A 208,047-nucleotide genomic window follows, 5' to 3' on the forward strand; every position below is an offset into this window, starting at 1 on the left:
GCATGGTTTCACGTGTATTTGATTTCTTATCTTATAGTAAAACATCTCCTTCCCTCCCCTTCTTCTCCTTCTCCTTCTCCTCCTTCTTTCTCTGGTCTCTCTCGTCAGCTGATTGCTCCTTCGAGTTCCTTTTTACTTTTCTCTCCCCTCTTAAGTCTCCTGAATAAGAAAATGATGTTGCTTAAAGCGGTTTTCTTGCAGCTTTCTATCTCTCCCCCGTCCTTCCCTTTATAAATCGGCAAGTTCAAGCTGTCACTCAGTCACAGAAAGCTCCCCCCTGAAATAAATAAATCCTGTTATCAAGTTGGTTTTTGCTTCTCTGCGACCCTTGCTTATTGGTTTATCTGTCTTCTTTCACTCTGTAAGGGGCACTTGACTTTTACCATTCTTTTGAAGTGTTGTGATTGCAAGACCTGCCATGGACATCGTTTGGTGGAGGAGACCGCACCTTGGTCACAGAACGCCAGCATCTATCTTTCTTGCCCCTTTCCTGGTTTTGACAGATCATCACGGAAAGGACTGATTACTTAGGAGACAGCATTCGTACTTAGCATTTGTCACGCTTATCACATGTGGGTGTTTCTGCTCCGTGTTGTCACTTTCAGGAAAGGTGAGAATGAATTGGTTTGTGTTCTTTTTTTTCCCTTTTCCATATATTGTAGTTGGTGATCTTGATTTCAAGGCGTATTTCTGGCCCTAATCCCTTTCAAATCATTCTCGTTTCTGAGAAATGGGGAAAGTAGGCATCAAGGCAGGGACCTGGCTGGTGGGCCACCAGCGTCCAGCCGCGGGGGGCCTGTTTAAAAAAATTCTGATCTCGTGTGGCTCAACCCTGAAAAGAAAGGAAGGAAGGAAGGAGGCATCAGTCCCTCCTACAACGTGGGTGATCATGAAATCATCACATCAAGTCAGACACAAAGGCCACATGTTATAAGATCCCACGTATATGAAATGTCCGGAACAGGCAAGTCCACAGACAGAAGGTACATCCGTGGTTTCCCGGAGACTGAAAGGAGGGGAGTGGGGAGGGCCTGCCCACGAGTACAGATTCTCTCTGGAGTGATGACAGTGTTCTGGGGTTAGTGATGATGGTTACACCACTCTGTCACCTACTAAAAAGGACATGGAATTGTACACTTCAAGTGGGGGACTTCGAGGTGTGTCAATGATACGTCTATAAAGCTGTTAAAAGCACCGATTCCAGTCCTGGCCAATTGGCTCAGTAGTAGAACATCAGCCCGGCGTGTGGAAGCCCTGGGTTCGATTCCCATTCAGGGTACACAGGAGAGGTGCCCATCTGCTTTTGCACCCTTCCCCCTCTCCTTTCTCTCTATCTCTCTCTTCCCCTCTCACAGCCAAGGCTCCATTGGAGCAAAGTTGGCCCAGGCGCTGAGGATGGCTCCATGGCCTCCACCTTAGGCACTAGAATGGCTCCGGTTGCAATGGAGCAATGCCCCAGATGGGCAGAGCATTGCCCCCTGGTGGGCATGCTGGGTGGATCCTGGTCAGGCACATGTGGGAGTCTGACTGCCTTCCCACTTCTAACTTCAGAAAAATATGAGGAAAAAAAAGGAGAAAGCACCAATTCCATTGAGATGAGTGGACTAAAAAGCTGTGATATGCTTACACAATGGAATACTACGTGGCCATGAAAAAGAAGGAAACCTTCCCTCTTGGGACAGCATGGATGGACCTGGAGAGCATTAGTTATGCCAAGTGAGATAAGCCAGCCAGAGAAAGACAAGGACCATATGACTTCACTCATAGGTGGAGTCTAAAGAAACAAATGAACTAACAAGCAAAATGGAGACAGACTCATAGATAGAGAGCAGGCTGACAGCTGTTGGGGGTGGGGCTGGGTGGGTGGTGGAGGGATTGAGCAAAAAGGGAAAAGAAACAAAAAAGAGAAAAAACTCACGGGCACAACAACAGTGTGGTGATCGCTGGGGGGCGGTGAGGAGGGTATGGGGGGATAAATAGTGACAGACAGAGATCTGACTCGGCGTGGTGACCACACAGTACAGTGTACAGAGATGTGTTGCGGAATTGTGCACCTGAAACCTGTATAATTTTCTTAACCAGTGTTACCCCCAATAGAGTCAATAAAAAGGGGGGAAAAAGTACTGATTCCAGGGCCCAGCCCAGACCTGCTCAGTCAGAATCTCGGGGTAAAAAAAAACCCAAAAATGAGCACTTCAGCAAGCACCCCAGCAGGACTGGCGACGTAATTAGCAGGGCCAGTGCAGAACAAAAGTGTGTAGGGCCCCCTTATTCAAGAATCGTTATGAATTTCAGGATAGTGACAAGAGTGCATCAGAAGCAGAGCGGGCCCTTGTGAGGGCGGGGCCCGTGTGACCGCAGGGAAGCGGCGAGGAGCCCCCCTCCCTGCAGCCCAGGCCTGCGTTGGGATGCGGGCCCTGTCCCCGAATGAAGGAAGGTGGTTGGTTAGCAGATAAGCCTCCTCCTCGGAGAAGCTGTAGGTGGATTTGCTGGAAACACCAGGAGAAATCAGAAACTTCAAAAGGCTTCCTTTCCCTGCAAGAACGCTGGGGTGGTTTGAGTCAGAACGGCGCAGCCCCCCAGCCTGCCGCTGAGTCATCTCCAGAGCTGTGGATTTTCTGGGGCAGGCTGCCTGATCAGAAGGGGGGCCCGCTGGTCTCGGTGTGGTGTGCAGCTTTGCTCTGGCAGCGGCGGCTGCCCCAGGGCACTGGCCACCCCTGCCTGCAGCTATGAACCCTTCACCGTCCCTGCTGCACCAGCCCCTGAGCCGCCGTCTGATCGTATTGTCATGGTCACACGCTGTGACAGAATAAGATATATATAGAGAGAGAGTTGGTCTTTGCCCCTCGCCCCCTAGTTCTCACCCAGAGCTCCAAAAAGTCTTGGCTAGTTTCCAGAGCACTAGACATGTCCTTGGTTCTAATGATAACTCTCAGTGGACTCCTGGACAGCTTTAGGATGGAGGCTGGCCACCAGCAAGGCCACACCAGGGTTAGGAGCCCAGGAATGTCAGCCCCACTGAAGATTGAGTTAATAGTCAGTCATGCCCGAGTAGTGAAACTTCCATAAATATCTCTGACTTGCGGGGCCTGAGGAGTTTCTGGGTTGGTGAACACACCCCAGGTGCTGGCCAGGTGGCCCATCCCACTCCGCAGGGACAGAAAGCTCCTGAGCTTGTGACCCTCCTGGGCCTCACCGTGTGCGGCTCCATCCGGCTGTGCATCTGTCTGTGTCCCTTATCAGAACCCAAGTAAGGAGTGGTGGGACATGAGACTGACATGCAGGTGACCTGGGGGACTGTGATTGGCATCTGACCGTCCGTGGGTGGGGGACCATGTTGTGGGGCCGAGCTGTGATCCGTGGGGTCAGTGCCAGAACCGACTGACCTGTCGGACCCCTGGCTGGTGCCCACAGAGAGCTGAAGAACTGCTCGGAGTCGTAAGCCCGCATTTGGTGTCAGGAGTGTTCGGTGAGCGCAGAAATGTCTTCCTTCGTGCACCCACGTGCTTGCTACAGGGAGGCCATGTTGGCCACTGTTTCGGCTCTTCTTTCTACCAAACCAAAGTCAGTCTCAAACTATTACCACTTCACTCATACAGAGACAAAGGTTCCCCTTTCCTCTGCGAGGAAGGGCTCGGTCAGCACAGCACAACCAAGGACAGGAGACGGACGCCTCTCTCTCCTCCGTCTCTCCTCCGCCCGAAGGAGTGAACGCCAGAATAAAATGCTCTGGTGGCCTTTCCACGGGCTAATGTCCACCCATCAACAAAACCATCCCCTCAGGGGTTACCGTCTTGATGTGATGGGAATTTTTTGCATCATATCAATTTTCTACAAGTCCCCAGGCGCTGACAGCTAACCCACAGTAACTTGTGCCAAACTAAGCCCATTCCCTGAGACCATCGCTGTCTGGCAGAACTTTTCTGCACTGACGAAATTGTTCCGAATCTGCTGTCCACTATAGGAGCGCTTAAAACGTGGCTAGTGTGACCGGGACGGCTATGCCCTGTCCTGGTCCCTGGTCCCTGACACCCTCTGAGCAGTGATGCTCGCCCTGTTCCCGTGCTCAGGGCACTGGCCGCCGTGTTTCTCCTCTGTCCAGTTCTGTTCTCTGTGCTTTAGAAGTGAGTCCCCACATCCCGCCCACTGACTGTCAGGGGGAGGGGAGCCCAGCCCCACCTCCTGGAGGAGGGATGTCAGAGAAATTGTGGCGGTAACACTGACCAGTTCATGTTTGGGGAGATTTCCGTGAGGCTGTGTGCATCCCTGTTTCTGCTCAGAGGTGTGCCGGCTCGTTAAGGTCCCTGCAGGGACCAGCTGGTCGGTGGCAGCTGTCCCTGTGGTCCGGAGGCCACTCTGTTCCCCTTCCTCCTCCTGCGTTGCTGCCTTAGAATTCTGTGAGCAACCCCTTCTCCTCCATTTACTTATTTATATTGCTACAGACTAGTGGGTTTTTATTTTATTCTTTGGAAAGATAAATGTTTATCTATTTACCTTATTTCCCAGTTTCAAATAGTTTTTTCCTCAATAATAGTGAAGGTGTTCCGATATTGGACAGTCAGAAAGAATGATAGAGGTTCTCCACAGGGGGTGCTTATGGAAGGACTGACCAAAGCACCAAAGCATTGTCACTGGGGGTTAGGATGTTTCGGGGTTAGAGGCCTGGTGGGGGGACTTAAGAGAAGTTCAAGGTTAAAATAGCAGAGTCCTAACTCTATACCGCCCCCCCCCCATATAAGAACTTGGGCAAGTCATGTTACCTGTTTGGGCCTCAGTCTCTCCCCAACTAAGATAAAGATGAAAGTGCTGGTTGATTCCAGGATAGGGATTCTCAGGTGTAAGTGTGTGTGTGTGTGTGTGTGTGTGTGTGTGTGTGTGTGTGTGTGTGTGAACAGCCTGCTCTTCATTAAAGAGCCGGTTGCTGGCTGCACCCTCAAACTGTCGGACTCAGTAGGTCTGCGGTGGGGCCCCCAGGCCTGCGTTTCTAACACACTGTTGCTGGCCCAGAGACCATGCTTTGAGAACCACTAGTCCAGATGACTTCTAATAACCGGTTAGCAGCTCTGGGCTCAACATCCAGTCAGGTGATCAGCGCTTTGGCCCTGACCGTGGAAAAGTCGCTGACCAAGTGGAGGAACAGGAGCCGGGACTGGAAAGGCTGTGAGGGCCACACAGGGGACACCGGAGTGCTTGACCTGTGCACCGTCACTGCTCAAGGAGAGACAGAGGTTGTTGGACAGAGTGCTCAAGAGGTAGCTTGAATCCGGGTCGCACCATTTAACAGCTTTGTGCCCACAAGCAAGTGACCAAGGGACTTTTGGCTTCAGTTTCTCAAGAGGACGATAATGGTACCTACGTGACCTGGCATAAAGAAAATGCCCAATATATGACCCCCCTATTCCCCCATCACAACATTCATGACAGATAATGAGAAAAATTCAAAATAATTTATTAAATAGGCCCCAAGGGCTCCTCCAAGCAGCATTAACAACACTCACATACAATAAATATCCATAAGTTAACGTCGTCGCCACATCCTGCCCTCATAACGGTGTCAGGAGAATAATATATAAATAAGACATCAGTCCGCAGAAGAGAAACATTCAATAAATACCAAGGCTAACAACAATGACCTAGTTCTGTTTCAAGTTCACATGTATTTGTATGTCAGTTTCCCCAAGAACTGGTCCTTCTGGGGGCGGTGCACTGAGATCACGCATTGGAACAACTGACTTGCTAACTCACAGCAGAGTTCGCACACTTCGCGGTCACCCCTGTCTTACCGAGGCCCTGATGGCCTGGTACAGGGATTTCATGCAGTCGTAAAACTTATGTAGAACAGCCAAGGTGAACCTTTTCTCTTCAAAGCTAGCTGTGGGCAGCGAAACTTTGACTTCTGGTCCTCGTGGCAATTTGGTTTTACTGAGCTGGTCTATGATTTTATCGATGACAGATTTGTCCTCCAAGAGTGGTCGGATGGCCTGGAAGTAAGGCAGGGCAGCTGAGCCATTGAAGCCGTGCGGTCTCTGGCAGTCGGAGGCGAAGGCCAAGGCCGGCAGCGTGTTGGACGTAGAGGGTGGCAGGCCATTCTCGTTCTTTAGAGGCGGAACAGGGGGAGAGACGGTGAGCATTAGCTTTGCTAACCATCCCAACGGGAAGCTTCTGGTTGCTTCCTCTGACCGGCATGGGGCCCCTCCCCCGCCCCAGCATCTCCTCATATTGGTGCCCTGGCCCTGGGGGGCCCTGGTCATCACTGCCCCAGAAGAAACTAAGGCTCAGCGGGTTTGTGGAGCTGGCCCAAGATCCAGTGGCTGGCCGGATTCCGACCCACGCCTGGGAGCTGTTGCGAAGCCTGGGCTGATCACTGCCCCATCTTGCCTCCTCTCCCCATCTGGCTGAGGCCTCCACAGCCTTCTGGAATCTGTCTCAGCTGCTCTGGGACTCAGAGAGCTGGGGAGTAAGCGACCCTCTGGGTTCCCGTGCTGCTGCTTGCTCTTGGTGGCTCTGGGGTGGGGGTGGGGGGCTTGCCTCCCTGGAAAGGCCGCCCAGATGCCCAGGAGAGCTTGTCCAAACATACCCGGACTCCAGACCACACCCTCCCCCGTCCCTCCTCCTGGGGACTAAGAGCTTTTGGGTTCAACCTGAAGAGCGAAGAGCACCCAACAGCCTGAGCTGCCTAGTCACCCCGCTGACAACAGCCTCTCTCTGCCTTTGTGTCTATGAAAACGGAGGCCAAGGTTTGAATGCCAGGGTCGAAGGAAAGGTCAAGGCTGACATCACAAATTGTTTCCATGCTTTGGTTGCTGTCTGTCTAATCAAAGCTGCCTAAGAGGTTCTGAGAAAATGAGGGACGATGGACACCGAGGCGACCCCAGCCATCCCCCCCAAAGGGGCGGGCCCAGCCGGGCCTCAGCTAGAAACAGACGAGGTCCCACGTGAACCATGAAGTCACAGAGGAGCAGACGCCTTCTGTTCACTGTCCTTCTCCGCGGTAAGCAATGCTTTCCGTGACCCACGCGAGGATTCTAACATCCAGCGTTGACAGGGACACTGTTGACACTTGGGTCGGTGTTCACTACTCCTTCGTGGGCTCCTGGACCAGGTGGCAAGATGGCCCGCACCAAGGTATGTACTACAGATGGGAAATGTCACTCCATGGGACTGTGAACCAGACGTGTTCGGGCTGGGCGGGCCCACTAGCACGGCCCACGAGAGATCGTTAGGCTTGGGGCTCTCTGGGCTCCTCTCTGCCTCTAACCCCTACCCACATAAAAATCCCACAGTAGCTGTCTGTCTGTCCCTGTCCCTTCTGACACGCCCTAGCTTCAGGTCTGAAAAGGGCCCCTTCTTCTGGGGTCAATAAAAGGTGTTTTAAAGAAATGGCTTGGAAGAGAAATCTTCAGGGACTTACGTTTCTGTAGTTTTCCAGAAGCTTCTTAGATGAGTCCCATAATTCTATGATCATTACTTGTAGATCGTTACTGACGGGCGCCATGTGGACGGACAGCAAGGGTCCCATACAGTAGAGCAGGAACAGGGCAAGCCCGGAGGGTCCTGGGGAGAGAACGCGGCTGTGAGGCACACGGCCAGGCGCCCCTGCACACCTGGCCGCAGCCCCTGCCCACCCGGCCACAGCCCCTGCGCCGCGCCGCCCGGGGTCCTCGCTGCTGGCTGCTGTACCTGCGTGGGAGACCATGGCGAAGGGCAGGGTCGGCTTCGGGGACAGCTCCGGGAGCCAGCTGTGCTCGCCATGTCTGCGGGAGGTTTATAAAGGGCCTGAAGCAAGGAAGGACACTTAGTGTCCCGCCCATGGCAGGACTATTGCTCAGCTTTTCTCTAGAAAACGCTCTTCAAAGCTCTGCCACTCGGGGCTGAGTGAAAGCAGGGCTGGAAGGAAATGCTGAGGTTACCCTCAAGGTGGGCAGATGCCTGACTCAGTACAGGCACACACACAGGAAGGCACACACATCTTTGCCAGGACTTCTTGGAAAGTGCTTGCTGAGGTGACGAGAAGAAATTTTGGAGTCCGGGGTTGACAGTCACGGCCACCAAGAAACTGATGAGACAGGAGGGGCTGGCCAGCGCCCCACAGGGAGTTTCTGGGGAGGGCCACAGCTGAGCGCCTGTGGGCGTGAAGGGAGCATGTTTGCAAAATGCATTATCTTGGTAAATTTCTGAAGCATGCTCGTGCCAGTGTGCGAGGCCAGTGCTGATAACCACTGTAGATGTGGTGCGTCAAAGGCTTTATCTCCCCTCTGCTCCGTCATGAGCTGTGTCTTTGCCAAGGCAGGGCCTGGAACCGGAATCCGTGCTCAAGGGTTCTTTGTTGCAGCCACTTGTGCTTATTGTGTGCCAGAGTCGACCAGGCATTCCTCTAAGGCCTCAGGGATGGTGGCAAAGAAGTTAAACAAGGTCCCTGCCCTCAGGGAGCTGGCATTCTAGTGGGCAAGGGATACCACATTAATAAACGAGAAAGCATCAGCCCTGGCCAGTAGTTTAGTTGGTTAGAGCATCGTCCCGACACGGCAAGGTTGTGAGTTCAGTCCCCAGGCAGGGCACATACAAGAATCAACCAATGAATGCATAAATAAGTGGAACAACAAATCAATGTTTCCCTCTCTCTTTCTCTTCCTCTCTCTCAAATCAATAAATATTTTTTAAAAAGACAGCATCAGGCAATAAGAACTATAAAAATCTAACAAGGTGATGGGATAGAGAGCGTCAGGTGAGCCTCTTTAAGTCAGGTGACCAGGAGATGTCTCTCTCAGGAGGTGATAAACTGAACCCCAAAAGATGAGATGGCCCTGCTGTGGGAAGACCTGAGGAAGGTGTACTCGAAGCAAAGGGGACCATTTTACAAAAGTACTCAGGCAGAAATGAGCTTGTGACCAAGGACAGGACGTGGGTCGGGGTAGCTAGAATGAAGTGAGGGAAGGGGAGGATGGTGGACAGGTGGGCAGAGGCCAGGTCAGAGGATAAGGACTTCGGTTGTATCCCAGGTGTGATGAGGCAAGTAGGAAAACATAGGAACTGGTTTACTTTAAGAAGAGAAGAAAGAGGCCCTGGCCGGTTGGCTCAGCGGTAGAGTGTTGGCCTGGCGTGCGGGGGACCCGGGTTCGATTCCCGGCCAGGGCACACAGGAGAAGCACCCATTTGCTTCTCCATCCCCCCCCCTCCTTCCTCTCTGTCTCTCTCTTCCCCTCCCGCAGCCAAGGCTCCATTGGAGCAAAGATGGCCCGGGCGCTGGGGATGGCTCCTTGGCCTCTGCCCCAGGCGCTAGAGTGGCTCTGGTCGCAGCAGAGCAATGCCCCAGAGGGGCAGAGCATCACCCCCTGGTGGGCAGAGCGTCGCCCCTGGTGGGCATGCTGGGTGGATCCCGGTTGGGTGCATGCGGGAGTCTGTCTGACTGTCTTTCCCCGTTTCCAGCTTCAGAAAAATACAAAAAAAAAAAAAAGAAGAGAAGAAAGAGAGGCTGTCGAGTGGAGAATGGATTGTGGGAATCCAATATGGCAGCCGAGAGGCCAATGAGGAGGGCCGGCAGCTGTGCTGGCGAGAGGTGAGGGTGGCTTGGACCAGGGTAGAATGGATGAAGATGGTGTCCACAGAACTGGCTGATGGAATCACATGGAGTTGAATTGAAGACAGGAATCAAGGCGACCTCTGGGATTTTTTTTTTTTTTTTTACAGAGACAGAGAGAGAGTCAGAGAGAGGGATAGACAGAGACAGACAGACAGGAACGGAGAGATGAGAAGCATCAATCATTAGTTTTTCTTGCGCATTGCGACACCTTAGTTGTTCATTGATTGCTTTCTCATATGTGCCTTGATCGCAGGCCTTCAGCAGACCAAGTAACCCCTTGCTGGAGCCGGCAACCTTGGGTCCAAGCTGGTGAGCTTTTGCTCAAATCAGATGAGCCCGCGCTCAAGCTGGCGACCCCGGGGTCTCGAACCTGGGTCCTCGACATTGTAGTCCGACGCTCTATCCACTGCACCACCGCCTGGTCAGGCGACCTCTGGGATTTTAATTGGGTGATTGATGTGCAGTGAGGAAAAAGAAGTCCAGAGAGGGGAAACCAAAAGTCCTGTTTGGAATGAGTTAAGTTTGCAATACCCAATGGGCATCTGTCTATTCAATGTCAAGTCACCCTTTGGATAGGAGTCAAGAGCTCAGGGAGGAGGGCCTTGGTCAGGCTAGGGTGGACCATAGAACCCAAGACACACAACAAAGACACAGACACGAACTACCTCCCACCTTAATCCTGAGTCCCCTTTTAGCCACTGCTGGTCTCTTTCCTCTTTTTATCCAAGTTTCTTCTTATTATTATTTTAAGATTTTTATTTATTGATTACAGAGAGAGATAGAAGGGGGGGGGGGGAGCAGGAAGCTTCTCATATGTGCCTTGACCAGACAAGCCCAGGGTTTCAAACCGGCGACCTCAGTGTTCCAGGTCAACGCTCTATCCACTGCGTCACCACAGGTCAGGCCTCATCCAAGCTTCTTGACAGAGCAATTCAGGCTCACTTTTACCTCTCTTCTCTAACTGCCACAATATGGTTCTCACCCCAACGCTCTATTCAAAATCCTCTAACAAAGTCCGTGGTAGGGAGGATCTGGCCCCCATGACTTTCACCCTTTGGTGTTCACTTCCATAATTACGTTATGTTACACAGCAGAAGGGACTTTGCGGATGTAATGATGGTTACTAATCAATTGATGTTAAGATGGGTAGATTAGCAGGTGGGTCCCATGTGGTCACATGAGCCCGTCAGAGCAAAGAGGAAGACAGAAAAGTCAGAGAGACTCAAAGCACGAGAAGGATTCAAGTGCCATTGCTGGCCTGAAGATGGAGGGAGCCACGTGGAAACCCAGAGAAGAAAACGACCGTGTCCAGTGACCAGTGAGTTTGGAAGAGGACCCTGGGCCATCAATGAGAACCATAGACCCAGACAATAACCTGACCTTTGCCGGGTAAGACCCTGAGCAGAGAACCATGTTTTACTGTTCTGAATTTCTGACCCACAGAACCTGTGAGACAGTAACTATGGTTTTAAACTGCTAGGTGTTGCTGTTTTTATTTTTATTTTTTTAAATTTTTTTTAAGTTTATATTTTAAAATTTTTTTCTTTACAGGGACAGAGAGAGAGAGAGAGAGAGCAGAGAGAGAGAGTCAGAGAGAGGGATAGATAGGGACAGACAGACAGGAATATAGAGATGAGAAGCATCAATCATCAGTTTTTCGTTGCGATACCTTAGTTGTTCATCGATCGCCCTTTCATATGTGCCTTGACTTGACCGTGGGCCTTCAGCAGACTGAGTAACCCCTTGCTTGAGCCAGCGACCTTGGGTCTAAGCTGGTGAGTATTTTTTATTTTGCTCAAACCAGATAAGCCCGTGCTCAAGCTGGCGACCTCGGGGTCTCGAACCTGGGTCCTAGGCATCCCAGTCCAACGCTCTATCCACTGCGCCACCACGTGTTTCCGTTTTTAAAGCAGCAATAAAGAACCAACAGGCCCTGGCTGGTTGGCTCAGCGGTAGAGCATCGGCCTAGCGTGTGGAGGACCTGGGTTCGATTCCCGGCCAGGGCACACAGGAGAAGTGCCCATTTGCTTCTCCACCCCTCCGCCGCGCCTTCCTCTCTGTCTCTCTCTTCCCCTCCCGCAGCCAAGGCTCCATTGGAGCAAAGATGGTCCTGGCGCTGGGGATGGCTCTGTGGCCTCTGCCTCAGGCGCTGGAGTGGCTCTGGTCGCAACATGGCGACGCCCAGGATGGGCAGAGCATCGTCCCCTGGTGGGCAGAGCGTCGCCCCATGGTGGGCGTGCCGGGTGGATCCCAGTCGGGTGCATGCGGGAGTCTGTCTGACTGTCTTTCCCTGTTTCCAGCTTCAGAAAAAAAAAAAAAAGAACCAACGGTCTCCAGGGACCTCATGGTGCCAACCTTACTGGGTTCTTTATAGACTTCATTTTGCTTGTCCCCTCCATGGCATGCAGTAATACCAACCACTTCTACCATCTTTTTCTAAACCAACATTGTTATCTCTTTAATTTTTCCATTGATTTGAGAGAGGGAGAGAGAAGCATCAACTTGTTGTTCCACTTGGTTTTTTCATTTAGTTATGCAATCGTTTGTTGCTTCTTGTATGCGTCCTGATCAGGGATCAAACCTGTGACCTCAGAGCCCCGGGATGATGCTCTATACAACAAGCCACCCACCCAGGGCTACTTACACCTTCTTGAAAACCTCTTTTTCTTCTCCTTCCCGATTACACAATCCTGATACATTTTGGCCCCTCTGACCCTTCTGAGGCTGAACCACCTTCCTGCATTGCCCTTTAATGGACTTGTCTCCAAAGGCTTCACCCTTGACTCATGCTTCTCACACTTCAGTATTTCTCTCCTTCAGACTCCAGATCTAAATGTCCCACTGCCTAGTGGACGTCTCCACCTGAATGTCCCATCTGTGCCCCACACAGACGTGTCCAGAGCCGAGGACCTGAACCAGGGTACCGGCGAGCACAGAGATGATGTCATGTGGACGGCCTGGAGAAGTCTGAAGCTGGAAGAAGTCACAGGAGGTGATGACTGACTGGATGTGGGGAGCATGGAAAGGGAGGAGTGGAGGGTAACTGGTAAGTGTCTGTCTGGTTTTGGCAAGTGGATGGATGGGGGTGCTGAGAACAGGACCAGAGGGCTCAGTGGTGAATTCAGTTGTTGATGTGGAGAGAAAGATGTGTAGGGACCTCTCGGGTGAAAGGCGTTGAGCAGGCCACTGAACATTTGGATTTGGAGCTTGAAGGGAGGAACTTGGGGCATACATCTGGGTGCCTGGTGTAGGTTGTGGTTGAGAGAACTGTAAGCCTATGAGGTAGGACCACCATGAGGTGTATAAGTCAAGTGTGGAGCTCAGGGACACACCTCTGTTTGCAGAACAGGAAGAGGAAGATGATGATCTAGTTCTGAATACTGAGAAGGGGCTCTCAAGAGGAAAAGAGACGTAGAGAAAAGCATGTTGTCATGGAACAAGATGAAAAGTGGTTTTCAAGAGGGAGGAAGTGATCGGCCCCATCATAAACTACAGAGAGGTCAGGTAAGATAAGGGCTGAAGACAGTCACTACGGTGGGAACATGAGGTCACTGGGAACTTTGCTAGGGGAGTTTGAACAAATCGTCCGGGGTGGAAGCTGTATCATGGTGGTTTGAGACGCGAGAATAAAAGTGAAACCACCCAACTGCTTATTCAAAATCCCAGGAATTAATCTTGATTCTCATCTCATTGATTGGTTTATATCACGATAGACTCACAGATCTTTATTTTACTATTTAAAAAAAAACCACGAGTCTCTTTTTACCTTTTTTCATAGTTTTGCAGAATTTTTCTTAATAATAGGAAGAGTGGTTGCCTACAGGGAAGGAAAAAAAGATTGATAAGCTATCCCCCACACAGGGTGTGTTTGGGAAAAAATCAGTCTAAATTGGACTTCTTCAACGTTAAACATTTGTTTGCTCTTCTAAAGACACTGTGAAGAGAATGAAAAGACAGGTCTAGACTAGGAGAAAGTGTTTGCTAATCACAAGTCTGACAAAGGACCCGTGAGTGGAATAGACGTGGAAGTCGTCAGATGCAATTTTACGGATCAGATAATGGTTTCTTCAAGATGAGACCAAAAGGGCCCTGGCCGGTTGGCTCAGTGGTAGAGCGTCGGCCTGGCGTGCAGAAGTCCCAGGTTCGATTCCCGGCCAGGGCACACAGGAGAGGCGCCCATCTGCTTCTCCACCACCCCCCCTCCTTCCTCTCTGTCTCTCTCTTCCCCTCCTGCAGCCGAGGCTCCGTTGGAGCAAAGATGGCCCGGGCGCTGGGGATGGCTCCTTGGCCTCTGCCCCAGGCGCTAGAGTGGCTCTGGTTGCCGCAGAGCGACGCCCCCGGAGGGGCAGAGCATCGCCCCCTGGTGGGCAGAGCGTCGCCCCTGGTGGGTGTGCCGGGTGGATCCCAGTCGGGCACATGCGGGAGTCTGTCTGACTGTCTCTCCCCGTTTCTAGCTTCAGAAAAAAAAAAAAAAGATGAGACCAAGAGCACAAGCGACCAAAGGAAAAAATAGATAAATTACACATCATCAGAATGGCACACTTTTGTTTCTCCAAAGACACAGTCAAGAAAGTGATAAGAGCCCTGGCCAGATAGCTTGGTTGGTTTGAGCACCATCCTGATGCGCAGAGGTTGCGGGTTCGATCCCAGGTCAGGGCACAAGAGCAGATTGATGCTTCTGTCTCTATCTTCCTCCCTCTCTAAAAGCAATTAATAAAAATAAATTTTTTTATAATGAAGTGAGAGGAGGGGAAGCAGAGACAGACTCCCCCATGTGACCCGACCAGGAACTTGATGCTTCCTGCTCCTCCTCACCCTTTCTCTCTCTCTCTCTCTCTCTCTCTCTCTCTCATCAAATAAAATCTTTTCAAAAATTAGAAAAATAAAAAACTAAAATGGGTCTTGGTGCTGAAACGGGTATGTATGTAGACAGTAATTAAAACCCGAGTCAGGGGTTAAAGAGATCCACATTTGGAATCCATTGATTAGAGTCTCGAGGTCGGCTTGGGGCTCATTTCTCCTTTCCAGAGCTGTCAAATCGGTATGAATATTAAGCACTTTTCTTGGGAGAAGTGGATGAGCTTCCAGGAAGCGCTCGCACCTGCCCAGAGCCGCTGCAGTTCCGACCCCCAGCCGCGGTGAGACCTGTCCCGTCGCCCCGCTTTACAACAGCTGCGAGCACAGACAGTCCAGAGGGAAAGCTCGGGCCGCCTGGGGCTCAGTCTGGGTCTCGGGTGGGAAAAGCGGGCTCCACCCGCGGATCGTGGGGCTCCGGAGCGCCAGCGCCGCCGCGCGCGGGGCTGCCTGGAGTACGTGCGCGTCCCGCAGTTGCTTAGCAACCGGGAGAGCGTGGCGGCCGAGAGACCATGGAGGAGCGGAGCGGCACCGTGAGCGCCGCGGTCCGGGAGCACCTGCGGCAGCTGTGTCTGCACGAGTTTCCTTGCGGCGTGGGCAGCTGGGTGCGGGCGCCGGCCGGGGTGGCCGGAGGGAGCTGCAGGTGGAAGGAGGGGACGGACGGACGGAGTATCCAGGGTCTAGGGACTGGGAGCCGGGCGGGCAGGGCAGGGGGTCTGGGCGCTGAGGTGGGCGCGGGGCTCAGGGCCCCCACCTGGGCCTGAGGGAGCTGTTTCCGGGGGTAGAGCGCATCGGGCTGACCTGGGCAGGGTCTCCCGCTCTCCTGGAGACTCCGGGCCCCTTTTGAGGCGAAGAGCTTATTCCGAGAGCAGGGCCAGCAGTTGGGACCCCGCCGCGGTGTGGCCAGAGGGCCGGGTCATCAGCGCGGTCCCCGTGGTGGGGAGAGGAGGAGCCGGACAGGGAGACGCGGCTTCTCAAATGTGCGGAAACGCCCTGAGCCTGGAAGGGTCGCGGTGGGAAGTCGGGCCCCACGCACTCAGCGCCAAGGGGGAGTCGCTGTTTCCTCAGCAAACATTGCTTGAGCACCTACTGTGTGCCTGGCATTATGCTGAGCTGTAGGGTTTCATAGAGGCCTCACTCAAGAGTTCCCTGGAGAAAGGAGGGGGGAAAGGAGATTCTGGGTCTAACTGGGTCATCTCCCAGGACGGCATCTAAAGGTTCTGACTTGACCTTGGAGCCTTGCCACCTCTTCAAAACCCTTCCCTTTGTTAGTGACATCCCACAGGTTGCCCCTGGGGCCTCCTGGCTTCCAGAACACAAGTCTTGCCTTAAATGTTTGATCCCTTTCACTTGAGTCTGCCGGGTTCCCAGTCAAGAGCAAACTCCTACAGGCGGGAACGAACCTTTTTATTATTTTTTCGTTTCCTTCGTTTATAGTTACAGCTACGGCTGATGATCACTCATAAGCATTGATTACTTATTGTGTACATGTCTCTCAGTTCTTTATCCCTGACTGTCCTATTGTGCAGTCTGTTCAGGTTGGAGTCATAAACAGAAATTCTCCATCTCCACCACTACAGAACAAGTCGCGCTTTCTTCCTCAAACTTGCCGGACACACAGGGAGCTGATCTCCAGAGAGGAGGAGGTCGGGAGCCCCTGGGAGGAGACGGTGGGAGACCTGCTGGGCCTGGTCTGCAGCCCCCAGTCGCCCTGGGCTCTGCTGGAGGGCTCCAGCGCCGAGGACAGTTTCCTGAGACAGCTAGCCGTTCGGAATCCCCTGATGGTCAAAGACGACTTCTTGTACTCCTATTTCAGGTCCCTCCGGGTGGTGGACAAGAAGGTGAGTGCACGGGGTGCAGAGGGGATGGTAGGAGGCCACCCTGCTTAGAGCACTTCGGGGTAACACCCGGGTGTTGTGTGGAGGGGGGATGGATGGAGATAGCTCTGCCCTCCTAATGAGTCTCACCAGCCCGTCCACTGAGCAGAGCCAGCTGCTCACTTATTCTTTATTGTACATTCTCTTCCTTCACCCTGGGCGGAGGTCCACCATGTGTCTTAAAGAGCTGACCTCTGGAGCACCCTGCCATCGACCCTCCCGGGTCCTAGTAGAGACCTTTCAAAGTGTTCATATTGGTTTTACTTCATTTTAACTGTGGGGGCCAAGGTCTGGGTTGGGGGGCAATGTAGTGCTATAATAAAGTCCTGTTACTAAAAAGCCTGTGCTTATATCAAGAGCAGAGCGCAAAGCATGCACGGAAACGTGGCTCAGACTTCCCAAGTTCGCCCCTGTGTGCCCAGAGAGACTGTGCATAACACAACCCTCAGGGGTGAGGGCGGAGCAACCAGCTTGCCTGGGATTTGTCTGGTTTAATGCTCAAATGTTCATGTCCTTGGAGCCCCTCAATCCTAGGTAAGCTGGCATGCTGCTCAGTCACCCTAGAGAAGAGAGGCCCAGCCAAGAAGGGCCCTTAATGTCTCTGGGGCCACAGGGAGCTGCAGCCTCATGAACAGGCTCCGGTGTGCAAACCAGAGTGACTCCTTAAGACCCGAGGGTTCACCGTGGTTCGGGGGTGGACAGCAAAGGAGGTGGGACTCCTGTCCTCCGGAGCTCCCAGTCCAGCAAGGGACATAGGACATAGGACATAAGCTGGAAATTGTACCACGCCCACAGCCAGAGGAGGGGTGAGGGCTGAGGTGAGAGGTCACCACAGTGCCTGAGATGCTCAGATCCTGGCAGAACGAGGCAGGAGAGGCTCACAGGAGAAGAAGGGGGTTGGGGTGTTGGGAGAGGACTCTGTGCAGATGGGTAAGCTGTCGCCGTCCTCACTTCTACTGGGTTTCTGCCCCACCGCTGTCTTGCCCACCCGAGCTTGTAGCATCTCTTCCTTCATTTCCAGGTGAGCCTGGTGGATAAAGACCTCCTGAAATTTCCAAAGCTCGAAGAGTTGGTGCTAAGTGCTAATCAAATCAAGGAGATTGATGCAGTCAATCTGCCCCCAACTCTTAAGGTAAGGCGCCCTGGTTCCATTTCAGGCCTGTGAGCCAGCTAGGCCCAGAGGCCTGCTCCACCCTGCCCCGCACGCAGAAGGTGTGGCCGCCATGGCTGTGGTGAGGCTGCCCCAGGCTTGTCAGAGGAGGGTCAGAGTCCTCAAAAGTGTCATTTCTGTAGACCCAGCCATTCCCTTCCTAGGAATAGCCCAACAGAGTCGAAGGCAGGGACTCAGATCTTTGTATGCCAATGTTCATTCATGGCAGCATCATTCACGAGAGCCAAGAGGTGGCGACAACCCCGCTGTGGTCTGTTCCTACAGTGGAATATTGTTTGGCCATAAAAAGGAGTGACCCAGGCTACACCAAGGATGAACTTTGAAAACATTACACTAAATGACAAAGGCCAGACACAGGAAGGCCACATATTAGATGGTTCCACCTCTGTATGTAGAAGGGACAAACAGGAGCAGCAGTGGGTGGGGGTGGGGGTGGGCAGTGGGGAATTGTGGCTTAATGGGTACGGAGTTTCTGTTTGGGGCGATGACAAAATTTGGAAATAGATTGTGATGGTGGTTGTATAACAGTGAGAATGCACTTAAGGCCACTGAATCTTATTCTTAAAATGGTAAATTATGTTATATATATTTTAGCACAGTAAAAAATAGCTTACCGTGGCCTCTGCCTCAGGCGCTAGAGTGGCTCTGGTCGCAACTGAGCGACGCCCCAGATGGGCAGAGCATCGCCCCCCTGATGGGCGCATGCGGGAGTCTGTCTGACTGCCTTCCCGTTTCCAGCTTCAGAAAAATACAAAAAAGAAAAAAAAAAAAAAAAAAGCTTAGCCCTGGCTGGATGGCTCAGTTGGTTAGAGCATTGTCCCGAAGCACAGAGGTTGTGGGTTCAATCCCTGGTTAGGGCACCTACAGGAACAGATTGATGTTCTTGTCTCTCTCCCTCTATTATAAAATCAATCAATAAAAAAAGAATAGTTTAAAAGGAAAGGTAGGCTAGGCTTTATCATAAGCCTTGAGCCCCGCCTATCATAATAGTCTCAATATTATTTTAATTTAAATTTTATTGTTTAATTGCAGCTTATCTTCAGTATTACTTTGTGTTGGTCTCAGGTGTGCAGCACAGTGGTCAGAGGGTGGTTATACACTGCACACTGTGGGTCCCCCGATGTCCCCCGTACCCACCGGGCAATACTATTGACTCGATTCCCCTGTGCTGTACTGTGCATCCCCATGACCACTGTGGAACTTCCAATGAGTGCTGCTTAATCCCATCAAAAGCAGTCTCAGATTAAAATCAGAGGCTGAGATGAGCAGATTTAGTGACAGAAGGCACTGAGAACGACATCTCAGTGCCAGGCTCAGGACAACACCAGGCGAGGCCGTGGAGGCAGCACGCAAGAGCTCGCTGCCGTTTCCGCGGGGCCACTCTGGCTTCCCAGGCGGCGCAGCTCTCTGCTGCTCGACAGCCCAGGATTGAGAGATGGGGGCTGGAGAAAGGAAAGTGGGCTCACTCAAGAGCCAGCAGCCTGGGAAGAGGGTGGGACTCTCGTCACCAAGGCCCTGTGAACATCTCGGTGCAGGGAGAGGTGGTTATGAGACAAGAGAGGGAAAGGAGAGCAGAGGTCAAGGGCAGGGGCTTGAACCGGTCTCTGCGTGCAGACGGGCCCGGTCTATTCCGATAAGGATCTCGAATGGGTCAAAGAACGGTTTGGTGTGTGTCATCTTGGTTTTACGCCAGTCTGGTTTTATGTTACCCTGGTTTTATGTCATCTTGCCTTGATGTCATCCTGGTATGACAGTTGAAGATCAGCAAATGCCCCAGAGCCCGGACACCTAAAGGTGGGAGTCTGCCTGCTTCTATGGAAGTGAGCTCCTAGGATTCCTGGACCAACATGCCGTTTATCTGCAGTTACAGATCAGTCAGTCAGCACTTTCAGGGACAATGTCAGAAGGATGGTAGCGCGGGGTACACAGAGACTCAGCGCCAAGGGTTGGGAAGTCGCCAGGTGTTAGGCGTGTCCCCTCCCAAGCTCACCAACATCAACTCCCGTTCCCAATTTTAGTTTCCTTCACAAAAGAAAAACTTCCCAGTACCGGCTGCAGGAATAGCTCCTTCCCAGACTTCTATGAGGAGGGCCGGGGGGCTGGGGAGGCGCACATGGCTGATGGGTGCTTCCTCTGCTGCGTTTCCCGGGCGGGCGGACGGTGCCGGCTCACGGGTGCCGTCTCTGCCCCTTGCAGGTGTTGGAGCTCTACGGCAACGTCTTGACCAGCGCGGAGTGTCTGTGCGCTCACCCGCCGCCAGGCCTGCAGCACTTGGGGTTAGGTCACAACAAACTTCAGGGCTCCCTGCAAAGTCTGTACGTCACCGTGGAGCACTGGTAACTCAGGAGCCTCAAAAGGGAGAGTAGGGGAAGGGGTTAAGCGTTAGATTTGGGCGGTCCCACCCTGGTAGCGTGCAGGACCCAGCTTTGCTCTTTTCTATAACTCCTGGTTGGCTGCTGACTGCAGACCTCAGGTTTATTTCTCTGGCCCCGTGAAACAGTCCCATGGAGGGCCAGGAAAGGACAGTGAGGGGCGCTGGGAGTAAGTCGGACCTTTGCTCGGGTGCCCTGTTTTAGGGCGGGGTCTCGCGACTGAGCACTGTTGACATTGGGCTGGATAACTCTCCAGGTGGGGCCGTCTTGTGCACGGCAGGAAGTTGAGTAGCATCCCTGGCCTCTGTACCCACCGAGTGCCAGTAGCACCGCCCCACACCACTTGTGACAACTGAAATGTCTCCAGATAGTGCCAAAGGTCCACTGGGGACAAAATCACCCTGGGCTGACAATGGCTTTCCTATATACGACTGTTGGTTTGACTTTGTGTCCTTGGTGGAGAGTGGGACACTGAAAACCCTGGACCTGAGGTTCACTGCGGGTCCCGAAGGGGCAGAGGGCACAGGTCAGCATTGCTCCCTGCTTTCTCACGTACCCCGGGGGTGCACTCTCAGAGGTTCCTCTCTCTGACCACCGTTTCCTTCCTCCCGTCTCCGACTCCCAGCCACGCTGCCTCTACGCAGCCTTGGCTGTGTTTGGACGATTCCGATCACTCTCTCCCACCGACTACAGCCGTCAGGGATGTTGGATTTCAGACTTGTGCCATGGACAGGGTACCAGGTGTTCCGACTCTTTATTTGGAAAATAATACTTTACCATAAACCTAGGCAACCTGGTTAATGCTGAGTGTGGATTTCATAAATACATAGATGCGAAACCTCCACCTTTCACTGTTCTGAAAGGAAAAGGAGGGAGGGTAGACATCCTGTGACTAGGCTTTGCTGACGCTTCCCCTAGTTCCGTTGAAAAGGCTGATATTGGGTAAAGTTTGTGTGTTTCCCACTGACTGGTGGGCCACCATCACAGGCAGGACGGGCCATAGGAGGGCGGGGGACAGGCCGGGGGAAGTACCGGAGCCAGCCTGCGGGATCGCTCTGGTGGTTGGTGGCCGTGCGAGGGGGTGCTGAGGAGCTGTCTCCCTGTGTTTATCTTGTCTCAGTTCTCAGAGCTGAAGTCACTTTGCTTTCTCATTCTCTGGGTGGGGGCGGAACCACCCTGCCCCCTGCCTGGTCCTCACCCCTTCCCCCCCACCAGTATGCTCTCCTGCTGCCATGGGCCCCAAGAGAGGAGCCAAAGGGCTTCCTGTGATGGGCCACCAGTCCGGCTTGGGAAGGCGTTCTCCACGCCTAGACCCTCACGTCTCCTGCCTCCCTCCCGGTCTCCATATTACCTTCCAGGGTACCCGCACGCACACCCCTCCCCATGGTCCTTCCCTCTGCCTTTCATGACAGTCGGCCAGTCTTCGTCAAGAACCTTCTAGATGCACAAAACAGTATCAGGTTCCATGGGAGATACCGAGATGTTTATCCTGTAAGAGATCTGTGTCAATAGGAGTCAGGCAGAGGCAGGATGTGACAAGGGCCATCTCTGACCTGTGAGGATGGCAGTGCCACAGAGAGAGGGGGCAGTGGAGCCAGGAGGTCCTTGCCTGTGTGTGGAGGGGGCTAAGTTGGGTCCTGAGCTGCCCAAAGTGTGCCAGTCTGCCATGCGGCCCTCAGCATCAGGCCTGCTGTCTGCCCTGGACCGGGAGCCGGGGAGGCTACGCAGGCAGGCCTGTCCCCACCTCTCTGCTCACCTCCCAGGCCCAACCTGGTGTCTCTGGACCTGGGCTTCAACGACCTGACGGACCTGCAGGGCATGGTAGCCAGCCTCAGCACCCTGCAGCGCCTGCGGCTCCTGGTGCTGCAGGGGAACCCGCTGGCCCTGGTGCCCTACTACCGCGGCTTCACCATCGACAGCCTGGCCCACCTCTGCGTGCTGGACGACATCACCGTGTCTCCCAACGAGAAGCACCAGTTCCGGGGGCTCCACCACAGTGCGGGTGAGCGTGCTGATCGGGGGCGTCGCCACAGCTCCCTGGGCAGCCCAGACCCTGGCTGGGTGCAGCTCACCTTCTTTGTTGGAGTTCTTGCCCAGATTTGGTCCCTGTGGTTGGGATTTGGGGGCAGAAGGGGTAGGGAGGCTGGGACCTCCTCGGTCCCCTCTCGTCCCAGGCCAATGGAAGGCATTCTTTAGATCAGCATCTTGTCTTCCGTGGTGACTTGAGATCGCCCCCTTGTGGCCTAGGCGCCACCAGCAGCACCAGGGCCGTCTCCAGGTCAAGAGGATCAACGTTGACAATGACAGCCACACGGTGCATGTGCTGTAACCATCCTGCAAAGCCGCTGCTGTCATTCCCCTTATGCAGATCGGGAACAGGAAGCCCAAGAGGAGCGTCTGGCCCAAGAGGGGTGTCTCGCCCAAGAGACTTACCCAGAGTCACTGTGATTAAACCCGTGTGCAAACTCCAGGGCTTAGCCCGCGCGGCAGTCTACCGCCCGGGCCTCTTGCTGCCTGTCATCTGCCGCTTCCAACCCCACAACGCCCTCACCCCTGCCCGTTTCTCCTGGCAGACTTCTTGGCCTGTGAGGCACAGTTGGTGGTGACAATTGGAAACATCAGAGGGGTTCTGGACAGCTCTGTCTTGGACCCAGAACCAGGGCCCCAGGGCCCTTTTATCACTTACAGCTACTACGTGACCTACGACTTTATGGAAGATGAAGATGGCAAAGGGAATGAAGACGCAGAGGCGCGGGCTGAGGTGAGCGTACTGGGCGGGTCCTGAGAGTAGGTGGGCGGAGTCCTGCTCTGGGGTCCATGTCTTCCATGCAGGCGCATCTGCTTCTGGAGGCCCTGGGGTGGGGTGGGGTCCTGAGCAGGGTTCCTGTGATTCAGCCCTGCTCGGAACCAGGAACCACCTCCCGCGCCACCTCCCAACTGCACGCACTCTTCTGCCCCCCCCCAATGTCAGCAAACAGCCCTGGTCAGGTGGCTCAGTAGATAGAGCACTGTCCTGGTGTGATGAGGTTGTGGGTTTGTGTAGCCATCAATGAGTGCACATCCAAGTGGAACAACGAGTTGATGCTGTTCTCTCTCCCTCTCTCCCTTCCTGCCCACCCTTTCTCAAATCAATGGAAAATTTTTTAAATTAAAAAAATATATGAGCAAACAGCCTCACAAGGGAGCAGCCTAGAACTTCACCCCCAGACTGACCGCTCCTCCCACATCCTTAGTCCAACCCATACACCTCCCATCCCCCCCATCCAGAGGAACCCCAAGGAAGCCACCCGCTGTCTCAGGCACCGGTAGTCACTGTTTACACTCTTGGCACAGACCTTGCGGGAGAAACAAGCTTGGCATTCTTTTTAACCTGCATTCCCGTGTGTGCTCACACTGCAAGTCCATCCAAAAACGCTGACCCACGTCGGCTCACCCACGTTCACGCTGCGCCTGGGGGAACCTGGCGGCACAGCCCTGTTCCCGTGTCTCCTCCCGCAGATCCTCAAGCCCCCTGCCAGCGCGGAGCAGCTGGACGAGGACATGCCCGCAGAAGTCGGCTCCCCCACTGCGCCCACTGCGGCCGCCGTCCCCAAAGAGGCTGAGGAGGTTGCAGAGTCCTTGTCGGCCACCGTGTCCCAGTTCCCGTCGGCAGAGCTGGAGGGCTCGGTGGTCTCGGGCGGGTCGATATCCTTGCCCAGGTCCGTGGACTCTGTAGAGAAGTTGGCAACGTTGCGACCGAAAGTGGACCCCCGGCTTTGCCCATTGCCAGGGTAAGGATGGAGGCCCGGTGGCAGTAAGACCCGGGGTCACCAGGCCTCCCCTGCCTGTCCGGACACCAGGCCCCTGAGGCCACTCTCTCGGGAGAGTTTGGGCCCCGTGTTCACCCTCTTTCCTGGGGTCCTGACCTTGCCCCCAGAAGGCAGGTGCATCTCCTCCCTGAAGGGCCAGGGGACCCTGAGGGCCTGACTCTTCAGTCACCTGAAAACAAACAGATGCACAGCCCTTCACACTTCGGCCTTAGGGCTGGAAACCTTTCTGGTTTAACTTGAGTCCATCTTGAACTGACTCTGGCGTCTGGCGTGTGGCACGGATCTTCCAACCCGGGTGCTGGCTCTTTCTCGCCTTCCTAAGTCCCGTCTGGTCCTCTCCACAGCATTCATGTGTTGCAGTTTGTCTTGCTTTGATAAAAAATTCTTTTTTAAAAAATGTCACTTTATTGATTTTAGAGAGAGAGGAAATGAGGGAGAGAGAGAAACATTGATTTGTTGTTCTACTTATTTATGCATTCATAGGTTGTTTATTTAAGAGAGGAAGGGTGAGAGAGAGAGGAGAAACACTAGCTTATTGTTCATCTATTTGTGCTCTCATCGGTCGCTTCTTGTCTGTGCCCTGACTGGGGATCCAACCTACAACCTTGGCGCACTGGGACGGCATTCTACCCATTGACCCACCTGGCCAGGGCTTAATTACTCTTAACAGGCATGATTCTGGGTCTACAGACAACAGGATAGATGGTGACCTGTCGGGCCCTGACCCATCTCGAAAAGGAAATGACCAAACAGTCGTTATCCCACACCCTGCGTAGTAAGTGGCACTCCAGGGAAGGGCGGGGTGTGTCTGTGCCCCTATAGTGACACGAAGGGGGGGACAGATGGCAGGAGCTTGAATGTGGAGGAAGGTGGGGATTGGAAAGGTAGACAGACAGAAAGATAGCCTACTTTCTATTAAAGGGATACCATGAACAGTTTTAAGCAGGGCCGTACCTAAATCAGATCTGCCTTTTGGGAAGGTGACTGCAGTGGAGACAATGGTCTGGAAGTAGATTGTGTCGCCTGCTCTCTCTGGTGCATTTTTTTTTTTTTTTTTTTTTTTTTTTTTTTTTTTACTTTTTCTTTCTGAAGCTGGAAACGGGGAGAGACAGTCAGACAGACTCCCGCATGCGCCCGACCGGGATCCACCCGGCACGCCCACCAGGGGCAACGCTCTGCCCACCAGGGGGCGACGCTCTGCCCACCAGGGGGCGATGCTCTGCCCCTCCGGGGCGTCACTCTGCCGCGACCAGAGCCACTCTAGCGCCTGGGGCAGAGGCCAAGGAGCCATCCCCAGCGCCCGGGCCATCTTTGCTCCAATGGAGCCTCAGCTGCGGGAGGGGAAGAGAGAGACAGAGAGGAAGGAGGGGGGGGCGGGGGTGGAGAAGCAAATGGGCGCTTCTCCTGTGTGCCCTGGCCGGGAATCGAACCCGGGTCCCCCGCACGCCAGGCAGACGCTCTACCGCTGAGCCAACCGGCCAGGGCCTCTGGTGCATTTTTGAGTGTTATTCTTAAAGTATTTATTTACAATATTTTATCACCAGGGGTTTTTTTTTTTTGGCCTGTATGTTTTAGTTCAGGTTATAGAATTTCTTTACCCTGCCTGGGAAGTACAGTTAGTCACATTCTGTCTCAGATTCTGTTTGTAGCACTAATGTTTTTTTGTTTGGTTTTTTTTTTTTTTTTGCATTTTTCTGAAGCTGGAAACAGGGAGAGACAGTCAGACAGACTCCCGCATGCACCCGACTGGGATCCACCCAGCACGTCCACCAGGGGCGATGCTCTGCCCACCAGGGGGCGATGCTCTGCCCCTCTGGGGCATCGCTCTGCCACGACCAGAGCCACTCTAGCGCCTGGGGCAGAGGCCAAGGAGCCATCCCCAGCGCCCGGGCCATCTTTGCTCCAATGGAGCCTTGGCTGTGGGAGGGGAAGAGAGAGACAGAGAGGAAGGAGGGGGGTGTGGAGAAGCAAATGGGCGCTTCTCCTATGTGGCCTGGCCGGGAATCGAACCCGGGTCCCTCGCATGCCAGGCCGACGCTCTACCGCTGATCCAACCGGCCAGGGCCATAGCACTAATGTTTTATAGACCTATTTTTAACTGATTGATTTTAGAGAGACAGAGACAGGAAGAGAGAGAGAGAGAAGCATTTATTTGTCGTTCCACTTAGTTGTGCGTTCACTGGCATCTCCCGTACGGGCCCTGACCGAGGATCGAATCCACAACTGGCTAGGGCTTTGGGACTAATTTTTTAAATTCGTCATAGCCACATATTTCCTCCATTAATTTTTTTTTTTTAATTTATTGATTTTAGAGAGAGAGGAAGGGGGGCAGAGAGAGAGAGACAGGAACATCAAGCTGTTCCTGTATGTGCCCTGACCGGGAATCAACCCGGCAACGGCTGCAGTTTAGGATGATGCTCTAACCATCCGAGCTATCTGGCCAGGGCATTCCCTCCAACTTCATGTTTCCCTTTTAACATTTGTGTTTGCCCAGTTGATTCACACTGTATGCACGCTCTGGATTGAATTGTTTTATTGGGCTTAACTTCTGTTGGATTTCAATTCATAACTGTCTTTGCATCCTCCTTTGAGGGAAAAGTTTCTTCCACCTCAGTGCTGGAAGAAGTATTTTATTCTACTTTCTCTGAGTTTTTATCACTTCAAATTTGTGATCATTTAGGCCCTGGCCAGGTAGCTCAGTTGGTTAGAACATCATCCTGACATGCCAAGGTTGCCAGTTCAATCCCTGGTCAGGGCACATATGAGAATCAACCAATGAGTGCATAAATGAGTGGAACAACAAATCAACGTTTCTCTCTCTCCCTCTCTCTCTAAAACCAATCAATAAAAAAATTGAAATAATGTTGTTATATTATTAATTCTCCATGCTGTAATTCAGTTTTGTTTTTGTTTTTTTTTTAAATAATTTTATTTTTAATGGGGCGACATCAATAAATCAGGATACATATATTCAAGGATAACAACTCCAGGTTATCTTGTCGTTCACTTATGTTGCATACCCATCACCCAAAGTCAGATTGTCCTCTGTCACCTTCTATCTAGTTTTCTTTGTGCCCCTCCCCCTCCCCCTTTCCCTCTCCCCGTTCCCTAATCCAGTTTTTAAAGCAATGTATGTTACACTATTTCCTACCATGGTCACATATGGTGTCTAATCCTAGTATAATTCTAATTACGGATTCTGAATTCTGGTCTGGGGGATCGCTGTTTCTGCTTTTGACCCAATATCTCACCACTTTGAGAACTTTTACTTTCCAATATGCTTTGGAATCTGGCTGGCATAAGTAACATTTATTCACTTTACGAACGACCCCTTCTGTTCGTCAGCACCTGTGGCAGTGTGTCAGGAAGCAAACAAGGAGGCCCTGGGTGGATGAAAACGAGCAAGGCCACACCACACTCCTGGGGGGGGGTCACACCTCACAACACCATATCCTTTTTTATTGTGATAAAAGACGGGTCACAGAAAATTGCCGGCTTTCACCACTGTAAGCGCACCGCTCAGGGGCATTCCGTGCGTTCACGTCATTGGGCGGCCATCACCAGCATCCACCTCCGAAACGTTTTCATTTTCCCAAACTGAACCAGTTCCCATTAAACACGAGCCCCGCCCCTCCCATCCGTCCGCCTCTAGGAACCTCTTTTCTATTTTCTTTCTCTTTGTGAGGAGTCTAGGGACCTCACACGAATGGAATCACAGCGTTTGCTTCGTGTCTGGCATATGTCACTGGGCATCATGTCTTCAGGGTTCATCCACGTGGTGGCATTTGCTTCCTTTTTGAGGCTCAGATTCAGGGGTCAGTGATCCCACATCTGTTCCTGTTGACTGACGTGGGCCATTCCGAAGGGTGCCGCGCGCACCTCGGGCTGCAGACATCTGTCTGAGCCCTGGCATCCTCTCCCGAGTGCATGGTTTGGAACTCCCCCAGTTCCTATTGGCACCAGAGAATCACTTTGTAACAATTCAGGGAATTCAAAATAGTTTTACTCCTACCTTGATTTCTTTTTTCAACTTATGATTCATTTCTGGTTGGTTTCCACCCACTGTTTAGTGCACAGTCACCCCCTGCAGGAAGTCCCCATGCGGCGTTCACTGTCCCCACAGCTTTGTCCGCTGTGCCCGTGTCCCTTCCTGGCCCCCCGGCCCCCTGCGCCACCTGGCCGTGGTCAGCGCCAGGCTCATATTGTCCCACAGTGCCCCACAGCCTGTGGGCCCTGCCTGACGGCCCCCGGGGTCATGTCCCCTCTCAGGACAGTCCTCTTCAGCACCGTCCGCAAGCCCTGGGCTGACGTCATCCCCTGCAGCTACGAGATGCAGCACACGCTCAGGGACCTGGTGGCACTCAAGGCCTTCCTGCTGGCGGGGACCATCGTGACCATCGTGGAGGAGAAGGTGGGCACTGGCGTTCCCCAAGGTGGACCGTTGCCCACCTCCCTTCCGGTTTTCTGCCCTGCTCCCTGGTTGGCGGGTCTCAGCCCCTTTCCGGAAAGACCCCAGGGGGTCCCAGTGTGGCCTGTGTCGCCGCCCCCCAGGTTCTCTCCTGGCCTGTGGTGGCCCCTCCTGTGGACAGTCCTTTGCCCTCCAAGAAGGGAAAAGGAGAGAAGGACAAGAAAGGGAAAGGCAAGGCCGCTAGAGAGGACCAAGAGATGACGAAGGTACCGCGGGCCGTGGGTGGCAGCGCCGGGGGCCGGGCACATCCCTGCTGGGCCCTGTCACCCTCCTGGCCGCTCCTCCCTGGAACAGATGGGGTCCAAGAAGAAGAAGGAGCTTCCTAAAGAGCTCCGTCAGGACCTGCCCACCCTGCGGGTGCTGGGCAGCTGCTTGGTGGTCCTGGAGCCTCTGCTGGCCGGGGAGTCGCTTGTGAGTTCCCTGTGCAACTTCGGGGTGATCCGCACCTTGGAATCCGACAGACTGACACTTTCCAGGGTACCGCAGGGCCCCCACCACACCCTCCCCCACAGGAAGGGTACTGGGGGGCAGGTGGTGGGAGGGATGGGGTGGGAGGCTGGGGGACGAGGGGCCCTGAGCCCTGACCCCCCTCAGGGAGCTGCAGCACTGGCAGGACCCTGGGAACGGGGAACGTACAGGCCGGCCAGGGACGGCAGGGCCTCTCCCAAGCTCATGGGGCTGCGGGGGGGGGGGGCAGCTCTGTGGGACACAGCACATCAGGCAGCCTTCTCAGGGGCAAGGAACAAGGCAAGAGGGCAGGTAGGGCCCCGCTCCCCCTGTGAGACGCAGCCCCCATCGGGGACCAGGAGAGGCCCTGGCAGGGCTGGGAGCTCCCACAAGAAGGCACCGGAATCTGCATCCACCCCTCTCCCAGCATCTCTCACTCTGTGAGCGAGCGTCTTATCTGGTGGTCCTTTCTCTCAGGATTCAAAGAATAAGAAAGCTAAAAAACGTAAGAGCCAGTGATGGTGACCGCGGGCAGGGAGCATACCCTGAGGACCTGCCTTCGTCCACTGGGGCTGCGGTTAACAGCACCACAGATGTGGCAGCTCACGAACAATAGACGTTTATTTCTTGCAGCTCTGGAGCCTGGGAAGTCCAAGGTGCCAGCACCATTGGGTAAGAACCCTCATCCTGCTTTGTAGCCGCATTCTCACAGGTCCTGCACATGGTGGAGGGAGGAGGGAGGGCTCTCTCCAGAGCTTTTATTTTTTTTAATTTTATTTTATTTTTCTGAAGTTAGAAGTGGGGAGGCAGACAGACTCCTGCATGCACCCGACCGGGATCCACCCGGCATGCCCACCAGGGGGCGATGCTCTGCCCATCTGGGGCGTTGCTTGATTGTAACAAGAGCCATTCTAGCGTCTGAGGTGGAGGCCATGGAGCCATCCTCAGCGTCTGGGCCAACTTTTCTCTAATGGAACCTTGGCTGCGGGAGGGGAAGAGAGAGACAGAGAGGAAGGAGAGGGGAAGGGTGGAGAAGTGGATGGGTGCTTCTCCTGTGTGCCCTGGCCTGGAATCGAACTCGGGACTTCCACACGCTGGGCTGACGCTCTACTGCTGAGCCAACCAGCCAGAGCCTGGAGCTTCTTTTATAAGAGGGTGCTAATCCCACTCATGATACCTCTGCCCTTAGGACTTAATCACCTCCCAAAGGCTCCACCTACCACTACCACCACCTTTCGGCGTGAGGATTGCACATATGCATTTTTGGGGAGGACACAAACATTCAGGTCATAGCAGGATCTGCTGAGGAATCAGCCTGATTTAGGACCAAAGACCAGAAGGATGGAGGATCCTATCTTAGTCTAGTCAGCATTGAGGCCACAACCACCCTGACGACCAAGCTCTGTGTCTTCCCTGTGGCCTTGAGACAAGAGGGGCTTGATGTGGGTCATTACATGGGCAGGAAAGCATTCTGGGGTAGGAGCCAGGCTGAGGTGGGACAGGGACATTCAGAGTGGGGACTGACACATAGTCCTTGTGGCTCTATGGGTCCTATAGATTCACCAGAATCTCATATTCCTAGAGGGATTTGTGTGTGTGTGTGTGTGTGTGTGTGTGTGTGTGTGTGTGTGTGTGTGGCAGAGACAGGGAGAGTCAGAGAGAGAGACAGGGACAGACAGACAGGAAGGGAGAGAGTTGAGAAACATCAGTTCTTCATTGAGGCTCCTTAGTTGTTCATTGATTGATTTCTAATATGTGCTTTGGGGGGGGGGGGCTATAGCAGACCGAGTGACCCCTTGCTCGAGCCAGCGACCTTGGACTCAAACTGGTGAACCTTGCTCAAACCAGATGAGCCCGCGCTCAAGGTGGCGACCTCGGGGTCTCGAACCTGGGTCCTATCCACTGCGCCACCGTCTGGCTGTCAGTGTCTTTTTAAGTAAAACGGTGGTCCCCTAGTTAAATGCGACTTCATTTTATTCCCTATTCCCGAGTCTGAGCCTGAGAAGGGTTTGTGTTTTGGGGACAGTGACGTGCCCGCCCAGAGAGGCGGAGAACGGCCCGCCCACGTTGCGGACTCGCGTGCTCGTCTTCTCAGCAGGCGAGAACTACAAGCCGGAGCCCCTGACAGTGGAGGTCCAGATCCAGCTGAACCAGTGCCGCTCGGCCGAGGAGGCGCTGCGGACCATCGCCGCGTAGTGTTGCCGCATTAAAGGCTGTTCTGGCGACTGTCGCCCCGCGTCTGTCCTATCCGGCCCTGGCGCGTCGGAGAGCGGGCGGCCTCCCCCCGGAGGCCGCAGGGGCGCGTAGAGGGAGGGACGCGGCAGTTTAGTGGAGCCCGGGTGGGAGGGAGCCCACTCCGGACCCACCGGCCACAAGCCCCGCCCGTATGTGGGCGTGGTCAGCGGTAGGCCCGTGGCCGGGCTCCGCCCACCGCCGAGCAGAGCCGTGAGCGTGCAGCTGGTGCTCCCGCTCGCCGCTCCGCTGCGCGAGCTGCCAGCCTAATTCCTCGCCCGTGCCCGACCCGCGACAAGGCTCAGGTAGGTCCGCGAGGGCCGACCCGCGACACGGTTCAGGTAGGTCCGCGAGGGCCGCTTCGTGCCGGGCGGAGCGCCTGGAGCCCCGCTGCTGGGAGGGGGGCTCGTCTGCAGAGGGGCGCCTCGCCTGTCCGGGGGACGCCGTGATCGGCAGGCAGGTAGGCGGCCCCGCACCCCTGTGGACGGTGAGGACCGCTCGGCTTCGGTTCACCCCGGGTGTTGGGACGGAGCCAGCCTGAGCCGCTTGCCCCGGACGCCTCGACGGGCGGCGCTGCTCGCTGTGCCCAGGTTTTTGGGGGGGAGGGTGTCCACCACGGGGCTCCTGATCCGTGCTTTGCGACCCCGCAACAGCCCTGTAGACTCACGTGGAAGGAATGAATTAGCCTTTGGCCGTCTGCCTTGTCGTGGCATGTCGGGGCACCCAGCCCTGTGAGGACCAGAGGCGGCTGTCACTCCAGAAACAATTGCAGACCTTTGGGACTCGGCACCCCACTTAGAGGGGGCCGTGCACTCGCTGACCCCGGTGCCGGTTACAAACCAGGCTTGGTGGGCTCACGGTAGGGAGGGAGAATCCCTTTAGCAGGCTTGGTGTGGGGCGCCCCGGCGGTGTGGGGCCCCCGGGGTTTATGGGGCGGAGAGCAGAGGCTAGCCGGGTCACTGCGGCGCGGGCTTGCAGTTTTTCAGGCAGTGGGGGGCGCCAAGACGCTTACGAAAGAGTACCGCCGCCTCTTTGCGCCCTTCTGGGTAACTGGCACCACTACTCACCTGGGACGCCGGCACTCCCAGCCCGCGTGCGTCCACACCTGAAGCCCATCCAGCTCTTCCCTCCGCAGCCAGCGCCCTGGCCGAGTCCTGAGTCCTCTCCAACAGTTTTCATCTGGGCTCGGCTCCGTTTTTGCTCTTCCACAATCAGTTATCTAGGCAGCAGCTGTAATGACCTTTCAAACAATAGGTGTTTTTTTTTGAGAGAAGGGGAGACAGTGAGACTGACTCCCGCATGCGCCCCCGCCGTGATGCATCCGGCAACCCCCGCCTGAGGCGGATGCTGGGACCAGTGGAGCCACTGGCTGCGGGAGGGGAAGAGGGAGAGAAGCAGATGGTCGCTTCTGTGTGTTCCGTCGAGAATCGAACCTAGGCCCTCCATACTCTGGGCCGATGCTCTATCCACTGAGCAAGCCGGCCAGGGCCACAATGCCAATTCTTTTACTGCCTCTGCTAAATCCTCCAGTGGGTCTCTGGGCGCCTACAGTGACACCCAAGCCCTTTCTCTGCCCTTCACCACGACCCTTACACGAATCTACTGTGCCCCTTCGTGCCAGTTTCTTCGCTCTATACTCCAGGCCACTGCGCTCCTGTTGGGGACAGCAGCCTGCTGCTCAGTCTGCAGCTCTGCGCTTACCTGTCCCCTCTGCCTGGCACACTCTCCCTTAGATCTTTATGTGGTTTGGCTCAAATGTCCATCAAGGTGGGCTTTCTAAACTACTGGGGGTTAAAGAAACTTCACTGTCCTGGATTTCACAACACTGCTTTAATGTCCTCAGCATTGTCTGAAGTTTGTACTGGGCTTTTGGGGTCTCTTTTCTGAGGGCTGAGAGCCTCCCTGCCTGTTTTGTTTGCCACACATCCCTAGCAACTAGACACTTGTGTGGTGGTGGTGGCAGAGACAACAGGCTGAGGCTAATGTGGTACACTGGATGGAGTGAGGGCGTGGGGCCCAGACAACTTGGCCAGGGGGAAGATGAGGGCATTAAGGCCTGGCTTTGCTACTCAGGACCTTAGCACATGCCTCTGCTGGTTAGCATTTCTGGGTCTTCTCTTTGGATTGCTGAGAATCTTACCGAGACTTGGTACCTCAATTTAAAGTGGCAGCAAGTCATTTTGGGAACAAGTTGACCTAAGAGCCTTTTGATGATAGAAGGTAGGTGAGAGCCAGCATAGCAAAGTGTGCTGAGTCCGTCCTCTGGGAGAGGGACTTGGGAAAGAGCTGGAGGACAAAGGCCAACAAGGACTTAGCTGCTGGGCTGTGGGTCATGGTCGCTCTTGGGACTGGGGAGGCGGAGGCTGGCTGGGGTTGCGCCAGCTGCTCACACTCTTCCCCTGCAGGCCCTGCCATGCTCCGCAGGCTGGGCTGCCTTGTCCTGTACAGCATCGCCGTACTGCTGCTCAGCTGCCTGCTCTTCCTGAAGAAGGAGGTCAAGCCAGCAGGGACACTCATAGCCCACCCGCCCTTCTGGGCACCCCCGGGGCCCCACCATAGCCAGTGTCCACCCAACTACACAGTGGCTAATGCCTCCCAGTCACTGCCCAGCCGTCACCGCCTCTTCTTGACCTATCGCCATTGCCGCAACTTCTCCATCTTGCTGGAGCCTTCTGGCTGTGCCAAGGACATCTTCCTGCTCCTGGCCATCAAGTCACAGCCTGGCCATGTGGAACGGCGTGCAGCCATCCGCAGCACATGGGGCCGGGCGGGGGACTGGGCTGGCAGCCGGAAGCTAAGGCTGGTGTTCCTCCTAGGGGTGGCCAGACCCACACCCCCGGCCCAGCTGCTGGCCTATGAGAGCCGGGAGTTTGATGATATCCTGCAGTGGGACTTTGCTGAGGACTTCTTCAACCTGACACTCAAGGAGCTGCACCTGCAGCGCTGGGTGGCGGCTGCCTGTCCCCAGGTCCACTTCATGCTAAAGGGAGATGATGATGTCTTTGTCCATGTCCCCAATGTCCTCGAGTTCCTGGAGGGCTGGGACCCAGACCAGGACCTCCTGGTGGGAGACGTCATCCGCCAGGCTCTGCCTAACAGGAACACCAAGGTCAAATACTTCATCCCGCCCTCCATGTACAGGGCCCGCCACTACCCGCCCTATGCTGGGGGTGGGGGCTATGTCATGTCCAGAGCCACTGTGCAGCACCTCCAAGCAGCCGTGGAAGAGGCTGAGCTCTTCCCCATCGATGATGTCTTTGTGGGCATGTGTCTGAGGAAGCTGGGGGTGAGCCCCATGCACCATGCTGGCTTCAAGACATTTGGGATCCGGCGGCCCCTGGACCCCCTGGACCCCTGCCTGTACAGAGGGCTGCTCCTGGTGCACCGCCTCAGCCCCCTGGAGATGTGGACCATGTGGGCACTGGTGATGGACCAGGGGCTCAAGTGTGCGGCCACCCCCTTGTCCCGGCTCCCAGGGGTGGGCTGAGTGTACTGGGTGTGTTTTTCTATCATGAATCACTTGCAACGACTCATGATGGTCTACAGGAAATGCTTAGTTTTTGTAATCCCCTCCCAAACTTTTCTAACTTTGATTAAAAGCACTGAAACCTGGCTCACTTGTACCAGCTCGTGTTGAATGGGAGCCAAGCACAGTAAGTGCTGCCAGCCCCCTGGGGGGCTCAGCCAGTCTGAGGCGGAGGCTGCAAAGTGGGAGGCTGCGGAGGGTCCCAGAAGACACACACACAGTTTTTTAAATGCAAAACAATTCTTCTCAGGACACAATACAGAAACATGAAGGAAAAGAACACGAGAAGCATGTGTTGGAGTAAGGCCTGTGGGAGCACCAGGGAGTACTCCTCTTCCAGTCCCTGCAGAGTAACTGACTTTTGGCACCCTGGCCTGAGCTGTCCTTACAGCCTGTGGGGCCAGGTCAGAGGTGTTGAGAAACAAAGAGATCTTTTATCAACAGGACAGGCTCCCCTCTACCCCCCAAACTCACTTCCCTATGGAGGAAGCAAAATGAAATCCTATTTGAAAATGTAAGATTGGAAACGGGTTAAAACAGCTACTGAACCTGTGGGCGTGACACAAAGGGACTTCTGCCCCTGGCCAGGCTGGTGAGGTGCTCCAGGCAGGCAGGTGGGAAGTAAGACCGGTGGGTGATAGGGCAGCAGTGGAGGGGGGAGCAGTGCCCCAGGCGGCCAGGGGGAGGGCAGACACTCCCAGCTCACAGAGGCTTCTGACCTGATGGGCCAGGGCAGGACCTGGCGTCGCCTCTCCCTGCAGAGCAAGCTGTGCCCACCCCAGGCTGAGTGGTTATGTGGGCAGTAGCTGAGGCCCTCAATCTTCACGCAGGTAAGCCTCCTGTTCTGGCTCAGCCCTGTCGTCCCCCTCCTGGGTTTTCTGTCGGAGTTCTTCTGTCTGTGCTTCTGCCAACTTGGTTTCTGCTTTCTGGGAGAGCTGGCGCACCTCCTGCACCTGTGACTTCACCAGCTGAATGTGATTCCTGGCAGTTATGGAAGCCTGGTCTGCTCCTGCCAAGAGATGGGACAATTAGCCTGAGCAGGCAAATGGCAGGTGCAAGTGGACACAAGGGAAGCTGGGGGGCTCCATGTTGTCATCCGAGCCCCTCTTGGGGCCACTTTCCCTGTCCTCCATGCCAGCCTTCTCTCCACAGAGAACTCTGGGATTCCACATTCAGGTCTGCATTTTATTTATTGTCAAAATCCTAGCATGTTTCTCCAGCTGAGTAGCTAGCATTATGGTTGTTAAATGCAATTCCCACAGCTACGTAGCTCCTAAAACAGATGGTTTATGAATTTAATTTTTAACTACACATATTTTTGACAAATTAAGTAATCACTAATAAAATTGTCAAAGATTTCTTTCCTCACCCTAACCAATCTTCAAATATAACCTGTTGGAAGTTTAAAGGACATCTTTTAAAATGAGACCATGTACATATGGAATACCTAGAAAAACACTGTTGGTGTAAATTTACATAATAGCATGAAAGGTATTTATTGAATGTATTTTGCAGTTTTGTTTAAAAATGTCTTGGAGCTCTATCATTATTTCTTTTACCAGCTGCTGGTGTATTTCATCCTACAGCCAGGTATAATTCTCAGTTAGCCAAGCAATGTGGGTGATTTCCCATCTTACTGCATTAAGGAGAACCTTCAGTACAATGTTGAAAGGTAGTGTATAATAGCAGGCATCCCTCTCTTATTTCCGACCTTCATGAAAATGCTTCTCATATATCACTACCAAGTAGGATCTCTTAACCTGTATCATTTAAGAAAATTCTCTCTATTCATAATGGACTCAGATTTAAATCATAAATGGGCACTACATTTTACTAAAGGCTTTTGGGGCATACGTTGATAGGATTACATGGTGGCTTTTCTCCTTTACATAGATAATCTCAAGTAGTGAATTATGTTGACAGTTTTATTCCAAAGCTGAATTAGCACTGTATTTTCAGGTTAATGGCTATATTTGATTTACATTTGTATTTGTGACCCTGAACTGTATTTTTATTTTGGTGCTGGCCTAGTGCAGCCTCGGATCAGGCCTGTGCTGGCTCTGTACAATTGTACTGGTACACTTTCTAGAACAGGAATTATGTTTCCTGAAGAGCTGATAAAACTCCCCCACAAGCAACCTGGGCATAGTGTCCACTTTTGGGTCACAGAATCTTTGAAAACTGTTTCAATTTTTATGGTTATTGGTCTTTTTTGGGAAGTTTACTTCTCAGGCCAATTCAGGATTCACATAACAATGTTCATATAATGTAAAAAATCTTCCTAACTATAATAGCCCTTTCTCAATTTACTTCTGCTCTCTGAAAATCATACTTGCCCTCTCTCTTCAAGGAACCAAATTTTGCCTTTTTCTTATACCTTTTATTTTTTATTCTTATACTGTGTGGATTTATTTGCTCTTTCTCTAAGTTCTGGGTTAAAGATAACTTGGTACCTCTTGCACAGTGAACACTGCCTGTCACTCATGGCTCTGTTATTGGTATTGACGCATAAGGCCTTTAAAGCTGTCAAGGTCTCTTTAAAGCTACTTTGTCTATAGCTCCCTGGGTCTGCTAAATACTGCACTTGTCATCACCAATTCTAAATATTTTTAAATTTCCATTTTGATTTTTGGTGGGGAAGAGGTGCAAAGGAATTTCCCGAGTCTCTGTCACCTGGCACAAAATCAATTTTTGTATGTGTTCTATTTGTGTTTGAAAAGATTTGGGGAGAAAGAAGTGAGCAAAATTTTCTTTTCAGCATATATATTTTATTAAACTTCTAAAAATCATTCTGTTCCAACCCTTTTAGATTTAATTTTTTTGGTCTCAACCAGAGTCTGAGGTGTGTATAAAGCCCAGTTTCTCCCTCTGAAAGTCTATCAGTCTTTGCCTTAGTAGGTGCACATTCCATGCTATCTTCTTGATGATGTGCTGTCCCCTTTAATGCTTTTTGTCCTGATTCTTTTTTTTTTTTTTTTTTTTGGGTAACAGCTGCTTTTATTAAAATGAAATCAGAAAGGCAACAGGAGTAGGAAGTTGGTAGATGTGGGGACAAGAGAAATAGCAGCAGAAATAAGACTGCAGATCTATCAAAATTGTCTGGAAGAGTCAGCTCTAAAGTACAACAGTCTTGAGGGGGGAACAAGAAAACGGAAAGACTGATCTGGTACCATATGAAGCTGAAAAAATGAGGCCTTAAACATGAGTGGGAGTTTTACTGCTCCTAACCTAAGACTCCCCATGCGCCCGACTGGGATCCACCCGGCATGCCCACCAGGGGGCGTTGCTCTGTTGCAACCAGAGCCATTCTAGCGCCTGAGGCAGAGGCCATAGAGCCATCCCCAGCGCCCGGGCCATCTTTGCTCCAATGGAGCCTCGGCTGTGGGAGGGGAAGAGAGAGAGAGAGAGAGAGAGAGAGAGAGAGAGAGAGAGAGAGAGAGGAAGGAGAGGGGGAGGGGTGGAGAAGCAGATGGGTGCTTCTCCTGTGTGCCCTGGCCAGGAATCGAACCCAGGACTCCTGCACGCCAGGCCGACGCTCTACCACTGAGCCAACCAGCCAGGGCCTCTGATTCCTTTTTGATTCCAACATTGCTCTGGAGCTGTTTGGGGGGTAACACTCTTTGTGAGTTTCTTCACTCATTCAGTTTTTAAAAAAAATAATTTTCAACCTTCCTATGCCATTTTGTTTAAGAGGTGCTTCTGTAAATGGTCACAGCTAGAATTATTTTTTTGAACACAATCCAAAAAAATCATTTAATAACAATAAATTTAATCTACGATTGTGATTCCTGATGTCTGATCACGTTGCTTCAGACGTTCTTTTCAGCCACTCCTGTTTGTGTCTGCCTCTTCCCTAATCCTCTTTGCAGTGTATTTAATATCTAATGTTAAGTAGACGTGTCTCTCCTTCCCCAATAAGGTAAGAAGGCTTAGCATGCTTTTACTTCTTCCCTATGTTGATTTTTAAATACTCAACCTCTGTCAAGTTTTACTAATTTTTTTTCATTATTCTTGTATCTCAGTTGCTTCTAATTTTTCTTCACAGTTTTTCCAGAAAACATATATTTGGTAAACCATGAATCCTTATATGTCTGAAAAAAAATCTTTCATTCTCAATTTTAGTATTTGGCTAGATATAAAATTCTAGGTGATTAGGTTTGTCACCTTGCATCTAGAGTTGCTAAGACTCATGTCTGATTATATTTCCTTTGTAAGTACGTCTATTTTTTCTATGTATACTTTACATTCTGAATCTTCTTTTGCCATTTTATTTTTTAATTCTGTTCAGAACTTGTGTGAGCCCTGTCAATCTGTTACGGGAAATGTCTATTTCTCACGATGCTTACACTTCAACTTCCCTCGTTCTCCTTTGCTCTCTGTCCCCCTCCGTGGGCGGGGTGGGTGGGGTCTGCCCTGCTGCAGGCCCCTCCCAGGCTCCTTTCACACTACCACTGTTTGGCTCCTCATTCCAGTTCTGTTTCCAGAATCTCTGATTCCTTAGGTTTTAGTTAGCTAAGAATTCTTTTTTGTTTTTACTTTAAAAAAGTTGTATCCTTTTTAAGATTTGGTGCTCAAGTCCCAAGTCTGATATCCTGGAATCAGAAAAGTGGTGGGTTTCTTTTTTTTTTTTTTTTCCAGAGACAGAGAATCAGAGAGAGGGATAGACAGGGACAGACAGGAACGGAGACAGATGAGAAGCATCAATCATCAGTTTTTCGTTGCAACACCTTAGTTGTTCATTGACTGCTTTCTCATATGTGCCTTGACCGTGGGGCTACAGCAGACCGAGTAACCCCTTGCTTGAGCCAGCGACCTTGGGTCCAAGCTGGTGAGCTTTGCTCAAACCAGATGAGCCCGCACTCAAGCTAGCGACCTCGGGGTCTCGAACCTGGGTCCTCTGCATCCCAGTCCAACGCTCTACCCACTGCGCCACTGCCTGGTCAGGCGTGGGTTTCTTTTTTAACTGTTTATTGATTTGAAAGAGGAGATAGACGGGGAGGAGCAGGAAGAACCGACTCCTAGTAGAAGTTGCCTGTCCTAGGTGCTTGGACCAGGCAGGCGGGGGTTCTGGGCAGCGACCTCCATGGTCAGGCTTTCTCCCCTGTGCCACCACAGGCTGGGCAGGAAAGTGTTTTAGCATACCAGTTTCTTAAGCGCTGGTCCTGGGCTGTCATTTCTGTGAACTACCTTTTTGGGACAGATCAGGTAAGATGTTAAACTAGAGTTTCTCTCAAAATACATTTAATTAAACAAACATTCTGTAGGCCCAAAAAACACGCTGGTGAGTGAGAAGCTGCATTTTCTACACGGAGCACCAAGGAGCAGGGGATGCAGCCCGGGCTGAGTTCCAGTGTGGCTGCTTGCTTCTCGCACACAATGTCCTAGGGGAGTTGCTCAGCCCCTCTGTCCCGTTTCTTCACCTGTAAACTGGGAATGAGCAATAGGGCCTACTTTAAGGGAACTGGGGGGGGGGGATATAAATTAAAAGTGCCTATAAAATGCTGACCACAAGGCCTGAAATATTCATAAATTATCTGTTTTATAAAAAATAAAATGCTTAATAAACTATTTGAAAGCAGCCAAATTTTTCAACTGGTGGTGGTTTTTATTGTCTAGGTATTGACAACATTGCCTCCGCTGGCCTGGTCTACAGAAGCATTAATCTTCCCTATTGTGCAAATAAAATGCTGGATATACTGGAAATGGGACCTTTTCTCACCAAGTTAGAACCATGGGGGCTTCAGACCATCTAACCCAAAGCCCTCATTTTACAGCTAGAAGGAAAGACCAGCACCTCCACCGAGACGATGTTAACCTACCAGTGTGGTACGCGGCTTCTGCTGCCATTTCCGAGAGACCAACTGCGGTCATCCACGTGGATTCCAGCCTCAAATATTCTTGTTGTTTTGAAGTCATCTGTAAATTAAACAAAGTGCTGCAGACAAGTGGAAGAGGTTAAGCACATTTAAACGGGCTTATTCAAAATGTTAGACTTAGAGCACAAACACTGGTGAGACCTCTACCCCAGTCCTCAGACGCCACGAGGCAGGGGCCGCAGCACAGACAGGCCTAGCTTTCTGCTCACCTCCACTCGGGCTCCTATGATTACTTGCCACACTTCATCTTCCTCCTGTGAATTCATTTTCCCGAGTAAACTTGTATATTGTCGGTATAGGGAAACCAGGGTATAAACAGCCTGCAAATATAGAACAAACAGGTCTGCATGATGTGAGGCCTACGGGGTAGGGCCAGGGAGACGGACACCTCCAGATGTCCCATGACTGCAGACTGGCCCTTCAGTCCGCACTACTGTGTGAAGTAGGGCCATATGAGAATTTTAAATAATTTTGATTATTCACATGCTCTATTAGCTCAGATAAATGGGGTCCAAACTGTCCTCACAGAGAAGGCCCTGGTGTTGCTGCTGGTGGGAGACTTGGGGCCCTTTTACCCCTAACCAAACCAAATCAGCTTGGTTCTGTTTTATAAGCTGGGCTGCTATATTTAAGACTTTCTTTTAAAAACCTGTGACTTAGATCAGGGTGAGAGTGGCTCTGTAAGCCATATAGTCTGTTGCAACTATTAAGTCACAAAAGCAGCCCTTGACGATACTTAAACACGGGAACCTGGTATGTCAGGTACCTACAAAGGCAGACACCCAACTGGACACAGCCTGTGAGCCAGTCTGCTCACCACTGGTCTAGGTGGCTAAGACTTAACAGGAGGACACTTACCTTAGTGTACTCAGTGATGGCTTCAATCAGCGCGTATGTGGTCTGGGAGAGAAAGGTGGAGGTGCTGTCTGTTACCAGGGACACAGCCCGCCTCATTAGTGCATCGTTACTAAGAGAATGAGGCTCTGATTTCTGAAAGACAAACATTTTCACTCAACTTCCAAAGCCTAGCTGAGATGGTCGGTCACCACAGACGGCCAGGTGAGAAATGAAATTCTCATGCAACTGCACCATGCTTCTTTGTACCAGCAGCTTCTTTTCAAGCTTTCTCTTGGCTATTTAAAATAGCAATAACTCCAGCTTGTTTTCTACCTACTCCTTTAGTTTCTGCTCCAAAAAGCAAAAGAATCTCTTTATATAAAAGGCTATTAATTATGACCAATAAATTTCAGGACATTATGATTCATTTATTACCACAGTACTAAATGCTTGGGATATGAAGATAAAAAAGATATACTCTGCCCTCAAAGATTTCAGACAGAGAGGGGAAGTGCCAGAGCTTACAGAAACTTGAAAATCCATGCAATCAGTGTCAGGGAGCTGAGGCAGAAGTCTGTATGGGCCAGAGCAGGGGCCACGGAGGGGAGCAGTTGCTTCGCAGGTGAATGAGAACAGCTTACGAAGGCTTCAGAGCTGAGGGTAAGCTAAATAGAGGAAAGTAAGTGGGCAGAATGAGCGGTACAGTTTTGGGGACTCTTCACTCTGACCTCAGCTATTATGTTAAAAAAAAAGAGCCAATATCCTTGCCTTTTTCTTCCTCAGCAGAGCATTTATTGTACTAGAATGAAGAAACCAATCTCTCTATTGTCTTGTTCTTGCCAGAGTATAACACGCAGAATCGTGCTGGCTGACATGGTAGTGGAAAAATCATTGATACATGAACAAATCAAGAATTTATTTACCATGTTTATATTTCATTCAACCAAATTATTGAGTGTTCATTACATACCAGGCACTGAAAGGCTAGAAATGAAGGAATGATGTTATCTGTGCTTATGAGATGCTAAGATGGATCTATTCTGACAACTTATGTCTTCACGATGCCCACATGTCACCGTGCACTTCACCGGTTCCCCACTGCGGTCTGGGCAGCACCGCTTCTTTAACAGACAAGGAAAGGGCAGCGCAGAGCAGTTATACGACGGCACCCAGAAGGCCCTCATCTAGACCTCAACTCCCAGGTTTCCATTATGGCCAGGAGAGCGTCAAATAAATCAGCAGCAGATAGAAACAACAATATGAAGTGGTCAGAAATGGAGACTTGTTGGAACTAGGAGGGGTTTTAGAGAGAGGTAGATTTGGGCCTGAAGAGAAGCAGGGTTAGAAGGGCAGGCGCCTGGGTGGAAGAAACCGAGGAAAGAGGAAGGAAGGATGCAGGCAACAGGCAACGCTCAGGAGTGGAGCCCGGACGGTGGGAGCAGGAGGGTGAGCTGGCTGGGCACACGAGCGCAGGGGAAGGTTCTGAAGAACAGAACTGCTGTTGCTGCAGGAGAACGAGAGGCGCCTGGCACGGGGCCCAGACAGAGGTAAAAGAGGCTTGAGAACAGTACATAAACTCTGAAAGGCCAAACCCCAAAATGTCCTAATTGTGGCTGAAAATGGCCTGCTGCTCAGATAAGGGTTCTAGGGTTAGAGTCATCCATATGCAGTGATGAGGACTGGAGTAAGGACCAAAAAGCTGAGGGCTCAGGAGTGAGCCTTGGACGATGCTGAAAACACTTATAATAAATGGGATTAATCCTATTGTGATAAATACATTGGTATCAGGAATAGTTTGCTGGTTTCCTATTTATTTATTATTATTTTTTAAATTTTTATTTTTTACAGAGACAGAGAGAGTCAGAGAGAGGGATAGATAGGGACAGACAGACATTAACAGAGAGAAATGAGAAGCATCAATCATTAGTTTTTCTTCATGACACCTTAGTTGTTCATTGATTGCTTTCTCATGTGCCTTGACCATGGGGCTACAGCAGACCGAGTAACCCCTTGCTCAAGCCAGCGACCTTGGGTCCAAGCTGGTGAGCTTTTTTGCTCAAACCAGATGAGCCCGCACTCGAACTGGCGATCTTGGGCTCTCGAACCCGGGTCCTCCGCATCCCAGTCCGATGCTCTATCCACTGCGCCACCGCCTGGTCAGGCTGCTGGTTTCCTATTTAGTTCTTCCTGATAAAGCATATAACCAGTGATTTTAAAAAATAAGGTAGCACCTGACCAGGCGGTGGCGCAGTGGATAGAGTGTCAGACTGGGATGCAGAGGACCCGGGTTCAAGACCCCGAGGTCGCCAGCTTGAGCGTGGGCTCATCTGGTTTGAGGAAAAGCCCACCAGCTTGAACCCAAGGTCGCTGGCTCAAGCAAGGGGTTCCTCGGTCTGCTGAAGGTCCATGGTCAAGGCACATATGAGAAAGCAATCAATAAACAACTAAGGTGTTGCAACCTGCAATGAAAAACTAATGATTGATGCTTCTCATCTCTCTCCGTTCCTGTCTGTCTGTCCCTGTCTATCCCTCTCGCGACTCACTCTCTGTCCCTGTAAAAAAAAAAAAAAAAAAAAAAAAGTAGCACTTTTAGCCTGGCCTGTGGTGGCAGAGCATAAAGCATTGACCTGGAATGCTGAGGTTGCCAGTTTGAAGCCCCTGGCATTGCCTGGTCAAGGCACATACAAGAAGCAATTGAGTTGGTGCTTCCGCTCCCCCCACCTCCTCCTCTCTCTCTCCCTCCTCTCTAAAATCAATAAATAAAATCTTAAGTAATAAGGTACTACTTTCACATCAACTGTCTGTCTACTTGGCAGTTCCACCTATATGTCTGCTAAACATCTCAGACTGTCATTTCCAAAGCTGAACTCTATTTTTCCCAAAACCTATTCCTCTCTCCATCCCAGTAAATGGCAACTCCACTGTCTCAGCTGCTTAGGTCTTCTGAAAGCACTGGAATCTGGGTAGTACACTCCACATCTAACCCCTCAGCAACCCCTGCTGATCACATGTCCCTCTTCTCTCCACCTCCACTGCTGCCCACCTAGACCAAGCACACTATTACCTCATGCCTGGACTCATATTGGTCTTCCTAGTTCCATATATACCTTTCAAAATTTGTCACCAGATGACATGATATTACATATGGAAAACCCTAAAGACAACACCAAAAAACTATTAGAACTAATAAATTCAGTAAAGCTGCAGGACACAGAATCCACATCAGAGATCTGTTGCGTTTCTATACACCAATAACAAATGATCAGAAGGAGAAATTAAGAAAACAGTCCACTCACAACTGCCTAAGTGTAAGATACCTAGGAAACCTCAACAGACACTTCTCCCAAAGAGACATACAAATGGCCAACAGATATATGAACAGATGCTCATCTTCGTTAGCTATTAGAGAAATGCAAATCAAAACTACAATGAGATTCCACCTCACACTGGCTGTAATCAACAAGACACGACGTAAATAGCAAGTGTTGGAGAGGCTGTGGAGAAAAAGGAACCCTCATTCACTGCTGGTGAGAATGTAAACTGGTACAGCCATTATGGAAGACAGCATGGTGGTACCTCAAAAAATTAAGAATAGAATTATATGACCCAACAATCCCTTTACTGGGTATCAACCCAAAAAATTCAAAAACATTGGTACACAAAGACACATGCACCCCCATGTTCATTACAGCATTATTCACAGTAATCAAGATATGGAAACAACCAAAGTATCCCTCAATAGAGGACTGGATAAAGAAGAAGTGGTAAATACATACAATGGAATACCACTCAGCCCAAGAAATGATGGCATATTGCGATTTATGGCAACATGGACGGATCTTGAGAACATTATACTGAGTGAAATAAGTAAGTCAGAAAAAGCTAAGAACTATATGATTTCACACATAGGTGGGATATAAAACTGGGACTCATGGACATGGACAACATTGCAGTGGTGCAGCCCTGGTCAGATAATTCAGATGATTAGCACCCTGTCCCAGTATATAAAGGTTGCAGTTTGATCCTTGCTCAGGGTACAGACAGAAACAGATCAATGTTTCAGTATCCCTCTCTCCCTTCCTCTCTAAAATCAGTAAGTTTTTTAAAATATTAAAAAAAAAACCAACCTGGTTACCAGAAGGAGGGCAAGAAGAAGGGGAGTAAGGGGGGACAAATATACAGTGATGGAAAATGAGCTGACTTTGGGTGATGGGCACACAACGCAATTGACAGTTCAAATGCTACAGAGATGTTCACCTGAAACCTATGTACTCTCATTGATCATGTCACCCCATTAAATTTCTTAAAAAAAAAAAAAAAAAAAAAAGGATGCCTAGGAATAAATTTAACCAAAGAGGTGAAAGTCCTGTACTCTTACAACTGTAAGATAAGTGACAGATTCAGTGCAGTCCCTATTATTTTTTTTAATTTTTTCTTTTTTTTTTTTTTTTTTTTTTACAGAGGCAGAGATAGACAGGGACAGACAGACAGGAACAGAGAGAGATGAGAAGCATCAATCATCAGTTTCTCGTTGCGCGTTGCGACTTCTTAGTTGTTCATTGATTGCTTTCTCACATGTGCCTTGACCATGGGCCTTCAGCAGACCGAGTAACCCCCTGCTGGAGCCAGCGACCTTGGGTCCAAGCTGGTGAGTGAGCTGTTTGCTCAAGCCAGATGAGCCCGCGCTCAAACTGGCGACCTCGGGGTCTCGAACCTGGGTCCTTCTGCATCCCAGTCCGACGCTCTATCCACTGCGCCACCACCTGGTCAGGCTCTTTTTTTTTTTTTACAGAGACAGAGAGTGAGTCAGAGAGAGGGATAGATAGGGACAGACAGACAGGAACGGAAAGAGATGAGAAGCATCAATCATTAGTTTTTCATTGCGCGTTGCAACACCTTAGTTGTTCATTAATTGCCTTCTCACATGTGCCTTGACCGCGGGCCTTCAGCAGACCGAGCAACCCCTTGCTGGAGCCAGCAACCTTGGGTCCAAGCTGGTGAGCCTCGCTCAAACCAGATGAGCCCGCACTCAAGCTGGCGACCTCGGGGTCTCGAACCTGGGTCCTTCCGCATCCCAGTCCGACGCTCTATCCACTGCGCCACCACCAGGTCAGGCGCAGTCCCTATTATTACAATACTAATGGCATTCTCCTCAGAATCAGAACTAATCCTAAAATTTACATGGAACCAAATGACCAAAGAAATCCTGAGAAAGAACAAAGTGTTATCACTCCCTGATATTAAACTATACTACAAACTACAGTAATCACACAGTATAATAATAGTGTAAAAAAAAGAACAGAATAGGGAGCCCAGAAATAAATCTTTGCTTTTATGGCCAATCAGACAAAAAAGGTGAAGATATACAATGGGGTAAAGACAATCTCTTCAGTTAAGTGGTGCTGGCAAAACTGGACATTTTCTAGCTCCATATACAAATTCAAAGTAAATTAGAGACTTATGTTAGACCTGAAACCACTGATCTCTTAGAAAAAAAAATAGGCGATAAACTCTTTGACACTGCTCTTAGCAGTATCTTTTTAAATGTTATCTCCTCAAGCTAGGGGAACAAAAGAAAATATAAATGGGACTGTATCAAACAAAAAAGCTTTGCACAGCAAAGGTTACCATCAACATAATGAAAAAACTTACTGGATGGGAGAAGATATTTGCAAAAGATACATCCAGGCCCTGGCCGGTTGGCTCAGTAGTAGAGCGTCGGCCTGGCGTGCAGAAGTCCCGGGTTCAATTCCCGGCCAGGGCACACAGGAGAAGCGCCCATCTGCTTCTCCACCCCTCCCCCTCTCCTTCCTCTCTGTCTCTCTCTTCCCCTCCCGCAGCTGAGGCTCCATTGGAGCAAAGATGGCCCGGGTGCTGGGGATGGCTCCTTGGCCTCTGCCCCAGGTGCTAGAGTGGCTCTGGTCGGGACAGTGCGACGCCCAAAGAGACAGAGCATCACCCCTGGTGGCCAGATCGTCGCCCCCTGGTGGGCGTGCCGGGTGGATCCCGGTCGGGTGCATGTGGGAGTCTGACTGTCTCTCCCCGTTTCCAGCTTCAGAGAAATATAAAAAAAAAAAAAGAAAGATACATCCAATAAAGAGTTAATATCCAAAATATATTAACTCATACAACTTAACCCCCCCCCCCAAAATCCAATTTAAAAATACCAGGACCTAAACAGAACTTTTCCCCAAAAAGACGTAGAGATGGCCAACATACATGAAAAGAGGTTCAACATCACTTACCATGAGGGAAATGCAAATTAAAACCACAATGAGTTACTACCTCACACCTGTCAGAATAGCTATCATCAACAAATCAACAAATAAGTGCTGGTGAGGATGTGGAGAAAAGGGAACCCTCCTGCACTGCTAGTGGGATTGTAAATTAGAGGAGCTACTATGGAAAATAGTATAGAGGTTTCTCAAAAAATTAAAAATAGAGCTGCCATATGATCCAGAAATTCCACTTCTGGGTACTTATCTTAAGAAAATAAAATCACTAGTTAGAAAAGATATATGCACCCCTATGTTCATGGCAGCATTATTTACAATGGCCAAGATACAGAAGCAACCTAGGTGTCTACTGATAAATGAATGGATAAAGATGTGATATGTATGTCTGTGTATGTACACACACACACACACACACACACACACACACACACGGTAGTATTTCTTTTTTTTTGTATCTTTCTGAAGCTGGAAACGGGGAGGCAGTCAGACAGACTCCCGCATGCGCCCGACCGGGATCCACCCGGCATGCCCACCAGGGGGCGATGCTCTGCCCATCCGGAGCGTCGCTCTGTTGCAACCAGAGCCACTCTAGCGCCTGAGGCAGAGGCCATAGAGCCATCCCTAGCGCCCGGCCCATCTTTGCTCCAATGGAGCCTCGGCTGTGGGAGGGGGGAAGAGAGAGATGGAGAGGAAGGAGAGGGGGAGGGATGGAGAAGCAGATGGGCACTTCTCCTGTGTGCCCTGGCCGGGAATCGAACCCGGGACTTCCACACGCCAGGCCAACGCTCTACCACTGAGCCAACCGGTCAGGGCACAGTAGTATTATTTAGGAACAAAAAAAGAATGAAATCTTGCCAGTTGCAACAATATAGATGGACCTAGAGAGTATTATGCTAAAGTGAAAAAGTCAGCTAGAGAAAGACAAATACTGTATGATCTCACTTATATGTGTAATCTAAATAAAGCAAAATAAATGAATAAACAAAGAAGACACAAATGTAAAGAACAGCAGATGGCTGCCAGGTGGGAGGGGATGGGAATAAGAAACAAGTAATTACTGCTGAGGGGCACAGAGCCATAGGCAGTACGGCTCTGTGTTTAACAGAGGTTTAACATAATTCCCTCTCACTGAAATTAATACTGCTTATGTAGAACCCACAAGTTATTTGATAAGGCTTAAAGTTTTATTTTCACCATATTTGAGAGAACCAGAATGGAAAAAAATTAATGAATCTTCTAGATGTCTTTAAAATATTTCTATTTTATATTTTTAAATATTCAAGAATAGAATCCAGTCAATTAAACAAATATACTTTGCATAACTGAAGAAACAGAAATATCTAGGTGGTATTTTCTAAGCAGCCTGCTAAATGTATGGAACTCTCTGTGCTAAATGTACTTCTTCCAGTCATATACAACAGTCTCAGATACATGCAATGAATAGATTGCTATCCTTAGAAAATCTGTACTTTTTATTTTGAAGAAAATATAAATAAAAAATTAAAAGTTACATCAGATTGTAATAATCTTGTGCTAAAATCCTCTGTGGCCTCCTTTTCAGAAAAATCTAAAACTTTACAATGGCCCACAATATACAAGACACAATTCAATCCTCAGCTGTCTATGCCCCCATCGTCTTCCTCATTCCCCTCCAGCCACATTCCACTCCAGGCACAGCCCAGCTTTCTCCCTCTGCCTGGCAGGCTGTTTCCCAGGGTATCACACCGTCTCCTCTCAGGTGACTCTGATCTCGGCCTAAAGACCACTTCCTCAGCAACCTTCGACCACCCTATCTCACAAAGAACAGCTACCTCACAGCACTTCTGATTCATTTACCGTTTTCTGCACAGCACTTAGCATCGCCTGGCATTTTAAAATTTACTGATTTTTAGAAAGGAAAAGAGAGACAGCGAGACACATTTTTGGTAGTTTTTTAAAATTCATTTTTATCAGAGAGAGAAGAGAGAGCGAGAGAACAGGGGGAGGAGCAGGAAGCATCAACTCCCATATGTGCCTTGACCAGGAGATCTAGCATTCCAGGTTGATGCTTTAATCACTGCACCACCACAGGTCAGGCGAGAGAGACATCGTTTTGTTGTTCCCATTATGTCAGTGGTGGACTCCTGCCCATGCTGACACAGGGGATCTGACCTGCAACCACCATGAACCTGGGACACTGCTCCAACTGAGCTACCAGCCAGGGCATCACCTGGCACTTTCTGTTGATTTTCTTCCTTTTCTTGTTCCCGGAGTAAGCTTTAAGAGAGCAGGAAGTGGAATGCTGAGGTTGCAGGTTCCTGTCCCTGGGCTTGCCCAGGGCAAGGCACATATGAGAAGTAAAAACTAGGAGTTGATGCTTCCTGCTCCTCCCCCACTGCCTTTCTCTCCCTCTTTCTCTCCTCTGCCTACAATAAAAAAATAAGATCTTAAGGAAAAAGAGAGCAGGAACTTTGCTTTTGCTCAGTGTGTGATACACAAAAAGTGCTCAGTAAATTTTTGTTAAATGAAAGACTATTTTGTTGATAGACTAATATACTTATTTCTCTCTCCTCTATACAATTTGATCAACCTGACATACCATTCCAACCAAAAGAGACAATCAAAATGGGAGTATTAATATGTTTGTTTAGCTCTGAAAAGATGTGGTAGTCGTAAGGGTACCATTGTGTGCGCACGCCCAGGTGTGAGAGCTCAGGTTAACTGTGAGAGCTTTTTTTAAATTATTTTTTTATTATTTTTTATTTTTTGTATTTTTCCGAAGCTGGAAACGGGGAGGCAGGCAGGCAGACAGACTCCCGCATGCGCCCAACCGGGATCCACCAGGCACGCCCACCAGGGGGCCATGCTCCGCCCATCTTGGGGCGTCGCTCTGCCGCAATCAGAGCCATTCTAGCGCCTGAGGCAGAGGGCACAGAGTCATCCTCAGCGCCCAGGCAAACCCCGCTCCAATAGAGCCTTGGCTGCGGGAAGGGAAGAGAGAGACAGAGAGGAGCAGATGGGCGCCTCTCCTGTGTGCCCCGGCCGGGAATCGAACCCGGGACTTCTGTACGCCAGGCCGACGCTCCACCACTGAGCCAACCGGCCAGGGCTATTTTTTTTATTTTTATTTATTCATTTTAGAGAGGAGGGAGGGAGGGAGGGAGAGGGAGAGAGAGAGAGAGAGAGAAAGAGAGAGAGAAAGAGAGAGAAAGAAAAAAAAGAAAAGGGGAGGGAGGGAGAGAGAGAGAGAAAGAAAGAGAGAAAAGAAGAAAAGAAAGAAAGGAGAGAGAGAGAGAAAGGAAAGAAAGAGAGAGAGAGAGAAAGAGAGTAAGAAAGAAGGAAAGGGAAGGGGAAGGAAAGGAAAGAAAGGGAAGGAGCAGGAAGCATCAACTCCCATATATGCCTTGACCAGACAAGTGCAGGGTTTTGAACCGGCGACCTCAGTGTTCCCAGGTTGACGCTTTAACCACTGCGCTACCAGAGGTCAGGCTGTGAGAGCTTTTTGATACTTTATTTTCCACGAGACAGCAAACACGAAGTGACACGGCAGTCCTCTACCTGTGCAACAGGAACGGCACACAGGGCCACACCAAAACCAACGGCCACAGTTCTGCGACACGGTCTCATCAATACCGAAAAACAGCGTCTCTTCAAGTCAGCCATGGCAGGGGCACACTGTCTGTACCTAAACACAGAAGTCAGATTTAATAAAAGGCACAACCACCCCTCAGCTGTACAAGTTGCTCCCACTTCTTCATAGGGGGTGGAAACTCAGCCTGGGGCTACGCAGGAGCCCACGTGAAGAGGTCGAGTTGGCCTTCCGGGCGGCGGGGCGGACTGGGGAGTCCCGGACTCGCCAAGGGGCACCCGCTGCCCAGCTCGCGCGAGCCGCCGCCGCCGCCGCCGCGCGGGAACGCGGCCGATGGGTCTGGAGTTCAACAGGTTCCAGGTGTGGCCGGTGAACGGGAGACCTCAAGGCTTTTCAAAAGCCTCCCACTCGAACAAGTGCTTCTGCAGGCAGGCTTTCCTCTGGATGGAAGCAAAGCGTCGCGGATAGGCGACACCCGGGGGCCGCGGGTGCGGCGGGGCGCGGGGGGTGTGTGTGCCGACCAGTCCCGGGCTCGCTGCCCCCGGGGAACTCTGTCTCCCCCGCCCGCCGGGCGCCCCTGGAAGACTGCGGGGGCTGGGGGACCGGCTTCCAGCAGGTGCACTAACGGAGAAGCCGTCGGCGAGGAACGAACCCCGGTCCCGGCCGAGGGGGCGAGGGCCTCGGGCCCGGCGGAGGGGGGACATCCTCAGACCTCTGAGAGGGGCGGGCCGCCGCGGCCCGCTAGGCCGAAGGGAGAGTGAACGCCCGCAGGGCCTGCGCTGCGGCCGCCGCCCAGCGCTGTCTGCGTCACCTGTCCCCACTTCCATCCTGCCCTCCCGCACTGCCGCAGCGGTACCTGAAAAAGGAGGACACGCTCCGCAACAACCAACTCCGCAGAGCCGCCATCCCACCGAGGGCGGACGCCGGACCTGCACGCCGGAAGTGACGTAGCTCGCGATCGAGGGCGGGGTCAGGTTTCCGCTTGAGAGGGCCTGGCCCCGTGACCACGCCCCTTCCCAAGGGACCAGTCGGGGATTGGACAGGCGCGGAAGGCGGAGCTTAGGGAAACGGCTGTAACGGTCGTGTCTGGTGTCCAACCGCCGGAGGTTCCGTACGGGGCTGGTTGGGCCTGAGCGGCGCGGAGTGGGCGGAGCGAAGACGGCCGTAGTGGCAGGACTGGGGCCTGGGTCCGGGCGGTGTCTCTAGACTCCGGCCAGGTCGGGACAAGAGGAAGACGGGAGGGGCGGGGAGTCAGGGCGGAGGCGCTGTCACTTCAGCACCAGGAAGTAGGTGGTCCAGCCGGCCAGCAGCAGCGCCCCGATGAGCACCGTGTAGCTGAGAAGCACGAAGGCCAGCAGCTCCCTCAGCAGCTGCAGCACGTGGATGGTGGACGAGGCCGGCATCGTCCCGCGTCGGAGGCCCGAGGACCTGCGGGGCAGGGGCACCGGAAGATCCTGAGTACGCAGAGGACGGTTCCTGCCCCCGCCGGATCCCAATCCGACAGCAAGGCTGCTGAGCCAAACCCTGTTCTCCGCACCGTGGACGCAGGTGGCTGCAGGTGGCTGGATTAGGTCCCCGCCCTCCAAAGAGTAAACACTTTTCTAAAGTTAAGGAAGCCCAAAGTATTGATTTTCTCCTAACTAACCATCTGGATGTTCTTAATTGTTCATTGATTGCTTTCTCATATGTGCCTTGACCATCGACCTTCAGCAGACCGAGGAACCCCTTGCTTGAGCCAGCGACCTTGGGTCCAAGCTGGTGGGCTTTTGCTCAAACCAGATGAGCCCGTGCTCAAGCTGGTGACCTCGGGGTCTCGAGCCTGGGTCCTCCGCATCCCAGTCCGATGCTCTATCCACTGCGCCACTGCATGGTCAGGCAACTACAGAATTCTTTTAAACCCCATACTTGGGCTCCTGATCTATATACAATAGATTGAGGCTCGGAGGACAGTGCTGGCTGCTCTGTGAGTCTTCATCCCGGCCCTCTCTTTCCATCCACCTCCTGCATTTTTAATGCTACGGGTGCTGCTAATGGGCTAGTGGAGTAAAGCTTTCTTTTCCCGTCGCTCAGCCGCTACTGCAGCTGTCTGCGGCTTGGGGAGGGGAAGAGAAGAGAGACCCACTTGGGGAAGGGGAAGGCAGCGGCCGCCCCTCCGCGATTCCTCTGGCCCCAAAGCTTGCCAATAGCAGCGTCTGATCTCTGTGGTCCCACATGCTAGCTAGCCCTTCGGGCCAGCCAGGAGTGCAGGGGTGCCGAGAGGTGGGTCTCAATTTGATGCTAGGCTTATCTCCTTCCTCATGGTGCTCTTGTCCATCTGTTCCAGCCCCACGGCTCGTCCAGCACAGCCAGAATCAGATGGTAACCATCACAAACGAGCTCTTACCTCCATTGCTGCCCTGCCCAGAACTCCCCTCAGCGCCAGCCACTAGCTTCCCTCTCCCCATTACACTCACTCAGCAAAGTTCCCAGGGCTCCTCTGCCAGGGCGGCTCTGAGCTTCCTCCCGGATCTTATCTGCAGTCCGAAGGTAGCTTGTGTGCACTCCAGTGATCTCTACAGAGCTGAGGGATTCTCAGGCAACAGCTGCACTCATCAACTAGGTGTGGTCTCCAGACCAATCACAATCTCCACGTGGTCCCTGAGCACCCATGGAGCTGCGCAGACGCCATCCCAGGCCAGGCGGGGCACTGGCAACCCTGCCCGCCCCCTTTCCCTGTGTCACCACCACTGCTCACCACCTCTGCCCACAGAGCTCCCAGGTTGCCTGCAAAGCTCCTGTCTTAGATGGGCTGAGCAAATGGTACAGTAGGGAGTATTTCATGCCCTTTCTTGTCTGCTTTTCTAAACTCTGTGGGTGGGATATAGTTCAAATCTGTTTCTAACACATTGAGAGCAACCCCATCCTACTTGCAGACTAGAACTACTGTACAAACTACATTCAGTATGACCAAAAAAGCTGTTGTCTTAAAACACATGGAAGTGTCAGTATGCGTGTAACAACCAGGAGCTGAGAACCAAAGCTCCTGAGTGCTTGGTTCACAGAGTTGAGCAGGTTAGAGACTCATCATACAGTCACCTCTTCAATGTGCCCACTTCCAATTTTAGGTCCTCTAACTGAAAGGCAAAAAGAGCCAGTCAGTATTGCAGCAAATACAGAACAGACCCTTTTCCAGATGTAACAGTCCAAGAAAACACAAACTTCATGCTGCTTCTATTTTGCTATTTGCAGTTCATAGTTACTGTTTTTCTGATCCCCCCCCCTCAAAAAAAAGCAGGCAGTGTGCACACCAATCCTTTTATCAACATCATCATGCAGAAGCAAATGGCTCTTTAATTTGATCAGGATCTCTTATTATCAAATCATTGTCCTGGCCGCAGCTCAGCTGAAAACCAGAGCAGTCCATTACCAACCTGCTCAGGAAGTCAGTAAGTAGGAATTACTCCCCGAGAGAATTGGTCATCTGAAGGGCTTCTGTGCCCTGCATAGTCACAGGAAAGACAGTCTGGCTAAGATTATACCCTCATCCCACTCCAAAGTAATAGATGAAAAGAGAGGCTGTTAAAATAGGCCCATTCTGTTCCTTTACCTCTCACACCCTTCAAATGAATGCCTCAAGGCAGTGGCATTCTAGCCTTTGCAACCACTAGTCACCACCCAATTCTGAATATTTTATAGCAACAGAGTAACTGAAACTAAAATACGCGGCTTCAAGTTCATATGCATTCATTTAGAAATGCGAGCATCTGAGAAATTTTAGGCAGCCTCTGCCTTCTGTAGAATGCCATCATTAAACCATGTGATGATATAACACACCAGGCTCTGGTATAATCATGATCTGTTCACAATTCATGGTCTATGTCAGGGGTCTCAAATTCGCGGCCCACCGAACAATTTTGTGCGGCCCGCAGACTAATCCACGAACTATAGTTTCTGGTCGTTTTGTGACACTGAAAAGTGTTGCGTAACAGTTGCCTTTTGTAGACCTACTGCGGCCCACCGAACAGCTGTGATCTTGCTCTGCGGCCCACATGCTGAGTTGAGTTTGAGACCCCTGGTCTATGTAATGTGTGCATTTCTATGCCTTGATCTAGGCCTTGCCATCCCTATCACAGCCCCCTTCCTGTCTGCAGACACTCAGTTCCCTTTGCTACTTTAAAGTATTTCTCCTTGAATTCAACTCTGCTGAATATAAATACTTCCTCCTGGTGATAGGCCTTTTTTTTTTTTTTTACAGAGAGAGTCAGAGAGAGGGATAGATAGGGACAGACAGGAACAGAGAGAGATGAGAAGCATCAATTATTAGTTTTTCATTGCGACACCTTAGTTGTTCATTGATTGCTTTCTCATATGTGCCTTGACTGGGGGGCTACAGCAGACAGAGTAACCCCTTGCTCGAGCCAGCGACCTTGGGTCCAAGCTGGTGAGCTCTGTTCAAACCAGATGAGCCCGCGCTCAAGCTGGCGACCTCGGGGTCTCGAACCTAGGTCCTCTGCATCCCAGTCCGATGCTCTATCCACTGCGCCACTGCCTGGTCAGGCAGGCCAGTCTTTATTTAAAGTTTTTTCCCATTGATTTGAGAGAGAGAGAGAGAGGGAGGGAGAAGCAACAACTCTTTGTTCCACTTAGTTCCATTTTTAGTTGCACGCTCTTTGACTGCTTCTCGGATGTGCCATGACTGGAATGGAACCCATGACCTCGGGGCATCAGGACCGCTTTATTTATTTATTTTTCATTTATTTATTATTATTATTTTTTTTTTTTTCTTAAGCTGGAAACGGGGAGGCAGACAGACTCCCGCATGCGCCCGACCGGGATCCACCCGGCACACTCACCAGGGGCGATGCTCTGCCCATCCAGGGCGTTGCTCTGTCGTGACCAGAGCCACTCTAGCGCCTGGGGCAGAGGCCAAGGAGCCATCCCCAGCACCCGGGCCATCTTTTTGCTCCAATGGAGCCTCGGCTGCGGGAGGGGAAGAGAGAGACAGAGAGGAAGGAGAGGGGGAGGGGTGGAGAAGCAGATGGGCGCTTCTCCTGTGTGCCCTGGCCGGGAATCGAACCCGGACTCCTGCACGCCAGGCCGACGCTCTACCACTGAGCCAATCAGCCAGGGCCAGGACCGCTTTATTCACTGAGCCACCTGGGCAGGGCTGACAGGCCCATCTTTAACGTACAACTGAGAACAAGAGACAAACTGGCACATCATGATCAATCATAATCCACTTCCAGGAAAGGCAGAGCTAGAATGGACTGGACCCATATGGCATCTTCCCCTCCCAGTTCTCTCCAAGAATTCAATGTGCTCTAGATCTTTTTGATCTACCTCCTTTTAACCATGACACCCTTACTCCACAGTTAAACTACAATTCAAATACTCATTTCTCTGCTGGCTAACATTCAAAAGTGTATAGTAAGACACAAAACAGTGCCTATGTAGCCTCCTTTGTCCACGCAGACTCCTTTTTAGGGGACTGCTAGTATAGCAGAACTGTCTACCCAAGGAGACAAAAGTCCAGACATGATGTAAACAATCCACCCTCTCCAGGAATAAATGTACCATTCACATACTCTCTCTCAGTAAGGCCACACTCCTTTGAGACAAAGACTGCTTCTAGTATTAAGTGAACGAACACAAAGGCGTATAATATATAATTATCCACCACTTTCTATTTGCATACAAATGAAGCAATTGATTTTTTTTTAAGTCTTCTGTGGAATGCAGTTTTAGGAGCTGACCTAACTATGCTCTCAGCAGGCAAGTGGAGAGCCACGAGTGAATGTGGACACATGAGACACAACTGGGTATCTGTTCATGGCACAAAAACCTCGGCCAAGGAGACTTGACCAGACTTGAATTGAATCCCATGAGCTAAACACACTGAGGGACAAGGTGCATTCATTTCATTCTTGGAGGCAGCTGAGGCTGACAACCGCCAGGCTAGAAGGTATAAACTAATCTCCCTGGGATAACAAGGATCTGAGAAAGGATTTTCTAAAACAGGAATCATTTTCCTTACAGCCATTTCCAAATACTGAATGCCAAGGCCAAATTAAATCCAGGACAAGCAAATCTTCTAAATATTGCCTCTTCAACCTCTCATTCTTAAAGAATTTTTTTTTAAAAATTTCTTTTTCACTACATAACATGCAAGGGCTGTAGAACTGTCAAGCTGGCCCTAGTGCCCCCAGGCGCTGGAATGGGGCACCCATGCTCCACCCCTCGTCCACAGCCTAGCAGGCCCCTGCAGGAAAGGTGGCAGCATGGCTGCCGGACTCCAAGATCCTCTACAACAGCGGTTCTCAACCTGTGGGTCGCGACCCCGGCGGGGTCGAACGACCAAAACACAGGGGTCGCCTAAAGCCATCGGAAAATACATATTATACAATAGATTTTAAAATAAAATACTTTAAAGTCCATGCAGCAGGGAGACGGAGCTGCAAGATGCTGAAAAAGCAAAGGTGCCACCCATCACAGTGGGGCCAGTTGTATGTTGGGCCCATGATGGGCAGGAAAAATAACTGAAACCTCAACAGAGGCATCCACCACTGAAATATCTTAGGGTTAATACATGTGCACTAAGACTGTGTCCTTGAATGATTCAATTCTCAGGAAGCCGCTCCCCAGGTATTACCTCCTTCTGTGTAAAAAGCTCTGGATAAGTGCAGAAGCCACACATTTGCAACTGATCAGATAGGTCATAAGCTTGGTTTTGTGGCAATATATAAGCTCTCCCAAACCTCTTGCTTTATAGCAGGGGTCCCCAAACTTTTTACACAGGGAGCCAGTTCACTGTCCCTCAGGCCATTGGAGGGCTGGACTATAAAATAAACTATGAACAAATCCCTATGCACACTGCACATATCTTATTTTAAAGTAAAAAAACAAAACGGGAACAAATACAATTTTAAAATAAAGAACAAGTAAATTTAAATCAACAAACTAACCAGTATTTCAATGGGAACTATGGGCCTGCTTTTGGACGTCTTCCATTATGCAGCCACATAATCCTTTGCGCAGTACCTCGTTCTTGTTCAGTTACTCTCAGAACACTGACCACCAATGAAGAGGTGCCCCTTCCGGAAGTGCAGTGGGGCCAGATAAATGGCCTCAGGGGGCCACATGCGGCCCGCGGGCCGTAGTTTGGGGACCCCTGCTTTATAGGAACAAATCAAAAGAACATGGAATCAAAACTTGCCTTAATGGTCGGTTAAGACAGAGGGTGGCAACACTGAGTTTGATGTACCACACTGTGCAGGAAAAAGAAATCTCCACCCGGTGGTTTACCGCCTTGAGCCCCCAACACAACCACTGCCCTAGGCATGTGACTTCAAGAAAGTTGGCTTTACTTAGTAGGGGTTTAACTTTTCACTTTTATTTCCATTTTTACCTGCTTGGTCCCTGCTCTCGTTTGGAGACCTGGCCCCCTTTGTGCAGCTGTATGGATGCTCCGTCCCCATCGCCCTTCGTGTATTTCTGGGGGTCTCTACCGAACAGCCTGAGCTGAGAGCATGAAGAACTGGTGTTTCTTTACCTGGGTTGTTCTCTTCTGTTCTCCTTTCTTCAAGACGTTAGCAACATAAAAGAGAAACAGGAAGGAGAAAACAGCACATTCAAGAGGCTGACCCCCAAGTGAATTCTGTGTTTCTGTTATTCCTCTGTGGGGTTGCACTTCCTTCCAGCAACTTCTCGCCACTTCTTCAAAGGGGCCGTTGGTTCAGCAGTCTGCTTTGCAGCCCTCTCTAAATGCCTCACAAAAGCTTTTCCATCAGAGACTCGATCCAGGTGGCCCCGTTCATCAGTTTCGTGGTGGCGATGACGTATTCTGTGCCTCCATCTTCCAACTGCGAGAGGAAGCGCAGGGCGGCGATCTCCGCGAAGGTCACGCCTCCGAGGAAAAAGATCAGGGTGACTCGGTTCTCTCCCAGCTGACCTGAAATTGGGACATTTCAGAATTAAGAGTTATTATTGGAGCTTCTCTTCCCACCTCTTAAAAAACCACATCATTTATAAGGGAAATAAAAAAGTCAAGCGTGCCTTGGTCCGACAGTTCATTGGAAACGCAAGCACACATTTTTGCTCTCCTGTTTTTTCTAACTGCTGAGATCCTCAACTCTGGAGCTGAAAGCTGCTACCCCCAAGGGAATAATGGGCTCCCATGCTTACAATATACATTAGCAACTAACAAGAGGGGTGCACTGGACTCTGACTCCCAAGGATCTGACAAATGTATCTTACAAATCAACTGCATAATACATGGAAACCATGCTCACAGTACCAAGCGATCTGCAGCCCCGTTGTGGACTCACGTTTCTTCTGCAGGCCTGTGGGCAGCAGCTGCCGTTCTTCAAAGTGGGGTCCTGGGAGGATGCGGAGAACCTCCTCAATGCTCCGCCAGCCTGGCCGGGAGAGCAGCTGTGCCAGACGCACGCTGAGCGGGGCGTAGCCGCTGTACACATATGATATGTCCGTGGGGTTCTGTTCAGTAATGCAGGAGGAAAGACTGGAGCTATAGAGACCCAGAGCCACCTAACTGTGTCCTCCTCTCTGTGGCAGTGCCGGAGGCTGGCTGTTCCCCCCCGACCAGAGGCCTCCCACCCCTCGCCTTGGTAGATAGCCTCTCTGTGCTGTTCTTCTGTCGTGGTGGGGACAGGTTTCTGGGGTAGACCCTCTCCTCACCCTGAGGCCTCGGCCGGGAAGGGCTGCCCACTGCATGCCTCTCCCTGGTACCCCACTCCATCCTACTGAAACTCTCCTCCAACTACCTCCGTCTCCTGCTGGGATCCTGACAGGTGTAACACACACGCACATGCATGACTTTTTCACAAACATCAGAAAACTGTTTTTAAACAGCAAGTTGGATATGGGGATCGAGTAGCAGAGGCTGTCACCAAGACGGTTAACCAATCACTAACTGCGTAGACGTGGGGAGGGTGCCTTACTTGTTCGTTTACATCATCCATCCAAAGGCGTAAGGTTTTCCGGATCGTTGGGTAATTGTTTCTGCCCCCCGTCTGTGGTCTCAGCAGGCCGGCTTTCTCCAGGTTGTGTAAGGTCAAAATGTGCTCGTAGCCATACGTCTACAAGAGAAGCCATTGGATGGGGATGTCAGTTCAGGAAAAGGGTTTCTGCAACTTTCAAAAAAGAGCACTTCCATTTAACCAACATGGGTTGCAGCCCAGGGTACATTACTGAGGTCCAGGTAATGACTGTCGTCATGGGCGCAGGTAGAGGACAGGGGATGGAACCGGTCCCAAAACTGCTGGTCTTCCAGTTAACCCAACTCACTATTTCAGAGAGGGATCTGACATGTTTAGAGTTAAAATTTATGGGCTCAACTTAACTAAGCAAAGTGAGCATCAAATCAATTAGTTAACCCTGAACAACGGGGTTTTGACCTCCACAGGTTACACATGTGCTATTTTCACTAAATACATACAGTATTGTAAATGTATTTTCTCCTCCTGACTTAATCTTAACATTTGCTTTTCTCTAGCTTTGTTTATTGTAAGAATATAGTATGTAATACATAGAACACACAAAACGTATTGACTGTTTATGCTTCTGGTCAACAAGCAAATAGTAATTAAGTTTCTGGGAAGTCAAAAGTTATATGTGAATTTTCAATACCCAAGTTGGTCAAGGGTCAGCTATGAAGTATATATTTACATGAGATTTAAATAAGTATAAAAAAAAGAATGAGGCAGATCTATACACCCTGATAAGAAAGATCTTGAATACAGTCCTAAGAATAAAATAGTAACAATAAAATATTGTCTTTGGAAACTAAATAGCATGTTATTAAATAACGAATAGGTTAACAATGAGATCAAAGAAGAAATTAAAAAATTCCTAGAAACGCTCGTTATCGAGTATACATCAACTCAAAATTTATGGGACACAGCAAAGGCAGTCCTGAGAGGAAAGTTCATAACATTACAGGCATACTTCAAGAAGCTAGAAAAAGCTCAAATAAACAACTTGACTCTGCATCTAAAAGAACTAGAAAAAGAACAGCAAGTAAAGCCCAGAGCTAGTAGAAGGAAGGGAATAATAAAGATCAGAGCAGAAATAAATGACATAGAGGCTAAAGAAATAATACAGAGGATCAATGAAACCAGGAGCTGGTTCTTTGAACAGGTAAACAAGATCGATGAACCTTTAACCAGACTCACCAAGAAAAAACGAGAGAGGACTCAAATAAATAAAATTAGAAATGAGAGTGGAGAAATAACAACTGACACAACAGAAATACAAAATATTGTAAGAAAATACTATGATGAAGAACTACTGTACACCAAAAAACTAGACAACCTAGATGAAATGGACAAATTCCTTAAAACATATAATCTTCCAAAAATTAATCTGGAAGAATCAGAAAATCTAAACAGACCGATTACAATAAATGAGATTGAAAGAGTTATCAAAAAACTCCCGGGTTCGATTCCCGGCCAGGGCACACAGGAGAGGCGCCCATTTGCTTCTCCACCCCTCCCCCTCTCCTTCCTCTCTGTCTCTCTCTTCCCTTCCCGCAGCGAGGCTCCATTGGAGCAAAGATGGCCCAGGCGCTGGGGATGGCTCTGTGGCCTCTGCCTCAGACGCTAGAATGGCTCTGGACGCCCCAGAGGGGCAAAACATCGCCCTCTGGTGGGCATGCCGGGTGGATCCCGGTCGGGCGCAATCGGGACTCTGACTGCCTCCCCGTTTCCAGCTTCGGAAAAAATGAAAAAACAAAAAACAAAACAAAACAAAACTTCCAAAAAAGAAAAGTCCAGGGCCTGATGGCTTCACAAGTGAATTCTACCAAATATTCAAAGAAGAACTAACTCCTATCCTTCTCAAGCTATTTCAAAAATTTCAAGAGGAAGGAAGACTCCCAAGCTCCTTTTATGAGGCGAGTATAATTGATTCCAAAACCAGGCAAAGACAACACAAAGAAAGAAAATTATAGGCCAATATCTCTGATTAATTTAGATGCTAAAGTCCTCAACAAAATATTAGCAAACCGGATCCAGCAATATATGAAAAAAATCATACACCATGATCAAGTGGGATTTATTCTTGGGAGGCAAGTCTGGTACAATATTCACAAATCAATCAATGTGATTCATCACATAAACAAAAGAAAGGAGAAAAACCACATGATAATTTCAATAGATGCAGAAAAAGCATTTGATAAAATCCAGCACCCATTCATGATCAAAACTCTCAGCAAAGTGGGAATACAGGGAACATACCTCAACATGATAAAGGCCATCTATGACAAACCCACAGCCAACATCATACTCAATGGGCAAAAGTTAAAAGCAATCCCCTTCAGATCAGGAACAAGGCAGGGGTGCCCCCTTTCACCACTCTTATTCAACATAGTTCTGGAAGTCCTAGCCACAGCAGTCAGACAAGAAAAAGAAATAAAAGGCATCCAAATTGGAAAAGAAGAAGTAAACTATCATTATTTGCAGATGATATGATACTGTATATAGAAAACCCTAAAGTCTCAGTCAAAAAGCTACTAGACCTGATAAATGAATTCAGCAAGGTGGCAGGATTTAAAATGAATACTCAGAAATCAGAGGCATTTTTATACACTAACAATGAACTGTCAGAAAGAGAAATTAAGGAAGCAATCCCCTTCACCACTGCAACCAAAAAAATAAAGTACCTAGGTAAAATTTCACCAGGGAGATTAAAGACTTGTACTCAGAAAATTATAAAACACTGATTAAAGAAATCAGGGAAGATACAAACAAGTGGAAGCATATACCGTGCTCATGGTTAGGAAGAATAAACATCATTAAAATGTCTATGTTGCCCTGGCCTGTTGGCTCAGTGGTAGAGCGTCGGCCTGGCGTGCAGAAGTCCCGGGTTCGATTCCTGGCCAGGGCACACAGGAGAAGCGCCCATCTGCTTCTCCACCCCTCCCCCTCTCCTTCCTCTCTGTCTCTCTCTTCCCCTCCCGCAGCCAAGGCTCCATTGGAGCAAAGATGGCCCGGGCGCTGGGGATGGCTCCTTGGCCTCTGCCCCAGGTGCTAGAATGGCTCTGGTCGCGACATAGCAATGCCCCGGAGGGGCAGAGCTTAGCTCCCTGGTGGGCAGAGCGTCGCCCCCTGGTGGGCGTGCCAGGTGGATCCCGGTCAGGCGCATGTGGGAGTCTGTCTGACTGTCTCTCCCCATTTCCAGCTTCAGAAAAATACAAAAAAAAAAAAAAAAAATGTCTGTTACCCAAAGCAATTTATAAATTCAATGCAATACCGATTAAAATACCAATGACTTACTTCAAAGATATAGAACACATATTTTAAAACTTTATACGGAATCAGGCCCTGGCCGGTTGGCTCAGCAGTAGAGCGTCGGCCTGGCGTGCGGGGGACCCGGGTTCGATTCCCGGCCAGGGCACATAGGAGAAGCGCCCATTTGCTTCTCTACCCCCCCCTCCTTCCTCTCTGTCTCTCTCTTCCCCTCCCGCAGCCAAGGCTCCATTGGAGCAAAGATGGCCCGGGCGCTGGGGATGGTAACTTGGCCTCTGCCCCAGGCGCTAGAGTGGCTCTGGTCTCAGCAGAGCGACGCCCTGGAGGGGCAGAGCATCACCCCCTGGTGGGCAGAGCGTCGCCCCTGGTGGGCATGCCAGGTGGATCCCAGTCAGGAGCATGCGGGAGTCTGTCTGACTGTCTCTCCCCGTTTCCAGCTTCAGAAAAATACAAAAAAAACTTTATACGGAATCAAAAGAGAGCATGAATAGCCTCAGCAATCTTGAAAAGGAAGGATAAAGTGGGAGGTATCACACTTCCAGATATCAAGTTATACTACAAGGCCACTGTACTCAAAACAGCCTGGTACTGGCATAAGAACAGGCACATAGATCAATAGAACAGAACAGAAAACCCAGAAATAAACCCACACTTTTATGGACAACTGATATTTGACAAAGGAGGTAAGAGCATACAATGGAGTAAAGACAGCCTCTTAAATAAATGGTGTTGGGAAAATTGGACAGCTACCTGTAAAAAAATGAAACTAGACCACCAACTTACACCATTCACAAAAATAAACTCAAAATGGATAAAAGACTTAAATGTAAGCTGTGAAACCATAAGCACCTTAGAAGAAAACATAGCAGTAAGCTCTCTGACATCTCTCACAGCAATATATTTGCAGATTTATCTCCACAGGGAAGTGAAATAAAAGACAGGATAAACAAATGGGACTATATCAAACTAAAAAGCTTCTGCCTAGCTAAAGACAATAAGAACAGAATAAAAAGACAAACTACACAATGGGAGAATATATTTGACAATATGTCTGATAATGGGTTAATAACCACAATTTATAAAGAATTTGCAAAACTCAATACCAGGAAGACAAATAATCCAATCAAAAAATGGGCGAAAGAAATTAATAGACACTTCTCCAAAGAGGACATACAGATGGCCAATAGGCATATGAAAAAATGCTCAACAAGCCTGACCAGGCGGTGGCACAGTGGATAAAGCGTCAGACTGGAATGCAGAGGACCCGGGTTCAAGACCTCGAGGTCGCCAGCTTGAGTGCGGGCTCATCTGGTTTGAGGAAAAGCCCACCAACTTGAACCCAAGGTCGCTGGCTTCAGCAAGGGGTTACTCGGTCTGCTGAAGGCCCGCGGTCAAGGCACATATGAGAAAGCAATCAATGAACAACTAAAGAGTTACAACGCGCAATGAAAAACCAATGACTGATGCTTCTCATCTCTCTCATTTCTGTCTGTCTGTCCCTGTCTATCCCTCTCTCTGACTCACTCTCTGTCTCTGTAAAAATAAATAAATAAATAAAAATGCTCAACATCACTAATCATTAGAGAAATGCAAATTAAAACCACAATGAGATATCACCTCACACCAGTCAGAATGGCACTCATCAACAAAACAACACAGAATAAGTGCTGGCAAGGATGTGGAGAAAAGGGAACCCTCCTGCACTGCTGGTGGGAATGCAGACTGGTACAGCCACTGTGGAAAACAGTATAGAGATTCCTCAAGAAATTAAAAATTGAACTGCCTTTTGACCCAGCTTTACCACTTTTAGGAATATACCCCAAGAACACCATAGTCTGTTTGAAAAGAAGAAATGCACCCCCATGTTTATGGCAGCATTGTTCACAATAGCGAAGATCTGGAAACAGCCCAAGTGTCCGTCAGTGGACGAGTGGATTAAAAAAGCTTTGGTACATATATACTATGAAATACTACTCAGCCATAAGAAATGATGACATCGGATCAATTACAACAACATGGATGGCCCTTGATAACATTATACTGAGCAAAATAAGTAAATCAGAAAAAACTAAGAACTATATGATTCCATACATAGGTGGGACATAAAAATGAGACTCAGAGACATGGACAAGAGTGTGGAGGTTATGGGGTGGGGGGGGAGAGGGAGAGAGTTGGGGGAGGGGAGGGGCACAAAGAAAACCAGTTAGAAGGTGACAGAAGACAACTGGACTTTGGGTGATGGGAATGCAGCATAATCAAATGTCAAAATAACCTGGAGGTGTTTTCTCTGAACATATGTACCCCGAATTATCAATGTCACCCCATTAAAATTAATTTAAAAAAATAGAAAAAAAAATTGTCTGGTTAAGAGCAAGGGCACTAGACCAGTTGCCTGGATTTTAGAACTGGCTCTGCTCTAAAACCTGGTAGCTGGGTGACCGTCAGTAAGGCACATGACTACTCTGTGCCTCAGTTTTACCATCCATATAATGGGGATGAATCACAGAGCTGTTGTGAGGATTAAACAAATGAACACCTATAAAGCCCTCCCAATAGAGCCTGGCACATGTAAAAGCTCAATAAACCTTAGCTATTATTATTATGCAAACACAGTAAACAATGATTAGCACTAAAGCCAATTCCTCTAAGTGCTAAAAAGTTTAAAATACAGTGGAAACAATACACCAAAACAGCAAATATGGGAAGTCTTTTTAAAAATGTTTTCTCCCTTAGCCCTGCCCGGTTAGCTCAGTTTGTTAGAGCATCGTCCTGACATGCCAAGGTTGTGGGTTCGATCCCCAGTCTGGGCAAATACAAGACGCAACCAATGAATGCAAGGATGAGTATAACAACAAACAGATGTGTCTCTCTCTCTCAACCTTTTCCCCTCTCTAAAATCAATCAATAAAATTTTAAAAATAAAATGTTTCCTCCCTCAGCATATTAATAACTTAGAAATATACTGACCTGGAGAATTTCTCTTTTGTAATAATCCAAAACTTTCTGTTTGAGTCCACTGTTGCACACAGATTGGAGGCAAATTAGTCTTAACACCTTGATCAGAGGATGCTTTTGGGCAATACAATCCTCAATGTAACTGTTGACCTGGAAGCAGTACACAGACACATACAAGCGCCTGGTTTGGGCACCTCAAGGACATGTTATACATGACTGTTTTTCAAAATCAAATAAAGGAGATAGGGGAAGAAAGGCTCATCTGACCCCACATTTCCAAAGGCCCCTCCACCTCTGCTGCACACACCCATCACGGGGAGCGTGGGCTGGCAAGGACACACTCGGAGAACTAGATGCCTGCCTGGACTCATCCATCTCTGTGTAAACCTGAGAGGCCTGTGGGACCCAGTCTATCCCAGGAGAGTGGCAATTCATCACAGACAGGAGTTTTTTGGTTTTGTTTTTTCAGGATGGAAGTTTTTACAAATTAATCATTTAAAATTTATTAATAGAGGTGAATCTGTAATGAAGTCATATGACCAGGTCTCTCTGAAAGTGAACACCTTGTCTCTCAGCCCTGAAGCTCTGGTTTTGGGGCCGGGTCCCACCTCTCCATGCTGCACAAAGCGCCCTCCGCAGAGTGACGTTCAGTATCTGCTACTCGACAAAACCTGCATTGTCACATTTTGCATTTGCTCCTAAAAATATTTAAGCAAGACACTGGGGTCAAAGCCACTGACTTCTAGCTATGATCTTATGTTCGATGAAGTATCCATCATAGTTTCATTGTTTATGTACCTTATCGGTGTCTATTCCCGACATAAACTCCTGCTCCACAGTCAGCTTATCAAAGAAGTCTTCAGAAGCTAAAATGTAATTAGGAAATTTACAACTTAGAAATGAAATAAACGACCACGTGTCTGAGCTGTGTGCCGTTATGAACACAGCAAGATTAAGAAAAGAGACGTGCCAGAAAGCAAGCAAGCAGAAGGCTGGCCCTGGGTATACCAGCCCACCGCCCCGCCAGACACTCACTGGTGACATCTTTGATCAGCTCTGCAATCGAGGTGTGGTTCGCCAGGGAGCCTCTTGCCGCCTGCATGTGGGGCAGCTGGGAGACAAACTGCTTGATCTCCCCCACCGTCTTGGCGTTGTGCCTTTCCTGAACCGGGCAGAATGGCAGAAGCATTGAGAAGGGAAGACACTCACTTTTAAGGGTTCTGTTCTCTGTATTGCTTAGAGGACGTTTAGTTTCTTTTAATGTGACAGGAAGAATGGGATACAAATGAATCGAACTAAAATCAGCTCCAGCATCACAGAGAAGAACAGAAAAGGTAAGTTCACGGCCTGGTAAAGGCATTAGTCTACTGCAGAGAGCAATCCGCCATTGTTTTCTCTTCTGATGCACAGCTCACACTGTGAACAGTATTTTGTGGGCGTCTGAGTATCTTTGGGGAACAGTACTGGCTATAAAACACTAAAATGAAAACAGTATGTTAAGAGGGAAACAAATAGCAGAAAGCTCCCTCTATCATAGGGAAAAAATCCATTCTTCCTGCTGAATCTCAATCTTGAATAATGTCTGTACACAAAGGGAACCTCAGCAATGAGAAAATATTTTTTCCACAAAGTTGAATCATTTATACCAAAAGTAACTTCAGACATAGGGAACTCAATTAATGAATATAATTCCTAAGAAAGATGAAATCTGCTGCTGATCAGGTGGTGGCGCAGTGGATAGAGCATCGGACTGGGATGCAGAGGATTCAGGTTCGAAACCCCGAGGTCGCCAGCTTGAGTGCAGGCTCATCTGGCTTGAGCAAAAAGCTCACCAGCTTGGACCCAAGGTTGCTGGCTCAAGCAAGGGGTTACTCGGTCTGCTGAAGGCCCGCGGTCAAGGCACATATGAGAAAGCAATCAATGAACAACTAAGGTGTTGCAACGAAAAACTGATGATTGATGCTTCTCATCTCTCTCCATTCCTGTCTGTCTGTCCCTATCTATCCCTCTCTCTGACTCTCTCTCTGTCCCTGTAAAAAAAAAAAAAAAGAAAGAAAGAAAGATGAAATCTGGAAATACATACTCCATGGAACATTAGTTTTCAGAAATTCTCCAAATTCATGTCTCTGAAGTCTAAGGATTAGGTTTGTCATCTTACTGATTGCCCGCGTTTCAGAAATGAGTGTCACCAAGAGTCCAGTGGGGATGGGGCCACAAGCAGCAGGAAGGCAACAATGAAGCTGCCGCTGGAAAAGCTCCAGGCCCTGGGGACCTCACTCTCATTATCACCCATCCTGTCTGCAGGGGTCCCCAGCCACTGGCAGGCTGTCAAATTGGGACTTTTCACCCCAAATTGCAAGTTCTATTACACAGGATCTTTTATTTATAGTACAGCTGACTTCCTCTTAAATGAGGTAGAAAATCATGAAAAAGATGGGAAACCAATGTTTATGACAAAAGCTTTAAACTGCAAACACTGTCTCACCACCACCTGCCTCCCCCCACCCCCCAAAAAAAAAGGGAAAAAAATTTTAAAAGATACCTTTTCTCATGGGCCTGGGGAAAAGTTTAAAAGAAACCCTGGGTCCTCCAACAGCGGAGCCTGCGGTTTCTGAGGACGAGAAAGACGCCACCACACTGGAGTCCGGCTCGTGGCTAAGCCCGTGGGCAGCCCTCACTCCTGGTGGCGGGTAGTCTAGGCTGAGACCAGAGTGGCAGGGTGAGCCAAACCGTCTCACCTCAAACGCTGCCGAGATCACCTTGGCTTTCTTGCTCAGCACGGTGCCCACAGCGTTGAAGTTCTTGTCTCGGATTTCGGCGTATAGCTCCTCTGCGGAGTTCAGCTGAAGCTTCTTGGCTTCCGTGGGGAGATCCTTTCCACCATCGCCCTGTTTCTTGGGCGCAAACTTCTCTGGGGGTAACTTCACATAACCTGGACAACATGGTGGGGACATGCACCTGTGTGGGACCTAAAAGGACCATTCGCGTGCCTACGCGCAAGGCAGAATTTTCCTACTTGGAAGAGATGGAAGCCGCCTTTATGAAAAAATGGTGTACAACACTGAGGGTTTTGGCTTTTTTCATGATCAAAGCATACTCTGGTCATAAATAAGTAAATCAGGAATCATTATTAAAATTTTCTCCAATTTTTAACACTGACAGAAACAAACATCATGTGGGCCAAGACCAAACCAAGCATGTTTGTGACCTCTGACCTAAAAATCTGCCAACCCTACACGCCTGCAGGCCTTGTCACCCATCTAGTGTCCCCAACCTCCAGTATTAGGCTTTCCCCTAGCATGACGTCCCCAGCGATTGTTTCTGCTTTAGCAGGCTTTCACCTCATCACCCCCCACTCTGATTATGCTGCCTGCCCCTCACCAGCACCCTCTAAACTGGGGTCCCCAAACTACGGCCCGCGGGCCACATGTGGCCCCCTGAGGCCATTTATCCAGCTCCCGCCGCACTTCCGAAAGGGGCACCTCTTTCATTGGTGGTCAGTGAGAGGAGCATAGTTCCCATTGAAATACTGGTCAGTTTGTTGATTTAATTTTTTTTTTTTAATTTATTCATTTTTAGAGAGGAGAGGGAGAGGGTGAGAGACAGAGAGAGAGAGAGAGAGAGAGAGAGAGAGAGAGGAGAGACAGAGAGAGAGAAGGGGGGAGGTGCTGGAAGCATCAACTCCCATATGTGCCTTGACCAGGCAAGCCCAGGGTTTCGAACCGGCTACCTCAGCATTTCCAGGTCGATGCTTTATCCACTGCGCCACCACAGGTCAGGCTGATTTAAATTTACTTGTTCTTTATTTTAAATATTTGTTCCCGTTTTGTTTTTTTACTTTAAAATAAGATATGTGCAGTGTGCATAGGGATTTGTTCATAGTTTTTTTTATAGTCTGGCCCTCCAATGGTCTTAGGGACAGTGAACTGGCCCCCTGTGTAAAAAGTTTGGGGACCCCTGCTCTAAACACTACCCCTTGCCAAACCCACCCTAAGACCACTCCCCACAGCTTTCTTGCATGACTTCCAGCCATGAGGATCTGTGTTCTCCAACTGTGGTGCCACTTTCTTTTTGTTGTTGTTGTTTTGGCAGAGACAGGGAGAGAGTCAGAGAGAGGGACAGATAGGGACAGACAGACAGGAAGGGGAGAGAGATGAAAAGCATCAATTCTTTGTTGCGGCACCTTAGTTATTCATTGATTGCTTTCTCATATGTGCCTTGACTGGGGGGCTACAGCAGAGCGAGTGACCCCTTGCTAGAGCCAGTGATCAAGGTCTCAAGCCAGAGACCTTGAACTTCAAGCCAGCAACCATGGGGTCATATGATCCCACGCTCAAGCTGGCAACCCTGCCCTCAAGTCGAATGAGCCCGCGCTCAATCCAGTGACCTCAGGGTTTTGAACCTGGGTCCTCTGCATCCCAGTCTGATGCTCTATCCACTGTGCCATAGCCTGGTCAGGCTGTGGTGCCACTTGTATTAACCCTGGGTCTTTGCTCAGAAGGGACAGGCACATCTTCACACTACACATCCGACCAGCCCTTGTGTGGCCAACAGTTCGTTTGGATGCTGTTAAGCTCTATTTTTATATGTTTAAATATTCTCTGTTCTATATGCAAAGAAAGTACCTTCAAAAAATGACCTTCTGGATATTTTTCATCAGATGACCTATCGGTAAAAAGAGGCAGCACTTTACTTACTGTTCTGAATGCCATAAATTTCATCGATGAGTCCTTCGTACGTGAGCTGAGTGGCAAGAGGCGTTAACAAGTCCACGTTTCGATCAAGCAACAGGAGATTATCAAACACAGGAAATATTGAATTTTGGCTTCCTGTAAACTCTCTCTTCATCCTGATCATCATATTGGCCACTTGCTGGAAACAAAACATTGGATCAGGTGGAACCCTCCTGGGAATGAGATTTTAAAATTTGGCTAAAAAGAGAAAGATGGTCAAAAAAGTAAAAAAAGAGGAAAACTGTGGAATAGTGAGATAGATAAATAAGGAGCTCCAGAAAATCATGTGCTGTTGGCCGTCTACTCCAACACTTAGTGGCACCGCTTTCTCTCAACAAGGTACAAAGTCTGATACGATCTATTTTTGTTATTCCTGGGAGCTCTGTTCTATAAAGTCACCATGAACATGAATTAGTGGCTACTGAGCCACTGTTCCAAGGGGAAACATGAGGTGAGGTTCCTGTGAGCTTCTGGTCACAACATTTTCATCACCTGGTCAATGTGGAACCTTGCTTATGGGTTTCTGTTTGAAGACACTTTGTTTAATAATATATATTGTTGATTCACTACCATCGAACTCACAGCCAACAGCCCTACCACTAATGTCTGAATGAGACGAATCTAACCCATGTGCCTTCTCTGTAAGGCCTGTCACAGCTTTCCTGCGCGCAGGGACAGTGGACAGCACTGTCCACTGCACTGGACCGTTTTAAAAGCAAAATCACCAACAAAGACCACAAAAATGCAAAAAATGTAGCATTAAGTAGAGTGTGGACCCAGTTAGTGGCGGAAAGAACAGTGTTTACAGTGGGAGCTGAAACAAGAGGGCAGAGCCTTGCTTTGTTGACTTCAGCTGCCAACACGCACGTTGGGCAGCTCACATGTCTTGTCGCTTTGGGAGTGTCCACAAAACACTGCATATCAATTCTGGGGCTCTGAATGAGTTTCAGCAAGCAGGCAAATTCCCAATTGGAAAGGAATGACGGGACTTGCTTGTAAATGGCTTCCCACCCCTCCCCCTGCATGGGTGCTGGGGGACCCCTCCCCTCACCGCCAGAGACACCTGCCATTTCTCACCCGGGCGCACTCTCCTTTCCCAAAGATCTGGGGGATTGTCCCGTACAGAGCCTGCAATGTCATCAGCCCCTTGGCTGCATGGTAGAGGCTGGTCTGGTCGCTCTCCAGGTAGCACTCCTGCGGGGAGAAGGGTCAGTTACAGTCAGACCACGGTCACTGGAGCGCCCGCCTCTGACTGGCAGTGGGATTTGTCAGTGGATAAGATTGTCTCCACTCTGCCAGGGAAGCAGGAAACGGGACCCAAGTCCCTTTCACAAAGTTGCTATTTGGCACTCTAGGCCGCAAAGCCAACACCTCAGCTCTCTGAGTACAGCTGTGGAAGCAATTCTCCTGCGGCAGAGCCTTCTGGAAGAAAAGTATTCACCAAGCCTGCCAGCTCTTAGTTTATCAGAAATGACTGATGAATGAAGACTTCCACAGGTTCTTTCATTCGCTGTGCTGAATATAAGCTTCAGGAGGGCCACATGCTAAAACCCACAAATACATGTGTCCTTTGAGCCCCGAAGTCCCAGATGACCACACAGCAGAATGCTTTGCAGTTTTTACAGACAAGAGGCAGGTTTCCATATGTCCCAGCAAATAAAGGCCATAACATCAGGAGACAGGAAAAGGATAGTTGAACAATCTTTACAGCATAGTCTCGTTCTCAGAGAATGTATTTTACTTTATAAAATATACAGAAGTATATCTTGTAGAGCAGGGGTCCCCAAACTACGGCCCGCGGGCCACATGCGGCCCCCTGAGGCCATTTATCCGGCCCCCGCCGCACTTCCGAAAGGGGCACCTGTTTCATTGGTGGTCAGTGAGAGGAGCATAGTTCCCATTGAAATATTGGTCAGTTTGTTGATTGAAATTTACTTGTTCTTTTATTTTAAATATTGTATTTGTTCCCGTTTTGTTTTTTTACTTTAAAATAAGATATGTGCAGTGTGCATAGGGATTTGTTCATAGTTGTTGTTTTTTATAGTCCGGCTCTCCAACAGTCTGAGGGACAGTGAACTGGCCCCCTGTGTAAAAAGTTTGGGGACCCCTGTTGTAGAGTATACAGCGGACTATCCGTTGGGGAGAAATAATTAACTCCCTACCTCACTTCACATACTCCCACACAAATCAATACACGATTCAAGCTGGATTAAAGACCTCAAGGTGATAACATGATACGAAGTGAAATAAGTAAATCAGAAAAAACCAGGAACTGCATTATTCCATTCGTAGGTGGGACATAAAAGTGAAACTAAGAGACATTGATAAGAGTGTGGTGGTTATGGGGGGAGGTGGGAAAGGGAGAAGGAAAGGGAGAGGGGCACAAAGAAAACTAGATAGAAGGTGACAGAGGACAATCTGACTTTGGGTGATGGGTATGCAACATAATTGAACGACAAGATAACCTGGACTTGTTATCTTTGAATATATGTATCCTGATTTATTGATGTCGCCCCATTAAAAAAATAAAATTATTTAAAAAAAAAAAAGACCTCAAGGTAAAAAGCAAAACTTTAAAACTTTTAAAGGAAAATATAAATCTTCAGGGTGAAGAAGGATCTATTAAGTCTCAAAAGGCACAAACTGAAAGGAAAAAAAGTGATATATTCAATGACTTATGTTGGAGGATTCATAGCCCCCAATTTTAAGGCTTACAATGTGATGGTAACCAAGACAGTGTGACTGGCCAAAGACAGACATACTGATCAATGAAACAGAATTGAGACACCAGAAATAAACTCATTTATGGAAACTGATGTTTGACCAGAGAGACAAGGTAATTCTCAAGGAAAATCGGGTCTTTCAGCAAATGGTGCTAGAACAAATGGATATCCATGTGCAAAAGAATGAAGTTGGACCCCTAGCACATGAACATATAATCAACATGATTAATCATTACAGAAATGTAATCGAAGTCACAATGAGACAATACTTCATGCCCAGTAGGACGGCAAAATTTAAAAGACAAACATTCACAAATATTGGCGAGCATGCAAGACTGGAACCGTCATACATAGCTGGGGGGAGTATAAAGTGGTACAGCCCCCAGGAAACAGTTTGGCAGTTCCTCAGAATGCTAACTATAGAGCATGCATCCCAGCAATTCCACTCATAGTCGGTCTATCTAAGAGACACGAAGACAGGTCACACAAAACCTCGTACAAATGTTCACAGCATCATTATAGCCAAAAAGTGGAAAGTCATCAGTTGTCTAACACAGATAAATGATAAACAAAACATGGGATGGCATTATAATGGAATACTACAGTGTGTTTGTAAAGTCATGGTGCACTTTTGACAAGTCACAGGAAAGCAACAAAAGATGATAGAAATGTGAAATCTGCACCAAATAAAAGGAAAACTCTCCCAGTTTCATACCTATTCAGTGCAGTTCGATGTGGGCTCATGCACAGATTTTTTAGGGCTCCTTAGGCAGCTATCCTGTATAGCCTCTATAGACTCGTCACTGACTGGTGGCCTACCAGAACGGGGTTTCTCCACCAAACTGCCGGTTTCCTTCAACTGCTTATCCCACCGAGTAATGTTATTCCTATGTGGTGGCGCTTCGTTATAAATGCGCCGATATTCACGTTGCACTTTGGTCACGGATTCAAATTTAGCGAGCCACAGAACACACTGAACTTTCCTCTGTACCGTCCACATCTTGACTGGCATGGCCGTGGGCCGCTCCACTGTATACACGATGTTACGTCATCATCTGCGCATGCGCACATGCTGCCACATCATCTTACAGAAACTGGGAGGGTTTTCCTTTTATTTGGTACAGATTTCACATTTCTATTGTCTTTTGTTGCTTTCCTGTGACTGCTCAAAACTGCACCATGACTTTACGGACACTGTATTTGGCCATAAAAATCGATGAAGTACTGACACATGCTGTTACACAGATGGACCTTGAAAATATGACGCTAAGAAAGAAGCCAGGACACAAAAGACCACATAGTATAAGATTCATTGATATGAAATCTCTAGAATCAGAAGGTCCATACAGACTGCAACAGACTAGAGACTGCCAATGGCTGGGGGAGGGGAGGGAGGAATAGACACGGAGGGATTGCTAATGGGCAGAGTTTCTTTTGGGATGATGAAAATGTTCCAAAATTATAGACAGTGATGACAGCTGCACAATTCTGTGAGGATATTAAAAACCACTGACTTGTACACTTTTTGAAAGGAATGAGTTTTGTTTTGTGAATTATGTCTTAATAAAGCTGCTATTAAAAAAATTTAACTACTTTATCATTGGAAATGCCTACATGCTAAACTAAAGTTATAACTAAAGTTAAGAGACAAGCCACAGACTGGGAGAAGAGAGTTGGAGCTTTTATAACCCACAGGGATAAGCATCCAGAATATATAAGGAAATCTTCAAAAAGAAAATCTGGGCAAAAAAACAAACATGCAATTTACTAAAAAAAAAATCTTAACCATTAATGTACCCGTGAAAAAGCTCTGCTTCCTACTAACCAAAGAAATGTAAATAAAAACTACAGCCATGACATTGTCATTCTCATAAATTTGGCCAAAGTTAAAGTCTGACATTAAAAAAGAAAACACCAGCCTGACTGGTGGTGGCACAGTGGAGAGTGTCGACCTGGGACACTGAGGTCTCCGGCTCGAAACCCTGAGGCCGCCAGCTTAAGCACTGGCTCATCTGGCTTGAGTATGGAATTATTGACATGGTCCCAAGGTCACTGGCTTGAGCAAGAGGTCACAGGTTCAGCTTGAGCACCCCGGTCAAGGCCCGTAAAAGAAGCAATCAATGAACAGCTACAGTGCTGCAACTATGAGTTGATGCTTTTCATCTCTCTCCCTTCCTATCTGTCTGCTTCTCCTCCCCAACCCCTCTCTTACAAAAAGAAAATGCCAAACTTACTTTGAAGGCACCCTCAGATTCCATGGATAAAAGATCCCCATCAAAGGGAATGAGGTCCAGGCTGTACTCCTCCCTGTGAATGAAGGAGCCCAAAACACCCAGATCCTTCAACCGCTGTTCGCACAGTAAGCTACGTCGTGGCACGAACAGAATGTGGAAATCTCTTGCTGGCCCACGTCTGTCTTCACTGCAAAAAAAGGTGATGTCTGTTAGCTTATCAGCTCAGACTGTTTCAGAGTCTCAGACTATTTTGCTTATGTGATTCTCAGATTATTTTGCTTATGTGATTCCCAGAGCTGCTCCTATGCCTGGTACACAGCAGGCACTTCATTAAATAAATGCTGGCTACCAGTGTTGACTTTCAGACCCAAATTGTTCCAGTCGCTCTCTTTTTTTTCCTCCCTGACCAAACAGCATCACTGGTTCAGAGCCATGACTTTGTAATGCATTTTCTAGCTTCCTCTTAAATGACTGATGAGGACTTAAAAGCTCTCAGGTTTACTGAAACAGGATATCTGTGCCTTCCTGAAAACAAATGGCTCTTTAAACCAAACCAATGCGGTGATATAGGGATTTACATTAAAATGCAAGATCATGCTTGACTCCCACCTCTACTCCACTTAACAGCAAACTTCCCAAAATAGTCCATTTGCTTTTAAGCTTTTAGGGGCCACATCAATCAATTGTACCACAGAGTGCAGATTGGTTTCGGACACTGTCCTCTATAGAGAGATGCTGTATTAAAGTTTAATCAGCTCTTACTAATTCTGCTTCTGAGATTCAAGCATACTATATTTGGTATATTGAAAAATAACCATTAAAGGTTTCCTTTTTTTCCCTTTAAATTAGGGTCTCTAGTACTGATACAGGTCCAAAATATTCAGCTGTCCTAAAGAATAGTGTTCAACTCTCAAACTGTCTGAACAATGTGACAAACTTCCCATCCCCCTCTTATCCTTTCAGGCCTGCCCCAGATTTCCAAAAGACCACCTTCCAATACACTGGCAAGAGAAGGGAGGGGGGCTGCAGTGAGGAGCTCAGTACATTAAGACTACCTGAAGGACCAACCTCTTTTGGACCAAACATAAGCTCTGAGAAATACCTGAGCACATTTTCAGCAATTATATCCATCAATTCTAGCCTGGGTCTGACAAAAAAAATAATATTCTTGACATCAGCTGCCGGCAAACGACTTCCTTTAAGGGTGAACATTTTTTCCACTTCATGTTCCTATGAAAACACACACACAAAAGATTAATAAAAAAATCTGTCTTCCCCTATCTTATCCAGACTCAGGTGTCAAACACATTCAATCAAATGCACTTAATACTTAATTGCCCAAATTTAGATTCTCCAAAGTCAGATGTATAAAGCAACAAGTTTCAGGATGAAGTCGCCGCTGTTGCATCTGTATCCACAACTCTTACAGGATGAACTATCAAAGATACCAGGTAATGGTCACACAATACAATGCTAGTAATCTCCCTAGAATTAGAATCAGTATAGCATCGCGGGCCAAAGGACCACTGTATACTAAACATTAGTCATGAATTAGTATCAGTGTTTGTTTTTTTTGTGTGACAGAGAGAGAGAGACAGAGAGGACAGATAGGGACAGACAGACGGGAAGAGAGATGAGAAGCATCAATTCTTCACTGTGTTTGCTCTTTAGTTGTTCACTGATTGCTTTCTCATATGTGCCTTGACCAGGGAGCTACAACAGAGTGAGTGACCCCTTGCTCAAGCCAGCAACCCTAGGCTTAAGCCAGCGACCTTGGGCTTCAAGCCAGCGACCTTTTGGCTGAAGCCAGGGACCACAGGGTCATGTCTATGATCCCATGCTCAAGCCAGTGACCCTGCACTCAAGCTGGTGAGCCTGCACTCAAGCCAGCAACCTCGGGGTTTTGAACCTCGTTTCCTCTGCGTCCCAGCCTGATGCTCTATCCACTGCACCATTGCCTGGTCAGGAAGTATCAGTATTATATAAAGACCAAACAGCTTTACGAACCAATTACTCAGGAGGAAATGTAAAGACCCCATTATTATTGCTAACGTGCAGAATTATTAAAAATTAAAATCTGAACAGCTCACTTACCTTCAGTAGTGAATACTGTGCAATCAGGCCAAATGGTCCTGTGAGGTACTCATCCCAAACGATAGCCTATAAGGGGGGAGAAGTATTCTCTTATTATGGTATACATCAGGAATTTCAAACAGTAACAAAATAGCAGTCATACATCTTAGGACTATATTTCGAACTCTGAATTAACAAAAATTTTAATAGGCTCTGACCACATTGATATCCTGCGGGTCTCAAGAAAAACAGCAAGGGCAAGTAACGCTATTGTTGGTCATGGAACAGTTAAGATTTCGTCACCGTCCTCAACACAAAGAAGGAACTGTAGTTCGCTGTGTATCTGTGTCACGGTATTTCAGACTAAACCATGTGGAGTCTGCCAAGGGCAAAGTTCAACCTAGTATTTTATATATGTAGAAGTATCAAGTAACCCATATAAAACTAAAACCTTTGAGATAGGTATTACTAATCTTATTTTGACAGAAGAAATTTTAAAAAGGCTCAGGAAACTAGAGTAACACATCGAAGGCCAGATATGGAACCTAGGACCTTACATATAGTGAGTGTAAGAGAGTCAGGACTCCAACCTAGAACTTAACAACCTACAGGTCACTGCTCTGGGCCTCTATGAGCATTTCTACTGCTAAATTCTGGGGTCATCTCTTTTTCTTTTCACTGAAATTTTCATCGAGATAATATAATTTAGAGGCGACTTCTACGTTTTACCCAGTTTCCCAATGGGAGCATTTTACAAAACGCAATTACAGCCAGGATATTGACACTGAGCCAATCCATGATATTATTCAGATTTCAGCATCATTTCCTGAGCATGAACTGGGCACCTAGGACTTAGCCTGCTTTCTTCTTCCTTTAATTACTGGAGCACCCACTCTACCTCTTGGGTTTCTAGTTTTCCTAAGACTGATTCCTGCATTTCCTCAGTTCTCCTTTTCTGTTCAAGGTTGTACTGCCAGTAATTTATAAGGGCAGAAAAGTCCTAAGGGGAGAGGTAATATCACTTAAAATAGCCTGACCTGTGGTGGCGCAGTGGATGGAGCGTCGACCTGGAAATGCTGAGATCGCCGGTTTTGCAAGGCACATATGGGAGTTGATGCTTCCTGCTCCTCCCTCCCTTTGCTCTCTCCTCTCCTCTCCTCTCCTCTCCTCTCCTCTCCTCTCCTCTCCTCTCCTCTCCTCTCCTTCCTGCTCCTCCCTCCCTTTGCTCTCTCCTCTCCTCTCCTCTCCTCTCCTCTCCTCTCCTCTCCCTCTCTCTCTCCTTTCTAAAATGAATAAATAAATAAACAAATAAATAAAAGTTTTAAAATAAATCCCATGCGCTAGCCGGATAGTTCGGTTAGAGCATCATTCGGAAGCACTGGGGTTGCGGGTTCAATTCCCCATCGGGGCACATACAAGAACAGATCGATGGATGTTTCTGTCTCTTTCCTTATTCTTCTCTCGCTAAAATCAATCAATAAAAATAAATCCTATGAAATCCTTGACCTACAGTTTCTGATTCCACTGTGAGCTGGGTGCTAGTAGACGTCTAACAGGAGAAACAATCTTATTTCAGGAAGGTCACCGTTAAATCCTCACATAACTACAACTCCTCTCCAATCCGTGTGAGCAGCAGACTGGAAGGTGTTGATGCCTCAGAGACGTTCCCACGTATGACTGGCAACGACATGTATGATCTCTGTAATGCATGACACCACCACCCCACGGTCCCGGAGTCTCCGGGGACAGCGGATCTCCCCCTCTGCACCTGTGGGGCACCTGACATAAGCTACCTCACAGGGGCTGAGAAATCACGGTGGCTGATTCTGATACCACCAAACAGTGCGACGGCCACGCGGACCCCGGGCTGTTTGCCCCAGGCCCCTCTCCCCGTCTGCTCGCCTCCTCGGAAGCTCCAAGGACCTCCAACACCAGGAGCTCAGGAGGTCGCACCGGATTAGGCCAGGCCGGATGTGGCTCCAGAACACTGTCGCCACCTCCCTTCCCTCACCTTGCTCCCCGCGCACTTGTCCAGGAATTCGCGCAGCTCCCGACGCACCGCCTCGCGCAGCACGTTCAGGTTCACTCGCCCGTAGGACAAGTGCGCCGCCATCTTGCCCCTCCGCCTTCTGTCCCCACTCTTCGCCCTCCAACCCAACGCGTCCCGCGGCTCCTCGGCCAGGCGCGCCGGCGAGGTCACGTGACCGTCCCTTCACGTGACCACGCCGATGTTTGCGTGCATACCCGGAAGTCTGAGCCAGCTGGTCTGCTGCTCCTGGCTCCAGCGCCGCCTCTTTCTTCCGCCAACGCCGTCTTGGGCCTGAGGACGCTGGACATTGAGAACTGACTTGAAAGGCGGAGGCTAGATTCTATTCGTTCCGTTTAAATATATATATATATTTTTGTTTGTTTGTTTTTTCTTTTTTACAGAGACAGAGAGTCAGTGAGAGGGATAGGTAGGGACAGACAGACAGGAACGGAGAGAGATGAGAAGCATCAATCATCAGTTTTTTGTTGCGACATCTTAGTTGTTCATTGATTGCTCTCTCATATGTGCCTCAACCGTGGGCCTTCTGCAGACCCAGTAACCCCTTGCTGGAGCCAGCGACCTTGGGTTCAAACTGGTGAACCTTGCTCAAACCAGATGAGCCCGAGCTCAAGCTGGCAACCTCGGAGTTTCGAACCTGGGTCCTCGGCATCCCAGTCTGATGCTCTATCCACTGCGCCACCGCCTGGTCAGGCTATATATATTTTTAAATTGCCTCTTTTTTTCTTTTTTTTTTAACAAGGACAGAGAGAGAGAGAGAGAGGGATAGATAGGAACGGAGAGAGAGATAAGCATCAATCATTAGTTTCTCGTTGCGCATTGCGACACTTTAGTTGTTCATTGATTACTTTCTCAAATGTGCCTTGACCATGGGCCTTCAGCAGACTGAGTAGCCCCTTGCTGGAGCCAGCGATCTTGGGTCCAAGCTGGTAAGCTTTTTGCTCAAACCAGATGAGCCCGCGCTCAAGCTGGCGACCTTGGGGTCTGGAACCTGGGTTCTCGGCATCCCAGTCTAACATTCTATCCACTGCACCACGGCCTGGTCAGGCTAAATCGCCACTTTCTTAACAGCAAGCGTACTCATTGTGAAATGGTAGTTTGAAGCCAAGCGTGCATGGAAATCTTACTTGTAGCAACCAAAAGTTGCTTTTTTGGTTTTGGGGGCGGAGGGCCAATGTTGACAAAGATGGCCAGAGTCTGGAGGAACCTCGAGTGCCTTGTCGGTTTAGCTCATCCTAGTAGACTTTTAGTGTATCTCACGCAAATACTGTCCGATGTGGAAGCCACTTGAGTCATCAGCAACTTTTTTTTTTTTTTACTCTACCTTGAGAGTTATGGGAATCCTAGGATCGTGTGAGTCACATAAAAAGCTTATCGGGGTGCCTGGGACTTAATTGCTCAGTAATTACCTATTATTTTAAGATGATAAATGTGATTCAGTACTTTGAGGTAGAAATCGGCTATTTGGGACCTGGGGAAAGGCCAATCCTCCCACCCCACCGTCTGCCCCTTCAGCCTTTTGTTCTTGTTATAAAGACAAAACATGACCATGGAGCCCGAGTGAGCAAAGAGGAATTCGGGGATATTTTAAAAAACAATCATACGTCTATCTATACAACCTTCCATTCTCAATTTTTTTTTTTTTTTTTTTTTTTTCATTTTTCTGAAGTTGGAAACAGGGAGGCAGTCAGCCGGACCGGGATCCACCCGGCACGCCCACCAGGGGGCGTTGCTCTGCCGCAATCAGAGCCATTCTAGAGCCTGAGGCAGAGGCCACAGAGCCATCCTCAGCACCCGGGCAAACCTTTGCGCCAATGGAGCCCCGGCTGCTGCGGGAGGGGAAGAGAGAGAGAGGAAGGAGAGGAGGAGGGGTGGAGAAGCAGATGGGCACTTCTCCTATGTGCCCTGACCGGGAATCGAACCCGGGACTCCTGCACGCCAGGCTGATGCTCTGCCACTGAGCTAACCGGCCAGGGCCATTCTCAATTTCTTGATCCTATCAATGACATTTAGATTTTAAAATAGTTTCCACTCATGCGGACTGTTCACGACCTATTTCTGAACCTGTATCACAAATTATCCCATGAGCATGCGGGTCTTGTGCTCAACAGAGAATATGTATTATTTTAGCACCGCCTGTGAGAATAAATGTTGAGCTCAGCAGACTGTGTCATGAGCAGTTAAGTGAGGCACAAGTTATCTAAGAGGAAAAGCGCCCAAGGCTGGTGAAATCTCAAGCCCGCAGAGTGGGAGCAAGCCAGACCAGGGTGATCAACTATCCTCCTCCAACGGGATCAGGGTGCGAGATGACCAGCAGAGATGTTCTACTTGAATACAATGTTTGGAGATCTTGCATTCCTGATGTATTTGCCCTGTACATACTGCATACTTGTTTTGTGTTGTCTTTTTTAGGTGTACATAACTTGCTATATGTGTGTATTGTGAAATGATTACAATTAGTTTAATATAATATTTTGAGTCTTTTAATCCCCTACAGTCAATACTGAAGTCAAGGACTACTGTCAGTGTTATTTAGGTAAAAGAAATTGTTCTTGTTCAACTACTATAGTAAGTCTGCTTTGGAAATATATGTGTGAAAGTCTGCTCATAAAGTAGATGTTTGGGCCCTGGCCAGGTAGCTCAAGCAATAAAGCATTGTTCCCTCACGCCAAGGTCACGGTGTCAATGCCAGGTCAAGGCATGTGGAGAAGCAATCAATGAGCGCATAACTAAATGGAACAAGTGGAACAACGTGATGCTTCTCTCTCTTTCTCTCTCTCTCTCTCTCTTCCCCACTCCTTCCTCTCTCTCAAATCAATGGAAAAAGTAAAAAAAAAAAATCCACAAAAAAAAAAACCACCAGAAAAAACTCCAGATGTTTGGTTCAGTAAGCATTTTGGTAAATATTACAGCAACTTTCAGAGTTTCTTTCTAAAGTTTCATGGATTGAGAGTTGGCACTACATTGTGCCACTTATATTTCTGTCAGGTTATATGGTATGACATAGTAACAGATAACAACCTTAGGTATTTATTTTATGCTGAGTCATAGAATGCTTTGAGATAAGGATATACCACATTTCTCTTTTTTAAAAAAATATTTATTGATTTTAGATAGAGGAGAGAGAGAAAGGGTGGGGGAGAGCAAGAAGCATCAATTCATAGTAGTTGCTTCCTGTTATGTGCCTCGACTGGGCAAGCCAAGGGTTTGAACCGGCAACCTCAGCATTCCAGGTCAACACTATATCCACTGTACCACCACAGGGCAGGGAATATACCACATTTCTTAAAAGCTGCTTATCAGCAAAACTGTAGTAGGAACTGCTATTTGGATCTACAGCACTTGCTTAATTTGAAAAACCATTATGACAAACCTGAAAATGATGATCAGATATTACTACTGGGCAAAAAAGTATAACCATTTATTAAAGTAGGTACAGAACATCTGTTTGCTCAAATTTTAATACTGTTTTACATAGTGTTTGTGAAACAATCCCTATTATGTTTATAACAAAAATTGCAACTGATTACAAATTTTCACTTGTCAAACATGTAATCATCTTGAGGGGAAAATACATCAAAGGCATATATACAATTATAGAAGTTCTTATTATACATGTAGCATGGAAGATACATTTATTTATTACTTTTTACATCTTCTAAAAGACATTCAAATCAAGATAAATAGATTCAAACTGTTTGACAAACTTCTGGTGGCTGAGGTCCTTCATTTAATTTTTTGTGATAAGAAAATCCAAAATTATTAATGTTGAATTTCTCATCATACATTCATCTAAAAACACAGTAAGAACAACTTGTAAAGATTGTAGATTGGTTGATGTAGGTGTTGTATAGTGGCTGATTACCTAATTAATTGACTGCTGGGGGTATCTGCTGGAGAAGGAAAAAACATATGTATGTATGTATGTATTTATTATTTATCTATTTATTTATTTATATCCTGTAAAGAAACAAAGACAGAAAGAAAAAATAGTTCCCAAGCCGTGTGATGCTATTTCTGACCTAGTCCGCTTTGTCCTGATAAACGTTCTAAGTGTTTTTGTTTCTCATAAAGGTAAGAACCTAAAAAGAAAGACACGTTGTGTATGCTTTTTTCCAAAATAGAGATTTTTAAAAAATATATACATATAATATATAGAAACTAAAATTATGCAAAACCAATAAACAAAATGCCACAGTAGAGTGAATGAGTGCAGCATATCGATTATAAAACGTGCCACAGCAGTTGGGGGCTCACCCGTCCCGTTACCTGTCTCATGACTTTAGAAGCACACTGAAGTGTCCCCACGCCTGAAGTAAAGGCACTACTGACAGCAGGTAGTGCAAAGAGCTCAGTTAGTTCCTCAATTACGAATAAAATACTTTAAATGAGGAGGATGAAAATGCAAAATGGCACATTTTTTTTTCAACTCATTCCAGTGTCAAAGCTTAACCAAAACCCCTAAATATACAAATGCAGCCTGGAAGGATTTTAGTGCAAATAAGAAAAGTAACAGCATAATTTAAAGTTACTTAAATAAGGTACTGGAAGGGGAGGGATTGTCCCACAAGGTTTCCCTCAGGACAGTACAGGTAATGGCCTCTGGTGCAACGTCTTGTGAGAACTTCAAAATCAAGCAGACAGAATGAGAGGTGAAGACTCACCTATTAAGTTATTTATTCTTCTAACTTATAAGAGAAAACTAAAAGGGCGATTTGTTGAAGATCAAAATATTTTCTTAAAATTTGTTGATGGGGGTCCAAAAGAATAGTGTGAGTTGTCCTGAAATCTGCACACAGAATGCTGGTGTTTGGCTGCCTCTGTGCTTGTGCCCCTGAGAAAGCCCAGTTCTTGGGTGGCGGCATCATCAGAAGGTCTCGTCATCATTGCAGTTGGTTGCCCAGTGCCCGAACATCTCACAGATCTCGCAGTACGGGCGCTCTTCGCTCCGACGGCCGTGGTGTGTGGAATGGGGCGGGTCCTCGGACATCTGTGCCTGGGTGGGACAATCCTCTGTGTCGTGGAGGTCGAAGCAGTCACATATGTCACAAAAGAGGCGAGGTTTCTTCTTGGCCTGTTTCTCCTGATCATCACTGCAAATGGTAATGTGTGTAATCAGAAGCTCATCTCTAGCAGAAGAAATTCAAGAGACAGTGCCATTTGTAAAGAATAAAAAATAAGCAATGAGTTGTGGCCAAATGTGGGAGCCTCAAGTGTAACCACTACAATCCATATTTTAAAGTTTCCTGTCAAACTCATTTGCAGTATATCTCACTCTCTTGCCAAATTTATGGAAATAGATTTATGGCCATTAACCACAGAGCAAGTGTTTCTCCAATCCACTGGAAAACCTAACTTTAAAAACAATTTATTGTCCTGGCTGGGCCGCTCAGTGGATAGAGCATCATCCTGGTGCACCAACATCGTGGGTTCGATCCCCCATCAGGGCACATATGAGAAGCAACCAATGAGTGCACAACCAAGTGAAATGAGTTGATGCTTCTCTCCCTCTCAAATCAATGGAAAAGTAAATAAAACTATTTTCTAAAAAAAGAAATAATGTTTAGGTGGAACTAAGGTTCTGATCAGCATTGCTTTATAAGAAATACCTGTCATAATCATTTAGGTCATCACCGTTCCCATTAAGAGCCGCTTCTGACATCATCTCCACCTTCATCTTGAGGTCTTGATTCTTCCTTTGAAGGTCCACTATTACTGAATTTAGGAAATCAATCTAATTTGTTCAGAAAAAAAAGAAACAGATCTGTAAAATGTCTAATGTGTACAGTAGAATATCAAGGAGGCACGGGTGTGGATTCTCATGCTATGGCCGCAGAATGTGCTGGACATCACAGCGGCCACAGTGGCCATTACTAAACCTATGTTTCATACACACACACACTTTACAGAAAGCACAACCAGGGAGTTGTCCCATTCCACTGATGGGCCAATCCACAACTTAGCATCTGTAGATCTGAGAAAGTATGGGGAAATTCCCCTTATACCACATTGACTGATGAATCATGGTGGGATGGTAACTGGGTCTTCAGAGAAAAATGGAAGACACTTTAAAAAGAAGGCTCAAGCTCCATTTTCACCTGAGGGGACTCGCACACACTCAGGCTTGGGGCAGCGTTCAGGTTCCACAAGTGGGAAGAGCAACAAGCCAAGGTTCACTCTGACGGGCTGACCGGCCGGAGGAAATGACCAGCCAGAGGAGATGACCAGCCGGAGGAGATGGTCATCCTCACATTTGCTTTCAAACCCAGCGCACTTTCATTGAGAAATCAAGTTTCTTCCCTCTTCTACAAATAATAAAAAGGTCTCATTTCTCTAAATAGCCATGAAAAAAACCCCTGCTTTACAATATTAAAGAAATGTGCCCTGGACAGGTGGCTCAGTTGGATAGAGCATCATCCCAATACACCAAGGTTTTGGGTTCAGTCCCTGACCAGGACACATATAAGAATCAACCAATGAATGCATGAATAAGTGGAACAACAAATTGAGGTTTCCCTCTCTCTGTGTGTATCTCTCTCCCTTCCTCTCTCTCAAAATCAATTAAAAATTTTTAAAAAGGCTCTGGCTGGTTGGCTTAGCGGTAGAGCGTCGGTCAGGCATATGGAAGTCCTGAATTCAATTGCCGGTCAAGGCACACAGGAGAAGCACCCATCTGCTTCTCCACCCCTCCCCCTCTCCTTTCTCTCTGTCTCTCTCTTCCCTTCCCGCAACCGGGGCTCCATTGGAGCAAAGTTTGCCCAGGCGCTGAGGATGGCTCTATGGCCTCTGCCTCAGGCGCTAGAATGGCTCTGATTACGGCAGAGCAACGCCCCAGATGGGCAGAGCATCGCCCCCTGGTGGGCATGCCAGGTGGATCCCGGTCGGGTGCATGCAGGAGTCTGTCTGACTGCCTCCTCGTTTCCAACCTCAGAAAAATACACACACAAAAAAGAAGCAATTGCCTGGCCGGTTGGCTCAGCGGTAGAACGTCGGCCTGGCGTGCGGGGGACCTGGGTTCGATTCCCGGCCAGGCCACATAGGAGAAGCGCCCATTTGCTTCCCCACCCCCCCCTTCCTCTCTGTCTCTCTCTTCCCCTCCCGCAGCCAAGGCTCCATTGGAGCAAAGATGGCCCGGGCGCTGGGGATGGCTCCTTGGCCTCTGCCCCAGGCCCTAGAGTGGCTCTGGTCGCGACAGAGCGATGCCCCGGAGGGGCAGAGCATCGCCCCTGGTGGGCGTGCCGGGTGGATCCTGGTCGGGCACATGCAGGAGTCTGTCTGAGTGTCTCTCCCCGTTTCCAGCTTCAGAAAAAAAAAAAAAAAAAAAAGCAGTTGGCCTTTTCTTCCTACAGAGCTAGCAGTCAGTAGCTTGGTGGTTCTCTGCAGAATATCCCTACCAACACTGCAGGCAGACCCACTCTACATATCCATTCTCACTTTTTCAACTGCAGTTTCTAAGACTTTAACATGTTAGGAGCTCTGTTTCAGGAAGAAGAAAAAGGCACAAAATGGATGTAAGGATAGTAGGAAACCATACATACACATGCACATGCACACGCACACATACATACACACACATGTGCTTGCAAATTAGGAAACATAAAACAAACCATTTGCTGATTGGAAGGAAAGTGTTGGCAGCAGCAGAAACAAACGGAAGCAGAAAGGAAAGGGGGAGAAAGAGAAAACATTGTTAATTAAGTTGCTGTTTATTAGACATATACACTAAGCAGAAAGTGCTAACTAGGGGAAGTTAGTAGTCTGCTGGGCCCCCCCATGCCTTTCAAAGCAGCTGTCAGACAAATCCCAAACTCCCTGAGCTTTCCTCCTATTTACAATGATAGGTAGCTTTTGTATCTGTGGTTTTTAAACAGGATAAATATATCCAAAATATATTATTAAAACTGAAGATTAAATACTTGCTGTCTAAGTGCTATTACATTTCTAAATAGAGAACATACTGTCTCCAGATAATCCCATTTTTAAATTTAAGGCTGTTCTGTTCATTTTGGCTTTAGGAAACAGTTTTCAAGAACCCCATCTTTTTAGCCCTGGTTGGTTGGCTCAGCGGTAGAGCATTGACCCAGTCTGTGGAAGTCTGTTGTTCGATTCCTGGTCAGGGCACACAGGAGAAGTGACTATCTGCTTCTCCACCTTTTTTCTATTACTCTCTCCCTTTCTCACAGCTAAGGCTCAAATGGTTTGAGCAAGTTGGCCCTGGGCTCTGAGGATGGCTCCATGGCCTTGCTTCAAGCATGGAAATAGCTCAGTTGCCGAACAACGATGCACCGGCCCCAGATGGGCAGAGCATCGCCCTGAAGGGGGCTTGCCAGGTGGATCCTGGTCAGGGTACATGTGGGAGTCTGTCTCTCTGCCTTCCTGCCTCCCACTTAAAAAAAAATAAAAGAACCCCATCTTTTTAAGGTAGAGATAAGCAAGGGACCTTTTGACATAGCAATTCTACTTCTAGGAATTTATCCCAAAGAAATATTAGTATATCTGCAAAATGAGGGATGTCTAAGATAATTCACTTCAGCATTGTTTACAATGTATCTAGAAGGTCAGAAACATCCCAAATGTCACATCAACACATAGAGAACTAATTACATTAAGGTATGTCCATATAATGGAACACTATACAGCTATAAAAAAGATGAGTGCAGATAAGTTTATGTAATATGCCATCATTTATGTAAAAAAGGAAAGAAAAGACTATGAGTCTTGGCTTATATGTACTTTTTTAAAACCCCTGAAAAGATTTAAAAAAAAAACCCAACTGAGTGGGACATCTGAAACCACGTCAACATAATAAATCTAAAAACAATTAGTAATAACAGCAATTACCTGTTTGGAGGGTTGGGATCTGACCAGAAGAGAAAAGTTTGGAGGGAGATTTTTTACTGTCTATATTTTTAATACGGTTTAATGTTTAGACCATATGAATGTATTACTTGTTCAAAAGATGAAATGATTTTTTCAAAAAGAGCTAGTAAGCAAAGCAAAAGGCAGGAATATTACCTGACTCTCCTGGACTCTTTCATCCTCTTCTGCCTGAGTATCCGTATTACCTTAATTTTAAAAATAAAAACAAAAGTGAAGAGGGGTTATTAAAATATAGCAATCCTTCTTCCTTGCTATCCCAGTGAAACAGCTGGTGTTAGAAACTCATTTTCTGCGGCATTCCCAGACGGGCCTCTTTGAGAACAACACATCATGAGCTACTGTCCCACACCCGGTCCCTAGGGGACCGGCACCGGCAGTGGCCCTGCCCCTTCCACTGTCTCCCTTCGGGGCTGGCTCTCTGCTGGGTAAGAAGGGCCCTCCCATTCATCCGAACCTAAAGAAGCGGGGGACCCTCCCTGCTCTCCGTCACTGGTCACTTTCAGCACCCCCCGCAGCACTGGGACGGCAGCCGGTCCCCACCACCTTAAGTTCACCCCCCAACACTCAGGCCCGTGGGAAGGACCAGAAGTGGGGAGACCAGGCATGCTCCTTTGCCTGAGACCCGGGTCGGGCCAGCCCGCTGTCTGATGAAACGGTGGTGGAGCGAGAGCAGGGGGTGGAGGACTCACAGGGGCAGAGCATTGGCTGCCTAATGGGGTGACTGCGCCAGGGCGCCCCCAGCCGGGAGCACCGGGAAGCAGCAGGCTCGGAGAGCAGGACCACACACCTGAGGAGCTGCTGAGCTGCCGCTTGTTCTCTTTGAGTTGCAGCTCCAGGTTCTTCACCTTGAGCTCCAGCTTCACCTTGTCGGACTCGAGAGACTGGACCACCGAGTGCAAGGACTTGGCGGAGGCGTTCTCTCCCCGCAGCACCGTGACCTGAAACACAGCGTTGGTGCGCGGCTTAGGAGTGGTGTTGCGCAGAAAGGGGGTGGCGGGGACGGTGGGAACAGTCGCCTTGGAGTCACCCTACCTCGTTCCTCAGCTTCTCCAGCTCTGCGTCCTTCTCTGTGAGTAAGGCACTCGTCAGGCTGATGGATTTCTGCAAGGAGGCTTTCTCTTCATCGGCGTCTTTTATTAGCTTGGATTCTCTAAAAGACCAAAGAGTTAAACATTCCAGAAGTCAACCGAGAGAGTGATCCGTTGTACCACTGTCCTAGAGCAGACACGCAATTAACTTTTAGTTAATATAACGGGAAAAAAAAGTCTATCACAGGTAAGTTTTATAGGGGGTTCAGGCTGTTAATGCTTCCAAATTTTACTTGAAATTTTACTTACTGTGAGGGGAGAGAAAGTTTACTACGCACAGACATGCCAGATTCTGCATAGCATTGTCTCCATTTGAATTTAAAGACACAAGTTAATGACTCTGGAAGATGTACAGTTAGAAAAAGCAAGACTGTGGCACCCCCAACTAATTCCTTTAAATATCTAACCCCCCCAGCTGAATTCTGCTACTTTGTCAATAAATTATTACCAAGCAATAACAACAATTAAAATACACACATGCAAAGCGAGTATACGGATGTCATGCAGAGCAGTTTTTATGCTGGAAGTATCGATTGGTTCTCACTAATTTCAGTCACTTTTAAGCAAATTCCAAGAATGTGTTTTTGAGATCTTATGGGCCAAAACAGTAGCAAGCAGTCCTGCTATTCAGACTGAAGGGTTCTTAGTTTTCACCCATGGAATCTGAGAAGGACGTTCAATTGCTCATGGAAATGAGAGATCATTACAGAAAGGGCCAAACAGAAACGTGAACATGGGTCTCCAGGTACAGAGTGAGAGCGTGGGGGCGACGGTGGAGGAAGAAGGCCAGGGCACTGGGCTCACCGTCTCAGCCTGGCTCAGCCTTTGGCTATCAGCAGAGGGAAGGGACTGGGCCTTTGATGAGAGGAAGACCCTGACCTTGGAGGCAAGGGAGTGGGGACAGAAAGGGAAAGATGAAGGAAGACAGGGAGAGAGGGCAAGACACAACAGACACAGCCCAGAAGGGCCGGTCATGATGTGTTTATGTGTGTGCGTATTCACATCTTTGTTGGAAAAATTACACACATTCGCAAGTGCCGCGGTCATGGTCACCAGGACTGTCACAGACTGACAGATTGGAAGAGGCTAAGGATATATGACAACTGAATGCAAGGTGGTATCCTAGGTTGGATCCTGGAAGAGAAAAAGGACAAAACTGGGGACATCTGAATAACGTCTAGAATTCTATGGCTAAGCATATACACACCAATGTCGCTTTCTAAGTTTGGATAAATGGACCAGGGAATGTAAGATGCACACCAGAGGGAGGGGCATGTGAAAACACTCAGAACTCCTCTGCAACTTTTCTGTGACTCTATAATTTTAAAATAAAAACATTTTGTTTGTTAAGTTACATGCAGTGTGAAACGAGGAAAAAGACCTTGTAACAGCAAAAATATTTTGGGCAAAACAAAACTGGAGAAAACTTTCCTAGCTAGCTAGCCCTCAGGCCACACAACCTACACACTTCATGAATGTAGCTAAAAACTAGTGAGAATTCGTAACTTAAAAAACAACAAGCCAAACTGCTCCCGGTTCTGAGAAATAACCGGATGCATGTGGAGCATGTCACGGTTCGGTCTGTTTCATGACCAACTGGAAGAATCGGAAACTGAGGCCCAGGTTAGAAATGGCACAATGCATGTCTGGTTAGTGAGACCCAAGATATCCGGCACAAGAATTACAGAATTCTCGTGATTTATGGGAAATTGAAATTCTACACAAGAGTTAAAAATATAAGTGTTTGTATTTATCTCATTGTGTGGCTTACGCCTTACACTCCAGAATAAGTAGTAAGAAAAGAATTTGAGACTTACAGACATTTCTTGAATTCAACACCCAAGCATTATTTGTACACTGAAAAAGGGGGGTGGGCACCAGTGACTCTAACGTACTGAGTAACACCTTGCTAGGAAATAGGATCTCGTTTAGGTAGAAACAAATCAGATTTTAACGGAAGGAATGTACGAAGACTTCTTCCACCTGGAAAGTAAACATCTAATGTTATCCAAAGAGTCCACAAAGCTTAGGCTGTTTAGGCCTCTATTCAACCTACCTGTGAGGTTACTCTATTGTAAAAGAAAGATCTTCATTTATTATATATGCAGCTCAGATGTGAACATTATTTAAAATGTTTTTACTGATAAACACCAGGTTTTGGGGATTAGTAGACCGATTCAGAATCTCCATAATCAGGACCCTGGTGGGTCAAGATGTCACAGAGGCTTAGTGTCAGGTCAGGGACTGTCAGCGGGCAGGAGGAGAAGGTACAGGCATATTTACATGCTTATCACCAGACACGAACAACCTGTAAGCAAGGCTGCTATCTAAGCAGAACGCTGCTTGTCCAAGTTACCAAAAGATGCGTGGTTAAGAAAGGGACCTAACTTGTGAAAGATGACAGGACAGACACTGGCAGCTCATCTTTGCGACAGATCTTCACTGCGGGCATCTCAGGCTGTTTCTTAGCCCTAATCCCACCGTGCGAACCAACAGAGGCTGATTAAACCGTTTCTGCCAACGCCACTGACATCTGAGCTGCAAGTCACGCTGACAGGAGGGCCGAGTTACTTTTAAGCCACCCTGACTAGAATGACTCGGTGTCACTCAAAATATCAAAAAGGGAAGATAAACATAATATGGAAGAAGGGTCGGAATGGGTCAGAAAGCTTTTTCCCAAGGGAACGTACTACCCAGATTCTTTCCTTACTACTTTCATAAGAAATACATTCTAGTGATGAAGCAAATACCTTCAAGTGTGACTGGGCAAGCTTCAGAAATGCAAGGTAACAAGAACCAAATATTAGAAACATGAAGAGAAATGCAAGTCAGTGAGGGGAACTACGTTGGCACTAAAGTTCTTTGCTGTATTTAGGTATTAAAAAAAAGATCATATACGTGTGTGCGCGTGCGCATGTGCGCACTGCTGAGAATATTTTACAAAACAAAAGCAAGACACAGAGGGACAAAAGCAGCCAAAAATATATACAACAATCTGGTTTACTAAAAATATATGAAATTTATTTATTATAACGTGGATAGACTTTCTTTAGTCTTACCATGAAAGACACACAGATAGAGCAAAGGAAGCAGGAGTAGGAAGGGAAAAGAGAGGGTGAGATGAGCATGGTGAGCAGTGCGAGCTGGAGACAGTCAGCCAGCCACCCACAGTGCGCGTAAGGAGCCAGAGGAGCGAGAGGCCTCGGCAGGGTCTGTGACAGGATCGCCGCCCGGGCTTCAGTCCTGACAGCGACCTCGCGTTTACTCGAACATAACTGATTCTGACTCCACGGGGTCCACATCTAAAATTTCTGGCTCTGAAGTCCCTTCCTTGACATCAAAAAAGCCTCGAGGAGGGAGAAGCCAAACGAGTTCCCCAACCTGCTGAGGGCAAGCATTAGCTGTCAGAGGGACCCCATACACACTGTCACTTACAGCAGTTTCAAGGTCACCTTTGCCTCATCTCCTGGAACCCGCTTGAAGGGGGTGTGCCTAACTCAGAGGCCAGTTTTCCAAAGAAATCTTACAGTTTTAAGTAAGTACTTATTGCCTGCGACTCAATGTTTAGATACCAAAAAACTATAGCAATAGAGGATGATGTTACTAATTTCTTAATGATAAGTAGTTTCATCCTATATCAGGTGTGAGTTCTGCACTTCCATACAATGACTATGTGAATTGGCAATTACAGTATATGCTTTCTTGACTATTATGTATACTCAATGATCACTTCTAAATTAGACTGTCCACTAAGATCTCAGTTCTTGCTTAAACAGCTACATTTCAAATATCTTTGCGATTTAAGGACTTTCCAGGCTTTTCAATTAAGAGCGTATCAAATTCTTTTTTGCATTTTATACTAAATACACTCAACTATTATACACATAGACCTACGTACTAATCTTTTACCAGACTGATTTTAGAAGGCACTTAAGGGCCTAATTACTTGTTCAAATATAGATTTGCATTCATATTTCTGAAACAGACATAACTTTTCATGAGGGTTAATTAACAATGTGACAAAAAAAAAAAAAGGTTGTAAATATGACAAACTAGATTTAAAATTTTTTCACTCCCAGAAAAAAATGATCTTAATATGCATTCATTGCTTAGCAAGAGTAATTTTCAAGAGACAGTCTCCTAAACATACCCAGCAGCTACAACGGGGATGGAGACAGAAAAGTATGAAGACAGGAGTGGACCTGTACCCACATCAGTCCCATCTTTTGAAGCCATGAAAAAATTCACATGCCCAATCGCATTTTGAAAGGCATATGATTTAGTTAAAGTCATATGGTAAGGATGAACAAAGCATACATCTTTCTTTAAAAAGTAATAATAAATATCCCTGACTGGGTAGCTCAGTTGGTTAGCGCATCGTCCCCATACACCAAGGTTGAGGGTTCAGGGCACAAAGAAGAATCAACCAATAAATACATAAATAAGTGCGACGACAAATCTATGTTTCTCTCTTTCTCTCTAAAATCAATAAATTTTAAAAAATTAAGTAATAATAAATAAATGTATAATAAGACAAGAACCAGCATAAACACCTGAGGACCTGGGTGTCATGCCTGTGTCTGAGTTCTCGGCCAAGTGGCCTAGCTCTTTGAGCTTTCATTTCATCCTTTTAAATGCATGTCCCACCATGTATTTCACTGGGTTGTTTGAGATTATATAAACCTGTGATTTATGAAGTGCTACATAAATGCAAGGGGACATACTAGTACTTATATCAACCTGTTTTTATATGTCCCCTGGCCAGAATGTCACAGTATAGCCCTATGGAGTTTTTCACATATCTGGCAGAACATTGTACATGAGGTTCTTTTTAAAGAAACAAAGCCATATGGATAGAAAAGTAAACATTCTGAGCCCCACGTAGGCAGGGCTATGCCTGTACGCAGGAGCTGGGTTAAGGCACAGGAGACCAGTCACCACAAGGATGCCTGGCTGGACCAGAGGGGTGGCAATCCGAAACATATCCATTCTGGTGAGAAACTTTAAAGAAGAATGAATCGAGGTATTCCTTAATTAAAGAGGGAAAGGCGGAAAGGCACCCCCTGGGCCAAGGCCTAACAGCTCTTCAAATGTAGCTCATGGAACCCAAATCTCTTTGTGGGCCGAACAAAGCCCTCGGGTTCCTGAGCCGCAGCCTGGGCAAAACGCGTGGGACAGCGGTCCAGATGGGCACCTTCTGCCCTGACCGGTAGGGAGAGAACACTCTGCAAGAGCACGGAGCATCCTTTTTTTCTTTTGTAATATCTCTAGATACAAACTAAACATTTTAAGAACAGCAGACTTACTGTCAGGGGATATAGATAAGCATCAAGCTTCTAAACGATTATTTCTGTGGGCCCCTTCCTTACTGAAGGCTTCTGTTTGAAAGCTGTTTATCATGAAAAAAAAAAAAGCTCTTTTTTCAGAAAATAGATAAGAATCATTTATAACTGTTACCCATTAGAACTAAAAAATTAAAATCTTATAAAACTGACATCAGTATTTACACGCAGATTGCTGACTCCACATAACATGACAGTGTTTTTAGTCACTGGAACGAGGAGGGAACAGCAGTGTGAGAGGATCTAACCAGAGAACACCTCTGAGTAAGTGCAACCAACCATGGCTTAACAGTTCAGCTCGTCTTTGTCTAAGTAACTGATACTGAAACTTCTGCAAGTGAATTTTCGTCATTTGTCAATTATGAGTCTCAAACTATCACAGCGCAATTTTCTGAATGAGAAGGTCGTATGTTCTCTACAAGTCACCATCCACATCATGTTCTAATGTTTTCCTTAAAACACACACACACACTCACACACATGCCAACGATAAACAGAAGAGGGAAACCTACCTCTTTTTCATCTCTAACAACTGATTATTTAGCACAGATCTTTCTTCTTCCACCTGGAAAAAAAAGCACACATTAAGAAGTTCAGTTCCTCATGAGCCCACAGAGAGGTCTATCTCTCATACCATGGGTCACGTTCCCAGGCTCCAGGGCAGCAAAAGCAGTGGTCGCTACATCACCGGATATACAGTTACTAGTTTACAAATCACTGGTGACCCGACTGACCTCCCTTCCTCATGGACTTGCGAGTTACAAATAGTAACAGCACTTCAACAATCCACGTAGTACACCCTAGACAAGCAATACACGTTTGTTAAGCACTGAAGGGAAGCTCCACCATGAACATTCTAGCCCCTTTACTGAAACAAGAGGCCGAGTGTCACTAACTCGAGGAGGGCTGGGAGCAGGCCATTGACTCTGCGTGGGCCCCATTTCAAGCCTGCTATATTCCAAGCACCTGTTTCTCGCCTGTGAAAGACGGCAGTTACAAATGAATGTCCAGTGGCCCTTTACTTCTAAAACTCTATTATTCCACAGAAGGTAGAGAGCAAAATATTCCGTTAGTTAATTTGAAAGAACCCTCACCACTATCTGCACCCAAGTTTAGCCAACTGCTAATTTCAGTTCACATTGTTAATAAAACAAAGGGTGAAACGCTCTTGTGTGGGACTTTTATTTAAGTATAACACCAGAGACTATGTAATGACTTTTTTTCAGTAGCCTAGGATTTAAGCTATATGTAGTTAAGGCCTTATTTCTGTTTATGTATCTGTTATGCACATGCTTTGCTATAAGGTCTTTATACCTAAAAAGTTCTTAAATCTACACAGACATGTTTTGAACATTAGATTATATTTATCATGTCTATCAAGGTTAAATGTAGTCTTTTACTTTTTTTTTAGTTTGCTATAGTAGCTGACCATACTACAAACAGTATGTTCAGAATAATCCTGTTTTTTTTTAATATTTATTTATTGATTTTACAGAGAGAAGAGGGGAGTAGGGATGCAGTAAGAAGTATGAACTCATAACTACTTCACCATTCATTGCTTGCTTGTCATATGTGCCTTGACCGGGCAAGAGGCCAGGACTTTGAACCAGCAGCCTCAGCGTTCCAGGTTGATGCTTGATCTACTGTGCCACCCCAGGTCACACAAGGGGATGTTGATTGCAGTGTAAGTTATGACTGTATATATGCCATTAAGAGTGAATTTTATACAAATCATAGCTTAAGAAATATGCCTTTGGTCTGACTGGGTGGTGGCGCAGTGGATAGAGCATTGGACTGAGATGCAGAGGACCTAGGTTCGAGACCCGAGGTCACCAGCTTGAGTGCGGGTTCATCTGGTTTGAGCAAAAGCTCACCAGCTTGGACCCAAGGTCGCTGACTCGAGCAAGGGGTTACTCGGTCTGCTGTAGCCCCACGGTCAAGGCGCATATGAGAAAGCAATCAATGAACAACTAAGGTGTCGCAATGAAAAACTGATGATTGATGCTTCTCATCTCTGTCCGTTCCTGTCTGTCTGTCCCTATCTGTCCCTCTCTCTGACTCTCTGTCACTGTAAAAAAGAAAAAAGAAAAAAAAGAAATATGCCTATGGGGGAAAATGGCAAGTTTGAGTAGTAATTTCTACAATGTAGCTTTTGTTAGAAACAAAAACTGTATGTATACCCGCATCTGTACAGGCTGTTACACACATGAAGGACAGTATGGGAAAAGACACCAAACCATTTATAATGGGGCAGCAGAAGCAGCAATAACTTGAAAATGACATATGTTTGTATCATGTCATATTTATAAACATGTATTTCTAATTTTAAAATGCTGTAATTTTTTTTCCAAACTGTAAGAAAGTTTATGTAGAAAGTCAGAGGTAGAAGTGAGCTGTTGAAGACATGGGTTCGGGAAACAAGTTCTGAAGGCAGAAGAAGGGCCAGGAAAACGTGCCTGGGGGAGGGCCAGGGCTAGGGGGGGCGGGGAAGGGCAGTGGCCAGGGGGCAGGGGCTGGGGAGGGCAGGGCCGGGCAACAGGGCTGGGGGGGTAGGTTGGGGGAGGCAGGGGCTGGCGGGGCTGGAGGGGCAGGGGTCGGGGGGGCAGGGGCTGGGATAGGCACCATTGCTTCACAGAGAACCGCTAAAGGAATAATAAGTAATTCTTATTTTTAGATACAAAAATATCTACAGATGAAATGATAGGCTAGCTAGGACCTACTTCGTATTAATCCATGATGGGTGCAGGCTGAGAGGGGGCAGTGCAGAAGCAGCCCGATGGCTTTCGGAGCCGGTACGTGGGGGCCCCTGTGCTGCTCTGCTCGCCCTGCCTCTGTGTGTGGTTGAAATCTTTCATAATACAAGGCTGAATAAAACGGAAGATTATTTTGAAGAAAACTATTAAGAAAATAATATTACAGTGAAGGTAATATACAAACAATCATTGTCTCAAAGAGCTTATCTATCCATAAAACTTCTATAAATATTAAACACAGGTAATTTGCTTTTCTTTGGTTTGTTTTTGTTTTGTTTTTTGTATTTTTTCTGAAGCTGGAAACGGGGAGAGACAGTCAGACAGACTCCCGCATGCGCCCGACCGGGATCCACCCGGCACGCCCACCAGGGGGCGATGCTCTGCCCCTCCAGGGTGTCGCTCTGTTGTGACCAGAGCCACTCCAGCGCCTGGGGCAGAGGCCAAGGAGCCATCCCCAGCACCCGGGCTATCTTCGCTCCAATGGAGCCTCGGCTGCAGGAGGGGAAGAGAGAGAGAGAGAGGAAGGAGAAGGGGAGGGGTGGAGAAGCAGATGGGCGCTTCTCCTGTGTGCCCTGGCCGGGAATCGAACCCGGGACTTCTGCACGCCAGGCCGACGCTCTACCACTGAGCCAACCGGCCAGGGCCGGGTAATTTGCTTTTAAGCTATCATTTAAGCCATGAAAAATACTAGGTTGTGTGAAAGGAAGGATGTGCGGAAGTTCGAAGTTATAACATACACAACCCCTGCTTTTGTAGGCTCAGTAATACCACTTAAATAAGTTTTCAGGAAGGAATAGCAATTTCCTCCTCTGCTTTGTTCCCTGCTGTCCCCGCCACCCGGGCACGCTGGCAGGTACCCAGAAGCTGTGTGATGGATGGACAACTGTGTCAGCTGGCGGGAAGCCCCTGCCATCCCCAGGGGCCGGGTGAGCCGGACTGGGGTCTTAGAATGGACTCTGCTGGACTCGTCTGATCAAGCCAGAGCCCAAGCCCATGCCTTCCTCACCGACTCCCCAGTGGGGCTTTGGGCTGGTTCACATCTGGGCTATTTCGGTCTCTTCTCCAAGCAAATGCTTTGAGGTCCAAAATAGCAGCTCCACCGTGACAGCACAATACACACAACACACACTCACCCCCGCATCTGAGGAGTCTAGTCTGGCCGTCTACACACACACACACAGGCTGCTGCCGCCGAACGTGGACACGGGGGTGGGGAGAAGGAAGAGGATTTAGTGAGTTCAGGAATTTCGGTGGACAAGATCTCTCAGAGAAGAAAGGAGGGTGGCGTGGACCCTGGGAAGTGCTGCATAGATCCCATTTTCAGGTCCGGCCTTGTCGCCAGCTTCTGGGGGTGTGGTCGGCAGGCAGCCCCCTGCTGTTGGCCCCTTCAGGGGTCACTGCAGCAGAGCTGCCTTTGGCCAAGGTCACACCCCCTTCTCAGGATGGACCGCCCCCACTGACAGACATGGGAATATCAAAGACCAGCTATCTGGTCCACTTGGGACAGATGCAAAGGGCCACCCAGCCCCAGAGCTCCCCCTGGGGGCGGTCAGCCCAGGCCCCCAGCAGGGCTCACCACGCCCCTCCAGCCCTCTTGGGCCTCCAGGCCCGCTTTCCCACGGGCGTCTGAGGGCCCGGCCTCACACACAAGGCGCACACCACCCCACACTCTCAGCCAGCTGCCCGGGAAGCCGGACCATGAGCGGGGGCGCTCACTTACCGCCCGTTCTTAGAAAAGACCCGGGAAGACAGCAGGCCTCGGACACTGGCTTGCGTTTATATGAGTTACGTAAGGAAATAAATATAAACACATTCACATCCTAAAAACGTGCACACATAGGTCTCATTGTCCTTTACCAAGAATGCTGCTGATGGTGTGGCTGCTGGGCGGGGGAACAGCAACTGGATGAGCCATTCATTCCACGTGAAGTAGCTCTCCATAGTGCACGCGCGCGCGCGCACGCACACACACACACACACACACACACACCCCTCGGCCGTCCACTTCTACTCCTGGGTGCTGAAGAGACTGCAGCTGCTCTTCCCAGAAGGCTGCGGGCATGGTCGGGGCAGTTAAAAAGCATCCTCGCCTGACCAGGCGGTGGCGCAGTGGATAGAGCATCGGACTAGGATGCGGAGGACCCAGGTTCGAGACCCCTAGGTTGCCAGATTGAGCGCGGGTTCATCTGGTTTGAGCAAAAGCTCACCAGCTTGGACCCAAGGTCTCTGGCTAGAGCAAGGGGTTATTCAGTCTGCTGAAGGCCCATGGTCAAGGCACATATGAGAAAGCAATCAATGAACAACTAAGGTCTCGCAACGAAAAACTGATAATTGATGCTTCTCATCTCTCTCCCTTCCTGTCTGTCTGTCTCTGACTTTCTCTCTGTCCCTGTAAAAAAAAAAAAAAAAAAAAAAAAAGCATCCTCTGCGCAGCTGCACACTCCCTCAGCCGGGCAGAAGCAAGCTGGGCAACCTGCATGCCATGGCTGAGACACCCTGGCGGTCACTGACGGGCCAAACCACATCTCAGTGTGAGGATGGCCTTGCTACAGATCTCCTCTAAAGCTAAAGAGGTTGAGAGGACTGTGGAGAAGCCTACAGGGACGTCTCAGATGGGAAACTTACGATATGAGAGAGAGAAGATGTAAGAAGAGAAAGACCTTCAGCAGCTAAACTTGTACCTTGGCCCATTTCCTGAAGGCAATGCTTGCAAACGTCTTATTGGGTGAAAGGAAGATTCCCGCAGAACCCAAACAAATCCGAGTTTTTGGCTTCAGCGATTTCTCAATTGTAGATTAAATTGTTATTTTAAAAGAATAATCACTCTATTAATGATACATGCTCTGCCCTGGCCAGATATCTTGGTTGGTTTGAGTGTTGTCCTGAAGTGCAGCGGTAGAGGGTTCGATCCCTGGGCAGGGCACATACAGGAGCAGATCAATGTTCCTGTCTCTCTCTCTCTCCCCCTTCCTCTCTTGCTAAAATCAATAAGTTAAAAAATTTTTTTAAAGAATCATTTTTAGGAATTTTAGCAAGACAGACTCCTGAGATGGCAGAAGATGGTGTCTAGCCTCAAAGGTTTTTCCTGGACTTTTCCCCCAGGATAAGTTTCTCCAAAGTGGATTGGACTCGAGAATGGGAAGAATTAGAGTGAAAATTCTCTGGACTTTGCTATTTGTTTTCCCTTCTCTTACCACTGTGAACACAGTGTCAGGGTTAAATCACAGTTTTGCTTTTCTTGGTTGTCTATTTTAAGGTTTACAGCATGAGGTGGACTGGCTTTGCAGGATTTTCCTGGAGACATTTTTTAAATTTAATTTAATTTAATTTTTTTCTGTATTTTTCTGAAGCCGGAAACGGGGAGAGACAGTCAGACAGACTCCCGCATGCATCCGACTGGGATTCACCCGGCACGCCCACCAGGGGGTGACGCTCTGCCCACCAGGGGGCGATGCTCTGCCCCTCCAGGCTGTCGCTCTGTTGCGACCAGAGCCACTCTAGCGCCTGGGGTAGAGGCTGAGGAGCCATCCCCAGCACCCGGGACATCTTTGCTCCAGTGGAGCCTCGGCTGTGGGAGGGGAAGAGAGAGACAGAGAGGAAGGAGAAGGGGGAGGGGTGGAGAAGCAGATGGGCGTTTCTCCTGTGTGCCCTGGCCGGGAATCGAACCCGGGACTTCTGCATGCCAGGCCGACGCTCTACCACTGAGCCAACCAGCCAGGGCCCTGGAGACATTTTTTTAACAATCAAGAAAGTGTGCTCATTTCATCAGATATTAAGAGAAATATCTGCTCTCCCTGCCCAGAAGTCCCCTGAGCCCCAGATTAAAATTTTGGTAGCTGATGATCACCATTTCTCCAAGATAAAACAGGACAAGCTAAAAATAGCATTCCCTTTCTAAACATTCAGGTGTGGGAATTCAGGCTTATTTAAAATGGAGGCATTCATTCATGCATTGATTGAGAGGCTAACCCCAGTTTTTTGTCTACTACATGTGTTATAACCTCTTGTCAGCAAGGACTGGGTATGAAATACAGTTACTGAGCCTCTAATCCCTGCCTCGTTCTTCACAGGCAAACTGTAACCTTGTTCTGCAAATAACCAGGGGGAAAATCAGCACTGTTCCCATAGTGACAGCTGAGAGGAGCTGTAATCCTTACAACGGGGAATACGCATGAGGTTGGGAAGGATAAATCAGACATTTCCAAGGTGACTACCTCAGGTGACTATCAGAACAGAGCTCACGTTATTGGGATTATTTTTAGTATTCTCTATGAGGAGAAATAGTGCTCTGAATGGTTTCCATTCATCTTGAAGTTATGCCATGACGTCTTAATTCACACTGTATGCATACGCCATTCACACATAGCAAAACCCACTCATTGGAAGACCGGGGTTTTGGCAACACATATGTCTATATATATAAATATTAGATCTACATCACAAGAAGAACTATCTGTGCTCTTTCTCAGTGATCAATATTGTTAACGATTTCTAGCATCGGAGCCTCTGAATACTTGAGTTCACATCCATTTGTGTGTGTGTCTCTCTCTCTCCCGAGTAAAGCAGAGAAAACTGCAAAGGGTGTAACAACCCCATCCCTATAGGGAAGTTAGTGTCTTAGTTGTTCCTTTGTGGATGCTATTTTCTAACACCCTTTTTAAAGTCACTGATTTTCAAATGTTTAGTCACAAAGCCTTTTCAAAAGGAAGTTAATCCAGATCTTGATACAGGAAAGAGAAAGAGCTGAAAGTCGGACAGGAGACCTGAGAACTTCTGCCCAAGCACCATGATGCTTCCTTCCGAACCCTGTCTGGGCCTGGGTGACGGAAACAAAAACGGAACCAACCATCCGGGGACGGGCTGACCTCTGGGTGTCCCTCTCATTTATGGAATCCACTCTCTCTTCCAGAGAAGTTCGTCCCAATGAGATAAAAGAAGCTGGGACCATCCCTTGCATGTCCTTACAGACACATGGACCTTGGGGCACCCCGGCGGTCAGACGCTCAGGCCTGTGCCAGGGAGGAAGCCATCTCTGGTCAGAGGGCTCCCACTTGCATGTGCTCCGACCTCTCCCACACCAATCAAAAGAGACGCAGCCACCCTCTCAGGCCCCCTACCCTGACTCTGCCAGGCCCGGGTCAGAGGAGGACCGACAGCTCCTGACACCACTGGCTGAATGGGGGTGAGTAAAGCACTCTCTTCTTTGTGTCCCTGCCCCTCCTTTTACAAGTGGGGAGGACAGTGCCATCTCCTGGAATGACTGAGATGACAGCTGTCACTGGTAAGTGCCTGTCACAGAGCAGGACCCAACAGAGGAGACTGGAGGCTAGAGAAATGTGGCACCCCTCTCGTGAAGTAAAAAACTTGTGGAGAGCTACAACGAGGACTTTAAGGTCAGAAACCAGCTCTGCAAAAGGGGCTCCCGGCAGACCGCTTGGAGCCCACGGGGCCCCTGCAGCTCCCAGACTGCTCCGTCCCGTCCCGTCCCGGAGAGCAGGGTATTTGCAGAGCATGCTAGGCGGGAAGTACTGCCCCCGACAGGCAGAGCAGGAAGCGCTACAGGTAAGATTCTCTTTGCAACATCATCTTGAGCTGCTGCCTTGAGATGAGATGAGATGAGATGAGACTAATAACCCAGCACTTTTGACCCAACTGATCAAGTATAAAGAGCAGAATAAGGCAGTTTTTCACATCAGTGTTCAGTGTTGAACAAACTTGTCAGAGACCCATGTGATCTCAGCACAGGAGCCTGTGGGCGGCTGGCGCACACCCCGGGTGTAGCACGCATTCTGTGCACCGTGCACCCGTGCACACAAGGGCGCGCACGTGCACTGCTCCACTGAGCAAGGTCTGCAAAACTGTGTCTGATTTCGAGGAAAGCAGAGTTCTGTGTAAAAACAGCTGCCAACCCTCACACCAAAGCCACGCTCCCAGACTCTGTTTCCTTAAAACCAATTTTGATGAAAGGGGAAGAAAAAAAATCTTAGAAAAAATTAATTTTAAAATTCAAGCAGTAGTACGAAGAAGACACAGCCCCTCTCTGTTTAGATGCACTGCTGTAAGGCCAGCTGACGAAGATCTTAATTTCTACTTGCTTGCAAGTTCCCAGTGTCGGTCCTTTCTTTTTTTTTACCTGAGTCCTACCCTGGGCCCCAGAGCAGCAGCACGCTGGGAAATAAGGAGAAGGGACTCAGGTAACATGAGTCTCACCTGGAAGCACCTGGACCAGCCGCACGGAGCTCCAGGCAGCACCCGGGCCGGGCCAGGCAGAGTGAGGAACGCCCACCCACAGCCCACTGACCTTTTGATGACTGGTGACTTCGTCCCTGCTCCTCCCCAGCTCCTCGGCAAGTTTCACGTTCTCCTCTTTCAGTGCTGAAAGCTGCTGGGACTTCTGAGCTGCTGCCTGCTTCAGGGTTTCTCTGCATGGACAGCGGGTGCAGGGTTACCATAGGAACAAGACAGGCAGGGAAACTGTGGGAGACGACCAACTCCACAGCACTGGCGAGAACAGATCTGGGTCACGTGCCCGACAGGCTCTATAATAACAGGAGCAGTGTTATCTCCCTGTGGGAGGGGCTAAATGACTTTCACCTGGAGGGGGGGAAGTGCCACTCATAATTATTATCTTTTTTAAAACCTAATGAACACTGCATCCAGCCTCCCACCATCCACATTTACCTTACTTCTAAACACTCCCCACACAAAATGCAAAGTTACTTTAAAATAAATGGCAAGTGAGATGGTCAGTGTTCCTCTTGTCTTTAGGACTTGAACCATTAGAAAATTATATATACTAAAACCTACTATGTAGACCATGGGGTTTACTTTGTGGCTGACGCGCTCTGTTCTAACTGCACAAGTCTGTCGTCTGGTTTTTTCCTGGCCGAAATCAAAATCTACTGGTCTCCTTTGTCGGTATCTGTCAGCATCAAGTGCCAGCATGGATCCCGGTATATTTTTTGGTCAACTAGAGGTGCAGTCAAAGGAAAGGCAGCTTTCTGGTTACGGATCAGGTGCTTTACTTGGACGATAGTCGTCCCATACTGCTAATTTGTAAATAAATATATAGTCGGCTAACCTATCTCATGGATGCCAGCATATGAAACATGAGCAGGGTAAGCTCATTAATTTGGCATCTTTCCAAGATTAAAAGCAATCCAAAATATACACTCCAAATTGTCACCCTTTACACGTGGACATCCAAAATATTTCATGTGATCCACCGGACTTCCATTTCATGCCACAGCAGGGTGATGCTCTATAAGTTTGAGTCTGTGTGCTGGCTGTACCCCACTGAGTGAGCTGTCCTCCGTGGCTGAGCCCTGAGTCCAGTCATCTGTGTATGAATCCATCTGCTGACGCATGAGCACATCTATTTTTAACTTCAATCGTCTAAGGGATGGTGTTGCCTGGGTGGCACCTCAGTTCTCTTAATTTCTCATTCTCCATCCACCTATCTGATGCACACTGGGCTGACCTCATGAAGATTTAGGACAATAAATCTACCAAACAATTCTCTTAGCACATTAGACATGGCATTTTACAGAGATGCTTAGTTAGTAAGTGAAGAAAAAATGACATAGAGGAATTTTAGCCTCAGGTAATGAGTCATTCAAAACCTAGGAGGCTTGATTTTAACTGTGGATCAAAATAAACACACTTATGTGACAGATGAAGTTCATCTTCTAACACCCATTACTTCTTGACAAAACAGAAGATTTTGCTCCTGATGAAAAATCATAAGCCAAGCCTTTTGTTCTCGGGTAGTCACCTCAGTGCCTTTCTCGGGGGATGTCTGGTCCCAGTATTTGTGTGGCCTATGAGTGACATTTATGATCCTGCTACTTCTCTATTAAAGATTTTCATCTTTTGCCTAGCACATGGTGGTGCAGTGGATAGAGTGTTGACCTGGAATGCTGAGGTCCCAGGTTTAAAACCCTGAGGTCACCAGCTTCAGCATGGAATCATCAACTTAAACCCATGGTCGCTGGCTTGAGCCCAAGGTCACTGGCTTGAGCAAGGGGTTACTCGCTCTGCTGTAGCACCCCGGTCAAGGCATATATTAGAAAGCAGTCAAAGAACAACTAAGGTGCCACAACAAAGAATTGATGCTTCTCATCTTTCTCCCTTCCTCTGTCTCTGTCTCTCTCTCTCAAAGAAAAAAAAAAAGATTTTCATCTTTTAAAGCTTTTTAACTCCTTGGTGTCTATTAAGAGCCTACTCCAGGGAAAATTAAAACAAAGAGTCTAAGAAATATCCAAATGTCCTAAGTAATTGTCCAATGTTTTAAAATCTACAAAATGCTTTTATGTACAGTTTCTCATTTAACCCTCAAAGCCTAGGGAGGCTACCATTATTATTTGTATTTTGAAGATGAGAAAACGGAAGCTTGGGGAACTGAAAAGATTTGCCCCAGATCATAAAGTCAGTAAGTTGTAGAAGCTAGACGACTGGGCTTAAAGCTGGCAGACAGACACAATTCAAATACAGAAGCACCTTTTTCCTTTTGAGCGCAGTGGGCACATGCACTTCGTAGAGGAAGGAGGTGTTCCGCCCAACTCCCGGAAATACGCTAAGGGATAATTCTGAAAATACCTACAGATATACAGTGTGTCCGTAAAGTCATGGTGCACTTTTGACCGGTCACAGGAAAGCAACAAAAGACGATAGAAATGTGAAATCTGCACCAAATAAAAGGAAAACCCTCCCAGTTTCTGTAGGATGATGTGGCAGATGATGACGTAACACCGTGTATACAGAGGAGCAGCCCACGGCCATGCCAGTCGAGATGTGGACGGTACAGAGGAAAGTTCAGTGTGTTCTGTGGCTCACTAAATTCAAATCCGTGACCAAAATGCAACATGAATATCGGCGCGTTTATAACAAAGTGCCACCATATAGGAATAACATTACTCGGTGGGATAAGCCAGGGGTCCCCAAACTTTTTACACAGGGGGCCAGTTTACTGTCCCTCAGACCATTGGAGGGCCGGACTATAAAAAAAAAAACTATGAACAAATCCCTATGCATACTGCACATATCTTATTTTAAAGCAAAAAAATAAAACGGGAACAAATATAAGATTTAAGATAAAGAACAAGTAAATTTAAATCAACAAACTGACCAGTATTTCAATGGGAACTATGGGCCTGCTTTTGGCTAATGAGATGGTCAATGTCCGGTTCCATATTTTTCACTGCTAGCCGTAACAAGTGATATGACATGCTTCCGGGGCCGTGACGCATGCGTCCTGCATCGCCGGAAGTAGTACTGTACGTGAGTGACGCCGTACTTTGCGGTGCTGCCACATACAGTACCTCAGGAGCACAGGATGTGGATGCATCCTGTGCTCCCCTCACTAACCACCAATGAAAGAGGTGCCCCTTCCAGAAGTGTGTCGGGGGCCAGATAAATGGCCTCAGGGGGCTGCATGCAGCCCGTGGGCCATGGTTTGGGGACCCCTGGGATAAGCAGTTGAAGGAAACCGGCAGTTTGGTGGAGAAACCCCGTTCTGGTAGGCCATCAGTCAGTGACAAGTCTTTTTTTTTTTTTTTTTTTTAAGGAGAGGGGGAGGGGTGGAGAAGCAGATGGGCGCTTCTCTTGTGTGCCCTGGCCGGGAATCGAACCTGGGACTCCTGCACGCCAGGCCGACGCTCCACCACCGAGCCAGGGCCTCAGTGACGAGTCTTTAGAGGCTATACGGGATAGCTACCTAAGGAGCCCTAAAAAATCTGTGCGTGAGCCCACATCGAACTACACTGAATAGGTATGAAACTGGGAGAGTTTTCCTTTTATTTGTTGCAGATTTCACATTTCTATTGTCTTTTGTTGCTTTCCTGTGACCGGTCAAAAGTGCACCATGACTTTACAGACACACTGTACTTCAACTATTTTTAAGGCTACTTTTCCTTCTACATGACAAGATACCATGAAACAGAAAAGAAGAATGTCCATTACAAAATTGAAGCAAAATAAACACTGTTAATGTTGAGTTGCTAACATGTGACTTATGGATTGATCCTAAAGCTATTTATTAACTGCCATGCTAAACATATCCTAGATTTATCACTGTGCTAGGCCAGTAAAGACAAAAATTAGACTGCTTATGTCATTTCCCTTAGGATTCAATATTACACAGCGGAGAGAAACCATTTTATTCGTTTTCTCCATCTGAACGTAGGAGCTGGCTAACCCAGATCAAGTTTTCCTAACTTGAGTCTAGCGAGCGGCCTTGAGGAAAAGGAACGTGTAGTTCTAAGTGCTGGCTTCCCAGTGCCATGGGTGACATTGTGTAGGAGACAATTCCTAGTAGACCCGTGTCTATTTTGGGGTCCCGCTCCCTCGAGGAGCAGCAGCCCCGTCGGGTGAGGGAGATGCCAGGGCAGGCAGGGCCCCCGTATACGCTAAGCCACAGAAAAACTTGCTCGCTCTCTAGCTCTCAGCCCTGAGCAGCTAAGAAACAGGCAAATGACTGTTTTTTTTTGGGGGGGGGGTTGTTTTGTGTTTGTTATTTTTTGAGAAGCACTGTTCCCATTACAAAGTACATTTGTATCAGATGGTCTTTGGGATGCGGCCAAGTCTCGGGCAGGAAATAACATGTCTCTGGGGGCAGGGGCTCACTCAGGCTACCCTCCTGTCCCCCTCCACCAGCTACTGACATGTCACCGGGGTGGCCCCCACTGTCCTCCCTTCTGCTAAGAATCCCAGGCAAGTAAATGACAGAAGACTTGAGTCTCTAAGGCAGCGGTTCTCAACGTGTGGGTCGCGACCCCAGCGGGGGTCGAATGACCAAAACACAGGGGTTGCCTAAAGCCATCGGAAATACATATTTTATTTAAAAATGTATTGTATAATAAATATGTATTTTCCGATGGCTTTAGACGACCCCTGTATTTTGGTCGTTCGACCCCGCTGGGGTCACGACCCACAGGTTGAGAACCGCTGCTCTAAGGGCTCCCTGGCCAGAAAACACTTAAGAATCAAAAGCAGCCTAGGTCTGTCCACCCCATAGTCTGGCTGCTCAGACTACTCCCCTCAGGGGTCTAAGCCAGAGATACAGCTCCAGGGAAGACAGCGGGCCAAGCCAGAAGGGCAGTGGCAGGGGCCACAGGCTTCTGCTCCCGATTCTCTGCTCCCAAAGGCATGAGGCTAAGCTTTTATTGTTCAGTGGGATCATTCAAGGAAGGGGGCACAGAAACAACTGATCTCTTAGCATGATAGAATGGCTTAGTAAGAACTCCAAGCACTTAAATATGTATTGAATACTATGTAGATCAGTGGTAGTCAACCTGGTCCCTACCGCCCACTAGTGGGCGTTCCAGCTTTCATGGTAGGCAGTAGCAGAGCAACCAAAGTATAAATAAAAAGATAGATTTAACTAAAGTAAGTTGTTTTATAAAGATTTATTCTGCCAAACAGCGAAAATCTGACATAAAGTACTTGGTAAGTAATTATTATTATATGCTTTAACTTGCTGTAACTCTGCTTTATAAACTTTATAAAGTAAAGTTACTTCCCTACTTTATAAATCACCATTACTGTGGAACCAGTGGGCGGCTAGAAAATTTTACTACTAACAGAGATACAAAAGTGGGCGGTAGGTATAAAAAGGTTGACTACCCCGATGTAGATCAATGTAATGACCACAAAAAGAGACTCCAAAGTCATGAAGTAGGAAAGAGGAATTTCATCAGATCCCCTAGCTCTCCCGGCCCAGCCCGCTCGGGCCCTGCCCCTCCGTGACCTCCGGCAGCCCAGAGGGCTCAGAGGGCCCAGAGGCCGGATTGCGGTGGGTGGGGAGCTGGCCCAGGAGCCTTCCCCTGCAGCTCAGACCCTCCCTCACCAGCTGTTTGTGCGACAAATATGAACTTAAGTTAAACTCGGTGCTCCAAGCGCTCCAGGTTAGCCTCACTACCATGTCGGTGGGGGGGGGACTCTGAGCTGTACTGACCCACCCTCTCCACATTGACCCTAAGTTCATGTTCCCCATCATGGTGACCAGTGTCTGTGTCACTGGCTGTAGCAGGCCAAGGAGTTTAAGCCTCTCTGAATGGCCATCACCACAACTGCAAATTTGCAAATCTGCATCCACGGAACTGCTGGGAACTGCCCGAACGGCATCGGGAGAAGTACCACGGAAACCAAGACCAAGGCAGGGAACGGCCACCAGCACCGGAAACCTCAGCCGAGAGGACTCCCAGGGGTTTTTAAGAACTCTCTGAAGAACCAGACATGTGCTACCAGTTTGATTCCCGTGTGAGAAGCAAGTAGTGCTGAGGACCGTAACTTTGAGCTGCAGTTCAGGAAGTGAACAGAAACAAAAGTTTCTGTTCGAATCCCATCTATTTGTTTGATCAGAACTGCACATAAATCGTATAAACCCTGGAGGGGCAGGGACCACACAGCATTCAGCTCTGTATCATTCTTTTTTTTTTTTTTTAATTTATTTTTAGAGAGGAGAGAGACAGAGAGAGAGAAGGGGGGAGGAGCTGGAAGCATCAACTCCCATATGTGCCTTGACCAGGCAAGCCCAGGGTTTCGAACCGGCGACCTCAGTATTTCCAGGTCGACACTTTATCCACTGCGCCACCACAGGTCAGGCCAGCTCTGTATCATTCTTGGCTTACCTGTACCTCTCCTGAAGGAAACAACACTCCAATGTTCGCCAGAATCACCAGCTTAAAGTTTTTAGTTTCGCAGAGCAGATACAGCATAGTTCTCAGAACAGAAAAGCAAAATGAAATCCACGTCCGAGCTGTCCTTAAAAATGCCAGCAAAATAACCACCTGCACAGCGATGCTAACCAAACCCAGATGGCGGTGCTGACAAAGGACAAATGGGCAGCCACTCGCCTTGTGTTGAACCAACAATGTACCGGGTAACTCTCAATTAGAAAAAAATCTTGCAATATTCTGCCCATTTAATTTCCACGCCAAGAGACCGGATGACTCTTAAAAAATCAAGATTATTCATAATCTCAGTAATGCTAGGTTTTGGGGGTTTTTTTTTTCACTTCTAGAAAGGGTTTTGAGGGATTTATTAATAATGGAGGTTTGATGTTACCAAATGGCTATCGTGTGATCATACAACTTTACAAAATTGTGATTCCACTTGTATTTTCTTTCTTTAGCATGTGAGAGACAGAGACAGACAGGCAGTAAGGGAGAGAAATGAGAAGCATCAACTCATAGTTGTGTCACCTTAGTTGTTTATTGATTGCTTTCACATATGTGCCTTGATGGGGAGGACTCAGCAGAGCTAGCGACCCTGGGGTCATGTCTGTGATCCCACGCTCAAGCTGAATGAGCCAGTGCTCAAGCCAGCGACCTCAGGGTTTCAAACCTGGGCCCTCCGTGTCCCAGACCGATGCTCTATCCACTACACCACTGCCTGGTCAGGCCCGCTTGCATTTTCATAAGCCTTTCCAAAGTCACATGTGAAGCCCAAACATCCTAACCATCCACCAGCACACCCTGTGTGATCCTCCCCATACCCGGAGTTCTGACCTAGAGCACTGGCCGCACACAGGGGCTGCCGCTCAGGTGCGGTTGCAGTTAGGGGACCGTTGTCATTTCATGTACTCACAAGCATTTTTTAAAAAATAATTAGCACTAATTTCACTTCAGCGATTTTGGGTAAGCGCTCAGCCTCCCCCCTTTTCCCCCCTCGGGGGACAGACTCACATCTCCTTCCGGAACTGCTCCATCCTGTGGTTCTCTGCTGTCAGGAGCTCCTTCGACTTGTTCAGCTCCTCCACATTTCTCAGGTTGTCCTCTTTGAGCGTATCCAACTTAAAGACCAAGAGAGAAAAACGTGGTGGAATTACTTCACTCTCCAGCACAGCTGAATACAGACAGATGATTTATGAAAACGTACATTAAAAAAAAATAGGTGAAATCAGTCGCTTGTAAAAAATAATAAGTAAATAAATTAAGTCCGCTGGGTGGAGAGGTTACAACTAAACGAGTCTGTCACAAACTGCAAACCCCTCCTTCCCTTTTAATGGACACTTCCTGCACACCTGGCCCAAGGGTCAGGCTAAACTCCATAAGTTAAAACAAGAGCTTCCTTTCCCCTTGTGCATAATTACCAATATTTATCATTGAATTTGCTAGTCAGGTATGAACCACCCATAAAAAGAAAAACAAGAAATAAATTGCAAAGACATGATACCAATAAGTGTCATTCTTTGTAACGAAGTGAAACCCCTTTCCCTCCTCATAAATTAGCAATTTAGGGTATAATATTTTTCAATACCAGTCCCAAATGTACATCGTCCTTATTTTAAAATTATTTGAATCAAAATGTGCATCAATGGGGAAAATTTTTAGTTATCCATCTGAAAAGGAAAGAGCCATTCAGTGAGGCCAAGCGGCCCTCACACACAGCCCCATCGCCTGCCACAGGGCACGCGGCCGACCGAGGGCCTACCTGGCCCCTGGCAAGAAACCCAGACGTGTCCCAGCAGTAACTGGGGATGGGGCCGGCCACAGTCCCTGGCAGGAGCTAGGGTCCAATATGTGGCGCCCCCACCGAGGACGGGAGCTCGCTATGGGCCACCTGTCACCCCAGCTGTGCTCTGGTGCCACGCTGGCTTTCTGGGAAGTATGCAGTCACCTCCCCCAGCCAGAGATACTTTCGCTATGTCACATGTCACCAGTCGGGAAGGAGTCCTAAAAAGTGTCTTGCTAGTTTTGACATCACCATCTTCCATTTAATGCCCTCTAACGTTCCAGGTTCACAGAACAAGGAAAACAAAATATCACAGTGGGTCCAAAGAAATGATTCACCCAGCCCTGTATTCAGGCTGTTATAACAAAGACACTGGGGGTACATTATGGAAGCACCCAATTCTCCCGGCTCTATCTTCAGGGGTTGGAGACATTCCCTAAAATATTCTCATTTACTTTGGCTTCTAATTTTGATTATTGTCAATGATTTTTTTTAATGCTTTTATACTTTTAGCTCAAGTCTTCTCTGAAGACTGTCAGTTCTATGAATATATTCCCTCCTATGTCGTTTTATTTATTTATTTATTTTTATTATTATTTTTTTACAGAGACAGAGAGAGAGTCAGAGAGAGGGATAGACAGGGACAGACAGACAGGAACGGAGAGATGAGAAGCATCAATCATTAGTTTTTCGTTGCAACACCTTAGTTGTTCATTGATTGCTTTCTCATATGTGCCTTGACTGCAGGCCTTCAGCAGACCAAGTAACCCCTTGCTTGAGCCAGCAACCCTGGGTCCAAGCTGGTGAGCTTCTGCTCAAACCAGATGAGCCCGCACTCAAGCTAGCGACCTTGGGATCTCGAACCTGGGACCTTCCGCATCCCAGTCCAACACTCTATCCACTGCGCCACCGCCTGGTCAGGCCTATGTCGTTTTATTTACCCTATAATTATCTCAACATGTTCGTGTCTTTCACAGGTTTCCATCTTGAACCTTCAGCAAGGTTCTTTATAGCAGGTATTCAGTATGGCTGTCCCTTCCCTCACTTTACTTAATCTCTTACCTGCGTTATCACTTTAAAAAGCACCCAAAGTTCTATAGAACATCATGTACTATAACTATTTTGGTGATTCAATCTGCTTAGGATTTAGGTGACATCTTTCCAAAGATGGAAAGGAGTGGAGTTGGGAGGGTGCAAGAAGGAACTCAAAGAAGGGTGTAAAGAATGAGAATTGCTAGTTTTGGATGGGATCAAAATTATCTTGATGCCACAAATTTGTCCAAGACCCAGAAGTGACTCATTCAAGAGGACACAGTTGGGAACCAGTACTGAATTAGGCCAACAAATGTCTACGCCAAACTCAAAGCTGAGGAATAAAATTTTGTGGCTCAAAGTTGGCAGGGAGTTGAGAAAGAAAAATGTATGTGATCTAAGATAAAAGCTACAGCCCTGGCCGGTTGGCTCAGTGGTAGAGTGTCAACCTAGCGTGCAGGAGTCCCGGGTTCGATTCCCGGCCAGGGCACACAGGATAAGCACCCATCTGCTTCTCCACCCCTCCCCCTCTCCTTCCTCTCTGTCTCTCTCTTCCCCTCCTGCAGCCGAGGCTCCATTGGAGCAAAGTTGGCCCAGGCGCTGAGGATGGCTCTATGGCCTCTGCCTCAGGTGCTAGAATGGCTCTGGTTGCAACAGAGCAACACCCCAGATGGGCAGAGCATCGCCCCCTGGTGGGCATGCTGGGTGATTCCTGGTCGGGCGCATGCGGGAGTCTGTCTGACTGCCTCCCTGTTTCCAACTTCAGAAAAATACAAAAAAAAAAAAAAAAAAAGCTACAGCTAGAGAATGTTATCAGCCTCTCCCCTCACGTGTTCTATCACTGAACAATTACCATAGAAAGCCATGCCATTAGGGTTTCCCCCTCATTTTTAAAAGGTTGATTCTACTAAATAAGTAATGAAGTCATACAGTTTATTTAATACCCTCATTGTTCTGATGTATATACATGCAACTCCACTAACATCGATCAAACCTGTATGAGGCCAAACTTCAAAAAATAAGACAATCATCCCGAGTTAGTGATCACACAGCTGATAAGCTGTCCTTTGTACAAAAAGCCACTGAAATCTGATTACTTCATTCTGTAGCTTTTCATTTGTTTGCCTGGTATCCTCCAAGGAGGCCAGAGTCTCGGTCTTCTCTTTGGTCATCTGCTCCATTATCTGCAGGGCATCTTCTGCTGTCTGTGCAGCCTGAATACAAGAGAGCACGGTGAGAAACGTGGGCAGCTTTGCTCCCCGAACCACCACCCCTCCACCCCCCCAGGTCTGCACAGTCCAGGATCCACACAGAGAGGACGGGCAGGCCTGACGTCAGCACAGACAGACTGAGCCGTGACCCATCTCTACTCCCAAGTAGAACAAACACAGTCTTTCCAGGCCATCTTTTGAATAAGCCAATTGTCGGGTGCAGCCTGCAAATCTCAGACCCCTCTTAGCCTGCAACTCCCAGTGCCAGTTCCAAGTGACACTGACAAGTCGTGCTGGTCGCCTTGGCTACATCTGGGAGAAAACATTCAGGTATGATGAAGAGTAACATCCTCATATGGCTGGGCTTTTCCTCTTAATTGTAGGTACTGCTACACGTTTCAGATGCTAGTCTTGCTATCTCCAATTTGGGGCTTTTGAAATCGCTCAGAATTTAGGCTGGGAATTTTTCAAGTGGAAATAAAAATTATTTGGGCAAGTGTTTAATGAGAAGCACTGAATGGAAAAATCTAGGAGAAGCTAAGGTAAATGAATATAAACATGGCTATGAATAAAAAAGATAACATCAACAGGAAACAAATCCTTGGCAGAAAACCTGTTTTAAAAAAAATCATAAAACAAAATGAAAATCTTTACAGGCACTTGCTTACAACCTCACGTGGTCTAATACAGCTCACAGGAGTTCTGCGTTGTGCCCTCCCCATGACCAGCCATGGAGGTTTCGCTGGAATCTTCCAATGCCAAACCGACAGACACAATGAAACAGTTCAAAGCCAAACAGAAGACACTCTGTGTTTCAACATGTGCCCATTTTACTATGGTGGGTAAGCCTTTAAGAACCACATCTGTTTCAAGAAAATTTCCCCTTAAATTAAAAAAATAATATCCTTGTTATTCACAGTTTGCAATGTTTTCTAATGAAAAGAGAGAGAGAGAGAGAAAGAGACTACTGCAATTAGACATTTAGTAAAAACCTGTTCTTCCAGGTGGCAACAGACAAGCTGGAGACAGACAAGCGGCTTACTACACGGGGAGGACTTCCATCTAGGGACAGGGACACAGGTCCCTCGGCTTCTAATGGGTTAGTGCACAGTGTTAGTAGTCGGGCGCTCAATGCTGGGACCTCCCACTTTACCGTGAGTGAGTGAAGACTCTTGAGCTCCCTAATCTTAAGACTGAGCTTGCTCTTGTCTTTCCTCAAAATACGGTTTTCACTTTGGGACTCGAGGAGATTGGCTGAAATATGGCTGTTGGTCTTGGCCAGCTGGCTGATCTCCTTCTGGAGGACAAAGTAGCTCTCCGCCAGCTTCTCCTTCTCCTTCAGGAGCACGTCCTTTCTCTGCGCCATCTCCCGCTTCTCCGCCAGCAGGCCCTGGTTGTCCTGCACCACCTTGGCGCACTCGGCCAGGGCGGTCTCGTGGTCCAGCCGCAGGTCGCCCAGGATCTTGGTCAGGTCGCTGTGCAGCTCCTGCAGCTCAGACTTGGACTTGGACAAGGCAGCGAAGTCGCTCCTCAGAGTATCGATGTCGGCCGCCAGCCGTGCCGTCTCTGCCGCCAGGAACTCCTTTTCCTGAACGATCTCCGCCACCCTTTGCTCTGACTCGGTCTTCTCCTGGACCAGAGCCGAGTTTTCGGACCGGAGCTCCTGGGCGCCCGCCCGCAGCTCTCCCAGCTCCTGTTCCAGCAGCGCCATGTGGCTGCGGAGCTGGCTGCACTCAGACAGGGCCGCCTCGCTCTCCTGGGCCCTGGCCTCCCTCTCCAGGACGAGGGACCGTCGCGCTGCCTGGACCTCAGCGCGCAGCTTGTCCTCCTCGGAGTGGCAGGTCTGCAGCTCAGCGCGCAGCATCCGGCACTCCTCCTGCAGGCTTGCCTGGTCCTGGCACACATCCCCGTGCTCCCGCTCCAGGCGCTGCTGAGCTCCCTGGGCCTCCTGCAGCAGCAGAGACAGCTCACACCTGCTGGCTGTCAGCGCTTGGTTTTCTTCACTCCTCTCCTGCAGCTCTTTCTTCAGAGCATCGAGATTGCCGAGCAGTTTCATCTTTTCCTGAGCAAGGACCCTCCGGCTTGCCAACTCCTGCTCGTACTTCCTTTTCAGCTCCCCCAGGGCATCGATGGAACTCTCCCTTTCTGCTAGCAGATCTCCGTTCTGCAATTCCAGTGCAGACTTTTCTTTTAGGAGACTGTCCAGCTGCTTCTTGATCTTGGAGATTTTCTGACACGCCGCCTCCTTCTCGGAGGTCAGGGCCACGATCCTGTCGTTCAGGCCCCTCTCCATGCGGGCCGCCTGCAGCTGTGCAGCCTCCAGCTGGGCAGTCCGCAGGGCCCTGCTGCTGTCCCCCAGCTGTGCATGGAGCCCACTGGCTGTGCTGCTTAGCAGCTGTTTGGTTTGCACTGAGGCCGCCAGGCCCACACTCAGCTCCTCCTGGTCCTGCAGCAGCGCCCACTTTTCCAGCTGAAGCTCCTTCTTGTTCTGAAGGAGGCTGTCTCTTTCGACCTTCAAGGCCAAGCATGTGCTTTCCAGACCTGACCGCTTCTCAGACGCCGACTTTTTCTCAGCAGTGAGGTCCCTGATGTCCTGCACCAGGGTTTTCTGGTCTCTGACCAGCTCCTCATAAGAGCTCTGCAGCTTCTGAATGACCTCATCCTTGTCTTTGGCCAGGGCAAGGTTGTCGGCAACGAGCTTCTGGACGTGACTTTTCAGGCGGTCTTTTTCTTCCCGGTTCTTCTGACACTCGGCCCCCAGGTGATCTCTGCTGACCTGCAGTTCTTCCACGAGAGCCTGCAGGGTCGCTCTGGAAGCCTGCAGAGAATCATTGTCCGCACTGACCTTCAAGAGCTCTTCTCGAGCCACCCGGACTTCTCTCAGCAGCTCCTCCCTGTCGGCAGCCACTGCTTCCTTCTGGTGACACAGCTTCTCAGCGTCCTGCTTCTCTCTGAGGGCTCGCTCCTTCTCTGCGGTCAGAGCTTCATTTATGGACCACAGTTTCTGCTGGTCTTCCTGAAGCAAAGTGAGTTTGGCCTCCAAGTCTACGAGCTTGGATAAAAGCGAATCTTTCTCTAACTTTAAAGCATTTCCCTCCTGAATGAGAAGCTGCTTCTCTGATTTCAGACCCCTCAGCTCTTCTGATATTAGTTCAATTTCTTTTTTGGCTGATGTTAACAAATAAGTTAGCGACTACAGGAACAAAAGATAGAAAGAATGGGAACAAAATGAATCAAGCAGACAAATGCAAGCCCAAATAGCTTAATGTAACCTGAATCATAAAAGTTAATTATTATTATTATTATTATTTACAATAAATTCCACAGAAACTATCTGGCTAATAGGGGAAAGAATCCAGGTGAACAGAGCCCATAAAAGGATAACACAAGGCAGGTCTTGTCCTGCAAAGGGCTCATTCAGCTACTCATTTATTTTATCTTTGAAAGAATTTTAAAAATTATTCCTGATAGCTACCTACAAAGATAAAAATAATGGTGTGATTTTGACATCAGGGCATAAGATTCTTCCCTGCCATTCTAATTAGCCAATCATTTCTAACGTAGAAAAGATACATAAAAGCATCTTTTTTTCTTTTTTTGTGTGTGACAGACAGAGAGAGGGACAGATAGGGACAGACAGACAGACAGGAAAGGGAGAGATAAGAAGCATCAATTCTTCGTTGCAGTACTTTAGTTGTTCATTGATTGCTTTTTCATATGTGCCTTGACCGTGGGGCTACAGCAAACCAAGTGACCCCTTGCTCAAGCCAGAAACATTGGGCTCAAGCTGGTGAGCTTTGCTCAAACCAGATGAGCCCATGCTCAAGCTGGCGACCTCAGGGTTTCAAACCTGGGTCCTCCGTGTCCCAGTCTGATGCTCTATCCACTGCGCCACTGCCCAGTCAGGCCATAAAAGAATCTTTAAAAATACAATCCAACACACAAAAAAGGTGGATTAGAATGAGTGGAAAAAACTGTTGCTTTCTAACTCACTGTAGGACCTTACTTAATAATGGACAATCAATGGCCTGAAACTGATTAGTCCCAATATTACATATAACATTAAAAATACAGGTCCTGGCCAGGTGGCTCAGTGCATAGAGCATTGTCCTAGTGGGCCAAGGTCATGGGTTTGATCCCCAGTCAGGGTACATACAAGAAGCAACCAATGAGTGTACAACTAAATGGAACAATTATGTAGAACGAGTTGATGCTTTTCTCTCTCCCTTCCCCCTTTCTATCTCTCCTTTCCTCTCTCATTCTCTCTTAAATCAATGGAAAATTTTTAAAAAGTAAAAATACTACAGACTTAATTTGCTAAGCTTCAGCAACTAAAATAAACGTTTTTCTTAAAAAAAAATGCATTGGTTTATAAAATAAAAATGTGACCCCAATGTCTGTAACAGCACTGTCCAGCACTGTCTGCAAGGGTGTTAGTGTCCTTGGGCTGCACCATCCAATGTGGCAGCCACCAGCCCTGTGTGAGACTTGTGAGCACTTGAAACACAAGAAGTGTGATTACAGAGCTGATTTTATTAAAAATTTGACTACTTTATCATGGTAAGCGAAGTCAGGAAAAAGCTAAATATCACATGATTTCATTCATACGTAGGATATAAAACGGAAACTCACAGACACAGACAACAGTCTGCTGGTACCAGAGAGAAGGGTGGGGGCGGGGCGGGGCGGGATGGGGGTGGGGCCTGGGCAGGGCTAGTAAAGGTAAAGGCCAAATAATACGGTGACAGGAGATGCTCTGACTCTGGGTGGTGGGCACACTGTCCAATGTACACAGATCATGTATCATGGCATTGTACACTTGAAACTTATCTTAATAACCAACGTCACCCCAATAAATTTAATTTTAAAATATATATTAAAAAATCTGACTAATTTACATTTAAATGGCCTCATAAGGCTGGTGGCTACTATACTGGATAGCACCACTATAGATCAATGGTTCTCTAAACTAGGGAACACAGATGCTTCATGGACTCCACAGGCCTCCTGAAATTTCATATGAAACTTGCTGAGTGGATATATAAACGTTCCTAGGTAAAATATCTTAAGGTTTCATCACATTCTCCAAAAAGCCTGTGAGCCACTGCTGTTGACAAACACTGAAATCCACAGAAATAGAATATCCAGACAACTCTGGAAGGGAAGCAATTCTGCTATGTTAACCAAATGGCCCTCATAAAAAAAAAAAATATTTTTTTTTTTTTTTTTGTATCTTTCTGAAGCTGGAAACGGGGAGGCAGTCAGACAGACTCCCGCATGCGCCCGACTGGGATCCACCCGGCACGCCCACCAGGGGGCGATGCTCTGCCCATCTGGGGCTGCGCTCTGCCACGACCAGAGCCACTCTAGCGCCTGGGGCAGAGGCCAAGGAGCCATCCCCAGCGCCCGGGCCATCTTTTGCTCCAATGGAGCCTCGGCTGCGGGAGGGGAAGAGAGAGACAGAGAGGAAGGAGAGGGGGAGGGGTGGGGAAGCAGATGGGCGCCTCTCCTATGTGCCCTGGCCGGGAATCGAACCCGGGACTCCTGCACGCCAGGCCGACGCTCTACCACCGAGCCAACTGGCCAGGACAAAAGAAATTTTTTTAAAATAAAAATTACATATATATATATATGTATACACACACATTAATATATTTATGTTAATGTGACTTGACACAAACTGCTAGAATGCGGAGGTCTGGGCAGGCTGTAACATTGTTAAGGGAAACCCTAAAAACAAGCCTGTCCAGACCAAGGGCATGCAGAGAGGAAGGTCCGGAAGTTACATGCAGTGTTAAGTGGCTTGTGGAAATGTTTCACAGGGAGAGGAGGAAGGCCTGGTGGTCAGCATGCAGGGGACAGGAAATGCAGGCATCTTATATATGACATTATATGATGTCACGGTTCACTTAATGGGATAAGTTTCAGGTCCTACGTATGTCCTTTCTCTATCTCCTAGTAAACTCTCCTCCTAGTAACATTTCTTTGACACGTTAAAAATAAGCAAAGACAAAACTTTACTTTTCTTTGAACAAGTTCAATAGTAATAGAAATAGCTAAATACTAGTCGGAAGTTGAACTTCATTAGCTTACCAGGGTCAAAAAAAATATCTGCTGGGGCAGAGATGCCAGCCATCCTGGCATCACAGAATTAAATGCAACGCTTCCATTCTACTCAGTTGGGTAGCAGGGTGTTTCCTCACGGTCCAGCCGGTGGACCCAGCTCCCTTGTCAATGAGCTCAGGGTGCTGTTCTGAGGACACACACAGGCGCTCTCTGAGGCCTTGCTTCTGAATTTCCCGGGAGGTCCGTTCCTCCCACCTCGGTCCTCCCCACTGCCCTCCGTCGGCCTCTGCTCTGGCTTCTCTGCAGCAGGGCTCCCCTGACCAAGTAAGGAGGCAGCCAGACCACCACGGGGAGAGGAGCAAGCTTCCCCGGGGCCACAGGGAGAGGAGAGGAGCAAGCTTCCCCAGGCCACAGGGAGGGGAGAGGAGCAAGCTTCCCCAGGCCACGGGGAGAGGAGAGGAGCAAGCTTCCCCAGGCCACAGGGAGGGGAGAGGAGCAAGCTTCCCCAGGCCACGGGGAGGGGAGAGGAGCAAGCTTCCCTGGGCCACAGGGAGAGGAGCAAGCTTCCCCACAACGAAGAGACTGTCACCAGCAGGCACAGAGAGCTTGGGCAACAGAAGACTCTTTGTGGCTGCTGGAGAAGAGCAGCGGGGGGTGATGGCTACACAGGACAGGACTTGCGAGGAGGGGGCAGCAGCGGGTACAGAACATGGGGAGCCACAGGGAATGCAATTTGCCGTCTGGTCACGCGATAATGATCGGACGGTGAATGCTTGTCAGTGCCACCAAGCTCCTCCGCGGGCAGAGCGCCCTCCCTGCCGAGGAAGTACAGCCCGCGCGCACCACACACTGACAGGACGTGAGCTTCTCCGCGACGCCATGCCACACCATGCCATGACACGCCACGCCACACCACGCCACGTACTCTGGCTTTGTCGGCCTGCTTTCTCAGTTCCACCATCTCCTGCGACAGGTCCCTGTTCTGCTCCTGGGCAGCCGTCAGCCTCTCCTCCGCGGCCAGCAGCAACCCCTGTAGCTTCTGTAGGGCCTCCGCATGCCTCGCCTTGCTCTCAGAGCTAGACTCCTCGTACCTGGCCTTCAGCTCCTGGCCCTGCTGGTGGCTCGTTTCCACCTGCTTTTCCTGCAGGGACCCCGAGAGAAGGGATGAGCCCTGTGCCCCCCCCCAGGGGCTGCCCCGCCCCTTGCCTCCCCACTCCCCCCACCCCGCCCCCGCCCACAGACAGCCCCGTTTATTCCCTGCTCACCAGGTCCAGCAGTTTCCCCAGCAATTCTTTCTTCTCCTCCTCATGCTTTTTAGTTGCTTCTTGCTGGCTCTGCTCAGCTTTGTGAGTTACTTCCCCAATACTTCTCTGAAGAGAGCTTACATTGTCATTGGCCTTTGTAAGTTTTAGCTGTAACTCTTCTACGTCTCTAGAACAAGGTTCAATACAAGGGGTCAGCTTTTTCAAAAGAATTCTTTCAATTCCAGGGTTCTACTAAAAAGGTACTATTAATAATAACTATATTAATAGTTACAATTAGCATCTGTAATAAGCAACAACAGAAGACTTGACTTGCCCTGAAGAATAATCTTGATAACTATCATATAAATATTTATAAATGCATTATTTAAAGTAACAGTTACTATAATTGTTAGGGTTATTTTATGGCAACAGATCTATAACGGAAAAAATGAAAAGTAAACATATTGGGCACTTACAAAATTTTAGCAGGCTAAATGATCAAAAACTCATTCTACTGATGCTTCACAACATAAGATATAAAAACAGCAGTCAATAACTTGAAGTTCTTCCAGCATAAAAACCATATGGTCGAACAAGAGGTACAGAAAACGTGGGACGTCGGCCTAAAGGACAGGCAGGGAGCCTGGCGGCACCTCTGGGCTTCTCACCTATAAAACACCTACAGAGACCCTGGCTGGTTGGCTCAGTGGTAGAGCGTCGGCCTGGCGTGCGGAAGTCCCGGGTTCGATTCCCGGCCAGGGCACACAGGAGAGGCGCCCATCTGCTTCTCCACCCTCCCCTTCCTCTCTGTCCCTCTCTTCCCCTCCCGCAGCCGAGGCTCCACTGGAGCAAAAAGATGGCCCGGGCGCTGGGGATGGCTCCTTGGCCTCTGCCCCAGGCACTAGAGTGGCTCTGGTCACAGCAGAGCAATGCCCCAGATGGGCAGAGCATCGCCCCCTGGTGGGCGTGCCGGGTGGATCTCGGTCGGGCGCATGCGGGAGTCTGTCTGACTGCCTCCCCGTTTCCAGCTTCAGAAAAATACAAAAAAAAAAAAAACACCTACAGAAAGGAGGCTTCCCCAGGACCCAGGACTACAGCCACTAGCTGCACCTGCCTCGCAGCGAGTCTGACCAGAGTCGCCCAACCAGGGTCCCACTGCCAGGCACAACAGACACTGAGCTGTGCACGGTGTGTGGCCAGGTGTAACTTTGCCAAGTAGCAACACCTTTAGAATCAGAAGTCTAATGGTCCCCAAATGTCCTCTAAAAGTTTTTGCCTTGTAAAACATTTGATTTTTACACGGTGGCTATGAACAGGAGGAAAAAAAATCACACCAAACCTCAGGACAAAGACGAGAGCAGAGGTTAAGACCGCAGAAGTATCAGCAAGGAGGGAGTTCATGGGCGTGGTTAAGAGCAGCAAGGGCTCGAGGACCAGACTGCCCAGCAGTCTGAAACTCCTGGCAAGTTGCTGAACCTCATTAAAGCCTCAGCATCTTTTTTCTTTCAAATGGGAATAATACACCTCTAGGATGACTATGAGAATTAGAAAATACACTTTCTTTTTTTTTTTTAATGCTTTTTTTTTATTTTTTTATTTATTCATTTTTAGAGAGGAGAGAGACAGAGAGGGAGAGAGAGGAGAGAGAGACAGAGAGAGAGAGAAGGGGGGAGGAGCTGGAAGCATCAACTCCCATATGTGCCTTGACCAGGCAAGCCCAGGGTTTCGAACCGGTGACCTCAGCATTTCCAGGTCGACGCTTTATCCACTGCGCCACCACAGGTCAGGCTACACTTTCTATATAAAACTGTTAACATAGTGCATAGCACATAGTAAGCCCTTAATAAGTGTCACCTATCGTTACATTGAAACAGGTTAAAAATATTCTTAACTGCCTGTTATAGATGTTACTGCCATTGGTCAATGTCTATCTTTCCTCAACCAATCAATAGAAAGTCTTGAGTTCCTCAGAGGTTAATAGTAGATTCAAAGGTACACTGAGGTGTTGCTCAGAGAAAGAAGAGACAGGAAACGAAAACACAGCCACGCTGAGGATCTGGGCCCCCCTCCTGCTCAGACTTGCTTCAGGGCCCAGTCTAAGGCAGGTGCGCTTGTGAACACCCATACACACCTTTCTTTCTGGCGTAACTCGTCATTCATTTTTGTCAACTGAGAGGAATGATCCCCTGACATCTTCATTATTTCTGCGATGCTGTTTTCCAGTTTTTCTTTCGCCTTTATCAACTGCTCCTCTCTTTCATCTCGCTCTCTGAATTTTGCCTCCATGTCTGAGTATATATATAGGAAATAAAGAGTACTGTTGTGTTGTCATCAACAAAAACTTCCTGCCTGTGTCCTGCACGCCAACCCTCGCCCTGGGAATATATGCATATAGCAGTCCCTGCAGAAGTTATATCCTAGCAAAGCAGATAGACGATAAACACAATCGATGAAGAAAATAAAATGGTGTAAAAGAGTGCTTAAAAGGAAATAAACAAGCAGAGACAGGTGCTAGGGAGAAGCTGGGAGTTTAAATCTCAGATAGAGGGGGGAAAGTAAGTGCAAAAGCCCTGAGGCCGGAATGCGCTTGTCATGCAGGAATCACCAAGGAGGCCACTATAGTGGAAGTGGAAAGAACAAAGGGAAAAGTAGTACAAGAGGAAAACAGAGAGAAAGCAGGGCCCAAGGTCGGCCAGGACCACAGCTCTCACTCTGAGTGAGCTGGGGGCCACAGGCAATCCCGACCAGAGAAGCAGCACGAGCTGACTTGAAGCAGAGGGGTCTCTCCAGCTGCTGTGTTGAGAAGACACCGCAGGGGACAAGGGCAGATGCAGGCAGACTGAGAGGCCAGCTATTACTCTTACGGAAGCTCAGAGGGAAGACAGCTGGCATGGCTCAAGGACAGCAGTAGGAGTGGAGAGAGGGCTGGACGCTGACTGGTTCAAAAACAGGGCAGAGAGGTTCGGCTGAAGGTTACAGACCTCAAGCAAGTGTTTTATCCCATCATGTGACCAGATGAGTGGAGAAGTTCAGCCCAAGAGTAGACGTGTTATTGAAACATACTACAACTATCTCAAATCCTAGGAAGCCTGCTGCATTTAATGTTTAGTAACCAGAGACATCACCTTACCTGTTAAATTTCCTCTCAACTTCTCCAATTCAGAAGAAAGCGCATTAAACTGCTCCTCTTTTTGATGTAATTTATTTACAGTTTCTATTTAGGATAAAATTCAAAGTTTAATATATTTCATATTTAATAAGCCACCTAGAGCTTGGCTATCTTACAATCAAATCAAATCAAATCACACGATGTCACAGGAATACTAGGGTCCCATCACAAACCAAACACTGAGCAGTGAACAATCTCTTCTGCCTCTCATATTGGTGGGTTAGGCAGGGACGAGGCCTCCTTCTCCGGGCAGCTCTGTCCTCCTTTCACTTAAACCTCAACAGAGCTATCAATGACTCAAGTGTAAATAAGACAACACTTTTCCCAAGTGAACTTACACTTTAATATGAAACACACTTTAAGTCAACAGAAGGAAAACACAAATGGGAGTCTGAGGCTTCAGGAAGCCAGAGGAGGCCAGTGGCCTGGGGGTCCTGCGGGAACCACCAGACAGGGAAACCAGACCATGGGCCGGGTGTCCTCTGCAGCCTCCAGAGGCCAGCTCCACCGTGAGAGCAGCGCACTCCCTGAAGCCATCTGTGCGCACGTTAGTAACACGTACCTTGCATACTTCTCTGGACAGAGACCGCCTCCTCCGCAGCACCCGCAAACTTGTCTTTCTAAAGAAAAAGCATTGGTTGTTCAGAACAGGAAGATTTCGACTTATAAGAACTAAAAGTTTCAATCAGTTATATAACTACGCTATTTACCTTTTGCGGCTGGTTTTGTTTCAATGAAACTAACACGTAAAACATGTCTACACCAATTAACTACAATGTGCACACACTGTGCATGTGTATGCATGAGCAAATGAGGTTTGCACGTGTGTGTGCATGCCTGGGTATGCACGTGTGCCTGTAAACACGTGTGCATACTTATTTAAGTATGTGCATGTGTGTAGTTAAGTGTGGTTCACGTATCTAATGTCTCCATAAGCCTACGACTTTCCTTTCTCGACACGTGTGGGTACCGCCAGCAGCGCCCATGGTTACCGGCCTTGACTAAGCTCAAGTTTTTGACGCAGGAGGTGAGGCAGAGGGGAGGACATGTCCCAACTAACAGCAACGTTCAATGCCCAAAATACTGAGCTTGATGTCAGCAAGGGGGCCCTGAAACAAGTGACCACATTCACATCACTTTTATTATGATGTACTGTTATCATTGTTCTACTTTATTATTAGTTATTGTGATTGCTAACCCCTTACTGTGCCTACCTGGGAAACTAAACTTGATCATAGCTATGTATACATAGGAAAAAACATAGTATAGCTGGGGTTTGGTATATCTGTTGTTTCAGGCATCTGCTGGGGGTCTTGGCATGTACCCCCTAAAGATCAGGGGGACCTGTAATACCTACCTTTACTGCTAGTTTGGGTCTGATCCGATTCCCCTCAAGGTATTTATCAGCCAATTACTAGGACATGCAACTTAAATCAACATTTTGAAAGAGCAAGGAAATCGACGCCATACGTCTTTCTTTAAGATTTTTGTTTTTAAACAGGAACAATTCAAACGGCCATGAATGCCCGGATTCAGATCCACAAGTACTTACCAAAATCTGAAGTTCTTTCTCCAAAGCCTCTTTCACGTGACTGACTTCGCTCAAGTGCTCCTGAAGTTTATTGAGCGTTAGCTCTTTCCCCTGCAGCTCTTTGGTAATGCTACTAGCCTACCACACAGAGTTACCCGGATGGAAGCAAATGGACAAAAACAAAAAAAGAATGAGAAACAAAAAATACGACAAACACAAAAAACTGATGAGAAACAAACACAACCAAACACAACTGAAGGGGATAAAGGTGTGGATAAGAAATCTTTTTTTGTTTGTTAATGCTAAGAAACCAATGACTTTTCATTGCGTTCCAGATGTAATTGTCTACTGGCTATTTCAAGATAATCAAAATAGAGTATTTTTCTATCTAAATTTGGAATAGCAGCATGACTTAAAGCAGAAAGTACTGATGCTTACTTTCTGAATGAGTTAGTTGAGCAGTTTCATTTCCTAGGCTTTAAAAACCTTAAATAGAGATGATGGATACATGTGGTCTATGTTACTATTCTCTGTATTCATTATATACCACAAGTATTTCAACATGTACATAAAAATGCACTGGGCACTAGAGCAGTCATCAGAAATGGGCTTCTTAAATCTTGATGTAAAAAAAAAAAGTGGACCAACCATTAGCAACACATTCTTCACTAATTAATTTTTGTAATTTGGCATTTTGGAACCAAGTGAAGAGATTTAAGAAAAATGTCCTGTAATTGGTTTATCATCTTCAATTAAGGCTACTTAGCACTTTTTCTGTTCTGTCTGCCCCCCCTCCACCCACTGAACCCTCACTACCCTTCCTTCTTTGCCAAGAGAGCAGCTTCTCCCCCAAAAAGCACAGAACAGTCAACATCAAATACCAGCACCTCTTCTGGATGCCTCAAATGGTCCTTAAAGTGAAGGCGACATTTAGCAAAGGCTAGCTATAAGAAACGTAGCCGGAGAATATTTCGTATAATTTCCTACGCCTTGACCCAAGTAGACTCATCCAGGCTTTACCCCCAAAAAAGCTGGAAACAGACTGCATTCTCCTTGCAGCAGAGAAAAGGCTCCGGGCTTTTAACCTTCGTTGTGCTGGGAACGCCACTCAGCGCAGCATGGTCACCTGGTCACAGTCAAGTGCGCTCAGAGTTCACATCCTGTCTCCATACAGGACCTCACAGATGAGGCCATTAGGGCAGTTGGGAAGGGAGATGACCGTATAAATTTCTATCTAATTCATGCATTTTTTACCTTTACACCATCAGCTTAGGTAGTTCTCCGTTTTAAAAAGAGATTCTAGATGGGAACTGTACTTAAACAGGAGCTCACAGAACAGCACAGAGATAAAGTAATTCACTACCAGACAACAGGAAAGGAAACCAAAATTCACAGAACCGACCCATCATTTTCTCAAATCTCCTCAGATAAAACCACCCTCAAAACACTCAGAAGATAGTAGACTCAACTAAGAAATGTTACAACCAAGCCACCTGTTTTAATTAAATCAGGAATTTGGAGGATGAGTCACCTCGACTCAAAAATAATTCACAGTGCAAAAATAAGAATGAGAAACAGAAAGGAAAATGATGGCGGATGTCAATACAAACCTTGCAGCTTTCAGCATCCTTCTCAATCTCTAAAGCTTTAATCTGTTTCTCAGCGGCCTCGAGCTGCTGTCTAAGCTTCTCGCTTTCCGATTTACCTTCAGAACTGGCTTTCCGAAGAGTGTCAAGATCCGAGAGCTTTTCCTCGGCAGCCTTGAGCTGTGACGTAAAATTATCAATAACCTTGGTTTGTTCACTGCATTTGGCTTGTAGTGCCTCGAGCTCCTTTACCTTTATCTCAGCCTCCTGTAGTTTGCTTAAGGTGTCCTCCATTTCTACCAGATGCTGGTCTTCCGCTTTGTCCAGCTTCGCTTTGATGGCTTCCAGGCTGTTCTCCTTCTCTTGAATGACCTTTGTCAACTTGGCCCTGACGGCTTCTAGCTCTTGAGCATGAGCAGACCGTTCAGAGTCTTGTTTGCTCTGCAAGTCTTCTATTTCATGCTGGTAATCGAGTCTCACTTTCTCTATCTGTGTTTTTAACTCGGCAAATTCTGCTGTCTCCGAGCCCACCCTCTTGCTGAAGGACACCTTCAGCTCCTCCATCGCCTGCTGGTGGGATGTGATGGCCGTCTGCAGCTTGGACTTCCACAGCGCGATCACATCCGAGTTCTCCTTGTTGGCATGATCGAGCTTGCTTCGAAGGGACTCGTTCTCTTTGGAAAACTTCTCGGTGGCGGCCTGGAGAGCCTTGATCTCCTTCTGATGCGCCTCTTCCCGGGCATCGGAGTGCTCCTTCAGAGAGGTGATTTCCCTTTGATGGTCCGTGTGGGTGGCTTCTAACTTCTCTTGCAGAGAGCTTATCTCTTGCAGAAGGGAGAGTGACATGTCCACATCCCCGGCAGGCTTATTGGCCTCCAGCCTTCTTCGCAGCTCTGTAACTTCCTGTACTCTCAACGCTAGGTCTTTCTCTAGCTCCATTATACGAGACTTTTCTGACACGGTAGCCACCTAATCACAGCAGTCCAAAGAAAAAGAGATCATTTAAATAACATATCACGGATCATCTTCTTTAACCTTGAAGATCTTAAATAACTAACTCCATCTCAAGGCAGAGGTCAAACTACCCCAAAGGCCTGCAGGTTAAGCTGTCTCTAACTGGGATTGTGGCATAGGCCTAATTCTGGGAGCTCCAATTCAAAACTATCATCTTTGGCAAAAAAACTTCCACCATGTTCAGATGTTAAGTGATCTGAACTGGGTATCGAGTTTAACTGCAAGACTATTTCTTTTTCCTCCTAAGAAGCTTAAATGGGGGAAGTGCCAATGAAATGATAAGGCATTAAAAGAAACAGTAACTTTTATAGATTTCAAATATGTATATCTGCCTGCCTGAAGAAAGAACCCTCCTTGCTCTGCCCGTTTTTCCCGCCCTCATTGATCTGGGGGAGATGATTTTAAAGAACAGTGCTGTCCAGTACGGTAGCCATTAGCCACATCTGGCCACTGAGCACTTGAAATGGGGCTCATCCCGAAGTGACATGGGCTGTATGTGTCAACTACACATCAGATTTTGAAGACTTGGGGAAAAAAGAACATAAAATATCTTGTTAATGACTTTTATATTGATTACATGAAGAAATGATAATATTTGGGACATATTCATTTAAATAAAATACAGTATTAATGTCACCTCTTTCTTATAAAAAAAAGTAAGTTAATGTGGGTACTGGAAATTTTTCAATTATCTACATGTGGCTCATATTATACTTCTACTGAATAGCATTGGTATCAAAGGTGTAAAATTACCTCTCAAATGCTTCAACGAATATCACACCAACTGTAAAATAAAACCCTCACTGGATGACGAAGTAATTTACTAACCTTTTTTTTTAATGACAAAGAAAGAATGATTACTTACCTGCAATTATATAAGAATCCTATAGAGCGCCCCTTTTGGATTTTCTAATTCTGGGAGAATTCTGATGCACGTGTCTTGTTCCCCTAACCCAGTGGTTCTCAGGCGTTAGTGCACACGCGCCCCCTGGGATGCAGGTTGACAGTGCAGGTCCTGGGTACCCCGCACTATTCTGATTCTATTTCAGCTCTGGGATAGGAGGCAGCAGCAGCCTGCTTCTTTTAGACAAACACCCCAGGACTAAGAAAAACACTTTCATGACCTGTGTGCCCTTTTAGCCTCAGGAAATTACTTCCCTCTGTTCCCTGGGAGGCAGTCAGATGAGTGCACAGAACATGTGGGGAATGGCAGCTTCAGGAGCAAGAATTACTGGACTAACCTGGGAGTAGAAGGGAACAGGAGTGACTTAAAACACACCACTGAGCCCCAGACCCAAGGATCGAGCCCCTCCTCACTGCCTTTACCGGGACAGAAAGGGACTGATACGCTGCCTTTATTTCCTCTGCCCGCTTACCAGGCTGTGATATTGATACAGACTAAAATGTCCATGAAAAGATAGGAGAAGGAAGTCCTCAGGTCTCCAAAACCACATCATCAAGTCATTACATATTCTAGCACTGACTATAATTGTCATGTTGTGGGGTTATAGCTATTTCAGCTTAAAGGTGATGATAATTCCTTAACATACTTTTTCTGGGGTGTGGGGTGGGGTAGTTCAAAAGTTTGTAATCACAAAATAAGTCACTGAATGTTAATAAACCCCACGGCTACAAGGTCTGTAACCTAAATAAATCCAATAGAGCTATAGCTCTTAATTAGAACAAAACAGTCACACTGAGGAAACGCCAAGTAAAAACGAATGAGTAGAAGTAACAAATAGTGTGATGACACTTCACGTGGACATTTTCACTGCGCTTCTGTTTCTTATTTTATTTCCTAAAGTCTGCCCTCAGGCAGAACTATCTCTGTCTCAGCCTTTCCTCTTAGCTGGAGGCCAGACACATCAGGTATCATTTTTACTTTCGCTAATGTCCCAACAGCTCCAGGCACACTGTTTACCACCTGCACTCACTGGCTGAGGGGACAGAGGTGATATGAAACATCTACAGGTCACTGGTCAGTTTCACACTTGACAAACCAAGAGCGAAGGTCAACAGAAGACACGACTAGCTATAGAAAAATGGCCGGAACCTGACCATGAATGACCCAGTCCGTGAATGGAGATCTCCTTATTCACGGCCAAAAATAAAATAAAGGCATCCAAGTTGTTTGCTCACGAACCGCTTGGGAGAGGAGTTCAGAAGTAAGTAAGTGGCCTTACTTCCATAGTCAGTCATCCTAAAGGAGCTCAAGCATGTCACCAGTCCCTTCTACCACCCAGGTTAAGTCTCTGGCTCTCAGTCAGGAAGCAATAGCACCAAACTACCGGGATGTTTTTCTTACCAAACACACAGGAGACAGCTTTAGTTTTGAGGCTGACTGAAAGCATTTTCTTTCTTCTTAAAAAGAAAAAAACTTACAATTTAGAGAGGGGGGGAAAATCACTTGATTATCTAGATTTTTCAATCAGTCGATTTCTCAACAAGAGAAATTTCTAAAACTACTAATAATTAAAAAGGAAAAAAATCAGAGTACCAATATTTGATCAGAAGTAGAGCGATTCTTGAAATTTTGAAGTTAAGGATCTGGGTAATTTAGCCATTAACAATTTAAATCAAATTCATATATATACACACACATCCATGTTTTCTTCTATGCAAATGACTTGAATTATTTCGTAAATGTTTCAGCACAAAATTATTTCCATAATGAACAGACTACTCCATGTTGTTAAGGGCACAGACTCTGGGGCCAAACTGCCTAGATACAAATCTTGGCCCCAACTTACTATTAGCTTTGTGACCTTAGGCAAATTACTTAGCTTCTCTGTCTTGCTGTCCTCATCTATAAAAGGGGAATAATACTACCAACTCCCTCCCGGGGCTGTGGTAAGACTGAGTGAGTTGACATGTGTACCGTGCTCAGAGGGGGCTGGGACTAGAGAGAAACCATTCTGCGCCCAACACACGTTTCCTTCCTGACAGCTGAGGTTTTAACCTCCTAGGTGACAGAAAGGATGGAAATATAAAGAGAGATCAGGTATCCAGGAAAAGAGAAGGTAGCCAGGGTCACAGTCCTTAATTCTCATGAAAAAGAATCAATGTGTCAACTCCCTTCCCCCCAAAGAGGCCAGGGAAGAAGGCGGGAAGGTGCTAACATGAAACAACCACAAGTCCCAGTAACCAGAGGCCCCAGTAACCGGGGCCGTCAGAATCAGAGGACAATTGACTGCTTGTGCCAGACCAGAGAAACGTGTGTCACGGTTTTCACAAAGAGAACCTCCACGCAACGTACACAGTTGCAGAGCTCCTGATGGTGACTTTGGTTGAACGAAGCAAACGAGTGAGTCTTGACGTCTGACCAAAGATTTGATATAAAGCTCCTGTGCCTACCCATCCGTTTATGCTCGTGAACAGTTATCAAGACCAAACTCAGGTTGAACCACTGGGTCGAGACCTAGGCCAGCCACGAGGCACGTCACCCGAGGTGTCCACCATTCACATACATGGGTCTGCTTCATTAAATAGCGAAAACCATTACCCTAGTGTCTTCTAACTCCCTCTGGAGTTTGTCAGCTTTGGTCTTTTCAAAGAGCAGGCTCTGTTCAAGCTCCTTAATGCGGGCATGCTCCAGTTTGGTCTGCGTCTGTTAGTAAAAAGGAAGAGGAAGAGAACACAACAGTGCCACCATGACATGCCAGCACAAGAGGAGAGACAGCGGCATGCAGGCTGAGCCACCAGAACCTTCCGCCAGAGGGTCAACAAGACGGGCAGTGGCGCAGGGAGGATGGAATGAGATGCGGGGGCTGGGGCGAGGATGAACACTACCAACACAAGGAGGCGGTGGGTGGCGGGCATGGGCTAGTCTACCGAGAAAGGAAAAATGGAAAACATGTGAGGCACAATGAAAAGTGTCAGACGCATGCAGCCAAACAGAAGTTATATTGATAAGTGAAGTTTATCAGCACAAATTAGAATAGTTAATATCCCTCTAAACTAGTATCCCCCCTCCTCCCCACAACAGCTATTTGACATTCACGTCAAATATAACTGACTTGGTAACTTTAAAAAGTATATTGAAGGCCCTCATGGGGTGGCTTAGTGGATGGAGCATCGTCATGGGCACCGAGGTCATGGGTTTGAGCCCTGGTCAGGGCACGTAGGAGAAGCAATCAATGAGTGTACAACTAAATGGAACTACTAAGTAGAACAAAAAGTTGATGCTTCTCTCTCTCTCTCTCTCTCTCTCTCTCTCTCTTTCTCTCTCTCTTTTTCCCTGCCTCTCTCTCTATCAAATCCATGGGAAATCTTTTTTAAAAAGTAGACTGACCTTCTATCACCTAAATATGGAAAAGGTAATGTTGGACACCCTGTACGCGTCCAGGAAATCCCTAGAGCAGAACCTTGCACTCTGGCGTACAACCTGACACGAGCGAGGGTCACGCATGACACTGACAAAGGGGGCTGGGAACGGGAGCTGAGGAATCACACCAGCGCCCTTGGCTGAGATGAGGGAGGAGGAGCCAGACTCTCAGCAACGTGCTCCCATCTGACAGGCGTGAGCCGTTCAAGCTCAAAGTTCTTTTCAACAGTGGTTTCCCCAAAGGCTATTGGTCACCAGAAAGAGAAAAAAAAGGGGGGGTGGGTCAGATTTACAAAAAGAAGATTCAGTAGTAAGTATGTGCCACCGCCCCCATTCCGGAGGCTCAGAGTGGAGAACAGTCTGGCCGGAACTGGACTCTCTATGCTGATCCTAAGACATAGCTAGTATCAGCTGAGAGGTGAGAGACAGTGACTGGACACAAAGCACGAGCTTAAACCCCATGCAAGAAGAGCTGCTGAGAGCTGGCCATGTTTCAGAGCCTCTGGGGGTCCCCGCCTCGCTCACTCGGATGGTCCCTGGTGGAGCACTCAGACGGTGATCCCTTCCTAACAGGTGTCAGTGCGGCAGAATCCTAGCCAATCACCTCAGTATCAGTCTGGGGTCCCTCTTCCCCACTCGCCTCTACTCCCCAAGGGATTCAGCAGTATCATCACCTGGGAGAGCCACTGGGAGGGCTGTCCCCGGAAGCTTCCCGTCACTTCTATTGACTTAGATACACTGTGGGTCTAACTGGTCAGCTCCAGCTAGACCATTATGGGCAATGAGAAAATGACAACAAACTAAATAAAGTAACAAAAAGCAGAAGAGCAGGGCTGGGAGACAGTGGAATGTTTGACACTACAGATGCCTCAGTTCTGTCCAGCAGCACTCTGCGGCGGCCGATGCATGCAAGAGCTCACTCTGCTTGTAAACCAGGTAGGAAGCATCGTGGAATATTTAAGCAGAAAACACATTGCCCTGGCCAGTTGGCTCAGTAGTAGAGCATCGGTCCGGTGTGTGGAAGTCCCGGGTTCGATTTCCGGCCAGGGCACACAGGAGAAGCGCCCATCTGCTTCTCCACCCTTCCCCCTCTCCTTTCTCTCTATCTCTCTCTTCCCCTCCCGCAGCCAAGCTCCATTGGAGCAAAGTTGGCCCAGGCACTGGGGACGGCTCCATGGCCTCCGCCTCAGGTGCTAGAATGGCTCCAACTGCAATGGAGCAACACCCCAGATGGGCAGAGCATGGCCCCTGGTGGGCATGCCGGGTGGATCCCGGTCAGGCAAATGCAGGAGTCTATCTCTCTGCCTCCCTGCTTCTAACTTCGGAAAAATACAAAAAAATAATAATAATAAATAAATAAAATAAAGAACACAAAATTAAAAAATATATATATAAAAACAACTCTCACCTGCTTCAGCTCTTACACTCAACAAAAATAATCACATTGCAAACCTAATTGCCTGGATAGGCCCCTTTGTCCCTAAGTGCCTTAGGGAGTGGTTGTTCAATTTACCTGCTTTTACAGGAAAAGAATCTAACTCAGATCTCCGTTAACTGTGGTCACGGCCTCAGAGCACTGAAATCCAAAAAGCAAAAGGCAACCTTTCCTCTCCACTGGACACCAAGTTCAGTGTCCTGTGGGTGATAGGTCACCTCTTCAAAATAAAATACAGATAAATATCCATTGAATGGGGTCTTCTCCCCCTCCCGAGGCCTTCCAGATTACTGCAGCGGCGCCCCCTGCTGGCAGGGACGCATACAGATGGCCTGGGACTCGGTGGCTGTCTGGATCAGCCACCAGCAAGGGACCTAGAGACCCATTTCCATGACATGGTATGCAGTAAAAATGTCACACTGGACAGGACAGCCCTCCTTTCTAAATTACTACTTTCTTGGAATCAGACCCATATCCTAGGAGGGTGGTCCTGGGACAGGGGGCTGAGAGGGAAAGCAGAGGCTCTGCGAGAAGCGCACAGAGAGGCAGAGGAGGCCCATGCAGACTGACACCGGACGCAGCGGAGCCTGTGTGGGGAGGACAGCGGAGACCCAGATCACTGAAGTAGCGTCACAGGAAGGAAGCCTTCAGAACGGAGGCTGTTCTAAAAGTCCAGTCTTGAGTTGTCTATTTGAGCAGCCAGGAGGCGGTGGAGGGAGAAACACTCTTTGTTTTAATTTTGTTCCCCTGTGGTGATAAATTGAGTCTAAAGTTTTTAGGTTTTTTTTCAGTTGGTATCACAGTTGACAAGGGGCACCAAGAAGCCAGGCTTCCAAGGTAACTGGTAAGATTGGAACTGGGTGTTTGATTCTAAGTGGAGGGAGGGAGGAAAAGAAAAACACCCACATGCCTACTAGCACTGCTACCTGAAAACCTCACTTTGAACACAATAAATTTAAAATATTCAGTCTCTTCCTTGAAGAGTACTCGCCCTAGTTTCAAAAAACTAGGCTAAATATCGCAGCCATCAAGACCATGTTTGGATTTCTAGTCAGCTGCAAGAACAGGTACTGGCCAGCAGGGGGCACTTGCACCAAAGGCAATCAGTCTGGGAATCCCAAATCCCTTTAACTCTTCTGGGAATAAAATTAAACAGCTTGAGAAAATTTCCCCCAGATTTCTGTCTCCTTCATCGGATAGGTTTTTGCTTCAGTCAACTGTTATCCCTTTTGCAATAATTCTATTAAAATTAGAAGACATTCTGAATTAAGTAAAGGCCAGGCCCCCAGACAAAAATTCTTCTTTCTCCCCATTTTGACAAAATTCTTTATAAAGCAAACATGACTATGCATTAAACAAATGGGTTTATAGAGCTTAGTCATTACATACAATTTCTTTGGGATACAAGTGTAACTGCTTTAAAAGCCACATGCACAGAAATATGAAGGCCAATGTCTCAAGGTCAGATTATGCAGTTAGTATTTGAGTATATCAATAAGCATTTTAATCTGTAATTGATCTGTGTTAACACGGGAAATATCCACACAGTTAAGTGCCCTCTTACATTCTCAGGATCTTCAGAAATCTGGCTCTTTTGCTATCAGTAAAAAAATAAAAAATTAAACAACGAAAAGAGATTCAACTAAAGTTTCAAAATGTTCGGGCTTCAAAATAACTTTGATGAATTTCAAGTAAGTTTACCAGGCTATATACTAGCCTAGTGCTGAAGTAAATATTTTAATTTGTCCCTCCCACAAATACCCTAGGCTATACTTTAAATGGATTAATGATGACATGGAACTTCTAATGAGACTTTGGGGTGTTTTTAAATGGATGAGAATAACACAGAAGTCAACTAAAGAAATGTAATAGTATATGAAATGAGTGAAGGGTTATTATTATTATTAATCCATTAAATCCTGAGCTTTAGAAAACTAAAACTCAGAAAATGTTTTACTTACTTTTTGTTAAGTATATAAAGATACGTTTATTTCCAAAGAAATCAGAGTTCCTATTTGGAAGGACCCTTGAAATTTAAGCATGGTGTGGGCAGTCAATAGACTCTAAAATTGTTAATGGTGGCACAAATGTCTATTCTGAGAACTGCACAGAAAAGTTAAATTTTTACTAAAATATTACAGATTAAAGTACCAAAAATCTGAAAAATTTAATAATTTATATTTGACATAGATCTAGCAGTGGTTTGAAAAGCATCAAAAGCATTTAACTCTGGTGTCCAATTAAAAAAAAAAACTAGTATGAATCATTGTTACTAGATGAAAAATTTGATAGTCAAGGAGAATCTCTATTAATTCAAAATATGCCATGGAAGGAAAAGAAGCTAAAATTTAATCTGCTCTTGTTTTTTTTTTCTTCTGGTAATTACTTTTTGAAAAATGAACTATTAGAACATATACCTATTCCTTTTACAGGGTTATAAAAGATTTATCCTGCTCAACTGAAAAGCAACACTGAAATAAAGCAAAAAGCTTTGTGTTGGGACTATGAGGGTTACCATTTTGGCGGCTAAAACTGGGACCATTATGACAAAGTTTTCAAAAAAACACTCCCCATCAAGAATGCCATTGCTAGTCATCGGAGGAGTATGTTGTGGACACACTGCCAGATTTATGACTCGATTAACTCCAATTCAAGGTTTTAAATTTCAGAGCACAAGAAAAGAGTGGTGAAAATTTCCCTAGAGCACAGGAGGTGGGACGGCACAGCTGCAGGACAGGCTAGTCACCTCAGCCGTATCCGAGGAGCCACAATCGCAGCCCTGCTGGCCAGAGACTGTGGCTCCCGCCATTCCCTCTGCTGCCTGTCCTGGCCACATCAGCGGGCTCAGTGATCTCATCCACACATTTCTCATCACCAGGACCCACAAAAGCTTTAGAGAATTGGAGGGTTTTACCTCTAGATCGCCTTTAGTGATTGATTCTTCCTCAACCCGGAACTGAAGGTCTTCAACCTTCCTGTGGAACAAAATGGAAACAAAGCACTTAAGAGATAACTAAGGAGTCTGACCGGGCGGTGGCGCAGTGCATAGAACGTCGGACTGGGGTGCGGAAGACCCAGGTTCGAGACACTGAGGTCGCCAGCTTGAGTGAGGGCTCATCTGGTTTGAGCAAAAGCTCACCAGCTTGAGCCCAAGGTCGCTGGCTCGAGCAAAGGGTTACTCGGTCTGTTGAAGGCCCACGGTCAAGGCACATACGAGAAAGCAATCAATGAACAACTAAGGTGTCACAACAAAACACTAATGATTGATGCTTCTCATCTCTCCGTTCCTGACTGTCTGTCCCTGTCTATCCCTTTTACCAATATGTGTGTGTATGTGTATGCGCACATGTGTCTACAATCAGATGACGCGGAAAGAGATGACTTAGAGACACAGAGAGCAAATGCGTCACCAGGCCTCTGGTTAATGCACCTACAAGCTCCACTACACTACACTACACTACACTACACTCGGGACGCTCCAGACTTTCATCCAGGCACAGATTCCAGAAGGCAAGAGATAGGAGGGGGAGAAATCAACCAGTTCCTTCATCATAACCACCAGAATGGATCTAATCAAGACAAGATCTGCCTAGTGGGAAAAGGTCTGATCACTACCACAACAGGTTTGAGAATGCAAGTCTACAATGTCTACTTCCCAGTAACAGACACAGGGGAAAGGGGCATGGAAGACAAGTCGTCTTCATCGCACTGTATATCAGCTATGTTAGAGTGAGGTAGGCAGGCTACCCAGGCGGAGATCCCTGGGAAGACACCACTACCTGTCCCAAGACTGGGAGAATAAGGCGGTGAACGCTTTGGGGGAGAAACAATCAAGAATTCTACATAGTTGCTTCTAAAATGCACATTTTTTTTCCACATTTTAAAATCTGTGATTCCTGCTATGGGTTTCAATCAATGCCATCACAAAACCAATGAAATACAGTATTCTGAGGATTCACAAAATCTGGGTAACATCCACATTATGAATCTTGATAGAACTGGGTGCAAGAGAAGAAACGGGGGACAAAGTTCATAATTTACATGCAAAAAATAATCTTTAGCATTTCTAGCAAAATTAAGAAAACAAGATTCTACTAAGGTAAGTCAGAAATGAGTGAGAGCCCCAGAGCCAGTGCCAGGCTGGGAGGATGGTGCCCCTGCTGGTGGTCAGCGCAGGTGTTGGAACGCAACAAATGGTGCGGGGTTGGCCACGCTCGCCCCTTTCCTTGTAGCCGCAGGGAGGGTGCAAGGAGAAGTCCCTGTGCACTGTGCTCCTCTCTCACGCAGAGGTGGGGGGTGGGGAGGGAGTGTGTCCCTGCTGAGAGTGTGCTCTACCACCACGTGGTCCCCTCACCACGCATGTCCAGGACCCTCCTGAGCTCAGCGACACTAAATCACTGGTGAGTTAGGTCGTTGCTCTCAGAAATGACAGAAGGGGCAGTAAGGGCAACAATATGACAAACATCCCATAACCAGAGGTGGTGTTCACTTCATGGGGGTTCCCATGAAGACCCCCTTTTTTTCAGAGACGTTGTTTGTTAACTACCTCAAATAATCTTATTAAGAACCAAGCTTGCTTTCTCTGTCTCTCAGGTTAGCATCTGATTTCGTCCTGACCTGGATAATTCTCTAATTGCTTCACACTAACCAGAGGTGTTCATGTGGTTCCCACAAAGACCCCTTTCTTTTCAGAGACATTGTTTGTTAATGACCTCAAATATAATAATCTTTTATTAAGAACCAAGCTTGCTTTCTCTGTCTCTCAGGTTAGCATCTGATTTCATCCTGACCTGGGTAATTCTCTAATTGTTTCACACGAGTCTTGTTTTTCTAATAAGGTATTGAGTTCCTCAGGGGCAAGGGCCTCAGGTCACCCCATACCCAGTACACTTTCACTGGCTACATAGAAGGTGTTCCAACAGCCCAGGCAGCTCAGACTGAGTACCCCTCCCTGGGAGTGGCTCCAGGGGAAGCTGAGTGTGAAGACCCCCACCCCTCCACCGCCCCGCGCTGGCTGAGGCTCCTCACCAGGAGGCTTGGCACACAGTAGGTGCTTGATAACATTTGTTCAGTTAATCAGGCCATGTCTAATGAATGATTCCAAATGACTCAAAACAAGTCCAACCCGCCTCACACAGAATTAAGACTCCCATTTCCACTGAACAGGTCACTCCTTTGGTTCTAAGGGCTGCCATCAACATGGCTGCTAATGGGAAAGGCCGCTTAAAAGGAAAGGGCTCGCATGCACCAGGGAACCGGTTAGGATCACCTTTTCTCCTCTTCTAGTTGGTTGAGAAGCTCCACCTTCTCCCTGTCGGCAGCTTCCACCATGGCTCGCAGCTGGTCCATCTTGGCCTCCAGTTCCAGGACGTGCTGGGGAGGCAAGGGGGTCAGTGAGCGGCCTCCGTCTGACCGCGACAGGCCCCGGGAGGTCTCCGAACAGCCTCGGCTAAGTGGTACCACTGCGGGCTGGCGCTACTCTAAAGCCTGTTTACGTTCAAATACACCCTATGGTCCTTAATAGATACTCTCAGCGGCACTCCCCGAAGATGATGATGGAAACCACACCGTTAAGGCAACTGAGGGCAATGTAAAAACAACTCCCATCTCTTGGAAGCTGAAACTCATACAAAGAATAATCTACAAAACAGAAGTTATAATCAATCGTGAACAAAGTCCTAGTAAACAAGTTCACCTAACATGGACAGGCCAAAAGACTTGGATGTGAAGACCAAAAAGCTACACTAGACTCAAGAAGCACAAAATTCCATCGTTACAATGACGCAAACCAGTCCCCTGGGTCACAGCTTTCAAACAAGCCCAGCAGAGACAGTCCTAGTGCCCCCGGGACTAGCTTCCTGGCTCCAAGCACAAGGTAGGCAGTTTGGCCTTCCCCCTCGATCTAGAACCTGTTTCCGTCTCTGCAGCAAGATCGGCTCAGAACCCATCACCGTCGCCACAACGAGGCTAGCACCAGACTTCACCTGGTCATGTCCGTCCCGGGCCAGCGCTAGCTCCTGCTCTATCTCCCCCACGTGGCTCGTGGCCTTGGCCACCTCCGCCCTCTCCAGATCCCGCTCGGCCAGCAGCTGCTCAATGTGCTGCTGCTTCTCTTTCAGGGCCTCCTGGAGGGCAGTGGTGCCGGAGATCTTCCTGGCGTACCGGGAGGAGGTCTCGGTCAACTGCAAAGGAAAGTTAGAGACGTGAAGGGCGAGGACACGGCCCAGGTCGCGTGGAGGGAGCGCTGCCCGCGAGGCAGGCATCTCCTCGGCAAAGCAGTAGCCACCCCGGCTCCTGGCATGCGGTCATTTAGGTATAGCGTTTCATCAACAACACAGCAGAGCACTGCCTCCTGTCTGTAAACTTCACACACAACACTCAACGTAAAGGGGTCATGGAACAGCCGGAGATGTTCGGAAGCGTAAGTGGCTCAAATCAAAAGTCGCCTGAGGTCAGCTGACAAAAGAAAGATGCCACAGAACCCATTTAACAGCTTTTTCTCAACTCCATTTCCACCTGCGCTTCATTTATAACTATTTTCTTGTCGTGACATTTTGGGCAATCTTTTGATCTTTAGACTTGAGATCGTGACTTTTTCCAACTTAAGCATCTAAATACCATTAAGTAACCAATAGGTTACCCTTGGCATCATGAACCTTCCCTCAATGGGTTAAATAGCTGGACCTTTGTCAGGACCTTCTTTATCATTGCTTCAAAGTGACAGGCAGAGGCCACCTCAGCTGCCACCAGCCTAAAGGGGCTGGACCCACCACCAGAGGGACAGATAAAGGCGCAACCAGCCAAGGGGAGAGCTGTCCCTGCCCCCAGGTGTGTTGAGGGGTGGGGGGCACGTGTGCACACGTCTAGGCAAGGACACACACGAGAAAGAAAGAGAACACAAGAGAGAAAAGGAGGGGAAGAAATGTATGAACAGAGAGAGGCAGGGGCGGTGAGGAGGGAGAGGAAAAGGGGTGGAGGGTGGGGCGAATGCAGAGAAGTGAGGGAGAAGGACCCGCTGGGTGAGGGGGTGGGCGTGTTTCAGTTCCGGTGTCTGTGTCACAAACCCAAGTCCTCCCTTGTGAGGCTGAAGTCAAATGAAAACAGCGGAAAGAACCTCCTTTTGCATGCAAACAGGTAACAGAGCAAAGGGAGCACTGCTCTTCCAGGTCAGGCCCAGAGGCTGAGTCAAGGAAAAGCCGTCCCCTTGGCGGGCGTCTGCCCGAGGCCGACTCCTTAGCCATGGCCAGCTGGTGCCCCATCAACGCGGCCTTGAGCCGTGTGCTGCTCCAGCGCTCTCCTCTCCTCTCCTCAGCCCAGCAGAGCTTCAGTCCGGGACCCGACTTCGGATGAGGACCTGCCATCGATCCACAGCGCGGTGATTTGTCAGCGATGAGAGTCAAGAGGTCCAATCAGGCCCATGTCCTCCTTTGTGGTTTCTATTTAGCGAGGTTTCTTGAATTACTTACACATGTTAATTAATAGGTATCTTTTTCTGAACAGCTATTAAATTGCTGGGATATAAATATTACGTTGTTTAAACCTAATTACCTAATAAATAGAACTGCAGCTCTTTCCTTTGGCCTAGAGGCACCATGAAAAAACCAACACCAAAGGTACTATGAAACCAGGAGGTCTGGGCTCCTCTGCGCTGAGAACTCTGAGAAGATCATTTCACATGAAAGAATCTTTATAGACTTTTATATACATACATGAATAGGATTATATTGCTGAGAAGTATTTCTAGGAAGTCACACTTCAGTTTCTCTATATTCTTTGACGGTGATTTCTGATTTAGAAACTATAGCTAACCCGTATAAAAACATCCTTTACGCAAGCCGTTTCAGGAGAAGACTCACTGCTCTTCTGTCAGCGTCCTTCCCTGAGCAAGGGGAGCTAAGGGATGCAGAGCTGGTCCAAAAGTGAGAGGAGAGACTGGGAGAGCACAGGGAATTGGGTTCTTTCCCAAAGAAATGGACTTAAAAGTACAACGTAATAAAAATTACTCAAGAAAGAACTCCTGACCCAGGCCCAACACTTCTGCGGAACTGTCCAGGACAGGCGGAGCGCACTCGCTGTCCCCACTGGAGTGTGCTGACCCACTGGAGTAAGGCTGTATCCAAACTGCGGGGTGTCTTCACCGTCTCCTTGCTCTTGTCAAGCTGTTTCATCAAGTCCCTTTGTCACTTTTCTGTTAAAGGCGCAGACTTTCTTTCCAAATGCAAAATGGAACAGTCTGAGCAGGTTTTCATTTCACCCTGAACACAGGAGGAAGACAGTGTGGCTGGCAGAGGACACAACCCCCACTTGATGGACAGAAGCCTCCGCCTTGTAGCCAGGCAGCAACCCACAGAAGACAAAACGAAAAAAATCACACCCCTCAGCATGCCCACTCCTGTCTTAGCTGACCCTCGCAAGGCTGAGATCCCAAATCCAGTCTGGAGGACAAGGCTGCCATTTCAAATTCACACGGTATTTGCCCTCCTGCAAGCAAATACACTTGAACGGCAGGGGACAAAGCCAAAATAAGTCATTGCTTTGACCCTCATGAAACTCGTGAATAACCGGAATGAGATGCTGCCTGTTTTCTTTCAATTGTGATGACTCCAGTTTTAGCGATCTGAATAGGAAAAGGGGGTGGGGAAGCAAGGGGGTAGGAGGGGGAAATGGAGAGAGGAGACAAAACGAAACAGCCCTTCTGAGCATCCTTTCCAGCCCCAGAAGTCCCCCTCTGTGTCCTCTGCCCCAGCCGGAAGCACTCCACACATTCACTGCTTTCAGGGGGCTAGACTACATCAATAGTAAAATTCTAAGATAGTAAATCAATAGTAAATTTCTCAAAATATGTTGTTAGTTCTTAAAATTGTTTAAAATAAAAGAGAGGCTTATGTCCTTGAGGAAAAGAACCCCCCCCCCAATTTTCCTGCCATTCTTGTGCCCAAAGTAATCTCAGAGAAGTCACTTCACCAGGAGTTACTACAGTTCGCCCAGAGCTGTAACCTCTTAAAGCCTTAAGATCCTGAAAGGGAGTTGTTACAAGCTTTCTTTTAAAGCATGTATTCTGGCTAGAGTTTGACTCTGTCAACCTGTAAGGACTTTCACAAGCGACAACTGACACTTAGCACAGGGGTCAGAGAAGCAGGTGCGGGGCCGTGAGCATGTACCACACCTGGGCGGCAGACACACGCGGTAAGAAAAGAGGGCTTACTAATCCTGTCCGGCTGGGCTTGCTGCTCACAGAGGAGGCCACCGAGCTCACGGAGCTGAGCGAGGACGCGGACGGGCTGCGCTTCAGGCTGGCGGGCGTGGTGGCCATCACGCGCCGCACGGCCGCGGCCTTGGCTTTGGCGGGTGTTGTGGACGGGAAGCCAATCTTGGTCACTTTGTGGACGGGAGCAAACAGGCCATATTTGGGTTGACACTGAAAATATCTTTAGGGAACAATAAGAAAAACAGTAACAAAAAACTTAATTATGAGAAATAACAACTAGAATGAAAAAAGCTCTCCTCTTAAATTGTGACTGGTGTGCAGGCACTTCTACCGATCAGCTGGGGTGGCACATAGCACACATCCCACGGGTGTGACTGAAAAATGACCTCAACAGTGTTTCAGAAAACACCCTCACAGGTAACGACAGGACACACAGAGACAGAGTCCCTCATCTGCTACTCGGGCACCGAAGGGAATGACTGTTTCTGCCATCAGCAGAGGAAACAGCAACAGAGTGACCCCCACATGACGGAACCTTGCCAAACAAAGGGAACAGGAAACAAACGTGTGCCTAACTCCGGCAGCAGGTGAGCCGCTCATTCCCACGTGGGTATACACAAGGGGCTAGGTCTGCTAGAGCGCCTTCACGTGCACGAGGGAGAGGCGACGCTGCGCAGTTCCACACCCACCTCGTTCCAGCGACAGCCCCGTCGTTCTTCCCGAGAGGCTCATCCAGCTCCACGCCGCACCATTCCCCCTTGGCAAAGTCTGTCTCCCCGAGGAACCGGACTACTCCGGCCTTAGTGCCACCAACCTGGAGGAAGAGAAGGTCAAGAGGCAGGGATGAAGGCAATCCCAAAACCCTTTGCGGCTGCAGCTGGTCACAAAGCGCTGCCATCACTTGTATCAGCAGGCTTCCCTTCACCTTCCCCGCCGCTCAGCTGACAGTCGTCCACAGAGGCTGGCAGAGCTGGCCTGAGTGACGATTCGATTCCTGATACAGCCCAGTAACAAAATAGCCTGTGTAATATGGAACTATTAAGGCTGCTCATTTATTCAATTATTCCTGTCTTTAGAAAAATACTTTATTATTCCAGAGCGACCTTCCTGCTTCCAAGTAAGTATCTGCTGCAAAAACAAAACCATCACATCATTGAAGGAAAACAAAATTCACCCATAATCCACTGTGATGATTACTACATTTGTTTTCTCATACTCCCTTTATACACGGAACTCTGTAACACGTACATATTCGGGACAAACATCCATGCGCATCCAAACACCTTTGCCTTTGGCTGCTCTAACTATATGTTACCTGAAATGGTAAGTTCTCTGAAATACTGATATTTTCCATGGCGAGGCTCTCTGTCTCTTCACAACTATTGCAGTGATCCCGCCTCTTTCACACATTAATTTACGTGAACTGTTCAAAGCTGACTCTTTTGTAAAGGTCTGACTTTGCCCCAGCCATTGTTTGAGATAGTATAGGCATGTCATTTCTAACGTTATCCCATTCCACAAGCATTTATTAATTGCACCTCTCCTGCCATGATTTTTCTCCTTCAAACGTTCACTGTACCGCACGGTCCCCCGTGTGCACATACCCCCACACGAATGTGTCTGGGTCCTTCCACAGGTGCGGGATCTGCGGCTGCCACAGCCCGCACCTCGTCTATGGGTGTGGGTCACCCTTACTCCCCTCTCCTCTTCAGAATAGCCTTCCATTTTCTTTTTCTGAGCTTCCTCTTTTTTCTTCAATTTCCTTTCTTTCTTTTAATTCCACCAATTTTAAAAGAAGTAGATCACTGCAGGAGACCAACAACATTACAAGCAAAAAATAAATGCAGTAACCGTGCCCTCACAGCCAGAGGGAGTCACTGCCAGCCGGCTGCCTCACTATCCCTGCGATAGTCCCACGGTGGCCACGCGTGCCAGACAGGTGTGCCAATAGTGTGCACGTGACTCACTTTTCATTGGGCATGTTTACCTTTTTCTTATTGGTTCAAAAAACTTTTTATACATCATAAGCTTAAGTTAATTCTTCAATAGCCAATATATTCTAATGGTTCCAAAACTGTAATATGTACGGAAGGACGAGTCTCACCCCTTGTCCCTTCTGCCCCTCCCCCATCACAGAGAACCATAATAGTAACTGACGTGCAGTGCGACCTTCCTCCCAGCATTTCTTTATGCACAACAGAAGCAAAAGTTAACTTATATTTTTGTCCTCCCTTTTATTTTTACCCCAAAGCCAGTGTGCTACATGCATGGTGACCCTTCTCTGCGTTCACGATCACATGCCACTCCTGGACGGACGCATTATATTAAATCAGCCCCTACTGACAGACGTGAATTTTGTGAGCAACATTCCTCTTAAGTCAGCGTGTTTACTTAATAAATTTAAAAATCATTTTAGCTAATTCTTTGTAAAAGTCTACTGGGATTGTGTTAAATGTAGATCACGCCCTGGCCGGTTGGCTCAGCGGTAGAGCGTCGGCCTAGCGTGCGGAGGACCCGGGTTCGATTCCTGGCCAGGGCACACAGGAGAAGCGCCCATTTGCTTCTCCACCCCTCCGCCGCACTTTCCTCTCTGTCTCTCTCTTCCCCTCCCGCAGCCAAGGCTCCATTGGAGCAAAGATGGCCCGGGCGCTGGGGATGGCTCTGTGGCCTCTGCCCCAGGCGCTAGAGTGGCTCTGGTCGCAATATGGCGACGCCCAGGATGGGCAGAGCATCGCCCCCTGGTGGGCAGAGCGTCGCCCCATGGTGGGCGTGCCGGGTGGATCCCGGTCGGTCGGGCGCATGCGGGAGTCTGTCTGACTGTCTCTCCCCGTTTCCAGCTTCAGAAAAAAAAAAAAAAAAAAAAAAAAAATGTAGATCACTTTGGGAAAGTAATTTATTTTATTGATCTTGACAAGAAACTACCTTTAAGATTTTCTCTTTTGTTTTTTATGTTCTTTATTTTATTTAATTCACTTTGTATCTTTACTATTCTCTTTTACCTAGTTTTTCTTGGCTTATTGTTCTTTCCTTCCTAATTTCTTAAGACCAATACTAAGCTTATATTTTGTCTTGCTTTTTAATACTAAAGGCATTTGTTTCTACTTTTTCTCCAAATATAGCTTTTTATGAGTTTGGGATGACATGTAATTTTTCCCCTGCTCTGTTTAATCCTTGGTTGAAGACAGAAAACATTAAAGCCTTAAAGCTATATACACTTTTTCTATGAAAAAGAAACTTTTTTTAACATGAAATTTATTTTAATTTATTGTGTTTACATAGATTCTAGTGTACCCCTGAATATATCCTCCATTCCTCCGTGTTCCTCAGTACATTCCCCCTGTCCCCCTCCCCGTAATGCGTCCCCTTTTCCCTCCAGGATTTGCTTTTCTGCTCTCATCCCATCCTATCATCCCCTTTCCCTCTGTCCGCTTTCCCTCTGGATCCTTTGATCCCGCCTCTGTCTCTATTACGTTCCTCAGTTCATACTGTTTGTCAGATTCCTCAAACGAGTGAGGTCATATCATATTTTTCTTTCTCTACCTGGCTTATTTCACTTAACCATAATAGTTTCCAGATCCATTCAAGTTGTCGCAAAAATTAATATTTCCTTCTTTTTCATGGCCACATAGTATTCATTGTATATATATACAAGCTTTAATTTAATTGATTTTAATTTATTGTGTTTACATAGATTCTAGTGTTGCCCCGAATGCATCCCCCCTCCTCCATATTCCCCTCAGCATCTCCTTTGACCCCCTCCCAAAGCGCCCTACCCCTCCCTTCAGGTTTATCCCATCCTATCATCCCTTTTCCCTCTGTCCTCTTTTCCTCTGGTCCCTTTGATCTCTCCTCTGTCTCAATTCCATTCCTCAGTTCACATTGTTCACTGAATTCCTCAAATGAGTGAGGTCATATGATATTTTTCTCTTTCTGCCTGGCTTATTTCACTTAACATAATAGTTTCCAGGTCCATCCATGTTGTCACGAAAGGTATGATTTCCTTCTTTTTGATGGCCCCACAGTATTCCATTGTATATATGTACGAAAGTTTTTTAATCCACTCGTCCACTGATGGACACGGGCTGTTTCCAGATCTTCGCTACTGTGAACAATGCTGCCATAAACATGGGGGTGCATTTCTCCTTTTGAAACAGTGATATGGTGTTCTTAGGATATATTCCTAAAAGTGGGGTGGCTGGGTCAAAAGGCAGTTCAATTTTTAATTTTTTGAGGAATCTCCATACTGTTTTCCACAGTGGCTGCACCAGTCTGCATTCCCACCAGCAGTGCAGGAGGGTTCCCTTTTCTCCACATCCTCGCCAGCACTTATTTTGTGTTGTTTTGTTGATGAGCGCCATTCTGACTGGTATAAGGTGATATCTCATTGTGGTTTTAATTTGCATTTCTCTAATGATTAGTGATGTTGAGCATTTTCTCATATGCCTATTGGCCATCTATATGTCCTCTTTGGAGAAATGTCTATTCATTTTTTTGCTCATTTTTTGATTGGATTGTTTATCTTCCTGGTGTTCAGTTTACAAGTTCTTTGTAAATTTTGGTTATTAAACCCTTATCAGACGTATTGTCGAATATGTTCTCCCATTGTGTGGTTTGTCTTTTTATTCTGTTCATATTGTCTTTAGCTGTGCAAAAGCTTTTTAGTTTGATATAGTCCCATTTGTTTATCCTGTCTTTTACTTCACTTGCCCATGGAGATAAATCGGCAAATATATTGCTGCGAGAGATGTCAGAGAGCTTACTGCCTATGTTTTCTTCTAAGATGCTTATGGTTTCACGGCTTACATTTAAGTTTTTTATCCATTTTGAGTTTATTTTTGTGAATGGTGTAAGTTGGTGGTCTAGTTTTATTTTTTGGACAGCAGGAAGCTGTCCAATTTTCCCAACACCATTTGTTGAAGAGGCTGTCTTTACTCCATTGTATGCTATTTCCACCCTTGTCAAATATCAATTGTCCATAAATGTGTGGGTTTATTTCTGGGTTCTCTGTTCTGTCCCATTGATCTATATGCCAGTTCCTATGCCAGTAGCAGGCTGTTTTGAGTACAATGGCCTTGTAGTATAACTTGACATCCAAAATTGTGATACCACCCACTTTATTCTTCTTCAAGATTGCTGAGGCTATTCGTGTTCTTTTTTGGTTCCATATGAACTTTTGGAATATTTGTTCTATATCTTTGAAATATGTCATTGGTATTTTAATAGGAATTTCATTGAATTTATTAATTGCTTTGGGTAATATGGACATTTTAATGATGTTTATTCTTCCTAACCATGAACACGGTATATGCTTCCACTTTTTCCGAGTACAAGTCTTTAACCTCCTTGGTTAAATTTACTCCTCCTCTAGGTAATTTATTTTTTGTTGTTGTTGCAATAGTGAAGGGGATTGATTTCTTCATTTCTTTTTCAAACAGCTCATTGTTGGTGTATAAAAATGTCTCTGATTTCTGAGTATTAATTTTATATCCTGACACCTTGCTGAATTCATTTATCAGGTTCAGTAGTTTTTTTACTGCGACTTTAGGGTTTTCTATGTATAGTATCATATCATCAGCAAAAAATGATAGTTTTACTTTTTCTTTTTCAATTTGGATGTCTTTTATTTCTTCTTCTTGTCTGACTGCTGTGGCTAGAACTTCCAGAACTATATTGATTAAGAGTGGTGAAAGAGCCCTGGCCGGTTGGCTCAGTGGTAGAGTGTCGGCCTGGCGTGCGGAAGTCCTGGGTTCGATTCCCAGCCAGGGCACACAGGAGAGGCGCCCATCTGCTTCCTCACTCCTCCCCCTCTCCTTACTCTCTGTCTCTCTCTTCCCCTCCCGCAGCCAAGGCTCCATTGGAGCAAAGATGGCCCGGGCACTGGGGATGGCTCCTTGGCCTCTGCCCCAGGCGCTAGAGTGGCTCTGGTCGCGACAGAGTGACGCCCAGGATGGGCAGAGCATCGCCCCCTGGTGGGTGTGCTGGGTGGATCCCGGTCAGGCGCATGCAGGAGTCTGTCTGACTGCCTCCCCGTTTCCAGCTTCAGAAAAATACAAAAAAAAAACCCACAAAAAAACAAACAAACAAACAAAAAACAACAAAAAACCAAAAGAGTGGTGAAAGGGCCCGGGCCGGTTGGCTCAGTGGTAGAGCATCGGCCTGGCGTGCAGGAGTCCCGGCTTCGATTCCTGGCCAGGGCACACAGGAGAAGCGCTCATTTGCTTCTCCACCCCTCCCCCTCTCCTTCCTCTCTGTCTCTCTCTTCCCCTCCCGCAGCTGAGGCTCCATTGGAGCAAAGATGGCCCGGGAGCTGGGGATGGCTCTGTGGCCTCTGCCTCAGGTGCTAAAATGGCTTTGGATGCAACAGAGCGACGCCCCAGAGGGGCAGAACATCGCCCCCTGGTGGGCATGCTGGGTGGATCCCAGTCTGGCGCATGCGGGAGTCTGTCTGACTGCCTCCCGGTTTCCAGCTTCGGAAAAATGAAAAAAAAAAAAAAAAAAAGAGTGGTGAAAGGGGGCACCCCTGCCTTGTTCCTGATCTTAAGGAGACTGCTTTTAACTTTTGCCCATTGAGTATGATGTTGGCTGTGGGCCTGTCATAGATGGCCTTTATCATGTTGAGGTATGTTCCCTGTATTCCCACTTTGCTGAGAGGTTTGATCATAAATGGGTGCTGGATTTTATCGAATGCTTTTTCTGCATCTATTGATATTATCATGTGGTTTTTGTCCTTCCTTTTGTTTATGTGATGAATCACACTGATTGATTTGCAAATGTTGTACCAGCCCTGCCTCCCCAAAATAAATCCCACTTGATCATGATATATAATTTTTTTCATGTACTGCTGGATCTGGTTTGCTAATATTTTGTTGAGAATTTTAGCATCTAAATTAATCAGGGATATTGGCCTATAGTTTTCTTTGTGTTGTCTTTACCTGGTTTTGAAATCAGAATTATGCTTGCCTCATAAAAGGAGCTTGGAAGTTTTCCCTCTTCTTGAATTTTTTGAAATAGCTTGAGAAGGACAGGAGTTAGTTCTTCTTTGAATGTTTGGTAGAATTCGCCTGTGAAGCCAACTGGCCCAGGGCTTTTGTTTGTTGGGAGTTTTCTGATAATCATTTCTATCTCATTTGTTGTAATTGGTCTATTTAGGTTTTCTGATTCTTCCAGATTGATTTTTGGGTTTTTTTTTATTTATTTTATTTTATTTTTATTTATTCATTTTAGAGAGGAGAGAGAGAGACAGAGAGAGAGAGAGAGAGAGAGAGGAGAGACAGAGAGAGAGAAGGGGGGGAGGAGCTGGAAGCATCAACTCCCATATGTGCCTTGACCAGGCAAGCCCAAGGTTTTGAACCGGCAACCTCAGCATTTCCAGGTCGACGCTTTATCCACTGCGCCACCACAGGTCAGGCCAGATTGATTTTTGAAAAGATAATATTTTTCAAGGAATTTGTTCATTTCACCTAGGTTGTCTAATTTTTTGGCATACAGTTCTTTTTTTTTTTAAGATTTTTTATTTATTCATTTGAGAGGAAGAAGAGAGACAGAGTGAGAGAGAGACATAGAGAAGGGAGGAGGAACAGGAAGCATCAACTCCCATATGTGCCTAGCCCGGACGAGCCCAGGGCTTCGAAGCAGTGACCTCAGCATTTCCAGGTTGACACTTTATCCACTGCGCCACCACAGGTCAGGCAGCATACAGTTCTTCATAGTATTTTCTTACAATCCTTTGTATTTCTGCTGTGTCCATTGTTACTTCTTCACCCTTGTTTCTAGTTTTATTTGAGTCCTTTCTCTTTTTTTCTTGGTGAGCCTGGCTAAGGGTTCATCAATCTTGTTTACTTTTTCAAAGAACCAGCTCTTGGTTTCATTGATCCTCTGTATTTTTTTTTTAGTGTCTATGTCATTTATTTCCACTCTGATCTTTATTATTTCCTTCCTTCTACTTCCTCTAGGCTTTACTTGCTGTTCTTTTTCTTGTTCTTTTAATAGCAGGATTAAGTTGTTTATTTGAGCTTTTTTCTAGCTTCTTAAGGTATGCCTGTAATGCTATGAACTTCCCTCTTAGGACTGCTTTTTCTGTGTCCCACAGATTTTGAGTTGTGGTATGCTCATTTTCATTTGTTTCAAGGAAATTTTTTATTTCTTCCTTGATCTCATTGTTGACCCATTCTTAATATACTGTTTAGTTTCCAAGTGTTTGAGTGTTTTTCAGTTTTCCTACTGTAGTTGATTTCTAGTTTCATGCCATTGTGGTCAGAGAAGATGCTTGATATGCTTTCAATCTTCTTAAATTTGTTGAGACTTATTTTATGCCCTAATATGTGGTCTATCCTGGAGAATGTACCATGTGCACTTGAAAAGAATGTATTTCTGCTGCTTTAGGGTAAAAGGTTCTGAAGATATCTATTAAACCCAGTTAATCTAGTGTGTCCCTTAATTCTGCTGTTTCTTTGTTAATTTTCTTTCTTGAGGATCTATCCAGTGATGTTAGTGGGGTATTGAAATCCCCTACTATTATAGTATTGCTGTTGATCTCTCCCTTTATGTCCATCAAAATCTGCTTTATATAGGTATATTTAGGTGCTCCTATATTAGGTGTGTAGATATTAATAATGGTTATATCTCTTCCTGTTGGAATGCTCCCTTTATCATTATGTAGTGACCTTCTTTATCCCTTACTATAGTCTTTGTTTTAAAGTCTATTTTGTCAGCTATAAGTATTGCTACTCCAGCTTTTTTTTCATTTCCATTTGCATGAAATATTTTTTTCCATCCTTTTACTTGCAGTCTATGTGTATCTTTTGTTTTGAGGTGGGTTTCTTGTATACAGCCTATGTATGGGGTCCTGTTTTCTTATCCATGCAGCTACCCTATGTCTTTTGATTGAAGCATTTAATCCATTTACATTTAAGGTTATTATTGATATGTAGTTGTTTATTGCCATTTTATTCTTTAAATCTACCTACCTCTTTTACTATATATATTTTCCCCCCACTTTGTTCTGTCTACAGCATGCCTCAACATTTCTTGCAGCATTGGTTTGGTTGTGATGAATTCCTTGATTTTTTATTTTTTATTTTATTTTTTGTCTGGGAAGCTTTTTATTTCTCCTTCAATTTTAAACAATAGTCTTGCTGGATAAAGAAGTATTGGTTGTAGGTTCTTGTTCTGCATCACTTTGAATATTTCTTGCCATTCCCTTCTGGCCTCAAGTGTTTCTGTTGAAAAGTCGGATGTCATCCTTAAGGGGGTTCCTCTGTAGGTGATAGACTGTTTCTCTCTTACAGCTTCTAGCATTCTTTCTTTTTCTCTTAGCTTTGGTATTTTGATTATGATATGTCTTGGTGTGGGTCTCTTTGGGTTCTTTTTAATGGGGTTCTCTCTGCTTCTTGAACCTGTGTGACTCTTTCCTGCATTAATTTAGGGAAATTTTCAGCTATAATTTCTTCAAACAATTTCTCTATTCCTTTTTCTTTCTCTTCTCCTTCAGGAATCCCTATTATGCGAATATTGTTTCTCTTCATGTTGTCACAGAGCTCTCTTAGAGTTTCCTCAGACTTTTTGATCTTCTTTTCTTTTTGCTGTTCTACTTCCATGCTTTCGCTTATCTTGTCCTCTAAGTCGCTGATTTGATCCTCTGCTTCATCAAGCCTGCCTTTAATTCCTTCTAGTGTAGTCTTCATTTCTGATATTGTGTTTGTCATTTCTAACTGGTTCCTCTTTATGATTTCCATGTCCTTTTTGATGCTTACAATTTCTTTATTGAGATGTTCATTAAGTCCATCCATTGTAGCTTTCAGATCCTTAAGCATTCTAACAAACATTATTTTATATTCTGCATCGGTAATTTGATTATTTCCGTTTCATCCAGGACTTTTTCTGAGGATTTGTCTTGTTGAAGCAGATGACTTATGCTTCTCTGCCTTCCCATTATTCTCTGTATGGCTTGTAGGCTTCTTCCACTTGTGGTCTCCTTACCTAGTAGAGCCACTTTGAAGTCTTGATTCATTTGTTTTCTTCTCAGTTTTCTTAACTCAGTGGTAATCTTGTTTACTGATCTCAGCAGGGGGCTTATTTGAAACTGTATCCAGGAATGTGGTAGGTATAACCTCTGAGACTCTGAAGGCTGTTCTGCCAGCTGCTCTCCAGGGGCGGGGTGCTTTCTCAGCTTTAGTAGGGGGAGGTGTATCTCAAATCTCCCTGGAAACCTGAGTTACTGCCCCTCCTCCCCACTTCCTGTTTTTAGCTGTGTCTTTTTGCACTGGTTGGAGCTGGAGAGCTTTCTGGAGGTGGGTGATGGGGAACCACTTTAGGCTTGTGCTGTGTGGTGGGATCAACACCTCCCCCAGCTATGGCCGCCTCTGCACTGGATGAGTCAGCTTCTCAGGTCATCCCAGGCATTCCTCTGCCTGTCACCAACTGTCTCACTCTCCCCACTTTCCTTTAGGAAGACAAGCCTGTCCTCTCAACCCTCCTTGTCCCCAAGACCCCAGGCAAGTGGCTGTGAATTATATTTTCTGTTCTGTCCCTTTAAGGCAACCCCACCTCTTCCTACTCACATATCTTTGCTCTTTTCCATCTGTCTCCTCTAGTCTCTGGATTTCTAGGCTGGGTCTCCGGTCTGAGACTGAGGGCCCCCGTCTCTCAGGGTCTCTCTCCTTGTAATGAGAGCCCTTCTGGGCTCTCAGCCTCACCCCCCCCCTTTGCTCCTGGAAGCAGGGGAACCCCCACCATGCCTCCACACTCCCTACCAAGCTGAGTGTAGCTTCTTCTTTGCTCCTTGGTTTTTGAGACCTGTTCTTTTAGTCCAAAGTTGGTTTTTCATGCTGATTGTTCCTAAATTAATTTGTAATCCAGTTTGGTAGTGTGAGCTGGGAGTCTGTGCATCTGCCTACTCAGCTGCCATCTTGTAAATCTCAGAACTCTATAAATAAAATTGAGGTTCAGGAGCCAGGACAACCAGGTCTTCATGCTGAGCATGCTGTACCGCCCCCGCTGGCTGCAGGAACCTAAGGACTCTAGGAGGGGCTTTCCAGCATAGCTAGAGATATGGGCACCACCGTGTGGCGGGGTGTCGAGACGCACTGTGCACTCCTCCTTCCCACTGTTCGTCTGGGGCTGAGAATCCAGGGAGGTGCCAAGGGGGACCAATAGGGTTGTGGGACAGTCAGGGAACTGGAGGGTGGAACCCCGGGACTCCTGGGGGTCACAATGAAAGAGAAACTTTTTGGTGAAACTGACTTGAGAAACTGTAGTTTCCTCAAAGGAAAGGAGTTGTGGTTTAAGGTTCCCTAGAGGTCACTGGGAAAGATTGAGTTGGAAAGCTCCAGGCGGAGGCTCTGTTGTGTCTGGCACTGAAACTCACACCACCCAGCCGAGTGGAGCAGGCACTCCACAAAGACGTGCTGAGCAAATGAAAGGTGACCTTCTCCATGGGGACCTAAATAGAAAAGGCCACTTCTCCATGTACTCCAACTAAGGAGAAAAGCTATCCCATGGCAGGGGCTATATTTGATGTCTCAGAAGCAAGCAAAGGAAGAAATATACTTGCACTAACTCTAAAGCTGGACAAATTCAAATCCAGCTCTATTAACCAGTCCAGTTGCTTAATTTCTAAATTTATTTCCTCACAACTAAAACAGGGATCACTGGAGGACTGATGTGAAAATTAAATAAAAATGCCTGACCAGGTGGTGGTGCAGTGGATAGAGCATTGGACTGGAATGTGAAGGACCCAGATTAAAAACCCTGAGGTCACTGGCTTGAGCATGGACTCGCCAGCTTGAGTGTGGGCTCAACAGCTTGAGCACGGGGTCGCTGGCTTGAGCATGGGATCATGGACATGACCCCATGATTGCTGGCTTGAGCCCAAAGGTCACTGGCAAGGGGTCACTCACTCTGCTGCAGCCCCCCAGTCAAGGCACATATGAGAAAGCAATCAATGAACAGCAAAGGTGCCACAACAAATAAATGATGTTTGTCATCTCTCTCCCTTCCTGTCTGTCTGTCTCCCTCTCTGTCTCTCTGTCTGTTGCAAAAAAAAAGAGAAGAAAATTAAGTAAAAATAGCCCACGTAAAACTGTTTATCAGTGTCTGACAGAGTGCAGGAGGTCCAGTATACATTTGTTTGTTTTTTTACAGGTACAGAGAGAGAGTCGGAGAGAAAGATAGATAGGGACAGACAGACGGGAATGAAGAGAGATGAGAAGCATCAATCATCTGTTTTTCGTTGCGACACTTTAGTTGTTCATTGATTGCTTTCTCATATGTGCCTTGACCGCGGGCCTTCAGTAGACCGAGTGACCCCTTGCTCAAGCCAGCGACCTTGGGTCCAAACTGGTGAGCTTTTGCTCAAGCCAGATGAGCCAGTGCTCAAGCTGGCAACCTCAGGGTCTCGAACCTGGGTCCTTCCGCATCCCAGTCCGATGCTCTATCCACTGCGCCACCACCTGGTCAGGCGGTCCAGTATATGTTAACAGCTAGTTTGCCCATGCCAACAAGACTACAGTTCTATATTTGGCACACCTGACTTTTTAACACTCTTATTGGTATTTGTGGAATCTACAAATAGTCACCTCTGTAAAACTGGCCTCAGTTTTCTCTCTTCTTCTTATCACAGCCTTCAGAACAATAGTCTAACCCATATCACATGAGCAGAACACAGCACATTAGTTAGAGATGATGCAATCTCCTCAGATATTCTGTTGAATTCTTTGGGGATGAGTCTATGTCACTGTCATGACATGGCATCTAACAGGCTGCCTTGTTGGTAAAACCTCCATTCAAACCACAGGCTTCATTCAGATCAGAAGCTTTATAAAAAGTTACCACTAAACAGAATAGCAGCTTCCGTATTTCTCTAAATGCAGATAATATAATATACATTTACTCTGGAAAAAAATATGTGCCATGTCACTAAGTTTGTTTAGCTTCTAGAGTGTGCAATTTTCTTATACTTCCCCCCCACACCACTAAACCTTGACTCAGATAAACAGACAAGATGCTTTCCTTTTCCCTGTAAAAGATCATGAGTAATCATCCAAAATATCTTTGACAAAGAGAAAGTCACATGAAGTCCTAAAAATCACTCAAACCCTTTCCTACTTAAACATTCTACAGTCAAAATTTTTTTCTAAGTATTTAGACATGAATTTACAAAGTTAGGTTTTACTTCTCTTGTGTTCCAGAGAATCCTAATATGTGCACTTAGCCATAACTTTCAAATTTATGTTTTAGGGGCAGAGATCAAGATTATTAAAGAAAAAAAATGTCAACACTAAAACAAGAACTAGATTTCCATGGCAAACGCAAGGAACTACCTACCATTCATTCTCCTTCCTCCCAGAATACGCACTGAGGTCAACCTAAGTCACAATGAATAATCACTACTGGAGACACAATTCATGTAAACTAGAAACCCAACTCAAGGAAGACCTCGTTATATTCACGCTTTAGAAAAGCTCAAAAATTTTCAGTTCTCACTCATTCATTCAATGAATTATTTCTTGAGTGCGTGGGCCCTTAGGATACAAATATAAACAGAATACAATGTTGGCCACTGATGCAGAGAGAGAGTCAAATAAATAGTTCTAGTAAAAAGTGGTTTTGCCTGACCAGGCGGTGGAGCAGTGGATAGAGCGTCGGATTGGAATGCGGAGGACACAGGTTTGAGACCCCGAGGTCGCCAGCTTGAGCGTGGGCTCATCTGGCTCGAGCAAAAAACTCACCAGCTTGGACCCAAGGTCGCTGGCTGAGCAGAGGGTTACTCAATCTGCTGAAGGCCCATGGTCCAGGCACATATGAGAAAGCAATCAATGAACAACTAAGATGTCGCAACAAAAAAACTGATGATTGATGCTTCTCATCTCTGTCCGTTCCTGTCTGTCTGTCCCTATCTATCCCTCTCTCTGACTCTGTCCCTGTAAAAAAAAAAAATTTTTTTTAAGTGGTTTTAAGAGGTTTTTTTAAAAACGCTGTGGGAGCCTGACCAGGCAGTGGCGCAGTGGATAGAGTGTAGGACTGGGATGCAGAGGACCCAGGTTCGAGACCCCAAGGTCTTCAGCTTGAGCACGGGCTCATCTGGTTTGAGCAAGATCCCACCAGCTTGAACCCAAGGTCGCTGGCCCCAGCAAGGGGTCACTTGGTCTGCTGAAGGCCCACGGTCAAGGCACATATGAGAAAGCAATCAATGAACAACTAAGGTGTTGCAACGTGCAATGAAAAACTAAAGATAGATGCTTCTCATCTCTCTCCATTCCTGTCTGTCTGTCCCTGTCTATCCCTCTCTCTGATTCTCTCTGTCTCTGTAAAAAATAAATAATAATTAAAAAAAAAAAAAAACGCTGTGGGAACCAAGACACGCACCCTTCTCCTAAGCTCTCGGGAAAGAGAACAGCACTGATGGATTCTCCCGTGCTAATGAATGGGTCCACAAACAAGAAATAGGAAAAATTTAATCCTCCTTGAACTCTCTAATCTATTCATTATCAAATCCCAAACAAGTCATTTGATCTCACTGGGCCTTGATTTATAAAGCTATAAAATGTCCAATGAGTGATAATAAGGGATTATTTCACAGGAATTTTGTGAGCAACAAAATTTTGTGAGGTGGCTTCCTTATGATGTCATTATGAGCCTTCCTCCACCATCTACATACACCCTCTTAAAAAAAATAACATGACAAGAGAAGATGATGTATAACAGATACCCTCTTACAAACTCTAACTCTCCCTAAAACGAACAGGGAAACAACAGATGACATAATTATGAAGACACCGGTGAAAAGATGAAAAAGTAAAACAGTTACGCTCGACTTGCACTGCAACTCTTGAAACTAATCTCCCTTTCTGAAAAGCATATTTTAACTCCTTCAGGATCCAGGGCCCCAAGAGTATCAGAAACAGGAAAAGAAAGAGAGAGAGAGAGGCTAACTTGTTACCTTAGAGAATTGGCATAGAACTGCTCTTTAATATAAGCACCAAAAATTTGACATTTTAAACCATGAGCATGAATTGTTTTCATTTTTTTTTTAATTAAAACTAAATAAACAGACAAGTGGATAAATAAGATGTGGTATATTCATGAAATGGAATATATTCGGTTGTGAAAAGCAATCAACTACAATAGGGTGAACCTTTACATATAAAATTGAAAGAAGCCAGACATGTGAGAACTGCATATCATACGATGGCATTTCTAGGAACTGTGCAGGGAAAGCAAGTGTGCAGAGACAGACAGACAGCAAAGCTGCAGAGGCAGACAGACGGCAGGTCAGTGTCTGCCTGTGGCTAGAGGAGGGTGGAAAACTTGGCAAACTGGCATGAGGCAAGTTTTGGGGAATGATAGAAATATGCTAAAACTGTCTTTATAACTCTACATTTATGAAAAGTCAGTGAATTTATATATATAGTTAAAGTGAATGCATAAATTATACCTCCATAAATATATTTAAAAATGAAAAAGATGGGCCCGCGCGTGAGCAGATGCAGTGGCGGTGGCAACATCCAGCAGCGGTACCAACAGTTCCAGCCCGTTGCTTTACTTTTTAGCAGCACGAACATAGTCATTATGCCGAAGAGAAAGTCTCCAGAGAATACAGAGGGCAAGGATGGATCGAAAGTAACTAAACAGGAGCCCACAAGACGGTCTGCCAGATTGTCAGCGAAACCCACTCCGCCCAAACCTGAGCCTAAACCTAAACCAAGAAAAACATCTACTAAGAAAGAACCTGGAACAAAGAGTAACAAAGGTGCTAAAGGGAAGAAGGAGGAGAAGCAGGAAGCTGGAAAGGAAGGTACTGCACCATCTGAAAATGGTGAAACTAAAGTTGAAGAGGCACAGAAAACTGAAACTGTAGATAATGAGGAAAAGTGAATTATCATGAAAAATTGGGGTTGATTTTATGTACGTACCTCTTGGGACAACTTCTAAAAGCTATTTTTACCAAGTTTTGTAAATGCTAATTTTTTTAGAACTCTACTAGTTGGCATACGAGAATATACAAGGATGGACATTTTACCTTCTCATAATCTTTTTGGAAATTTCCATCATCCTCAAGTAAAATAAATTAAATATTGGAAGCTGGCTGTAAAATTCAGCATTTCATACATTTGCTTTAAAAGATTATTCCTGTGTATACTGTGGTGTTTTTACTGTGCATATTTGAAGTTTTCACACAGTTTTTCTAGAGCAATGATCAGTGGTGCTTTTGTACTTATGTTTATGTGATTTTAATGAAACATGGATACTTGTGGTCACCTGCTGAATATTTGTGGTTTAAAATAAAAAGTTTTCTTCCCTGCAATAAAAAAAAGAAAAGAAAAAAAAAGTATCACTTAAATAAGATAGGTTTAGCTTAAAATAAGACAGAGGGTAATACATGTATGTCAGAGCAGCAAGAACAGTATTTCCTAATGGGCTGGCAATGCAGAAAACCAAAGTGCCACTGGGTGTCACACTTGTACTTGTTTTTTGGGGTTTTTTCTTCTTACATTTGTACTTGTTTTTTAAAATAAAAGGCATAGAATGATGTATAGAGATAGTAGTATATCCAACCACCAGATGAACTTGTGAATATTTTGCCTTATTGCTCACAGTATTTCTAGAGTCTGACACAAGAAATAAGCCTAAATGTACCTGACCAAGTGGTAACGCAGTGGAAAGACCATTGACCTGGGATGGTGAGGACCCAGGTTCAAAACCCTGAGGTCGCCTGACCAGGCGGTGGCGCAGTGGATAGAACGTTGGACTGGGATGCAGAGGACCCAGGTTCAAGACCCCATGGTCACCAGCTTGAGCGCAGGCTCATCTGGTTTGAGCAAAAGCCCACCAGCTTGAACCCAAGGTCGCTGGCTCCAGCAAGGGGTTACTCAGTCTGCTGAGGGCCCGCGGTCAAGGCACATATGAGAAAGCAATCAATGAACAACTAAGGTGTTGCAACGCGTGACGAAAAACTAATGATTGATGCTTCTCATCTCTCTCCGTTCATGTCTGTCTGTCCCTATCTCTCTCTCTCTCTGACTCACTCTCTGTCTCTGTAAAAAACAAAAAAACAAAAAACAACCCTGAGGTCACTGGCTTGAGCGCAGGGTTGCCAGCTTGAGTGTGGGATCATAGGCATGACCCCATGGTTGCTGGCTTGAGCCCAAGGTCGCTGGCTTGGCTGGAGCCCCTGGGTCAAGGCACACATGAGAAAGCAGTAGATGAACAACTATGAGTTGATGCTTCTCATCTCTGTCCCTTCCTGTCTGTCTGTCTTTCTGTCTGTCTCTCTCTACCTAAAAAAAAAAAAAAAATTTAAAGAAAGAAATGAGCCAAAATGTAACAGCTAATCATATTGTGGATGCATGTTAAATAATTGTCTCCTGGAAAGGATTATCTGAGAAGTCAAACAAATCCATTATAATGGGGAACAAAATTTTTGTTGCATCCACAAAAACACTTGTTCTTACCTAATTCAAGTGTGCTGATCTCAAATCTGATATTAGTTTTCCTCTGTAAGCTATAGTTTTTTTACAATTCAAGATTTTTAGGTTTTCATCTAATTGTAAAATTTTCAACATTTAGTTTAACATAATGAAGTAGAATGTCTTCTTGGACATCATCTTTGTGAAAATATAATAATTTGTATAATGTAGTAAATACACTAATACACTAAAAGATATGACTACATCAGAATTTGCCTACAATTTCAAAATAGAACATATTAAAAGACTTATTTTAATCATAAAATTTGCGCAAGGCCCTGGCCAGTTGGCTCAGTGGTGGAGCGTCGGCCTGGCGTGTGGGAGTACCGGGTTCAATTCCCAGCCAGGCACACAGGAGAAGCGCCCATCTGCTTCTCCACTCTTCCCCCTCTCCTTCTTCTCTGTCTCTCTCTTCCCCTCCCGCAGCCGAGGCTCCACTGGAGCAAAGATGGCCCGGGCGCTGGGGATGGCTCTGTGGCCTCTGCCTCAGGCGCTAGAATGGCTCTGGTTGCAACAGAGCGACGCCCCAGAGGGGCAGAGCATCGCCCCCCTGGTGGGCATGCCAGGTGGATCCCGGTCGGGCGCATGCGGGAGTCTGTCTGACTGCTTCCCCGTTTCCAGCTTCGGAAAAATGCAAAGAAAAAAAAATTGCGCAAAACTTACTTAAATTCTATTCAGGCAAAAATTTGCGTTTGTGTACTTGTTGAGGTCAATCTTGTTTGATGCTCCAACAGTAGTCTGCTCATCACTAACAGCTCCAAGATTTTCAGGAAACTTATCAAGGTGACTATTCAGGAAGTGAATCTTAACACTCATGTTACATCCAATGTTGTGGAAAGCCAACAGCATCCTTTGAACCAGAAGTTCATAGTTTTCTGCTTTTTTGTTGCCAAGAAAGTTCTTTGTAACTGCCACAAAAGACTGCCATGCTGCTTTCTCCTTATTCATCTTCCCGGCAAATTCTTCATCACGTATGAGGGATTGAATTTGAGGTCCATGAATACACGTGCTTTTATCTTCTCGAAAGACAAGGCAGGAAAAGCAGAAATATGTCAAAAGCATTCACTTTCTCTATCCAAAGCCTGAACAAACTGCTTCATTAAGCCAAGTCTGATGTGAAGTGGGAGGGAAATGATCCTGTCTCAATTAACTACAGGTTCATTCACAGTATTTTGCATCCCTACTTCTAGAGCTTCACGTTTCGGCCACTCCTTCTGTGTCCAGTGTTTCTCCCGAGCTTGGCTGTCCCACAAACACAGAAAGCAAGGATACTTCGTGAAACCTCTCTTTTGTCCTAGCAGGAAGTTTACCATTTTAAGATCCACACAAATGATCTAGTTATGCTCCTCATACTTCAGAAAGTCGAGGACAATTTTTATGTCATTCTTACTAAGTCATTCAATTTGGGTTGGCTAAACTGCTGAGGGGTTAATGACTGCTTGACATCAGAAGACCCATCAGGATTCTACAACCATTTCCTCATGCATCTTATCAAAATAGACCTGATCACAATGTTCACTTTCTTCGTCCTTAGAAGAAATAAAACCATTGAAAACTGGAACCAGGAGTGCTCAGAGTGTGGGACAGGTTGTAATGTTGAAGGAATATTAGGATATATGATTAGATGCTGTTTTTTCTTGCCGATGCCCTTTGTATGGATCAAACAGAAATAACAGTCACTGCTGTGGTCCTTAGGTTCATGCCAAACCATGGGAATACCAAAAGGCATTCCTTTGCGTTTTCCTTTTGTCCAGTCATGAAGCATTTCCTCACAATTATGACACACAATATGAGAAGCCCAATTCTTGTCTTTCTATTTTTTTTTTTTTTACAGTGACAGAGAGAGAGTCAGAGAGAGGGATAGATAGAGATAGACAGGAACGGAGAGAGATGAAAAGCATCAGTCATTAGTTTTTTGTTGCGACACCTTATAGGCTTAGTTGTTCATTGATTGCTTTCTCATATGTGCCTTGACCGTGGGCCTTCAGCAGACCGAGTGACCCCTTGCTCAAGCCAGCAACCTTGGGTCCAAGCTGGTGAGCTTTGCTCAAACCAGATGAGCTCACACTCCAGCTGGTGACCTCAGGGTCTCAAACCTGGGTCCTCCGCATCTCAGTCTGACGCTCTATCCACTACACCACCACCTGGTCAGGCCAATTCTTGTCTCAGTCGCCAAGGGGAACTTGAAAATAGGTAATATAGGCACGTGTCACAAATGATGAAATATTGCGCCTTTGATGTTGAAGTGTGTAACAGCCACATATATAATAGAAGGTGTCAGGACTATTCTTACATTTACGCCTACTCGAAGAAGCCATGATTCAATCTTAAAACAAAATAAGAGGATGTTTTTATCAGATAATAATTTTTTACATTTAAAGACAACTACAATTATGTAAAAGTGATGTTTGTAAAACATTAATTGCCTTGTGGTTATGTTCAATCCAAGATTCGTTGCCCTTTAACTCCAATTTAAAAACCAATGCATTGCCATTAACTGTAACAAAAAGAATTTAAAATTGCATAAAAACTAGAGCATGCACCAAAAAACGGATTTCAGATTTGGAATCAGTGATGCAGAAATATATAGAAACAGTTCTAAAAACTCCTGCAACAGAAAATGAAAAAAAAATTGTTCCCCAGTGTATCAATCAATCCCTTCTAAACTGCAAAGGATATGTCTAAATTTTTTCATCTCTATATACAGTTTTTTTTTGGTGCCCAAATTTCTGAAAACGCCAATGAAACAAAAAAGCAAACAAAACTCAGTATATTCTATAATTATGGTTCTCAAAGTAGACAATTTAGGCAAATATATTTCCAGGGTTACACTAATGTTTCATTTTTTAAAATATATTTTAACTAAATAATTAATAGAAAACCAAAAAAAAAATCTAACCCTGCTAGTCTTAGGGCTGATAAAGTACAGAATAGTTAATCATCCAAGTCACTCTCTTACATGACTGCTATGATCAAAAAAGCACCCATTCCAACCAAAGTGATACAAGCAAAGTTTCCTTTTCTAATCTATTTAAGACCATAAGCTACAAAGAGTCTCAGGCTCCAACGTATCTTTGCAATCACACTTAAAGAATGCACAAAATCAGTATTAGAAGTTAGAAGATATGATCCTGTAACAGGCATTTCAACCTTAGACTCAGGCCCGGGCCATGGTCAAACTTTTATCTCCCCTAGTCCCAAAGCAGGGGTTAAGGTACTGGCGCAGGTTTCTGAAAAGAACCCTAATTTCCCATTAGTCAGCCAGTGCCCAGCTCCCATGCCTGTGGAAAACTCTCCAGGAAATGTAAAAACAGAACAAGGGTGCAGCAGATGGGACACCACTACAGTTTCCGCGGGGACAGCAGCATCAGACCTGCTGGGACACCGCTACAGTTTCTGTGGGGACAGCACCATCAGGCCTGCATTTACATGCACCTCTCTGTAATGCGTGAGGCACAGGACTGAGGAGAGGCCAGGCTGGCAAGTCCAGGTAGAGGTGACGATGGCTCTAACTCCAGGAACTGCGAGACTCAGGCCTGGAGAGGGGAGGGTGGGCAGGGAAGCCAGAGAGGTGGAGTCCGGCGGCAGCTGGACGAGTGCATGCACTCCCAAGCCTCAAAAGGGAAAGTGGAAAACACACTTATTCCGCTGTCTCATTACTATGAGCAGGGGCGGGCAGTGTCACCCGTGGACGTGGAAGGCAGAGACTGTGCTCCACTGAACGTGGCTGTGCACGAGGGGGATGCGGCAGAACTAACACCCGTCAGCATGGCGCCTGCAAGGCTGTGCTGAGCGAGGCTGAAGCCTTCTGGAAACTGAAAATGAGAAAAATCAAAACAAACTGCAGAAAAAATAATTAAAATCAGCAGCAATCCTCACTGCAAAGAAATGAGGCTAAGTAAACCGTACTGTGCTGGGAAAAATCTCAACGGTCAGCCAAGGGCTCTAGAGAGAGAGTTCCAACAGAACGTGAACATCTGGATTCGGGCCAGACATGACAGCTCCTTCTATTAATAACCACTGTACCACAATCAAGGTCAGGAGAGGCCACGGTAAAGAACACCCTCCTCAGAGCAGGACCCCCATACCAACAAGAGTGAGACCCCCCCCCAGGCAGATGATGAACTAACACCCAACGTAAGTGCAAGGTCACAACCAGCCACATAGATTTGGGATTTCTAAGTCACCAGTAAAGAGATGAGGAGAAGAAATCATATTATTAGAAAGGGCATACTTGGACTCGTTGTGGGACAGAAAATAATAAAACCCTTTTTAGATTGTAATATGGCAGAATCTATTACAACCTTAAATGTTTATGTACTCCATGATTCAAGAATTTCATTTCTAGATGAAAAAATAGGAGCAATCTAAGTGTCTATGGTGAAATGAGGTGCAATACTGCCAAACTGCAACACCAAACAGCAGCTAAGTATTTCAAATGAGTATTTGTATTTCCTAGCACAGAAAAGCCCCAAATCTATCAAAGTAAATTGTGAAATGGTGAATATATAATATGACTCCACTATGTGTGCTTTAAATTTATATATTATAGAGAAATCTCTCAAAAAATGTTAAACAAAGGAAAAAAACACACAAAAAAGTACATACTGGACGAATTGAAAATTATTAAAGGTTCAAACACAAGCAAAATAGATCTTATACATAAAGGTATTGTTGGCCCTGGCCGGTTGGCTCAGCAGTCGAGCGTCGGCCTGGCGTGCAGAAGTCCCGGGTTCGATTCCCGGCCAGGGCACACAGGAGAAGCGCCCATCTGCTTCTCCCACCCCTCCCCCTCTCCTTCCTCTCTGTCTCTCTCTTCTCCTCCCGCAGCCAAGGCTCCATTGGAGCAAAGATGGCCCCGGCGCTGGGGATGGCTCCTTGGCCTCTGCCCCAGGCGCTAGAGTGGCTCTGGTCGCGGCACAGTGACACCCCGGAGGGGCAGAGCGTCGCCCCCTGGTGGGCGTGCCCGGTGGATCCCTGTCGGGCGCATGCGGGAGTCTGTCTGACTGTCTCTCCGTTTCTAGCTTCGGGAAAATGCAAAAAAAAAAAAAAAAGGCCCTGGCTGGTTGGCTCAGCTGTAGAGCGTCGGCCTGGCATGCGGGGGACCTGGGTTCGATTCCCGGCCAGGGCACATAAGGAGAAGCGCCCATTTGCTTCTCCACCCCCAACCCCCTCCTTCCTCTCTGTCTCTCTCTTCCCCTCCCGCAGCCAAGGCTCCATTGGAGCAGAGATGGCCCGGGCACTGGGGATGGCTCCTTGGCCTCTGCCCCAGGCGCTAGAGTGGCTCTGGTCGCGGCAGAGCGACCCCCCGGAGGGGCAGAGCATCGCCCCCTGGTGGGCAGAGCATCGCCCCTGGTGGGCGTGCTGGGTGGATCCCAGTCGGGCGCACGCAGGAGTCTGTCTGACTGTCTCTCCCCATTTCCAGCTTCAGAAAAATACAAAAAAAAAAAAAAAAAAAGAAAAAAAAATGCATAAAGGTATTTTTTAATTCTCAGGATTTCTTTCCCCTCTCAGTGTCTAAAAGACCTATAAATGTGCACTATAAGGTTCTTAGAGTAAGAGCCCTGGGAGCCACTCACAGAAAGATAAAGCTTGTCATTAAAAAAAGTCTGAAATCTCCTCCTCATTTCTAGTCATAAGCTAAGAATCCAGCTTAGAACATACAGTACCAGACATGGAGAACATCAGCCCTGGCCAGGTAGCTCAACTGGTTAGAGCATTGTCCTGATACACCAAGGTTACAGGTTCAATCCCTAGTCAGGGAACATACAAGAATCAATCATTGCATGCATATATAAGTGGACCAACAAATCAATGTTTCTCTCTCTGCCTCCCTACCTCTCAAATAAATAAATTAAAAAAGAAAAAAGAAAACGTGACATCATATCCTTGAAATACCATATATACTCTGACACTTAGATTGCTCCTATTTTTTCATCTAGAAATGAAATTCCTGAATCATGGAGTATATAACTTCCTTAATAAATTAATTTTGAAATACAAAAGTTTTAGGTCCTGGCCTGGTAGCTAGACCATCTCAGAAACATTCAGGGTAATTAGTTACCCCAGGGGTTCCCAGTCTGGAAGTGTCGGAAGCCAATCAACGGCTGCTGGTTGACAAAGTCACAGCAGAGAAAAGGCGCAACGATACTTCCCCCTTTAACTTTTTGAATTAATTTGGCCTTTTATCCCCCCTTTTCTGGGTGTGTGTGCTATCATTTATGGCACAGGGATAATAACACCGTGCTTTCCCTGTAGATTCGTAGTAATTTCTTTGGAAATGAGACAGAGGGTGTGAGTTCCACAGAAAAGCCTGTAAGCCCCTTTGCCTGGGCTCATAGACATAAGAGGCTGGCTATGATATCCCTCAAAAAGGGTTAAGTTTGTAGGAAAATTCCTTCCTATTAATCATGTTAGAAAAAATAGATTGTGACTTATGAATAGGTAGGAAACAGTAACTATACATAGAAGCACCTTTCAGCCTTCACTTAATTCATTACTTTACCTCCTTAGCCTTTTCATGTGGTAGAGAAACTTTCCTTTCCTCTTGCATACCTGACCTGCAGGTGGTGGAACACTCTGAGAAAAATAAAGTTAGAACTTAACTAGCATATGAATATAGTAGATAATAAAATTTGACTAGACAACAGACCCTTAGATAAAATAGAGCTATTAATCAATACTGATCTTTTAGAAATTTGCGCCAATATTGTTGTTGCTACTCAAGTTATTGTATAACATACTTAGAATGACTTACCACCTGATTTATAGCTTATAGAAATGAATTAACTGTTGCCTAGAAATATGTAACCATAATGAAACAAAAACAATTATTAATCAATGTATTTTTTTTTTTTTTTTTTTGTATTTTTCTGAAGCTGGAAACAGGGAGAGACAGTCAGACAGATTCCCGCATGCGCCCGACCGGGATCCACCCGGCACGCCCACCAGAGGCGAAGCTCTGCCCACCAGGGGGCGATGCTCTGCCCCTCCGGGACGTCGCTCTGCCGGGACCAGAGCCACTCTAGCGCCTGGGGCAGAGGCCAAGGACCCATCCCCAGTGCCCGGGCCATCTTTGCTCCAATGGAGCCTTGGCTGCGGGAGGGGAAGAGAGAGACAGAGAGGAAGGAGGGAGTGGGGGTGGAGAAGCAAATGGGCGCCTCTCCTATGTGCCCTGGCCGGGAATCGAACCCGGGTCCCCCGCACGCCAGGCCGACGCTCTACCGCTGAGCCAACCGGCCAGGGCTAATCAATGTATTCTGAATACCATGTGATTGTAACTTAGTGTGTGTGTATAAAAATAAAGCTAGACTAGCCATTGCCAGAGATGCCTGGCAGTGAATGCTAAAAAAGAATTCGGCTCTCTCACTCGATTCGTACCGATGCCGTCTCTTCCTGTGGGACCCCTGGATTCCCCCCGTGGCTGGAACCCGGCATGGAAGGAAGTATGTCTCTGAGTCAAGTGAACCTGTAATTCATCACACTGGAATATTCGTGAGGACAAACAGAAAACAAAGAGGCAGAAAGAGGTGGACAGGGCGCAGGTGGGTTTGTTCTAAGTGGCTCTGAGGGACCCTCCTCGAGTCTCCAGATCAGGGGTCGGGAAGCTATGGCTCGTGAGCCAGATATGGCTCTTTTGATGGCTGCATCTGGCTTGCAGACAAATCTTTAATTAAAAAAATAATAACGTTAAAAATATAAAACATTCTCATGTATTACAATCCATTTATTTCCTACCACTCATGTTCATGGTTGTGGGTGGCTGGAGCCAATCACAGCTGTCCTCCGGGACACCAAATTTTTATTGGATAATGCGTAACGTACACGGGTCATTGTATGGCTCTCATGAAATTACATTTTAAAATATATGGCGTTCATGGCTCTCTCACCCAAAAAGTTTCCCAACCCCTGCTCCAGATGCTACCGCAGCCAGCACAGCTCACTGGTCACCCGCTGGTCACTCTGGGCCTATAGGATGGAGGTGACAAGGGGCAGCTCTGCCACGCCCTGACTGCCTTCCTCAAGGCAGGAGCACCTTCAACAGCCCGATCTCAGGAGCCCGTCTTTGGCTCTTACAGAGGTCATTAGGCCCGACACCATAGCTAACACAGAAGTCCCCATCCCACTCCTCCTGCGATAAGAGGAAGCCCTGAGGTTACGCAGTCCAGGTGCGTGGGGAAAGTGGGCTCAGCCCTGCCCTCTAGGTGCTGGCTCAACATGGCGGGAGCCCTGTGGACACTGCAGGCACTGTGAGTGGGCCTGGGAAAATTCCATGCCAATCATCATATAACAATGTTCTAATAACCTTAGTTCCAATAGGACTGTGGCAATCGACAGAATTTTTCTTTATTTAGGGTAACCCAAATCAAATATTTTAAATCTAACTTCCTTAATAAATTAATTTTGAAGTAGCCCTGGCCGGTTGGCTCAGCAGTAGAGTGTCGGCCTGGCATGCGGGGGACCCGGGTTCGATTCCTGGCCAGGGCACATAGGAGAAGCGCCCATTTGCTTCTCCACCCCCACCCCCTCCTTCCTCTCTGTCTCTGTCTTCCCCTCCCGCAGCCAAGGCTCCATTGGAGCAAAGATGGCCCGGGTGCTGGGGATGGCTCCTTGGCCTCTGCCCCAGGCGCTAGAGTGGCTCTGGACGCGGCAGAGTGACATCCCGGAGGGGCAGAGCATCGCCCCCTGGTGGGCAGAGCGTCGCCCCTGGTGGGCGTGCCGGGTGGATCCCGGTCGGGTGCATGCGGGAGTCTGTCTGACTGTCTCTCCCCGTTTCCAGCTTCAGAAAAAAAAAAAAAAATTAATTTTGAAGTACAAAAGTTTTAGGCCCTGGCCTAGTAGCTCAGTTGGTTAGAGTGTCATCCCAATATGCCAAGGTTGTGAGTTTGATCCTCAGTTATAACACGTACAAGAATCAACCAATAAATGCATAAATAAGTGGAATAAATCAATGTTTCTCTCTCTAAGATAAAAAAAATGAAATACAAATGTTTTAGATTTCTAAATGAAAGATTTCTATTAAATAGAGCAGCATATTAAAGCAGAAAAAACATAGGAACTAGGGATAGGAGGACACAGTGACGTGTGAGTCCACATACCACACAGCCACATGACTGGAAGGCAAGTCACCTTTCTTCTCTGGGCTGTAGTATTGCAGGCAAAAGGGGGCATTTAGTGAACTCAAAAGGTCCTTTCCAGCTCTACAACTCTGTGATTCAGAGATACTCCAGTAATTTCTCCCAGAAACACTAACCAAAGGCAGTAAATAATTTTATCACCCCCAATAACACACTCATAAGTCTTCAGACTCTCACAGATTCAAATAAAATTCTGCGTGCAAGTTTTGAACACGTAATTAAAATTTACTAGAAATGTGGCATTCAAACCTTTCCAAACCAACCAGCATTTGCGGAGTCTCCTTTTTCCCTGTAAAAATGAAGCAAGCCTCCCTCTCAATCCAAGGCCAATCAAGCCTGACTGATGGTAGCACAGTGGATAAAGCATTGACCTGGGATGCTGAGGTCCCAGGTTCAAAACCCCAAGGTCACCAGCTTGAGTGCAGGCTCACCAACTTGAGTGTGGTCGCTGGGTTGAGCTCAAGGTCACTGGCTTGAGCAAGGAGTCACTTGCTTAATTGGAGCCCCTCTCTATCAAGACACGTGTGAGAAGCAATCAATGAACAGCTAAAGTGATGCAACTACAAGCTGATGTTTCTTATCTCTCTCCCTTCCTGTCTGTCTCTGTCTCTGTCACAAAAAAAAAAAAAAAAAAAAAAAAAGGTCAATCAAGGCCTATGTGTGCTCAGGATGCCTCCTCTGCTACCTCCCCAGGAAGCTCGTTCCATCACTGATCCACCCTCACTACGGGCCTTCACACTGCTCTCCAGACCGTTTCAGTCAAGATATTGATCACTCTAGACCAGGGGTCTCAAACTCGCGGCCCGCCCACCAATTTTGTGCGGCCCGCAGACTAATCCACGAAGTTTGATTAGTCTGCGGGCCACACAAAATTGGTGGGCGGGCTGCATGCGGCCCGCGAGTTTGAGACCCCTGCTCTAGACTCTGCCATTTTTAAATAAACAAACACACTCTTCCCCAGACCCATCACTCGTCCAGCATCTGCCTGACCACCCTATTCTCCTCAGCATCCAACTTCTTCAAGGAGTGGTCACCCCAAATCCACTCTCATCCACCTCTACAGGTACCAAGCTCTCAGAGGACTCTGGCTAAACTATAACCCTAATCGCATCACTCGTCACTCTCACTGCTCTTAAAGACAAAGTAAGAATGCTCAACACACCCCATCCTGGTAGGCTCTGTGTCACTGGTCCCTGCAGGTCCCACCTAGCGAACCAGCCTCCTCTCCTATCATGTGCTCACTGCACCCGGGAAAGGACGGTGGCCTCATCCTCAAACACGCCAACCCCTTCTCATCTCGGGAGTCTGCCCTTGCCTGTGCTAGAACGTTCTCTCTCACCTCCCATCTCCTTCTGCCTAGTCAATTCTTGTCCTTCCTTGTTTGAGTCTACTTGAATCATGACGTCCTCACAGAAACCTTTTGTTCTAAGTTAGAGCAACCTGATCTTGTCATTTTTTTGTTTTAGCATCCAAACGGCATACTACCTGACTAGTACTCTAATTTTTTCTCACTTTAGTTGGTGGGAAGGAAAAGCTTGTACGTTATTAAAGCAAAAAAAAAAAAAATCATTTTTTTTTTACTTTTATAAAGACATCTAAGTTCATTTCTGAGCCTGTTATGTCAGGCATGAACTCAATGTTCTCTTGGCTAAACTGGCAGATAAAACTAGAATCGATCACTGCAAACTTGTGCTCATGCTATGCTCCAGCCACGTGGGCAGGTTCTAGTCTGTAGCACGGCTTCTCAGACCCTGACCAACGAGGAGAGCTGATTAATTTCTCTCTAAATGAGCAGTCGCCCCTCCGCACACACCCGGAGCCTGTATTTCAACCATTCATCAGGGATGACGCCTCACTTCAACACAATGACTCCAGAAGGCTCTGGAACTCACCAACACTCTGTCCCCAATCTTGAGCTCCCTCTCTCCTTTCTTGACTGAGCCGGCCTCCGAGAGGTTGGAGATCGACTCGCTGGTGGTCTTTGTCAGGTTGCTGATCGGAGGTGTCACTGACGGTTCCTTCGCGGTCGGCTGGGGCACTTTCTGAGGAATGTTCGAGGGGGTGGCTGGGGCGGGGACCGGTGCACTGGCCATGGACGTGGACAGAGGCGAAGTGGCCCTGGCAGCGGGCATGGTCTGTAGGCCGTTCGCTTCATCTTCTGCCTGCACCTTCCTCGCCAGCTTTGAGGGGCGGGTGAATATGCCCTTTGAGGGTTCGCACTGGAAATACCGAACACCAGCCACCGACCCATCGTTCTTGCCTATGGGTTCATCTAAAACGATCCCGGCCCACTGGCCTGGTGCGAACTGGGTTTCTCCCAGAAACTGGATGAATCCAGGCTTGTTCCCATTCACCCAGACTCGCTCCCCGACGCGAAAGTCGTCCACGAATTCCTCCTGTGTCTCAGAGGAAGGGGCGCTCGGTGCCTTTTCACTGGGTGCGCTTTTCTCCACTGGAGCTGGGGCTGAAAACAGAAGAAAAGATGGGGAAAGATTCAATTTCAGACTCAGGCGGACAGCTCCCACCTTAAAGGGGAACATGCCTTTATTCTCCTTTAAGAGAAAGCCACAAGCAACAGGAGTAGCCACAACTCCTCTAGAGGCACTCTGCTTCTCTTTCTTGCTTCTTTCCTTTTTAGCAAGGAGGCAAAAAGGTACTTGATCCATCACTACCATTTTCCATGCTGTCCAAACTCAATGGGATGGTGAAAGGTAATCCTTACTTGCAATTAAGATTGGAAGAAGTAAAAAAAAAAAAAATTAGTCCTTTTCCCAGAGCTCATAATACAAATCTGATTTCACTCTTTACTTCATTTCACTGCCCACCCTGAACGGCATGAGCAAACACCGCTCAGATCCACCGAGACGGACTCTGTTCCCATGTCGGAATAGTTGGTGAAAGCTGGAAGGACAGCACCGATCATGCCCTCAGAGGGCTCAGTCTAGAGGTGAGGAGACAGGCAATAAGTAGAAACACAACAGCTCAGGTTAGGTCGCCTAAGTGCTGTGGAGGAGACAGCGTCTTTGGGCTAAGCAGTTAGAGAAGGCCCCCTGGAGAAGGTGACATCTGGCCTAAGAACCTGATGAGTAGGAGTCAATCACGCAAAGGCTGGGGAGCACAGTGGTCTGCACGGCCAAGAGCAGGTGCCCAACATCTCTCTACACTACCCTGAGGGAGATTGTGGAGTTTCGATTTGTGGCAAGCTTTTTGTTGTTGTTTGTTTTTTAAGAACAGTTATGCCTGACTAGGCAGTGGTGCAGTGGATAGAGCATTGGACTGGGACGCAGAGAACCCAGGTTCAAAACACTGAGGTTGCCCGCTTCAGTGCAGGCTCATCTGGCTTGAGCACAGGCTCACCAGTTGGAATGCAGAATGGCTGGCTTGAGTGCGGGATCATGGACATGACCCCATGGTTGCTGGCTTGAGCCCAAAGGTCGCTGGCTTGAGCCCAAGGTTGCTGGCTTGAGCAAGGTCACTCGCTCTGCTGTAGCCCCAACCCCACCCTGTCAAGGCACATATGAGAAAGCAGTCAATGAATAACTAAGGTGCCACAACAAAGAATTGATGCTGCTCATCTCTCCCTTCCTGTCTCTCTGTCCCTATCTGTCCCTCTCTGTCACAAAAAAAAAAGAAAAGAAAGAAAGAAAAGAAGAACAGTTACTACTCTGTCAAAGACAGGGCCTGACTATTCCGTTTTTTGGGGGTCTGTTCTAGCTTTGTACATCAGCAGCTCCTCTTCCCCAGGTGCTGCAAGCACAAATTTCTGAAAAATAGTCTTCATAAAAGCGCCTTGAACTCCTTGGCATTTATTTCCTTTTAAGCATATAAGTTTTAGTACTAATAAGTTCTAGTGTTAATGTGCATGAAAAGGGCCAAAACTGAAAAAGAGAATTCTAAAATGTGACTGTCACAGGGAAAGGCTTCGTGGAAGGGTTAGCATTTGGAGGAGGTCTTAACAGGAGGGAGGATTTTGAGGGAAGGGGAAGGAGAACAAGAGAGGTCAACTCTGACAGCTTCCCTCTAAGGTAAACAGCCCTGGAACAAATCCATTTCTTCACAATTCTCTATCGGTCAAGCTTCCCTATCACCTAAGATGCTTCGTGGCCTTTCTGATAAGAACCAGGTTTTATCTGATACATAAAACTTGGGATCTCCATTCAATCGACAAACATTTGCTGAGCTCCTCTTCTGTGCCAGGCAAAGGCCTGGGCATGTGGGTGAGACAACAGTGAAGGAACAGACACGAAGGTCCCCACCCTCATGGGAGAGTTGAGCTTCTTCACAGGAGGACTGAAACAAGGTTGGACTTAACGTATTATGGTGGGCCCCTGTCTGCAATGACTGACGACATAAGACGTCCCATAGAATATGAGCCACATAAAAAGACCATAATAGCAAGCATTAGATGCCCTCTCTCCTATCTCTCCTATTAAAGACTGAAGGTGATCACATGGGCTACAGATTGAAGGAGTGGAGAAACAGTCAAGGAACAGGTGAGAACAGGGTGCTGATGAGTACAGGTCCATCTCTCAAATGGGGCCCTGTCTTCTGGCAACCAGGCCTGTGCCAAGGCACAGCCTGCACCCTGATGCCCACGGCCAACTTCAGCTCAGTGAGCATCCTCACAACTTTCAAGCCAGATTGGTCTTTGTTTTCTCTACACATCCCTCCATGCCAAGGTTGGGATGAGTTTGGAAGACCCCCAGGAAGGACAACTAAAGAAATACCTTGTCATTGTAAGGGTCACACACAGAAGGTCTTTAACTTGACAAGTATGTTATCACATGACACTAAATCAACTAAAGTAAATGAAGATAACCTACAACAAGTAAACGCTTCACTGATTAAGACTTTAAAAACATAAAATGCTATTCTGTTCATTGTCAAATGTTTTCAAGAACAGGAAGTTGTAGAAGAGAATCTTTCTATAAGTTTTACACTGAAGGCTTCCGAGAGGACTGTCAGTCACTTGCAGCTAAGGGAAGGGTGAAGCGTCACCTGCAGCGGGTGTCTTCAAGGCTGTGGCCCCAGGCTTGAGGATCTTGGAAGGGACCTTGAGGCCGCTGGGTTTTAGCATACTCATTGTCCTTGGTAGGTCAGCGCTGCTTTTCCTTCGCCTGTTGCCACTATCTTTCCCGGACCATGGATACAACTGTGGGTGATTCTATAGTGAGATCGGTCTCTAGGTCACACCTGTCAAGAGAAAAACATAAGGGAGTTTAGAGCCTGTCGGAGAAAAAAGGTAGAAATAACAGTTGTTACTGAAGTGGCTTTCACAGCCTACACTTTTTTTTGTTGTTGTTCCCTTATATAGTAGTCTGTTATTCTACTTTTTTATTTATTTATTCATTTTAGAGAGGAGAGAGAGAGGGAGAGAGGGAGAGAGGGAGAGAGAGGGGAGGGAGAAGTAGAGAGAGAGAGAGAGAGAGAGAGACAGAGAAGGGGGGGAGGAGCAGGAAGCATCAACTTCCACATGTGCCTTGACCAGGCAAACCCAGGGCTTCGAACTGGTGACCTCAGTGTTTCCAGGTCAATGCTTTATCCACTGCGCCACCACAGGTCAGGTTACACCTTTTTTTTTTTTTTTTTTTTTTTTTTTTTTTTTTTTTTTTTACAGAGACAGAGAGAGAGTCAGAGAGAGGGATAGACAGGGATAGACAGACAGGAACAGAGGGAGATGAGAAGCATCAATCATTAGTTTTTCGTTGCAACACCTTAGTTGTTCATTGATTGCTTTCTCTATGTGCCTTGACCGTGGGCCTTCAGCAGACCAAGTAACCCCTTGCTCGAGCCAGCAACCTTGGGTCCAAGCTGGTGAGCTTTAGCTCAAACCAGATGAGCCCGCACTCAAGCTGGCGACCTCGGGGTCTCGAACCTGGGTCTTCCACATCCCAGTCTGACATTCTATCCACTGCGCCACCGCCTGGTCAGGCTACACTTTTTTTAAAAAAAGATTTTATTTATTGATTTGAGAGAGAGAGAACGGGAGGGGAGGAGTGGGAAGCAACAACTCGTAGTAGTTGCTTCTCATATGTGCCTTGACTGGGCAAGCCTAGGGTTTCGAACCTGTGATCTCAACATTCCAGGTCGACGCTCTACCCACTGCGCTACCACAGGTCAGGCCACTTTTTCTTATATAGAATAATAAATGATCTGTGCACTGAACCTAGGAGCCTGGAAAACTCAAGCTGTTAAAAAAACATGAAATGCTACTCAAATGGACTTAAATGCAATTTGCTATCCTGAACACAAAGTTGCTAACAGGAGCAATATATTTTCACTGTTCTTTGCAGTATACCGTAATAACACCCACCCAACACAGTGCCTACAAACACACAATCCACAGAAGAGGGTTCAGAAAAAACAAGCACCACACATAATGGAGGGAGAAGGGAGCTTCCGGTTTCCATTTCATTCGCTTCTACATTGCATGAGTATTATGACCACAAGACTGTTTTAGCTGTGTGTTTTTTTAAAGTCACAGAATTATGTAACACTCAATATAAAAACACGTATATGTTAAATTCAAGAAATGTTCAAACTCTAAGAAAAAGCCATATCCAGGAAGTGCTGCAGGAAACCCCTCTCTATTCTGTCTAGAGAAACACAACAAACCTCACATTTACTCAGGACCAGGTATGAATCTATGACTTTGGTCTCAGGCAAAACCGTATCTTGTCATGTTCTCTTTAAGAGAGGAAGAAGAGTATGAGATTTTGGAACATGGAAAAAACATTTCTAGCCATGGCTGGATAGCTCAGTTGGTGAGAGCATCCTCCTGATGTGCAAAGGTTGCTGGTTCGATCCCCGGTCAGGGCACGGACAGAACCAGTTTGATGTTTCTGTTCCTCTCTCTCTCTAAAATCAATCAATAAATTTTAAAAAATATTTCTAGACATAACACCTAAAATCAGAACTGGGCAAAGAGAAAATTGCTGCTATTTATAAACTCCCTCCTGCATCTTCCTCTACTGGCACAGACCCCACTTCCCACCCTGACTCTCTTACGGGCGACAGCAAGTATCAGCAAAGCACCAGGCCACTGTAGTAATGACTACCTCCCTTCACAGGAGAACTTAAGGTCGGGATATTTTTCATTTGTTTTTAAGTTAGTCACAGTACTTCATAACATCACTTTCCAAACTACAAGATTGCAACCTATACTACATACGCTAGCCCAGAATCCTCTATTTACACCACTGACTGATGGGATAGTTCTAATATTCTTTCAAGCCAAGAAAGAGCCACTTAGAAAATGCTTATCTCTAGAAACTAACTCACTTCGGAACAGTCAAAAATAACTACTGTTTTGCTTGTCCATTCTCCAAAGGAAGAAGCAGGAAAGGCGATCTGCTTCCAAGCAGCAGCCAAGGAACAGGGGAAAGGGCTCCCGGACACAGAGGGTTCGGCCACACTGTCCCTCTGCCGCTCTTCCCTCCCATCAAAACCTTCAAGATTCCACCTACAAACAGGAAGCACTGCTGTTAAACCTCAACACCAGACAGAACAGTGTTGTTTATTTCAGTGTGACCTACAGGTTTATTTTAAGAGACAAAAAAAAAAATGCAAGCCAGGCCTGAAATGAGCAAAACCTTTGAACTAGATGAATATCCTACTTTGTGATTTAACTCTGAGATCTGATCTAAATAACAAATTTTAAAAGGGGAAGATACTTATTTCAGGGAAGCAAATAACCTTAGAAAACAGAGCCTCTCTGGTATTTCCCAAAGTGAAGTGTGCTTTTATGTGTCTTGAGGAGGTCAGTTTTAACTCAAAGTTAGGATTCCAGAAGGTAGAACTCTTCCCCTTCCGTCCAACAAAGAAATGTGTCCTGCCCTCCCGGAAGAAGAGCATGTTAGATGTTAGGAAATGTCAGCATCTGGGGAGATTTCAAACAACGGGAACAATGCTAGCACATGGTAAGCACCAGGAATATTGGCTGTTATTATTTCTAAGAATCCAAGCACCCCACTTTCCTCGCAGATAGAACCTCTACCACCACACATTATTCCAACAGGAGGCACATAAAAATCTGTCTCCTATTTATTTATTTATTTATTATTTTAAATTTTTTTGTATTTTTCTGAAGCTGGAAACGGGGAGAGACAGTCAGACAGATTCCCGCATGCACCCGACCGGGATCCACCAGGGGGCGACGCTCTGCCCACCAGGGGGTGATGCTCTGCCCCTCCGGGGTGTCGCTCTGTTGCGACCAGAGCCACTCTAGCGCCTGGGGCAGAGGCCAAGGAGCCATCCCCAGCGCCCAGGCCATCTTTGCTCCAATGGAGCCTCGCTGCAGGAGGGGAAGAGAGAGACAGAGAGGAACGAGAGGGGGAGGGGTGAAGCATATGGGCGCTTCTCCTATGTGCCCTGGCCGGGAATCAAACCCGGGACTTCTGCACACCAGGCCGACGCTCTACCACTGAGCCAACTGGCCAGGGCCCTGTCTCCTATTTAAACAAATTTTCAGAGGTTGGGGATATAGTTTAAGACCACAGACTTGAAACATAGAACATAGGCTTACTGTACTTACTCCTTTTAACAGTAATCGCCTAAAATATGCCTCATAAAGGTAAGACTATTGAAAACAGCCAGATAAGGAAAAAATATACTTGTAGTAAAAAAAAAAACAATGGGTTGGTTACCAGGACCTTAAAAGGGAGGAGTTGAAACAAAAAAAACAACTCATAAATAAATCTAGTCATGAATCCCAAGCTTGGAGGTGAAGCTAGGGCCATCGAACACTTTGTACAAGGCACGCAGTGAGGTTCCTGTCCCAGCTGTCCCAGGAAACTACCAGTCTCAGTTCAGGATGCCTCTGGGGTCAGCCCCCTCGGCTGACACCCACTAATTCACACCCGTCCCAATAACCTTTCCACGAAAGAGATCTTGCAAAGGGAATGGAAATTACGAAGTGCAAGATTCTGTTCTGTTCTCCTTTGTATGAAAGTAAATGCTGAAAGCACAGAACTGTTTTGTTTGTTTGTTTTGTGGCAGAGACAGGGAGAGTCAGAGAGGGGGACAGACAGACAGGAAGGGAGAGAGATGAGAAACATCAATTCTTCGTTGCGGTTCCTTAGTTGTTCATTGATTGATTTCTCATATGTGCCTTGACAGCAGGCCTTCAGCAGACCAAGTGACCCCTTGCTCAAGCCAGCGACCTTGAGCTCAAGCTGGTGAACCTTGCTCAAACCAGATGAGCCTGCGCTCAAGCTAGTGACCTCGGAGTCTTAAACCTGGGTCCTCCGCATCCCAGTCCAACGCTCTATCCACTGCGCCACCACCTGGTTAGGCCAGAACTGTTTTTAATAAAAACTTTTCTAAAGCAGTTACATACTGTCCCTGTAACGACACTTGGCTTGAAACAGACAATTTTATCTCTACAGCCTCTGTGTACAGGATGGCTCTTCTCTAAACAGCGGTCTTATAGGCATCCCAATTAAAGAGACGCATTTGAAAGGGAGCACACCCACGGAATCCATAAAGGGCTCCTCACCCTGAAAAAGTACATTATAAGACTTTGGGTCTTACATGCTGAAGAAAATATGGACATGTGACTGTTACAGAGGAGGATAAAATTAGGGAACACAGAGGACAAAGCTCTAAAACAAGCAGTCTACTTCCAAGAATGGGATGTTGAGCCTCTGATACTGATACGCTACGGAGGGGGGGGGGTAACAGAACAAAAAAATGGGGGGAGGGGGAGGCACATAATCTCTGAACTTAAAACTCACAGAATCGCCCTGGCCGGTTGGCTCAGCGGTAGAGCGTCGGCCTAGCATGCGGAGGACCCGGGTTCGATTCCCGGCCAGGGCACACAGGAGAAGCGCCCATTTGCTTCTCCACCCCTCCGCCGCGCTTTCCTCTCTGTCTCTCTCTTCCCCTCCCGCAGCCAAGGCTCCATTGGAGCAAAGATGGCCTGGGCGCTGGGGATGGCTCTGTGGCCTCTGCCTCAGGCACTAGAGTGGCTCTGGTCGCAACATGGCGACGCCCAGGATGGGCAGAGCATCGCCCCCTGGTGGGCAGAGCGTAGCCACTGGTGGGCGTGCCGGGTGGATCCCGGTCAGGCGCATGCGGGAGTCTGTCTGACTGTCTCTCCCTGTTTCCAGCTTCAGAAAAATGAAAAAAAAAAAAAAAAAAAAAAAAAACTCACAGAATCAAACTTAGAAGAGGTCCAATATCTACTTAAGAGACGGGCATAGATAATGATATTATCAAGTGCTTGCACAATCGTTAAGAAAATTATACCCTTGTATTAACTCTCAGAGACTCATTTTCTGGGTATTCGTGTAAACCAACACCTTTTCGCCCAACTCCCACTAACACAGGTACAACGAGAAAAGCAATAATACATTCAAAACCAAAAGGTGACAACATCTCAATTGTGGTGCGTGTGAATTTAGCTCTCTGGGTCATAAATAATTGATACCACTGATAACCGCATCTCATCATTTCAAATTATTCCTTGTCTAGTGCCACAGATGTGCTTTCACAGAACAAAAAAAATATATAATATTTGTAGGGGACAGGAAAACTGATAGCAAACTCCACAGCAAACGGAGCCAATGGGCCTGGCGAGAGCAGCACCGCCGCCAAGGAGAATGGTGAACCGCACACTCATTCACACAAGAACATGCTTCCGCTCCAGGTATAGCCTTCTGTTTGTGAACGTCCTGCTAGAGGATGTTTTAACACAGTGATTGTCGTTACACAATCTTTCTCAGTAAACTACGGGGAGGCTGCCATCGATGTCATCACTTGGTACCTACAGGAAGTCCCAGAAAAGGCAACCCAGATCTACCAATATGGGACAAAGCGGTACCTCATGGTGCCCGTAGAACAGGGCCAGGCCTCGGCTCGTATCCTGCCAGGAGCTGGGTGAACATTTTGAGCCATCCGGGCTGTGAGGTCAGGATGATGACCTCACAAACGGGAGTTCTGATGCCGACTGCCTCTGGGATGCCACCCACCTCAGCACTTTGAGGAAAACCCAGCACATCCCGGATCTCTGAATCTGGAGCTAATGGCTAGAGAAATGTACCATCTCCCAACAGAGAGTCCTCTCATCTCGGACCAGCAGCATGCCCCCACTGCTGACTGGCATGAGCAATGTGGGTAAGCAGAGAAAAAGCCCCCCCACCTAACAACTCGGCTTGCACCAGGAATGCATTTATATATTTTTTTTTTATATATATTTCATGTTTGCAAGTTTTTATTTGGGTTCAGTTTGAAACAGATTTTGTTAGTATTCTCTCCTTGAAAATTAAGCTATCTTTAAGAATTCTGGCCCTGGCTGGACAGCTCGATTGCTGAGAGCATCGTCCTGAAGTGCAGAGGTTGCTGGTTTGGTCCCTGGTCAGGGCACATACAAGAACAATGTTCCTGTCCCTCTTTCTCTCTTCTTTCTCCCTTCCTCTCTCTCTAAAAGCAATCCACAAAAAAAAAAAAAAAAAAAAAAAAAAAAAATCTTAATTGGAAGTATATGTTATATAGGATTAATAATCCTCATTTCCAGGTGCTGGGATTATTGCTAGTTTTTATATCTTCTTTGTGTTTTCTTCGGTTTCTCAGATTTTATTTACTGAACAGGTATAATTTCATAAGCAGGAAAGAAAACTGAATGATTTCTGAGCCACAATAAAATGGCTTCGACCAGGCAGCTAGGAAGCCGACTCCATGAGGCTGCTTTCTAAATAAGGGCATCAGTGCGGCACGGGGCCAGTATGACACGTGGACACGCACATGCAGGGGGTAGGTGTCACCAGGCCTGTGTTCTTCCTGGAGTAACAGGCCTTATTTGCCAGCACCCTCTGCAACTTCATGTGGCCATGTGACGGAGTTCCAGCCAATGTAGCGAGAGGTGTGTGGGGGAAGCGCAGCACTCCTCGGCCTGGCCCCTAACGCCTTCCCAAGTGCACTCCCCCAGTGCCGAGGCCCTGCCAATGGCTGTCATGATGACAAGCTGAGCAATGTCAAATGCATGGACTGAGGGCAGCAGGGTCACAACGTGGAAGAAGCCTGAATCCCTGAGTCTCTTCTCCCCATTCTCTTCATCATGAAAAACCTACCCTGGGCTTTTTCATAACTGAAAATAAACTTTCACCTGTTAAGTCACTAAAACCAGTGGGTTCTGTGACAGCAGCTACTTTATCTGACCTCATACATCGGCAAAGGGAGAAAAACTTTGCTTGGAGCTTCGGGATCACCTCAGCTAAGTAACCTGCTCCAGGAAACTTTTAGGATAGGCACCTGAGACAGAAATGTCTCATACCACAAAAGGCATAATTATATGACTAATAAACAAAAGTACCATCGTTTCTTAAAAACAAAAAGGTATGTTTACTGGCAGGAGCAAAATAGGTTAAAAAAAACAAGTTTGATGACAGCCAGCTAAAACTTACATAAGAAGACTGATGAGGAGTTGATACCTGTTCGAGTCAGGTGATGGTACCATTCTCTCTACTCTTGTCTATGTTGGACACCTTCCACAGGAAAGTTTGTGTTGTGGAGATAGTTCAGTAAAATCCAGACCCCGTTGCCCTGTCAACCCCTCATAACCCAAAAACCTCTTAAGCAGTTTACAGAAATAAGAGGTTCCTCAAAACAAGCAGTTCCCCCAACAAGCATGGTGTCAATTATGGTCAGATAGAAAGAAATAATAGTCTTCATAATTCCTTTCAGATTTCTTAAGGTTTTGTTTAGTTTTTATTTTGTTTCTTAGTTCACCCATTAAAAAAAAATATGTGGCTTAAATAAACAGATGTATAAAAAAAAGAGGTAGCCTGACCAGGCGGTGGCGCAGTGGATAGAGCATCGGACTGGGATGCGGGGGACCCAGGTTCGAGACCCTGAGGTTGCCAGCTTCAGCGCGGGCTCATCTGGTTTGAGCAAAGCTCACCAGCTTGGACCCAAGGTCGCTGGCTTGAGCAAGGGATCACTCAGTCTGCTGAAGGCCCACGGTCAAGGCATATATGAGAAAGCAATCAATGATCGAACAACTAAGGTGTCGCAACAAAAAACTAATGATTGATGCTTCTCATCTGGCTCCGTTCCTGTCTGTCAGGATTCTGTCCCAGCTGAATGACCTTCAGCAAGTATCCTAACCCTTTCCAGGCCTCAAAATGCTCATCTACAACCCGAGGATAAATAAACCTGAAGGCAAATAAGACTCCCTTTCTAAGGCCATCCTTTTGTGGCTCCAATGTTTTTGAATTTCAAATCCAAACTCAAGTGCAAGGGCAGGGATTCACCAGTGAAAGAGAAGAGACTGCAACTCTAGGCTCTGGCGCTGCCGAAGTAAGAGGAGCACCAAGCAACCCGCCCGCCCGTGAAGAGGAGCCCGGATCTGATAAGGTCGGCTGGCTTCTGACAAGCCCAGCGTCTCCTGGCACTCTCTGGCTGGGCACGGGATCACCCGAGGCCAATCACACCTCCACACTGCGCCTCTCTGTCCCCTCACGGTCCATTTTGTCCCATCAGCAGAAACAGACAAACATGCTCCTCTGCTGACTGCACCTGAAGGTTCTGTTGGGAGGCAAAGGCGAGTCGAAGAACCTGGCCAGGACCTGAGCTGGCCAGGAAAGGCAGTTTCGCACGGGGTCTCCAGGAACGGGCTGCATGTGAGCGCTACCAGAGCAGCCCTGAGCAAACCCAGCGGTACACAGGTCAAGTGACTTACCTGTGGAGAGCTGTGCGCTCTGAGACTGCGGGCTCCCTTCTAATCCTAAAGTGCTCTGCAGCTGTGAATGTCACAACTAAAGGGAAAGGAGCTCTGTGGGTCATGGGAAGTCGAGTTTGAGAGAGAGATGTTTCTCACGCGAACTTTCAAGCCAAGTGAGAGAAAAAAAATTCAAAGGCTGTGTTCAAATATCCTATTCCTGAGCTTGGGAGGCTCGCTCACAGCTTGATCCCGTCCCCTGAAGTCATGGTTATGTAAGTGTCTGTTGCATGCTGTGTCACTTGCTGTCCCCCACCCCCCAACACAGGAGACTGCACTGTAACCTGAGCTCCTCTGCTTCAGCCACTGAAAACATTACACAATATCCCGGGTAGCTTTCCAAATTGACTTGCTTTTCTACTAAAAGAAAAAAAAAAAAAGGCAAGTTATTCTATTTTTTTCCCCTTTCGGTTTCATTCACGTTCATCTTTCCACAGATAAAGAAAAGACTGAAGGCAACAACACTGGCTGGAAATCATTTACATATGTTCATCTATCCCTGAGTAAAACATGAAAGGTTTTCACTTCACAGAGGACTAGCAAAGCCTAATCAATAAGCTGATGTAGGCCTGCCTGGGACCAATTTAAACACATCTCATATCCTGACTGAACTGAACTTACGGTCCAGGGCTGGGAAGTGCACAGCTACGCCTCGTCAGCGAACAGGTTGTTTCTACACCCAAAGCCCGTACTTTCTCAGAAATCAGACTCGCAAGAACACAGACGCACCACCTCCTCTCAGGGTCTCCTCTGACTACACTTCCTGCCCCTTCTCCCTGCCCTCTGGGCTATTCCAGCCTCTGTGCAGTCTTCTATTATTGAACAATGAATCACACTCCCGTCTTGTTTGCATATCATGCTATGACTAAATCCCTCATGGTCAGGGATAGGATTTGTCTTTGCACCCAAAGGAGCTAAAAATGTACTTGGTACAGACTAAGAATTCTAAAAAGTTTTGCACTGACTCAGCGTCAAAACAAGAACCCATAAAATGGTGTGCTACTGCAATTTCAAACTAGAGCATCAAGTAACTAAACTCACCCTCTAAGCATTTGATGAGCACAACAGTGTTAGAGGATTTCCCAAGCCTGGAGCCTTCTTTTAAAAGTAGGCCAATGAAGCCATGGGCAAACGGCTCAATTACTACCTCCAGTGAGTGCTATACAAGAGCCATGAGTCTCAAATTATATCATTATCTTTCTTGACACTGCTGTACTCTTCTAGAACAGTGCTGTCCAGTAGAAATATAATGTCAGACGAACGTATAATTTTGAATTTGGTAGCAACCATGTTTTGAAAAATTTTAAAAAGCCCTTGCTGGTAGCACAGGGGATACAGCATCACACTGGAGCACCCAGGTCATGGGCCTGATCCCAGGGTCGTTGGTTCATTCTTGAGGGCTCAGGCTTGGCCCCAAGTTGGGGTATGTATGGGAAGTAATCAATGGATGCACAACTAAGTAAAGCAAAAGGTTGATGCTTCTCAATATCTCTCTCTCTCTCCCTTCCCCTTCTCCCCTTCCTCTCTCTCAAAATTAAAACAAAACAAAAAAAGCTGAAATAACCTTTTATTTAATTCAATATATCCAAATTATTACTTACAATTGTAATCAATATAACAATTATTAATGAGCTATTTCACACTGCTTTTCTCATAGTAAGTCTTTGAATTCCACTGCGTGTTTTATACTTAAGAGCACATCCCAGCTTGGACTTGCCACATTTCTCATTTTGAGTGCTGAACAGCCGCATGTGGCTGGTGGCTACTGTACTGGACAGCGCGGGTCTAGAGCACAGGTTGAAGGCAGGAGAGAAAGTAGCTCTCAGATTGGCATTGCTGATAAACTCAGATGGTCCAAACCCCCCTGGGTGGGCAACATTTGTCTTTCCAACATCACTGCAACCCATAAGTGAGGAAAAGAGCAGGAAAACTCTTGCATATAAAACTGAATAATTTAATTGTTTTTAAGACAAAAAAAGGAAAAAAAATAGCTTTCACAGTAAAAGGACCTATAAAATCCCCATTTGATGGCTTACATAATGTATAAAGACTCTGCTTGTAGCACAAGGATCTGCCCGATAAAACTGACAGCTCAACATGAAGAGTTTGAAAATACACCCACACAAAACTCAAAAGTACAGAGACTGAGTTCCAGATGAGAACTTAAGAAATGTGACTCAAGATGCAAGGAAGGGGTCTGGGAGCCAGCGCCCGGCAGACAGACGAAGGGCTGCAGTGGCGGGAGGAAGCGCATCGGGTGGGCACAAAGCAGAGGGGAGCCGTGAGCCAGGCAGCAGACCAGCCCCATCGAGCACCTTCTGACTGCAGAGAGCCAGGCCCACGGGATGAGAATGTGGGAACCGGCCTGGGGTCTGGAGGGCAGCACTGTGAGAGAAAGAGGGAAAGGATGTGACTTCAGTGTCACTTATTCGTTTCTTATTAATCGGGTAATCCCCCCCAACATTTAGTAAATTGCCTTTGGCCTGACCTGTGGTGGCGCAGTGGATAAAGCGTCGACCTGGAAATGCTGAGGTCGTTGGTTCAAAACCCTGGGCTTGCCTGGTCAAGGCACATATGGGAGTTGATGCTTCCAGCTCCTCCCCCCTTCTCTCTCTCTGTCTCTCCTCTCTGTCTCTCCCTCTCCTCTCTAAAATGAATAAAATTTAAAAAAATGAAAAGAAGTAAATTGCCTTTGACTATAATTTAAAAATGTAAGACCCAGGAAAGAACAGGTGCTATAACCCATTTTAACACCTGGGAAACCTGTTAGTCGGGACAAAGACACAGACCCCTCTGTGGGGGGTGGAGAAGGGCATCTCCTCTCAGGGCAGAGGGCCAGGCAGGGACCAGTGGTCAGTCAAAGTGGACTGATGATGAGTGACAGGAAGCCACCAGAGGTCACCACCCATCACTGTGCTGGCCTCCCCAAGATTGTCCCTTGAACATAGAGGAAATGGGCGTGATATCACCAAACACAGCCGAGGGCAAAGGCCCTCACAGAGGGCCGTTGCTCCAGATGAGTGCAGGGTCGAGTGAGCTAACCCAGAGAAAAAAAAGCAAGCAGGGGACCGGAGCCATTTGGTTTCAGCAGCAAGTGTTGCATCTAAAGGGCCACAGTCAGATCTTCCACCTGGGAGGAGTCTACCAAGGCTGGTGCCTGAGCCGGTGAAGGGGGAGATGACTAACTTCTTGACCCCCCCTCTCTAGGACCTCATTCCAAGACCGAGCATAATGAAAAGATGAGCCGAGGGAACGGTCTAACAGTGCCGACAAAAATACACAAACGTGAGATGCGAGAGAGAGCCACTTTCTAGAGCGGAAAAAGACAGAAAGAGAATCCCTCTTCCGGAGCAACAACTGGGTTCTCCCAGGGCATGTGCCTGAAAGGGTGGGGCACTGTCTCCAATTTGTTCAGGCGGCCAGAACATCTGGAAATAGTGGATTTCTGAGCAGAATACCATCAAATACTGAAATACAGTACAAGGCCTAAAATTTCTAAGTAGAGTAGAGTAGCAGGAGCCTAAGACTTTAACTAACTCAACGCCCCTACGTAGAGTAAAAAGAAAAAATGAAGTTAAGAAGACCACTGCTTATTATTTAATTTTTCACACATGTGGGAAAAAGCAGTATCTTTGTCCGGCTTGAAAATGACCAGCATTCTCCAAAGATCACCTGGCGGAAGAAACAGAACCTTCTAAGGAGTGCACGTTGCCCGAAGCCTCTCTCACAGTTCAGTCAAGCTATTTTTGTGCCTCTTTTGATAAACTTACAGTTAATCCACAAGCTGAAGACAGAGCTGGCAATGACTTCTATTCCTGTACTGCCAAATTTATTCATTTCATAAATCAGTATAAAGCATGACACAAAATAATAAAATCAGTTCAAAGGAAGGGAAAAGAGCCCTGGCTGGGTAGCTCAGTTAAGAACGTCGTCCCAATACGCCAAAATAGGATTCACTGCCCCCCGCCCCCAGTCAAGGTACAGACAAGAATCAACCAACGGCCTGACCTGTGGTGGTGCAGTAGATAGTTGACCTGGAACACTGAGGTCGCCGTTTCAAAACCCTGGGCTTGCCTGGTCAAGGCACATACGAGAAGCAACTACAAGTTGATGCTTCCCACTCCTCCTCACTGCCTTTTTCTCTCTTATTTCTAAAAAAAAAAAATCAATAAATAAAATATTTTTTTAAAAAGATTAAAAACACAAACTGCCTATCTCCAGCAAGGATAAAGTACAAAAGATGAGTTAGAAGGTGACGTAAGACAATTGGACTTTGGGTGATGAGAATGCAGCATAATTAAATGTCAAAATAACCTAGAGATGTTTTCTCTGAACATATATACCCTGATTTATCAATGTCACCCCATTAAAATTAATCAAAAGAGCCTGGCCTGTGGGGGCGCAGTGGATCAAGCATCAACCTGAAACACTGAGATCGCCGGTTCAAAACCCTGGGCTTGCCTGGTCAAGGCACATATGGGAGTTGATGCTTCCTGCTCCTCCCTCCCTTCTCTCTCTCTCTCTTTCTGTCTCTCTTCTCTAAAATGAATAAATTAAAAAAATAAAGAAAAAAAAGATCAGAGCAGAAATAAGACTAAAAAAAAACTTTAAAAAAATTAATTGAAAACAAGTACAAAAGATGAAAAATAAGTAAATAGCGCAGTCACTGTTTAAAAAGATCAATGTGAAAAGCCCATTTAGACACTAAAGGACTGACACAAGTCAGTAAGGGTCAGAAAATTAATTGGCTCTTTAATCCAAATGGTGCTACAGGGGAGTTGTACTTGCAATTTCTAACTGGCAGAGCTCTTAAAAAGCAATTAATGAAGTCAGCCTACCAACCTTAAGTGTTGGCTTGAGAATATCATACAAGTTACTGAGAAAGCTTTGCCACATCTTTCAAAGTCCGAAGTAAAATTTTAAGTAATTAAAGACTCAGTTTAGGATGTTTGCTGAATGAAGTCAGAATAGTGTATCAATAGATAGACATAACCCTTTCAAAAATTATTTTGTGCTTGAAAATTACATTTTAAAAATTTAAAGTGTGTATGACATAATAGTATAGACTACAAGCTTCATACCCAGTTTCAAAGTACATACAGAATTTTTTTTGTTTTTTGTTTTGTTTTTGAGAGAGACAGAAACATCAGTTTGTCATTCCACCTATTCATGCATTCACCGGTTCTTTTTGTTATGTGTGACAGACACAGAGAGAGGAACAGATAGGGACAGATAGAAAGGGAGAGAGATGAGAAGCATCAATTCTTTGTTGCAGTTCCTTAGTTGTTCATTGATTGCTTTCTCATATGTGCCTTGACCTGGGGGGGGGGGGGGCTACAGCAGACCAAGTGACCCCTTGCTCAAGCCAGCGACCTTGGACTCAAGCTGGTGAGCCTTGCTCAAGCCAGATGAGCCCACACTCAAGCTGGCGACCTTGGGGTTTTGAACCTGGGTCCTCCGTGTCCCAGTCCAATGCTCTATCCACTGTGCCACCGCATGGTCAGGCTCACTGGTTGATTCTTGTATGTGCCCTGACCGGGGATCATACCCGCAACCTTGGAGTGTCAGGACAATATTCTAACCAACTGAACCACCTGGCCAGGGCCCCATATGCAGTTTTAAAAATGAGGAGGGGGCCAAAACCCAATCAAGGTATGGGGAGAGTTGGACCATTAGACAATCTTTTGGAACTCTGTGCCAGGGTGCAAACTGCTGTAACTATGAATATACTGGTACAGCTCAGTCTGAGTGAAAATTATGTTCCTGCTCCTCAGAGCTAAGCAAAAAATAAGCAGCCTCCAAAGTTCCTCCTCCATCTGCAAAAGACCTGTAAAAGGGAGATTTGAGGGCAGATATAAAAAGCTGAATAATTTGAGCTATTTTGCTCATTTGCACAAGTTTCACAAAATCCTGTGGCTTTGTAACTTAAATACCACCAGCTTAAGAGAGATCTTAAAAGGGACTGAAATTACTAGACCTGGCTGGTTAGTATCTCCCAGAAGAACTTACTTAATAGGTCGACAGCAGTCAATTATACTAATGTGTAAAAATGAGGAAATGTGCTTAATATAGCATCATAAAATTTTAGACTCAGAGGAGACCTTTGCAATCTAGTTCAACTTCCTCATTTTTCCACTAAGGAAAGTGCTTCTAAAAAGTGAAATCAGGTGCAGTGGATAGAGCATCAGACTGGGATGTGGAGGACCCAGGTTTGAGACCCCGAGGTCGCCAGCTTGAGCACGGGCTCATCTGGTTTGAGCAAGGCTCACCAGCTTGAGCCCAAGGTCACTGGCCCAAGCAAGGGGTCACTCAGTCTGCTATAGATCCCTGGTCAAGGCACATATGAGAAATCAATCAATGAACAACTAAGGAGCCACAACAAAGAATTGATGTTTCTCATCTCTCTCCCTTCCTGTCTATCTGTTCCTATCTGTCCCTCTCTCTGACTCTATCTCTGCCACAAAAAAATAAAATAAAATAAATAAAAAGTGAAATCATTTGTTAAGGTCACAGTTACTTACCAGTCTAGGACTTAAACTCCAATCTCCAGATGAGACTCCTGACCTAAAATACACTTACAAATCAGTTTCTGATCTGCCCATTCTAAACACAAGCGCACCCCAACTGTTTGTTCTGAACAAGACAACTCACAGGAATCAATTACTTCTGTGTTTTTTATTCTCTTTATTAAAGCTTTCTTATTGTCACTTTGCAAATGAGCAAATTTAATAGTTGCTACAAGTTCCCCCCACCAGGAGGGACATGCCTCCTCCCTCAGGGAAGTCCTTTTTCCCCTCTAGTGATGTACATTTACTGGTGTTCCCCCTAGAGCAGGCGTCAGGAACCTTTTTGGCTGAGAGAGCCATGAATGCCACATATTTTAATATGTAATTCCGTGAGAGCCATACAATTACCCATGTATGTTACATATTATCCAATAAAAATTTGGTGGTGTCCCAGAGGACAGCTGTGATTGGCTCCAGCCACCTGCAACCATGACCATGAGCAGTAGGAAATGAATGGATTGTAATACATTAGAATGTTTTATATTTTTTAAGTTATTTTTTTATTATTATTAAAGATTTGTCTGCGAGCCAGATGCAGCCATCAAAAGAGCCGCATCTGGTTCACGAGCCATAGGTTCCCGACCCCTGCCCTAGAGTTATAGGTCTCTAGATCCAATGAAAAAATAACCACATTTCTATGTTCACAATACCTACTGAAAGATACCTGGCTATTTCTTTTTTTTTTTCTAAAAATATACTTTTTAAATTTTATTTTTTTAATTTTGATTTATTTATTTATTTTGTGACAGAGACACAGAGAGAGGGACAGACAGGAAGGGAGAGAGCTGAGAAGCATCAATTCTTCATTCCGGCACCTTAGTTGTTCATTGACTGCTTTCTCATATGTGCCTTGACTTTGGGGGGCTACAGCAGACTGAGTGACCCCTTGCTCGAGCCAGTGACCATGAGCTCAAGCTGGTGAGCCTTGCTCAAACCAGATGAGCCCACACTCAACCTAGCAACCTCGGGGTCTCAAACCTGGGTCCTCCACATCCCAGTCCGACGCTCTATCCACAGCGCCAGCACCCGGTCAGGCAAAATATTTTATTTATTGATTTTTAGAGAGAAGAGAGAGACAGAGACAGAGAGAAAGATGGAAAAGCAGGAAGCATTAACTTGTAGTAGTTGCTTCCTATATGTGCCTTGACCAGACAAGCCCAGGGTTTTGAACCAGTGACCTCAGGATTCCAGGTCAACACTTTATAAACTGTGCCACCCCAGGTCCTGGCTATTTCAAGAGAAGATACCACTCTACTAAATTTACTCTGAAGTCCCTAAACCAGTTTCCTATACAATCACCCTACATGCTGCAAATGGTAAGAGAAATTGGTTTCATTTGAATCTTAACACTCAACTTCATCGTTGGTTATTTTTCCCCTGTTTTGGTAACCTACACAGACACATAGAAGGTTCTACCTTAGAAAGAGAAACGCCAGTTGTCATTAAGCTGTGGAAAACAAAACTGGCAAGCATACTAAAGGGCCTGAAACCCGGCAAGGCACAAGCTCTGACATGAGCAGTATAAGTTGTTTTTCTGGGATGAGTATCTAACTCGTCAGAAATGACAAGTTCTTCAGTGACAACTGTTCATGAAAAATATGCCCTTCAATAATGGCAAGGTGCCTGACCAGGTGGTGGCGCAGCGGATAGAGCACTGGCCTGGGACACTGAGGACCCAGGCTCAAAACCCTGAGGTCGCCAGTTTGAGCACGGGGTTTGCCGGCTTGAGCACGAGGTTGGTTGCCAGCTTGAGCATGAGGTCGTGTTTACGATGGTCACTGGCTTGAAACTCAAGGTTGCTGGCTTGAGCAAGGTGTCACTGACTCAGCTAGAGTCCCCCAGTCAAGGCACATATGAGAAGCAATCAATGAACAACTAAGGTGCTGCAACTATGAGTTGATGCTTCTCATCCTTCTCCCTTCTTGTCTGTTTGCCTCTGTCTGCCCACTCCCTCTCACTAAAAAAAAAAAAAAAGAAGGAATGAAATATGGACACATGCTACAATGTAGGTGAAACCTGAAAGTATTTTGCTGAGGGAAGAAGTCAGTCATATTGTACAATTCCACTTTTACGAAATGTCCAAAACAGGCAAAGCTACCGAAACAAATAGGGCTGGGAGAGTTGGGGGGAAACGAAGAGTGAGTGCTAACAGGTATGGAGAGTCTATTCTCAGTATGAAGAAAATATTTTAAAACTGTGGTGCCTGATCTGTGGCAGTGCAATGGATAAAGTGCCGACCTGGAATGCTGAGGTCGCTGGTTTGAAACCCTGGGCTTGCCTGGTCAAGGCACATAAGAGAAGCAACTAGTATGAGTTGATGCTTCCTGCTCCTCCACTCTCTAAAATCAATAAATAAAATCTTAGGGGGAAAAAAACTTGCCTAGGGTGATGATTGCACACTATGAGCAAAAACGGTAATTGATATTCCCAGCAGTTTTCCTGTTTAGCCCTACAACCAGATATTTTTGATCAAACATCCAGCAAAGAATTGCAGAAATCTCAGTGATTTTAAAATGATAAAGACCAGCCTGACTGGTGGTACAGTGAATACAGCATCAATCTAAGATGCTGAGGTCCCAAGTTTGAAACCCCAAGATCACCAGTTTGAGTGCCTCGCATTTGGCGTGAGCACGGGCGTGGTCGTCGGCTTCAGTGTGGGCTCATCATGATTCTATAGTCACTGGCTTGGGCCCAAGGGTCACTGGCTTGAAGCCCAAGGTTGCTGGCTTGAGCAAGGGGTCACTGGCTCAGATGGAGTCTCCCCCTCAAAGACATATACAAGAAGCAATCAATGAATAACTAAAGTGCTGCAACTACGAGCTGATGCTTCTCCTCTCTCTCTCTCTCTCGCCCTCTTTCTCTCTCCCCCCCCCCCCCCCCCCACTAAAAACAAAACAGGAAAGAAAGAAAAAGCTAAAGACCAGTAAGATGGACTCGTCAGGGCAGGGAAGCCTCTTCTGGATATAAACCCAAACTTCTTAGTTTTATTTCCTACAACTTGCCCGCAAACTACAGGGCAGTAGACTTCTGCTGTTACCTCAGCATACCACTTTTTGCCTCGTATCTTTGCTCGATCTGGCCTGGAATGTTCTACCTCACCTATCTATCCCTGCCTAGAAACCCTAGCTCTCCACCAACGCCAAACACAAGTGGCTCATTCCAACTTCGGAAGCCTCCCCTGGCGGCCTCCCACGCTCAAACGCTCAGGGCAAACGAGCTGCTCATCTTCCACGGGGCTGTCTCAGCACGGTTTCAGCCTAGGCCTCACAACAGCAGTTGTCTCACCCTGTCAGCCAGAGAGTTCTGTGTCCCTAGCACACAGTCTTCAAAGCACTCAACGAATGTTTGATAAACTGGCATTCGGAGAGCTTTCTCTCACCCCACAGGATACTTTCTATTAGTCACATTCATCTGAAAAGCTTTGCTATCAATGTAACCATGCTACAAAATAAACCAGGTGACTCACAGGCCAGTGAGGCAGAACTGGCCCTTCCTGTCTTCCCTAGCCTCTCTGGTATTTGAAAGGGCGACAAGGTGTCCTGCAGATCTCTAGCCCATGGAGGCCAGTCCTTTTCATCAGTACAGCAACTCCATGGGGTGGAGAGAGCCGAGGTCACCCCCATCATCACCCCCGTCATACAGAGAGAAAAGCAGATAGTGAGATGGTAAGTGACTTGTTCAAGTTCACAAGACTCACAAAGTCAAGCCCGAAGCACATCCAGGACTTCAAATTTAATAGTCATTCTGATTCCCCATGCGGGTTTGCTAAGGATGTTTCCAGTGAAAATATTACACTTTTAATTACTTAATAGAAATAAAGATCCAGACATAAATTTTTTTTTTATTTTTTTTTTGTATTTTTCTGAAGCTAGAAACGGGGAGGCAGTCAGACAAACTCCCGCATGCGCCCGACCGGGATCCACCCAGCACGCCCACCAGGGGGTGACGCTCTGCCCATCCGGGCGTCGCTCTGTCGCGACCAGAGCCACTTCTAGCACCTGGGGCAGAGGCCAAGGAGCCATCCCCAGCGCCCGGGCCATCTTTTGCTCCAATGGAGCCTTGGCTGTGGGAGGGGAAGAGAGAGACAGAGAGGAAGGAGAGGGGGAGGGGTAGAGAGGCAGATGGACGCTTCTCCTGTGTGCCCTGGCGGAGAATCGAACCTGGGACTTCCGCACACCAGGCCAATGCTCTACCACTGAGCCAACCGGCCAGGGCCAGCCTAAATATTTTAAGTATTAAAAAAAAAGACTGCAAGGACATGCTCTAAAATACTGACATGATTTTCTCTGGACAGTAGAATTATAAATAATGTACTTTTTTTCTGTGTTTTTGCATGTGAGTGTGTTTTATCCTTATGCACTGAACCCACATATTATAAGATATGTTATGAAAATGTGAGGGGCTCTTGGATTGTGAAACTAGTATATAAGGAAAAAAATAAATCTGAGAACCTCAAAGAAATAATAAATTCACTGGAAAACTAAAATCTAAATCCTGACACTAGATTCTCTCTCTCTCTTTTTTTTTTTACAGAGACAGAGAGTCAGAGAGAGGGATAGATAGGGATAGACAGTAGAAACAGAGAGAAATGAGAAGCATCAATCATCAGTTTTTCGTTGCGCGTTGTGACACCTTAGTTGTTCATTGATTGCTTTCTCATATGTGCCTTGACCGTGGGCCTTCAGCAGACCAAGTAACCCCTTGCTCGAGCCAGAGACCTTGGGTCCAAGCTGGCTGGTGAGCTTTGCTCAAACCAGATGAGCCCGCGCTCAAGCTGGCGACCTTGGGGTCTCAAACCTGGGTCCTCCGCATCCCAGTCCGACGCTCTATCCACTGCGCCACCGCCTGGTCAGGTCGACATTAGATTCTCTTTTTTTTTTTTTCTTTTTTTTTTTTTTTTTTTTTTTTTTTTTTATTCATTATAGTGAGGGGAGAGAGAGGGAGAGAGAGAAGGGGGGAGGAGCAGGAAGCATCAACTCCCATATGTGCCTTGACCAGGCAAGCCCAGGGTTTTGAACCGGCAACCTCAGCGTTTCCAGGTTGACGCTTTATCCACTGCGCCACCACAGGTCAGGCGACATTAGATTCTCAATGGAACAACCTAAGTAAGAAGCCTTACAACAAAAATTATCAATATGGCTTCATGTGATACACCCTTTTTTCTAGTCACCCATATATGAAATTATTGATAAAAATTTTCTTTCACTGAGGCTGCAAACAAAAATATTACCCTGCTTATAAAGTTTAGTTATTCTGTAGTCTGGAAAAGAAAAGTTTAAATAGGTTCCTTCCTGCCTTAGGTATTAAAATATAACATCTCCAATAATAAATAATTTAATGGAGGAAATCAGATAAAGAGAGAAGGCAGGAGATCACAGACTTGACTGAAACATTTTTTAGGGCCCTGGCCAGTTGGCTCAGTGATAGAACGTTGGCCTGGCATGTGGACATCCCAGGTTCGATTCCCGGTCAGGGTATACAGAAGAAGCACCCATCTGCTTCTCCACCCTTCCCCCTCTCATCTCTCTCTCTCTCTCTCTTTCTGTCTCTCGCTCTCTCTTTCTGCCCCTCCTGCAGCCATGGCTCAATTGGAGCAAGTTGGCCCCTGGCATTGAGGATGGCTCCATGGCCTCTGCCTCAGGCGCTAAAAAGAGCTTGGTTGCTGAGCAATGGAGCAATGCCCCAGATAGGCAGAGCATCGCCCTCTAGCAGGCTTGCTAGGTGGATCTTAGTCCAGGCGCATACGGGAATCTGTATCTCTCCCTCCCCTCCTCCCACTGAATAAAAAATAAAAATTTTAAAAATTTTTAAAAAATTTTAGGAAAGTAGCCCAAATATCTCTTATGTTTTCTGAGAGAGGAAAAAGATAAACCAAATATCTCAGTGCATTATTTGACTAGGGATTTGTAGAATCAGAAGGAAAAAAAAGAAAACATTAAAGTTCCTTCCTTTTATACGTCCTTCATACATCAAACCTGAATTCTGGGCAACACGCACATCGTGAACATCTGGATCGTAGGCTCTTAACTTCAGAGAACACACAGTAAGTCAAGGACTCGGCAACTCTGAGTGTAAAAAGCGGGCAGACTTAACACTGGGATCTAATCCAAGCTATACTCAGACCAAAGTAAGCAAGAGGGAATACAAATATCAAACTACTTAATTCAAGTCAGAAATACATTAAACCTTCTGCTTATATAAAACATTAGGGCCACCAAATGTCTCTCTCTCTCTCTCTAGTCTCATTAGGATTCCTGAGAACAGGCAGATAAGAATGCATCTCCCTAGGGGAAAAGACATACCAGAAAAAAGTTTTCAATAGGGATTCTGTAACAGGACTACTTCCTCTTTTCTAATATTCTGCAAAGAATACTTGTCAGATTTTGTTGCTGAACCACAATAACAGAGACAATTTTAAAAAAAAGACACACCCATTGAGTTAGTACAAGTGGAATCTTTCCTTCTGGAAGTGCCAGATGGAGGTTGGGGGGAGGCGGGGGAGAGCTCTTTACTAATTGTGGCCAAGATTCCTCGGTTCCTTGGTAGTTGGGCCAGGGCCAGGATATTAACCCAGATGTCCTTGCCAAACTCACGGTTGGTTAATTAAGTCTGCCAACCTACCAAAAGTAAAAAAATGGTCTCTTCTGTTCCCCTGATTGAAATCTGAAGAGGTCAGTCTTAGATAAAATTCCTGTGTAGTACCATCAGCCAGTATGATTTCCCTTAAAAGTGCATGTGGCCCTGGTCGGGTGGCTCAGGGTAAGGAGTGGTAGACTGAGGTTAAGGGTTAGATCCCCAGTCAGGGCACATATGAGAAGCAAACAGTGAGTGCACAATGAAATGGAACAACAAAATTAAAAAACAAATCGATGCTTCTCTTTCTCTCTTCCTCATTCTGTCCCTCCCTTTTTCTCAAATCAATGAGAAAATTAAGAAACAAAAGTGCAAATGCTGATTTAAAGCATATGGAGTCTCCGAGTTCCATCTACATGGGAAATATACACTATGCAAATTAAAAATATATAAGATGCTATCATACTTTAAGGCCTCCCTAAACAGATCTCTAAAAAAAATTCATATCCAGGGTGATCCTGCCACTGCTTTCCAATGAAAGACTTAGGAGACCTACATAAAGGTTTCTATTAAACACAAATTTTGAACCATGAAAGTTTTGAGGCTTAAAAAGGAAGGTTTTGCTGCCAGGAGCACAATTCCAGGAAAAAGGTATATTTGTAAATATCAGTCACAAGGCCTCCCAGGGTTGAGCAAAGATCCACCCAGCAGCAAGTCTGAACATCAAGTACTGGGTCCGGCCTTTCTGCCAGATACTGAAGGTTCCACTGCCAACATAGTCTGTGCATTGCTTAACACAGCATAAACTCAGGTTCCATCTCTAGCCCTGTGTTCACTGGCTGTGTGGCCCTTTAGGTAAGTTAGTGAAGTTCTTCGAGCCTCCGTGCCCCTATCTTTAACTCTTTCTTCATCAAAATCGCTACAGCCTGACCAGTGGTGGTGCAGTAGGTAAAGCATTCAACCTGGAATGCTGAGGTAGCTGGTTCAAAACCCCAAGCTTGCCCAGTGAAGGCATGAATGGGAAGCAACTACTACAAGTTGATGCTTCCTGCTCCTCCCCACCCCCATCTCGCTCTCTCTTTCCTCTCTCTAAAAATCAACAAATAAAATCTTTTTTAAAAAATCACTAACAGGCCTGACCTGTGGTGGCGCAGTGGATAAAGCGTTGACCTGGAAATGCTGAGGTCGCCGGTTCGAAACCCTGGGCTTGCCTGGTCAAGGCACATATGGGAGTTGATGCTTCCAGCTCCTCCCCCCTTCTCTCTGTCTCTCCTCTCTCTCTCTGTCTCTCCCTCTCCTCTCTAAAATGAATAAATAAAAATTAAAAAAAAAAAAACTAAAAAAAAATCACTAACAGGCCCTGACTGGTTGGCTCAGTGGTAGAGCGTCGGCCTGGCGTGCAGAAGTCCCGGGTTCGATTCCCGGCCAGGGCACACAGGAGAGGCGCCCATCTGCCTCTCCACCCCTCCCCCTCTCCTTCCTCTCTGTCTCTCTCTTCCCCTTCCGCAGCGAGGCTCCATTGGAGCAAAGATGGCCCGGGCGCTGGGGATGGCTCCTTGGCCTCTGCCTCAGGCGCTAGAGTGGCTCTGGTCGCAAAAGAGCGACGTCCCGGAGGGGCAGAGCATCGCCCCCTGGTGGGCAGAGCGTCGCCCCCTGGTGGGCGTGCCGGGTGGATCCCGGTCGGGCGCATGCGGGAGTCTGTCTGACTGTCTCTCCCCGTTTCCAGCTTCAGAAAAATACAAAAAAAATAAATAAAAATAAGAAAAAAAAAATCACTAACAACATGGAATTATGCACCTTTCATTATTTAAAAAAAATTTTATTAAGTACATATTTAGGATTATAAATTATACGGCCGTAAATTATATGCCCGCTCCCAAACCTACACGTCAGGACCTTTGCACTTGCTGTGCCCGCTTCCTCGTATGCTCTTCCCTCTTCGATCTATATTCCCTTACTTACTTCCTCTAGATTTCTACTCAAAAGTCACATTTTCAGCAAGGTTGCCTCTGACCACCCTGTCAAAAATTTCCATTATCCTAACTCTTGTCCCCAAAACTTAATATTCCCCCTTCCATGGTTTCTTTTTTTTCTTAGCATGTATCACTACTATAAGTTTTATTAATATGGTTATTGTCTGCCTCCCCTATTTGAAGGGAAGTTCCAAGAAAACAGGGATTTCTGTTGGTTTTATTCACTGTTGTATCACTGGCTCCCAAAATAGCACCTGGCACACAGTAGGTGCTCAGTAAAAATTTGTTGCGTGAATACTGAAAGAGAGCTAATTACAGCTCAGGGACAGGCAAACCATAGCACCTCAAGCTGCCTTTGGGGAGACCTTCACAACACTTCAAAGATACTGTACAGGAGAACACAGGCACGCAATGAGTAACACTGTCCATTCTTCCATCATAGAAAAAGACACTCTACCTCCCAGCTCACTTGTACAAGGAAGGGATTAAAGAAGCTGATAATTTGGATAAGTGGAAAGTTATATGAGGTGAAAAGTCTCACTTCAGTTAACACTGACTGTATGGACAAGGTTTTCTTTTCATGTTAACAACGATTAAGCCATTTGCCTATGATTTTACCACACGACCTTCTGTTCTTTATCTTTCTTTAGCTTTGACTTCTATAAAACCAGTCTTGAAATTTATAGACCTCATATTTTCAATTCACTAAGTAATAAATATTTACTGAGGGCATGGGACTCTGCAGAATCCTGCAGAGGGTGCTATAAAGTGCAATATATATGTGGTAAGGACCTTATGCATGGCAGGATACCCACCCACCCACACACACACACACACACGTGTGGGTTAGACCAGAACTATCATATATCTGCAAATGAAGAACTCCAGGCAGCCAACATGTGATGAATTCAGAGGTGCCTATCTTTGCACAGATTATAAGGGGATCAATTCACCTCTTATACTTCATTCATTAGGTTTAGAATCCCAACAGAGACAGCACTTAAAAAACAAGAGTCAAACATTACTAAGTTAAGTTCACATGTATTTATGGGTCACATGAGATGCAACAGACTCAATGTTAGTAAAAATAAATTACTTTAAATATAAAGAAGGGGCCTGACCTGTGGTGGCGCAGTGGATAAAGCGTCGACCTGGAAATGCTGAGGTCGCCGGTTCGAAACCCTGGGCTTGCCTGGTCAAGGCACATATAGGAGTTGATGCTTCCTGCTCCTCCCCCTTCTCTCTCTGTCTCTCCTCTCTCTCTCTCTCTCTCTCTCTCTCTCTCTCTCTCTCTCTCTGTCTCTCCCTCTCCTCTCTAAAAATGAATAAATATAAAGAAGGGTATCCAATTCTAAACCGCTCAAGAACAGAAACTAGATCAAGCTTATACCATGCTTAGGCACAGGTAGGAGCTTAATCAACTGTTACTGCAGGGAAGAGTGTGATCTTTATCTTCAGACAATACCTGCAGCTTCCCACCCAGTTTTAGGTTGGTTTGGTTTTTTACTCATTTGAACCAGACCCAGTGGGAAGCCTAGGATGCACTTCTTTCTGCCAACCCTAAAAAACTCAGCACCAGCCCTTGGCCAAGCAATCACCCACTTTGCTTTAAGGCCAATCTGGCTCTCTGCTAGAGATTGACTATCCTAATTTAATTATTAAGCACCTGGAATCAGAATACCTGAGCTCAAATCCTGATACCACCACTTATTAGTTGAGTGACCCTGGGCAAGGCACCTAACCTTTCCATGCCTCCTCTATAAAATGGGGATAATGGATAGCACCCTCACTGAGTTAGCTTGATTAATGAGATTAAACACATAAAAGACTGGCCCACAGCCTGACCACAAGAAGCCTCAATAAATGTTCATTGTTGTTATTTTCAGAGGAAAAAAATGCCCCAAGGCTAGGGAGCAACATCAACATACCAGAGGATTCTTCCAAAAGGTTATCATTAAAGCCAAAGTCAAACACTGTAATATTGAATGTCAACTGTAATTTAAACAAACAAACAAAAAGCCAGCCCTGGCTGGGTAGCACAGTTGGTTAGACTAGCGATGGCGTGATACACCAAGGTTGCAAGTCAGATCCCTGGTCAGGGACATACAGGAATCAATCAATGAATGCATAAATAAGGGGAACAACAAATCGATGTTTCTTTCTCTCTCTCTCCCTTTTGCTCTCTTTCTCTCTAAAATCAGTAAGTTTAAAAAAAAATTTAAAGCCAAAGTTAGACTATTGGCCTCCAGACTTCTGGACACTATAAGTAATAATAATGGTAATAATACTAAACCAGTCACACCAAGCAGAATCATAACCAGAGGTAGTCAACCTTTTTATACCTACTGCCCACTTTTGTATCTCTGTTAGTAGTAAAATTTTCTAACTGCCCACCTGTTCCACAGTAATGGTGATTTATAAAGTAGGGAAGTAACTTTATAAAATTTATAAAGCAGAGTTACAGCAAGTTAAAGCATATAATAATAACTACTTACCAAGTATTTTATGTCGGATTTTCGCTAAGTTTGGCAGAATAAATCTTTATAAAGCAATTTACTATAGTTAAATCTTTTTATTTATACTTGGGTTGCTCCACTACCGCTCACCATGAAAGCTGGAACGCCCCCTAGTGGGCGGTAGGGACCAGGCTGACTACCACTGATGGCTATGATTCATAACCATAACAGCAGCAGCAACAGGAACCCTTCCTGAGCTCCAGTGGCCAGGCACTGTCCTAACATAGGAAGGCAAGACTGCTGAATCCAAGAAAAAAAATTGCAGCCTTTTTTCCACCCTCCTCCTTAAATAAAACTTGGTGCCCAAGTTTTGCTAAAAACAGGTTATCTAAAGGGACTGTAAATTTAACGTGCCATTTCTTCATGCCAACGAGGTGGGGCTGTGAAGGGGGAGGAGGATGGCGCTCGGTCCCTGCCAGATGGAAAAGCCACATGAAGTGGAGAAAACAACCGAGTTCAGGATTTAATCCCCAAACCCAGATCATACGTGTGAAACCCAGGCCCTCCTGAGGGGAGGGGAATCGGAAGGCTCTGCTTTTCAAAACCACCTCTGAACAAGTGTCATCTGTCTTCTGAACCAAGCCCCTGCCCCGGCAGAAGGGTCTGGGTTACAAAGCAGCGGTGTTATTTCACAAACCCTTGTCACCTTTTACCCTCCACCTTCTCCAAGAATCACAGTTCCATCTGGGGGGTCGGGGGTGGGGGGGACGAGAGCCCCCGCCAGCCAGGCCGGGGCCATCCCGCCGGCCGGCGCCCGCCACGGAGGCCACGGCCAGGGTGCCCTCCATTCCGGCTCGCGGGCACCATTGCCCAGGGCCTGCGGAATGCCCGGGGGCAACAGGTCCGGCCCGGCCTGCCCCCTGCCCCCTGGGCCGAGCGGCAGTGAGAGGGGTGCCGGGAGGGAGCAGCTCCCGGGGAGGCGCAGGGCAAGGAGTCCAAGCTCCATCTTGAGGCGGGAGGAGGGCGGCCAGGCCGGGCCCGGCGCTCGCAGGGCCGGCCGCTCTCCCGGCTCTTCCTGGCAGCACCTCGGACGCCGCCGGCCTCCAGCGCCGTCCCCACACCGGAGCTCCCGGCTCCGCTCGGGGGCGGCCCGGCACGCGGGGCTCGGCAGCCGTCACCGGACCCGAGCGGGCCCGGCCCGGCGGGAGGGGACGCGGGCGCAGGGACGGGGAAGGGAGAGGGCCCCGCTCACCGCCGGCCGCCGCCTCGGTCGCCGCCAGTCGCCGCCACCTGCACCTCCGCAGCAGGAGCAGCCGCCGCCGCCGCCTGCCGCCTCCCGGCTCCTTGGCTCCGTGCGGGGGGAGCGTGACGCGCCGCCGCCGCCGCCGCCGCCGCCGCGGGGCTGGGCGGGCGCGCGCCGCCAGCACAGGACGGCGGGCGGCTCCTCCCCGCCGCCCCGCCCCCGGCCCGCGCCCCCCGCCCGCGCCGCCGCTTTGTCTGCCCCCGCCCGCGCCGGCCCCGCGCCGGCCCGCCCGCCCTCCGACCCTCTGCGGCTCCGGGTGGTGAGGGCAGTGCGCGCGGGGGAGCCCGCGGGGCCTGCACGCGGGTTGCTTGGCATGGCAGTTCCGCATTTCCGCAAGTGTGCCGAGAGGGTGCCAGTCACACCCCGTGCAGCCGGCACCCCAGCCGCTTACGCTGCGGCTGTCTTTTATTGGGGGGGGGGGGGGGCGGCGGAGCCTGGACAAGAAACACTTTGAAACAAGCCAGGAAGAGCTGCTCGGTAGGGCGCGTCCTCTTTGCCTCCAGGCAAAGATCGGGGCGAGGCGTCCCTGGGAAAACGCTGGACCGCGCTGCCCAGGGCTAGTCAAGCCTGGGAAGCACCAGGCGGGACTGAGTACTAAAGAGTCCTTGAAACGCGTCCAGCGCTTGCGCCGTCCGTCGGAGAAAAGCCTCCTTTATTCGCCCCAGCCGCTTGGACGGAAGCCCCGCTTAAAGTCCTGAGCCCTCCTTCTCCCCCCGGCGGATCGCTTTCAAAAAGCGTTTGAAAGGGACTGGAGGGGTGACAGCAACAGCCCGCTTGGGGCCGGTGCGGCAGAGGGCGGCAGCATTTCACTCCCATGGACCATGGCAACCCAGAAGCTGCGCGGCTCCTGGGAGGGGTTTTGCTGCTGTCAGGGAAGCCCAGGATTTTTGCAGCGACTCGGTGGTGGATAAGGGGCCCAGGCGGCTTCCTCCTCCTGCCGGAAAGATTAGAAGAATCGGGAGGGGGACCCCTTGGTTGACCTTTATTCAGAGCACGGTGTTGCTAGGACCAACAGGCTTGCACAGAGCAAGGGGAGGAAACTACAGTGGAAAGGCACGAAATTCTGAACAAAGTACATTGATCTGGGGAGCCCTCTCGTCGATTCACGTTTTAAAAAACAAAACATGACATTTCCTAATTCAACATTGCCCTGATTTGCAAGCTCCGAGGTCAAAGTGGTGGTGACACTCCCGAAATCCAGTATCCATATTCCTAATCTGAAAGGCACCCCCCTCCCCCAATCTAAACACTTCTCAGCTCTGAAAGGCAACCTGTGCAACAATCACAGACGCCACAGAGTGACGCAAGAACCACTGCTAAGCAATGGTGGGTGCGGCTATGAACACTTCTGTTCATTTCTCTTCTGCTCTACTCATTCTGTTGAACCCGCTTGTATTTATTTTTTATTTTCTTTTTATTTTTTAGTGAGATTTGGTAGTATCTCCTGAATATAGGGGATTTTTTTTAATTGGTTGACTTGAGAGAGACAGAAAGAGGAAGGGAGAAAGAGAGAGAAGCATTCATTTCTTGTTACACTTAGTTATGCATTCATTGGTGGCGTCCCTTATGTGCCCTGACCCAGGATAGAACTCAAAACCTTGATGTTTGGGGATGATGCTCTAATCACTGAGATAACCAGCAAGGGCAGAACCCGTCTGTATTTTAAAATGCTGAGATTTTGTTCATCGTGGATTCTTTTGCATTAATTTTTATTTTTTTAAAATATTGCATTAAAATACTCTTTTTAGTGCCCCCTGAAATTTTGTGATTGAGGCCTAGCCCCAACATTTTCAAGTTCCACAGAAGGGCCAGAGTTCGGACTAAAGTCATCCAATCCTACTTCAAAGAGAAGGATCCCGTTCCATGTTTAGATGCAGCCGCTGAGCTTTTTAAAATGTGCATCTTCTGTAAAAGTATTAGAACAGCTCAGTGACAAGACTTTAGAAGATGGAGGGAAGTGGCAGAAGGAGGCAGCTAGGAGCTTCCAAATCTTCAATTTAACACAGGGAAAAGTGGGTAAATACATGTTGTTTTGTTTTGTCTTTCTGGAACAAAAATAAAGGTTTAATCATATCAATAATGTAACCAAAAGGGATCATTACAAATAGTGGTAGAACTGTGTTGAGAGAGTTAGAGGTGCTTTATAACGTCGTAACATGATGTTCATAACAGAACATCAATGGGTAATGTCTAGAAACGATAAATCACAATATAAGTATAGTTTTAGAGATATGGAAGTTACCACCAGAAGAGAATTATTTTCTCTGCTGTTTTTCTGCAGTATAGCAGGGTTTTTTGTTTTTTTTTTTATTAACCTGTTTTACTCCATCCCTACTAGAATGTAAGTTCCAAGAGAGCAAGGATTGTTGACTCATTCATTGCTCTAGCTACATCCGCAGAATAATGCTTGGCTCATATAGATCAGTGTGAAAAAGGAGTGGAAGACTTCAGGCTCTAAGTAACCAAGTAACAGGGGACTTTTTTCCCCCGGTATTTTGTCTTAAAAACAAAAACAATAGATGTTCACTGAATAAATTAAAGCAAGCAAAATGAAGAAAACAAAACAGTTATAATCCCACACATCCAGAGAAAATTATCACAAATAATGGTTTTAAATTAACATACTACTGTTTAGAAATATTTTAAATCTCTCACCAAGGCACTAATGGTTCTTATGTCCACTCAAAAACAGCATTCAGGCCAGAGCTGTGGTGGTGCAGTAGATCAAGCTTCGACCTGGAATGCTGAGGTCACCGGTTCAAAACCCTGGGCTTGCCCGGTCAAGGCACATATGGGAGTTGATGCTTCCTGCTCCTCCCCTCTTCTCTCTCTCTCTCTCTCTGTCTCCTTTAAAATGAATAAATAAATTAAAATAATTTTAAAATTTTAAAAACCCAGCATTCAGGCCCTGGCCGGTTGGCTCAGTGGTAGAGCGTCGGCCTGGCGTGCAGAAGTCCCGGGTTCTATTCCCGGCCAGGGCACACAGGAGAAGCGCCCATCTGCTTCTCCACCCCTCCCCACCCCTTCCTCTCTGTCTCTTTCTTCCCCTCCCGCAGCCAAGGCTCCATTGGAGAAAAGTTTGCCCGGGCACTGAGGATGGCTCTGTGGCCTCTACCTCAGGCGCTAGAATGGCTCTGATTGTGGCAGAGCGATGCCCCAGATGGGCAGAGCATCGCCCCCTGGTGGGCATGCCGGGTGGATCCCGGTCGGGCACATGCGGGAGTCTGTCTGACTGCCTCCCCGTTTCCAACTTCAGAAAAATAAAAAATAAAAATTTAAAAAAAATTTAAAAAACCAGCATTCAGTATAAAATAGTGGCTGGAGAGTACTTTGTAAACTGCTATAAAGATGTAAGGATTTATATAGCTTTTAAAATAGAAAAGGAAATTGAAGCTATCATAATAAGAACACTCTTTAAATTTTTTTGGTTTTTTTTTTACAGAGACAGAGAGAGATCAGAGGGATAGACAGGGACAGACAGACAGGAACGAAGAGATGAGAAGCATCAATCATTAGTTTTTCGTTGCGTATTGTAACACCTTAAGTTTTCATTGATTGCCTTCTCATACGTGCCTTGACCGTGGGCCTTCAGCAGACTGAGTAACCCCTTGCTCGAGCCAGCAACCTTGGGCTCAAGCTGGTGAGCTTTTGCTCAAACCAGATGAGCCCTCGCTCAAGCTGGCAACCTCGGGGTCTCGAACCTGGGTCTTCCGCATCCCAATCCGACTCTCTATCCACTGCGCCACCGCCCGGTCAGGCTCTTTAAATTTTTTTAAAAATATTTTATTTATTGATTTTAGAGAGAAGAGAGAGAGAAAGGGGTGGAGGAGGAACAGGAAGTACCAAGTAAGTATAGTAGCTTCTCATATGCACCTTGACTAGGCAAGCCCAGGACCTCGAACCGGCAACCTTAGCATTCCAGGTCGATGCCCTATCCACTGTGCCACTACAGGTCAGGCAGAACACTCTTTATTTTTTTGTTTGTTTGGTTTTTTTGTTTTTTTGTTTGTTTGTTTTTTGTATTTTCCTGAAGCTGGAAACGGGGAGAGACAGTCAGACAGACTCCCGCATGCGCCCGACCGGGATCCACCCGGCACGCCCACCAGGGGGCGACGCTCTGCCCACCAGGGGGCTATGCTCTGCCCATCCAGGGCGTCGCTCTTTTGCGACCAGAGCCACTCTAGCGCCTGGGGCAGAGGCCAAGGAGCCATCCCCAGCACCAGGGCCATCTTTGCTCCAACGGAGCCTTGGCTGCGGGAGGGGAAGAGAGAGACAGAAAGGAAGGAGAGGGGGAGGGGTGGAGAAGCAGATGGGCGCTTCTCCTGTGTGCCCTGGCCGGGAATCGAACCCGGGACTTCTGCACTCCAGGCCGACGCTCTACCACTGAGCCAACCGGCCAGGGCAACATTCTTTAAATTAAAAGTAATTTTTCTTTCTTTTTTTAAGTTCCTAAACCATGGTAGACTGGTAACGATTAAAAATGTAACTTCTGCCTGACCATTGGTGGTATAGTGGATAGAGAGCATCAACCTGGGACGCTGAGGACCCTGGTTCAAAACTTTGAGGTCAATGGCCTGATTGTGTGCTCATCTGGATTGAGTGCAGGGTTGCCAGCTTGAGCGTAGGGATCATCAACCTGATACCAAGGCTTAAAGCCCAA

General features: G+C 47.1%; 8 protein-coding genes and 1 non-coding gene across 19 annotated transcripts; 3 read left to right on the plus strand and 6 right to left on the minus strand.

The window, feature by feature from the left end:
- Nucleotides 1–5,080: 5,080 nt before the first annotated feature.
- Nucleotides 5,081–7,696, minus strand: IL31 (interleukin 31). Its single transcript, XM_066363775.1, has 4 exons — nt 7,681–7,696; nt 7,412–7,554; nt 5,784–6,095; nt 5,081–5,158 (listed from the first exon to the last, which is right to left on the minus strand). Exons 1-4 carry the CDS (start codon nt 7,694–7,696, stop codon nt 5,081–5,083), a joined length of 549 nt encoding a protein of 182 aa, XP_066219872.1.
- A 7,245-nt stretch (nt 7,697–14,941) lies between these two features.
- Nucleotides 14,942–30,785, plus strand: LRRC43 (leucine rich repeat containing 43). Of its 5 annotated transcripts, none has more exons than XM_066371028.1 (13): nt 14,942–15,039; nt 16,015–16,275; nt 17,333–17,443; nt 19,679–19,818; nt 21,618–21,856; nt 22,428–22,615; nt 23,353–23,624; nt 27,933–28,074; nt 28,215–28,337; nt 28,426–28,608; nt 29,056–29,083; nt 29,212–29,250; nt 30,674–30,785. In XM_066371028.1, exons 1-13 carry the CDS (start codon nt 14,947–14,949, stop codon nt 30,772–30,774), a joined length of 1,920 nt encoding a protein of 639 aa, XP_066227125.1. In that variant the 5' UTR covers nt 14,942–14,946; the 3' UTR covers nt 30,775–30,785. The 5 variants fall into 5 exon arrangements, with proteins under 5 accessions (XP_066227125.1, XP_066227126.1, XP_066227127.1 ...); XM_066371029.1 differs by having other exon boundaries at nt 30,677–30,785; XM_066371032.1 differs by lacking the exon at nt 14,942–15,039 and adding an exon at nt 15,253–15,414.
- A 321-nt stretch (nt 30,786–31,106) lies between these two features.
- Nucleotides 31,107–34,433, plus strand: B3GNT4 (UDP-GlcNAc:betaGal beta-1,3-N-acetylglucosaminyltransferase 4). Its single transcript, XM_066371033.1, has 2 exons — nt 31,107–31,115; nt 33,216–34,433. Exon 2 carries the CDS (start codon nt 33,224–33,226, stop codon nt 34,295–34,297), a length of 1,074 nt encoding a protein of 357 aa, XP_066227130.1. The 5' UTR covers nt 31,107–31,115; nt 33,216–33,223; the 3' UTR covers nt 34,298–34,433.
- Nucleotides 34,434–34,709: 276 nt separating this feature from the next.
- On the minus strand, nt 34,710–51,864 carry DIABLO (diablo IAP-binding mitochondrial protein). The gene is made up of 6 exons (XM_066371034.1): nt 51,710–51,864; nt 50,823–50,949; nt 41,071–41,202; nt 40,422–40,532; nt 40,156–40,252; nt 34,710–35,345 (listed from the first exon to the last, which is right to left on the minus strand). The coding sequence occupies exons 1-6, from the start codon at nt 51,757–51,759 to the stop codon at nt 35,152–35,154; spliced, it is 711 nt and encodes a 236-aa protein (XP_066227131.1). The 5' UTR covers nt 51,760–51,864; the 3' UTR covers nt 34,710–35,151.
- Nucleotides 51,865–51,975: 111 nt separating this feature from the next.
- On the minus strand, nt 51,976–53,470 carry LOC136395753 (uncharacterized). Its single transcript, XM_066371035.1, has 2 exons — nt 53,307–53,470; nt 51,976–52,281 (listed from the first exon to the last, which is right to left on the minus strand). The coding sequence occupies exon 2, from the start codon at nt 52,254–52,256 to the stop codon at nt 52,122–52,124; it is 135 nt and encodes a 44-aa protein (XP_066227132.1). The 5' UTR covers nt 52,257–52,281; nt 53,307–53,470; the 3' UTR covers nt 51,976–52,121.
- Nucleotides 53,471–57,804: 4,334 nt separating this feature from the next.
- VPS33A (VPS33A core subunit of CORVET and HOPS complexes) lies at nt 57,805–80,012 on the minus strand. Its single transcript, XM_066371057.1, has 13 exons — nt 79,825–80,012; nt 77,835–77,900; nt 76,843–76,970; nt 75,741–75,927; nt 71,861–71,977; nt 70,748–70,922; nt 68,789–68,982; nt 67,086–67,212; nt 66,849–66,916; nt 66,063–66,200; nt 59,790–59,927; nt 59,157–59,325; nt 57,805–58,780 (listed from the first exon to the last, which is right to left on the minus strand). The coding sequence occupies exons 1-13, from the start codon at nt 79,924–79,926 to the stop codon at nt 58,599–58,601; spliced, it is 1,791 nt and encodes a 596-aa protein (XP_066227154.1). The 5' UTR covers nt 79,927–80,012; the 3' UTR covers nt 57,805–58,598.
- A 3,245-nt stretch (nt 80,013–83,257) lies between these two features.
- On the minus strand, nt 83,258–203,516 carry CLIP1 (CAP-Gly domain containing linker protein 1). Of its 6 annotated transcripts, XM_066371042.1 has the most exons (27): nt 203,337–203,507; nt 188,525–188,667; nt 175,798–175,992; nt 172,692–173,263; nt 144,887–145,011; nt 144,195–144,417; nt 140,974–141,171; nt 140,259–140,362; nt 137,904–137,964; nt 136,554–136,586; nt 132,733–132,837; nt 128,241–129,185; nt 126,652–126,768; nt 125,662–125,719; nt 125,061–125,144; nt 124,062–124,218; nt 121,952–122,117; nt 121,612–121,827; nt 114,507–114,623; nt 111,609–111,715; nt 104,225–104,345; nt 95,683–95,735; nt 89,773–89,890; nt 89,528–89,678; nt 88,876–88,925; nt 85,470–85,594; nt 83,258–84,953 (listed from the first exon to the last, which is right to left on the minus strand). In XM_066371042.1, the coding sequence occupies exons 3-27, from the start codon at nt 175,880–175,882 to the stop codon at nt 84,728–84,730; spliced, it is 4,317 nt and encodes a 1,438-aa protein (XP_066227139.1). In that variant the 5' UTR covers nt 175,883–175,992; nt 188,525–188,667; nt 203,337–203,507; the 3' UTR covers nt 83,258–84,727. The 6 variants fall into 6 exon arrangements, with proteins under 6 accessions (XP_066227139.1, XP_066227138.1, XP_066227140.1 ...); XM_066371041.1 differs by lacking the exon at nt 188,525–188,667; XM_066371043.1 differs by lacking the exons at nt 188,525–188,667; nt 203,337–203,507 and adding an exon at nt 184,478–184,702.
- LOC136393373 (high mobility group nucleosome-binding domain-containing protein 3-like) lies at nt 159,671–160,258 on the plus strand. 2 transcript variants are annotated; one of them, XM_066365989.1, is made up of 2 exons: nt 159,671–159,990; nt 160,032–160,258. In XM_066365989.1, exons 1-2 carry the CDS (start codon nt 159,765–159,767, stop codon nt 160,043–160,045), a joined length of 240 nt encoding a protein of 79 aa, XP_066222086.1. In that variant the 5' UTR covers nt 159,671–159,764; the 3' UTR covers nt 160,046–160,258. The 2 variants fall into 2 exon arrangements, with proteins under 2 accessions (XP_066222086.1, XP_066222085.1); XM_066365988.1 differs by having other exon boundaries at nt 159,671–160,258.
- Nucleotides 203,517–207,714: 4,198 nt separating the features above from the next.
- Nucleotides 207,715–207,790, minus strand: TRNAS-GGA (transfer RNA serine (anticodon GGA)). Its single transcript has one exon. It is a non-coding gene; the product is annotated as a tRNA-Ser (tRNA).
- Nucleotides 207,791–208,047: the final 257 nt, after the last annotated feature.

This window comes from Saccopteryx leptura, chromosome 2 (assembly GCF_036850995.1).
Source record: "Saccopteryx leptura isolate mSacLep1 chromosome 2, mSacLep1_pri_phased_curated, whole genome shotgun sequence".
Lineage (NCBI taxonomy): Eukaryota > Metazoa > Chordata > Mammalia > Chiroptera > Emballonuridae > Saccopteryx > Saccopteryx leptura.

Coding starts and splice junctions, on each gene's coding strand:
- IL31 (XM_066363775.1), bottom strand. Junction 6,096..7,411: donor TTCTGGAAAACTACAGAAAC/GTAAGTCCCTGA, acceptor CCGCCTCTAAAG/AACGAGAATGGCCTGCCACC. Junction 5,159..5,783: donor ACCAGGCCATCAGGGCCTCG/GTAAGACAGGGG, acceptor TGGCCCTCACAG/CCTTTCCAGTCCCGGCTCCT.
- LRRC43 (XM_066371028.1), top strand. CDS start 14,947: ATGGAGGAGCGGAGCGGCACCGTGAGCGCCGCGGTCCGGGAGCACCTG. Junction 16,276..17,332: donor TCCGGGTGGTGGACAAGAAG/GTGAGTGCACGG, acceptor CTTCATTTCCAG/GTGAGCCTGGTGGATAAAGA. Junction 29,251..30,673: donor CAAGGTGCCAGCACCATTGG/GTAAGAACCCTC, acceptor TCGTCTTCTCAG/CAGGCGAGAACTACAAGCCG.
- B3GNT4 (XM_066371033.1), top strand. CDS start 33,224: ATGCTCCGCAGGCTGGGCTGCCTTGTCCTGTACAGCATCGCCGTACTG.
- DIABLO (XM_066371034.1), bottom strand. CDS start 51,759: ATGGCGGCTCTGCGGAGTTGGTTGTTGCGGAGCGTGTCCTCCTTTTTC. Junction 50,950..51,709: donor AGCGTGTCCTCCTTTTTCAG/GTACCGCTGCGG, acceptor TTCTGTGTTTAG/GTACAGACAGTGTGCCCCTG. Junction 41,203..50,822: donor GTGCCGTTCCTGTTGCACAG/GTAGAGGACTGC, acceptor TTTGTCTTTCAG/AAATCAGAGCCTCATTCTCT.
- LOC136395753 (XM_066371035.1), bottom strand. CDS start 52,256: ATGCCGGCCTCGTCCACCATCCACGTGCTGCAGCTGCTGAGGGAGCTG.
- VPS33A (XM_066371057.1), bottom strand. CDS start 79,926: ATGGCGGCGCACTTGTCCTACGGGCGAGTGAACCTGAACGTGCTGCGC. Junction 77,901..79,824: donor ACAAGTGCGCGGGGAGCAAG/GTGAGGGAAGGG, acceptor CCCCCCTTATAG/GCTATCGTTTGGGATGAGTA. Junction 68,983..70,747: donor AATTTATGGCATTCAGAACA/GTAAGTAAAGTG, acceptor CATGTTGTCCAG/GTTATGTGAAGTTACCCCCA.
- LOC136393373 (XM_066365988.1), top strand. CDS start 159,765: ATGCCGAAGAGAAAGTCTCCAGAGAATACAGAGGGCAAGGATGGATCG.
- CLIP1 (XM_066371046.1), bottom strand. CDS start 175,882: ATGAGTATGCTAAAACCCAGCGGCCTCAAGGTCCCTTCCAAGATCCTC. Junction 124,219..125,060: donor GTTGAGAGGAAATTTAACAG/GTAAGGTGATGT, acceptor ATATATACTCAG/ACATGGAGGCAAAATTCAGA. Junction 84,954..85,469: donor GACCTAAATGATTATGACAG/GTATTTCTTATA, acceptor TACCATTTGCAG/TGATGATCAGGAGAAACAGG.